Source organism: Nymphalis io, chromosome 22 (assembly GCF_905147045.1).
Source record: "Nymphalis io chromosome 22, ilAglIoxx1.1, whole genome shotgun sequence".
NCBI lineage: Eukaryota > Metazoa > Arthropoda > Insecta > Lepidoptera > Nymphalidae > Nymphalis > Nymphalis io.
In genome coordinates this window covers 9,119,682-9,408,039 of record NC_065909.1, presented here as the reverse complement: position 1 = coordinate 9,408,039, position 288,358 = coordinate 9,119,682, and the positions used below count along the sequence as shown (strand labels likewise).

The window sequence follows — 288,358 nt, the reverse complement described above, 5'->3', positions numbered from 1 at the left end:
TGTAACACCGCATATCTCCAAGTTATTGATACGATCTTTTTGGTCCCTTTTCTTTATTTCATTTTGTAAGTTTTAATTTTGTAACATAAAATCAGATAATTTCTGTTTTATTTTTTCAATTCTTTGGCCTTGATATTCGACTTCTAAGACTTGTTTGTAATTCAAATAAATCATTTTTCATCTCCATGACACAAGGTAGCTTTTTAAATTCATTATCTTGTTTATTGAGTCTCGTATTTATTTCTGCGCGAAAGTTTCTTATTTCTGTTAATATTAAATTATTAAAGTTTTTGTTTCTCATATCTTCTGGACTACTTGACGTAGCTTGTGGTATAGGCGACTTGTTACTATGCGATGAAGGTTTGATATCCTTATTACTCACACTTTGCACTCTTTTAGAACTTGTTTTGCAAGTTGAACACTTCCATGTAGATCTAGCGTCATTCGTATCACTGTTAAAATGAACGCAATCGGAATGAAAAAATAGTTACAACTATTGCACTTAATACGTTTTTGGCCAACTCCTATGTTGACCTTACATATCTCACATGTATTAAACATCTTTTGAATTAATTATTTTTAAAAATTATCGTGAAAATAAATGTGTTGTATATCGGGGTTGAACCATCAACTTCTCGGATATAGTACCAGAGCCGTTACCAATGTGCCAAACGTTAGCTAGTTGACGACGGTGAAAATATGCAACACTGTTTACTGTTCTGTCACTTATGATGTTTACAGAGTACAGTAACTGTGATATTTATATTGTGATTTATGACGGTAGACAAATAATTATCTACACTGATCTCCGAACCACAAAACTATATGGATGTTATTTATAATGTTAATTCACAATTTTAAACCTTTTTTTATTAACGATTACGTGAAACACCTCACTCAACATATATAACAGCCAATTTTTTATACTAAGTCACTAATTTGCTAGAAATATTTTTTTTATTCAAGGAGCACTGAACTTTTACTGCGTACGCTGTGGTGGCAGCACCCGCACTCCAATTTCAGCCTATCTTATACATTATGTAAAAATACTTGATTTCTTAAACGTGCGTTAAAAGTTATACCTCTTCGCAGAACGAGTTTGATAGTTAACTATAAAGTCGGTTTTCTTCCTCTTTCTTACGAAAGAGAGTAATTTTTTGATGTAATATTATCTTCCAACGTAAAATTTTAACTCTAAACACACCAATTTGACATTGGAAGAGGTATAATTGGGGCTATGATAACCAAGTCAAATTGAATCCTACCAAGACTCAAGCGTGTTTGTTCACCGCCAAGAGGAGTCCATTCCGCCAAGAGGTGTATCTCTACCCATCACCGACAGTATAGAGCTTCTAGGAGTTACATTAACATCCAAACTCAACTTTGGACAATACATTGAATCCAAAGCTAAAACTGCTGGCAAAAAACTTGGCATCCTCAATAAGGTCAAGCAGTACTTCACACCGGAACAGCTTCTGACTCTTTATCAAGCCCAAGTCAGATCGTGCATGGAGTACCGCAGCCATTTATGGGACGGATCTGCTAAGTACCAGCTTGAAGCTTTTGATTCAGTGGATCGTCGTGCTATAAGGCTCATTGGCGACCAGACACTGGTCACAAAAAATTCAAGACCTTAGAACATCGTCGAAAGGTTGCCTGTCTGTCGGTATTCTACAAGATATATTGCGGAGAGTGTGCTCAGGAACTATTTAATTTGGTTCCCTCGTTACCTTTTTACCATAGAACTGCGAGGCATCGAAAAGATCTGCACCCGTACGTAGTTGACGTATCTAAGACACGTACGAAACGATTTGCTTCCTCGTTCCTGATACGCACCGCCAAGGTCTGGAATACCCTCCCGACCTCCGTTTTTCCCACCACCTACAATGTGGGTACCTTCAAGTCTAGAGTGAATAGGCATCTTCTAGGCTAGCGCACTCCATCTTAGACTGTATCTCACTTTCCATCAGGTGTGATAACAGTCAAGCACTAGCCTATAAATTTAAAAAAATATATCTATACTTAACTACAGCTTAAAGTTTAACATCCTTAAATCCTTATTCTTTCATATTGTGCTAGCTTAACTTAATTTACAATATATTTGACTAATAAATTACCGCTTTGCTTAAACAAACGTTTCACGTTAAACGTTATTCAAAATTGATAATAGTTATGTTTGTTCGCGCTCTCGAATTAATGCGTTTAATAATTTGAATAAACATTGCGGATCCGTGGATTATTATCATTGAAAACAAGGTGACGAAAATGATTCCGGAATATTACTATTTAGAAAAATAAATCGAAGGAATTATAAAAACATGCAAAGTTCCACGGAATGTGAAAGCATAAAAATAAGCCTAAGAAAAAAGAAAACTGAACTAGATTCTTGCATTACTAGCAAGAATTGAAATATAGAGGAGATTCATTTCGTAACGTTCACACTCAAGAATTGATTCAGTAAGAAGAACTATAAATTAATTTATTTAGTAGGTAATCGAGTAACTTTTATATAAAATTAAATATATATATCATATTAAGAAAAGGTGGTCAATTATTCGATTACAGGCCATTTAGTGGAGTAGGGCCTAAGTCCGACGATAAGTACTTTAAGCGCTCTTTTATTATTGATTTAATAAGGACACAGCTTCCCATTAATAACACATAGTAGTATGTGTGGATTTAGATGATAAAATACCTTTTTTTTAACGCTGGAAACAGTGGGAGGGTATGTAGGGCTCTCCGGTTTTCAAGGCGCCGAGTGCGCCCCGAACATCGGAATACCCACTAAAAAACCAGCGGTACCCTTTCCGTCTTAACGAGGAGCGCCACGGGATCGCTTTCGCATGCTGCCGTGTATCAGATGATAAAATACCTTAGGCCAACACGAGGCCGGTAAAAATATAAACATTCTAATCTTCACCCCCAGTTTCTGTATTGTCGCGTGTTATTCAGGTAAACCCTGACAACGTTTACACAAAATTTCATAATGATCGGTTGAAAAGTTAAGCCCAGACAGTATTACAGACTGAAAAATAAACAAATGCATTCCTCATTTATAATATTATTTAGGATTCAACTTGTTCAATGATTTCAAGTTGTTATGATTAGCGAACAAACGCGGCAATAGGTTTTATACTAACTTAATATTTTTATTGTTGCTAGGATCTGATGGAGGGCGCTGAAGATAGTAACAAATTCTGTATTCATGGACCAAAGTTTACGCCCATTACTGATATAGGTATATTAGTTTAGAGCAAAAAAGAAAATCCAGACTTTCTAGCGTAGCACGCCTGAAATAGAAAACCCAAAGATAAATGTGTAATAACTTTCTTCTTTGAACCATAACGTGTGTCACTAAAAATGTCAAGTACAGTTATATAATTTGTGCTATAGTTCGTTCGTTTTAACGTTAAATAAAAAAAATATTTATTTAATTATAATATTAAAAAAACTATTATCGTATCATAAACAATGACGAGCCGGTTGGCGTGGTTGGTAGATACTTGCCTTTTCACGCCGAAGGTTGTGGGTTCGATTCCCACCCAGGACAGACATTTGTATGCATGTACATGTCTGTTTGTCCTGAGTCTGGGTGTAGTTTTCTATATAATTATGTATTTACAAAATAAAGGTAGTATATGTAGTATATCAGTTGTCTGGTTCCCATAGCACAAGCTTTGTACAAGCTTAATTTGGGATCAGATGGCCGTGTGTGAAAAATGTACCAGGATATTATTATTATTATTATAAACTATTTTAAAAACAATTTACGTTACAAATACATATCTTTTAAATAATAAATTTTATTATATATCCTATGTGACACTTTAATATTATATAATAAATATGTTAATTGTGTGCATAAAATGTTGGAGAATATTCTCGCTGAGTTTGTTTCGCTGGTTCTTCTCAATTCGTTATTTCTCTCCGAATTTAAAATCGCAATCTACTTCTCAAAACGAGTGGCCGTCTTTGCCCACCACTGGGAGATTTATATAAGCCGTTACTTTATATAATCAAATATACACTGTGCTCAGTAGAAAATGTATTATACAAATTTTAATGTTTAACGGGTTTATTCGAATATTATAATATATAATAAAGATTACCTCTAGGTTCATTATTTGAATTAGTTTTTAAACGTTGTTGATCTTTGAAAATAAACAATTAAAAAACTAAAATACGAAGTGCTGTGAAATTGACTTCGAACAGTGCCTAAGTAGTGAATCGTGTTCATTTAACGGTAGTTGTTTTTTACAAAAAAATAATTAAAAAATAAAACATCTCACTATATAAAATTACCTCAAGAAAAATAAAAATAAAAACATTGTTTTTATTTACAAAAATAATATAAATAAAAACATACTCAATTGTATGATTGATACGTGTTGTATGTACGTTTGTGGATATGTGTTAGTTTTGTGTGATCATGAACACAGTTCAGAGCAGCGGCGGTGGTCATGGGCCCATCAAGAAAGATCATAAACATGAGGTAAGATTTAATGCTTATATTGTTTCTAATAACTCTTAAAACATCTGAATAGTCGTTAACCCTCATATAAGAACATTTTATATTAATATTATCTGTATAATAACTTTATGTCTTTTTTCTTTCGATCCGACGTCATCTGTTTTCGACTTACCGAATTATCCTAAATATAATAGTTTTGAAATGCCTTATTTGTAAATAAATGCATGGTTTGTATAAGCATGAACTCATCTATTTATTTAAAGGTAGATAATCATAGTGAGCCGCCACGACCAAGTGGTTAAAGCACGTGGATCTTAACCGACAACTGTGGGTTCAAACCTGGTTTTGCGCTGATTTATTTATTATTTATTTGACGCTCTGCGGTGAAGAAGACCATTTTAAGGCAACCTGCTTGTGTCGGATGAAATTATGCTTTATCCTCCAACCCATACCGCAGCAGCGCGGCGGATTAAGCTCCAAACTCCTCAAAGCCTAGTATTGGAATTAACAGTGAAAACTTAAAAACCTCCTGGCAAGGTTGAATTGAATCTACGATCCTAGTTTAAATTTCACGTATTCTTATATTATTTGAACTGTCAGTCGTGTAAGTATATTAGGCGTTATATAATTGAAGTCGAAAGGATTATAAATGCTAGCGCAGTGCGTTTTTACCACTCCGTATATCACTCGCTAATGGCTTTTACTTGAGCTTCATAAACCTTATTCTAAACTATAAAATACCCCTGATAATGTCTTTGTATAACTTACTACTTAAACAATATTTTAATATATGTTAAATACTAGCAAATGATGGTGAGTGGTCGCTACCACAATATCGTCTCTTACATCTTCAATGTATCCCCTTTTAGTACCGAAACAAAAAAAATATAAGTATATTGCTGTTTGTATATGAAGGTAGAATATATGTTGAGATGGTGAAAGGGTGAACGCTATTTTTCTGTCAACACTGATGACAAAACATGAGTAGATGTTATTTACGATATGTCGTTTTATATATCACTGACAATGTGTTTGAAATATTCCGTGATCAGCAGTTGAGTAGTTAGGACTTGAAAACGGAACAAATAAACAAACTCACTTTCGCATTTATAACATTAACAAGGATTACAAAAAAAAAAATTTAAAAATAACAAAAAATGCGCGATATTATCTTTATTTATTATTTTACTTTTTAAAATATTTTACTGTACTTACTATAAAACGGTTTGAAGTCGGTGGTATGTCTTTACTGTACATTTACATAGCTCACCCCTTGCAAGCTGACATTTCAATAGATAAACACAACAATATACACTTGGAACGTGAAACCTCTTTTTTAAGTCTAATAATTGGATAATCCAATTCTATTTTTAACTGACTTAAAGAAATCAAATTTATATAATTATTTGTTTATCTATCATAGTAAATAAGGCCATAAATGAAGATGTTTTTTATTTATTGCAAACAAATTTCAATACAAAAAAAATAATAATTTTAAAGAATATAAAATCAAAATAACTTTGTCGGGACGTCGCTTATGATGGAAGGCAATCCGGATTATTAGCAGGGTCCAGTGTGCCGGAACTTAGCTTTTGCGCATGTCAGTCTGAAAAGAATAACAAATTTTACTAGAATCGACGGATATAATGTATGTAACCACTTGGCTTCATGCAAGCCCGTCTGGGTAGACCGTTACTCATCACATATTAAAGCAATGTGAGTGAGCTAATTAAGCGCAAGGATTATCACCTTTTTTTTTAAATAGTTAGACGGACCGGCAAATGGGTGCATTGGCGATGCAAGGCATGGTTAATTAAAATATTAATCCCTTACAGCGCCAATGTCTATGGCCAGTGGTAACCATTCACCATCACCATACTGCGATATAGTAACATACATAAACCAAATAATAAAAAAGAAAACAAAAATCTTTAATATCTAAAGGTAAGCTATTGTAAAAAAAAAATTGAAAAGAAGATGGCGTCTTGACAACAGTGTGACGTTGCGAAAGGTATTTATAAACCAAAAATTTACAATAATTAAAGTCAAGTTGACAGGCTTAACCGTATAAGCACATATGAGCGTTAATATTGTATATAACCAGTATCGTCTCAAGGCCATTATTGTTCGTATAAAATTTCCTTATTGACAAGAGGTTTAACCACTATTTAATATTTGTTATTCATATTATACTCACTGGCAGCGATTGCTATACGTTTCGCCCGAAGTAGCGCAGACCGGGCTATACACTGCCGGACATACACATGCTGCAGTTTGCGCCGCTGCCGTCGCGAACGCGATGAAAATAGTGAAGATCACTAAGAATGTATACGAATATTCATTTATAATCTATGAGATTTATAATTTAAAAATAAATAAAAAGGATATAATAATAATCATTGTATAACGGCCTATTATATATACCCGACGATTTGTCTCTTTCTGTCATTAGCAAGTTTACATTGGAAGGTACGCAACAAACATTGTTTTGAGTTGATATTAATATTTGAAAAGGGTATTTAAGGAGAGCTTATTATTAAATCTAACATAACATAACCAAAACATATGTTTTGGTTGTTTTATTAAAATGTTATTTTATAGGTCAATTTTTTTTTTTATTATAAATGTTGTCAAGTATTGTGTATGATTTAATGGTACAACTGTGTTAAGTAGTTAATTAAATGAACATTCATGAAATAGCTAAGATTATTTTAATTGTAATTAAATTTACTCACGTAGTAAAAACTTCATGCTGACCGCGGTGATTGTTGCTCAAACAGATCGAGTGGACTGGCGCTCTTAAGCTTTGAGATGTGGCATTTATGCGCAAGTTATTTTGATTTTTATCTGAAACTAGTTTTTTGTATGACTTTACTTAATTGAATTTATTATATTATATTCTAGAATTCCTCCGTTTTTATTCGCGTTTGTTATAAATGGGTATTTTTTTTAATTTTGGGATGCTCGCCACACTTGCGCTTCCACATTCGAATCTAATTTTAAAATATCAAATCCAAGTACTACGAAAATCGCAAATTAATATAACGGAAAGAAATCAATGTATCGACGGTATACCAAGCGGTAACAAAAAAAATCACAACAAAAAAATAAATATCACAGAAAATTTGATTATTTTTTTAACGCATATATACTTTTAAGTTTTTAAATATATGACACTGTACATAACGTTGGTTCGTTTTCAATATATGTATAAAACATACACACAAATTTATATATTAGTAGCTTTTTTTATAATTCAAAAGGAAAATGTTGAGGATAAACGTATTGAATGGTAGGTATCCGTTAACAAACTATAATAATGTTTTGCATTAAAAAATAACTATAACAAAGGCAATATTTCCGATTTTGATCTCTTGTTTGAGCGCCTTGGTACACTGACCGTCATTTTACACGTATCAATGGTGACCACTATCATATTGTAATGGTAAAAAAAGTATCATCGTTTCGTATAATAAGCAAAGGTTCATATTTAATAAAGATTATGACTTCGATTTTCTAAAGGTTATATAAAATAACGACTGTATAGATGATACGCTCGCCTCGATGATATATACGAATGAAACGATTGCCTTCGGGTCATTTAAAAAAATATTGTAATAATAAATTTATTCCGAATTTGATTGTAGCATATACGATGAAGTTTTTGAAATTTTGTCGTGTTTGATAATAAGTGGTCGATTATGGTGGTTGCGTATAGACAATGGCATTGTGAGTAAAACAAACTACTTTTTAGACCAATCAACATTATTATATATGTGCCCTTTTATGAGCGGAAACTAAGTACAGCGCGTAAATACATATCCCGCTGCTGGCCTAAGATCTATTGTTGAGTAGCAGGTTATTTTACGAAGGTATCTGTATCAGATGAATTATAATTCCATATAAAATTTACAAGTTTCTTTAGCAAACTAAACTTAAGTGGACCTAGCATAAAAATACAAATCAAGCACGTGGAAACTCAGGAATCAGGAAGGAAAAAGTAGTAGTTGAACCCATGATCCTAGTTTAAATTTCACGTATTCTTATATTATTTACTCAACATTATATTTATAAATAAAATGAGCTGTTAATCCTGTAAGTATATTAGGCGTTATATAATTGAAGTCGAAAGGATTATAAATGATAGCGCAGTGCGTTTTTACCACTCCGTATATCACTCGCTAATGGCTTTTACTTGAGCTTCATAAACCTTATTCTAAACTATAAAATACCCGTGACAATGTCTTTGTATAACATACTACTTAACCAACATTTTGATTGTTAACCTATTTTTCGCCCGCAGCTTCGCCTGCTTGGTGGGGGTTGTTGGTAAAATATAAAAAGTAGTAAAAATAATTTCAATCTTGCTTTAAATTTCATGAAAATCAGTTGAGTGCTTTAGCCGTGGAAGCGATACATACAGTCAGAGTTAGTTTCGTTTTTATATTATTATTATAAATTACATACACAAGATTTGTTTACAATTTTTAAAATAGGTAGGCAGACTGGCAATGACATTTGCACTTTATAAAAAAAACTAATTTGTTGATAATTATATTCAAAACTTATCAAGTTTACTTGCTATTATTTAATTGGAATTTAACTAACCAGCGATACAAAAATGCAGGCGTTTTGACACTCATTTTTTACAGCAATATAAAAAACGCGTCAAACATACAACCACCTCTTTTTAAGTCGTTTAAGAATTGGATTATATTCGTCTTCAAAGAAAGAAAAATTAAAAACAAATATATATTTTTATTCCTTTTCAATCAAACAATAAATCTTCATTAATGACAGATGAATGATAAGTATTTATTCATTGCAATCACATTTCAATATAAAAGTATAATATTTCTGAAGATTATAAGATCAGAATAACTGGATGAATATATCGCTTATGATTCAGATGGACAGACTCCATCGCGTAGATACTCAGCTTGTGCACATCTCAGACTGAAAAGAATAAAACAAAAGTAACAATATTCAAAAAAACAATGTTTAAAATTGTATTGTATGTATGCATACTAAACGTACATAATAACGAGTGAAAACTATTTTTATAAGAAAAAATTAACATCATATAAATGTTCCTTCTGGGTCTACTCTCCCCTTGAGACGAAGATTTGGAACTTATTCCACCAGGCTGCTACAACGCGGATTGGTGTCACATATGTGGCAGAATGCTGTCATTACACATAGGTATGTTTCCGCCGAGCACGAAATTATTTATAAACACAAATTGAGCACATTGAATATCAGTGTTATTTGCCTTTGAACTCGCAATCATCGGTTAAGATTCACGCGCCATAACCACAGTGCCATCTCTTTTTTTTACAATAAAAATTAATAAGTTTTATTGTAATTTTCCGTAGATGTATGTCTCTATTTATTTGTTGATAATATTATGTATTAAATATACTTCACTGTTTTAGTAAATTCTAGTCTAACTCATAACTGAGGATCCTGAGAGCTCATATTGCGGGACGGGTCAATAAGAGTTATTTGGGTTCTTCCGTCCATAAATCCTCAATGACAGCTCCAAGCTAGGATGTAAGCAGTATTACACTCCGCTGCCTCAGTGAACACGTATTAGTCGTGCGCGTGATCCGTTTCCGGTCGTGTTTAATGATTATATCTTGCTATCAAATTTTAAATTAAAGTATTTTTGGGAGCTGTTCTCCGCGATTCCAACTGCGTCAAATTTATTAAACCTGTAAATCCCGTAGTTGCGAACCAGACTATGTAAATTAATTGCCATCGGTTCACTAATATGATGGTAATGAGTTGAAAAACAGACAAAGAGTTAATTCGCATTCATAAATAGATAGCTATTTATTATTAGCGCCAACTATGTGATATTTAAGAGTGAAGAGGTACTTTTACCGCAGTCTAACACTATATTAATTACCTTTAAAAAGAAATACAAACATACATATGTACATTGTATATAATAAGAGCTAGATACAAAGATAGAGAGACAGCTTTATTACAGAATTTATTAAAGTTCACGCTACGTACAGAGATTTGGTTGGTTTAGATGTGTATGTTTATTATTATAAGAATTACTGAACTTGTATAAACAGTCTTTTTTATTAAACAATGTTATAACCCTTGTGCTTATAATTACACTCGCTCACTCACCTTTAAAACCGGTATCCGATAACAGTAAGTATTACTTCTTAGCGGTTGATATGACGAGTTGGTGGTAACCTAACCAGACGGGCTTAGAAAAAGTACTACCACCAAGTAAATTATATTCTTGAAGGCGATTTGTTCATCGTTTTTTTCTTAATGTGCCTTAAGTGTAATCGAATATTTGTTGCTCATTCGATAGTTATACTCACTAGCAAATATTGCTGTACGTGTCGCCGGCAGTAGAGCAGACTGGGAGATATTCCGCCTGACAGTTACGAGTACATATTGGAGTTTGATCCATTGCCATCCCGAACGCGATGAAAATAGTGAAGATCACTAAAACAAAAGTAATAATAATAATAATATCTTGGTACATTTTTCACACACGGCCATCTGATCCCAAATTAAGCTTGTACAAATCTTGTGCTATGAAAACCAGACAACTGATATACTACGTATACTACTTTTCTTTTGTAAATACATACTTATATAGATAATTACACCCAAACTCAGGACAAACAGACATGTTCATGCACACAAATGTCTGTCCTGGGTGGGAATCGAACCCACAACCTTCGGCGTGAAAGGCAAGTGTTCTACCAACCATGCCAACCGGCTCGTCTTAGTAAAGTAATTCATACAAATGATCAGTTATAATCTGTGGATATAATGTTTTTATATAAAATATATTATATACATGCCTAATCTATACATTAATACGTCAAGACAGAAATTTGTTTCACTTTTAAGTATATTGCGAGCAGTGAGGAGTGTGATAGTTAAAATTTTATATGAAAAATTAAATATAGTATGTGTTGCAAATACATTATATTAAATAAAATAAGACATTCAGAGTTTACGATTTTATTGCCAGTGATATTATATCAAACTTTACTTTATTGACTGGTGGTAGGGCTTTGTGCAAGCTCGTCTGGGTAGGTACCACCCACTCATCAGATATTCTACCGCAAAACAGCAATACTTGATATTGTTGTGTTCCGGTTTGAAGGGTGAGTGAGCCAGTGTAATTACAGGCACAAGGGACATAAAATCTTAGTTCCCAAGGTTGGTGGCGCATTGGATATGTAAGCGATGGTTGACATTTCTTACAATGCTAATGTCTAAGAGCGTTGGTGACCACTTACCATCAGGTGGCCCATATGCTCGTCCGCCTTCCTATTCTATAAAAAAAAAAAACTTTACTTTACTGGTGGTAGAGCTTTGTGCAAGCTCGTCTGGGTAGGTACCACCCACTCATCAGATATTCTACCGCAGAACAATAAAATATCGTGGTTAAACCTAGATGTTTGGAGGACCATGGAGGAGCGTGGTGGAATATACTTTACGACTGGCATATAACAAATATTTGGCGTATAAGAGAGTAGACAAGGCCGTCTGAAACAAGACAAGCTTTACTGGTGGCAAGTACAAGGTGTACAAGCTACCCTCACATCAGATATTCTATCGCAAAACAGCAGTACTTGGTATTGTTGTGTTCCGGTTTGAAGGTTGAGTGAGCCAGTGTAATTACAGGCAAAAGAGACATAAAATCTTAGTTCCCAAGGTTGGTGGCGCATTGGTGATGTAAGCGATGGTTAACATTTCTTACAATGCCAATGTCTAGGGCGTTTGGTGACCACTTACCATCAGGTGGCCCATATGCTCGTCCGCCTTCCTATTCTATAAAAAAAAAAAACTTAAATACCGATAACGCCGATAATTTTAATAATTATTTGTTCGTTTTATTGCAATTATGAGTAGGCTTCTAATTTGTGTTATCAGTTGTGTTTAACAGACTGGTGTAGAATTTTGTATCTCGTATTGTTTGTTTCAAGTCTCAATTTTACAATTATAATTAGTTGAATTACGGTCGAATTTTGCACAAAAATTACAAATAATTATTATTGTGTATCGATCTATTGGTTACCCCATGATTTGTCACTTTCATCATCAAGTTGACATTGGAACGAAGAAGACAAATGTGTGTAATAAAGTAGAAGTAATTATTTAGCTTTATAAATATTTATCTGATCCGCATTATCGGACCTCCAGTGAGCTCCAATCATCAAAATAAAAGGATATATTTTAAACTATTTAGCTTTTTTGTTTGAAAACATAGACAATTTTCATCTATAAAAATTTAAACTCCATAATAAACATTGACGATATTGAAACGAATCTAAATAAAAAAAAATGGAAAAATAATATACACTCGTTCTATTAGTATTTTCTCGTTATATACTAGACGGGGTAGAGGGGGTAAGTTGATGTTAGGCTTAAAATAGTAGCCTATGTACTTCCACGGGGTTCCGCTCAACCCGCTGAGTTACTAGCACCGATTCTTCTCAGGGCTTGGTGTTTCTTAAACTGAATAATATATATAATGGATTTTGAATAAACTATTTTGATTTTGTCATACTACTCCATGCACGAAATATGTTTAAAAAACTGGAACAAGTTTTATTTTCGCGTATTAATATATAAATGTATTTTAATTTTACCGCCTCTTATAATTAGTTATTTAAGTCATTTTTTATCAACAATAATTAGATAATTAGACGAACATTCATAAAATAGCCAAGACAATTTTAATTGTAAATAAATTTACTCACGTAGTAAAAACTTCATGGTGACCGCGGTGATTGTTGCTCAAACAGAACGAGTGGACTGGCGCTCTTAGGTTTTGAGAAGTGGTATTTATACGCATATTTTTTTGAATTTTACCATAAATTAGTTTTTGAAACGACTTTATTTAATTAGAACTAATGTTCTATACTAGAACTGTCCGAGGTTTTATTCGCCATATCTTTTTTTTAATTTTTCCGAAAGGCAAATTAATCCATTCCACCGGTTGGTTAGTGGTAGTAGAATCTAAACGCGACGACGGTCGCGAAAATACATTCGGGAAGAAAGATCTGCACCAGCCGCCTTCGCCTATTCGGCCTGCAGGATGCCTCTTCACACCTTATTATACTAAAATTAATATAATTAATTATTAATTGACAATAATTCGCATTGTAAGAAATATTAACCATTGTTTACATCGTCATTGCGTCACTAACCTTGAGAACTAAGGGTTTATGACACTTGTGCCTGTAATTACACTGGCTCACTTACCGTTCAAAGTGGAACAAGACTGAGTATTGTTGTTTGCCGGTAAAATATCAGATAGGTGGTTGATACTTAATCATGTGGGCTTGCACAAAGCGTTACCACCAAATAATAATAATAATGGCGATCAGGGGAATCGTATTACAGGCACGGTGGCCAAGCTTGAGGGCTAGCTAACTTCGCAGAGTCGAAGCAGCACAGTACACTATTTTATTCACATGGAATAGCAATGCGAAATGACCGAAGAGGGATCAGGGGTGAGACAAACGGATTTACTTGCTTTCCAAGGAACTGTCCCACGTGACATGGAGAATAACCTATTTCGCATGACATATGACTGAATGAATGAATGAAAATGAATGAATGAATGAATGTACGCAAACACAAGTACACTCTCTTTTCCCTCACTCTCATAATCTGTTGGTTATGAGATACCAAATGATTTATGTGTTAGTGTGAGGTACGGGAGTGTTACTCTGTCAACTACACTCCGGACTGCTGCTAGTTAGATAAACCCGAAAACATTTAAGTCTGACCCGAGGCTTTAAACCTGGTTCGGGATCTGCGGCTTTATAAACCAGGCCTAGAATAGCGTGCTACTACTGTAAAGGGTGCAGTCATAACTGTCAACTCATATAACATTAACAAAGAGATTTTGCTGTAGTTGGTGCGGCCGTGCCTTGTCAGGGATTTGTGTGTTGCGGTCTTTCGTTTGATTTCGTGGCTATTTTGTTTATGACTTCTGTTCAGGATCTACCGATATATCATCAGATATATCTCGTAACTATTACATCTATTTATGCAGCGTTATCAAAACTTTTTTAATAATAAATATATTGAAATTGATGGTTATTAATATTTTTTCTTCAACGTATTTTCAATCGCATGTATAGAAGACTAGCTGACCCGTGGCCACTTCGTTGGACGGTTAACATTTATACTTGTGACGAAATTATGATTGTGGTTGGGTTAGGTTAGGTTAGTCATTACTGAGTGCTATGATTTATTTCCTGACTTCCAAAAGTCGCGTTGGCCAAACATTAATAAAATTGTCTCGCGTATTTGATATTTTAAATTATCTCTTAAACTATGCCACCAAAAAATAAACTGTAAAAAATGAATTTTATCTAAATAAAATTCCTTGGTAATAAAGCAATTCATGTGCTTAATTTGTGATTATAATTCATCTCGTGCTTGACGGTGAAGGAAAACATCGTGAGGAAACCTGCATGTGTCTAATTTCATTGAAATTATGCCACATGTGTATTCTACCAACCCGCATTGGAGCAGCGTGGTGGAATAAGCTCCAAACCTTCTCCTCAAAAGGGAGAGGAGGCCTTAGCCCAGCAGTGGGACATTAACAGGCTGTTACTGTAATAAAGCAATTCATTTTTAAATAGATTGACGTATATGAAAAAACCGTCTAATAGAAATATCACTCGATAGATTACGACACGGTCACGGTTCTATACCTCTGTCGTATTATCTCTTTAACCATTCGTTCAAATTATATACAGTAAAAGTATAGTCTTTTGTTTTAAAAACTTGAGACGATAAGTTTACTTATTTTGATAATACTTCATAATTGTTAATAATATGACCAACAAACATGACCTACATTATTTTTGATTGATGATTTCAATTATTTTTGTTAATATAAAAAACAACTTTTTGTGACTTAATATATAAGTTAGACATATGCTGTCGCTGACTTTTTTGTAGGCATATCAAGCTTTACAACTATTATCTAGAACTCAATCATATATCTCTCATCGTTAAGGCAGCGTTCGTAAGAAACGTTTTCGTTCGAACGTTTTTTCTCCGACTTACTTTGCAAATCCGACTACCACGAAAAAGTCTTTTAATTTTTCGGGCAAATTTATAACCTATGACACTCACAAATAATGTGACTTTCTATTGGTAAAAGAATTTTTAAAATTGGTTCAGTATATCCAGAGTGTACCCTCTACAACCTCACAAACTTTACTTCTTTATAATATTAGAATAGATCAGTATGTTATTAAATTACTTCTTGTACTAATAGTCTATTCCATTAATCTTAACGACATAGCGAATACATTTAATTTGACAATTAATCTCTGAGAGAATGCTCGATCATGTTTTGCTGGTTAACATTTCAATAATAATTAATCCAGAAATGTACGCCAATACGGCTTATTGTTCAATTATTATGAATATAAGTTTTTTTTTTCATTTAAATATACGGCTAATAATAACAGAAGCAGTAGCTTACGCATCAGTTGAATTAACATTATTACATACGGACAATTAATATAATATGCAATTATGTGGAGTATTTATACGTGAACAATGTCGTGGATTATACAAATATCTTACATTTTTTGCATTCCATGTTACTATTCAATTGTTTTGAATATTTTTTGTAAGATTAATAAATAAAATCAAATGTACAGGACAAACTCTGCTAATACCTAAAGCTAACTGGTCGCATTGGCTTTATAAGAAATATTAACGATTCCTTACATCACCAATGGGAACTAAGATATTATGTCCCTTGTGTCTGTAGTTAGCAAGTAACAGCCTGTAAATGTTCCACTGCTGGGCTAAGGTCTCCTCTCTCTTTTTTGAGGAGAAGGTTTGGAGCTTATTCCACCACGCTGCTCCAATGCGGGTTGGCGGAATACACGTGGCAGAATTTCGAATGAAATTAGACACATGCAGGTTTCCTCACGATGTTTTCCTTCACCGAAAAGCACGAGATGAATTATAAACAGAAATTAAGCACATGAAAATTCAGAGGTGCTTGCCCGGGTTTGAACCCACGTTCATCGATTAAGATTCGCGCGTTCTTACCACTGGGCCATCTCGACTTTTTACCCTTCATAACTGAACACAATAATACTAAGTATTACCATTTGGTGGTAGAATATGCGATGAGTGGGTGGTACCAATCCGTAGATGGACAAAACCCTACCAACAAGTAAAACATTTATAGAATACATAACGTATGAACAGTCGTTTTTCAAATTTTCAATTTTCTCCGTGTATTTATAGCATGTTAATGGAGTTCTAAATTATGTGAAGCATATTCAAGATGAGGTCCTATTAGAACAATATAAATGTATATATGTGAGAATATAAAAATCTTTAGTAGCATTTCTCATTATAAAACCATATATTTTCAACGCTTTCTTTAAAATACAAACTATTAGTATTTTGTAGTTTTATGCGTACGCTTACACTTTAAGCCCTTGTCAAATCCAACGCCTATAAAGAATATTTATGTTCAACTACGTCCATTATTTATAAAAGTAATTTGCATCATCATCATCATCATCATCACCAGCCGAAAGACGTCCACTGCTGGACAAAGGCCTCCCCCAAGGATTTCCACGTTGGCCGATCTTGCGCTGCCCGCATCCAACGGCTTCCCGCGACTCGTTCTAAGTCGTCGGTCCACCTTGTAGGGGGCCTGCCCACGCTGCGTCTTCCGGTTCGTGGTCGCCACTCGAGAACCTTTCTGCCCCAGCGGCCGTCGGTTCTGCGAGCAATGTGCCCCGCCCACTGCCACTTCAATTTAGCAATTCTTCGGGCTATGTCGGTTACTTTGGTTCGCCTGCGGATTTCATCATTTCTGATTCGATCTCGCAGAGAAACTCCGAGCATAGCCCTCTCCATTGCCCTTTGAGTGACCTTGAGCCTTCTTATGAGGCCCATTGTGAGCGACCACGTCTCTGATCCATAAGTCATCACTGGCAACACACACTGGTCGAAGACTTTCGACTTGAGACACTGCGGTATTTGGGATGAGAAGATATCGTGTAGCTTCCCGAACGCTGCCCAGCCGAGTTGAATTCGACGATTGACCTCTTTCTCGAAGTTGGACCTACCTAGTTGGATGGTCTGACCTAGGTAGACATAGTTGTCTACAACTTCGAGTGCAGAATTTCCAACCTTGACTTGAGTGGGTGCAACATGGATGTTCGACATGATTTTCGTCTTGTCCATGTTCATTTTTAGACCCACTTGTTGGGAAACCCTGCTGAGGTCATCGAGCATAGTGCCGAGGTCTTCCAAGGTCTCAGCCATAATTACAATGTCATCGGCAAATCGAAGATGAGTGATGTACTCGCCGTTAATATTAATGCCAAGTCCGTTCCAGTCCAGAAGCTTGAAAACATCTTCCAATGCAGCGGTAAACAGTTTCGGAGATATCACGTCTCCCTGTCTTACACCTCTCTGCAGTTGGATAGGTTTTGAGTTCTGATCCTGGAGTCGGATCGACATGGTGGCGTTCTCGTACAAGCACTTTAACACCCTGATATACCGATAATCAATTTGGCACCTTTGAAGAGAATTCAGCACGGCCCAGGTTTCGATCGAATCAAAGGCTTTCTCATAGTCCACAAACGCTAAGCAAAGTGGCTGGTTATACTCCTCAGTCTTCTGTATAACTTGCCGCAGCGTATGTATGTGGTCTATGGTGCTAAAGCCTTTCCGGAATCCGGCTTGTTCGGGTGGCTGGAAGTCGTCAAGCCTTTGCTCGAGACGATTCGTAATGACTCTCGAAAACAACTTGTAAACATGACTCAGCAGTGAGATGGGCCTGTAATTCTTCAGAAGGGTTTTATCACCCTTCTTAAAGAAAAGTACCACCACACTTCTGTGCCATGCTTTTGGCGTTTGACCTTTGGCAATGACGGAGTTAAAAAGCCTCTGAAGAGCCCTGAGGATCGGTGTACCACCCGCCTTCAGAAGCTCGGCTGTAATACCATCATCACCAGGTGCCTTGTTGTTTTTGAGTTGTCCGAGAGCCATTCTAATCTCGAAAAGACTGACGTCCTGAAAATCTTCAGTGTAGTGTCGGGTTAGTCTTGCTCTGGGATCTGCAGCATGACTACTGACAGGTGATTGAGCTGTCGTGTACAGCTGACCGTAGAACTTCTCAACCTCTTCCAACAGCTCAGATCTTGACGTGACTATTCTGCCATCCTCAGTTTTCAGCCTTGTCAGTTGACTCTGACCAACAGACAGATCTCTGGCGAACACTTTAGAGCCTTTGTTCCGCTCGATGGCCTCTTTAATGCGCATTGTATTAAATTGGCGAGTGTCGCGAGTTAGAGACTTTGAAATCCGTCTGTTGATCAGCCGATAGCCGGCAGCATCAGCTGGGGACGTCAGAATCATTTTCCGTCTTTCCTCCATAAGCCGTAGGGTAGAGGCAGAGATCTTTTTGGTTCCTTTTGTACGGCTGGTCTTGAAGGTCTTAGACCCAGCCGTACGGACAGTTTCCACAAGCCTGTCGTTGTATGTGTCCACTTCCTCGCAGTCTGCTAGGCAATCGAATCGGTTTTGGAGTTCGAGCTGAAAGGCTTCGGGATTTCGGATTTGAAGAGGTGATGGTCGGAGCGTAGACTTCATCAGTCGGGACCTCTGGAGTTTAACATTGATATTTAACGAGCCTCTTACGAGTCTGTGATCGCTCCCAGTTTTGACTGCATTGATCACGGAGACGTCATTAAATATCTGTCTTCTCGTCGACAAGATGAAGTCTATCTCATTCTTGGTTTTCCCATCAGGGCTCACCCAGGTCCATTTACGCTGACCTGGCTTTTTGAAAAAGGAGTTCATCATAAAGAGTCCCTCCTTCTCCATAAAGTCGGCCAACATCTGGCCCCGAGGGTTGCGGTCTCCAATTCCATGAGGTCCCACCTTTAACTCATCACCGAATCGTTTGCCCAGCTTCGCGTTGAAGTCCCCCATTACAACAGTGAAATGAGTCTTGTTGGTATGTATGGCTTTAGATAAATCCTCATACATGACCTCAACCTCATCGTCGGAGTGTGTCGAAGTCGGCGCGTATACCTGTATGACCTTCAAAGAATACCGCTTGGTGATTCTGAGTATAAGGTACGCCACCCTAGCCGACACGCTCTCGATTTTCACAACGTTGTTAACGAGGTACTTGTGGACTATGAACCCGACACCACCTTGAGACAGTTGATCGCCCTCTCGGAAATAGAGAAGGTTACCGGATTTCAGGATCATCGTATCCTCCCCCTGTCTTCGGACTTCGGATAATCCGACGATATCCCAGTGTAACCTGCTCAATTCTTCCTCCAGTTCGATGATCTTCTCGTCGGTCCGCAGTGTACGCGTGTTATATGTTGCCAGGGCCAGAGGTCGTCGGTGTTGGTAACACGAAATCTGCCGGGGATTCTTAGCACCCCCTGCCCCGCCGTTACCACAGCTGTTACCAAGGCTAGGAATAGCAGGGCTGCCGGGGACTAGGGGCCGTGGTTTAGTTGCGCGAATCATGAGGGGATATGCCATAATCGCCACGCTTGGCAGACGGGTTGGCGATCGCAGTAAGTTAGTCATAGTACTCAGAGGGACGCTGCTGCCCGTTCTCTGGTGTATATTCCCTCGGGTCGACTTCTACGCCCCCCACGGGATGAGATGGGGTGGTGATATTCGTCGCCGTCACCACACGGCAAAGTCGCCGTCACCACACGGCAAAGTCGTATATACGTGTCAAAGCGTATATACGACATGAGATGATTTCACTTTGACCAAGTAATTTGCATTGAAACGGAATAAGTTACAAATTATTATTGGAGCAATAAGTAAATTAATTAATTCAAATTAACGCATATCAATCCAAAAGTTAAGAAAATATATTGTTGTGAATATGAACGAGAAATAATTAAAATTATCACTTTTGTATATATTTTTTTATTCCTTTTGTTGCACCTTTCTTTTTTTGTATCGCACGATTCATGTACTTTATGGAAATAAAATGAAATTGAAATGGTTTTGTAAACAATTTTGACAATAAATGGGAGAGTAATTATAAGAAAATAAGAATTAATTTAACACGCAAAAGGTTGACATAGATTAATTATACATAACAAAGAGTGATCCGGTCTCTTGCAGCGAGATATTTCTTCGTATTAAAGTAAAACATCTAGGTTAACGAGAAAAATCTCTTATAAGTTTTGATAAATGAATCTTTTTATGAATAACCGTGTTTATTTGTAATTTGTCTCAACGCATTATCAAACCCTGAATCAAAATTGATATCAATAAATTACGTTAGTAATAATTCTCTAAGAAATCCCTTCATTACTCATAAGTGAAATGTTGACAACGGACTTGTAGTAATTTACTATTTTGTTGAGTGTGCTCTTATAATTTTATAATTATTATGGTCAATGTCAAGAGCCGAGATGGCCTAATGGTTAGAAAAGGTTAATTTGTGATTATAATTCATTTCGTGCTTTACGGTGAAGAAAAACATCGTCAGGAAACCTGCATGTGTCTAATTTCATTGAAATTATGTCACATGTGTATTCTACCAATCCGCATTGGATCAGCGTGGTGGAATAAGCTCTAAACCTTCTCCTCAAAAAGGGAGAGGAGGCCTTAGCCCAGCAGTGGGACATCAACAGGCTGTTACTGTATGGTCAATGTCGCATATCAATTTCTGACATTTCAAGATCGTTGTCCGCGGTGAGTTTCAAGTTTCATCTTAGAGACTACTGTTTCTGATAATTTATGTTTATACAAAAACATTATCTAATTAAATTTACTAATTATAACCGAACATTTATACGCGAGCCGAGATGACTCAGTGTACAGATCATCTGAATTTTAACCGAAGACCTTGGGTTCGATCGTAGACAAGAACAACTGAACTTTCTGGTTCAGGTTCAGGTTACTTATATGTCTTTATTATTTTATTTCTGCATTAGAGGGTTGGTGCAATTGGTTCCTAATCTCCTCCCCAAGCAGAGAAGAGACATCGACTCAAAAGTAAGACATTAACAGATTGTTATTTAACTTTTTTTTATTTATACGCAAACGTATACGATATCTTATTTTCATGTAAATAAATAATTATAATAACATACATATTAGTTACTCATAAAAATAAATTTTATTAAAAAAAACTAAATGTATATATGTTTAAATATATATTTATGTATATAATTCCGTAACTGTAAGATAGAAAATTGAGGAAAGGAGTTTGTGTTGAGGATGAGACTTAAAATATTCCTTTGACAATTTTGTTGTTTACATTTCTATGTATTAACTACCAAGTTATTTACAGCTAAACATAGTTTATGTTATCCTAACAGTATGTTAATAAATCAGCGAGAGAGTAGCTTTAATTAATGATTTTGTAAATCATATTTATTTATTCTTAAAAGCAAATACACTAGAATACTTAAAAAAAAATAGATATGGATGGATATTATAATTACTTTTCTAAAATGAATTAGTAGTAAAAACCCTTTTTCTAAGTCGAGATGGCCTAGTGGTTAGAACTCGTCAGTCTTAACCGATGATCTGGTGTAGCTGATGTGGCTTTATACCCGGGAAAGCACCACTGAATTTTCATGTGCTTAATTTGTGTTTATAATTCATCTCGTACTTGACGGTGAAAGAAAACATCATGAGGAAACCTGCATGTGTCTAATTTTATTAAAATTATGCCACATGTGTATTCTACCTACCCGCATTGGAGCAGCGTGGTGGAATAAGCTCCATAGCTTGTCCTCAAAAGGGAGAGGAGGCCTTAGCCCAGCAGTGGGATATTAACAGGCTGCGTAAAAACCCTATTTAAAAATAAACTTTTATGTGTATACAAAAAATTTGTGCCTATGTCGTGTACGGCTGTTGATCGTTGAAGAGTTCCTTCCTCTGCAGCCAAACCTGGGTGTAGAATCAGGCCATGCTAAAAATAAAAATGCATTATCATCGGAGCTGAACCTATCTGTGATATTACAATTCAGTAGGATTACAAGTGGTTCAAATTCAGCTTTCAATATTTGTCCTAAATAAATTAAACCAACGAAATAGTTGAAATTTAATATAACATGATGCCATACAAACAGTTTAACTTTTTTTATTACATAAATTATTTTAAATACAATTAAAAAAATACCGATTTCGTTCATGCTAAATTAAAACTTACACATATATAATTAAGTTTAAATTCGCTTAACAACTTGCTATCTATTAAGTAATAATAAATGCACAACATATAATTTGCATTATGATCACGCTTGTGAGTAATACTTAGTTGAATCTAAATTAGAACGGTCGCTGCAATGCGAAATTGTCTCGAATGCTTAAAATAGAATAATATATAAAGTTTAATTAAGTAAATAAAACGTATTTTCGATTCCGTATAAATTAAATATTTAAAAAAAAAGTTTACATCGTCATATAAAATATACTTTTTGAAATAATATATACATTTATTATTGTTTAATAATAAAATTAATGCGTGTACAAAATATACATTAGACAATGTATATTTATAAATACTTTAATAATTTGGACTTCATAAAATGGACGAATTTTATTAATAATAACTTTTAATGTAGGAACTGATAATATTTTAATGTCAAACGTCTTTTTCATACGCATATGTCAAACTGTTGTATTCATATTAGAAGGCAGTCAGATTTACTGTGATTTTTGAGCCTCGTACGAATTTTTAAAATTATTCAATAACGGTTACGTTAACCGCGATTTCTATGGAATGAAATCAGCGCCATCTAGTGACATTAATCAGAATTCCAAAGTACCGAGATGGCCCAGTCGTAAGAACATTCTGCATAACTTATTTTCCATGGCTTAATTATACTTAATATTTTTCCTTGTACATCTAATTACAGATCAAATGCTTTATGTAATCTTACAGTTTCCTCAATTATGATAAAAGGAATGCGATAAACTTACATTGGAATTGTTAATATAATACAGATTGTATACCTTTTTACAACTAGTGATTATAAAATCAAATGCAACAATAGAGTTATATCTGACTATTTGTTCTCGTGTATAACTTAGCTATTTCCTGGATCGTAAAAAGTTAATGATACTTTTGTCATGATTCTCCTAGTAGAAAACTGGAAGTAGGAAATTATTATTACACGAACGTGCCTCGGAAATGAAGCTTATGGATTGACGCAGAAGTCCCAGCGCCATTAATGCTCATGACTCCCCTGTTGTGTGATTACTTAAAATTTATAATTCTTGTAAGGTTATAAGGGAATTGAAGGACTAAAACGTGTAGAATTTGACGATACGTATCCACTAGACTTTCCGTGCTGTGCTTCGTTCATGAGACGGTGGAGGTTGAAGGTCTATATGCTATAATATACTAGGCTTTAATATTTTGCTTTGATATCTTCATTTATAAGATTAAGAGTAGTAAATAAAGACGGAAGGTAAATATTTCTTACAGTGTTAGTGTCTATAGTTGAAGGATCTTATTAAATAAATTTCCAACTTCATCAATAAACACAAACTTAGAAAGTACTTGAACGCTAAGAAGTTTCTCAATTTGAAAAAATGTTTTGCGAAAAAAAACAGTTTGAGTTAAAAAAATTAATTTCAGTTTTTTGTTCGGGCGTTAATTAAAATTTCTTTATGAATAACGCAATGCAGCTCGCACTGAAAGCCGTTATAACTCTTTCATTTACTATTTTTTTGTATTCGATAATAACAAATATATTTAATTTTATACATTTAAGCGAATTGACTTCCGTTGTTGTAGTAGCTAACTTAAGCAAAAAAGATAACAAAGGTAGTATAAACTCCCTTCAGAAAAGATGGAAAGGTGTGGATCCTGAGCGTGATCTCTCTCCGGTTGTGACGGATCTCGTCTCATTGAAATTTGGAAGTTTTTTTTTTTATATGCGCCATATTATAGTGGAGTATAGAGAGAGCACCTGGTGAAATTTCAACTGCAAAATTGGTAATCTTTTATTTTATTTTGCATGATTAAAATATTGTATGGACTATATTATATTTTCAAGGTTCTAAATTCTAATCAGAAATACAATAATAATATTTTCTTACAAAAATTGTCACGAAATGTCATCTTTGCATTTCTTTGATTTTCCCTTGCGTTAAGAGTATAAATCAAAATATATATGTTATTGAGACAAAATAGGATAGTTAATTATATTTACAAATAATCTAGGCATTTTTTTAAACTCTTTCGTTTTGTTTATTATAACGATATAAAGCTTTTGGTCTTTACTATATTTTTTCGCGAAAAATCCCATCTCTTGTCGCTTGTCACTCATATTTCAAACATATATTCGTTTCTTAAATCAGTCGCTGAGGCGTTGTGGATTTCGAAAATAATCAAATACAATACTACCTGTCGTTGTAGACAAAAACAGCATTCACATAAGATCGCGCGCACTAAGACAAAATCTGAGCTAGATTTAGTCGAGCTCTTAATTTGTATTTATATTTCATTTTGAGCTCGGTGGTGAAGAAAAACATCATAAGGAAACTTGTGTCAGACCTACATTGGACAGCATTGTACAGGCTCACAACCTTATAGTAATAGCCTGTTAATGTCCCACTGCAGGGCTAAGGCCTCCTCTCCCGTTTAAGGAGAAGGTCTGGAGCTTATTCCATCACGCTGCTCCAATGCGGGTTGGTAGAACCTCTCAACCTTACTGAATACAAAAATCAAACGTTTCAAAAATGAAAGGCCCTGCAGTGATATACTAATACGAATGTAACTGATATCCTATTATTAATCATACCTGGAAGCTTTCATATAAGATTATGTATTGCAAACTAATCCAGATACGATTAGGTTTCAGATATATAGGCGATTCAGTTATCATAAATACCGTGTCAGTAATTTTGATCGAACTATAATATTGACTTTAAATACCACGTTAATCTAATGGAATATTATTAGACTGTATCGAAGTCATTTGGTTAAAAACCAGTTCGGTACATTTATATAACAGTCAGGATTTTGGAAGGTCGCGAGTTTCAGGGAGCATGTAAAAAATAATTATAATATCCTGGGTCATTTTTAACACACGGCCATCTGATCCCAAATTAAGCTTGTACAGAGCTTGTACTATGGAAACCAGACAACTGATATACTAAATATAGTATTTTTTCTTTTTTAATTAAATACTCATATAGATAATTACACCCAGACTCAGAATAAACAGACATGTTGCACACAAATATCTGTCCTACGTGGAAATCAAACCACGCCGACCGGCTTGTCAAAGTCATTGGTTCTGGAGTTTTCTTCCGTAGTGTCGAATTAAACAATAAAAGTGAGGGACTAGGATAGCTCCTGTGCTTCTGTGCCTTATAATAGTCTTTGCGTGTAGCCGCCGTCTCATTACTTTTTGTAAAATTTTTGATCAATTCGCTTTTATTTGTGTGTTTATGATTTTAGTCAACTTCCCCTGCTGATTTGCATGACTCACACCTTTCCACGCTTTTGTGCAGGTGATAATAAAATTTAGTAAAGTTTAAGTAATCAGAATAAATTCAAGTTTATTTAAAATGTTTTTTTAAGTACATATATATTAGATATATTATTATTGTTTTATAAGTTCATTTGTAAATGCTTTGTATGTATGTTATAAGTTTGTTTTTACAAAATAATAAATAAAAAGAAGATTTATAGTCGAGCATTTGTTACTGTTACTTTGTTGAAAAACAACGCGAATAATCTTTGAGCGCAAGCGAGCAGCGCTCAAAGATTACCTACAAGTAGTACCAACAATACTTTTTTGTAAAATGAAAACAGTTTGAATAACATTAACTAAACTGCATGTTAGATCTTGTAAAAAGACTGTTCAAAATTACTAAGTGGTAACTTTGCGTAAGATTTGAATGTTATTTATTTAAGCTTAAATATGTGGAATTTCTTTAAATCGCTTTTTTTAAGTAAAAAGGAGCTTGTAACACTTTTTTTTTAATACGAATAATAACAAGAGTGAAAGAGATAAAAACGCATTGAAATATAATATTGTGACTGAAATTATATAGGTATTATGATAATATCTATTAAATTCATACAAGCGAAATACCATTGGCCCAATTAACTTAAAATTTAGAATATTTAGGTTTTTTGCAACGTAAATACTCACTAGGAATGAATTAAACGCAAATCCTATCTGAAATTTGGAACATTATGTTCAACTAAATTAAAAAATTAAAGGGTTTACGTTGTATGAATTTGACCTGAACAAAGTATAGTATGTATATATATATATTTATTTATTTACTTATTTTATTCACACACTTTATTACACACCAAGACAGAACAGTTGTTTCAGTAGAACAAATAAAAAAGAAATGTTACAAAAGGGAGAATATCGTTAAAGGGCCATGTTATAGGGCCATATGTTCCAAGCAATCTTAAGGCAGAGGAAAAGATTTAGTCTAGTCGTATGTTTTTCATTATTAATATTATATCTGGGTGTGCAATAAAGCGTATTACCGTTGATATTAAATTCAATATTAAAATGCTAGACAAAGATAGCGTGATGTATTTGTCTTTATTAATAAGAATTCAGAAATTAACCAGCGATATTCCTACATTATAGTTGTGGATAAACTTTCTGCAGCTGCCGTAGCTACGATGTTTTTCTTCCAAACTCAAGCAATTATAAAACTAACAAGCTCTATATAATATCGTTTGAAAATACAATTGTAAACTGTTATATACCCAAATTTAGTATGTTAATTTATATTATAAAAATAATGTTATTTGTTGGACAGAACTGAAATATTATTTAAAATACGTAAATAATCACAAAATAATGAATTTAAGGACATTTTATCGAGACACTAAAGGAACAATTCATATTAATTATGCGATAAAAATCACTTACAGATTACATTGATATGTTACACTGACCAATAAAAACTCTCATGGTAACTGCATGCAAATAATAGGAAAAACCAAAGGTGTCCTTGAAAGGCTACGATATGTATCCGAGCCTATTGTCCATAGATAAATAATTGCTAACAATGTTGTATAATCATGTATACTAAACGAGAATATATAGATAATATGCAGGATCTAGTATATATATTTCATTGTATTTATGAGTATATAATTAATTTAATTAGCCGAGATGGCCGAGTGGTAAGAACGCGTGAATCTTAACCGATGATCGTGGGTTCAAACCCGGGCAAGTACCTCTGAATTTTCATGTGCTTAATTTGTGATTATAATTCATCTCGTGCTTTACGGTGAAGGAAAACATCGTGAGGAAACCTGCATGTGTTTAATTTCACTGAAATTCTGCCACATGTGAATTCTACCAACCCGCATTGGAGCAGCGTGGTGGAATAAGCTCCAAACCTTTTCCTCAAAAAGAGGAGAGGAGGCCTTTAGCCCAGCAGTGGGACATTCACAGACTGTTACGGAATTAATTTAATCTTGGCAGAGTGTCCCAATAACTTTTTATTAGTTTAAACAACGGCTTGAATCCAGGACTTGACAGATCCGCAACCTTCTAAGCCATACACTAGACCAATAGATCTTTATAACTGTTTTGATAAGCTACATACTTCTATATATTGAGTTCATCTATATACGTTTTAGTTTATGAATATAGGTCAATAATTTAATTTAAATTGCCTAAACCAGTCTGTTGCAGATTAAACTGACTCTTATCACGATTCAAAACATAACTCTCCCGGGACGGCTTTATTTGGAGCATAACAATATATCCGTCTCCATAACAAAATTGTATAGGATAATGTTTGTGCATTATAATCTAGAATAGAAATTGTAATGTTACTAATTTCAATGAAACTTGCAAAGGAAATATGGCTTGGTATTATCATTTCATCAGATATTCTACCGCCAAACAGCAATACACAGTATTGTTGCGATCCGATTTGAAGGATGAGACCAGTGTAACTACAGGCACAAGGGACATAACATCTTCATTCCCAAGTTTGTTTGCGTATTGACGATGTAAGGAATGGGTAATATTTCTTACATCGCCAATATCTATGGGTGGTGGTGACCACCTAACATCCGGTGGCCTATTTGCCCACCCACCTACCTATAGTGGAAAAAACGTTCTACTTTGTTATCATCAGGTATGTCATCACAATGCAATATTAAATGCAATCACTATATAGGTTATTGAGATGCTAATTCTTATGGTATTTATATAATTACGTTCAACTTAAAAATGATATCTGTACAAATTCGAGTTGATTGGAATAATCAATTTGAAATTTTGAAATCATCAATCAATCTTTGCATTATTTCTGTTTGATTACAAGTTGGTATAAAAATAATAAAATATTGTGTGTTTTACCAACATTGCTGTGCAAACTCGTCAAGTATGTTCAATTTAATTAATTTATATAATAGTAAGACATACTTAATCATTATGTCACTTAAAAACAATATTAATGTAAATGGATATCTATTATAATTTTCGAAAATCACTACTTGGGATAAGTCAAATTAGAATCAATGTAACTTAAGCTTTATAAAAACTGTATTTCTCTTTTTCAGGTAAGTACGAGTAAAAGTAATAAAGGGTTAACGGTGCCAGTTAACGAGAGTCGGTAAGTTTTACTTTGTAAGTAGTATGTTCTTTAAATATAATAAAACTTTTTCAGACTTTACATTTACGTTTGAGTAAAACTATTTTAAAAGTACTAGATAATGCTTGAGGACAAAGTGTTACAAATTTCAAGACTATGTAGAACGTCTTTCAAGTTAAGCTGACGTAACCTTCATCCTTCTAGCGATTCTGACAAATCTTATATAGTCGAATGCCTACTGTGACACAAAATATGTTTATAATATTCAGTTATTTAATCTTCTTATTGAATTTCAAAATCCCCACTTCAACGATTAATCTTGTGTGTTATACAGGGAATAATAAATTATAGTGAATTTATAATTATAGAACAACAATAAATACAATTATGTCAAACTCCAAAAACTACATATCTAAGTTTTATAGCAGTTATCTACCTCTGATCACAATTAGCTATAGTAAAAAGATAATCAAAGCTGACAGTAGAATAGTAGAATGTCACAAGTGATATGCGACATTAACTATAATGGTTATCACATTTAAAACATACAAGTATCAAAATAGCGTATCAACGTTAGTCGGTTTTCAACATTTCATTAGTGAAATACGAAGCGAGTCTTAATTGAGCTAGTTTTCGCTTGCTTATTCTAAGCTACACATTGAACATTTTTGCGAGTTTTACGATCGCTTAGATATTTTGTAACCAAGACATTTGACCTTATACTTACATTTGCTTGATACATACAATTTATATGTTATTGATTTGTACGTCAAAAGCTCTACAAAAATTCCACAGCATACATATTATGTATTTGTCGTAAAAAGTAACAATAACCATTTTTACGTTTAAAAATAGATACATAAACGGTAACTTTACTTCTGTGGATTTATATGTATATAGGTTATTTCAAATGTCTCGAGGAAATTACGAAGACATTTAATTATGCGGTATTATAAATAGTTTAACAGCAACGAGGTATTATTACAAATATTACTTGTTCTTAAACAAGAATATATTTTTTAAATATTTAATTGATATTTGTAATCGAACCACATTTGGGCCGAGATGGCCCAGAGGTTAGAACACGGGGATCTTAACCGATGATCTTGGTTTCAAACCCGGACATGCACCACTGAATTTTTATGTGCTTAATTTGTGTTTATAATTCATCTCGTGCTTGACAGTGAAAACATTGTGAAGAAACCTGCATGTGTTAATTTCACTAAAATTCTGCCACATTTTTAAGGTTTTTTTTATTAAATTTTAAAACAAGAAAGTCCTATCGTTTACTTATAACCTTACAGCAATATAGACTGCGATAACACGTCAAGTTTAAAAATACGTCTTCTTTCATCGTCTTTCAACGATCACTTAAGTTATTCATTACTGATATAAAATTACAAAGCTAACGTTAAATTTCCGGACAAGCATATTCAATTTACAGCGATACTTTGCCAAATTTAAGAGCACTCACTGACTCAGATAAAAAGTAACTTAATAAATGCTGTTCAAAGAGATTTAGAAGTATACTTCATTAAGAAGTGTTATAATAAATAAACTGGATCTTTTTTTATAAAAAGGAAGGAAAACTTTGTATACCAGTATCTGTTGATCAAGTTATAGCGCGTGAATATTATCCAATGATTTCGTGTTCAAATCTAGACAAGCTCTTTTATATTGTAATGATTTTATATTTATATTATTATTTTGTGTTTATAATTCATGTCGTGCTAATTCAATGAAATTTTGCCACTTGTGTATCCACCAACCGGTATTGGAGCGACGTGGTGGAATAAGCTCCAAGCCTTTTTCTCAAACGGAGGCGTGGCCTTGGCCCAGCAATTGGACACCTACAGGTTGATACTTTATTATAATTCAACTCATAATATGCTATTTTATTAGCATTTTAAAAGGAAATGCAGACAGCATTTCCCCTTCAAAATCAAGTCAAAGTAAGATAAACAATTTTACTTTATACCCGCTCTTAATATTTTAAAAGCACTATTTAGCCTCCAAATACTTTTTTATAGAAATATTAATAAGAAAATTAAATATATTTAATTCAAATCTAACCTACCTTAATAAAAATCATACCACGTTTTTACTTGCCTAAATAAAATTTTAGTACAGTTTAAAGCTTCCATAACTTTTATTGCGTTATTAAGATTATGTCGACCGGCCGAAACTGTCCCTCGCCTCGTGATTTTAAAACATTACTTTTATGTAAAACGCATTATTTGAAACAGAGGAAATTTAAATATTTCAGCTATTCAGATTTAATCTGGTTACATTTCTGTTAAAAAATTGTGTATAATTGTTCATTTTCAAAATTAAACTGCGATAGACGCGATGAGAGTACAATTTTAAGGTTATGCTTGAATGCAACGATTTTATATGTTACGTTAAAATAAAACGTCAAACAACATATCCTTTAATATTTTCTTTAAATGAATAGTACGAAGTAGGCCATGAATGTCGTAATGCTGAAAAATGTCGTATTTTTTTTTTTTTTATAGAATAGGAAGGCGGACGAGCATATGGGCCACCTGATGGTAAGTGGTCACCAACGCTCTTAGACATTGGCATTGTAAGAAATGTCAACCATCGCTTACATATCCAATGCGCCACCAACCTTGGGAACTAAGGTTTTATGTCCCTTGTGCCTGTAATTACACTGGCTCACTCACCCTTCAAACCGGAACACAACAATATCAAGTTGCTGTTTTGCGGTAGAATATCTGATGAGTGGGTGGTACCTACCCAGACGAGCTTGCACAAAGCCCTACCACCAGTAGATTTGTAGACGTATGGAATTTAGACATATTTCTATCCACGAATCCACATTGGAATAAGCGGCGAAACCTTCTCTTCAAAAGGACTCCAGCCTTAGCTCAGCTATGAGACATTTATAGGTTGTAATTGTAATAATTTACAAATTATGATTCAACTCCTAGTATGGTATTTTATATGCGGCTTAAGTTGTCTGCACGATATTGGATTATATCGGTTTTCACGAACGAATCTGAAGATTGAGTAATATCGCTGTATTATTTACACTATTAAAAAAAGAGAGAATTAAAGTTATTAATTTGTGACTTCGTTCTATTCAATATTCAAAAACGATTCGTTTTGCTAAGGAAGGGTAGGAATTGTCTAATTTTATAACTTTAATTAGATCACAGGTATATTATCTGTGTTTTATAATTTCGATAGTTTCATGTGTAAACATCTTAACGCTCGGTAACTAACTGAAACTTCGAGCGTCAGATTACGTCATCGTAAGATTTCGAGCGTCAGATAACGTCATTGTAAGATATGTTATTATAAGTGCGTTACAGTGTGCGTGAGATCAATACATGACGATATGTTTACACATAAATTCTCATGAGTACCTTGGCATCCACGCTATTTTTTTTACTTTTTTTTTATAGAATAGGAAGGTGGACGAGCATATTGGCCACCTGATGGTAAGTGGTCACCAAACGCCCTTAGACATTGACAATGTAAGAAATGTCAACCATCGCTTATAGCCAATACGCCACCAACCTTGGGAACTAAGATTTTATGTCCCTACCACCAGTAATTACTGTCTGATGGTAGAAGTAACGGGAATCGAATTGTATTAAATTTGCTCCAAACACTCATTTCTCATATCCTAATCCCATAAGATGTATTTAATCCTTAGTGGCGTGGGATTTTAATTTCTTTACAAGGATCTTGATATATGAGCTTGGGTTCTCATAGTTGATTTATCGTCCGAGGGATTATGCGGAACCAGGGTTGTGGTATTCATGTCTTTGGCTTTTAGCTTATCGTTTCAACACAAATTATTTCAAATTGTAAAAAAAATGTATAAAAAGACATGCTTTAAAGTAAAATGATACATATAAAAATAAATGGCATAAATTGAACAAGAAAAATAATAAAATTTAAACGTTAATAATATTTTCTTATTTTAATATATACCAATAATAATGATCTAGAAGGCTTATTTTATACCGTTTCCCAGGGGTCGGTCGAGCAGACCGCAATAATTCCTGTATGAATAAATTATTTTATAATTTAATTGTCATTCATAGTCAGGCTTACGGAATGGAGACCCGCCAAATGCTTGCAACGATTCTAGGCTATTGAATAAACAAAGGAAATGATCTAATAGAATAATAATCAAACATTATGAAATAAGATTTTTTATTCAAACGAAATCTAAATCAACGTTTCAATGAGTAACGTCTAAGTGAAAAGCTTATGAAAAATATTGATTTTACTTTTATCTATTGTGATTTGCTTTACTTAAAAAATCGAACTTTTTGTGGTATAATTTGTAATGAAAAAAGTTTATATTAGATTTTAGTAAATAGGATACCTAAACTAAATTATATAAAGGATTACTTTGAGTTGATACCACAAACAACACTGCGACGTCAGCGGTTGGAAGCTGTGCTAGATTTTCCTTGCAATATGCAGATTCCTGACAGTTCCTTAATTTATATCCTGACGTGTGGCAGAGCTACTGACTGCGTGTGTTTGAGAAAGGAGATAACTGACGTATTTATGGCCTCACTTATAATGGTTACTTAGCGGGTTTAGTTAGTCATAGATTTCTCTCTTTCTGACACATTGATTTTAGATTCGAAAAAAAGAGAACTGTCTAGCCCTTAATGAATACGGTTTCGTTATCCAATAAGAGTCATTCTTAATTAACTTGACTCGGACGGTAAAGTAATCAAAGAGAAGAATACAGAGTTAATTTAATTAAACTTTAGATAGTTAGGTAACAGTAGAGCTTTAGCCGCGGCTTCACTCGCTCATAATCCAGAATTGCTAATTTCCAATTTTCATAGCTCTTACTTCAAAAATTAAGGATTTTCATACAAACTTTCTTCCCATTTATCATCTTAATAATTTTCAAAAATCCTTTCATCTTCCAAAGTTAGCACAACTTTCTGTGTAAAAGGAAGCAAATTTTCATGGTGATATTCCCAGTAGTTTGGGCTGTGTTGATATTTTAGTCAGTCAGTCAGTCAGTTATACTTATACACGTAAATATATTAACATTATGTATACGTAAAGATCAAAAAAAAAATCCATAATCACTTTTAAATCGTCATATTACGGTTCTTCCGCCGACTTTCTATCGCCGGTTTGACTCAATTCCAAGATGTTTATTTCCATTCCGTTCATACAGTCGAATTAATTTTGATTTTTTATCATTGCTTTATAGTTAGACACACTGGCAAATGGATTACTTGATGGGAAGTAGTTATCATCACCCATAAACTAAAAGGCACTATAAGAAATATTAACCACCCCTCGTAAATGCCACGTGGGTGTTAACTATCAAGATGGACCTGTACAATGCCCGACCACCAAGTGAGTGCTATGATATATTCCTACAATATACTTACAGAATCACACAATAATGTTAGAGGAATCGAAATAAAAATATCTGTTTTCTATGAAACTTTACGATATGACGTAAGCAATTAAAAGTTGACATGTTATTGGCAAACGGCATTCGAGCTATTTGCATATCACTATGGTTCGTATTACAATTGTATAGAGTCTAATTTGCTTTTTACATTTTTATTTTGAACTCAAACTTTATTTTTGATTACAAGACTGATATTTATTCCGATAAAAAATTATTCGAAAGTGTTTTTGTGAGATTTAATGAAATTGAGTGATATTTTCCTTAAACTGTATTTATTATTTATATACAAATACTATAGAATATTCCACTAAAGATTATATTAAAGATCGCAGCTGTTGGCACTGTAAGATATGCTAGTCATTTTTTTATGTTCGTGTGACTGAACTCTCTCCAGCCGTGTCGGATCGCCATCTCATCGGATTATGAGAGTGAGTGACACAGAATACCTAGATTCAAAATTCCAAAGGAATTCCCATGCGTCATCCCTTACAAGACCGCTCCTTAACAGGTACAAACAGATAGGATAGTAAAACAGCTATTTGATACTGCTCGTTAAGTATATTTTTTATATTTTCAAAGGTAAATCTTTCGGAGTAACGCTCAGGCATAAAAACTGTTTTTGTTCTTGAAAAACGAGTGCGTAGCTAGATATGTAATGTTGCAGCTAAATCACTTCGAGATATTTTTATTAGATTTTATTAGTTGAAATACGTACGGCAGCTTGATAAAATATTTACAAATGTGTTATATAATATTATAATTTAATTATCTAAAAACAAGCGTTCATTAAATAGTTGTATAATTACGATTTATTCATGTACAAAAACGCTTAGTATAATTAATTGTGTCGTCCTCAGCATGCAGCAGTTTGGTACATTTCAACCCAATCGATTGGGCACAAATTTCAGGCTTTTCAGGCTTTAAACTTCAGTTACATACACATACAATTGTGTTTGATTCAATAGAATTAAATATTTTGAATCTAGGAAAATGAATCACTATGGCTAAAATATATCAAGGTCTGGCTTGAGTATAGTTCGACTGGGACATAAGATTTGACGCAATTTCTCGATATTGACATTTACTTGACGTAAGTTATACAGCGGTGTTCGTGTATTCAAATGAAAGCATTTGATTATACATGCGGTATAGTAATAAATAAAATTTTGATATTTTACTAATAGCCGAAATGGCCCAGTGGTAAGAACGCGTGAATCTTAATCGATAATCGTGGATTCAAACCCGGGCAAGTACCACTGAATTGCTTAATTTGTCATTATAATTCATCTCGTGCTTTACGGTGAAGAAAAACATCGTGAGGAAACCTGCATGTGTCTAATTGCACTGAAATTCTGCCACATGTGTATTCCACCAACTCGCACTAGAGCAGCGTGGTGGAATAAGCTCCAAACCTTCTCCTCAAAAGGGAGAGGAGGCCTTTAGCCCAGTAGTAGGACATTCACAGGCTGTTACAAATACGGTTCATAATAATTCGTAATTTGTAGAAAAATAAAGTGATGTATTTAACATAAAGCTTAAAACTTAGATTAAGTTGAAATGAAATATTTTATGTTATATTATAGTTACCATTACAGTTATAACTTTTTTATGTTGCTTGCTCTGATTAATTCATAAAAAATATTCTTAATACCAGATTTTTGCAGACTATCAACCTAGTATATGAAAAAATAAACAAAATAATTTACGGAAACTTACTCAGCTTAATAATAAAGTAACCTAGAAACATCCACGCTTGGCTAACGCCTCCTCTCATAATGAGGAGTTGGCTTAGAGCTTATACTAACTCGCTGCTCCAATGCGGGTTGATAGATCATTTGGCAGATTTTTATCCATGGAGGTTTCCTCACGATATTTTCCTTTACAGCGGATCAAGAAATAATTTATAACTAAGACTATACTTTATTTATTCATTAGGAAGCCAACGTTATATACTAAGAAATACATTTTCATAATGCGTATATAAATTTAGTGCTACAAAGTATATACCAATCACAGGCTAACTTAACATGTAAACAAAAGTTGTTGCTCTAATTGACAAAAAACAAACAAAAAACAAATCTTTAACTTAAATAACAGTATGTGTTAACACAATATATAACTGAATTTTGATAATAACTATAATATAACAGAATAAATACTTGTCATATTTATATCCTGTTTATGTTTTGAGGTGACAGTTTAATAACCATCGAATCAGTATTATATAATAGAAGATATTTAGAATTACACTTCACTAAGAGTTATTAGAATAAATCAATTAGATTTTGTACATTAAATAGATGTTGGTATGCCTGTTGGTCCAGTACTTTGAACAGGAGAATCTTACATGAATATTGCGAGTGCAAGCACTAATTAATTTTCGTGTGATTAATATGTTTTTATAATTTATCTCGTGTTCAGCGGTAAAACAAAACGTCGTGATACCTGCATATTGGGTGTGATGAAAAACTACCACATGTGTATCCACCGACCCGCACGAGCATGGTGGTAGTGGTGATGGAATGAGCTACTAACCTTCTCATCAAAGGGAAAGGAGGCCCCTTTGCACAGCTATGGGTCATTAACGCTCTCTTACTTGTTTTTTATTGTGTAAAACAAATGGCTTATCCATTTGTTATACATACAAACCTTATTCTATTAGAATAATTTAACATACTATATACAGCAATATAGTCTACAGAATGCACTTTGAAATTTTATTTTAATTAGAAGTTCTTACATAATAAACCATCCTATCACACGACGTAATCTAGCAGTCATGAGGAAGAGAAATCCAGACGTATCTAATCAGTTGTTGGCAATTGTTCCTGCTCGCATATAGTTTTGTTTCAATCACCATTATCTTTTGTCAGGTTAATATTGCCAACAAAATATAAACATAGTATATGTTAATGCCTTACTAAAGGGGCAAAAAATCATGCGCTTTGGAAACACGAATAAAAATAAAACTACAAACGTTATTTTTATTATAATTTATTAAACAAAATAGGCTTTCGTCCAGCAGTGGACGGCAAAAGGCTGAAAAAAAAAACAAAATAAATATAAAAATAATTTGTTTTAAAAATTCCATCGTCTTTTTCTCTGATCATCAGTTACGTCACGTATGTTTGTATGGGTGTAGTTTGGGTGCAAAATTCGCCATAAACTTTTTATGGGGTTTTCATTTTATGTTACAAATTTTATTTCCTTCATTTTTTTTTATATCAAGTATTGGCTTAATGTAATGTAGAAAAAATGTAAGCAGTCTGTATGTTACACTGCTGGCTTTTTCATCCAACACATGCAGATTTCCTCGCGATGTTTCTTTCGCATCTGACCAGAAGATTAAATACAAACACAAACAAGCACACGGAAATGCTTTGCGGAGATTCACACGATCATCGTAAGATACGTCTTCTAACAAGATGCTCATTAGCTTTCAATAATAATAATAATAAAAAAGAATAAATTCTAAGAAGACAACGACAATAAATCCCTAACTTATGTATATAATGTTTAGTAGTATCCTTAAGACAAAGTTTTCGCTAACCAGACACAAAACAACGAAATCATATTTTGCCAAAATGTAATACCTAATGTATATTACATTACAAATATTGGAACATATGTTATTTCCGAATAAAACATTGACAAAGTAATATCGTCTCTTACGTTTATCGAAAAATTCTTTATCATTTCAGAAATACAAAAGCAAGATATTTCCCAGTTGTAAGAGCGCGTAAATCTTAACCGACGATCGTGGGTTCAAACCAGGGCAAGCACCACTGAATTTTCATGTGCTTAATTTGTGATTATAATTCATCTCGTGCTTGACGGTGAAGGAAAACATCGTGAGGAAACCTACATGTGTCTAATTTCACTAAAATACACATGTATATTCCACCAACCCGCATTGGAGCAGCATGGTGGAATAAGCTCCGAAACCTTCTCCTCAAAAAGGGAAAGGAGGCCTTTGCCCAGCAGTGGGACATTCACAGGCTGTTACTGTTACTTTAAGATATTTCATTGCTAGGCCTTATCTCATTTGAGAAGATTTTTGGAATACCAATGCGCCTCCAACTTTGGGAACTGAGATGCTATGTACCTTTTGCATATAGTTACACTGTCTAATTCACCCTTCAAACCTTCCTTCCATATTAAGTATTGCTGCTTGCCAGTATAATATGTGATGACTAGGTAGCACCTACCTAAAATACCTATCAAATTAACATGTAAATACTTATAAAATTATAGACATAAAAGGTAAGGACATCGGAATCTACGTTCCGAACCGGTTATAGATTTACTACTAATATTGTTAACCTGACGATTCAAAAGTGCTTTTATAAACCTACTTAAACACTATATATTTTGATTTAGAGCCATATTTATAATTATTTTATTAATGTGATATTTTAATTAATTTATTGGAGAAATATAAAAATATATCATCAAGTAATAAGAATGTCATCAAAATTCAATTATTATTTAAAAGGCAGCAGTGTTTTGCATCAGAAAGACCTACAGTGAGGTGAAGCGCGAAGTTCATGACCGAGGATTGAGACGCCTTCTGCTCCACCTATTTTGCCCTTTATTTTGTACCCGGGAAAATACCGAATACTCAAAAAAAGAAAACCTACGATTTCTTTTAAAACCGTAATACTTCAAATTCAATTAAAACAATCTGTAACAATAACAATTCGATACAATACAAAATAATAAAACAAATAAACGTGTTACTGTGATTAACTATAAAATAATAATGGTGTAATTGTATTATGCAATTGAACCAATAACAGTGAATTTCGAAAACTGCGATTGTACAAATTCGAGCTAAATGCAGCAGAATAATTGGACGAAATATCCGGTATTCAATATACGCTGCCTCATTGTTTTAGTGGCGTGTCTGTTCGACGTATCTGATTTTATCCATTAAAGACACGCTGAGCGACCCACTTGTGGACAAGTCAGTATGTCATCGTAATGGTAAAGGAGTATTGGTAACATCCTTCTAATGAAAATACTGCAAACGGTCAATGCATTTCGAGATAAACGTTTCTCTTCTCGGACAAATTTTCCTTTTATCTGGAACGTTCAACGAGATATGCAGTTGAATGAAACGTACATGTTACGTCGAATCAAAGAATATATCCGTTCTAAAATCCTGATATATTATCGCTGTACCAGCGTTTCAGTGAAATAGAAGATCGTGGGAAAACTGTACGTGCAAATACTCGCTGATTTACCGAAAGGTTATCTTTGAGATATTGTCGAAATCAAAAGGAAATCTAGTACAATAGCTTTTAATTTATTTTAGATGTACATGGTATATCCTTGAATCAATCAACAGCCAATCGTTGTCCACTGCTGAACATAGGCCTCTCCCAAGGTGCGCCAAAGCTCCCTGTCCTCCGCCTTCCGCATCCAGTTGGTGCCCGCCACCTTCTTAAGGTCGTCGGTCCACCTGGCTGGAGGGCGCCCCACGCTGCGCTTGCCGATTCGCGGTCTCCACTCTAGGACTCGTCTGCTCCAACGGCCATCGGTCCTACGACATACGTGACCAGCCCACTGCCACTTCAGCCTGCTAATTTTGCAAGCTATGTCGGTGACTCCGGTTCTTTTCCGGATAATCTCATTTCTGATCTTATCCTTCAAAGATACTCTGAGCATAGCTCGCTCCATAGCACGCTGAGCGACTTTGAATTTGTGGACTAGTCCCGCAGTTAGTGTCCACGTTTCGGCACCGTATGTCATGGCAGGTAAGACGCATTGGTTAAAGACTTTCGTCTTCAAACATTGCGGTATAGACGACTTGAGGACTTGACGAAGGTTGCCAAATGCTGCCCATCCCAAGCGAATTCTTCGATCGGCTTCCTTCTCGAAGTTGTTCCTACCGACTTGTATTATCTGTTCTAGGTAGGTATATTCACTAACAACTTCGAGAGGTTTCCCCTCAACGTATATCGGTCCCGGCACGACATGCCTATTGAACATGACCTTGGTCTTGTCCAAGTTTATACCGAGACCGACACACCGGGAAGACTCGCCTAGGCTACGCAGCATTTCGGTGAGATGTTCCAGCGACTCTGCTATGATGACGATATCGTCGGCAAATCGAAGGTGTGATAATATCATTGAATATGCCACTAAATTCACATGTACTTGATTAGTATTTATAATTAACCTCCAGCTCAATGTTAAGGGAATATACATCGCGACGAAACCTACAAGTATCGGATGAATTTCTGTCACATGTCTATACACCAACACGCAATTGAGCAGTGCAGTGATTAGCTTTATACCTTAAAACGGGGAGACTCCTAATGCTAAAGTATATCTTCATACTACATAATAATAAAAAATGAAGTCAAATGCAAAAGTATAGAGGTACTAAATGGTACAACTCCATTACTCCCTCCTGGCTACGTTATCAGATAAGCTCGATGGTCCCAAATAATGGTACCGTATGAATCTGATTCATATGGAGTTAATATGAATTTTGAAAATATGGCAATTGATGTGACAACCGTTAATTTATTGTTCTTATTGAATAACGGTTTTTGGTTTGCGTTTTATATAAAAGTGGAGCAAATATTGTGTTAAAAAATGTATGTCGTCACACAAAATTATAACAAAAACCAGTTACAGACATTTGTTTCTTAACTTCACACCACTCAAAATACAGTTTACAATAATTTCGTAGTTTCTGTGATAGCAGGATACAAAACGGTCTTCGGGTAGCAATCAGCCATATTAGCGTCGATTTAATTAAAAGAAGAATGTTTTGGCTGCGATCCAGTCTGTACGACGCTGGCTAGTGTTGTAATTACGACATTTTATTTTGTCAAAGTACATGGCGCCTGTATGTCTGCAGTAACTGCTTAATGCAATTACAAACAAGTAATCACTGGAGAATTGCAAAGATTTTATTGGTGGGTGTTGGTTAATATTATTGGGCTTAACTTACCAGTAAAGTTACGATGACACGTAACGTAACGTACACAGTTCAGTATTAAACGTACTCACGTAAACATTTTATATAATTAAATATAGCCAATATCGCAAAACAGTGTAATTACTGGTATAAGTGACAACATCTTAGTTCCCAAGGTTGGTGTCGCATTGGCTATGTAAGCGATGGCTAACATTTCTTACAATGCCAATGTCTATGGGCGTTGTGACCACTCACCATCAGGTGGCCCATATGCTCGTCCGCCTACCTATTCTATACAAAAGGCTTATGTACTAGGATATGACATTATAAATAGCATTAATTAAAGAGTTACATATTAAATATAAGTTCAGATATAATATAGATACATATTTTAACAAAAGAATGAAAGCATTTTTACTCCAAGCATTATTAGTTTCAAAATGGCCAGACATATTTCACCGCTTTAGGTAATATATTTTAAGTCTGGAAGATATTTCGAGTTCTTGCAACATTAGCGAATGCTTACAGACGTACTCGTTTTAAATGTCTCTTTCATCGTCTGTTTTATGTAAAATAATTATTTATTTCTAAACATATTTACATGACAAAATTTAATACTGTACTTTATATTTAGCGTTGATTTTTACTGTTTCAACTAATAGATAAATTAATTTACGTGGAACGTATAAATATTTTTTGTGCGTTTTATTAGCTGATATTATTTATCTATTTCTGAATAAATTGAGAGAAAATAGATAAAAACCAATTTCAAATTATCTGCATGTACATTTGAACTAAAAACTTAAAAACAATAAATCTAATTACGTATGAAAATTATATATATGCAATATTTATTATTCATTTAATTCATTCATGCATTCGTCTATTACGTATGTACATATATAACACTTAGGAAATTGTTTTCAATCACAAGATCTACCAGGTCTTTTAATAAAAAACCTATTATTAGTTAATAAGACTATATATTACACTATGAACAACTGGAGTGGAGTAGTAACGTTTAACGCAGATGAATCCGCACAGACCATGTAGTATCAAAATAAAAAGAACTCGCTTTGATTAAGATATCTAAGAACATACACAAAGAAAATCCAAATTGATAATCTTCTTATTATTCAATTACGAGAATAATTACTTCAATTTCAATTTTACCTTATTAAAATAAAATTAAGATACACACAAAATTTATTTAAGCATTATTTACATCAATTTTCATTTTTAGTTTCTCTTAATTTAGCAACCAAATGAATATTTCGCTATACTATATAGCAAGTTTGTAAATGAGTATTTATAAAACATGAGTCGTAATCCATAAGAAAAATTTCAGATGAATAACGTTGAATAAATAATATTTTTTCGATCATATAAAACATTGTTAGTAGAATAATATATTTCTTAGCTTTGTCTTCTTAGTAGCGCCAGGATCTTTTTTTTTTAAATATATAAGCTAGCGCTTGACTGTTATCACACCTGATGGAAAGTGATGATACAGTCTAAGATGGAGCGCGCTTGCCTATAAGATGCCTATTCACTCTAGACTTGAAGGTACCCATATTGTAGGTGGTGGGAAAACGGAGGTCGGGAGGGTATTCCAGATCTTAGCGGTGCGTATCAGAAACGAGGAAGCAAATCGTTTCGTACGTGTCTTAGATACATCAACTACGTACGGGTGCAGATCTTCACGATGCCTCGCAGTTCTGTGGTAAAAAGGTGACGGAGGAACCAAATTACATAGTTCCTGGGCACACTCTCCGAAATATATTCTGTAGAAAACCGACAGACAGGCAACTTTACGACGGTTAAACCTAAACGTCTAACCTTTACCAAAGTGTTCATAGCTCGTCACATACGATCGATCATACTATTTAAATAATTAAAATACATGGCGAGGCGTCTATCAAGTAATCTGTATTCTTTCACAGTTTATACTTATAAGATGAAATATATATTTGAGTGCTTATTCTTCTAATATTCTATCCAGCTCGAAGGAAATGCGTTTATTAAGCTATTTATAATGACCTCTACACGGTTCAAACCGCTGTTGATGAACAAAAACAAAAAAAACAAATGTAACTTAATTACTATATATATATATTGTCTCAATTCCGTCTGTCTGAATAAATATGACATAGCTTTAACTATAACAAGTAGATACTTAAAAGTTATCGGGGACGGAATGGCAAATCCGACACGACCGGTCACAGGTCATGCGCCGACGAATTCTAAATAGAAACTATTCGATAGATAACTTTTAGTAGTTCGACTCAGGATTGGAACTTCTAAATATGCAACCGTATTAGCTTATTTAGTCTATAGACTAAGAATCCTGCTTTTTGTAAAGGTCATCAATGTTTACAATACAGTGACAACCTGTTAATGTACCACTGCTGGGTTAAGGCATCTCCCTTTTGAGGAAAAGGTTTTGAGTTTATTCCACCACGCTGCTCGAATGTAGTTTGGTAGAATATAAATGTGGCAGAATTTCAATGAAATTAGACACATGCAGGTTTCCTCGCGATTTTTTCCTTCGCCATCAAGCACGAAATGAATTATAAACACAATTAAGCACATAAAAATTCAGTGGTGCTTGCCCGGATTTGAACCCATGATTATCGGTTAAGATTCACGCGTTCTAGCCACTAGGCCATCTCGGCATACTAGCTTTGATTACTTATCTACTATTTTATATTACAAATTGTCTATGAAATTGTAATAGTGTGATTCATATTTATCATGTTTTGGTATATTTTCCGACACGTGTTATTGTGGTTTTTTTTCATTCCTTCTCACAATTAATTTTTGTACATTCTTTAATTTTTCTCTCGAGAAATTATCAGTAGTAGCCTGGAGTTAATTATTTACGATAATGTTGGATTTGCTGTCCTATCGGATTATGAAGAGAATAGACAACGCACCTGTATCAGCGCACACACACTTGTGCGCTATAATGTGTCCCCACAGATGGTTGGTCTCTCTTGAATAGCTGCCAAGACCGAAATCGGTCACAAAGTCATCATCATCATAATTTATGTTCAGTAGTTTATTAATCAGAAGTTTATGAAAATCGATATAGTATTGAAACATTTATAAATACCTTTCATAACATTTAATTTTACATTTTATTCTTGTTAACAAAGTGTTCTAGAAAGTTCCACATTGAAAACAAATATTTAAATTCTGAGCTATGTTTGAGAATCCTTGAATTGAAAACTTTTGGCTTGAAATATTTTCAAGCTGTTTGCGCACCATATTTTGTGCTGAAGCTAAAATAAGCCATGTAAATGACTTTCGAATCCCCAACCTAAAGGCTTCGGCCACGACAATTAAACAAAAACCTCTTATTTCGAACTTCGGCGAGTTGTGAACAAACTTTATACGACCTACTTTACGTCATCGCTTTTGATTGTAGTTATTTTTTTGTTCGTAGCTACAACAAAAAGTTCTGGTAACTTTAATATACAGTCAGCGAATTACAAGTTGTCAGAAAAGTCGTGATCGGATTTAATTCTAAAATAATTTATTTTAAAGCTCTATTTGAAGTATACAAATTCTGTGCTAATGCAGGCGGCTCCTCAGAGCTCGCACACTGTTCTATTGCGGGTCAGTAGATACAGTATGGCAGAATAACATGCGACACATGCAGGTTTCTTGACAATGTCTTCACTCAGCGAGCACGAAATGAATTATAAACACAAATTAAGAGTACCCAGTGGTGCTTGTCCGGATTTGAATCCGTGTCCTTCCGCTAAGATTTATCTGTGGTTCGTTTAAGCCATTGAATCATCCTGAACCTTTAAAATCCCAATATTATCACTTTTCAAGCACAGATTAATATTTTAATTTATTATTGCTTTCATTGTGATAATGAGAATGATTGCAAATATTATTTTTACTTATATTACGAGTATAAATATATGCTATGCTGCAGTGCCAATTGTAACAGATTGTTTTGTAACATATTGTAATTGTAGTGCGATTTTATAATTAAAAATAATTCTTACATATTCAATTCAATTAAATTTTAAGTTCAATAAATAAAATAAAAAAATAATTTTCATTGTACACATATAAGTTACAGTGTCTTTTCTTCATTTAGAGCATAGCTAAGTAAGAAAGCACTTTTATTTTCATGTTAAATTAGACTATAATTGGTATATACTTTGTAACACTACTTTTATACACGCAATAAGATTATGGTGTATATAATGTTAACTTAATAAATAAATAGTCAATAACCTTCCTCAATAAATGTGCTAATACAAAAATCCCTTTCAAATCTAACTGGTAGATTAAAATTAGCGCTATCATACAAAAACACTTCACCAGTATACTACTGTTTTTATAATAGCCTCGATGTAATCCCTTGGACTAAGGTCGCAGCGAACGTCCATCCCCAGCATGGCGATTTTGCTTTGTATCGTCAGCGGTGTGCCACAGAGGGAGGGATCGTATCATTCAATCACCGCTGAAACGAGATGATGAAGTTCGAAGTCCACACACAAGAATTTAATAACATATATCAAGTAAATTAATCCCTTAACCGAAACCCTTTACACTATATACATTAAGAACCTCGGCTATGAGAGTCCTGTCGTTAAACCTAGAGGTTTATAAGTCTCTTAGGCTTTGAACTCACACGCTATGTTTATAACAAGTAATTTTCTGAGTACTCTTACATAAATATAAATATAAATATCCTGGGACATTTTTCACACACGGCCATCTGATCCCAAATTAAGCTTGTACAAAGCTTACAGTAACAGCCTGTAAATGTCCCACTGCTGGGCTAAGGTCTCCTCTCCCTTTTTGGAGGAGAAGGTTTGGAGCTTATTCCACCACGCTGCTCCAGTGCGGGTTGGTAGAATACACATGTGGCAGAATTTCGATGAAATTAGACACATGCAGGTTTCCTCACGATGTTTTCCTTCACCGAAAAGCACGAGATGAATTATAAGCAGAAATTAAGCACATGTAAATTCAATAAATACAAAGCTTGTGCTATGGAAACCAGACAACTGATATACTACATATACTACTTTTCTTTTGTAAATACATACTTATATAGATAATTACATCCAGACTCAGGACAAACAGACATGTTCATGCACACAAATGTCTGTCCTGGGTGGGAACCGAACCCACAAACTTCGGCGTGAAAGGCAAGTGTTCTACCAACCACGCCAACCGGCTCGTCATAAATACACGTATGAAATATATAACTTTTTGTGTGATTTATATTTTCACTTATAATTTACAATGTATCGTGCCCCGTTCAATGTATTTTATAATCAGTCGTCCACCAAAATGTTGCCTGGAAGAGATCGCTGCTTTACAAATAAATCAAGTAATGTACTCTTTTTTTTATAGTACAGATAGGCGGACGAGCATACGGGTCACCTGATTGTAAGTGGTCACCAACGCCCATAAATATTGCCATTTGTAAGAAATGTTAACCATCGCTTACATCGCCAATGCGCCACCAACCTTGGGAAATAAAATGTCCCTTTTGCCCTCATGTCCCTTGCGCCTGTAATTACACTGGCTTACTCACCCTTCAAACCGGAACATAACAATACCAAGTACTGCTGTTTTGCGGTAGAATATCTGATGAGTGGGTGGTACCACTACACTACCACCAGTTTTTATTAATAGTCATAAGTACTTGTTATATAGTTTAGTTTGTAGATTTCTTATGTTTATTTGTGTACAATAAAGGGATTAACTACGAAAACATCAAATTGATTTCAATCTGCATTTTTGAAATAGGATTAAGTTTTTCTAACAGCGGCCGACGAGTAATTTCGAAAGAGAAAAACAATAACTGTGCGAACTGTCAATCAATTGCAACAACAAATGATTTATTTCATACTGAGACATTATATAGTTTTGTTTAAAAAAAATGAACAATTGCTTTTAATTAAAAAAAGTATGGGTCAGCTTTATGTAACTATTAAAAATTTTGTTCCGTGAGCAAAGTGAAATTATATAGCGTTTTTATATTGATTAATTAAATTACCTGTAAATTTTTCCTTTGTGTTAAGAGAAATAAATCATTCATTCATTCATCATTTAATTTCATATATTGCGTAAAATATTATATATTTTATTTGATTCATTTAATATAAGTAAAATATTTAGTTAGTATAATAATTAATCCAGTTTGTATAAATTGTAGATAGATTTGATAAATTATAATATAAAAATACTTGATATAATGCATGCTACTGTGTAAGTGTAAGTATTTAAATGTATTATATATAATATTATGGTCGTGAGAAAATATCACCAAAGAAGAAAAAACTCACTAAGCAACACCACATTTTAAACCCAAAACGACATAAGTATACAATGTAACTGAAAGGTATTCTTATAACCTGAAGTCTGGTTTAATATTTGTATTATATAAGGTTGTATAACTCAGTGGCGTGCACTGTGTTAGAAAACGTGAAGAATGCTATTATTGTGATAGAACCTTAAAAATACAACTTGAAATACTGTTATCATTTCTGTATTTTTATAAGTTTCATTGATATACATTATCACAAGCTACCCACCCGTTCTTATTTCAAAATGCCGACAAGTTTCTCTTCAACTATATTTATTTTTTTATTTATATACTCTTTATTGCACACCAATATAGACAAAAATAATAGGAGTAAAACAAAACAAAGAAAAGAAAAATGTACAATAGGCGGCCTTATCGCTAAAACAGCGATCTCTTCCAGGCAACCTTTGGTAGAGGAGAGAGATAGGATGGTAGGGGTGTACAATTATTTAATACATAAAAAAAAAATAGATACAATATATATATGTATATATACGATACATAAATAAATATTCCATAAATATATAATAATATAATATACATACACATTATAAATATATACATTTACATACTATAGATACTTACATAATAAATAAAATATTTAATTGCAGTATTTCTTCATGAAGCAAGATAGTGCTCTTTTATCATTTTTTTAAAAGAAGTAATAGTTGGTGCACGTCTTGCTTCTAGTGGAAGAGAGTTCCAAAGACGAATTGAATGGACTGTAAATGAGTCACTATAAAAAGATGTTGTATGAGGTGGTATTTTTAAAATCAAATTCTCTTCAGAACGAAGATTATGGCTATGTGAAGAACTAAGAAATTGAAAACGTTCTTTTAGATATGAAGGAGAAGACGGATTGAACAGAATACAGTACAGAAGTTGAAGGATGTGAGTATTCCTGCGAAGCCGGATTGGGAGCCACTTGAGCTTTTTACGAAATTCAGAAACGTGATCATATTTACGAAGACCAAATATGAATCGGATGCAAAGATTTTGGAGACGCTCAAGTTTATTAAGTTGCTCCTCTTTTAGATCAAGATAACATGCGTCAGCATAATCGAGAATTGGTAGTAGGAGTGACTGTGCTAACATAATTTTGGTAGGGATGGGTAGAAAGTTGCGTAACCTTCGAAGGGAGCCAAAGGCTGCAAAAATTTTTTTCTAACCTCACTTATCTGTGGTTCCCAAGACAGGTGCTGGTCAAAGGAAATTCCCAAATTCCTAGCTGTAACACTGAACGGTATGTTAACACCGTTAAAGTGTACAACCGGGAGATCCGAAAAAGATATACGAGAAATTAATTTTGAACTACCAATAATCAGCACCTGTGTTTTATTTGGGTTTACTCGTAATCCAAATGCAGTAGACCACTTAGAAATATTTAATAAATCATTATTAACTAAATGTATAGTTTCAGGAAGGTTCGCAATTTTACTTTGTGAATAGATCTGAAGATCATCTGCATACAGGTGATAGAGAGAAGATATATGAGAAGTAATGGTACTTATAAAGACCGAAAACAAGACCCCTCTAGACAACACGACACCTTGTGGAACGCCAGCAGATATAGGAGCCCATTCTGAGAAAGAATCTTGAACTCTTATCCGTTGCCGGCGCCCATACAAGTAAGAATGAAACCAGTCAATTACTTTAGCAGATATGTTAAGAGAACACAAAATAGCAAGAAGAATATCAAAGTCTACAGTGTTGAAAGCATTACTAAAATCTAATAATGTCAACACAGTAACCTGTTGATTATCCATTCCTAATCTAATGTCATCAGTTATTTTGATCAGAGCCGTAGTCGTACTATGACCAGGACGAAAGCCAGATTGTAAAGGATTCAATAGGACATTTTTTGAAAGGTATTGGTTTAATTGATTGTGAATAAGGCGCTCAAGTACTTTAGACAGGAAAGGGAGAATGGATATAGGACGATAATCAGTGTAAGATGAAGGATTTGTTTTTTTGGGGAGGGGGATGACTTGTGCGTCTTTCCAGGATTCAGGGAATTCACAAAGGATAATGGATTGGTTTAAAATATGTGTGACTACAGGAATTATGATATCTAGGATTGGGAGGATCATCTTACGACTAATGCAATCCGAACCAATAGCATCAGAATTTATTGCTAAAATGTTCTTCTTAACATCACTATCAGTAAATTGACTAAAGAAAAAAGGAGAATTTTCAGAAGTTGATTTAGCAGAAATTTCTTTTAAAGTATTAGACTTCACAGCAGTGTCGAAAGTTAGAGAGGACGAAAAATGATTACTTAATTCATTTAAATTAATATTGTGAGTATTTATATTTTTAGATGATTTTCCAACTCCTAAGGACTTGAGAAATTTCCAGACTCTAGCTGACTCCTCTTCCTCAGCTATAGATTTATGGATATGGCGTCGTTGACTATCTCTACATAGCATGTTGCAGCGATTGCGAACCTTCAGATACTTGTCGCGATTTGTGTCAGTCGGATTACACCTATACTTAGCCTTGGCAATATTCTTTCTTACTTGGAGCTTCTTTATTTCTGGGGTGAGCCAAGGTGCAGGAAGGTGTTTTAGCCGGACAGGACGAATTGGAGCATGTAAATCATACAGTTGAGTTAATAGGGAATTAAAAACTGTAACTTGCTCATTGACTGTATCAACATTTAAAATAACACTCCAATCAATGTTGGCAGCATCCTCCCGCAGACTATTCAAATCCATTCCACCAAAATTACGCTGCAGAAGAATTCTCGATTTTGCTTTGGGTGGTTTGATTTTATAGGAAAGATAAAGAAGATCATGATATGAAAAAGCAAGGGCGGAGCACTGCCCATGCTTTTCAACATGATCAACGGAAGAGACCAAAATTAAGTCGAGAAGAGAAGGGATAGAGTTAGGGAAGGAATGAGTAGCAGATAGGGGTAGGATTTGTAAATCTGCACTATTCAGTACAGATTTCAACAGACTAGAGCGATGGTCATTTTTTAAGAGACATGTATTAAAATCTCCCATAAGAATGGTATGGGCATACAACGGTTTAAATTGCTCTAGAAGGATTTCAAATGATGAAAAGTAATCGACCGTGAGGTTAGGACTATAGTAAACACCTAATAACATCTTAATATGACCAAAGATAACCTCAATAAAAAGGTGTTCAGCCCCTTCAACGGACAGAGGTGTCGATTGACTTATAATTGAAAATGGAATGTGAGAACGGAGATAGATCGCCACTCCACCACCTGCCCGACCTACACGGTCGTTACGGATCAAATGAAATCCAGGAAGAGAGTAGGAAGTAGAAGGTAAGCAGGGTTTAAGCCAGGACTCAGATACGAGGATAGCATGTATTTTATTGCAATCGAATGATGATAACATATCAGGATAATGTGCAGGAATACTCTGAGCATTAATATGGATAACATTAAAATATTTTAGACAGTCTGAGAATAAAGAATTTATAGTTTCACCGAGCGAAGGGATACTATGAAAGCTGTCATTACTGCTCAATCCATCAGAAGAAAAAGAAAGAAAAGTTTCGTCCAAATCGTCATTGTTTCTAGACATTTTTAAATTAAATATTCAGCAAATAAAATAAGTAAAAATATAAAGATAAATATATAAAATATATATGTAAGATAATAATAATATATATTAATTGTATAATTACAAAATAAAAATAGGTAAATGAATAATTATACGTTAATTAATTTCATATGAACACTCACCCGCCAATTGCCTAGGAATAATCACTTAAACACAAACATAACAAAATAGAAACAATAATAACATTAAAAACTAACATTATCAAAAAAAAAAAAAAAACAGATATTTATCAGGCTGCCATAACAACAATTTTTACTAAAAAGGAATATTATTATATTATATCTATATTTATCTATTATCTATCTATATCGAATATGAAAATGAAGTAGACGATGACGATCTTTATAAATGTCTAGTATAGAACTAAAAAACTAACCATCCAAAGCAAGAAAACTATGGCGCCTGATTGACAAACGTCAGAATGACGTTAACTTTTAACTAAATAGATTCGTAAATAGTTTTACACAACACAAAAATTAAATCGAAAGCAGGTAGACAGAGAAATAATTTTAAAATTATAGAAAAACAAACAATAATAAGAAGAAAGATAAATATAAAATAACTATTTCTTAACTACGCGCTTTGACCTCTGCAATACAACTTTATCGCTAGTGTTTGCGATGGGAATTTTTTGGACTGGGGACTTACAAGATGAAATCGAGTCAAGATCAGATAAACATTCGGCACGATGTCTAGATCCATCTGGGGCGATAATGTGTATCAAACCGTCTCGTGTCCAACACTTGTTGATGCCGAACCGCTTCCTGGCCTCCAAAAACACATTGTGTCGGCTTTTCGTCAGGAACTCTGACTCTGTGACACCGGTGCCCTTCAACTTCGTTTTGGCGAACCAGACCTTATCCCTAATAGCAGTCTCGGTAAATTTGACCACTATAGGTCTGGGCTTGCTGTCCAAAGGTCTTCCCAAGCGATGACAAGATTTGATACTGCTGGTAGAAAAATTTGGCAAGGCCAAGTGCTCCGCAACAAGGCTGGTAACGCGAGCAGTGGCATCCTCGGATCTCTCTTCGCTAACACCATGGAAAAGAAGCACTTTTCGACGTCTCTGCATTTCAGTCCGATCCATTTCCCTGGCGAGAAACTCAATTTGTCGCTGAAGTCCACTTAGTGCAGTGAGAACAAAAGACTTAAAAGAATTGAACTCCGATGAAAGAGAAGGCACAGTCGCAGGTGTTGTTGTCCTCTGTAAGTCTTGCTGGAATTCATTCATACGGCTGTTGAATAAGTCGGTCATTGCAGCCAGAGACTCCTTGATAGATTCCATTGTTGTTGTGTAGTTTTAAAGTGACAAATAGTTCAAGTGATAAGTAATTTTAAAGAGGATTCACTATCTGGTGGGTAGAGTAGGTCACATACACATAATATATTATAAATTAACAACTATAGTGATATTATTACTACCTTACCAATATTATTTATATAAAAGTGATTCTGTTTTTTAGTTTATTTGTTTGTTACGCTTTTTTTTTATAAAATAGGAAGACGGACGAGCATATGGGCCACCTGATGGTAAGTGGTCACCAAACGCCCTTAGACATTGGCATTGTAAGAAATGTCAACCATCGCTTACATAGCCAATGCGCCACCAACCTTAGGAACTAAGATTTTATGTCCCTTGTGCCTGTAATTACACTGGCTCACTCACCCTTCAAACCGGAACACAACAATAATAAGTACTGCTGTTTTGCGGTAGAATATCTGATGAGTGGGTGGTACCTACCCAGACGAGCTTGCACAAAGCTCTACCACCAGCTTCATCACCTAACATCTCCCACCCTTAAACGTGGACTCAGAAGCGGAAGAAAACTAACTTACATATCTGATAAAAAAACCCTCATTAGTCTAGTAACGAATATAGCTGAAAATACCAAGATACTGTTCATATTCAGGGTCGGGTGGGATATTAAGTCATTGGGGTTTACTGTACAAAAGTCAGTAGCAGTGCTGTTAGCTGTTATTTTTTAAGTCGATATTGAAGCCACAAAGTACACGACGAGTCTTTGTCAACCAATTTCTTGCTATTTGAATATAAAGTAGTTACATAACGCGAAGGATGATGTCAATTGCCAGATGCATTTGTATGATATATGATTGATTTTGTAATGCAATTCAACTTTTAAATGGGAGTTCCCTTTTCGTAATACAATTTTGTATTTTTAGTATATATTTCGACTGTCTATTTGGTCTAGTGGCTAGATGTAAGGCCAAAAATTCCGGGGTTCTGGGTTCAGACCACAGGTCAAAGATTCTCAGTAGTATTCACGAACCTGTAAGCTGAAAGTGTACACTCCTATGCCTCTGAACGTCATACAGCGGTTGGTCCTACGTCTGAACTCTTTTCAGTCGTATCGGATTGTCTTATCGTCTAAGTATGAGAGTGGGGGACTAGAGAGTGCATTTCTGTTAGCGCACACACTTGTGCACTATAATATGTCCTGCGCAGTTGGGTAATCCCTCCTGTGTTTGGCCATTGCGGTCGAAATCAGTCAGGAGAACATCATTATCATCATTATACTTTTACACAAATATTATGAGATACGATAAAATCAAGGAGACTCGACTCAGTACTACACTAAATCACTGTATTTTCACGAGCTTAAATTCGTTTATAATTCATCTTGTGCTCGACTATGGTAGGAAATCTTTCTGAGGAAATCTGCACGTGTCGTTTAAATCTGCTATTTGTGTAATCATCAATTTTCATGACTTAACAGTAATGAACTACAAACCTTCTCTTTGAGAAGGAAAGAACCTTTTGTCCAACATTTGGACTTTTACTGTTATTTAGGATAAAATGAACTATGAATTGAATTATATTATTATTTTGAACTTTAAATTGTTATATACATACCAATCAGGATCATTGTACGATATAAGAAACATAAATAGGATGCCTGCAACTTCACTTGTTCTTAAAGCAATTAGTAAGTTGAATGAGCATTGAAACATTATATTTACAGTTTTTAAAACGATCATAACATTTTGTTATTATTATTTATTTTGTTTTATATTCGCCGGGAGGGCAAATGACTCTACTCCACCTGATGGTAAGTTGTAGTAGAGTCCAAACGCGATGACAGCCAGTACAGACGGGAAAAACGTTCTGCACTAGCCGCCCTCGCCTTGCTGGCCCGCAAGATGCCTCTTCATACCTCGTTTGAAGGAACCTGGGTTGTAAGAGGAGGGGAACACGTGAGCTGGTAAGGAATCCCATTTTTTAGAAGTGCGACAAAGAAAGGAGTTGCCAAATTTCTTTGTGCGCGATGGAATTGATGTCACAGTTAGGCGGTGACATCGAGAACCAGCTCGCCTAAAGTTTTGACAGTTAATGCGACTGAATCCCTCCATCTCAGATTTTTTGTCAACCTGTAAAGCAGGTTATTGCTACTATAATGCTGCGATCACACTACATTAACACAATCGGAATCCGTTGTTCGCAGCACTTTAATTTTATGAACTACCTTCCGATTTCCACTTTACTGTCAATTTAATTCCATGGTTGCGATAAAAGTTTCTATGATTTGTAATTTCAATGGCTTAGTATATTAAGTAGCTAAATTAGATCGATTTTTATTGTTTAGACACATAATATTGCCTGGGACTATTCACACTTTGACCACCTTAGTAATCGGGTTGGTTGTTATATATACAAAATAAAAAAACAAATCTCTATTTGTTCAGTGATTCTGTGATGGATATTTAAAAATAATATTATTCAGGGGGGAGGGGGGTGTGACTAGTTGGACAAAGTTTTTTTTCCTTCTTATATAAAATTATTGATGACAGAAAGAGAGAAACCAGTATTTAACTAAATACCCGCTAAACAATATTTATAAGAAAGGCAGTTTAAGTTTAGATCAATAACTGCTTTATTTTTATAGTATAGTATTAGTGTTCGCTAGTGCTCGAAATTAGACTATAATTCATGAGTAATGAATGAAACTTTCACGAATATACTTTAAACTAATATACATATTAATAAAACAAATATAATATAAATAAGTTCGAAAGTTGAATATTAACTTTGATTTATATAAATAATGTTTATTTGTCTAATAATACTAAGGTAAGTTGAATACTAGAATGCTATCAAAATGTTTAGTAGAACTCCGTAAATACATACTCGAAACTCGACGTTAAATTCAATTTAAAGCTGTCGGTGACGTTACTCGTACGTATTACCTACAATTATTATTTCATTTTAAGGATACACTCATTAAATCAGCATATCACCAACGGGTCTGGCTTTGAAAGAGACCTATCTTAAATTAGAGGCGCACTACGTGAGACACGGAGAAGAAGCGAAATCGTTCTTACATCTAAGGTAACATCGAGCCATGAGAGGTGATGAGACTGGCAGTTGATGAGTTTGTCAAAACAATCCCGTCGCTCGGATCAGTATCGAGGTCAGCTATCGCCGAATTCTAGCAGGTATTTTACTACATAACCTGGTCCCAGATTTCAATAGCCCCACTTAAAAACCAAAAATATATAAAGTCATTATATTTAAAAAAACTTTTTCTTATATCATAGCATGAAACTTCGCTGGGCCCCCGATATCATCTCATGTGTCACTGTGGCTGGCATAAAGCCAGCTCAGTAGTGTTGAGTTGACCCACTGACATAAGTTGAGGTATGTCATCTGTTGGGGACGACCTACTGTATTGTTATATTCGATGCTTGTTTAAAAAGGGATTGACTATTTTAAAAAAAAAAATTAAAAGATCCGCAGTTTTTATTTTATTAATATTCTCATTTTAAGCACGTATTTTTTGTGTGTAAATGAAAATATTTTTATTCGAATAGACTTTTGCAAGTGCTTATTAAACAATATGCTAAAGGTATTATAAAATTCAAATTCAAGCTATTGTAAAATGATTAATCAAAGTTAAGACTTATTAATGATCAAATTAATATTGTGACTTAATTGACTTTATGTCAAAATTATGACAATTTAAATCTCAGTTATTATTTTACGTACAATGAAACAACTAAATTACACAAATAATAGTATTTAAATAATTACCTCGGTGACATTATTCACAATAATACTTGAATTATTTGGTGGTAGGGCTTTGTGCAAGCTGGTCTGGGTAGGTACCACTCATTCATCAGGTACATAATACTGTTGCATACCGGTTTGATTGGTGAGTAATCCAGTTTAATTAGTAGTAAGTATCAATGGATATAACATCTTCGTTCTCACGGTTGGTGGTGCATTGGCGACGACATGCCATTAGGTGGCCCACTTGCCCTTGCAACAAATATTACATGACAAAATTATTATCAAGTAAAATAATAAGAAATATAGTTACATTAATAAAATAAATATATTTTTCTTATGATTATAAAAATGAACGAAACGAAGAATAAATTGACGGGCCGGTTGGTGTGGTTGGTAGATACTTACTATTTACGCCGATGGTTGTGGGTTCGATTCCCACCCAGGACAGATTTTGTGTGCATACACATGTCTGTTTGTCCTGAGTCTGGGTGTAATTATGTATATAAGTATGTATTTATAAAAGAAAAGTAGTGTATGTAGTATATCAGTTGTCTGGTTTCCATAGTACAAGCTCTGCTTAATTTGGGGTCAGATGGCCGTGTGTGAATAATGTCCCAGGAATACCCGCCACGCCTACACACGGTAGGAAAAGGCATACAATACTTCAATAGATGTTAATACAGTAAATATTACATAAATTTAAACGACTCCACTACTTCTTCTGTTCTATCAGTTGACTCGATTGCTACAGGTGTTCTGAAATAGCTTAACCTAACTTCAAAGCTAAGCACTTGGTTAGTTAAAATTCTCGAACTAAGTTTTCTCAAGGAAAACTTGTTCGAAACTTCGAATATCCACTCTGAACTTTATTCTTAGGTTGAGTTGATGATGCATAGAACGTGTCGTGGAACTAGTTTAGAACCGTAATTTGTCTGTCTGTGCGAGTGATTAGAGGTTATGTTTAAAAATTATATTTTATCCAAAATAATAATTATTCTTCTTAATACCAAACCCACGCCCTCCATATTAGACAATTACACATACTAACGAGGCAGCTACCATGAACTTACAATAGGCACCATATTGCATGCTGGGCATAAGCTAGTATATTATGTAATAATCAATGTGTATATTTTAAATGTAAAGTGAAAAGATATCCAGCAAACAGATTAAAGAAATTGAGCGTGACAGTGTATAAGGAAAAGACAGCTGCGCTGGATAAACACCTAAATACAAGGAATCTATATACAAGTATTGGAAATAGCTTCTATCCTTTAAGGCACCTTCTATATACCAGATTTAATAGAAAATAATGTGTTTCCGTAACAGCCTGTGAATGTCCCACTGCTGGGCTAAAGGCCTGCTATCCCTTTTTGAGGAGAAGGTTTGGAACTTATTCCACCACGCTGCTCCAGTGCGGGTTGGTGGAATACACGTGTGGCAGAATTTCAGTGAAATTAGAAACATGCAGAGTTCCTCGATATTTTCCTTCACCGTAAAGCACGAGATCAATTATAATCTCAAATTAAATACATAAAAACCCTTGCCCGGGCTTGAACCCACGATCATCGGTTGAGATTCATGCGTTCTTACCATTGTGCCATTTCGGCTTAATAATGAGTTTTCATATACAAAATTACAATATTTACAGTTAATCTTAACAGAATGATGATATTATTATCATTAAATGTTCTGGCTTCAGTTATTAATTAATTAATATAATTCTACATCACTAAGTTACAGTACAGAAAAATTCTCAGTACTAATAGTACTCGTAGATAGCTGTTTTGTATCACTAATGCTAGTTATCGAGAATTGTTCGACTTATTTTACAATTAATATTTACCGAAAAGTGATCGAAATATTTAAACTATTATTAAGGTTTTGGAGCTTATTCCAACACGCTGCTTTAATGCAGGTCAGTGAATACGCAAGCAAGTTTTTATCCAAAACTAAAGACCGTCGGCCGGTTAATTAGAAATAATCCCTATGTAACTTGCCCAATATTATGTCACCTAACCAATTAAAAAAGTCGATGCACAATTTATAAATTGTTAGGAAACTATATCAAATTGATTACTTCCTAATTGAATTTGGCTAAAAACAGATTCCCTCACAAGATCACTCTTGTGTCTGCCTCTCCGTCTGACAGCCTATTTTCTCCGAATGTACTGGACCAATATAGTCGAAATTTGGTTCTCAAATGGATTTTAGTTTGGGTAACTGATATCACGGATGTATATCGTAAATAAACGAATTCTGATTTAAGTGCATAAAATTAAAAATAAAATACAATATATTTTTAAAAGCATTATAAAATGAAATTGCTCATTATAAGAAAATAAAATATATTATATATATATTGAATAGCATAGTTTAAAAGATTGTCAGGGTGATACCTGGAATTCCAATGAAAATTGTAATAGTATTGTAAAATAAAATTTGATATAATATAGTATTAAATTACATAACAAGTTATGTGTGAAAGAGAATAAAATGTTAAAAGTAAATGGATACTACTCGATTTTTAATATAATTTTTTTCTAAAATTACTGTGCGCTAAGTTTTTTGGACATGAATGCAATCATGGGCACAGTTGTATATACTTGTTATATATTCAAAGGATAATCAATTAATTACCACGCTACACCACGTGCAACAGCTTATCGTGAAACATTATTCCTAAGATATTATGATACTGTGCGTGATGTTATGTTAAATTCTCAACAACAACAGAACAACAATACAACAACGAGAACTTGTTCGAAATTTATTGTTGTAACAGAACTCGACTTCGCTGTTTCAAATAATCAATGAATCTCGTTTCAATTACTAGTTACAGTTTGTTATGTATCAAAAATATTACGTCAATCTAAATCATTTAATAAGCAATGTTTTCGTGTTTTTATTGACTGTAAGCTTAAATGCATTTTAAGGGAATACATATAAATATATATAACTACACTATTAGTGTTTTAATAATTTACCTAATGCTTGCTGCCAAGAAAACATCGTACCGAAACCTTTTACGGGCATTTACTTAACATTAAAAAAAATAATGTTGTTTTGACGGATTTTTTTTTCTCGCAAAAAACGAAACGCGTTTCCCCCACGTGAAGTGGTGAGAGTCACACAGGCGCTGTAAGCGCCGGAATACCCACTAAAAAACCAGCGGTATCCTCTCTAGACAGACCAGACGGTCGGGAGGCGCCACGAGATCGCTTGCGCAAGCTAGCGTGACGCCCCAAGTGTTGACAGAGCCTAAATTAATTATCACTTGCGATATTTTGTACGTTCCTGCATCTTCGACAATTTTCGGTTTCGAACAAAGCAAAAGATACAAGCTGATATTGAATATCAGCGTCTCATGGAACGGAATACACCATTGTAAATAATGAAAATACCCGATTGAATATACAACAAAGGACGTTGTATTTGAATGACATTATCGTTGGATATCAACCGTAGGAAGCAGTTCAGCTATAGCACAATATTTGCTTCAAAACAAATATTGTGGGCTACTAATGCAATATTTTTTTAAATCTAATGTTTTAAAGTTAATGTAAGCATACACATTTTTATTATTTTATTTTCATTACTTTTAAGGTCATACATACATATTAAATGCAAGGTAAGTAAGTACATAAATATTAATGTAAACAATTTTAAAAACGCCGCGGTTTGATCCAGCTCGCAGAAAATACCAGTATCCAACGTAGTATGAGTCTCCTTGAACTCGTTAGGAATAAGGTTGTGGATCCTGATGTTTCAAAGAAGAAGAAAAGGTGAGAAAGAGCTAACTGTGCTCGTATAAACTTACGACGAAGTTTTAACCTCTTTCAAATATCATCTGACTGTTATATGAAAAAGAGTCAATATATAGAGATATTATAGTGCACAAGTGTGTGCGCAAACACAGGTGCACCCTCTCTTCCCTTACTCTCATAATCTGATGGGACGGCAATCCGACACGACCGGAAAGAGTTCAGGCGAAGGACCAACGGATTTACGTGTTTCCGAGGCACTTCCAGACTCCGTGATGCTACTAAAAAATTTCTGACAGCAAAACCCAATAACTATTTATTGGCCCTACCTGGGAATTGAACCCAAGACCTCCGGGTCTACAGCCTTACATCAAGTCACTATACCAAGAGTCAGTTAATATCGGTATGGGAACGTTACAACAACATTATTCCCAGTTTGGTACTAATATTGGCGAGTGACGGAACTTGATTCATTCTTGCTCGAGGTCTCGGAGCGTAGAGATCTCTCTTGCCAATTAAAGGGATATTGTAATTATTTGTCGTCCTACCGGATTATGATAGTGAGGACATAGCTGATACAGGCTAGTCTCCCTTGAGATTGGCTGCCGTGGCTGAAATCGAACAGTAGGACATTATAACCATCATCAAAATGATACTATGACTCAGTATACCAATTCAGAACAAATCTCTTTTTATAGTGGTCAACCTGAACCTTGTATATAGAGATTATTTTATACAACTAATAATTTCCATCATCTTTATCCTATTTTTCCGTAATTAACATTGTCAATACAAAAATACTAAAATACACAACAGAGCAATTTCCACGTGTCTCAAAACACTCCTGGATTTAAATTATTTAAAAATAAGATTACAACCCGCGTCAGGTCAAGCTGAATCTTTAAGATTATGTTTTTTCATAATGTTATAGACATGTTAAAAGTTCTGTCTCTGGAGTTATATAGAAAAACTTGAAGGGTGAGCCAGTGTAAATAAAAGATCGAAGGAAATGCCCAATACCTTTTTATTGGCCCGACTTGGGCTTTGAACCCCGGACCCCGGGATCTGCGGCCTTATATTCAGTCACTAAACCATCTATGCAGTCATGGATCTTATTACAAGCATAAAGGAACAAGAGAAACGAGCAGCCAGGAATAAGTGGTATCTGTCACATTGAACATTAGCACTTAGCTTGCTTTACAAATGCACTGCAAACCGACGAACTTAATTCCATCCTTAGTGCATTTTTGTCAGGGAATATTGTCTCAGAGAGCTGAGAAAACTTTGTTAATATGGCACTTTACGAAGTTAAATTTTGATGGATTTTATTTATAATTAACTAGTTAACTCCCGAGGATTCGCTCGTACGTGAGGGAAGGCAGACGTCTGTGTCCTTTTCTGTACCCCTGACAACGTGTATTTCATAATGATCAGTTTAGTATGTATGTGCATCCAAGCCGTGAAATCGTAACAAGCAAACAAACCCACTTTCGCATTTATAATAGTAAGAAGGTAACTAGCTTAAATTTAAATGATTTCCGCTTTTTGCCTGTAGCTACACAGCTACACTCACAGTTCAAACCGGAACATAACAATAATAAGTATTGCTGTTTGGCAGTAATATGTGATGATTAGGCTGTTCCCATTCAGACGTGCTTAATGCATTATCCGACTCGTACATACTCAGCTACGTAAGTATATAGATACGTTTATATAAATAGTTTGATTCTTTAGGTAATCCTTAACGAACAATCCGTTAGACTTTATAAAAAAAAATTAATTCATTGGTGCACTTTCTGCACCCACACTCTTATATTCAATTCCGAACTGTTCTTTTTACGAACTGCTAACTGGCCCGCAGTTAAACCATTGAATGATTCAATGATAATCTACAAAAAAAATGCGGCGAAGATTTTCCATTCGAGACTTTTCCATTCCATATTTGAAATTTAAATTAAATTTGCATAGCATCTGACGGCCATTAGTGTTATTGGAACATTTTAAGTTCAATTACACATTCCTACTGCTGATAAATTACGATTGGTATTACGAATCTCAGTACTGGATGAAGCCATTTCTTCGCCGTGCATTCAATTTGTGATGAAAATCCTTATTAATATGTCATAGTATCATTATAAAGTTTGGCTGTTATTATTTTATAATAATAGCATACGTTGATAAAACAGCTCATAAACACCATTACAACAGTTTACTAGGTGGTATAGCTTTATATTCTAATGCTAAACAACAATACTCAGTATTGTTGTGTTCCAGTTTGAAGAGTGTAAGAATGAGCCAGTGTAACTACAGGCACAAGGGACATTTTTTTATAGAATAACATCTTAGTACCCAAGATTAGTGGCGCATTGGTGATTTAAGGAATGGTTAATGTTTTTCACATCGCTGTGGTACTTACCATCAGGTGGCCCCTTTTATCCGTCTGCCTACCTATAACATTAAAAAAAACTTTATTCATAAGATAGTTTTCATTTCTCAGTAATGCAATGATTACTATTATTATTTATACATTTTTTAATTCAAGTTTAATTTTACTAACACGAGGGACAGCTCTCTGTGATTTTATTTTAAAATGGTAATATTTTAAATTAAATTCAAATATGTGTCAGTTTGTTCTATATGTTAATCTTATCTCAGGACCATTATTATATTTTCATCAAAAGACAGACAGTTTCACGGGGAAAGTTTACGTACTATTCATGAATATTTTGATGACATTTGTTGACTAACTAAATAAATCGTGACTCCTCGTGACTAATCGAGAGCTTTTATGTCTCGAGTTGCGTAAACGGATAAAGTAAGATGTGAAAATAAAGGAGGGATAAATTATTTATCTCAAATAGTTCTAGACAATTTCCTCGACTCTTTATATCTTTCTATTAAGAACAACTTAGCACCTTAAAACTGCTATATAATAATAATAATATCCTGGGACTTTTTTCACACACGGCCATCTGATCCCAAATAAAGCTTGTACAGAGCTTGTGCTATGGAAACCAGACAACTGATATACTACATATACTATTTTTCCTTTGTAAATACATACTTATATAGATAATTACACCCAGACTCAGGACAAGCATTCATGCACACAATTATTTGTTCTGGGTGGGAATCGAACCCACAACCTTCGGCGTGAAAGGCAAGCATCCACCAACCACGCCAACCGGCTCGTCGTTACTATCGTCGTAACTATATGTATATATGTATATGGATGCGCTTTTATATTATGGGAATGCAATTTTTATAAATAATATGTATTATATGCTTATCAATGCATTGCATGTATGCATTTTATTTCCTATTTCTTTCTTTTAAAAACTCAAACCCTAAGGACTGCCTTACTGCATAAGTCTTTCTGTATTCGTATTATGTTTCCGGTGAATAATTAAAGACTCTATATCTGTATAAAATCAATTTTATTAGTGTTTTTAACAAAAATGTTAATAAACTTTTATTCAATCCATAGCACGTAAAGCTCCCCCCACACCTGGGGATTTGTTATTCATGTCACGACGTGCTTAGCATAAGATGAGGTTGAAGACAACCCTGTTATTGCCTTTTTATTCAGTTAGGATAAATCTTAAAACCTAGGATATTTCTTTATATGTGTAGAGGTTCGTTCAGCGATATATTATTTAAATTAACAAACAAATAAACTCACTTTCAAATTTATAATATTAGTAAGGATGATTATTCTGGGCCGTAAGAGCGTCGACCCATATTGGTGCTCCATAGAGAGCCATTGATCGTATCACACCGGCATACAGACGGCGACAACTAACATTCGGTCCATTTACATTCGATAGCAGTCGGTTCAATGCTGTGGCTGCTCCGATGAGCTTAGGAGCGAGACGGTTAAAATGCTCTTTAAAGTTCCATCGACTGTCAAGGACAAGCCCTAGGTACTTCATTGTCGACTCGACGCCAATGGAGATCTCACCAATCGATAGCCTAGAGCGTGGAGGTGGCGCTTTGCGAGGGCTGTGGAAGCACACTGCTTCAGACTTATGCAGAGCTACCTCCAGTCCTAGCTGCCAAATCCTGCTAACCACATCCGCTACTACAATAGTAGCCAGGAGGGCTGCATCTTTGTGTATCCGTCCACTGGCTGTTAAAAGAGTGTCGTCAGCTTAACACATTAGTTCAACCCCTCCGAAATTGGCACTACGCAGAACCCAGTCGTAGAAAATGTTCCACAGGAGTAGACCAAGAACGGAACCTTGAGAAACGCCACATGTCATAGGGCTATCTTACCATCCATTCCTCGTAGGGTACATGATCGTTCTCTCCGAAAGGTAGTTTGCAACTATTTGCCAAAGGTATCTTGGAATTCCGTGGAACTTCAGTGCCTCTTTAAAAGTGGTCCAGGGAAGAGTATTAAATGCATTGGCAATGTCTATAAATACCGCTAATACCACTTCGCCCTGTGACAACGCTTCGTCCGCTATAGCTCTTACCCTCTCCACTGCATCGATTGTAGATCTGCCACATCGAAATCCAAATTGACATGCACTGAGGTTTGGTCCTCTCAATGTGCAAAGTGGTTAACGATGCGGGTAGCGAGCACGCGCTCGAACTGCTTACCCACCTCATCGAAAAGAACAATAGGTCGAAACGCCCCAGGTGAGTCTACAGGACGCTCTTTTTTTCCTTAGCAGCACAAGCTTGCCTGCTCCCATTTGTGCGGAAACCTTCTTTACTAACTTAATCTAACTCAACCAGTTAACCCAACCAACCAAACCAACCCACCAATTCACCAACCCATCAACCAACCAACCAACCAACGTTATGGCTCATACTTATACTTATTATATGTTGCTTAATATCATTAAATTATTTAAATTTATTCAACTTTAAATGTAATCACGTGAACCTTGAGACATTGCTAAGGATTTGTCGAACGAAGCGTATAAAAGATAAGGTTTTGTATTTTAAAAGATACACGTACTTCTGTAAGCCTTCCCCCCCTAAGCATACTGCGGATTTATAAACGGATCTTTCTTAAACCCAGAGTGAAACTGCGTTAGATTTGTAAAATCTTTTCGATTTTCTGATTCGATATTTAAAAACGCGTCTGACGCAAATTGAAATCCATTTAAAAAAAGAAATAATTTATGACAATTAATAAAAAAAACTTTTATTTATTAACTTCCATAGAAAGTTTTTATAATATTGTCGTTTTTTTATTGAATGTAAAGGGCTCTTGTGATATTAAAGAACCTAAGACGCCGATTTAAAAAAAAATGCGGTATTTCCCCATTTAGTGTACTTGTACTTTTTTAATCACCAGTATCATATGGTCATACGCCTTTATGAAAAATCTTGTAAGATCAAACAAACAAATTTAACTTCACATCAACACAACTACCTCGAGATCCCGATAAAGTTTCAATTATTCCTTTGAGAGGATCTTGAAAATTTTTCTATACATTTTAAACAAGAGTGGGAGTTAATTTTTTTTATAAATTAACAATGAAACCAGATCCCGTCTGGCGTACAGCCAAAGTACAGTTAAGTTTTGCTCTTTACAATAACGTTAACTGCAATTTTTCCTACATTTTATTTAGTACAAGCTAATGGTCGCGACTCGCCTTACGAATAACACAAAGCAATAAGATATTGTTAAAACATATTACATGTTCTCCATCTTCATTATCCATGGAAGAATCGGAGTTCAAACCCAAGCTACCAATAAGTTTTCATGTGCTTAATTTATGTCACTAATGCATCTCGTGCTCATGCACGGTGAAAGAAATACGTCAGACTGTATTTTTTATAGTACCCAAATTATTATATAATCCTATCCCAACGGATAGGTTGTCCTTAGTTCATAATAAAATACATAAACAGCAAATTAAGTACACATACACTTACAAATTTATTATATTTTTTTCTAGAAGCTTATAAGAAATACAAATAGTTAATATATATATATATATATATATATATATATATATATATATATATCTATTTGTTAATATATAAGATAATTGAAACGGGAAGGTAATAATGATAACAATATATCAATAATCGAATGTATATTTATATCTTAATACTTTTTCCAATCCACAACTGTTATTTTCCCGTTGTCATGGTCACACCATCTCATCCGTTATTTTAGTTGTCATAGCAACATTTTTGTACAAATGACGTTCCGAAATGAGCCGATCGGGTATTAAGTTCTGTTGTCACTCGAATGTGACGCTGAGTGTGTGTTGGCTTGGCTTGGCTTGGCTTTTCTTGGCTTGGCTTAGCTTGGCTCGCATGTGACATGTGGCGTGGCGATATGTAGCGTGGCATTATCGTGGCGTTACAATATATATTTGATATTTTATGTCATTAAATGTGTCGTTTTCATTATGAAATGATTAATTATATCTCATTAATTTATTATTCGTTGTTTTATCGTCGAAATAATGTTATTCAAAGTAAAACAAATTTATGTATAATGAGGTTTATTAAACACGTACTTTTTTTAACATTAAATAAATGTTAGGGTTTTAGTAACTACGTAGGCAAAATTTTATTTACTTTAGAAAATATCGTTGTATGCGATGATTATCGTAACTTCGAAAGCAAAACGTCGTATGTATTGTTTACTTTACAAGAAAATACAAATACTTATCATCTTTTTACTTTGCATAGTTTAACTTTTCTTTGTATTACTTTTATAGTAACTTATACGGTGTGTAAATTTTAAATCATTAAATTAAAATGTGATTTGAATATATACAAAAAATGAGTTTAGAGAAAACAAATAAATAAAAAACAAACATATGCAAATTGTTTGAAAAATGACGGCATAAGTGAGTGTAAAAAATTTTTCATATTACATCCGAAGTGACCCAAGACTGAGATGACCACTCGGGTCGGAACACCACCCAGCAGACGCTTGCTACGGAGAAGACTACGGAGGAGTCTAAGTCCGCGAAGTCGGATAAAACCTCTGCTCATCTACTTATGTGAGACTAGATGACTACTGATCTTGTGTTACATGATGATAACGAAAAATATATCTATGAACGGAATGTTTATTCATTTCTTAAATAAAACTAGGTATATTGTTTTATCAAATGAGCGTTTCAAACTGCAGTGTCAACACTGGACGTACTTCGATCGTAGAAACATAATATCCGAAGCACTTTCCAAGAAAACGAAGGTTATAAATGCCACCGTGTTGCATCCCCACACCCCCATCATTCAAATACTATGTTATTAGGCGCTCTACAAACCAAAGCCACCGACTCGCCGGCCTATGTCGTCAACTTTTAGTCGGCGGGCTAGTTGGCGATTTCACTCATTGCAAGTCGGAAAGCCGCAGGACAACTAAACGATTGCGTGCGCAAGCTATCCTATGATATGCTTATATACATATAGGCCACCGGGTTGTGTCGGCGAGCTAAGCCGGCGGGTCGGCGGCTTTTTTTTTTTATGCGCCGGGATGGCAAATGACTCTACTCCACCTGATGGTAAGTGGTAGTAGAGTCCAAACGCGACGACGGCCAGTACAGTCGGGAAGAATGTTCTGTACTAGCTGTCCCCGCCTTGCCGGCCCGCAAGATGCCTCTTCACGCCTCGTTTGAAGGAACCCGGGTTGTAAGAGGAGGGGAACACGTGAGCTGGTAAGGAATTCCATTTTTTGGTAGTGCGACATAGAAAGGAGTTGCCAAATTTCTTTGTGCGCGATGGAATTGATGTCACAGTTAGGCGGTGACATCGAGAATCAGCTCGCGTCGACTTAAGAAGGAAGGGGGAAGCAGGAATTAGAGAGAATAATTCCTCAGAGCACTCACCGTGATACAGTCGATAGAAAGCGCTCAGTGCTGCTATCTCGCGACGCAATTGTAAAGGTTCAAGGGTGTTTGTGACCTTTACGTCGCCAATAATGCGTACTGCACGTTGCTGCAACCGGTCCAAGGCCTCCAGTAGGTACTTAGCGGAGCCATCCCAAAGGTGCGAGCAATATTCAACGCAAGACCGTACCTACCGTACCATACCGTAACAGCCTGTGAATGTCCCACTGCTGGGCTAAAGGCCTCCTCTCCTCTTTTTGAGGAGAAGGTTTGGAGCTTATTCCACCACGCTGCTCCAATGCGGGTTGGTAGAATTCCCATGTGGCAGAACTTCAGTAAAATTAGACACATGCAGGTTTCCTCACGATGTTTTCCTTCACCGTAAAGCACGAGATGAATTATAATCACAAATTAAGCACATGAAAATTCAGTTGTGCTTGCCCGGGTTTGAACCCACGATCATCGGTTAAGATTCACGCGTTCTTACCACAGGGCCATCTCGGCTTTGGCTTTCGGCGTACCTGTGTTTTGTATAACAGGCACAGTTGTTGTGGAGTGAAAAACGCCGCACCCTGTTCAGAACTCCGAGTTTCCGTGAAGCTGTTTTTATAATAGCCTCGATGTAATCCCTTGGACTAAGGTCACAGCGAACGTCCATCCCCAGCATGGCGATTTTGCTTTGTATCATCAGCGGTGTGCCACAGAGGGAGGGATGAGGGTAAAATGGTGACTTTTTCGCTGTGAGAGCGCATACCTGGCTTTGGTCTATAGGGGCGCCTTACGCTCTACAAATAGCCATCACACATAATGTGAGTGTTAGACAGTGCTTTAAAATTGAACCTTATTTTTAATGTTACATGGATTATATTCGCTTGTAAAACTTGATTATTCACAAAAGTATTCTATTTAAAATCCTCAACTTGTCACGTTTTCAAATGCACGTATTTTTATGCTTTCACAGGAATACGCTCCCTGAGGGATTTTAACGTGAATACAATTATTATTTTTATTTTTAAAAGTATCAAAAAATTTAATAGGTTTCAATTTAAAATAAAACAATTAGAAAACGTATAAGGGCAAAGTATTCCGTGACAATATATTATATAGTTAAGAGATTCCTTACAACAGCGTTGTTAAAAAAAAAAAAAAAAAAAACAAAATAACGCACGCTAATTCAATAATTAAATATTTAGTTGATGAAGAGAAAGGACTTGTGATTTGTTGAATGTTCAATTGTGTTATTTCGATTTTTACGAGTAATTGAGTGAGTAATTTACATCAATTTATATGATTTGGTGTTCTATTTTTAAAAAGACCAACTCGAGGTATTTATAGAAATCTATATGCTACATATATATATATACAGCTTTTCGGACTAATTATAAACATAACAATGTCAATTAGTTAAGCAAAATCAGTTAAGTTCTGTCTTTCTCTGACATCAGTGATTTAAGATTTGAAAAAAGAAAACACAGCACTGTTAAACTAATGCCCTCAGTTACAATTATTGTTATAGCCGAAAGTGTATATGATTCATGATCATATGTTAATGTTATGTAAGTTATGTTTGCCAATTTCGGCCACGACGGTCATCCCCTGAAGGACTAGCCAACTTTGCGGAATATATACGTACACAATTTAGATATACTCAATTCTGTATAATTAATTTTAACGTTCCCAGACAACGTCAAACAATTCACTTGTAAAATTTAAAGGAATCGCTAAGGTCGGTTACTTTGCTAACGGATATTTTTTTTTTTTTTTTTATAGAATAGGAAGGCGGACGAGCATATGGGCCACCTGATGGTAAGTGGTCACCAACGCTCTTAGACATTGGCATTGTAAGAAATGTCAACCATCGCTTACATATCCAATGCGCCACCAACCTTGGGAACTAAGATTTTATGTCCCTTGTGCCTGTAATTACACTGGCTCACTCACCCTTCAAACCGGAACACAACAATATCAAGTATTGCTGTTTTGCGGTAGAATATCTGATGAGTGGGTGGTACCTACCCAGACGAGCTTGCACAAAGCCCTACCACCAGTAGAAAAGATATAAAAAAATGTAATAAATTTTTAAACGATTATATATATTTTGGGAAAATAGCGATCGCCTCCAACCGTCTGGATAATCTATGTTAATAAAAAATATGTTTGTATATTTGTCCGCGTCCTTGTGACATTCAAATCGAAATTGTCTCGCGAATCCATAGTGAACATAGTTTATTCAAGATCTCGACCAAAGAAATCACATCAATTCGATGTCAAAGTTTTTAATTTGTCTTGATTCCTCTTGTGGTTGAAACAGGTTAGGGTATTACGTATAGACTGATGTATAAGCGGAGACGGCAGCAAAAGTTGCTAGATGGAGATGATCTCATTCAGCGAGTATCATATCGCAGAAGGAGACTGTAACGAGAGTGCCTCCGCTGACCCGCACCGCCAAGGAAGACCGGGAAGAGAAAAATGGAACTGGCTATGGTGACTATCATCTTCTAAAGAATTAGCATACTACAACAAAAATAACGGTAGCGAGCATATCATAAAAAATGACATCTTTGATAAAATCAAATTATATACATAAAATACGCAAAGAATTTTACAGCCAACTTCGAAAGTCGTAAGCGTTTTATGTCAAACACATTTACAAAGTAATATCCCCGAAGGACTCTCGGACCCGCAATGCGGTTAGTATCGGTTACAATTAAAGTCTTTATATATAATCTGTGGTATGCCTGCTCGTGGTCGATTAACCCCTAAACGACTAGACTGGTTGAGTTCATACTCCTTTTAAATTTAAAATAGATAGGCATACTGGCAAATGAGCCACCAAGTGATAATTGGTCACCACCACTAATAGACAACAGCGCTGTAAGAAATATTAACCATCCTTTATATCGCCAACGCGCCATCAACCTTCGGAGTAAAGATAGAGCTTCGAATAATGATTAAAACCTGTGTCAGAAGCCCTCGCTCTTCCTGTGTTACAAATTTAGAGTATTTTTTTGCAAATACATAAATTCGAATTACCTACATAATTGTTTTTATCCATAAATTATTTCTTTATTAAGTTTTATACATATAATTACATGCAGTGTGGGTGTGTATGTGTTTGTAAATGTGATCCTTCACACCTTCCGGTGTCACATTTATAATCTACACTACATCATGTCACATATCACATTTACAAACTACACTACAGTTAGTAATGTTGTTTTGCGGTATAATATGTGATTTGTGGGTGGTTCCTACTCAGGCGGGCTTGTACAAAACCCTACCACCTAGTAAATATTCCTGTATGACGCTATAGTTATGTTATTAACAAATTATTTACTTATGGTCCAATTTGTCTCACATATTCATAAAATGGCTTGTTGGCTTAGAGCCAAAAAATCACGAAATATGGAGCCGATATGTAGTGGTCGTTTTATTAATATATTTTTTTTTTATTCTTTTCGAAGCCTGCGTAATTTAACTTAAGCTTACGTGAACAAATACATGTCTAGTAATATATAGATGTCTCTAGAAAACTCAATAAGCCCGAGGTGTGTGAGGGCTGCCTAGCAATGTGAACGTAGTTAATTTGTCTCTGATCCCTTGGGCTATCATCATCCCCACTCCTCACACAAACCTCACGCTTAATTGTAAGGAAAAATGGGAATATTAGTATTTGCAAAGGCTAGTATTTGTATATTATTAAACTTTTTAATATATTACTGTATATGTGCCGTGATGGCTCAGTGATTAGAAAAAGAGAATCTTAAGTGATTATTCCGAGTTCCAGTCCGAGCAAGCACCACTGGATTTTCATAGACTTAATTTGTATTTATAATTCGTCTCGTGATAGTGAAGGACAATATCGCGTGGATCATCATGTGGTGGATGAAAATCTGTCACGTGCATCTATCCGAATTAGAGTGGAGCGTGTTGGAGTAAGCGCAAAGCCCTATCCTCAAAAAAGGAGCGGAGGCCTTGGTCCAGCAGTGGGATATTTATAGGCTGTGAATTAAAGTAAATATATATGTAATAAAAACTATATATGTGGAATAAAGATGCCTATTATCAAAGGAATTTTGGTTAAATTAATCAATCAATCAAAATATGCTTTATTGGATTGTTACAAGAACTTTTCGATCCTCATGTCATGAATTAAATGTAAAGTAACCACATGTTCAAAATATGTATATTTACGAGTTAGATGAATCGTTAAGAAATTAATTAGATATTCTACCTGACAATTAATTAAGATATTTACTTTAAATACAATAATCAAATTACTATTTATCCTGCATTAGAATGAACGAGTACTATAACACCGCTTCTTTTTACATAGAAACCGGATTTTTTAAAGAAATAACAAGAAAATAAGTAACAATAAAATGAACAATAACAATAATATGCTTTTGAATAAATTATTAGATCTAGGACCAATTAGGCTTATTATATATAATTTGGGCTTTGTGCCAACACGTTTAGATAAGTACCACCCACTCTACACATATTCTATCACCAAAAGCTGTACTTTGTGGTGGTTTAAAGGGTGAATGAGCCAATGTATTATAACTACAAGCATAACGGACGTAATAACGTAGTTGTCAAGGGTGGTAGTGCGTTGGTTATTTAAGAAATTGAATTTCTTACATCGTCAATGTCTTTGAGCGGTGGTGACCACTTAACACCAGGTGGCCCATGTCACCGACGATGTCAAGATGTTATGTCTCCTGTGCACAGGCATAGGGGACATAACCAGGAACGCAACAATTCAAAGTATTGCTGTTTGGCGGTAGAATATGTGATGAGTGGGTGGTACTTACCCAGACGGGCTTCCATCAAGCCCTACTACCTATCAATTATACATATATAAGCATGGGTACAGTAGTACGGTAGGCAGTTTTATAAGATAAGGGATTTTAGGATAATTAAATGTTGGATTTTATTGATGTAATTCTATATAAAGATTAATATACTTACATCTTATGTCTAGCAGTACACAGCTACTAAAACCTTATTTAAAGATGTATTTATCTATAATAACATTTTCACGTAACATCACAATCAAAAGTACTAAAGTTCACTGGTAGTAGGGCCTTGTGCATGCTCGTCTGGGTAGGTACCACCCACTCATCAGATATTCTACCGCAAACCAGCAGTACTCGGTATTGTTGTGTTTCGGTTTGAAGGGCGAGAGAGCCAGTGTGATTACAGGCACAAGGGACATAACATCTTAGTTCCCAAGGTTGGTGGCGCATTGGTGATGTAAGCGATAGTTAACATTTCTTACAATGTCAATGTCTATGCCAATGGGCGTTGATGACCACTTACCATCAGATGGCCCATATGCTCGTCCACCTACCTATACTATAAAAAAGTACAGTATTGTATTTTTAGTGTGTCTTCTTCTTGTGTGTCAGTAGTACTTCCTGTTTGTCAATTAATCTTAGTGAGATTGAATAAAATCTCGAGATATATTTCCTATAAAATTATAAATTTCAGATAAAGAATAAATTAGCTTCTATACTATTCATATATTCATCTATAATTACAGAAAATAAACGACCTAAACGAACTAAAATTGATAAATCACCGATAATAAAGGGATCTGTAATATTATATCCCTTATTCTTACAGACTGAAATACAAGCAAATGTCAATTGGCAAATAAAGCAATCTTACTCAGATAATGTAATGATTGGTAGAGGATTGTAAATAGCATCTTTATTAGTTTTAAATCTGAGGGAGCATGAATAAGTTTTCATGTGCAATTTATGCTTATAATTTCGTACTCGAGGGAGAATTAAAACATCATTACGAAACTTGCATATGTCTGATTAAATTCTGCCACATGTGAAGCCATCAATCCAAGTTGTAGTAGCTTGGTTTTATTGACTCCAACTCTAAAAAAAAAACAATTTCTCAAAATGTTAGAAAAACGAGTAAAGTAGAGAGATATAATAATAATAATAAAAAATATACGCTCAACTTTTATAATAAGTATTTCCGTTTTCGTCGAGGATATCTTGCTTTTTTTTATTAATAAAAAAAAAACTTTCAAAGAATTTACATATAAACGCTTTAAATAGCTTTATATAAAGTGAGTAAAACTTTATACAAAGTGTACGCACGTTTCGAAGTCTTGTCCGTCGCAATGCGGCTGCTATATGTATCATTTCACCAAGTTTGATTCATAGAAAATTTAAGGAGAAAAGTCGTCCTGAATTCTAAGAAATATAACGAAAAAGCAACTTTATGTGGACTTTGCACTACAACGGAAACCTAAATAAAAAGTTAACCTTTTAGGTTATAAAGCAGCTCTTACCCATCGAGCTCCATTTGTTTTTGTGGGTGATCATTACGGAGCTAAGTATTTTTCCTCTGGGAAATTTTCTTATTTCCCTTTAAATATATTCACGCAATTTTGAAATTATTCTTAGTTTTTTTTTTCATGAATTTGTGCAGCGAATAACCAGGCACTCGATCGGTTACGGATAACCAAAATTATTGACATTATTACCTATTTACCTAATGGGATTGGGATATGATACTTCTGTATCATATGTATTTTAGTTTATACGTTTACGACAGCCACAGGTATATAATGCGTGGGCGTCATATATTGACATCATGAAGTATATATATCCCAAAAAATCTACACACATTATATAAAAAATCGGAGAAAAAAATTGTCGGCTTGGACACTTTTAACGCAAACACTACCCACAATAAGTATTACTGAGACACAAAAATTTATGAAAAAAACGTATGTCTGTTATACATGTTTACGGGTACACGTCGAGACAAATTAATAACGGTCATGTACAATGAGTATAATCACAATATGTAGCGATAGAAAAGGCTAATATTCATACATTTTTCAAGTTTCCCTTTGCATTACTTACGACAGTAGAAGCTAAATGTTCTCCATGAGAGAGGAGGGCTACCGAGTAATAGGAAATTTACTATGAATTTATTTATTTTTAAATCTAAGTTACCGATTGCAAATGATAAGAATGTCTCACACGTTCACGAAACTTCTAGAAAGAAATAGAACCTAGAATATACAACAAACGTCAGTTTGTTTGCTATTCAATATGGCGGAATATGTTTTGTTTCACCTCAGGGGATTCCAAACGTAACTCGTTAAGATGTTCAAGATTACGCGGGCGCTGTACACATATTGTTATTTTACAATATTTCATACTTGTTTAAATCCAACAGCGACCGTATCTTTATTCGCTGGACTTTACTGAAAAGTTTTTGTATGTATATATGTGTACGATTAGATTACATTAGTATTCGCAGTTGTAACAAGTTCTATTTATATTTTATGTTACTATTATCTAAAATTGACGGTAGGGCTTTGTGCAAGCCTGGGTAAGTTCATCCACTTATCACACTTTCTACCGCCAGAAAGAAACACTTAGTATTGTTATGTTTTAGTTTGTAAAGTGAGTAATCCAGTGTAACTACAGATAGAAGGGATATAATATCTTGCTATTTAATTACAGGCACAAGGGACATAACATCTTAGTTCCCAATGTTGGTGATGTAAGCGATGTTTTACATTTCTTACAATGCCAATGTCTATGGACGTTGGTGACCACTCACCATCAGGTGGTCCATATGCTCGTCTGCCTTAAATTTTTTATATAGTATAGGCATACTATATAATTTTTTTATTAATGATATGTTTGAATCATCCAGATCAATATATTTAATGAAATATTTATTTAAATCTCCCATTAAATTCTAAAAAAATCAAAGTAATTAATGTATACCGTCAAATTCCATTCAACAATCAAAATAAACTTTATCTAAATGGGCTCTCACAGGCACTTCTGAAACGTCATTTTAGATTTAATTAAAACGTTGTTGCCAGTGTTTCCAAATTTAAATTTTAACCGTCAAACAACTCAGTAGTTATATAAACAAATCATATAATTGTTTTCGTTATTTCTTATATAAATGGAAAATAAACAAATACCTATTTGGATGACACATTAAAATCAACGAAAGCTAATTTCAAGATTTCTCAACATTTTTCTAATAACTTATATTTATATTATTATAGTGTACAGCTGTTTGAGGTTAAAATTAAATGTTATGAGGTGGCAGCTGTAAGGAAGTGGTGGTACCTGCCTAAACGGTTCCAGTAACCAAGTAAACTATTCTATAACTCATTTGCAACACTTAATACTTCGGAATAGTAGTAAGTGCGATCTTCGTTGTCTCTTAGGTATTGTTAAGAATAACGTTTGAAAGAATTAAAATTTTATTTAAAAGTAAATGTGACTGTTTTCAAATAATATTTTTTGTTGAAATGAACCTTATATGATGTTGATACATTCTAAAACAGGCGTAAAGCATACCCTTCCAAATTTCAAGCTACTAATCCCAGAATCACAAATCCCAGATGTTTATATATTATGTTAACTTGAATATTAATTGCGACAATAATGTATATGACGGTGTACCTGTGAAGTGTTTTCGTACTGTTGTGTTTGCGCCGATATATATAAAATGAATAAATAAATAAATAAATAAATAAAGCCTATATTGCTGTTCTTATTTATACAAATAATTATATTATTATCACTATTATTTCCTTTTTAAATGTGTCCTAAACTTTTGAAGTAAAATATCGGCTCACGGTCGTTAATCTCCTACAGCTTGTCTTCCGAAAAAGGCCTTCTCTAAGCATATATATTTAATACTCGTTAAAATTAAATACCTAACTATTGAACAGCTGTACAGATGCTGGGAAATTTTGGTGTAGAATAATAATATATAATATGTCATATCGAAAACCAGGAGTATTTAATTATAAAGCTAGTTGGTAATTATTTATAAGATTTTAATAAAACAAAGCAAGATGTCACTGAACACAATATTTTCTAACAAAAAAAAAACCGAAGAGATCGCTATAATTAAAGCATTCTGGTTATGATAATTACACAAACATTGTTTGTAAGGTTTCCTGCCAAACATGTCCGAGTAGGAATGTCCGGGTCACACCCAGAGGGAGTCATTTACATATGTATGAGCTTTTACATGTCTACCCTGGCTTACCGTGATAATAGCTTGAGATGATATATTGTTCGAAAATAGTCGAAATTATTTTTATAATCGCATTTTTTTAAATAGTTTAGTTTCTCTTGGCTTTCTTATTACTTAAATATATTTTTTACACAATCGGTCGTTTTTCACTATGGTAGACATAATAATTTGAAAATTTGACAAGCCGGTTGGCGTGGTTGGTGGACGCTTGCCTTTCACGCCGAAGGTTGTGGGTTCGTTTCCACCCAGGACTGATATTTGTGTGCAAGGACATGTCTGTTTGTCCTGAGTCTGGGTGTAATTATCTGAACAGATAGATACATATATATTTTAAAAAGGTATTAATAAATAATACATACTTTTATACATAATACATCCAGACTCGGAGCAAGAATCCCTCAATGTCACTGCCAACTGTGCCAACGGGTCAATCATAGAAAACCTCTAAGAATATGACCAATTTGCCACCCCATTGAATTATAAGAGTGAGGGAATAGAGTGTACCTGTTCTTTGAATACAAACTTGCGTAAAATAAAAAATCTTGCGCTTTTTCATGACTCTTTAAAATGGCCTCATCCTCCATCCTCATATGCTTGAGATCATTGTTGTATGTGTTTTTCTTTTCGATTAGTTAATAACTCTAACTATAGTCTTCATTTCCTTTATCCTCCTGTACTTTCCTTTTCTACCGTTAAATATATTTGTCAATTAAAGTTAATTGATAACTATTTTAAAAGAGCCGAGATGGCCCAGTGGTAAGAACACGTGAATCTTAACAGATGATCGTGGGTTCAAGCCCGGGCAAGCACCACTGAATTTTCATGTGCTTAATTTGTGATTATCATTCATCCCGTGCTTTACGATGAAGGAAAACATCGTGAATAAACCTGCATGTGTCTAATTTCACTGAAATGTGCCACATGTGCATTCCACCAACCCGCATTGGGGCAGCGTGGTGGAATAAGCTCCAAAACCTTCTGCTCAAAAAGAGGAGAAGAGGCCTTTAGCCCAGCAGTGGGACATTCACAGGCTGTTACGGATAATTTTTTTATTTGTAATTATGTAAATTTCACTTTGTTAAGAATAAAATACGATTATACGTTTACTTTAAGGATGATAGAATAAGAAATATAATATAATAAATGTATGCAATATAAACAATTTAACGAATTAATAATTCTAAATTACTATGAAATAGAAAACATCGAAAAAGTATTTAATAATAATATGCCTGTTTGTAATTTTGATCCAGAATATTATCACTATTAAGTTGAAATTGGAATGCATTAGAATGGCAATTAGTTATTCTTTGACAAGATGGCCGCTATCGAACAATATTTACATCACCAGTTCATTCACAGATAATCGGTTACATCTCAAATATTCTAACGGGAGCTACTTTGAAACTTATAAATAACTTTGATCAAATACACAGTCACACTTTGTACGGATTAATTATCAGCAAATCCAAGATTGAGACCTTAATCTTATTACGGAAAGAACAAATTTTCATCCATTACCGCAAAAATATCACTTGAATCTTTACAAACGCAACACATTCTTCATCATACAACACATCTCGGTTAGATCACTCTCTTAGATCACATGCCCTTAATGAAACAGCATCCGTTAAAACACATTTCCCAAGAGACGCGCGTGGAGGAATCTTGAGTTTTTTCTTGTATTAAAAATGCAATCCCATTTCGAAGTACCATATCAGCGAATGGCATTTACTTCATGCGAGTTAAAATTTTATGATTGATTACTAACATTTTTTAAATTTATTCTGTTTTGAAATTGATGTCAACAAATAAGAACATAAAAAATCATTGGTGCTTGCCCGGGTTGTACCTACTCATCATGGGTAGTATGCGCAAGCGATCCCATGTCGTCCCCCGTAAAGATGGTGTTGGTACCGCTGGTTTCTTAGTTATTCCGGGGCCATCAGCGCCGGCGAGTCGCACATACCACCTCACCTTATGTGGGGAAACGCGTAAATGAGTTCTAAACACTGGACTATCTCGACTCAAAAAATCGTAATCAATATTATAAATTCGAAAGTGAATTTGCTTACGCTTAGTCCTTTGGTAAGCTTCCACGTCTTAACTATACGTTATCAGGGGTACAAAAAGGACAAAGAGTACCTAACCCCTCCCCCACATGTCCCCCAATTTATTAATATACATGTATTACCTACCTATGAAATAAATAAATAATAAACCGTTTGTCAGATAACGAAGGTGCAGACGGTTTTTTTTATTGTCTTTCGAGGCAGACGAAAGCAGGCCGCATGATGGTAAATTTTCACTGTCGCTCATCAGCTTCAGCAATACCAAGGACAAAGCCAGGCCTTGATTATAAAAGGACATATTATAGCGCTGAGGAAACAACGAGAAGTTGAGATCGGTTTTCATAACTCGCTAGAAGCCCCTCAAATGTCTATTGAAAGTTATATAAGGCTTCTCGGGTCGATATAATATATACTTGTATTGCACTTCGGACACTCGTATAACCTGACACCACACGTACCGACAGCCATCTGCAATCTTTTTTTAAACGATTTTTTAATAATTAAAAAATAATACAGGCCTTTTTTACAAAGAGTTCTTATGATATTGCTTTTTAACGATTAAAATTACAATCAATAGAATAATCAATGTTTTTGAAAAAACGAATAGACAATATGAATCGTTGGCAGACCGACACATGGAGAACCTGATGGTACGCGATCACCATCTCCCATAGACATCGGCCCCATAATACTATAATACAGTAATATTGAGTATTTTTTGTTGATGGTTTTTTTTATAGAATAGATAAGCGAACGAGCATATGGGTCACGAGATGTTAAGTGGTAACCAATCGCCATAGACTTGGGCATTGTAAGAAATGTTAACCATCACTTACATCGCCAATGCGCCACCAACCTTGGGAACTAAGATGTTATGTCCCTTGTATCTGTAGTTAATATAACTCACTCACATTTCAAACCGAAACACAACAATACTAATTATTGTTGTAGATTATATGATAATAAAGGTGATGATAATGATGTCTTCCTAACAGTTTCAACAACTACAATCATGTATTAAACAAGTACACAACAGATGCGCGTGTCCGGCACGGTTGCGTTACACTAGTAACTTTCAAACTCCTCACTAGTGGGAATCCAGTACATACAAATCATAATTCAAAGCTAATGTTCAAATCATGACCACGTGGAATGATGGCAAGAAGGATGAGGAGGTTAGAATGTAGGCATTTGCTCTTACAGTAACAGCCTGTTATTGTCCCACTGCTGGGCTAACGGCTCCTCTCCCTTTTGAGGAGAAGGTTTGGAGCTTATTCCACCACGGTTTCCTCACGATGTTTTTCTTCACCGTCAAGCACGAGATGAATTATAAACACAAATTAAGCACATGAATATTCAGTGGTGCTTGCCCTAATTTGAACCCACGATCATCGGTTAAGATCCACGCGTTCTAACCACAAGGCTATATCGGCTTTTTGGCCATTGCTCTTAAGTTAACAAATTGATTTATAATATAAACAACTACAGTTAAATTTAGCCGTCAATTATTAATTATTTGTCAAGATTTATTAATTATAAAATGTAAAAATAAGCACACAACTAATTTCGTTGTTTTAAAACATTGTTTGTACGAGTTTTCGTTTGGTATTAATACGGGCGCGTGACAGAACTCTATTCATTCTTGCTCGAGCTGTCGGAGAGTACAGATGTCGCGTGTAATATCACGAATAAAAGGATATTGTTAATCAGTTGAAGTTTTTACTACTATTGTTATGTTATCTGTGAGTATGAGCGACGAACCTGATGGATACGGTGATTGTGATTGCTGACGTCACTATTTTTATAAATCACCTCGGAGTTGTTCCCTTGTCATATATATTTCATTTCATATTTATATATTTCAATTAAATTATCTGCAACACAATAAAACCTATCATCTAATTAAAGATCACGTCGGTATTGGTTCCTCGTCCCATACAATGCCGTTTTATAAAAACTTTGCGTATGCAAATGAAGTACTTTCACTTCGCAGATTTCCACCCTACACAGGTGTACCCACAGCGAATACCAAACATCAGAGAACTAGCTGAAAACTCGATCAAAGTTTTTCCATTACTTCCAATCCAGGGGCACATAAATCTCAATAACTCTCTATCCTTGAAATTTCTACAAAACATCAACGACATAGATTCATCAACGTAGACTTTGTTCATTAAAACCGCTTAAACAGAATGTTATATTATATTCGAAATAATATTTTACCTTATATATATATATATTATTCTTAAAAATAAAATAAATAATATATAATTGTCGACAATTGTACAAGTAGTTCAAAGAAAAAATATCTTACTCCAGTAACAACAGAAAAGGCACTGAAATGCGAAAATAAGTCGATTGCGATTTTTATTAAAGACCTTTTAAATCGATGATGATGATGAAAAATGTCCTCTGACTTATTTCATGGCGGCATATCTCAAAGAAGGATATCCAACTATACAGAATATATATCATAGTGCTAGAATGTGGCACAAAAACTATTTTCCATCGCAATCCATCATTCTATTATAATCGGATGGGATGGAAATCCGACAAGACCGTACAGAGTTCATTTCTTTCTGAGTCACGGGATTGTTAACACATCAATTTGGTAAAATTTCAGGCTGTTACTAAATATAGCCTGACAGAATAATCTAATCACATTTTGTTGGCTCGACCCGGAGCTTGAACCCAGGACCTCGAGATATGAACTAGCCACTAAATCGAAAAGAAACAGTTACATAAACGTTTGCTATATTGGTAAATTATTTTAATTATATATAGACTTCTCTGATCTTTGTTACGAGTGGGGTATACAATTTATAGACAATAGCAAAACCAACGGTGGAACGAAACCTTAGTACGCGACCCTGACTTGTACTTACATTCTTGACACGATTTTTAATTATGATGTTTAAATATTTAATTAATAATTGAACATGTAAATTCTGTTTCATTACATTGTAATGTAAAGAAATGTGTAATTTTGTTTGACGAGAATATATTATATAACGGAGGAAAGAAATTGTTATGTAAAAAAGCCTAAATTTTCCTTACGAGGAATCACAGTGTAACATGATACTATCGGTGAGAAATGGGATGCTGTCAGACGATTTATCGCAACGTTCTTCCATCTGTCGTGTGGATACAAATGATACGATTTCTGATGATATTTACGAAGTCTTTTTGAAGTGAATCTTCGTTGGGCGCAATGGCTTTTAAAGCGTCATTAGCGCAATGCCTTACGGATTGCCTAGCGATGTAAACGTCGCAAATTCGATCTTGAGTCGTTGTATATTAATTATCGTCCCCACTCCTAACAGAAGCTGTACGCTTAATCAAAGGGAGGGTTAAATAGAAATATAAGTAATGACCTATAGTGGGTATTGAAACGCTTGATAACTTCTGTTTGCAACGAAGTTGCAAGCACGTTGTTTTTTTTTAATTTCACTTAAACAAAATAATATATTATTATTCTATTCAAATAATATTTATATGTCAAATCAAATAATTGAATCAAAAAATTTGAAAAATTTGAACAGTAAATCTTACCATTTTAGGATTTGCTTTAGGAATAAACTATCACTATACCTAATGGCGTAATAAATTAAGTGCGTATGCGTATAATATGGTCATCGCCACGTGTAGATATCAAAACTATATACACTTGAAATTACTGCGTTTTACTGATGGACATAAATCTCTCTTCCTAATCGAATTATTTACACCCCCAGCATCGAAGTGATTGTGGATCGAATGATACATACTATTTAATAATAATTTAATTTAATTTGATACAGTAAAGGTGTTCTACATCGTTCAAATGCAGTCTTTCCCTTGCTCCATACGAACTCACATATAGCTCATGGTTTTTATTTTTTTTAGAGTTCATTTCAATAATAAAATTGTATCGTATTAATATGTACATCGTATAAAAGCGTGTTTTTTTTTGTTCTAAATCTACGGTTTTATTCTATCGACTGTATCACGTCGAGTGCTCTGAGGAATTATTCTCTTTAATTCCTGCTTCCCCCTTCCTTCTTAAGTCCACGCGAGCTCGTTTTCGATGTCACCGCCTAACTGTGACATCAATTCCATCGCGAACAAAGAAATTTGGCAACTCCTTTCTTTGTCGCACTTCCAAAAAATGGAATTCCTTACCAGCTCACGTATTCCCCTCCTCTTACAACCCGGGTTCCTTCAAACGAGGCGTGAAGAGGCATCTTGCGGGCCGGCAAGGCGAAGGCGGCTAGTGCAGAGCGTTTTTCCCGTCTGTACTGGCCGTCGTCACGTTTGGACTCTACTACCCCTTACCATCAAGTGGAGTAGAGTCATTTGCCCTCCCGGCGAATATAAAAAAAAAGAACTGCCACCCAAAAAATTCCGACGAATTTGGTACAACATTTACTTATGAAAAAAAAATACAAAACGGTAAGTGAAATCTTCATCTTAAATATATCATGTACTCCTTGATCTATATTATTGTTAGTTATGTTTGTGTTTTTTGGTATTCGTTTGGTTTTTGGCCCGTTTTTTGTAAATACTTAAATTAATTAAATGCATCGTATGGCTTCAAAGGCGTTCCAGCTGCGTCACTGTCAGTCGTATAAGGAATCGTATGCACTAAAGTTTTTCATTCTGATTTTACAGAAATGGATCGTTTTCGCTTTTATGGCAGGTGATGGCTTCCTGAGTGATGATGAGCCTGTTTCCAATTCGGATCTGGAATAGGAGAAGTCCTCTACCCGTATACCTAAAAAAGCATATATAATTGAGTCTGTATTTGACAACTCCGATGATAATACGCCTTTACAAGACATGCACGCTGTAAAAAGGAGCTGTAAATAGTCTAAAGAAGCGCTGATTAAATGGAAAAATTATAAAATATACGATAAAAATAACTTAAAACTATTAAATTAAACAAAGTAAATGCAGATTTACATGACACAATGCAACAAATAGAATCACCGGCTGATTTTTTTAAGTTTTTGTTTACACGATATGATTGGATTGATTGGTGAGCAGTCCAATTTGTCAGTTTAAATCTGTGCAGGAAAATAACTATAAGCCAGTAAGTACTACAAATGAAGAAATAGAGCAATTTATTGGCATCGTTATTTTTATGTCGTGTGTGAAATTGCGAACAACAACGATGTATTGGTCAAAACACGTCGGGCAGGCACAGGTTTACGAAGATATGACGTTTAATAGATTCGAAACAATAAAACAGTTTTTAAAATTCAATAACAATGATAATTTCAAGCCCCTTGGCACAGCAAAAAAAATTCACAGAATGTAATCACATGCAAATGAAGTCATATTACTAAAATGCAAGCTATATATGGCTGCACATTATTAATTCTTATATATATAATCATAAGAAAGAAAGCATGTTTTTGCTACTGCCAGTATAAATATAGTAAAAAAGTTCGACTCCTGTCACATTTATTATAAACAATTATTATTTCTTTTTAAAAATAAAATAGAAAAATCCGCTGAAAATTAATTTATAGTCGTTTATCTCAAATCACGTCTTTTATTTCTGCTTTTTACATAAACAGAATATTTTTATTTTTTTGTATGTTTTATTTGTTATGCAGACTAACGATTCTCAAATGAATAAATAATAAATAGTTTTCACGTGATTTACCTCTGAGTAAGAACTTAATCATTATCTTCTAGTCAAGAAGACGAGCGAACATAACATAAAAGTCTAGAACAATTATATTTTATAATGATTTACTTTGCATGTCGTATTTTATTTGATTTGAAATCAAAGAAAATAGTAAAATATGTGAATAAACGAATGAATTTATAAAACGTTTTTAAATTTTTTATAAAGGCGTAAAGTATATTTTGTTTATATACTTCACATACACATAACATATATGTTTATGACTCAATCCGTTCCGTGTCCTGTTATTTGATTGATGAAGGTAATTGATGAATTGTCATTCAACAATCATTAACAATCATCAATAATGCGAGTCAGAGGGAAACGAGACATCCATTTTCCATTTTAAATTATGTTTGCGAATTTATTGTGTATTATTGACCAATATTCATTTCGGCAATTTAAACCAGAAATATTATATCATCTAAAGTAATACTGTAAATGTCTCTCGACTGGGCTTTCATTCTTTTTTAGCTAAATGTCTTGGAGCTTATGTCGCTATGCTGTTTTGTGGATACAAATATATGACTCCGGACGATAGTCCGATGCAGGTGTTTCATCTGCTGAGCACGAGTTTTGCGCTAGTGAAATATAAATACAAATTAACAAGTAAAAAATTAATGATGTTTTCCAACAACAACATATTAACAAAATATTCATAATACTTTTTGAGCTAAGACTAGGATCGGAAGGAAGGAGTACATGAGCATTAATTTAAAATGAAAGTTTGTACTTGTTAGTTCATTGTATTTATATATGACTTATCTCGGTATTATATTAAAATATTTTGAGGAATACTGTTTCTGAAAAAAAAATTGTAATTATATTTATTCGCCATCAATGGATCTGTAGAATATCCGTAAGCTTCTAATCCTGTGGGATTGTTGTGATGTTGTCTTTACCCAGCAATGAGATATATTTAGTTAAGTTTCATATCTAACTTTACTTTTATATACTTAAAGTTTATTGAGAATGATCAAAGCATATTCCCGCGGAATAATAAAAGTCTGTCTCCATATTTCCGTCCACATGAACAAAACGGATAGCTGTCTATCCAAACGTTAATAAAATTATTATTCCAAATTCAACGTTTTATATTTTTAGGGTTCCGTAAGAAATTAAGCCTTTATTAAAGTGAAACTTGATTAATCAATCATTAGTATTTCCATGTATAACTTAATTTGTTTCTGGTCATCAAGGTCCTCCTCCTTTATTGAATCATATAAATATAGATATTGATTTTCATGGAGAAGGCTTATTCCCTGTTCTTTACATATAGACAGACTATTTCCTTTAGAATCTAAACAACTTGAGTTTTTGTTGTGTATTTAGTTATGTTAGCCCAAGACATGAAGACTATAGAAGTGAATGCTTAATCAGCGGAATGTTAGTCATTGTGTCATTCCATGCTTTGGGATCGTATGTCCTGGGAAACGATTTGTTAGAAGGAAAAGAACATTCGACTAGAGCATAAACCGCTGTTCAGTCGTGTCACTTAATTATAATTAAATATTTTAAAATTTAAATATTATATCTTTTTTAAAAAGTCTGTCTTGCTCCCGTAAACTTGTCTATTTCTTATATGTTGTTAAAAATCTAGAAAAAATATTTAGAAGACCTTTTTGTTTCTTAATAAATCAGGGGTGGCAGCGTCAGATCGAGACAAAAATGTAAGCTATACAGGAGATAAACAATACGTTACTTAGAAAAAAAAAAATACTTCTTATTACGGTAGTGGTGCATTATAACTTACACTTGGCCAATTTTTATATAGAATGGGAATTTTTTTTATACTAATATGAAACCCACCTTAGTTTTTTCAGGCAATCGCTTCCTCAATAATATAATACTGAATTTTGGTGAATGAATTCTGTGCAAGTCTATATGGGTGTATAGTGGTTAGTTATAGCAGAAGGAGAGTTTAGTGAGTTAGATGTGACGAAAAGAGCTTATACGGACGCTTTAACGGACAGAAGCTCTTTATTTAAAGACACAACACAGATTTACTTAAAGACACTAGTTGTAGATGCTTGCTTAATTATGATGTTAACTTTAGTTGTTGATAACGAGATTATGACAGAACAGAAGCAAAGTCGTTTAGCGCGGGGCGAACAGCTGACTGACGGTCGGCCGGTGCATCGCCGAGCGCCGCCCCTCCGTCACGTAGACGTTCCGAAGACAATGGGAACGGGCTGCGGCCGATCCATCAACTCTCCATTAACAAATTATGTTTGTATGTCCGCTTTACAAACATTTTTTTTTATAGAATAGGAAGGTGGATGAGCATATGAGCCACCTGTTGGTAAATGGTCACCAACGCCCATAGACATTGGCATTGTAAGAAATTTTAAACATCGCTTACATCACCAATGCGCCACCAACCTTGGGAACTAAAATTTTATGTCCCTTGTGCCTGTACCACAAAACAACAATACCAAGTACTGTTGTTTTGCGGTAGAATATCTGATGAATGGGTGATACCTACCCAGACGAGCTTGCACAAAGCTCTACCACCAGTAAAATATTATTTAATATTTATATTATTTAATTTATTATTATTTTTATATCTATTTTTTATTTATTTATTGATTACTCAACAGGTAGATATCAAAAAATCATTATATATTCTACAATACCATACTTACTACTTCAGTTTGAAGTGTGTAATTCAAAATCAAAAATCTTTTATAGGCAATTATTGTAATTTTACAAAACAATATACACAGATTCGGAACGTAAATTCTACCAAAAAACTGTAAGAAAGTAAGTAGTTAGTAGTTCTTCATTAGAATGTAATAATAATAATATACAATAAATTTATGTGTGCTGTTTGGATCAATCAACGAATAATCATTCCATAGTTTGACCGTCTTATAAAGTTTATATATATATTTATATTTGAATATAGGCTATAAATTTATCTTTCATCAAATGTAATATGGTCGTCTACTAGAGCAACTACACGTACAAGGGACATTGGTCTAAGATCATTCACTCTTAGTTCTTTTTCATAGTATCATTCATCATATAATAAAAGAATGTAAAGAATGGTAATCACTTAACATCAGATTGAATTATGTTTCCTTATTATATACCGTAACCGTAACAGCCTGTGAATGTCCCACTGCTGGGCTAAAGGCCTCCTCTCCTCTTTTTGAGGAGAAGGTTTGGAGCTTATTCCACCACGCTGCTCCAATGCGGGTTGGTAGAATTCACATGTGGCAGAATTTCAGTGAAATTAGACACATGCAGGTTTCCTCACGATGTTTTCCTTCACCGTAAAGCACGAGATAAATTATAATCACAAATTAAGCACATGAAAATTCAGTGGTGCTTGCCCGGGTTTGAACCCACGATCATCGGTTAAGATTCACGCGTTCTTACCACAGGGCCATCTCGGCTTATTATATAAATAGTAATCCTTATTATATAAATAGTAAGAATTAACACCCAGCGCAGGCCAGTAGCAATCTCGCTTAGAACTACTAACTGAAAATAATACCGATCAGTAGCTATACTACTTATTGCTATATTCAGGCATGAAAGATAATTATTATTAATTAGAGGGACCGATGTAATTAAATCTGTTAAGGATATACTTAACAACTCGGATTCCATTGTTGGCTAATTAGCAAGATAATGAGTAGCTAATAATTTTATAACACAAAGAATAGATACCAGATCAAGAGCTTTGTCCTACTACCGTCTAAGGACGATATTATTATAAAATAATACAATATAATATTTAAATCAAATCCTTCATTTTATTCAGCGAGAATATTTTTGCACGATTTTTCTATTTAATATTTCATAAATCAAATATTTCGAACATATGTTCGTTTCTTATTATCATAATTTTAATATTTCAAGAGAATAAATATTATTTTTCTACTATAGAATAGAATAATATTTTTCATTCATTTTCGTAGCACGTCGTAGCTCAACGTAGCTATTGCAAGGATACGACGTTATGACACTAAGTTGTATGTAGAGAAGAAAAAGAGGTGTGAATATTTTTAAATGAATATTTTAGATCTAAATAAAACTTTCATTTTAAGGTTTTCCTCAGATTCATACTTTTCTAACTGTTAACTGTTTTTAGACGAATATTAAAAGTTTAATAGAAACTATACGAAAAATATAAAAAGCACTTAAAAGTGAAAGCTAATTCAAATGTGTTTTTGATTTTACTTTAATATACATATACATATAAAAAGAGTATTAAGAAATAATAACGATAGTATATTTACCTAGTATGTCAAATAATACATAAACTAATCATTGGTAGCGACTTTAAACATACATTGAACATCAAGATTTAATATGATGAAGATATTTATTAATTTCATATTCTAATTATAGTTTTATGAATACTTCATTATTTATTTCGACTGATAATTACGTCACTTTGAATATTTAAAAAAATCTATTCACGAACAACGATCTCTGATTATCTCATGCGCATTTAATTAATGCAACCGACTCTATTACCTAATATTCATCATCTACCTTCCGGAGTATAGGTCTCAAAGCTACGGTTCATCAATGGCTTAAAAACTAAGCTCACGCTCTCAGAACGTTTCGTCTAGAATCAAAATGCGTAATATGTTTTCGCATTTTTCATCATCATCATCATCAACAGCCAATCATTGCCCACTGCTCTGAACATAGGCCTCTCCCAAGGTGCGCCAAAGCTCCCTGTCCTCCGCCTTCCGCATCCAGTTGGTGCCCGCCACCTTCTTAAGGTCATCGGTCCACCTGGCTGGAGGGCGCCCTACGCTGCGCTTGCCGATTCGTGGTCTGAACTCTAGGACTCGCCTGCTCCAATGGCCATTGATCCTACGACATACGTGACCAGCCCACTGCCACTTCAGCCTGCTAATTTTGCAATCTATGTCGGTGACTCCGGTTCTTTTCCGGATAATCTCATTTCTGTATAGACTCATTGCGGTATAGACTACTTGAGGACTTGACGAAGGTTGCCAAATGCTGCCCATCCCAAGCGAATTCTTCGATCGGCTTCCTTCTCGAAGTTGTTCCTACCGACTTGTATTATCTGTCCTAGGTAGGTATATTCACTGACAACTTCAAGAGGTTTCCCCTCGACGTATATCGGTCCTAGCATGACATGCCTATTGAACATGACCTTGGTCTTGTCCAAGTTCATACCAAGACCGACACACCGGGAAGACTCGCCTAGGCTACGCAGAATTTCGGTGAGTTGTTCCAGCGACTCTGCTATGATGACGATATCTGCATCGGCAAATCGAAGGTGTGAGATGTACTCGCTGTTTAGATTGACTACATACCCATTCCAATCCAGCGTCTTGAAAACGTCTTCCAACGCGTTGGTGAACAGTTCCGGGGATATTACATCCCCCTGTCTCACCCCTCTGCGCAGTTGGATCGCCTTCGTCTTACAGTCCTGGATGTGGACAGTCATTGTAGCGGCGTTGTACAGACATCTCAGTACTTTGATATATCTCCAGTCGATATGACATTTCTGCAATGAGTCGAGCACTGCCCAGGTTTCGATGGAGTCGAAGGCTTTCTCGTAGTCCACAAATGCCATACACAGCGGCTGATTGTACTCTTCGGTCTTCTGCACAATCTGCCGAACAGTATGGATGTGGTCCATGGTGCTAGCCTGATCGAAAGCTGGGCCGGCTTGCTCCGGGGGCTGGAACTCGTCAAGTCGTCTGGCGAGATGGTCCGTGACGACTCTTGAGAACAGCTTATACACGTGACTCAGGAGGGAGATTGGTCTGTAGTTTTTCAAGAGGGTTTTATCACCTTTCTTGTAAAACAGTACCATTTCACTCCCGCTCCACGTTTCCGGGGTCTTGCTATGTTGGATGACGGAATTAAAGAGGCTTGCTAGCTCTTTCAGGACCGGAGCCCCGTCTGCCTTAAGCAACTCTGTTGTGATTCCGTCATCTCCCGGAGCTTTGTTGTTTTTAAGCTGTTCTAGAGCCGCCCTAATCTCGCCTTGGTCAACGACACGCTGCACCAATGCGGTTTTGTGAATACACATGTAGGAGAATTTCATTAAAATTAGACCTAACAGGTATCACGATATTTTTCTTCACCGCCGACCCCGAGATGAATTATAAAAACAAATTGAGCACCCGATGGTGATTCTTTTCTAAAAAATAAGCTAATACTTAGCTATTCGTAGCGCCATCTATTTAATTTGACAAACTCTTCGCTATGTAAACGCCATCTAGTGCCAAAGAGTGATGCTACTTGGTCAAAGTTCATATCGTTTCATTTCGTCTGTAGCGCTGTTCGTCATCTAGCGGTGAATAGCTGATAACGTTGTGGTTCGTTCATGAAACAAAAGAAATATAAACGGCCTGAAGCGGAATTCAAGTAGAAGAATAATTAAGTTCGGCATCATGTAATAATCTTTAAATAGATGGCGCTCTAAAACGCAGTACATAATATACAGGTGACATTCTAAAATTATATTTATTGTTATATGTTTTATTCCTAGAATAATTGTTAATTATTAAAAATATATAAGTAGTTTTTTTATTGTTGTATTTTATTAAGCAGTAAATTACATAATTTAAGTTTATACGTTGTATTTTTTTATTACAGTTAGTATCCACTAATGACCTAAGTATGATAAAAAGATCCACACAAAAAATAGTAGATAAACAAATCTCTTAAAAATTTAAAGATTAACTTCAGGAAACTTTAAGAAATTTTAAAACTTTAAACTTAAGAGATCGTATTACCGAAGAAAAATGGCTGTGAAACTTAAGAACCCTTTCGAACTAAAGGAAAAATTTCGTCAGCCTTAATTATAGTGATAAATTGCCTTACTTTAAAAGTGCAATCGACGCAGACTGCGACAAAGTTGAATTTACGAAATGCACAAGTTTTGGCCAAGTTCTAATATGGCTTAAAATTATTTTGAGATATTTCAGTTAAACTAAAATTAATTACAGTACAGCCAAAGTGGTTATATACGCCTGTGAATAAAAAAAACTTTTAACTGAAACTCGCGGGTTGAGATCCAAACAAGCACCATTATACTTGGTGGTAGGGCTTTGTGCAAGCCCGTCTAGGTAGGTATCACACATCCCATATATTCTACCGTCAAGCAACAATGCTTAGTGTTGTTGTGATGGTGGTGCATTGGCGATGTAAGAGACACTTAATATTTCTTACAATGTCAATATACATGGGTGACAATTTGCCAGTTTGCCTGCATAATAAAGTAAAATACATTGGTTTTTTAGTAGTAAATTTAGTGTCATTATAAAACATCATTACAATCCTACATTTCGTGTCACGGAAAATTCTACCACGTTTATAGTTTTTACATACTTATCACTTACTTTTATATATAAAAATGTATTCATTCGTCAAAAAAGAACAATTTGAGCTATTTAAAATTTATCCTTGCTTCAGCATGATGTTGCCTTCTTCAATGAAATTCCGCAAACATTTTTAGCTTTGCCTACGCTTTAACGGCTAATTTATAGACTGTTGAAAAAAAATTGTTGTAGAAAAAAAAATGGCCCAAAACTTGATCCCAATGGAGTCCTAATTAAAAATATCTTACCCTGATTGACTCTCTTATTTCGATGGGGCGGGTGGTCACGGAATTCGAAAAAAAAATATTAATTTTAGTCTATTACAAATGTATTTATTCGCTTAATTTGATTCCGCAATATCATTATTACGAAACCATTTTGTTCATTAAGTTCTAAGTAAAATAATTAAGTAAAATATTTACAAAACTCACACGCAACTTAACTCGTGGAAACTTTATCAATCTAAGCCTAGTGTGTTTTAGTTCTAAAGTATTCGAAACTTCGAACTTAGTACTCAACATACATCAAAACGACTCAAAGTACATCCCTTGTTGTCATTTGGGTTGCGCGACAAACAAAGTTTTTATTTCACAAATCACAGTGGATATATGACGCAATAGAGCATAGGAAACTTCTAATCCTCCAGAAATTATAATATTTCTAAGCAGCTTAAGATTCTTAATATAATTTTTTTTTATATTAGAGTAGAATCACATAATAATACTACATACTAGGATCACATAATAACAAAGGAAGTTTGAGGGCGTTTGAGTGAAACAGAATTGACAATAATGGTGAGACAGTTCAATTTCGGAATTGAAATGCAGATTGAGGATCGGTCTATCAATAATACATACCTAACATCGATTAAAATCATAGTATATATATAATATTGACATACATACGTTCTATTCATATGTATGTTTTGAATATTCTACTTTTATTCTTATTTTTTAATGATAACTTTAATGTTCGTCAATATATACAAAAAAAAGAATCGTTTGACAAACAGGAGAAAAAGGTCAACACCTTCTTTTCCTGTTTGTTTTTTTTTTATTTATATATAAGTGATATAAGATTCGTGCTACCGTTAATAATTTGTGGATCAAATTAATTTAATTAAAAAACGAACATCCTTATATATCTACATTTGGCTTAATGCAATCATAACCTTGATTTAAATGATAATTGATGATCTTATATATAGAAAAATATAATTTTACATTCTTAAAAAGTATTTAATTTCGTTATATATAAATATTACAGCTGACAAATTTATTAAATAGCTTTGCAAGTTACAAACACAAATAAAAATAAATAAATCTAAACAATCTCAAAGGCTTCCTGAATTCTTTGAAATAAAATATAAGCGCTGTCTTCATGGAGTATTTTTACAAACTCCAGAAGAGCAACTCGGTATTGTTTTATTTTATTTTAAACTTATTCTATAGCTGAATAAACATTATTTGTAATTTTATTTTACTTTCTAACCGGAAGGCTTTTGTGTGCAAATAAATAATATGGCACGACATATGGAGTAACAGCAGTACTTGGTATTGTTGTGTTCCGGTTTGAAGGGTGAGTGCGCCAGTGTAATTACAGGAACAAGGGACATAACATCTCATATCTCAAGGTTGGTTGCGCATTGACATTTCTTACAATGCCAATGTCTATGGGCGTTGGTGACCACTTACCATCTTGTGACCCATATGCTCGTCCGCATACCTATGATATAAGAAAAGGGACCCACACGTCCTTATTCAAATTAACGTTCATGCTCAAAATGTCTGTGCAATGAACTAATTGATTTAATCAACCTTTAAATGTATAAGATTATCGAATGCTCGTCTAGTAAACATTACACAAACCAAATCGCTTTATATATTACAAAAAAAATCCTAATATATTACCTGAATAATAATTTAGACATATTTATAATATTAATATATAAACATGTATATACTTTTTTTTATTTATATTAAATTATCAGGTTATAGATATTGGTATATAAGTTTATGACTTGGTGAAAACATATTCATACCTACCCAAATAATATAAATATGAACTTTTTTTATAAAATACAAAATAAAAAAAAGAACAAAATACACATTACAAATTTAAAGCAAAAACACGCCGGCTAAAAGATTGTCCTGTGGTATTGTACCCAAGACGCTGGTACTATTGCCTCTCTGCACCGCTAGAATCAGCCTTTGAGCTAAATAAGCGCCAGCTCTTGGATTTTATTTCTTATTTAATAAAGTCCTACCCAGATTATGTATTTAAATCTCTCTCAGATTGAAGTTAGCTGGAGAGGAGAAGATATGTCTAATAAATAATGTTTGTTTGTAATGGAAAATAAAGCTTATTACTAATAATAAATAAATCTTACAAATCAATATACATTTTTTCCAATTAGGCTCTTGCATACACTTTTGAATCATCATTTTACAAGATTAAATTAAGTTAAAAGCTACCACCGGCTTAGAATGTAGATTCTATCGCAAAGAATCGGCAAGTAACTCAGTTAGTTGTTTGAGTTTTCAACCGCCAAGTTACATGGATAATTAAATGCAATTGATTTAATATTTCCTGCTTTTAAATCAACGAATGCTAACTCTACAACTTTATTACAATCTATGCTTATCATAATGCTTCATTCAATAAGCCATATTTTACGTATTTATACAATGTTTGTTACTGTTTCTTCGAATAAATCTACTTATTATAGATATACTTAAAATTGTCGTAAGCTGTGTAGCCGTAAGAATACCAACTTTGTTAAAAATATCCCAAAGGGAGTCTCCAGCTCCGAGATTGTAAATAACAGCTCTTTTGTGATGAGTTAATACAGCGTCTATGCAGTGTTCAGTTTGTATCATGTCCTGGCCAGCGTAATATATCATTGAATATGATAGTATCTGAATTTCTGCCACATGTGTATTCCACCAACCCGCATAGGAGCAGCGTGGTGGAAATAAGCTATAAACCTTCTCCTCAAAAAGGGAGAGGACATACATTATCAATATCAGTTACCTCTCTAATTTCCTCGCCGCGTGTGTATCGCACCTACAAAGGGATGGCAAATAAAAATCTCACTGGACGTTTTAATATAAAGTAACTATACTTGTGGTAGGGCTTTGTGCAAGCTTGTCTGGGTAGGTACCACCCACTCATCAGATATTCTACCGCAAAACAGCAGTACTTGATATTGTTGTGTTCCGGTTTGAAGGGTGAGTGAGCCAGTGTAATTACAGGCACAAGGGGCATAAAATTTTAGTTCCCAAGGTTGGTGGCGCATTGGCTGGCTATGTAAGCGATGGTTGACATTTCTTACAATGCCAATGTCTAAGGGCATTTGGTGACCACTTACCATGAGGTGGCCCATATGCTCGCCCGCCATCCTATTCTATAAAAAAAGCATTAAAAAACTGTATTATCAGTTACACTAAGATTTCTATCGCGTAACATCAATTGAAAGCGGTGTTGCTTACCGTTATGTCCGGTATATACAACGCGAGCATTCAATTTACAATCACAACCGTTACTATAAATTAGTATGTTATGTACATTGGTCGTTATGTAACGCGTCTAATTAATCCGGCTGGTTTAGATAGATGAGGAGAACTAACTCGTCCTGACATGCGACAACTATGTGACACGAGGACTGGACGTTGATACGGAACCACCAAATCAAATTGTATATACGATTGTAAATATCACTTTCATATATTACTTTATAAATATCAAAACAAATATATTTTTTATAAGATGTATTATTCAGGTTAATAAAGTAATTTTCCTATGAGTTTTACGTCTTTCATCTTTTTTCGTCTTTTTTTGTCTTTAATATAATATGTTTTAATTTAATATTTTCTTTTTTTTTAATTTTATAATTGTGAAATATTTAATGTTCTTTATATATTTATATGCTCCTGAAAAGTAATATATGGTATTTAATAACGGACGTATCTACGTACATCACAAAGAAATTATCCAAAAGAATATGCGAGCAAAATGAGATAGTGGGTAGTTATTTTTTTTTTTTATAGAATAGGAAGGCGGACGAGCATATGGGCCACCTGATGGTAAGTGGTCACCAATGCCCATAGACATTGGCATTGTAAGAAATGTTAACCATCGCTTACATCACCAATGCGCCACCAACCTTGGGAACTAAGATGTTATGTCCCTTGCGCCTGTAATTACACTGGCTCACTCACCATTCAAACCGGAACACAGCAATACCAAGTACTGCTAGTTCATATTAATGCATTTGTAGTTTTGTGTGACTATTATTATTAAACCGAGATATCATCGGTTAGAACTCGTGACTCTTAACCAATGATCGCGGTTTCAAGCCCAAGCAAGCACCACTTAATATTCATGTGCTCAATCCAATTCAATTCCATTTATTTGCTTTAAACATAATGTACATGTTTAGTCACTATATTTATGACATGCAAATATTATAACTTAAATTATACATTAAAATTATTTCAACTTAATTACAAAAAAATTCATTACATTATAATTCTTCATTTAAATAATATTTATGAAACTGATACATAAATGTCAAATATTTATTGCTGGAATTCTTTTACCGCGTAAAAACATTTTTCAACCACCCAAGTCATTTAATTTTTCTTAAATCTTAATATCTTTTAAATAACTTTCTAACCATGTATAACAGAGTCCACGTAATCCATAAAGTTCACATTTTTTTATAATAAGTCATGAAAAACGTAGACAAATACCTTAGTCATGTCACAGAAAATAGCACATGCAGGATTTCCTTTGTCAATTATATTTATTATATGCCTCATCAATTCGAAGGCCGCCAGTAAAGTTGATTTATTCTTTTGAAAACCATTTTGTTCATTAATGTTATGTTTTCTAAGGAAACTGTCTATTCGCTTATACATTGCCCTTTCAAATATTTTAGAGAGAACTGATACAAGTGAAATTGGGTGGTAATTGTTAACATCGGATAAACAACCTCTTTTATGAAGCGGTTTTACTACTGACGTTATGAGATTTGAAGGAAATGTACCATTGGTGAAAGACAAATTTATTAAATCGCACAGCGCTGGCGAAATTTCTTCGACGGCAGCTTTTAACGCTTTAGTATTAATAGAATCTACACCAACCGCATTAATATTTTTGAGAGAGTTACCATTGATTTTATTTCTTTAATGGTACAAGGTTCAAAAATAAAGTATTGCTTACTTTTAAGGTCATTCTGTTATTATTTATCAATTTGGATTTATTTGTATGAATACTTTATTAAATATTTGTGCAATGTCAAGGGGATTTTTGGTTTTGATATCATTGTGTACTATTTCATCCAGTCCTTGCATATGCTTAAAAATGTATCTTGACATCCTTTTATTCATGTCAAAGCAGCTTTACATTTATTACTTGATATTTCAATGTATGTCTTATTGGTTTTTTTTTGGGCGTAATTAATAAAACGTCGTAATGTTTTGCTAAATGTAAAATAGTATTCCTTATCAACTTTCAGTTTTACACGATAATTTTTCTTTTTTGTTACGATTTACCATCTTAATAGTTATTAACGCAAAGCACAGTTTGTAGAACTTAATTCGTGTTTATAAATCATCTCGTGCTGGTTGAAGGAAAACATCGTGAGGAAACCTGCATGTATCTAATTTCCCTGAATTTCTATATACATATGTGATGTATCCATAAACCTATATTGGTGGTGTAATAACCTCAAACCTTCACCTCAAACGGGAGGAGGCCTTAGTCCAGCAGTGGGACAAATTGAAGCTACTACTTTACTTTTACGTTTATTTTATGATGAAACCAGTATTCTTAAAATATAAAAAATATGCAAATTCGTAATAACATCGGACCCTGTAAATGCGTTTGATTAGAGTTCACAATATCTTGGAAGGCATATCAATGAAATTACAACACTCGGGACGGTTACAAATTGCCCCATCAATGAATTACTTCCGACTATATCTGCAGTATTTAGATTTTCTTATAACGGGAGATAAAAAGGAATATTATTAATTTAATGAATTACATTTTGTTATATTCAAAGTTAGTAGAAAACTTTCTTAATACGAACGCTTACTCTCATTACCTAGTCACCATTACCTAGCCCGCTGAGAGTACAGTACAGTAACAGCCTGTGAATGTCCCACTGCTAGGCTAAGACCTCCTCTTTCTTTTGAGGAGAAGGCTTAAAACTTATTCCAAGCTGCTTCAATGCGGGTTGGTAGAATACACATGTGGCGGAATTTCAATGAAATCAGACGCATGCAGGTTTTCTCACGATGTTTTCCTTCACCGTCAAGCACGAGATGAATTATAAGCACAAATTCAGCACACGAAATTTCAGTGGTGCTTGCCCGGGCTTGAACCCACGATCATTAGTTAAGATTCGTGCGTTCTAACCACTTGGCCATCTTGGCTATAAGAACGCAGAACAAGCATCTCATACTTTAAATATCTAATTGTGTTTTAGTGAAAATTGTGTTTGAACCCTTGTGTCTACATCATGTCATTATATCACAACGTACAGACACAAACGACTTATAATCTAAAATCCTTATGTCAGCAGAGTACACCTGGTAGAAGGACTTTTTTTATACATTTAACAGTAAGTCTTTGGGGTGGACGTAACAGATTATCACCAGGTGGCCCATTTCACTTTCTCCCTTTTAGGAATAAAGACTTCTGTCTTTTTACTTAAAAGGAAGGAAAGGCAAATGGGCCACATGGAAAGTTTAAGACTTCTAATCCCGCAACTTTATGTATTAAGAGTATTTAAGTTACTACAATGAGCAGCGCAGGTACCTCACTACGTAATGACATGATTGAAACTTATGAAATTAATGAAAAATTGCGAAAAACCATGTATGTAACTCGAATTATATAAATATGAGGTCATACCCAACGTCCTATAACGATACTAGACGCATTTATAAAAAGTAAATGTCAATTCAATGGCCCTCGCTTAAAAATACAACACATTAAGTAATAATAATAATAAAATCATTTATTTCGACCAAACAGGGATCATAAATACAAAACAATAAATAGTAAAAAGACAAAAATTACAATAATACAATTTTACAGATTTTACATATTATAAATTACTAGATTCATTAATTCGAAATTAAATATTAAATTACAATAATTAAATCGAAATAATATTTTAATTAAATCAACACAATTCAATTTAATTTCAACCTTATATTATAAATAATAAGTAATACATTCATCAGAGGTCCTCGCATGCAAACACGAAATAAATTTCTGTTCGATGTTTCTAAATCTAAGTACGTACGCAACAGCTTCCTTTAAAGATCATGTATAAACCGTAATAATAAGAAAATAAAATGTTAAATAAATTGTCACCTTGAATAGAATTTCTATATTTATTATTTTGTACAAAATTATTTATTAATTTGGTCATACTCCGTAAAATTTTAGCTAATTTTTCATTTTAATTTTTATTTGTTATTATACTGCTATATATTTTTGATTTAATTATTTGTGAAGACTCGATTGGTATATGATTGTTGTTAATGTGATAATAATTTTCGTATACGTCATAACTGTTTGTATTCTTTAGATTAAATAAACATTAACAACAGAACATTAACATTCTTAGTAGAACATTCTTCCCGACTGTACTGGCCGTCGTCGCGTTTGGACTCTACCACCACTTACCATCAGGTGGAGTAGAGTCATACACGTTATCAGGGTTACAAAAAGGTGTAATCTTAATCTAATCTAACACATACACCTTTTGACACGCAGGCGAAGCCGCGGGCGAAAAATAGTAAGCGAGGAAACAGCTAAACCCTAATTTATTTACACGACTACGAATAAATAATATTTATAAAATCTTATGAAAAAGCCAATTTCAAAGTCCATTAAGAGAATATCTATAGTTATCATCTATTGGAAGAAAAGTTCTGAATGAGAAAAGCCTCCGCATCTCAAAGCCTATTCATACATTTCAATACGATATGAGATAAATTGACGGCCATCGACATTTTATATCGCTATTCATAAAATATAATTTTATATGATCATGCAAATGATATCACTATTTTATTCACACTCGCGGAATTAATAACGCGAATTAAAAAATATTTAATTTTAATATTTAATGAAATCTAGAAGACCGCGTATAGCACTTAACTGGAAAAAATCATCATGAATTAGCATTTCAAGAGACATTGGCTGATAGCTCGAGACATCATTTAATTCGAAATAGGAATGAAAAAAATCACAAAATAATTCGTTATCTCCATTTAAGATTATTATCATTTAATTACTCACTGTCCATCCCCATTGAGATCGACTCTCAAAGAAATCTTATTTAATTATCAGATAAAATTGATTAACACTTAAAAATCATTAATACAATACTTAAAAATCTGAAATTCAATTACCTTGACTCATTTCTTCGTTTCTCACTTTATGGTTAGTACGTGACAAGATTCAACTTCAATCATATTATATTTTATATCATACCCTCGTTGGAGAAATCCGTGTATTATTTAGACATTTAAAATTAAATTAGAAAATTGAAGATATTCTTATTTTTATTTTTAACATTTTAATAAGATAATAATAATCTGACAAACATTACATGTTTCCCAAATATATTTGGACGCAGATTATGAAAAATGGAATTAATTATGTAAAATGGAATCGATTGTTTTTTAGTGAGCTCTTTTTAAAAATCTAGTTTTAGTGTCAACTTTTAAATGTCTATATAAGTTAAAATAATTTTTAAAATAAGCTTGAAGCAAGGTAAATTAAAATACAATATCCATTATTTTTTATATTATTTGTCCTAACACGTATACTGCCTATGCATATTAAAATTAAAATTTATGTCTTATATATCTTATAATACATAATCAAACGTTTTTTCTATCGCTTACGTATATATATATTTAAGTGTAATTAAAAGTAGAATATAATATAAAAAATTGTAATCAACTGATTACGGCTCAGAATTTCAAGTTTCGTTATCGTTATAACACTTAAGATCTTTTACATGCTAAGTTATCAAAATGAAAAGGATCGCTTAGATAAATGCCTTTTAAAAATAATATTATTAATTCTCTATGATTTTTTTCGATGAAACTTTTAAGATGAGAGTGAAATAAATAAATAAAATACATTGATTGAAGCGGTTAGACAAGGACAAAATAATTGTGACGTGTGGCTAGAAATTATCAAATTTACAAATAACATTAATTGTATTAAATTGCTCTTCGTTGATGATTAGCAGCTTATGTACGAGCTCTGTGTGAAATATCACCTTTAACAGTTTGTACAGACACCCCAAACTATTTTTGACCATTATAATCGATTTATCTTAAATTATACACAAAAACTATACATATAAAATTACCCGCAAATTTTTTCAGGGGTTTCATTCTCAACTATTAAATTAGTTATTTAATCGAAGTCTTTTTAATAATATAGAAATTAAAATGATCGTTAAATATAATGTTTACAAAATATTTAAAAAAATAAACAACAATAAAATGATAGCAAACAGCGATATTTAATACTTACGAACCCCTTCTTTGATCTGTCATAAAATCCCTAAAGTCTATAGAAAACAGATATCTAACAAACAACAATATCGTCCAACCACAACGAAAACGAATAATTCGCTTGTTCTTTTCGTATATAGTAAAATAATTCAGGATTTTACCACCCCAGGGCGTCTCCCGGGGTTGAACACGCCGTCAGTCTGTCGCCGACCGCCGAACAGGTCACCCGTGTCCTTATTAAGAATATCATTTACGTATATACACGCCGTATGGATTTATTTTAAAAATATAATATTTAAATTTTGTTATGTACGAATATTTATCAGAGAAATAATTTAGTGGATTTCAGTGTTTCTTTATTATTTTAGTGTATAAATAAAATAACAAACGGTAAGATTCGGTCGCTGTCCTATTGTTATTTAGCTAAATGAATTCGAGAATTTCGGTGAGCGATAGACTTTCGTTGAAAAACAATTCTTAAATTTTTCAAAAAAATGAAACCAAAAACTGCCTACTAAAAAAATTATAAAATAAAAGATATTATTCTTTATGTTTGCAAAAACAAAATGAAAACAACTTTCATTGAAATAGAATATATTATAATCTTTTCTTAAACAAGATAAGATGCGTTTAGCCAGCAGAAACATACTGCGTACTGTTATAACAAAGTATTTTTATTTTACTTTTATCACAGCTTTTTAAAATAAAAATTAGAAAAAGTATAATCTGAAGAAGGTCATTAAAGATTCGCTTCTGCTTATAATGTTTTCATATTATCAAGGCCACTCAATACTCACCGATGGATAGTGTAATAATTGTTTACGTTCTAACATGTCCGGTAAAATATATAAGATAAAAAATAACTAGACTCAAACTAAAATAAATATTTATTTTCATTCTTACATCAAAAGTTGAGTATAAACGTTCACAAGAAAAAGGTGAATCTCGATAAATCTTTTTTTATTTTTGTAGACACATTTTTAATATTGAAGATGTTTTGATAAACAAATCATTTAATATGTCATAATTATTGGAACATTCGCACATATAATATCAATGAAAATTTCGCTACAATTCTATCGTAACTATTTCAGCGTGAGTTGCCATGTTTATATTATATATGATTTCGTAATTGAATAAATCAATTTTTGATTATAATATGTAGCAGCACAAGGCAATGGTAAATCATTTCTCCAATAAATTAAACTTTTGTTAGCGATCGAGGAATGCTAGGTGCCGATATTGTTGATTTATTGAATAATTAAGTTCGTGCCGAGAAACTGTTTAATGTTCGATCTTTAATGAAATTAGTTTCACCTCTGTTAACGCAAACACAGACAAATATAATAAGCAATTCTTTACCTAAGATTACATTTAAAAAACACAATACTTTTGAAATTTTAAATTCCTCTTGAGCTAACATTGTGTTAACTATTTAGAACGATGACTGACATTTCAATTAAAACAATTCATTAATATAATTATGTAATAAAACATGACATAAACTTGAACCCTGTGAGACCCCAAAGTTCAAATCAATCATGGCGTCATCAAACGGTAAGGAGAGTGGAAAAATAACAGCGTCGATAGACAGTTTAAAATTATCGAGTAAAAATACATCAAAACATGCATCATCTGAATCGGTTCTGTCAAAAAAAGACAAGGAGTGCTTGCAAATGCAAGAGTGCAAGAAGAAATTACTGGCTATGGAACCACAGATCATCATACGAGATGAAAATGTGGTGTTGCGATCTCCGCCTCAGAAGAAAATCGTGATGCCTCCAACAATAAATCCAGAGGTAGGTTCACTATAATATTACGAATAGAATACGAACAGCAAAAGCATTACAATATTATATAGGCAATATATTATACTAATATATAATTTTGTAACGAAGAACATCAAAATCATTAAAAACTATTTCACGCGATAGGAACAGTATCTATAATTATTTAATAAAATAATTAATATTTATAAGGGTTATTAGTGAGTGAGAGTCTTGAGAATAGTTGAATCATGCCCCACGTTTGATTCATAGGCATATTTAATTTTACAAACCACAACATTATTTATCATCAAAATAAAGTATTAACGTAATAGAATAATAAACGTTACATTAATTTCAACACTTTTAGTTGTTTTCAAACCCAATTCACAAAACTAAAGAGCCCCAAATCAAATCACAGCAGCCTTTTCAAGTGTTCTACCTCACAACTAGATATAATAATTATAATAGTTATTTGAGGTAAGCCGAGATGGTCCAGTGGTAAGAACGCGTGAATCTTAACTTATGATCGTGGGTTCAAACTCGGCAAGCACCACTGAATTTTCATGTGCTTACTTTATGACTATAATTCACCTCGTACTTGCCACATGTGTATTCCACCAACCCACATTGGAGCAGCGTGGTGGAATAAGCTCCAAACCTTATCCTAAAAAAGGGAGAGGAGGCCTTTGTCCAGCATTGGGACATTCACAGGCTGTTACTGTTATTTGACTACCCGTATCGTTATATTACATAGCTAAGAATATGTAGGAACATAGAATTATATATGTATCAAAATAGATGTTTATTTTATTGTGTTTGTAATGTGCTAATCTGTTTACTTCCGGGCCCCTATATCGTGGCTCTGCAGGGAAAACTTTGCTCTCGCAGATAACATGAATTTACAGGAGACAATAAAAACTGCTTAGTAAAGAGCCCAAAATGTTCCACTCGATGCAAAGGTCACGTTTTCTTTAGCTTGGAATTTATTCCAATGTGCTGTTACTGTGTTGGTCGGTGAATACAATGATGTGTCAGAATTTCATTCTACACATAAAGGTAATATTTTCTTCTTTCTCCAACAATGAGATACATTACATATAAAAAACAACCAAATGAAAACTCAGTGTTGCTTACGGGTTAGAACCTACAATCCTGGTTTACACAGGTGCTTGCATTGAACCGTATCTTTTATATTTGTAACATTACTAATATTTTTGGTATATTATGTAAATTAAATCTAACTAAAATTATAAACGGTAAACTTTTTGAGAAAAGTGTGTGGAAAAAAGTACTGAACGGATTTGAATAAGATTTGATTCGTTTTTGAATTGAGTTCGCTTATACTATGACTTAACAGAAATGTTACCTAAAACCTGAACACCTTTCATTATATTAATTTAAGTAGTTTCTTATAAATATTAATGGATAATTACCGTGCGATGTTTCAAATGAAAACTTAAGAAAGTAAAGACAACAAATATCAATAAAATTAAGATAACGGCATATACTAAGCCCAACGCAAAAAGAATCATCAGATGCAGACAATATAAGAAAAAAAAGGTAAACACGATATACGATCCGATCGGATTTTATTAAAATAAACGAATCGTACTGGTTTTATACTTATCCATCATGTATAGCTAAACTTTAAGTGATATAACAAGATAGTTTTAAGACATTAAACATAAAAAAAGAAAACACGTTTATGGCACTAAAAGAAATAAGACAGCATTATACACTTGCGAAAACAATACACTGAACCAATACGCCTACTTAAATTGCTATAATAATAGCACTTTGATTATAATACGGGTAAAATAGTTTCCTTAGCCAACACTGAGTACTTCATTCTTCGCTTACTTTAATAATAATAATAAAAACTTTAACTTTATTGAGTTTTTTATTGAAATAGAAGAAAACATATTAATTAGCCCGCTACTTGCGGTTATATTGATATTGCTAAGTATTGGAATGAATAATATCGACATACTATTAAATAGTTTTTTTTATTATTGACATGGTTGTATTCTTTTTAAGTATGGCGACCAATGACTACGAAATAATAGCAAAACCACAACACATGACATTGCACATTATTCCATATGTCTAACGCTTCATCATTTTGTCGGAGTGGACAGTTCAATAGGTTGTTTATATACTAAAGCGATCACGATAAATCTACATAAAAATACATAGTTACTGGATATTGTGAAATCGCATTGAAGGTTCAACGTCAAATAGGTAAAACCTTATTGGCGACAAAAATAATGATATAATGCGAGGTATGCCAGAAATCCTAAATCAAAATATACTTTATGTACAAGGATTCATCATCATCATATTATTATACAGGATTATATTAAATTTCAAGCTACTACTGGTTCGTAATGTAGATTTTATCAAGAAAAACCAGCAAAAAACTTACTAGTTATTAGGTAACTTATTAGGTAGTGTTATAAAAATGCTGTGAACAATCTTTAATATCAGATTTCATTCTAAAATATACAATATTTATTCCTAAACACATATAATAAATAATTGTATTAGAAACAACGTAACACATTCCTGAACATGTCCCGGAACCCCACAAACCTGAGGCGGGCAGACAGCCGTGAAATCGATTCACCTAACTGAAATTCATGAAGCTTCGACTTTAATTCGTCTCGTTTGCCGTAGTCATACGCTTGTGTAATTATAATATTTTTAGTAAACCGATATTTTATATCGCAAATCAATTCAATATCAAATGCAGATTGATTGTGATTAAAGTTCTCCGAATAGTTTCTGGTTACAGCATCCTCATGAGAGATTAAGTGCTCAGAACATATACAGGTATATTCTCTATTTCCTTACTCAAAGCAACACCAACTCAACCGTAATAAGATGAGATGTAAGACGAACGCTTTACTTGCTTTTCAAAGCATTGGAGTAAAAGTAAAACACAGTCAATTTGAAAAGACCAATACTAAGAGAGTTACTGCTTCCCATAAAACAGCATCACCAACATTTTAACCATCAAATAGTGATATTATTGTGTGATATAAAAGATAATTGAGATTACATACAAAGAGAAGAATTGTTGTCTAACAATTCATATCTTAAATCTGTCAAGCTATCAACGTTAGATATGGTCTTACAACCCGGATTTGTAATAGTTATAACCCGTCGATTGCTGTACCATAAATACCCCATTGCTTGGCCAAAACATCTGTTTAAAGAGGCCTTCTGGAACTCCGATACCTGTAGTACGAGATGAGTTATAAATACATATCTTGACACTTAAATTTAATGGTTCTGGCCTGAATTTGATCCCAAGGTTTTCGAATGTAATGCTTGGTTTACACAGTGCGAGCCAGCATACGAGTCGTTCTACGCAGTAGCTACAATGCAGCAACTTCCCTGTGCACTTATTATATGAGTTACCCGTACCAAGTATTTGACATTCCATAACTTCAAAATTTTTGTTTATCTCGTCTTTTTCACCATTCGGATCGTGATCTGCGAGACAGTTAATCGTACGTCACTCGTTCGAACGCGTTTGGCAGAAAATCACGAAGTCAGTCAGTCACGAAGGGATCCCAGTACTTTTCAAGCGCACAACTTGCATACCATCGTCATATAAATAGTCGAGGCAAGCCGAACTACTGACATACGAGTACTCAATGCTAGGAGCTGTCAACTTTCTAGCAACTAGCGCTTTGTAAGCCAGGCATTTAAAACGAATTACATGACACAGTTGTATTGTATGTAGTTGTGTTGTATTGTTGTCTTCAATTTTACTAATTCTCGTATCATTATTATAAAGTCTTTAATATTAGTGTAATACTTTAACATCAGTTTCAATATTTATCAAAACAACATCCTAAACGAATTGAGTACCACTCAAAAATAATATCCATAATTATATTACAAAACAGAAGACAACTATTTACCAGTCCAATTTGATAAATTCTTTTTGGCGTTATACAGCACTTTTATTGAAGAATTTTATAGGCTATATAATGCCACGCCACGACCTTCAGAAATGAAGTAACTATAAACGTATGAAACGGGCGTGTATATTCCTAATGGAAAGCGTTACGGGTACGGGACACAGCTAAACATATTGGATGAATAGTTTCTGCCCTCGGCGATAGCGGGGGGGGGGGCAGTTTTGTGTAGGTGTTAACTATCCTTTGTCCTTTCCTGCAAAATATCATGATTATTGGTTGAGTAGTTACAGCGTGTCAACGTAACAAACCAACAAATAAACAAACTCACTTTCGCATTTATTATATTAGTTATAACTTATGCAAATAAGTTAATTTCTTAAATAAGTTAATTTCTCCAAATTAACTTCTTGAATTCAAAATATTTTAGAAATATTAGCTAATTATAATGAAATCCCTATTCAGAGTTGGTCACGCGTTATTTCTAAGCAAATCTCATTATGTTCAACTTTTCATTCAATTTTACGCACAGTTGGCTTACAAAAGAATTTCTAAACAGCAAATTGGAATAGACCTATTTTCTTTTACGCAAACAAAGGATCCATTCCATAGTATCCAATAAATATAAAATAGTCATGTGGTTCCTTGAATATAAACTTTTGTGTTGTGTTTTGTGCCAACGTCAACCTAACACAAACCAAGGCTAATATAAAATCGTCAGTTTGTTGGTATTTACCAATATTTGGATCAATTTACAGAGAGAGAATCAACAGCTACCAGCTCTGTTTTATAATAGAAGACGGCCAAGTCTTTGCGGTTCTTTTTGATTGACGTCCCATCAGATTATGAGAGTGAGAGAATGTAGAGTGCAACTGTGTTTACCCATATACTTGTGCATATCTTGAGAGGTTGCCGGAGATTATTCAGGAGGTGCAGTCACCATTATGATGTAAAATATAAAGTTTCTGTTTGCATGATACTAATTGTATCAAGAAAACTTTTGGTAATTTAATATAACTTATTTTTTACTTTATTTTATCTGTCTTCTGAAAAGATAAAAATTTTATACTTAGTAGCGTTAGATATTTACCACTATGAGTAACAATGAGAAACTTATATCATTGAAATATACGTATATCATGAAAAAAACCTTTATGGCGTATGGCGATAGGATACTTTTTACGTAAACTCGAGACTATTATCAGCTCTGCATAATAATCAGTGGAAAAATTACGGAAATCGAACAATGTGAGATAGAACAAATCATTACTTTTAAACTACCATTTAAAGTTCGTAACTACTCTTTAATGGGTAAAAGAGTTATCAATATAATACGTTACTTGGTGCTACCTATCTGTGCAAGCCCGTCTAGGTAGATTCCTATTACTCACCATATATTCTACCGCTAAATAGAAATACTTATGTTGTTGTGGACCGAACCTACTCACAAATACCTTTTAAAGAGTCCGAGTCCCAGTGGCAGGCACAAGCGTCATAATATATTGGTTACCAAGTTTAGTGGCGCATTAACGAAGTAAGAGATGGATAATAGTTTTTGCAGTGCATCATATGTCTATGTGTGGAGGTGACCACTTACCATCAGGTGACCAATTTGCCAATTTGACAACCTATTTTAAATAAAAAAATAAAAAGTCATTTGACTAGTAACAGTAAGAACAAAATAGTTCATCAATTTTCTACTGAATTAGTTAATGTATTAGTATACATAAATATACAAATAATAATATATATAAAAAATGTAAAAATTAAGATAAAATAAGAGTATGAACGATTAGTCTGTGGAGAATTAATAATAATAATAATAAAATGTCTTACTGCTGGATATACCTCTAAAAAGGCAACTGCCATCCATGGCAGTTCTCCTGCAGGCAAGATGCGAAAAACAGTGCTTCTTGGGTCGGCTTGGATAATCATTTATTAAACGGTCCCTCTGATTCATGAAGCTTGGTACATTAACATATGACTGTAGCTTATTTTTGTTTAATATACAAGCTTGATAACTTTTGATGTATATATTTATAATTACCTAAACGAATTTCACGTCGTCACAGCATTCAATGTCAAGGAGTAGCCACTGCACTGGAGATATAACAGTGCACACATGTGCAAATAGAGGGGCATCCTAATCTCATTCCTTACCATCTTCCATCAGATGAGCACCTTGTCCGTTTGTCACTTATACATAAAAAAATCGTAGAATGGAACAGCAATCTGCAAGATTAAAGATACAACTGTTTTGTTTGCTATATGAGTATCATAAAAACATAACATACTAACGTTAATTCGTGCTGCTTTACACAGATTTTTTTGGCAGAAAAACAAATATATTTTTGCTGACCCGACCTGAGATTCAAATCCGGGACCTTGAGATCTGCAGCCGTATAAACTCGGCAATATATATTAAATTTATTTTGCCGCATAACTACTTATTGATTATTCCAACAAACTTTGAAATACCATTTCACTCTACCCCCTAACTTCAACAATGCTTCAATCAATCTTGGTGATGTTGAAAAAAAAAGGTCAGTAAAATTTTTAATTCCTACCATTTATTTAGTTTATTAGATACCATTTAAATAGTTTATTAGATTTTTTGAGTCGAAAATCAACTTAATTTCGGTTGAATAACCTTTTGGAATAGGTACAATAATACTAATGAAAAAGATATATGTATCAAATTAAAAGTCCTGAAAGATAAAAGGAATAAAAGACTTGTATTTATCGACGTGTCTTCAACTTTCACTTACTTGGAATAGAATGGGTTGAAATATGTTCCATGTCGTTTACCTGGCTTTGAACCTTCAATCTTCGGTTAGTATAATGAATCTGATTTACATACATAGCTCCTATATTATAATACGCTTCATTGTACGTCATATTCTATTTATGTAACATTATATTATAAGCAAATAGATCATAATTTATGTTATTTATAGACTGAATGCTCGGCATATATCGGCATATTTCGGCACTATGGTCACATGGTATGATTATGTAACGAGCGTAGGGGACGATGTCCGCAAACATTTCGATTATTTCAGAGCATTTCATAATGAGATGATTACTAACAGTTCTTAACTTGTTTTATAAGGATGTATGTGGACAGTCTTAATAAAAATATTGAAATGTTAAACAAAAACACTTATAAGTATTTGTAAGTCTTTACATTCTTCACAAGAAATTATTATTAATCACCATTTTACAAAATTATTTTAAATTTACAATTTTAATAAATTTAAAACTTAATAAAAAACTGTTTACAAATTATAATAAATTTAAAACTAACAACGGCTCAAAATGTAGATTCAAACAAAAAGAACCGGCAGAAAAATATGAAGTTATTTAGTCATTTTCATAGGCCGAGATGGCCTAGTGGTTAGAACGCGTGAATCTTAACCGATGATGGTGGGTTCAAACCCAGGCAAGCACAACTGAATTTTCATGTGCTTAATTTGTGTTTATAATTCATCTCGTGCTTGACGGTGAAACCATCGTGAGAAAACCTGCATGTATCTAATTACATTGAAATTCTGCCACGTGTATTCTACCAACCCTTCTCCTTAAAAGGGAGAGGAGGCCTTAGCCCAGCAGTAGGACATTAACAGGCTGTTACTTACTACATTTTCATCAATCAAATTTGTACATACAACATAAAAATCATCGAATAATAACAAATGTATTAAATATCATTTACAAAATAACATGTTTTCAATATTAATAGTTGTTTAACATGCGCTTCAATTTAAATTAATTCATTGTTAAATTTAAAATGATACGAGTATTGTAGATTCTATTACATCAGAAATATTTTAAAGCTACCGTAATTATTATTACATTGTTTAAAACATTTTAAGAATAAAATGAATGGTGCAGTTTTTATATCTGAAGTATAACCCTAAAATATATATACTATAAGACAGTTTATGAAAATAACCGAAATATATACTAATTAGATATAAGAAGAATATATAAATATATAAGAATTAGCGGAGTCTACCTGTGATGACATGACAAATGTTGAATAATATAATTTATAATAATTCGTAAAAATATACTGTAGCATAATAATTTTACTGGTGGTAGGGCTTTGTGCAAGCTCGTCTGGTTAGGTACCACCCACTCATCAGATATTCTACCGCAAACAGCAGTACTTGGTATTGTTGTGTTCCAGTTTGAAGTATGAGTGAGCCAGTGTAATTAAAGGCACAAGGGACATAACATCTTAGTTCCCAAGGTTGGTGGTACATTGGCGATGTAAAAATGTGCGATGGTTAAAATTTATTACAATGCCAATGTCTATGGACGTTGGTAACCACTTACCATCAGGTTGGCCATATGCTTGTCTACCTATTCTGTAATAAAAGTGTAATAACAGCTAAACATTTTGTCATCTTACTTTAGATAAAATAAACGCAACACGCTTAAACTTTTTGGCGCTTAATACTACTGCTACTTATCCAGTTTATTTATTATATACTAACACTATATCAGATATAATACATTATGTACATCGTCATTAATGCTTGCTGTCAACTTTAAAATACAATGATGAATTTTCACCAAACAATACATTGGCAGATCATTTATGTAGACGAGAAGTAAGAAAGGACCTATATTTGATCCCTGAAAGACACCCTTTTTGATACATACGTATCTTTGAGTGAGTTGATGTCTTCAAAGTCAGTAATGCTTTTCCAGATTTCAACTCCCGACTTTCATGTACGATACGTGCGCTCAGTTATTTCGTCTCTGAAATAAAACTAGTGCATTTTGATAAAGTATATCTTATTATAAAGTTTAAATAAATAAGTGCCTACTTTGTGAACATATTTCCGATACGATTATTTAAGTATATGTACTTAAGCTTAGCTTTGTAACAAAATTTTTAAGATACCTGATTTTTATTTAATGACGTATAGTTAGTGCTCCGAGCATATGACGTAACGAGAAATACAATATGGCGGACGAGAATCCCGCATTTCAACGTAAAGCTTTTATTTGAGTTCGGCATATAACATCTAAAAAGTGCACTTTTAAAATTTTTGTTACTTTTATTAAGTCTTTAACCGTTAAAAACCTTATCAAGTACTACTAAACATATGTTAGCTTTCACATACATTTAATGAAATCAATAATGACATCAGACAGAGGTAACCCTATAGTATGCACTATGACGCTTATTGTATTCTTATCCAAGCCGAGCTTATCCAGTGGCGAGAATACGTAGATCTTAACCGTTCATTGCGGGTTCAAACTCGGACAAGCACTAATAAATTTCCATGTTCTTCATTTGTAATTATTCATATTGTGTGGTGATGAATAAGCATTACAACTTGTATAGCCACCAGCCTGCATTGGAGAAGCATAGTGGAATAACCTATAAACCTTAGAACGTGAGAGTCTTAGCCCAACAGTGGAAAATTTATGGTATTTCCGAATCAGTGATAGTTTCTAATTTGTCAAATAATAAGTAAGTGTAATGTTTCTATATTGATCAGAGGATTTTGGTTAAATTTTATTGGTGATGCAGGTGGTATATATGTGTGTTTTACTTTTACATAGTATAGTGAGTGTACACTCACACTACTGAGGTACTCATACCCAACATTTTGTATAAAACGATATACGCAGGTCTAATCCTCGTTTTAACACAAACGCAACTCATAGTCAACAAAAAAAGGCGTTTATAAAACTGGGATACAACGCAGCAAATATTTTATCGACGTGCAATATTTAAGGGGATTTTTCTCTGTGACATATTTTTTATGGTTATAAACACTTGCCTTATTGGTTTAAGATATAAAATACATATTGACTAGTTTCGCTAAACTTTAATGGTGCGGGATACACGATTGTTTAACACTGGCGTAATGTAAATTAGAATATATATAATTACTGTGAGTAATTAATTACATACATAAAATTTACATGTAAATAGATATAGTGCAACGAAAATAAAATTCAAATAGGCACAGATGGGAGGTCTGCGCAGATAAACCATTTTAATAATACTAGCAATATCGTTGAATCAGTTATAATTAGATTTAATTTATAAAAATAAACATGTATTAATTTATTATTTCTGTTATTTATTAAAATCAAAATAATAAATGCAAAAATTTTTTTACATATTATGACATAATTCATTTTCTAAGTATCAAACTCCACGATTTACACGAAAGAAATATCCGGGACAATTCTCGAAGCCAAAACATTAAGCCAGTCGAATGAAAAATGTAATGTAATTTACACGTAAGCCTATATATGAGGTTTTCTTCTTTTTTGTGCTAGAAATCGTTCTATTTCATTGGATTGGCTTTGATCAATCACTTTAAAGCCATACAATGTAGTGGATTGTCGATATTTAGCCAATATTGGTATGGGTCGGTTATTAGCCTTGTTTAAATGCACCCTAACTGTTACTTATATATATACTTATATAGGTACCACCCACTCATCAGATATTCTACCGCAAAACAGCAGTACATAGTATTGTTGTGTTTCGGTTTGAAGGGTGAGTGAGCCAGTGTAATTACAGGCACAAGGGACATAACATCTTAGTTCCCAAGGTTGGTGCCGCATTGGTGATGTAAGCGATGGTTAACGTTTCTTACAATACCCATGTCTATGGGCGTTGGTGACAACTTACCATCAGGTGGCCCATATGCTCGTCCGCTTTCCTATTCTATAAAAAAACATCAAATAGGAGCATTGCACTTGCTTATTGATTGTCAAAAATCTAGCATCGGTTCGAAACTAAACACCTTAATAGCTGTAAGAGCAAACTCGAAACACATTGCAGAAAACGGTCGTGAATTTTTGACCATAATAATTATAACTTTTGAAGAATACACGCATCCAAATAGTATATTACCATAAGATAAGATAATTTTTTGAATCGGTTACAAACAAGGTAACAAAATAAAAAATAAAATAAAAATGATATTAGTAGCATTCTTTGCATTTGCGTATAATTCATAATTATTTTAATTAATATATTAATTGAAACGGTGAGCGTAATTTCATTACGTAATAATTTACATATTGCTTCCAAATGTATTGAATTTAATTTAATTTTAGTTACTGTGTGCCCATACGACTTCGTAAATGTAAAATATGAATTTTATTCTGTGAATTGAGTGAATCTATAAAAGATTTATGCTGTCGCTGTTTTGCACAAACATAGATGTACTCTTTATTTCCTCACACTCATAATCCGATGGGACAGCAATCCGACACGACCGGAGTGAGTACAGGTGTTGGACCAACGGTTTTTATGTGCTTTCCGAGAAATGGGAGTGTACACAGTTCCTACTTCCAAACTCAGAGCTGCTTCTAAGAATCTTCGGCTGACAAATATCTTAAATAAACTTAATAATAACTTTTTATCGGCCCGACCTGGGATTTGAAACTAGGACTTCGAGATCTGCAGCCTTATATCTAGCCACTAGACCAACGAAGTAGTTAAATAAAGACGATACAGCAGGTGTTTTAGCCATATAAACCAAAGTTAAATTTAAGATAAGTAGCTCTCCACAACACATCGCATTATGTGAAGACGTTAAAAGACTCGCGTGGCGTAAAAGTGTACAGCCATCTGCATAGATAGGAACTTAATGATTATGACATGGTTATAAAATTCCCGTAAACTTTTGTTGAATTGCTATAAAAATACAATCTAATGTTAGAGAAATGTCTTTATGATAACGATCTATGCTTCCAAATATAAAACGTATGCACTTATATAATAAAAGAAAGATAATGGTTTGAATATGAATATCTTAAACGAACACACAATTTACATTTTGTATTATTTTTATTATTTGTTTTTAGTCTTTGTATATACACCTTGCTAAAACGCGGCCTTGAGGCGGACTCTCAAAAATATCCTGAGACATCCTGGGACATTATTCACACTCGGCCATCTGATTCCAAACTAAGCAGAGCTTGTACTATGGAAACCAGACAACTGATACACTACATATACTACTTTTGTAAATACATACTAATACAGATAATTACACTCAGGACTAACAGACATGTTCATGCACACAAATGTATGTCCTGGGTGGGAATCGAACGTACAACCTTCGGCGTGAAAGGCAAGTATCTACCAACCACGCCAACCGGCTCGTAAATATTTCTTATGAAAGATATCAAAATGAGGTCATAGAAAATATTTAAATAATAAATTTTTAAAATAAAAATATATATTAAATTATTAACTTATTATTATTATGTAGTCCATTTATTGAATTATATAAACAGTCTATATAACCTCACACTTCTATAGCAAGGAGTGGAACTGTACCCAAATGTGGGAAATATTTATATATATATATATATATACGCAAACGCAACTAAATTTGGTATTATCCGTTTAACGTAAATGGTTTAAAAAATATGCCTTCAGTTCATTAATAAGACTATTTCTGGTTACGCAACCAGAATTTAATAGCACCAATAGAAAGCTGAATAGAAAATACTGAACTAAAACCATAAATATGAATGTAAATTGAAAAAGCGTATCTAGAAGCAATAGACCAGGATTAAAAACTTTCGATTTCAAAGACTAATTAAACTAAGCGTCTACATAAACTTAAGTAACTGTCTGTTCGTATAATTAAAGATTTTATTTGAAAAGCCGAGATGGTTTAGGTGTTAGAATGCGTAAATTTTAAACGACGATTATAGGTTCAAACCCCGACAAGCACCAATATATTTTCATGTGCATAATTTGTGTTTATAATTCATCTCGTACACGATGGTGAAGGAAAAGCTAGCTAGGAAACCTGCATGTGTCTATTTTCACTGAAATTTTGTCACATATGTAACCACTAACCTACATTAGAGCTGCGTGTTGGAATAAACTCCAAACATTCTCCTTCAAGGGAGATGAAGCCTTAGCCAGGCAGTGGGATATTAACAGGACTTACACTTAACAGCTTTTTTATAGTATAGTATAGGTAGGTGGACGAGCATATGGGCCACCTTATGGTAAGTGGTCACACATCGCCAATGCGCCACCAACCTTGGGAACTAAGATGTTATGTCCCTTATGCCTGTAATTACACTGGCTCACTCAACCTTCAAACCGGAACGCAACAATACCAAGTACTTCTGTTTTGCGGTAGAATATCTGAGTGGGTGGTACCTAGCCAGACCACCAGACACCAGTGAAAGTGAGCTGAAAATACATTATCAAAAACCCATTAATCTTTATTAGCCCGAATCAGTTCATGGTCTCAAAACTTCAGGGACAACAGCCTTTCAAGCTACAAGAACAACGAGTCAATCATATTATTATAGATAATAAATAAAAAAATAACATCTGGCGCATATTTTCAGTCTTTATTAGTAATACATGCACTCAAGTCAGTTTATGCCCAACAGTGTGCCGCGGTTTGTTAAGGGCTTACGTGCTCAGACTCCGTAAAGCGCTGTCTACTCGAATATGGGACTGCGGTAATAATCCAAGATACTGCACACATACACATAGCTACAAAGATGAATCGTAAACAATTCAGTATAATCGTGTTCCTGGAAATCATGTAGAGCGTACAAAATGGATATAAGCGTTCGATTTAAGAACATACATCTTCATGTGAGACAGCGCTTTAAGCGGCTATAAATTATTAATTATCCATAAACATCTTTTTGGTCGCACGTATTTATTTTCTGATCATAATTCTAACGCATTAATAAGGTTATTTGATAGGGTGCTTATTAATAGCAATAATGTTTATAGCTTGTATGATACTGACAAAATTATTACAATATATATATTTATATAATGACTATGTTATGTCTATACATAAATGTTTTTAAAGATTAAGTTTATGATATTGATATCCTCTTGAACGATTTAGGTTACGGCAATATCAATTGAAGATGGGTAAACAGCGCAACTATTATAGTGTGCAATTGTAAGCGCAAACACAGGGGTACAATATTCTCTGTTACTCTTATAATCCGATGGGAATCCGACAGGATAAAGTTCAGGTGTGGAACCAATGGTTTTAATTGCTTACCGAGGCAAGGCAGCGTAAAAACTATCAGCTCTCTAACCAGCTGCTACTGAGTATTTCTTAACTTAAAACACAATAAATTTTATAGCCCGCGGCTTTAAACTAAGAGCTAGAACAACGAGATAGGCAATGACATTAATATTGATATTAAGATACTTATGGGCTATTTACTGATTCGCCGCAACTACGCAGCAACCACAATGTACACATAGATGAACTCGCAGGTACAAAAACGCTCTTTAATAAGAATTTATCAATTCAATCAGTAAACTTATCAGAAACAGTACATTACAATTGGCAAAGTTTTAAATTTAAGGAAGTTATTGCAAAGGTGTTCTAAATTTAAAATAAATCTTAGTCAATTTAATTTACTCGTATTCCATAAAGAGCTAACGCCCGCCTGGTTTTTTTTTTTCTTATTTAAAATAGTTAGGCGAACAGGCAAATTGGTCAGGACTTAAAATCAACATTCTGGGTTATAAAACCACTTAACATTAGGCCATTTACCTGACTAACTTCATATAAAAAGTGTACTGTTTGTCGCCGATGTTATAAAGCCCGCTAAAACCCGAGTATTAGTCGAAGGACACGACACATGCGTCGCAAATGATTTATAACGAACATCATTTTACTCACATTCGCGATATTAGTATTTTTATTAAGAGGCCATTTGTTTTGTATTATATACGTACTGTTTTTGTGATGATTATTTTTGTATGAGAATTTATACCATAAGTCTGTCAGTTTATAGAAATGGCGCATTTTGGTTTTGGTTGGATTTTTTAAATCATAAATAATATGACGTCATTATTTGTATTGAATACGGAAACAATATATTATATTTATAAAGTAAAAACATGAGCATAAGTAACAAATTTCGGGATTTCCCTGTCATTTTTTTATTGTTACGTAACGGTCCACCTGATAGTAAGTGGCCCCTACCAACCATAGACATTGGCACTATAAGAAACACTAACCATTCGTTACATTGCCAATACGCCGCCAACCTTAGGAACTAAGATTTTATATCCCTTGTACCATAAGTTACACTGGCTCACGAAACACAATACTATTTTGCTGTTTGGCGTTAGAATATATGTGAATATGTATGGTGTCTCGGCTGATATATATATATATATATATATATATATATATATATATATATATATATATATATATATATATATATATAGTATTAATACCATTAAAATATTTTTGAGATTTTGGTAAAAGTTATAAGAACTTTATCTTCACAAATTAAATTACAAAGACAACGTCGAGGACACAACATGTGTAAGATATAAGGTTATATTGGAAAGAAATATCGTGACACATTTTCATGACTCGAGCGAGCACGCAATAGTTCCATTACTTTTATATGAAGACAAGAAAAAGTAACGTAACGTTCCTACAACAAAACATGCTTATATTCTCGTGCATATTTATATTAGCGTCGTTTGTAGCACAGCTGATATGGCTCGGTTGAATGTTTACAGATCTACGTAAAGTGAGTTTGTCAAGTGATATTTCTGCTTACAACTAAACCCTTTTTTTACGCGTTTCCTCCATATAATCTGGGGGTATATGGGACTCTCCGATGCCAAGTATACCGCAATACCCACTAAATTCCAGTGCCCGTTGCGTCTCTTCGTGGTGCGGTACGGGATCGCTTGCTTATACTACTGTGACGTCCCGAGGGTTGGCCAACCTTTCCGGGATCCATTCCTAGGGGGATAGCAGGAGCAACCAATCTTTCCTAAGAAGTCAAGGAAATTATCCAATTATTCGTTTGTTTAAAACAAAATTATCATTACTGGGACGGGCATAAACACGATGAAAAACAATAGTGAATTATAATAATAATAATATCTTGGGACACTTTTCACACACGGCCATCTGATACCAAATTAAGCTTGTACAAAGCTTGTGCTATGAAAACCAGACAACTGATATACTACATATACTAATTTTCATTTGTAAATACATACTTATATAGATAATTACACCCAGACTCAGGACAAACAGACATGTTCATGCGTGTGCATGTCTGCCCTGGGTGGGAATCGAACCCACAACCTTCGGTGTGAAAGGCAAGTATTTACCAACCACGCCAACCGGCTCGTCAAAATTAAGTTATATTTTGGACATTTGCTGCCTTTCGTAAATCTCATTAAGGTCCTGAAGAAATTTTTATACTTTTGTTTAAGCTTATGATTAATTAATTTAAATAAAACTTATGTACGATACGGCTTAAAAAAAACTTATCCCTAAGTCGAGGGTAAGTTTGCTAAGCAGTTGGGGTTTCTTGGGCTGTAATTTGATTTATTTTTCTAGGAGTTTGGTTTATATTTGTCGCTAGGGTCAAGAAACTTTGTGACTGATATTTATAATGGCCTTACGAATGTTTGTTTAGGTTTAGTTGATGTTAGAATTTGATTTCCACATTGTTTTTTGAAACGAATACATTTTCGTATTATTTATTAAAGCAAAATCAACACTTAGAATTGTGCTTTTTTCATATGTAAACAGGTATGCAATAAAAACAAAATGACTATTTCGATACGAGTATATGTTTCAGACGTATATTTCAATTGGTATTGAGTAGTATGAGTATTATTGGTAGTTTTAATAAATATGTAGTTCCGTTCCATAAGATAGATGGCGCTTATCGTATTCCTAGATTGCGTTATAATGTGTACGCGTGCGATAAACCGTAACTCGCTGACTATGGATAGTAATTAAGGCGGAGTCTAGTATTCGACCTCTCGCGCTGTGACGGTATAAAGGCCAGTAAGATCAACATTGAGTTATAATCAAAGAAAACCTATGAATAATTGCGGAGTAAAATAATTTATATTTTTTAAATAATTTATTACATACCACCAAGGTGCACTAAAAGATATTTCACATTGAACTAAATTACGAATTAAGATTTAAAAAGCTTATAGCTGAGAGTTATATGGAAAATCCTAAACTGCTTGCTTTTTGTTGTTATATAGAAAATCCTAAAATGCGGCAATGTTTCAATCTAAATAATTACAAAAATTCTGAGTTACGCAACGACCAAGCCAGAGGATGAAACGGCGGTGCTAGCAATACTAACTTTCATACAAACGGAATACTCCCGTCAGCCTTAAACTCGGTCAACTGAAAATGTGATAACTGGCGTTAGTCTATAAAGTATATAATGTATCTATTGTTACAAATATATTTCAAGTATTGTACATTGTGTAATTTTCACTCTTTACTGTTTGTCGTAAAACATTTCGTCGAAATATCTTTATGGCTGGAACTTAGAATAGTGGAAGTTGGAAATACCACATCGCTTCAAGTATAAGAAATCGTATAAAAAAATAATTGCAATTTCAAACCGCAAACATTGGTATGCAATTAGTTTTTTTATGATTTTCATGGTATGAAAATGATAAGTTCTCAAGGTTAGTGGCGCATTGGTGATTGAACGAATGGTTTATATTTCTTACGTTACTATCTTCTATGGGGATTGGTGACCACTTACCATCAAGTAGCCTATTTGTCAGCCCTGGCTTTGCTGGTCCTGTTTTGATGGTGTTAAGCACCACGTATATTGTTTTGTTACCCGTAACAATGTGTGTACAAAATTTAATGTTGATCGGTTGAGAAGTTAAGACGTGAAAGCAAGAAATAATATTATAAGTTCGAAAGTAACTTTCGAACTTATAATATTATTTCGGATTATTAAATATATTTTCGTTTTAAAAAGACCTTAACGCCACTTCTAATCGATTCAATTCTATGTCTCAACTCTGTTATATATTTAGCAAGTGTGTAATATATTTACATAGCGAGGCTTTACGGTCGGTTAGTCGATATGAGCGAAACACTCATGAAAAGAGAATAAATATGATAAGCGGTTCGGTTTATGATTACTGGACCGGTGGGCCCTCTTAGCAACACCGTTAACACGATGTGCTATTTGAATATCTTATAAAAATGTTAAGTCTAGAATCAAACAAATCATTTAATTGTAAGTGGTCACCAAAGCCCATAGACATTGGCATTGTAAGAAATGTTAACCATTGCTTACATCATTAATGTGCCACCAACCTTGGGAACTAAGATGTTATATCCATGTTCCTTTAATTACACTGGCTCACTCACCCTTCAAACCGGAACACAACAATACCAAGTACTGCTGTTTTGCGGTAGAATATCCTATCCAGACGAGCTTGCACAAAGCCACGAGTGAATTTTGATGAATGATTGATTGAAAAGATTTTTATTGGAAGTAAACTTTAAACTTTTAACGTTACTAAATCAGTATGCTTACCACGTATTCCCATATTCAACTGTTAAACAGCAATACTTAGTATTGTTATGTTCCGGTTTGCAAGGCGAATAAATAATTGTAGCTACAGGCGCGAACATAACATCTTAGTTCCCAAGATTGGTACCGCACTGACGATACTGACACTCACCATCAGGCGGCCGTCCAGATAGATGGTAGGTCTTATTAAAAAAGCATAGACGATGTAAGAAGTGGTTTACCGTTCTCATACTGCCATTTACCATTAGATTATTTTATGTCACGTACCGTCAAAGGGTCCAAAATCTTGTTTATCCAAAAATAACTCACGAGCTATTTATAATATGAATATAAGGATAATTATTTCTTTTTTATATATAATTTTATCGTGTAAAAGCGGGTTCATGTTCAGTCGAGCGGAACAAGCGATCAGAGCGTCACAAAACCTTCGTCACTTTAAGCCATGACGCTATTCAAAATGTATTGCGCAAAAATAAATAAAGAGCCTAATATTATTTACTGCTTAATTTAGATATTTTGATACCAGTTTTTGAAATTTTTATTATAATTATAGTGAAGCTTCGGTAGCAATTTGTGCAGAATATACTATATATATGTGTAGTTGGAAAACATGGCTCGTAGGTAAAAATATTTTTGAAACTTATAACATCCCTTATTGCCTTATAGGAAGGCTGGTTTATTTTTCGCCCAGAGAATCGGAATTGCGATTCAGCGGGAAAATGCTGCTACCATTTTGCCGCCATTCCACGCGGAAATAATTCGTATGCACATATTAGTTCTTCTTAATTTAATAAATTATACTATACGGCTTAAGTTCGAATGAGAAAATGAAAAGATATTGAATATGACAAAGCTAAAGGCCGAGTGTTGGAAATAGGCGTCAATATAAATTCGAAATGTCCCTATGTATCCTTATGAACCCTTAGCTCTAAGCATCAATTTATTACTAATTAATTCACGTTTCAAAACACGATATGAAAGTATCAAATTAAAAATAACGAAATCTCAGGACTTGAAACTCGGGAGTTTCATAAGATGCTTTGCCAATTACGCTGTGTACCCGAGTGTGAGGTAAAATTGGTGTGATGCATTTGGTCTTAAGCGACCGTGTCGTAATCATAATGTGTTGTGTATATATTTTGTTGAGAATTAGAATCTATACCGTTCTATATTTATTGGAATAAATGTGTCGCTTTTCTAATTCATATGTCTAGTAATTGTCAAGGGATATTGTCAGGTTGTCAGATGTTAGCTATAAAAAGTAGTCTTTACCTTCCTTAGGGCTTAGGCCAACTTGATACCAAATTTCATTAAAATTGGTTCAGTGTTTAGCCATGAAATCATAACAGACAGAAAAATTTCTCGACTGCGTTAAAGAAAGGTTATGTTCTTTAGCACGTTCTACAGCATATTTACTTAACAAATGAGTTATTAGATTCATCTTACCCGTAAAAGCGATGCGAGATATATGACGTCACGGAAATTAACATATTGACAGTAAACCGCCATATTGGATATTGAATGGAACAGAACCTATCAAAACGAAGTTACGAATAAATCGTTTCAAAAATATATAACTTTCGTCACAAGACGTTAACAATGAGTTTCATAAGCGTCTAAAATGGTTAATTATGAGTTTGATGAATAAAGTTATATAAAAAAAATACGGAACGGAAAAAAAAATAGTTTTATTACATACGATCCTCCGACTAACGCTCGCAATTTAAACAAAAAAGATCGACTTTTATAAACAGAATATAAAAGTGCTATGTTTATTTGTTCACCAGTTCGATTCCCGGCAGTAAAATCGCCATCAAAGCAATACAACGCACCTGCGGTAACATTTATTGCATCGTAAAATCGACCAAAGAAACTGTCCTGGTAAATAAAATACGTTTTACGTATTGACTACATGAATTCTTGAAATATTATAATGTATTGTATACGGTTTCATGAATATGTTATTGCTTTTTGAAAGCTTCGACGTTTACTAGTCAGACTCGAATCGTAAATCGAGTTTCAGTGTAATGTGTATTTATATAATATATTACCCGCTGGGTTACGTTTTAGGTATAAAAACGTAATCTATTTCCTTCCTTGGGGTTAAAAGTTGCTTCATACCGAATTTCATCAAAATCGGTTCAGCAGTTTATACATGAAAGCAAAACAGACGGACAGACAAAGAATCAGTCAGAGCTATTTTCGCATTTACAATATTAATACCGATAAATAAACGCATCGAAATCACGTATCGCAGTAATTCGTTGTTCAAAATTTTACGATAAAGATACGCAGTGAGTTTTTTCACTGTTCGACAGTTAAATACTACGAGTTTTTGCCCGCGACTTCGCCTAAGAGTTGAGTATCCTATGTCCTTTTCTGTACTCCTGAATGCAACATTTCATGATGAATGTTTAAGTAGTTACGACTCGAAACAATTAAACAACGTCACTTTCATATTAACAGTAAGGATTGCAATGTCCTCTGTTATATTAATAATATATGACGAAAGATTAACAAGCGTAACAAGTTCCTAATGAGACTATTCCCTTGGAACCACTCAGCGTTATACACAAGTGAATTATAGTGACATTACACGCACTTAGGCACACATATACAGTTTCTAAGTGGAGTGAAGTGAAGTTAATATGGCATAACCCATAGGGCGAATACCGTTAAAACTTTAATAAAGAATTCTAATCTTTACACCTCTGTCTAAAAAGGAGTGTAATATTTTAACGGTTCATGTATGTAATCGTATTTATGTATGTCAGTTTCTTTATTACAACATAACTTTTAAATTCCTGAACATTTTTGGATGTATGTATTGTTAAAATCCTTTCCATCATCCGGATGGAGACCGGCTACTCTTTGAGGACGTCATGTTTTTCTATGTACATAAAAAAATGTTATTTAACATTCTTTATAGAATAGGACGGCGGACGAGCATATGGGCAATCTGATGGTGGAAGTGGTCACCAAACGCCCTTAGACACTGACATTGTAAGAAATGTTCATTCAACCCGATGGTTGAAAATTTCTTACTTAGCCAATGCACCACCAACCTTGGGAACTAAGATTTTATGTCCCTTGTGCCTGTAATTACACTGGCTCACTCACCCTTCGAACCGGAACAGAGCAATAACAAGTATTGCTGTTTTGCGGTAGAATATCTGATGAGTGGGTGGTACCTACCCAGACGAGCTTGCACAAAGCCCTGCCACCATTCTCATGTAACCTTTATAATTTTATAATAATATGGTACACTTATTCAAATTGTACAGTTGGTGGTAGGGCCTTCAAGTGAAAACACAAAAATACGTGAAAGCGTATCAGACAGAGAGTCAAACAAACAGTCAGAGCTACTTACTTTATATATTATATACACACGCAGATCAAAACTGCTATTTAACGGTAGAATATGTGATGATTGGGCGTTCCCTACGCAGACGGAATAAATATTAATATTTTATTAACCTATGTCTTTTATGAAGCCGAGATGGCCTAGTGGTGAGAATCTTAACCGATGATCGTAGGTTCAAACCCGGGCAAGCACCACTAAATGTTTATGTGCTTAATTTGTGTTTATAATTCATCTCGTGCTTAACGGTAAAGGAAAACATCGTGAGGCAACCATGTTTCTAATTTAATTGAAATTCTGCCACATGTGTATTCTACCAATCCGCATTGGAGCAGCGTGGTGGAATAAGCTCCAAACCTTCTCCTCAAAAGGGAGAGGAGGCCTTAGCCCAGCAGTGGGACATTAACAGGCTGTTACTGTACTGTACTGTAAGTCTTTTATTAAGTCAGTGGAAAAGGGTTACTACTGTACTTCTTGTCGGCTGTTCTCACTTGATTAGAACCGGTTGTGCTGTTGAACGATTCGAAAGTGGTTGTACTTTTTGAAGTAACGGAACAGCCTGTGAATGTCAGCATGAATCTCTAGATTCATGCTTAAGTAAATAAAAACTCATTTAATTTTGATTTTGGTCAATTGGAAAACAATAACTCAAATTACCATTTCTTATAAGTTATATAATAAAATTAACATAAAAATACTAAAGCCAAGGTCTTAAGTATTAAATCACAATAATAGATATTCGGTAACAGTTAAATTGGCAGTGACCCAGTGCATCGAGTTCACATTCTGCTGCATCGCAAATTTTGGTATTATTCTCTATGCCAAGATTATTTTATTCGCGACTCCTATTCTTAAGTTCGTTTCATCGTGGAGGATCTTCAAAATATAAATACTCTGTAATTTTGTAACTCAGGGCCTAGTTCTTAGAAAACTGTTTAATTAAGATTTTTATGATAATGTGTGTAATGGCAAATAAATGTATACCTCCAAGGCCGGCAGCGCGTTGGTAGTTTCTCTGGTTCTGCTAATGATCATGGGCAGCGATAATCACTTGTCATAAGGTCGAGCAATCCCATAAAAAATCCAAAAAAAAAACATACGAGTAAACGAAGAATTAATATAGTTATTTAAAATAACAGCCATTTAATATCTTACTGCAGTTTCAAGAGAAGTTTTGGAGCTCATTCCGCCACGCTGGTTCAAAGTGGCTACGCTGATTTAAAGTGGATACACATTCGTCCGAAATATACCGTTTTTTGTCACGACATTTAATTTCACCGAGCGCAAAATTAATTATAAACACAAATTAATCACTGGGCTCTAATATATTATTATAGATTGATTTTGTCTATCACCTGCTGCCCAACCTTCATCAAAGCCTAAGAAACTTGTCGCCAGTATAATTAATTCCATTTGAATTCCATCACAATATTGTAACTATACCAGCTCTTATCGGCCCGAAATACATTCCTGAGTTATGAAGACAGTAGCCAGTGTCACTAAGATCTATTGTCATGATATATTAATGTATCAAGCAATAAATCCCAGATGAAATATATTCAGTATCAATTTGCGAGCTGTCTTCATTCTACTAAGTCGAAGATATCATGTCATTAATATGACAATTGTTTTTTTGGAAATACTTATTTGATACTTATTTGATTTGGTGCACTGGTGGTAGGGCTTTGTGCAAGCTCGCCTGGGTAGGTACCACCCACTCATCAGATATTCTACTGCAAAACAGCAATACTTGCTATTGTACTGGTGGTAGGGCTTTGTGCAAGCTCGCCTGGGTAGGTACCACCCACTCGTCAGATATTCTACCGTAAAACAGTAATGCTTGATATTGTTGTGTTCCGGTTTGAAGTGTGAGTGAGCCAGTGTAATTACAAGCACAAGGGACATAAAATCTTAGTTCCCAAGGTTGGTGGCGCTTAGGCTATGTAAGCGATGGTTGACATTTCTTACAATGCCAATGTCTAAGGGCGTTTGGTGACCACTTACCATGAGGTGGCCCATATGCTCGTCCGCCTTCTATTCTATAAAAAAAAAAGATTTTGTAACTCGATTAGGACTTCATGGTATTTACTTTCATATATTTCTTTATTAAAATACTAAATATACTAATACTTACTATTTCTCCAACTAAGAGCATCCGTGACCTTTTTGAAATTAATTACTAGTTTTTTAATTCTGATTCTACGTTTAGCTGTAAATATTCTCCCGGCTTCAATAAGCACTTTTATAAAGTCTAGTCTGATACAGTCATTTCGACGCTATATGTAATTCCTTTTCTTATACGTAATATTTAAAGAAGAATAAAGAAAATATTAGAGTGCTTTAATAATATAATACAAATGTAATTATTGATTTTTATTTTTATTTATAAGACAACAAAATTTTTAGAATATTATATAGTGTTTTTTAAGATCATTTTTGGTGTATATGTAAATGAGTTCTTTCTTTATTCAAAATAGAGGAAACCGAATGGAAACGTTCCTATTGTATAGACGCGCGACTACACCGCCATATGCGTTGATCTACCCTCGATATTTTCACAGTGCGCTTTCATAAAAACTGTAATTTGTGTTCTTTGTGAGTTCTATCATCATACATATAAGTGTGGACGACACTCCCCGGTGCATTTAGGAACTGGTAGCCTATGGAAGACGTAAGCTAGTTAGTGCTGTAGATGCTTAGGCTCAATTCCCTATTGCACGATACACATGGTATATGCCCAATACTATTACACCACACAAATGCATCTTACAAAGTGTTCTTCGAAAATTAACCACATTTCTCATTCAAAATCTAAGAGTTTAAATCACATGTTTTATCTGCTGAACGTGTTATGTTTTTGTATAAATCGTTTTAAATCACATCGAGTATAATAAAAACAAATTTAAACCACCCCCAGTGAACCTTAAATCTTATGAAAGGTTAAAAGTCATTTGATAGGAGATAAGGTCATATAAACAGTTTACACGTCTGAACTTAATAGTAACCTTTTTAAATCAGTTCAAGTCTTTAAATGTTCCAAATCGTTTGCTTTATCTTCGAGATAGTACATTGACCTTTTGATTTCCCCCAGGGTGCGCCGCGGGGACACCATGTGAAATTGATTTTGTGAGCTCTTAGAAAACTATATATTTTATTTTATCTGTATTTTAGTGATACGGCCTTGCTTCACTCGTTTAACAGAATAAGGATCATTATTGATTGGCATTGTTAGAACCATTAGAGGGTATTAAGCTTTTTCGTGCCAATTGTATCAGGAAGTTGCTACGATTTCTAGCATATCTAGATATGCTAGAAATTGTGAAACTATACTATGTGTTTATCTATCTAGCAAACATCGGAATACTTTGACTGCTTCGCCGTCGAGAAATTATTAGTTGTAGAATGGAGTCTGAAAGTTGTAATGGCTTATACTCCTGTGCCTCGAGAAAGCACGTTCGTATTTCCGTTAGGGATTTTCGGTTCATCACTTTTTATTGTTTGACTATCTTTGTTTATTGTAAAACAACAAATTTAAAGTAGCCTGTTTGAATATTGATAAAATAAGCAATTAAAATTTTAGTGATGTTTGTCCGAATCGGAACACACGATCTCTTTAGTATGTCGTTCATAGAGGAGGTCGCGGCCCTACAGTGGTATGTATATTAACGGACTTTTACGTTATTTATATGTTTGTTGTTACCTCCGGGGTATTTTTACGATGCATTCTAAATTTAAAAATCTGCAATATTTCATACTTTTTCAAAAATCAAAACATTTAAACAGATTACCAAATACTATTCAGATTTTCAACATTATCTTATTCTAATACGACAAATATATTACTTTGCACAATTGAATTTTCGGCAAGGCGCCCGAAAGCGAGCAAGGGAAACAGAATGACTTAAATATTCTTAAAATTATTTGGCGAAGATGCCAAATTATCTGTAAGATTGGTTTATACTGTCTTTTAAATTATCTTTTTTAAACTTGTTTCTGACATTTTTTCTTTTGTGCTTCGTAAGAGTGGCTGATATAGTCCCAAAGATCGCTTTTAGTACAATATATATAATTTGTATTATGTGATGAAATATTAAATAAAATAAGAGAGTTGTTACAAACAAAATTTAATACAAAAAAATAACAACACTCCAGTAAAGAGATGTGACACAAATTGGGATACCACTCAAAAACATAGCTGAAGTGCACCTCAACGTTTCTGGTCACAGACCAGCTGTAGTCGCGATTATGATTAGATCTGAGAGATAAATAATATCGTTTAATATATGTATATATACTTTCAAATGCACATAAATAAATAGAAAAATTATTTTCAATTCAAAAAAGCTGATAAGGGCACTTGTGAGTTGTCATGTTACAGTATTGAATTAAATGCAAAGCCATCACCGGCAAAAACTCAGTCCTTGCTCTTTCTTACTCATCCTATTAATTGCAGTCGATCAAATACAATTAAATTTATTAAATTAACAAATACTAAACTCCATACTATTTTATCATTTGTATAATCACGTGTTCACAATGCTATCTCTTTTTACCTATATATCGCTTATTTTTGACTTAAAACTTAAATTTATTAATAGGCAAAGTTAAGAATTAACACGCGTAAGTCATATTTAATAATACTCTGCGATGCGCTTAACCAAAACCGACTCTATTTTTTATATAATAAATGATTCTTAATCTTTTCATATTTCAATTTTAACTTATTTTAACCTATTCAACCTACATTCCATACATAGGTAATATATAATTAATCAATACACACGGTTTAGTTGACGATTTTTGTTACAAGAAATCTACGAAAGGTTTTAATAATCTTAAGACAATAACAAAGAACCATAAAGTGAATCTAGACACATTAATAAGGATTTCTATGATATTATGACTTGGCTTAGGTAATATAAAAGAGGTAACATAAAATACGTTTATTTGGAACTATTTGGCAGACATATCATCGACCATGTTGTCAGTGACGGATTAATATTGTAAGCAGTGGTTAATTAACTGGTGGTAGAGTTTTGTACAAGCTCGACTGGGTAGGTACCACCCACTCATCAGATATTCTACCGCAAAACAGGAGTACTTACTATTGTTGTGTTCCAGTTTGAAGGGTGAGTGAGCCAGTGTAATTACAGGCACAAAGGACATAACATCTTAGTTCCCAAGGTTGGTGGCACATTGGTGATGTAAGCGATGGTCAACATTTCTTCCAATGCCAATGTCTATGGGCGTAGGTGACCATTTACCATCAGGTGGCCCACATGCTGTACCGCCTTACTATTCTATAAAACAAAATAGATTTAAATCCATGAGCGAAGCTTAACACTTGTCACATCAAGCCTAATTTTTCTTAAGCCTTGGTATGTAATCAGAATTTTACAAAAAAGTTACATTAGTTTTTAATTATTTGAGAGTAAATCTAGAGGATCTATCTGTACATTTGCATTCTTAGTATGTTCCGCCCGATGTATTTTTGAGTAATCAAATGGTGAATGAGACAAGGAAGTGCTTTCAGTCGGTCATATATTATTACTTCGTTTTAGTCTATTTACCCAGTAGCGAATATCTCGCCTCCGCGATTCAGGAATGTAATATTATCCAACATACGCAATTAAACATTGTCAATAAGACTATATGATGTTTTATACTTACTAGTATACTCTGTCTAAATAAAGCGTTCCAGCAAAATTAATCATTATTATATATGTTTTTTAATTATTTATTTTATCGTAACCGCACGCGAATGTCCCACTACTGGGCTAAGGCTTTTTCCCTTTTTGACGAGAAGGTTTGGAGCTTATTCCACCATGCAGCTCCACAATGCGGGTTGGTGGAATACACATGTGGCAGAATTTCATTTTAATTATGATTATTATAAAATAAATATTAATTAATGTTTCATTTTTTTTCAGGTAAGTTAAAAAGACACGGAATCAACGAATGTTTCAGCATTTTTTGTAAGTTAAGATATGTTCTTATATTTTGTGACCAGCCCGATCTCCTTGCCCCGAGTCCAAGGATTATATATAAAAGTATGTATTATGTATTTACATATTTATTTAAAATTATATTATATATGTGAATATGTAGAATAGTCGGCTGTTACCTATAAACACAGACATTATATTGCTTACCTAAGAAAGCAGTGTAAAAATATATATTAAATATTGTTATTACTTCAAAAACATAATTTTACCAACATTAAATCATAGTATCAATTACCAATCATGCTCGTATATTATAAGCCGTAATAAAAGTCAGACGAGACCTATATACATTCTAAAAATAAAATCTAGCTACCGTCAAGTTTACAATACAAAAAAATGCAAAATATAAAAAATTCCGTAGGTATTCCGTAAGAAATCACTAGTGACTCACTATGAAAATAGACCTAAGGTATCACGCTACATCGATGCATTTATCGTTTATAGACAGATAAGTGAATTTCACATAATAATCAATCATCATTATCTTGCATTATTTAGACGATAGTGTTCTGCAATGAGTTTCCATTTTGTTATTTCACAATAGCTTTTATGATACTGGTTTGAAATCTGTACAAAAATGGCTATCATTGATTTTAATAACAGTACCTTAGCGACCTACTCGGCTATAATAGTTGTAATAAAATGTTTTTTTTTTTCTAAAAATAGCATTTTTTAGGAAAGTCGCCTATATATAAAAGCTCAAAAAACAAAACCTTATCTAAATACACAATTCGAGCCAAATCGTTAGATCAGTTTCCAAAATAAACGAAATAAATTTATATACAAGAATTCCAAATTTCATGTTAGAAGATTATAAAAACATCTACGGTACTTTCATAAAAGTTATGTCTCGGTTTATATTCGAACTTAATAGCAAACACATATAATATATTCATATAAAAACTATGATAAGTTTGCGTCAGGACAATCTGGGCCATAATAATTTATGAACATCTTTACGTTGCAGAAATTCCTATTAAGCTATAAATTTGGTGTCAATGACCGAGATCAGCATCAGATAGATATTGCAAAAGATTTGATATATTAATCCTTATAGCGTGAATATGTTTAGAAATTTCCGTTAGACAAGATACGTATGTATGTACGTAGCATTTTTAAGGCGATACGAAGCAAAATTTTAACTGAAACCTTCTTTTACTTATACTAGGACTTAGGGAAAACTCACCAAATTATATCGCTTAACATCTATATAAAGGCGAAAAGCGAGCCAGTGTTTATTCACAAGTCAAATGATTCTTTACTTCTTAAAGTGATATATCAGTCTGCAGAGTGAACTTTCAAGCATTTTTATATAAAAAAAAAACATTGTAAAACCAAATAAAGTTATTTTTTATAACTTACAAAGGTTACCTGCCTGATAATGCTACCCTGACACGCCGGCGCTCGGTGATAGCTCGCCCATAATTTTAATGACGTGTTAAGAAAATCCGACATATTTATTACGTCGCTGTAAATATTTCGCTTATTCAATAAACGGTCGTATGTCAGCCTTATTTATGACCAAGCAGTATCGGGTTCGACTTTACAGAATTTACGGTATTTACATAATTTACGATATAGCGTCGCGGTCGCATCGGTCAACCGATAATCAAGGTTAATTTCGTGTGCTTTGTAAATAAGTAAGGCTGTGATAATATTTATGCTCGTAAGATATACCTTGAAATTACTTTGTTTTATAAGTATGATATTTAATGTATATAATTTCATGTAATTTCAAATATACGTAGCAGATTCTATCCTGAACGCTTGGCCTATTATCGTTCCCACTAAAAAAATACTAGCTGTTTCTTTAAAAAAAAAGAGGCCTAAAATTAGCTACAGGCTGCAGTTTTTTTACTACCTAACTCATGCGTCTACCGACCTCGACATCCTGGTATCAAAGTCCCAGTTAGCTCAATGAAAAGTAATTAGTAAGCTTTTGAAAAGGAACTCTTAGTAGCAGTCTAAAGTTGTAGTTGAGAGTGTTAACACTTCCGTGTCTGTGTCTGTAAAGCCTTTATATGCCTTTCGAACTTGGCCTGCGCCTGAACTCCGGCCCTGTCAGATTACTGTCTCATCGGGTCATGAGTGTGAAATAGAGAGTGCTCTGTTTGCGCTCACATTAAGCAGCCTGTAAAGTTTGATGTTCTCCGCTTATAATAGTCGTCGTGACCAAAATCGGTCAGAAATATTTGCCATATAACATAAAAAAACCACTGTATATTTCATGTGATGAATACAAAGACAAAAAGTGGTTACGATGTTTTTTCATAATAGCAATTTTTTTTTGACCACTTTATTGACAAAATCATCCGATTAATCTTTATGCATTAAACTAAATATTTGACAATGTTCAAGTAATTATATGGATATATTTATTTAAATAATTTCAAGCAATTTTCTTTATATTGAAGTGGTCTCAAATAGAGCCGGCGATGGGTACTAAATTACTGAAACGAAACACACAATGTGTATCGTTCTCTTAAACTATCGAGTTTAGTAGTTCGTAGTCCGCGAACTAAGCTAGCATTCTGGGAAACTTTGCCGACAGAACTTACAAGTGACGACATTCCGGGTGATTTCTTTTTATATCAATATTATTCCTTTATTTATTTCAAAAAGTTAGGCAGACTGAAAAATATGCCACCCGATGGTGACCAATTGACAAGCCAACAGACATTAGTTGTGTAAGAAATTTTTACCATCCCCTACATTACCAAGATGTTTTTCCGGTTACTCACCCTTCAAGCAGAACACAACTATACTAAGTATTACTGTTTGGCAGTAGAATATGCTATGAATAAGGGTATCTAGGGCTTGCACAGGTTGGTTGCCTGAAGAGACCGCTATATAAGGCCCAAAGTTGTATGCTAATTAGAGTGTATAGATGTGTTATGTTATTTTTTAAATCCTGTGGTATATAATAAAGTACATTCTATTTATATATAGCCCTACCGCGAAGTAAAATTCCAATTCCAAGGGAGTATCAAACCTGCAACTTTCAAATCGATAGGCAACATTTATTAAATGAATTTATACTTTATCCAGAGAAATAAGAAATTTTCGATAAATTGACAAACATTTTACTAATATATACCCATACAATATAAACTTCGAAGCGAAAAGGGTTTCTAAATATATTTCATTCATATCGCGCTATAAGCACTTTTCAATTGTCATTTCAAGATTTAATGTCAGTTCCAGTAGTTCGGCATATGGATATTACAAAGAAAAATCAGCGAGAACTTTCCTAGTAACCCGTCCAAATTTATTTCCATAAAAGTATTGTTCAATAACACATTTCGCTGATCTGATGTTTTCCGATATGAATTTATTAGGGTAAGTGAATATAAAAAGTATATAACTTGAGATAAAAGAATATAAAGATTGCTAAGTGGATCAGTGAAATTATGCACATATATGTGTATATATATTTTGTTTGATGAAACTCAGCGTTGTTTGAGCACTGTTAATATTCATATTTCATTAACGAAATATTGTATTTTATTTTATATTGAACCAATAATAATATAAATAATTTTAATTTGATATGAACAATTTTACTGGTAGTAAATCCTAAAACAAGTCTGTCTGCTAAATACTTAAACTCACGGTGGAGTTAATGATTTCCAATTCCTATGTATATTAAAAGTAACGAATTGATTTCATGACCTACAACTCAAAGACTGTACGTCTATAGAGTGAGGCAACTCACCGAGGCCGCTTAATGTTACCGAAATCCATAAATCCCACTTAACGATATATCTGAACGATTTATCTCGTTATTATTTTATCTATTTTATAAATATTAACATATATAGTATATATTTTTAGCTGGAAATATGAATTGTCATGGCCTTGAGAACAAGAGCGCATAGTCAACTCCTCAAAAGATATTATTGTACACGTGGGTGAGCAACACAAGTGAACTGTCTTTTTCTTAAATCTCATTATCTAATAAGACGGCAAAGAATTCGACATGATCAAGAATAATTCAGTCGCTAGATTCAGCCAAGCTCAGGGAATCCACTAAAAATTCCTTATGGGACACCGGGATGACCAGGTATTAGAATTAAGCAATTTGAATTATTTAAGTTTTTTGTAACGCCATGAAATAATAATTTCATATTTCTGAAGTTTCGTCTACTTTTTGATAAAGACTTCAAGACTAGTTCATGTGAAACGAGCATCATACAAAAATCTGTTGTTGATGCTTCAAAATTTTTCCATTTATACCAAAAATGTCAGTTCCAATGAAATAATTCATTTAGAAAGTCAAAGTTTTGCTTTGTACATTTCTGCCGCGCCAAAAATATTCCCTTTCTTCGCTAATAACGAGTTTTTGTAAAAGTGGCCATTGTAGCTTAAACTTTTTGTTCCAAAAAAATGCAAAGTTATATTGATCTAACTTCGAGAAGTCACAGAGAAAGCCTAACTTTTTCATAATCACTTACTCATTTATTTTCTTAATTTTATTTTTTTATGCATTTACTAGGAAATACACACATTACATAAACACTTGACAACAAAATAAGTCTCACACAAGGCAACAATGTACTTTAACATTAAAAACATGGAGCGAACTAAATAAGAGTAGTAGTTTTAAACGAAAAAATAAATTTGAAAAAAAACAATAGGAATTTAAGCACATTGTATCGCTTAGACTATATGAATGGTATTGTTGTCTTTATGTTTGTTTAAATGTGTGTTTGTGTGTTGTTGCGCGCGTGTGATTTAATAAATTAACATAAAAATCAGTACCATCCATACAAAATATCGCTTAAACCAGATACAATTGTAATCTACCAATGTCAGGAATAACATTAATATCCTTTTTTTTTGCTTAAAAACACTTAATTTTAAACGTCAAACTGCAAAATAATTTCAAATTTACTTATGCGATGTTAAATAAATTACATTCAGACAGCAGTTCGCTATAAATCAACAAATGTCATCAACGCACTGGAAACTTAACACTAATGACTTGGAACAGGGGCTGGATGAAAGCGTTAGACGATTTTTCTGACGCCATGTACGTATTAAACTCTAATTAAACTTAATTATTCATACTATCATCATATCATATCCTCATATATCATCTTGTATTGAGTAACATTATGATTTGGCAAAATATTCTTATCTGAATACTTATATATTCTTCCTTTTGGTGTTAAATTTAATTTAGTAGGTATTACAATATTTTCTATGCGTATTCGCGACTTAAACAATAAGTAGTCTCAAAACGCGTTACATTTGGCCTAGATAAGTAAAAGCATTTATTTTAACTAACATTCTTCTACCCTGTATTTTAAGACTAGAGTGAAATTTATATTCAATTTAAACCTTAACCTGAATAGACCAAGAGATGATTTGTTTGAATAAAACAATGTATGTAATTCTTCCTGTCTGGCCGAGGTCAGTCTTTGTACGTCTGCCAAGCTGAGCCTCTTTATCAAGACAGTTTTATATAGCATCTGCTACCTTGTGAAATTCTATTTTTATATCGAGTAAAAGATAAGTACCTAAATATTTAGTAGAAAGAATAAATAGCAATTTATATGGACTTATAATAATTTTATTAATATATTCAATTTGACTGCCTCGTTAGTTTACTGTTTAGTTTATAAGGCTGCACATTATGAGGTCATAGGTTACGATCCCGGATTTTTTTATAAAAAAATTATTGAAGTTATAAAATTGGCAGTATTACACTCCAGTCCGGATTGTCGTCTTATCAGATTTGGAGAGTGGTGGTATAGAAAGTTCACCTGTCACTATAATCTTTCCTGGGCAGTTAAATTTCTTTAAGATTGGTCACCAAAAGGTCAAATGTCATAAACATTATGTCAACTTATAACAGACGAAAAAATAACTTAATTCGATATTAGCAAAAGATCTTCAACATAGAAAGTTGTGGTTAGTTTCGCTTTGTGTAACTTTATTTCACAGACCAAATTATTAGAATACTCACATTGTTCCTCAGAGAACACATAAAGGCCTCTCCAACTTATTATCATAAGCAGTTGATAATAAACGCGAACTTTTGGCAATACAATTGTTGTTATCGAATCCACGCTCAGCCAACTAATAGTGTACTCGAATTTGGTTTGGTTAAATCTTCTCGCTCTTGAGGAATATATTATGAAGTAATTTCTGATTATTTTATAAATATATTATTATATTTTATATTATAGTTTTAGTTGTTTGTTAATTTAGCAATAGAAGACAAGTTATGACATATTAATGTTATTATTTATTGAAACAAATAATAGTAAAATGAAACGGTTGTAAGACGCCCACGTTGGGCGCCACTTTCTTTTTCTTTCTAAATGGAAGTAGATTTTCTCTTATTTATTATTTATAATTAGTATTATATTAGATAGACTCTCACGCATATCGCGGCCAGCTCCATGACAAATACTATACAACAACAAATACAAAAAATGAATTATTTACATAAACAATTGTTTTTTAAAAACTTTATTACATATTAAATATATATAATATAATATATATAACATAATGTTAATATTCCATTATTGTTTATAAAGTTCAAACAACACTTCAGAAATAAGTTATTTTTTATTAGTATTCAAATATTATACACAGCGAACAATAATAAATAAAATTTTAAACGCATTCCTACGCAACATTTTAACGTAAATATCCCAACAACGTTGCGAGAAATAATAGCTGTTAATTTTAACGTTTCAAGTGCCGTTATTAACCTCGACGGGCGAGTTAAGCCTGCTTGTATTGTCGCGTCGGACGTACATACAACTATATACTTTATAGCTAACGTGTTAAGAATTATAAATGAACGCGACCAACAAGAGCCAAGACTTGAAAGGCATATTAAAGTTTTTGGAGCAAAGAATGAAAGAAAACTGCCTCGCCAGGAAAGGAACAATGTGGCTATGTGTAGACTTTCTCAAGCCACATGCAGGCGTAATGCATATTTCATAAGCGTGTAAGGTACAAGAGTAGAATAAAAAAATGAAAGATATTAGCTTTTTATTGCAACGAAAATAAAAAAGACCAGTTTTTCTTGGTGTGATTATTATTTTATTTCATTTCTTCGGTAAAGGATGAAAGCATATGAGAAACTGTAACAGAAAGTGAGTATATATTTGCTGCTTAATTGACCGGCCAATAATGGCATAAGATCAAATGTCACTTAAAGAAATATTGCCAATATTCTTTATATAAATGGATACTCTGCTTTTCTTTTTATGTATTTTTAATAAAATATTTTGAGAACTATTGCGTTGTAATATCAAATCAATGATGAAATTGAAAATTCCAAATAAGAATCACCAAGTTATTATGAAACACAATACCGCAAAATTTTGAAAATTAAAAGTGATTCTTAAAACAAAACGATAGAATAATGGACGATCAACTTCGTCCGGAATAGATTTCCTAATTAGGTGTATTTTTCTAAGATTATACTTTACATGAAATATTTTTTTAAAAAATGTATAATTTTTGGACGGCTTAGTACCAGATCTTGTGAAGTACACAGGTTACAGGTTTGAACATACGTTGTAAGGGGTACATAAAAGGACATCGTTTAACTAACACCTGACAACACACCTAAGAAAGCGCTGCTAGAAATGTATATGCCAACTTCCAAACTTCTGGCTGCTATATAGGCTTTTTATTTGTCCAACCAGGGACTTGAAGCTAGAGAAAGCAATCAGCAGTCTTATAAACTTAACCAACGAGATCGTCAATAGTTCCACGCCTATGTAAATGTTAAATCACAGAACACTGCCATTGTGTATCGGAAAAGATAAACACTGAACTGTATTTATTGACTATTATTATTTTGTCGGTTTGTCTTCTGACTAAAATCAATCAAAGTATTGTATCAACACAGACGTATTTTCATTTAAAAATTTACACTTGCAGCTACAATTACACTTGCGTAAAATGAACTTCTCCTTTGAATAGAGTATATTTTTAATAATAATAATAATATCCTGGCACATTTTTCTCACATAGCCATCTGATCCGAAATTAAGCTTGTACAGAGCTTGTACTATGAAAACCGAACAACTGATATACTACATATACTATTTTTCTTTTTGTAAATATATACTTATATAGATAATTACACCCATACTCAGGATAAACAGACATGTCCATGCACACAAATATCTATCTGTCCTGGGTGGAAATCGAACCCACAACCTTCAGCGTGAAAGGCAAGCATCCACCAACCACGCCAACCGGCTCGTCGTTTTATATTTTGCTTTCATTTGACTTATTAAAACGCGCAAGTATACATACACGTTGTGTTTGTTCGAAGACTCTACTCAAACATTCATCTAGACTTTTATAAAACTGAAAATTAGTGGTTTTTCTGTCTTACCCTTAAAAATACGCCTTTTTTAATAAAAGTAACTTCCCTTCAGCGTGGATTTGAGTTTGTCATAGTAAGGCTTTATCTCACAGCCCACAGGGACTGTGCACTTTGTAAATACAAATGCTTAAACATTAAACTTTAGAGTACTACTTCAAAGTTTCGAATTTACAAACCAACATAATATTTTATTCTGTAAATTTCTAAGATCATTTTCAACAAGTTGAAGGTTGTATTTTGTAGAAATGTTTTAAGGGCTTTATTGTCAACATTCAACCAAAATAGAATGGAAAATTTCAGTTTAGAAAATCTTATAAACTTAAGGCATGTAACAATACAATTAAAGATAAAAATTATAAAAATAGTTCCTTAGCGGACGTTTATTTTATAAAATAAACATATGTTCCAATGCGATAGTCGGTTACGATAAAGGATTTTTTTAGTATAGATCAATTATAATTTTCCATTATAATTTATATGAATCTATCATATTCAAACATTTCATTTAATTTAACTAATATACGCCGAGATAGCCTAGTAGTTAGAACGCGTGAATCTTAACCTATGATCGCGGGTTCAAGCCGGGCAAGCACCACTGAATATTCATGTGTTTAATTTGTATTTATAATTCATCTCGTGCTTGATGGTGAAGGAAAATATCGTGAGGAAACCTACTGTGGTAGGATTGTGGTTTCCGTAGCGTGGTGGATTAAGCTCCAAACCTTCTCCTCAAAATGGAGAGGAGGCCTTAGCCCAGCAGTGGGACATTAACAGGCTGTTACTGTTAACTAATGGTCTTAATTATAGTCATGGCTTATTGCTATTTAGTTAAACACTGATTTTTCTCTTTCTATCACAATATATATGACATACGAAAAAAGAAGACACACAACAGAAGATATATTATAGTTAATAGATTTTAGGTGTTCATTTATTTTGATTCAATCAGTACAGGAAAACATAAGAAACGTTAAGATCACAAACTAATTAATTTTTTTCAGTGCTTTATATTATGTATGTTGTAAGTGTACAAATAAATAAAAAAAACATTGAATGTTTAGTTTTAGTGTGATTTACTAATATTTTAATTACTAAATAACAGAAGATAATAACTCTCTCATTTATAATACAATAAATGAAATCTGTTGGTTAGCTATACATGTGCAAACACGCTCACGCACGGAAAATATTTCAGATATAAACGCATTTTAAATGAGAAACAATTGTAGAAATATATCTCCCAGTTAGAGAAAATTTTGTCCAAAATATAGGAACCCACGACCTTTATTGTAATTACAACCTACAAGTTCTATTCGCTAGACCTTAATGTCGTTCCTCTAATTTGTGATAAAGAAACTAATTTTCTTCTAAACAGTGCAGACAATTACGTTTAAATATACTTCCAAGTCGTTGACCCTAACTATTAGTTACGTACAGGGGTTCCCTTATTAGGTGATATTTTTTCAAGGGTCAATTACTTGAACCCTCGTAAATAAAATGTAAATGTTTGTTTATCTCGTACATTGTTAGTGAACCAATAGTCTTGTAGCAAGTTATTTTTGTTCAATATAGCGTTTCGCGTTTTATGTATTATTATTTTCCGCCAGCGGATTCCCCTCAAACGCGAAGATGGAGTTTTGGTCAGATTTCCCAGCCCGTATTTCTCGTTGTACACCCGTGACAAAGTCAATACAAATTTTCATGATTCGGTTCCATAGTTAAGAAGAGAGTGTAATTCCACAGTCACCACAAGCTGAACCCACAACACTTACCCACGTAACTTGTATATATTGGCGCAACCCTACGAGCTATGCTATAATTATGCAGCTTAGTAGCTTTTTCTTGAAGTCACTAGATACAGGCTTAAAAAAACTAAGCTGCATTATATCCGAATACCTATGATTTTTATTTTTTCGGATATTCAATCAAAACCAAAGCTACTTAAAAGGACAAAAAGTATGAAGACTGATTTAATTACTTGACAAATAACTAACTTATTTATATCTTTTATTTATAATAAGTTGGCGGACTAGCATGATCACTTGATGGTAAGTGGTCACCACTGCCCATAGATATTCGCACAAGAATACTAACCACTAGTCAATACGCCAACAACCTTGGGAACTAATGAATGGTACCAGGCTTGCACAAAATCAAATTGAACATAATAATATTTTATAATACTTATTAGAATCAAAGTAATACTCGAATAAATATTTATTAACTACACTGCATATAATTGATCCTACGTTTTTTCCATTGGAAATATTTCGCATTGTTCGTGCTTGCCAAAAATATCTTTAAGTTTGGCAAAGCGCATTGTAGCTAACAATTTCAAATAGTTTATTTTCAAAGTTAAATATTTGAGCACATGTTCAATGTGAGTTTATTTTGCAATAACATTTACAGTCGTGATTGCTCAGCGAATAGTAGAAGTGGATATTTGTGGATCAACACTGAGCTTTCATGTGCTTAATTTGTCTTACTATTTATCTCAGATTCTTTGAAGCAAAACGCGAATATATTAACTTGAGATGTAACTTGGAGGTGTTGAATAAAATTCTAATATGTAGACATATGCTTGTTTTAATCAGCATTGAACATCATATGCTCTCCTTTTTTCCTTAAAAAATGGATGCCCTGTTGAGATTTTTTACGCAATAGACATAAATGAAATTATAAAATTTAGGTCGCAAGTTAAAATTCGCTTAAGTGACGAGACACAAGATTTTTCGCCTACTTCCATAACTTCTGAATTTTCTTACTAACAGTACTAATCTGTTTGTAATTTTTTTTTTTTTGTTTATATAACGCTTTAACGACAATAAATAAATAAAAAATATATAAAATCTAACCGCTCCCATCTGGTACCTCATTCGAAATTTTATTTCGTGCAACATTTAAGGAATACACAAACAAAAGAATGACTTTCGTTATCAAGAAAACGCAACTGGCCGATTACACTGTGTTTCTTAGGAATAAAAAACTATGTAATTATATTATCACGGCGGTACATAAATGGGAGATTTTGTTTTAAAATTTTAATTATTTTTATAATCAACAAAACAAAATCAGGGTGTGGGCCGTTGACAGTATCTGGTCGTGTAAGGATATATAACTAAAGCCTCTATACACTTTATCGTTAAAAGTGAAGTTAAATTATCAAATTAAGAAATATTATTAGTGATTTTTAAGTGATTTGGCTTCGGTTAAAATTAAGTGGGCTTAAATAAAGAATATAGTTTGAACAAATAAGCAAGAAAGTGCAACTGAATGCAGCGTCAAAATAAATTGAAACCTTTATTTCATTGCAAAAATAGAAGTAGTGCAAAACAGCAAACAACAGTATCAGCAACAGCAGGTAACTGGACAAGAAGTCTTTCCTCCACAAAACAGCAGAGCCTCCAACAGCGCCAACTCGGCAACAATTCTTCGGTTGAGTCCACCGAACAATATTATATTACTTTGAAATATAATATACAAAGTATATATTTAAAATAAAATAAAAAACTCTCCCTGTGAACAAAACAACTTATTACTCATCAGCATAAACACTAAGAAGGTCCTAAGAATGCCCTTGGTACAGGTACAACAAGAATTAGTTATTAAAATTTAATAACCTCAATTATTAAGTACTTAATAATTGAGGTTATTAAAGTTAACTTGTTAGGTTATTAAAGTGTCAAAATATGGAAAATTATTGCTTAATTAGCAATAAAATAGTATTGGAAAGCTAGAAATATATTTAAATTAATGAAATAAAGCTTGAAAATTTAAATAGCATTAAGATTCGATCTAGGTACCTTGAGAAAATTTATGTTTAGTTTTTGAATAAATTAATTAAAATAAATGTTTAACCACGTAGGATATTGATTATTGAATGTAATTAATGCATCAACTCACCTCAAGAGTATTTAAATAAATCGAAATTAGAAAATGTATGACTTACATTGCACGTGGCACGGTTTTGATACAAAGACTGGAATTGAACGAAGAATCGATTAAATACAACTCGAATAACAATAAATATGCCTCGACTAAACGAATACAATGTGTTTTACTTACGGTTTATAACCCGAATCTCTTAAATAAGTATTATAAAGTAGGTAACGGAGGGTCCATTACATGAGATTGTATAATATACGAAATGAACAAACAATATATTCAATGCCAATATTCTGCGATATTCAATGAATATTCTTACAAATTAAATTATGTTTAATCGTTTTAAAACTGTTATGCGTCGCTTAGCGACCGGCGCCTTCTCACTGATCAAAGGGACGACGTCGTACAACATGCTATCTATCAATATTATTAATATCAATATCTATCAAATCGAACAGATAACAAAATGTTGAAATAAAATGTATAGGTATGTATGTATACGATGTATAACAGTTTATAACAAAAAACTGTTTTTAATTTAATGTTCTCTTAGTTATAAATAAGTATATTATTTTTTTGCATAGCGAATATTTCAGGAAATGTAAAAAAAACCATACTTTTTACTAACTCTGTATAAATGTATTTTTAGCTTTTGTTGATCTCATATAATTACAAATAGAAAACTACATTAATTTAGAGTTGAAGAGATCAATGCAGAGTTGCTGGATACCAATCTATCCACATTTGCAGTATAACTGGAATCCAGTTTTCAACCACACCACATTGGCGATGTAAGGCACGCCCCTAACAATGCCAATTTCCACCACAAATTCGATCGTTAATAATGAAAATTCGCTCTAAATGTCGTGAAGTTCGCTATTGTATTATCAAATCAATTTGATCAATACGAATGTATGGTGGATGGTGATTTTCGCTGATTGCTCAACCACAGCTTCGTAAGTGATGTCATTTATCTATTTTATCGTTATCTTTAAATTGTATAAAAGTAATTGCCTTTTCGTATCTCTCTGTTTGTTCACTTACTTTTTATAAAATACAAATGGGTTTGACAAAGGTGAAATAATAGATTAATTTTTCAGAAATTTTGTAATATCAAATCAAAGTCATAATAGATTCAAACCCGGACAGTGTTTAATCCGTATTTTTAATCACGTGTTCGATGGTGAAAGAAAATATCTCGCACTGTAGACTAGCCGCCAGCGTTTTAAAATAAGCTCCAAAACCTCAAGAGGAGAGGAGGCCTTTTACAGTCTATTGCTTGCTACAGCGCTTTAATACTTAGACGGTCGCTGTAAACATCTTTTTAGACTAAAGCTTTACGATGCTTTGTTTTGTGTATGTTTAAATACATACAAATCCATATTAGTGTATTTGCAATATTTACTTACTTGTTACTTAGAACATTTTTACACATCTCTAAACCTTCTTTAAAGGTATTGAACAGTTTAGTTCGTTTCTGTTAGGACATAAATCTTAATCTCCCTTTTATTAAGTATTATTATCCAAATGCATGTAATGTGTCATATAAGGAACAAAGTGAGAGAAAAATAAATTACTTAACTAATTGCATTAATAGCATGCTTATAAAGACCAATTTATCGGTACATTAATATTTCTAGCTGGATAAATCATACCTTGCGGTTACAAACAGTCTAGAAACGATGAAATGAGATCATGCTTAAAAACCCGAAAAGTCATCGTGGAGCTGAAATCGCTGAAGCTAAAAACATGCAATTTACAGAAATCGTTTTTTTATGACTTACGGAGCTGCGTATTTTTGAAATTATACGCTTTGTGTGAGAATATCAGTGTTGAAAGATTGTATAGATGTTTGTAAAATTAGAAAAAAGATTCAGGAAAAGATTTTTTCCTTAAAAACAAAACAGTTTTTTTTTCTGTCTCATCTGGTTAAAATTAAATAAATTTACAAATGATTAAAACACCAAAGAGTAATTAAGTACTTTATACTGTTGTTTTCTGGTTTGAAGGGTGAGTAAGTGTATTTAAAAGCTCAAGAGGCGTAAAACCAATCATAGCATAAAAAGTGTATATTGACGAAGGTGACCTTGTGACCAAGTATCTTATATTCAGGTTTGCCATTCTCATATATTAAAAAAAAACATTACAATCTTTGAAATCGACACATAAATAATAGTTGCTAAGGCCTGATTATATGTAGTCATAACTGACTATCCCTTCGTCAAACACCATCAATTTAGGGAACTAAAATGTCACGTTATTTGTATCTGTAGTTGCATTTATTCGTCCACACATCAAACCGGAACACAACATAACTAAGTATTGTTATTTGGCGGTAGAATATAAAATTGCGTTTTATAATTTATGTTATATTATACAGTAACAGCTTGTTAATGTCCCACTGCTGGGCTAAGGCCTCCTCTCCCTTTTGAGGAGAAGGTTTTGGACCTTATTCCACCACGCTGCTCGAATGCGGGTTGGTAGAATACACATGTGGCAGAATTTCAATGAAATTAGACACATGCAGGTTTCCTCACGATGTTTTCCTTCACCGTTAAGCACGAGATGAATTATAATCACAAATTAAGCACATGAAAATTCAGTGGTGCTTGCCCGGGCTTGAACCCACGATCATCGGTTAAGATTCACGCGTTCTAAACACTGGGCCATCTCGGCTTGTTATATTAATTATGTGTAAATACATTCAACATTTTAAAAAACACAGTTTTATACGGACAAAGTCTCGGGATAATAACTGAATTTCTATATACAAAGACCACACCAATAAATGCAGCACGTAAAATTAAAGTTCAATTTTTGTATTCGTAATAGTTGAATACTTAAATGATTAAGGAATAACGGCTTCTCTGCATTAGTCGGTCGAATAATGGGCGCTGATAACGCGAACTGGAAATTGAATTTTGTAGACACAATGGCGTCTCATTCCGTCAGTGCTGGTTTGATTAGAATGTTCAATTAATAAAATGGTAAATAGAATTATATGGTTTGTTTTATTCACATTAGAATTATTTACATCGATGACTTAAAGAAGTATACAAATCAAAATAAAACAGCTGTTTTACAAATCATTCCAGCATTCTTACGGCCATTCCATTGGTAATTAAATAAAATATTAACATAGGTTCAATAAAAATATTAAAAATTAAAAAAGGGATGATATTCTCTACTGAACATTTCTATTTTGTAGAGCTTTGTGCAAACCCGTCTCAATAAGTACCACGAACTTTTATATGTTCTACCGACAAACGGATTGCCGTTTGTCGGTAACATTACTAAGTATTGACTTAGTAATGTTGTGTTTCCTTTTGAGTTAACCAGCCTAACTACAAGCACAAGGGATATAACATTTTAGGTCCCAAGGTAGGTGAGTCATTGACGTTGTAAGGGATGCTTACTATTTCTTATAGTGCCTATGTCAATGGGGGGTAATCTTGAAATTAAAAAAAAATCTTAATGCCATATATTGATAAAGAGTTACTGAAGTAACGTATCGTAACATAAGTGTCTTTAAACTCTACTAGGCATCTATCAAGTATTTAAACTGTTGTGACTAGCTGCTGGAATCTCGCCATCTCAATTTTTTTTAATTAGAGGATGAACATTTTCTTTTATAATGTTCGTAGCTGGACGAGCATATGGACCACTTGATGGTAAGTGGTTACGCCCATAGACATTGGAATTGTAAGAAATGTTAACCATTGCTTACATCACCATGCACTAGCCACCTTGGAAACTGTTGTGCTTGTAATAACGCTTGCTCGCTCACCGTTCAAAGCGGAACACAATAATACAAAGTACTGCTGTTTTGCGGTTGAATATCTGATAAGTGGGTGGTATCTACCCAGACGAGATTGCACGAATCCCTACCACCAAGAGCATAGACAATTGTTTTTTTTTTTATAAATCAACATTTAAAACTAAGATGATCTAGTCCAAAACATCGTATTACACTGAGTCTTGCATGAATTAAATATTTGATAATGTTAGTACTTTTGGAAATGTCAAAATATAGCAATCGAAGCTGAATAAAACTAGTGTAATATATCAATCTAACGAAGACATACGGCCATTTTAGATCGAAAATCTTTCAGGTCAATTCAGACCTCTGCCATAAGGATATTAAATATGCATCAGTTATAAGGCTGTGCGCTGACAAAGCTTTGAGCTTTATTGTTCAGTGACGAATCAGAATTTACTTCTAAGTAAACACTAATATACTATGTTAATATGTTTCTGTATTGCATTGTTTTAGCCATAGTCCATTATGAATAGAACGCGTGAATATTGAATGAAGATTACAATGTAAGTACTCCGGATTACTACAATCCAGAGCACTTAATTTTCACTTCGTGATCGCTGGTGAACGTTATTATTCCGCTATATTTATATCCACTAAACCGCATTAGAGCTAAGAGTAAAGTATGTGGAGTAAGCTGCGAACCTTTTTCTCTTGATTTAGTAATTGTATTTATTTTTAATATGCGTGCATGTTTTATTTCCAGTCAGTATCTCAATCGAATGTTGACGGGCCGGTTGGCCTAGTTGGTAGATATTTGTCTTTCACGCTGAAGATTATGGGTTCGATTCCCACTCACGACGGATATTTGTGTGCATGAACATGTCTGTTTGTCCTGAGTCTGGGTGTAATTGCCTATATAAGTATATAATTACAAAAAGAAAAGTAGTATATGTAGTATATCAATTGTCTTGTTTCCATAGTACAAGCTCTGCTTAATTTGGGATCAAGTGGCCGTGTGTGGATATTATTTAAATTTCAGGGGGATATTTTTTTAAGATGCGTGCAGTATAATATCTTATTATAGTCCGGTTTGAAAATTTAAAGACGAAATTTATGTACGTTATCAATCTCAAGAATATGTAGACGACATAAAACCAAGCATATCAAACAGCTACTACTTTACAGTATTAACTTACAACTCCAAAGTCTAGTTCTAGCCTGAATTCTAAACATTAAACTATGCAACTAACTATAAAAGTAAGTAACAAATGTTTCTAACGATGCTATGCTATAAAGAATGGAGAACCAGCCTTATTCCCAGTATATTTTATTAAAGACCGTTCCAAAGGACGTCGCGGCAAAGGGCCAAATAGTGGTATCGCTTTGATTACTGAATGAAACGCCTCAAAGCTTCTGCTCGCCTGGTACATTATTAATAGGACTGAGTATTGTTTATATATTTATGTTCCACATCTACTTTGAATTTAACCGTTACTTAAGTTACAGCTCATTTATTCAAATAAAAGTTAACCAACAAATATCACTTCTTATTACAATAAATATAATAAAGTTCGTCTGTCTATCTGTCTGTCTGAACGCGATACACTCAAATACTACTAAACAGATTTTCATACGGTTTTTAACAATGGACGAAGTGTAAACGAGGCTGGTTTAAGTGTAATTCAATAATTCAGCGCTTTTACAAATAAAAGTTGCCGTGGAGTACCGGCTTAGAATAGTACTCCCCCAATCTCATCCCGTGGGTGTCGTAAGAGGCGACTGAGGGACGGGGAAAAGGGGGGATGGGCAGCAGCGTCCCCCCTCCCATAAACATCTTACCCCCCTACTGCGCTCGCCAACACGCCTGCCCAGCGCGGCGAGTATGGGCAAACCCCTCCCTTAATGGCAGATGAGCCCAAAAAAAGGCCCCCAGTTACCGGCAAGCCCGCTAGGCCCGACCAAGGTAGCGGTCGCGGTATCGGCAGGGCAGGGGGTGCTAAGAATCACCGGTTCACGGCAGGCTACCGTATAAAACGACTGAACATGGCAACGTATAATGGACGCTCGATGAGGCTGGACCATCACCTCGCCGAATTAGAAGTAGAGTTAAGTCATATAAACTGGCATATACTGGGGTTATCTGAAGTCCGAAGACAGGGGGAGGACACGATAACTCTAGAGTCCGGTAACTTACTCTACTTCCGCGAAGGTGATAACCTCTCCCAGGGTGGTGTCGGTTTTCTAGTCAAAAAGGATCTCATTAGCAGCATTGTGGAAATCAGTAGTGTGTCGAACCGGGTAGCGTACCTTGTACTAAAACTTTCCGACAGGTACTCCCTGAAGGTCGTACAGGTATATGCGCCAACTTCGACATAATCTGATGATGTGGTCGAAGCGAAGTACGAGGACATCGCAAAGGCCCTCAACGACACCTCGAAGGCCCACTACAATATTGTTATGAGAGACTTTAATGCTAAAGTGGGAGTACAAGATAGCGGTGAATCGAAAGTCGGACCTTACGGCTTAGGCTGCAGAAATCACAGGGGGCAAATGCTGGTAAACTTTCTCGAAGCGCAGGGGCTTTTTTTGATGAATTCTTTCTTTCAAAAGAAGCCTCAGAGGAGGTGGACCTGGCGAAGCCCCGATAACGTGACAAGGAACGAGATAGACTTTATCATTTCGAATAAAAGGCACATATTTAGAGATGTTTCAGTGATCAACAGGTTTAATACCGGAAGTGATCACCGCTTGGTTCGAGGCACTCTAAATATCAACTTCAAAGCCGAAAGATCGAGAATGATGAGGTCTACTCTCCGACCTACCATGCTCCAAGCTGCTCAAGGCTCCGAAAAAATCCAAATGGAACTTCAAAATCAATTCACCGCGTTGGAAACCATAAGCAGCATCGATGAGAGAACCGACACGCTGGTCAAAATACTGCAAAACACATCCCGCAAGTGTTTTCCGCCACAGAGAAGAGACAACGCACCAAAACTCTCTGCTGAGACACTCGAGCTCATGAGAAAACGACGAGAACTACCATCATTTTTGTCAGATAAGGCCTTAAACCGAACAATAAAAATGCTGACGCGACGCGATCTCCGACGCTCCAATACCCGTGCCATCAAGGCTACGATTGAGCAAAATCGGGGATCGAAAGTGTTCGCTCGCAAGTTTGGGAGGCCGCGTCTGACAAAACTTAAAACTGAAAATGGTGGGGTCGTTACCTCTAGGCCTGAGATTGTCGGAGAAGTAGAGAGGTTTTATGGGCAGTTGTTCTCTTCAAGATCGGATAAACCCGTGGGAATCAGTATTGATGACCAGCGCGCCCCTCTTATGCGCCATTACTCCGAGGAGCTCCCGGTCGTTGACCAAGGAGAGATTAGGGCGGCTCTAGAACAGCTTAAAAACAACAAAGCTCCGGGAGATGACGGAATCACAACAGAGTTGCTTAAGGCAGGCGGGACTCCGGTCCTGAAAGAGCTAGCAAGCCTCTTTAATTCCGTCATCCAACATGGCAAGACCCCGGAAACGTGGAGCGGGAGTGAGGTGGTACTGTTTTTCAAGAAAGGTGATAAAACCCTCTTGAAAAACTACAGACCAATCTCCCTCCTGAGTCACGTGTATAAGCTGTTCTCAAGAGTCGTCACGAACCGTCTCGCCAGAAGACTTGACGAGTTCCAGCCCCCAGAGCAAGCCGGCTTTCGATCAGGCTACAGCACCGTGGACCACATCCATACTGTTCGGCAGATTGTGCAGAAGACCGAAGAGTACAATCAGCCGCTGTGTATGGCATTTGTGGACTACGAGAAAGCCTTCGACTCCATCGAAACCTGGGCAGTGCTCGACTCATTGCAGAGATGTCATATCGATTGGAGATATATCGAGGTACTGAGATGTCTGTACAACGCCGCTACAATGACTGTCCACATCCAGGACTGTAAGACGAAGGCGATCCAATTGCGCAGAGGGGTGAGACAGGGGGATGTAATATCCCCGAAACTGTTCACCAACGCGTTGGAAGACGTTTTCAAAACGCTGGATTGGACTAGGTATGGAGTCAATGTAAACGGCGAGTACATCTCACACCTTCGATTTGCCGACGATATCGTCATCATAGCAGAGTCGCTGGAACAACTCACCGAAATGCTGCGTAGCCTAGGCGAGTCTTCCCGGTGTGTCGGTCTCGGCATGAACTTGGACAAGACCAAGGTCATGTTCAATAGGCATGTCGTGCCGGGACCGATATACGTCGAGGGCAAACCTCTCGAAGTTGTCAGTGAATATACCTACCTAGGACAGATAATACAAGTCGGTAGGAACAACTTCGAGAAGGAAGCCGATCGAAGAATTCGCTTGGTATGGGCAGCATTTGGCAACCTTCGTCAAGTCCTCAAGTCGTCTATACCGCAATGTTTGAAGACGAAAGTCTTCAACCAATGCGTCTTACCTGCCATGACATACGGTGCCGAAACGTGGACACTAACTGCGGGACTAGTCCACAAATTCAAAGTCGCTCAGCGTGCTATGGAGCGAGCTATGCTCGGAGTATCTTTGAAGGATAAGATCAGAAATGAGATTATCCGGAAAAGAACCGGAGTCACCGACATAGCTTGCAAAATTAGCAGGCTGAAGTGGCAGTGGGCTGGTCACGTATGTCGTAGGACCGATGGCCGTTGGAGCAGACGAGTCCTAGAGTGGAGACCGCGAATCGGCAAGCGCAGCGTAGGGCGCCCTCCAGCCAGTTGGACCGACGACCTTAAGAAGGTGGCGGGCACCAACTGGATGTGGAAGGCGGAGGACAGGGAGCTTTGGCGCACCTTGGGAGAGGCCTATGTTCAGCAGTGGACAACGATTGGCTGTTGATTGATTGATTGATTGATTGATACAAATAAAAGTTATTGTATATATGAGTACATAAGTAATAGAAAAGATAGTAATATATTAAATACATAAATAAGTAATTTTACAAAGAAAAGATTACCATTTAATTATTTTTGTGCATATTATATATTCATATTGCGTGTGAATTGAATGTATTGTTTTGAAATCACAAGTGTTTTTAATTGACTGTTATTCTTCGCGAATAATTCTTAATATTCTCTGACATTGAGCTCAGTGGCATTGTCCATCTTATGACATTTTATATACTGTGATATATTATGTATAAGTGTTTGTTACAAACTCATTTATCTAAATGATATTGTAGCCGTAACAGCCTGTGAATGTCTTACTGCTGGGCTAAGAGCTCCTTTCCTTTTTTTTTAGAGAAGGTTTAGAGCTTATTGGAATGATATTGTAACTTTTGTAATTATTTTAATTTATTTACCACTAACTAATTCATCGTTTATTAATTGGCATTAATGTTTGTAGTAATTCAGTGTGTTTTTTTTATAGAATAGGAAGGCGCACGAGCATATGGGCCACCTGATGGTAAGTGGTCACCAAACGCCCTTAGACAATGGCATTGTAAGAAATGTCAACCATCGCTTACATAGCCAATGCGCCACCAACCTTGGAAAAAAGATGTTATATCCCTTGTGCCTGTAATTACACTGGCTCGCTCACCCTTCAAACCGGAACACAACAATAACAAGTACTGCTGTTTTGCGGTAGAATATCTGATGAGTGGATGGTACCTACCCAGACGAGCTTGCACAAAGCCCTACCACCAGTATTACAAATAAAGTAGTATTAAAAATTAAAAAAAAACTATCGGCAAAGTTCATTACTATATTAAGCCTCTAACTTAATAATAGTTAAACCCAAAAAAGGATCTATACCGTTTATTATTCTCCATTCAATTCCCAAGTACTTTCCGAAATAAAACTCACAAAGCAAGGATAAAGTTATCCCTTAGACTTGAGATCATTCTTTATGAGAATTCTCATCCCGCACGACATTTCTAGTTCTGTTAGTCTGTTTCAATATGTTGTAAATGATTGATCGAGAATTACTTAAATATTTTAATAAATTATTTAAAAAAAAAAAAAACAACTGGAAAGAAATAAGTAACGCTAATATAAAAAAAAATCTTTATTTTATTATCGAGTAATATTTACTAATAAATAATTATAATTCAACTGTTATGTCATAAAAATTTACATAATATAATAGTTTGTTTTAATAAGCCGTGATTCAAAAGCCATTTGTATAAAGCGCTTGTTTTTAAGCAGAACATTTGGCTAATAGAGTAATTATGAAAAAAAATACATTATTTAAATTGTACATATTTTTCGCAGCTGACGCTATGCCGTTCCCGTGCCGTAAATATCACACCAGACATTATTACGGGTCAGATTAATATATATATTATTATTGAAATTCTCCCACATGTGTATTCTACCAACCCGCATTGGAGCAGCGTGGTGGAAAAAGCTCCAAACCTTCTTCTCAAAAGGGAGAGGAGGCCTTAGCCCAGCAGTGGGACATTAAGAGGCTGTATATATATATATATACAGATTTTTGAAGCACTTATGAATCTTCTTTTTACAGGATTATATATTAATATATTTTACATTTATCTAAAATATATCAGAATGTAGATTCTGTCCTTCTTTATCATCATATATCTATAATTCATACGTTGTATGTATATATCATATATCCTGTGCTCCGGTTTTATCATGACGCTAAAAGACCTACAGTTAAACTAAGTGCAGTCGAAAATAAATGTCGAACGATTTCTAACTTCGAATTCATCTAATTATTCAATTAATAAGTTAATTGTTGATCACGTGATAAATCGAATACATTTTTTTTATTTAGAATAGGTAGGCGGACGAGCATTTGGACAACCTGATGGTCAGCAAAGGCCATAGACATTGGCATTGTAAGAAATGTTAACCATCACGTACATTGCCAATGCACCACCAATCTTTCCAACGTGTTATGTCCCTTGTGCCTATAATAATACTGACTCACTCACCCTTCAAAGTCCTACTGTTTTGCAGTAGAATATCTGATGAGTGGGTGGTACCTACCCAGACGAGCTTGCCCAAAACCCTACCACCAGTACAGTATAGGAATAGATATACCAAATTCACCACAATCGTACTTTATCTAGACAATCTAATGAAGATGTCATTGCACTCATTGCACCGTTAGTAAAATAAATTACAATAATAAGAAAAAGCTTTCATTCATAAGTCCCATTAGTCTAAAGCCTCTCTTGTTAAGGAGCCGAAGCTTAATTTATCAAACTTCAACAGTTGACATGTAATTACGAACCATTATGGTTCCAACAACTTTGTTCAGAGTTGACAGTCTATTGGTGTTTTAAGAAATGAAGACTAAGACTGTGGTAATTACGATTGTCTTACTCAACTTGCCTTCTAATTCATTAGAAAAAGTGTAATACTTCGCATGTGTGGATGTAGCTTTACCGTCGATTCTTTAACGCCAGTAATTTCGATGTGATTCGAACTGTTCAATGTTAAAAATGTGAGCAGAACATAAGATATGTTCTGCTCACTTTTTTCAATATCGTATCTTCGGTTCCCTTTTTGTCAATTTAAATTTCGTCCTATGATTTTATTTTGTCACTTAGCTTTAATTTTAGAACCTAGATAAAGGACGTTTTAAGGCACTAAATATTTTCTGGAGCATGTCTTAATAATTTAAATGTTCTATTGTTATTAGTTTTGATTCACAAATACTGATTTAGTCGCTAGGAAAGTATGCAATATTTTTAAAACGTTAGCAATTTACTGACGTGGTTAATTTGCAAAGTATTTGAAGTGTGCAGATGAGCATGATTCAAAAGAGTGTTGGACTATTTTATTTTTGATTTATTTTAATTCATATTTTTTGCTTTTTACTTAAATTTTGTGAATATTTTTATTAGTATATTAACCGCCCGTTCATTTAACACTGCTAGAGGAACTTTGCTAAAGGCCGTCTATCATCTTAACGTGATAGTTTGAAGCGTATTCCACCACGCTGCTTCATTGCGGGTTGGTGGATACAAGATTCATCTGACACATGAAAGTTTGCCAATGATGTTTTCCTTCACCGCCGACCACGAAAAAAATTTAATATACAAATTAATGCCAGAATTGAACCCGTGATCTTCGGTTACGATTAACGTTTTACTTCCACTGAGCCGAGTGGGCTCAGTGGAAGTAAAACGTTAATCGTAAACTCTGATATAGTACTAACATAGTTGGTGAATATGTATTGTTCTTTAATGTATTTTCTTGAATATTGTATCTGTGGCCTTGGATAAAAATACATAATTTTAAACTTCCACAAATTTTAAAACTAACTTTGATAGCCATCAAACTGAACGTTCCATTAATCGTACGTCACCCGTCATCCCGCCGTCTTGACGTAGCGCCGGAAACACCAAGTTTCTAGTCACGGACGGAACTGTTTAAAAATCTAAAAGTTTCTAAATGTCCGATTTCGAAGAACCACTAATTTTTCTTTATTTTTAGCCATGTGGTTTCGGCTGCTTAAAATCAAGCCCTTATTTATTTAAAACATTATTGCACCACACAAAAAATATAAAGTATAAAATTCGAGCAAACCAGGATGTGCGAAAATAACCTATGTATATAGGTGTGTAAAACTTCCCTTATTATCTCAAGTTATGGGTTAAAATATTATTTAATTTATTGATATAAAAATATTATGAATAAAAATATAACTGTTCAATTTATAATACAACACTAGTTATTATACAAAGAATACACCTTAACTCTTTCCAATTTATAACAATATATATATATATATATTTGTCTTCCTCCGTTATCACTGTTGGGATGTCGTTCGACCAATCAACGATGACAATAGTTTCACACCATCTTGAAGAAACTTCTCGAACGTGCGGCGGCAGCAGCGGAATGAAATATGTGTGAAAATTCGGCAACTAGCAAATTGGATCTCGCCTTTGCTCCCTAACATTTAGACATATAAAAGTTGATGGTTAGGTGTTTGTGAAAGACTAATAATTCAAAACTGGGGTAAGATTAGAATGCCGACATGGCCCAGTGGTAAGGACGCGTAAATCTTAACCGACGATCGTGGGTTCTAACCGGGCAATCACCGCTGAATTTTTATGTGCTTAATTTGTGATTATAATTCATCTCGTGCTTTACGGTGAAGGAAAACATCGTGAAACCTGCATGTGTATAATTTCACTGAAATTCTGCCACATGTGTATTCCATCATTATTATAATTACTTACATTAAAAACACTACTCATACAATAGTGACTGGCATTTACAAAACTAAATTTTATTGTTAGAATCCCATCATCCATGCAGAACCCAAACTTTTGCTGGAGACAGTCTGTATTATATAACCAAAGATAATTAACAAGTAAAATACTGTATTTTCTATAATCATTTCAATTAAAAAATAAATAAGAAATAATAATATATAAATATTATAAATTTATAACAAATACACAAATAAACTAGCTTTATATATATTTGCCTTGCTGGCTGATACAATACTCGGATATGTATTTCGAAAAAGTTATAAAATAAAAATCAAAAGCATTTTTGAGTTGTCATTTTCAAAGATTATATTAAATCTAAAACAACAAACGGTTCATAATTAAGATTCTACCACGTAGGGCCAGCATGAAAAGTAATACTCTTTTTCCCCAATCAAAATACTTATTAAAAAACATTTATCTAATCTCAAGGGAGGCTTATGATCGCATTTTACGATCTGATCATAAAGTGCAGATGGCTCTCACTGATTTCCGTAAATCCAATCCAATCTTATCGGCTTCAGAGGCAGACTATATTATTTTGAAGTGCACAAGAGGTGGAATTGTGTTATATATTTAAAGGGAGCAAACGAGGTCCACCTGATGGTAAGTCGTCACCGTAGCCTATTTTGAATTATATGAATTACTAGCTTTCAGCCGCAGCATTGCTCACGTGTTCACCTATGTGTTAAGCCAAGGTATAATCTGTCTCTACTCCAAATTTCATCCAAATCTAGTAAGTAGTTTTTGTGTGAAAAAGTCACAAAGATCCATAAATACATGCTCACATTTTTTGCGTTTATTAGAAGTATATATGTAATTAATCTCACAAGTGATATTATTAGAGCAAATTTAAAACCAGACGTAAGGTCGGATTCATCTAAGTGTATACCGGAGAAGGTTTTATTTTTGGCAAACCCAATGCGATCGATATAACGCTTTTAAATAGATCTAGAACTAATCATTTTGTAGCTTCGGAAATATCAAATCTGCAAACACAATTTTAACGACGGATTTATCAGACAAATTTATTAGAAAATTATTAGTATTAGTTTTTACGTTAAGCAATGAAATAGATGATGTCCAGTTGGCCTTCTGGCTTGGACTGGACATGTTACGGTGCATAAGTGTGTAGATGAAAGTGCACTCTCATAACTGATGGATGTAACTGAAAGCCCAGACAGATGCATGACCAACGGCTTACGTGCTTTCAGAAGTCAGTCAGTTTCAGGTTTAAGAATATTTATTTTTCTCTTAGAGAACAAAAGCCGAGATGGCCCAGTGGTAAAAGCCGAGATGGCCCAGTGGTTCGAACGCGTGAATCTTAACCGATGATCGTGGGTTCAAACCCGGGCAAGCACCACTGAAGTTTCATGTGCTTAATTTGTGTTTATAATTCATCTCGTGCTTGACGGTAAAGGAAAACATCGTGAGGAAACCTGCATGTCTAATTTCATTGAAATCCTGCCACATGTGTATTCTACCAACCCGCATTGGAGCAGCGTGGTGGAATAAGCTCCAAACCTTCTCCTCAAAAGGGAGAGGGAGGCCTTAGCTCAGCAGTGGGACATTAACAGGCTGTTACTGTTTTACTTACTTAGAGAACATTATGCGTTCACTTTGTCAATATAGATATGACATAAGAAAAAACCAAACCATCGGAAAACACCTTCAAATGTATGTATATAGTAACCTTATCTATGTATATATTATATAAACTTATGTATATTATAACATATATTTATTATTTACGTTATTAATCTTACTGTTTTTTGTTAAATAGTATTCTTTATTATATCAATCATTACTAAGTAACACAAATCTGTTGAACGTAGGTATTTCAATTTTTCTTAATTATGTTGAGATTACCTGCACTTTTCTCACGCATTAATAAACTATGAGTTTAGCTCCCTCAAACCTTATATTATTTTTATTATACTATGTTCTGGGTTTCGGTAAATATATGTTGATTTTGTGTCTGGGGTGATATGAGCTTTTTGTCAAAAGTTTTTAAGAAGTGTTTCGTGTGGGTATATTTATTGAATGAATAAAAAAAGCCGAGATGGCCCAGTGGTAAGAACATGTGAATCTTAACCGATGATCGTGGGTTCAAACCCGGGCAAGCACCACTGAATTTTCATGTGCTTAATTTGTGATTATAATTCATCTCGTGCTTTACGGTGAAGGAAAACATCGTGAGGAAACCTGCATGTGTCTAATTTCACTGAAATTCTGCCACATGTGTATTCCACCAACCCGCATTGGAGCAGCGTGGTGGAATAAGCTCCAAAACCTTCTCCTCAAAAAGAGGAGAGGAGGCCTTTAGCCCAGCAGTGGGACATTCACAGGCTGTTACGGTTACGGAATAAAAAAAAATGATGAATGAATAAACAAGTATAGTAAGTACAGAGTTGTGTCATAAATGAATATTTTTTTGCTGTTATGAACTTTTTGTGTTGGTGTCAGTCTGTGATATTTAAATTGGGCTTTTGTTGTTTTATTCTGACTTTTATAGAACCTTTACAACTTCTTATCGAATCGTAGTTTTACTTTTCAATGTTTAATGATTTTTCTCTTATTATTGTAATATGTGCTTTCGAGAAGCCAATACCAATAGAAAGCGATAATTGATTTGTACGATCATGCAGGCAACATTTTTGTTTCTGGTGAACATTTTCTCTAAAAGTCATGAAATATTCTAAGAGTATGTGGTGACTGCTTGCTGATCTTTTATTCATCAATTGAGCTCGTATTCCTTTCGATTACATAAAGATGAATATTTTTAATGCGCTTATACTTTGAATGTTATAATTATTTACAACATTGCTAATTCATAAATTTAAATTATTAGTTAAAAAAAAATCATTAATACAGGCATATTCGACACAAGATTATAAATAATTATTACAAAGCGTGGATTTATTATTTGTTGACTTTTAGGTAGGGTTGACATAACTTTGGAATTGATATGCTGTAAAAGAGTAACTACCGAGTTTCTTGCCTGTTCTTCTCGTTAAAATCTACATTCCAAACAGGTGATAGCTTTACGTTTATTATAATCTTGTAAAATGACGATTTGAAAGTGCGAAATCCCACTTGATAAGTATATTTAATTAATTTCGATTAAAAACAGGTCTGCTTTGAATCTTTAAATATTTCTTACTAAAATAGCTCCACCGTTCATAATTTCCTGTTATATTTACTTCTGTTGAAGGCTTTTAAAAATAAAACTTCAAAAATATAACCCTTACTGACGTGTATCCAGCAATACGTTACCAATACATGAGGTGACATGGTGAGACAGGTAAAGCTTTTCGCCAGCCTTGAATGTTCTCAAAAGCTTTCAAGAAATGTTTGTACTTTTCAATATTCCTTATACTTACAATCCTCACTAGCTTTACTGCGCGCTTTTCCACGTTAAACGTAATTTATTTATGTAACAGTAACAGCCAATGAATTTCCCACTGCTGGGCTAAGGCCTCCTCTCCTTTTTTGTGAAGAAGGTATGGAGCTTATTCCACCCGCTTCTCCAATACGGGTTTCCTCACGATGTTTTCCTTCATCATCCAGCAGGAGATGAATTATAAACACAAATTAAGCACATAGTAAGTCAATAGTGCATTCCCAGGTTTGAACCCACAATCATCGGTTAAGATTCACGCGTTCTACCACTGGCCCATCCCGCCTTTGTATTTATATAAGCATAAAGCTATTCATCCTGAGGAAATTTTTAATATCCTGAAAAATATTTTTAGTGTTTATAATACTTATAAGTCTAATAAAAATAGCGTTAAACAAATATGTATGTAAGCTTTAAGATATTATAACTTTTAATACTAAACCGATTTTGATGAAATAAAGACTAACCCTCGATAGATATTGAAATACCTCTAAGATGGACAAAAATTAAAATGAAACAAAACATAAAAACCATGTCTTGATTTTGGTAACTTGCAGTTATTGTGAAGTCACAGTAATTTTAATTATTTGGATTTGTATAGATAATACACATAGCTAAGAATGCAATAACTTACCAAATGTAAACTCTGATGAATGCACTCAATATGCATTTGGTAATACATGATGTCCAGACCGATTTCGGCCATGGCGGCCAATCTCAAGGGAGATTAGCCAACTACGCAGGAGATATTATAGTGCACAAGTGTGTGCGCAAACACAGGTGCACTCTCTATTCCCTAACTCTCATAATCCGATGGGACGGCAATCCGACACGACCGGCAAGAGTTCAGGCGCAGGCAACGGCTTTACGTGTTTTCCGAGGTACAGGAGTGAACTTTAAACTTTCAGACTTCGGGCTGCTATTTAGAATTTTCTGACAAAAAAACCCAATGACTTTTTATTCGCCTGACCTGGGAATTGAACCCAGGACCTCCGGGTCTGCAGCCTTTCATCAAGCCACTAGACCAACGAGGCAGTGAAATATAATATAATAAGTCATGTAATAATACATATATATCCATAAACAAAAATCTAGAATCTAGCTCAAATGTTCTTGTAATTCTAGAAAATTCGATGACCATTATATAAATGCTAAATAAAATAAACCTGAAATTTGAGTTAAGTTTGTTGTGTTGAGTTGTTTATAAAGGTTTATATTTCGAACTCGAAGTAAATCGGTATTACTTATAGTTATTTATTTTTATGTACTTTATGTCTCTACATATTTCAAGAATGTTTCCGATGTAATTTAATAGCCTTATATAAAAAGCGAATTCCACGATGATGTTATCAGCTTACTTTCGGAAGCAATAGTGAATACATCTCTATGAACCGAAGAACAAGAAAACTACTAAGTGGTTTGGTAAATTAATAATTAAATAAATTACTTCTTATTTTTACCGTCATAATTTTGTTGCCTACAAAAAAAATATTTACAGTTTAAACTAAGATGATTCGATTATGATTGACGATATTTCAATAATCTGATTGAGAAAAAAATACTGAATCGCTGGTTTCCTAATCCTGATGATTTTTACCTAAAAAAAACTGTTGATTATAACATTTTATTATATATTTAGCAAAGATATATACTTAATTGATAATTAAAAGTAGTATTTTATTGATTCATACTTTTTTTTATTGAATAGGACGAGCATATTAGCCACCTGATGGTAATTGGTGAGCACAGACAGTGCCATTGTTAGAAATGTTAACCATCGCTTACATCGCCAATGCGCCACCAACCTCGGGAACTAAGATGTTATTTTTTTTTTTTTTATTCTAAAAAAAAAGGGCTTTTTCGCATAAGCGAACATGCCGCCCTGGTTGAGAATTCTTAGGAGGGTACAAAATATAATATATTAAACTTAAAAATACCTTAATTAATCACAGATCTAAGACTTAATTTGGACAACATTTTTGCGAGATTTGACGTCGGATCTGACAGAATGACATTGCATTGTCCAACAGACTTTATATCCAAATTAAGTCTAGTTCTAAGAGATTCGTTCTGAGCACATTCCATCAATACGTGCAAAAGATCATCAGGTACATTACAAGTTGAGCAGTTTGGAGAAGTTGATTTCCGCATCAGAAATGCAAACTTATTGCATGGGATGTGCCCAGACCGAAGCCGCAGAATTAATTTCGTTTCATTAAAATTCATGTTACTATTCTCAATCCAAGGATATCTGCATGGATGAGGCTGGATCGTACGGTACCATATACCTTTCTCCTTAGCTCTTTCGTCAAAGTACTCTTTCCATAAATCATAGCAATGCACTTTTAGATTTGGCAAGTAACTTTCAAATGAAGGTGTAAAGAGGACTTCAACACCGTCAGATATAGCTTCTTTGGCTAGTACATCTACTTGTTCATTCCCTTCTATGCCTACGTGAGATGGTATCCATTGAAAGAAAATTACTTTGTCATCTGATTGTAACTTAGATAGAAGCTTTAGAATCGCGTAAGCTACAGGTAACCCTCGACAGATCGAGGTACACCGAGATAGGTGTTGAAGCGCGCTTTTGGAGTCTGACAAGATAACTACTTTACTGTAGCTTGTACACTCAATATAGCCTAAAGCCTCTAAAATAGCCACAAGCTCAGCTTCCATTATAGATACCTCTATTTTAATTTGGAATTTAGAATAAATGTTCAAATTGAAATCAAAATTCGAATTTATGTATTTTATACAAGTATTTCGCAAACTAATTTGATGATACTCTCGCTTAGAACCGGTAAATCCTTCGATATTTGTTTTTAGAATGCTTGACATATCAATACTAGTTACCCATTGATCTAATGAAAACATGCCTAAACTTGAGAAAGAGTTGCATGGTTGAGATTTGTACATCTCGGAAATTTGTGTAAGTAGAGGTTTTTTCTTGTTAGTCCAGAATCTGTTATGTGTCAGATCTGTTAATTGATTAATTAATGAAAAATAAGTATTATTATAGAGTGATCTGTTTTTAAGCCAAAATTTTCCTGCCAAATATAACAGTAACAGTAACAGTAACAGCCTGTTAATGTCCCACTGCTGGGCTAAGGCCTCCTCTCCCTTTTGTGGAGAAGGTTTGGAGCTTATTCCACCACGCTGCTCCAATGCGGGTTGGTAGAATACACATGTGGCATAATTTCAATGAAATTAGACACATGCAGGTTTCCTCACGATGTTTTCCTTCACCGTCAAGCACGAGATGAATTATAATCACAAATTAAGCACATGAAAATTCAGTGGTGCTTGCCCGGGTTTGAACCCACGATCGTCAGTTAAGATTCACGCGTTCTAACCACTAGGCCATCTCGGCTTTTCTCTCCAATCTGCCAAATATAATCTTCTTAAATACAAAGGAGGTAAACAAAGTTCACTCTCCATCACATGTATGGGAGTGGTCCTTATAAACCCTCCAATGTTTCGCATTGCTTGATTTTGAATTTTGTCCAATTTCGATAAATTGGTTTTACAACAGTTGTCATACAAAAATGAACCATAATCTAATCTACTTCTAAGTAACGTTATATACAGCTTACGAATATGTTTTGGATGGACTCTCCAACCTGATCCTGTTAACATCTTAAATATATTTAAAAACTTAGACACCCTAGACACAATCTCTTTAATATGTTTAGTCCATCTAAGACCGCGATCCAGCCACATCCCCAGGTACTTAACATTATCCACGACTTCCAAAACTACATCATTTAGAGTAATAGTAATATTGCGCAATTTGTGCCCTCTTGAAAAAATACATATTTTGCTTTTTGTTGATGAAATTTCTAAATTAATATCATGGAATTTTTTGGCTATACAATCAAAAGCAGTTTGTAATCGGCTTTGAATGTCAACTTCAATGTCAATGTCAATTTGCATAGTACAGGGGCCCGAGCGTGCCTAACCAGCTCGTGAGGCTGCCCCACCAGGTCACGCATAATCTCGGGGTGGACCGTCGTGCCGGTTGGTGACCGGTAGGTGGGGTCCCGGCGGCCACTTCCGGGGGGGTTCGGGGGCCCTTCCGTCCGGCGGGTCAGTGTATTTTTCCTTTTGGCAACCACTTGGGGAAACACGCCTCCACACTTTGCCCATCCCTATCGTGGCAATACATCGCTCGCTTCACGTCTCTTTTCCATTTAATTTCTCCCAAATGGCGCAACAAAAAAGAAATAACGGTCGTACAGCGGTGCTCACCCCCACCATACCCTCGCTGTTTGAGGTCGAGTTCTCTAACATCCGAGGACTCCACACTAACCTCAACGCTGTCCACCACCATCTCGAGACAGCACGGCCAGCAATGTTGTTTCTCACGGAGACACAAATACTCCGTCCTGCCGATACCAGCTACCTTAATTATCCCGGCTACACGCTTGAAGAATCCTTCAAAGCGAAAGCCGGAGTATGCTTGTTCGTCAGGACGGATGTTTGCTGTCACCGACTGCACGGCTTGGAGGACCCCTCCTTCTCCATGTTGGTGGTACGTGTGGACCTGGTTCGTCAGAGCCGAGTCTACGTGTGCCTCTACAGATCCCACAATGGTGACTTGGAGACAAGCCGATTATTTGACCATCTTAGTCGGGTGGCAGATGCTGCGCAAGAGCAATTTCCTAACGCGGAATTGATGTTTTTGGGGGACTTTAATGCTCACCACGAATCCTGGTTGAAATCCCTCAAAACTGTCCATGCTGGAAGGACTGCTCATGCTTTTGCTCTCACACATGACTTGACCCAACTGGTTGATCAGCCCACCAGGATCCCAGACATTGATGGGCAAGCACCTTCTCTACTGGACCTTCTGCTGACTTCTCACCCGGTGGAATATCAGATTGTGGTTCAGGCTCCTCTTGGCTCTTCGGATCACAGCCTTATTTCTACCAGAGTGCCACAGGCCAAGCTGCCGCCACTAGCGGTATGCAAACGTCGCGTTTGGCACTATAAGTCGGCGGATTGGGACGGTATGCGCGATTACTATGCGTCGGTCCCTTGGAAGGAACGTTGCTTCAGTGGGAATGACCCGACAGCTAGTGCCGCTGCTGTTGCTGGCGAGATCATGCTGGGAATGGAATACTACATTCCTAGCTCAGATCTCGTCAGTAGGAGTACGCGTAACCGTTGGTTCACTCGTGAATGTGCCGATGCTGTATCAGCTAAGCAGGCGGCATATCGCAAGTGGATCAACGGCTGCATTAGCGGGGCATCTAACATTGACTCACTGAAAGCAAACTATAATAAAAATTCCAAGTCCTGTAGAAAGGCATACACGAGAGCGGATGCACAGCGCATTGTACAGATTGGTCATGACCTTGTTTCGCATCCTAGGGGCTCCCGTAGCTTCTGGCGTCTGACCAAGTCTGTGCAAAACAATTTCTGCCAACCTTCGCTGCCACCGCTCAGAAATCCGGACGGATCGCTAGCTCACAGTCCGCAAGAGCAAGCTGATCTCCTGGCTAAACTCTTTGCCGACAATTCCGTCATCGATGATTGTAGTGCACTGCCACCTACAATACCTGCATGTGGCCATACGATGCCTGACATTAAAATCAGGCAACGTGATGTGCGTGCGGAGCTGCAATCACTTGATGTACGGAAAGCTAGCGGTCCCGGTGGAATACCAGCCATAGTGCTGAAGAAGTGCGCAGCGGAGCTGTCTCCTGTGTTAACGCGCCTGTTCCAACTTTCTCTCTCTTCGGGAAGTGTGCCGGAGGCTTGGAGAAGAGCTAATGTGCAAGCGGTTCCCAAAAAAGGGGATCGGTCTGACCCGGCAAATTATCGGCCAATAGCTATCACCTCAGTACTTTGTAAGGTGATGGAACGGATTCTAAACAACCAACTGATCCATTACCTAGAAGATCACTGTCTAATTAATGATCGTCAGTACGGGTTTCGACCAAAACGGTCCACAGGTGATCTTCTAGCGTACGTAACACACCTCTGGGGTGAAGCTATCGACAAGCATGGAGAATCGTTGGCTGTCAGCCTCGATATCTCCAAGTCTTTCGACAGGGTCTGGCACAGAAGTCTTCTCTCCAAGCTACCGGCATATGGTCTGCCTGCTCAGCTATCATATCAATGATATGCTCTCCCTTGGGAACATACATTGCTATGCAGATGATAGTACAGTGCATGGTGGATACCACGGACGCGCAGTGGCTGGGCGGGCGGAAACTGAGGAGAGGCGGGAGAATCTTGTCATTGAACTCGATAGGACGTTAGATCTCATCGCCAAATGGGGCTCTGATAATCTTGTTGAGTTTAATGCCAAGAAAACACAGGTATGCGCTCTCACGGCGAAAAAGTCAACATTTTCCCCTCTTCCCTCCCTCTGTGGTACTTCGCTGGTGATGCAAAGCAAAATCGCCATGCTGGGGATTGACGTTCGCTGCGACCTTAGTCCAAGGGATTACATCGAGGCTGTTATAAAAACAGCTTCACGGAAACTCGGAGTTCTGAACAAGGTGCGGCGCTTTTTCACGCCACAACAACTGTACCTGCTGTACAAAACACAGGTACGGTCTTGCGTGGAATATTGCTCGCACCTTTGGGATGGCTCCGCTAAGTACCTACTTGAGGCCTTGGACCGGTTGCAGCGACGTGCCGTACGCATTATTGGCGACGTAAAGGTCACAAACACCCTTGAACCTTTACAATTGCGTCGTGAGATAGCAGCACTGAGCGCTTTCTATCGACTGTATCACGGCGAGTGCTCTGAGGAATTATTCTCTCTAATTCCTGCTTCCCCCTTCCTTCTTAAGTCCACGCGAGCTGGTTCTCGATGTCACCGCCTAACTGTGACATCAATTCCATCGCGAACAAAGAAATTTGGCAACTCCTTTCTTTTTCGCACTTCCAAAAAATGGAATTCCTTACCAGCTCACGTATTCCCCTCCTCTTACAACCCGGGTTCCTTCAAACGAGGCGTGAAGAGGCATCTTGCGGGCCGGCAAGGCGAAGGCGGCTAGTGCAGAACGTTTTTCCCGTCTGTACTGGCCGTCGTCGCGTTTGGACTCTACTACCACTTACCATCAGGTGGAGTAGAGTCATTTGCCCTCCCGGCGATATAAAAAATAAAAAAATAAAAAATAAAAAAACTAAATTATCAGAAGAAGTTTTTTTTTTTTTATAGAATAGGAAGGCGGACGAGCATATGGGCCACCTGATGGTAAGTGGTAGTAGAGTCCAAAGAGATTGGCATTGTAAGAAATGTCAACCATCGCTTACATATCCAATGCGCCACCAACCTTGGGAACTAAGATTTTGTCCCTTGTGCCTGTAATTACACTGGCTCACTCACCCTTCAAACCGGAACACAACAATATCAAGTATTGCTGTTTTGCGGTAAAATATCTGATGAGTGGGTGGTACCTACCCAGACGAGCTTGCACAAAGCTCTACCACCAGTGACCATATTACAAAGTCATCGGCATATTGCGAAAAGCTAATATAATCCATCGAATTAATAGTATCACATATATCAATTGTTGCAACATTAAATAGTAATGGAGATATAGGATCTCCCTGTGCAAGGCCTACTCCCGTACATCTTACAATTTTAAAGTCTTGGCCTTCAATAATCAGACATCGTTTATGTAAAAAATCCCACAAATAATTACAAAGCATACTGCCTACACCTAATTGATCTAATTTACAAATAAGATATGTAACATCAACATTGTTATAAGCATTTTCTACGTCTATAAAACACCCCACTGTCATTAGATTTTTACTAAATCCAATTTGTACACTAGATACGAAGTCTGTTAGATTATCTAAGCAAGAGCGGGTTTTTCTAAACCCTTTTGTTTGTTCGGAAAATATATGATTTTTTTCAAGATACCATTCGATTCTATTCTTTAAGATAGCATGAAAAATTTTGCATATACATGACATCAGGGATATTGGCCTAAGAGATGATACTTGGATACAGTCCCGGCCAGGCTTAGGAATGAGAAGTATGCGAATGTATCGCCATAGATTAGGAAATATTACTATTGAGGAACATATTATAAATTTTTAGTAACGTAGTCTTTCCTATAGTAGGTAAATTAAAAATCATTGAATATGAGACATCGTCTAAACCTGGTGCCGTGTCCTTAGATTTTAAACATTTTTCTAATTCATGTGTCGAAATGATGGATTCTAATTTTAAGTTTCGAGATGTACAGCGAGGGTGGCATGGAGTAACAAAATCGGGTGTGAGGTTATTTAACATCGTTTCGGCTACAGTTTTGCCCACCATTCGCTTAGCAAATTTGTGTCCTTTTATCCATCTCATTCGCATCCACATTTGATTAACAGAAGTTTCCTCATTTATTGAAGAGCAAAAGTCCCACCATTCCTTATTCTTTGCTTTTCTAATGAGCCTTTGAACGTCAGATATTTTGGCTTTCAGTTCTTCTAATTTAATAGGTGTTGGGTTTTTCCGAAACTCTGATAATGCCAGTCTCCTTTCCGCTACGGCTTTAGAAAGTTCCGGTTTCCAGTAGGTTTTTGTGACAAATTTAGGACTAGGGTTGACACATACCTTAGTATATGGAATGCATAAATTTGCTGCTTTATTAATTATGTTAACAAAAACATCGTAAGCTTTTTGGGGTTCAACTGGCAAACTTATTTGTACTAGGTCATTTTCTATCGATTTCCTATATTTTTCCCAATCTGCTAATTTGTAATTCTGTTTTTTGTTAAATATAGGGTTATAGTTAGAAGATGTTGATAATTTTATGATGAGGTGGTCGCTGCCTAGACATTCATTGGTAACATTCCAGGAGAACCCCAATGCAATATCTCGTAATCCACTCGACACATAATTTTGCTAACTTTTCTATTTTATCATTTATTGAAATATTGCTGTTACAAAAAATATTAATAAATTCTTTAACTAGACAAGTAAACGGTATATCTCTTGATAGTCTCTTTCCCTTTTGCCTACTCTTTTCCCTTTTCGAATAATAAGACACACTTTCCTCGGAGTCTGTAACCATCATATTTTCTTCATCGCTGTTTGCTTCCAGTTCTTGTTTTTTTTCCTTTTCTTTGTTCTTCTTTTTAGCGTCACTTGTGTTTCTATTCTTTACTTTATTAGTAATTTCTGTCTTCCTCGCACGAGTTGATGCAACTTGTGCATACGTCAGGGCTTCTGTGGTAGATTTCGCCGGGGATTGATGATTTGTAGGTGCCGGCGTTGGGGCACGAGGATCAGGATAACTTTGGTTCGCTGGGAGCGTAGCCTACTTTGCATTAAGTTGCGGCGGAACATACATTGTAATAGCTTTTCGGTATGAGACATTAAACTCGGCCATTATTTCCCGTATCTTTTTTTCCCTACGATATTCCGGGCAGCTACGATCTAACGCCATGTGGTCTTTAGAGCAGTTAATGCACTTATACACTGTCGTTGGGCAGTTATCATGTTTCCCACCACACTTTGGACAAAATACTGTTTTCGTAGGACACATCTTAATAGTATGCCCGAACCGCCAGCATCTAGAGCATTGCGTCACTGGAAACATATAGGGCTCAACTTTCACTTGCATGCTATAAATGTGTATGTAGGCAGGCAAAGACGGCCCTTTAAATCCAAGCCTGACTGCTTCACTGTCTGTCCAACCTCCCTCTACTTCAGCCCGACGCTTAAGTCTTTTCAAACTAGCTACCTCATATACGCTAGTGATCGCATCTAGCAATTCTTCTTCAGACAAATTCATCTCTATATGTTTGATAACGCCATAGGAAAGAGCAACTTCCATCGGTCGTTGAAATCTCCATCCCAACCCGAGAAGGTATTCGCAGGAAGTTAATTTCTCCATACTGCACACGTTAGTTACCTCCACGATTATTTTATATGGGTTTATATATTTAACGCGGCTTATGTCGGTAATTCCCTGATCCCTGAATATTTTGGCTAAAGCAAATTGTTTGGGTAAAATATTTGTTGAGGAAATGCAAATATTTATAATAACCCCTCACTACCCTTCGCCTTGCTTTTCTATTTCTGATTTCAACCCATTCCTCATCCCCTTCATCTTCCCTGCTTCTTTTAGCTAGTCTTTTTTCGCCGTATTCAATAATTGGTGAGGGTACTATTATTTCTTCCTGGCATACTTCTCCCACTTCACTCAAGATTGGATCCACACTCATTGCGATAAGGTCTAAATATCACTAACCGGTCCAGTCCACTAGAACCGGCCGTTAGCAAACAATTCCGAGAACTGATAAGCGATACTCACAATATAATAAAAACAATGAAACACGTCCAAGCAATATAACAATTACTCGCACACTGAACTAAGATGTTATGTCCCTTGTGTCTATAATTACACTGGCTCACTCTCCCTTCAAACCGGAATACAACAATACCAAGTACTGCTGTTTTGCGGTTGAATATCTGATGAATGGGTAGTACCTACCCAGACGAGCTTGTACAAAGCTCTACCACTAGTACCACACTGATTACTTAGGGATAAAACAGCTTTTGTAAACACGATACCTCTTCTCGCTACTGTACCAAAACTAACAATGGAAAAAAAAAATTAAAAGTTATTTTTAGATTAAGCGAGATTAATTTTACTTTTATTGAACTTGTGAAAAACATCCAATCAACTTTTCGAATGCGAATCAAACTTGGTTCATCTGAACTGAGCACAGCTGTTACTACTGTGTGGGGCAGACATTCGTTTCAAGATGAAAACTTTATTATAGCTTATTTGTTAACAAATTCATTACAAGAAAAACAACATCCATAAAGTTAATTTTAAATAATTATATGAATAACGTGACTGAATAGTGACTAATAAAATAAACTTTTTGCAATAGTCAAAAACAAAATGTCGATGATATATCCATAAAAAATCAAGACCAAGATCTTTACTGCAATTTTAAAACTAGTTCAAACTACGCCTCTCACTGTATTTGACTCGTGTCACATTATACAGCTAAAATATTATCATAATAAAATACAGGTGATTTTAAAACCGGTGACTTGTAAAACAATATTTTCCACCGGGGTGCACTTAGCGACTCATTAAGGATTCTTAAGATGAATGAGTCTTTTATGCTCGAAAAATAGATTTCAAATATTCATAACGAAGGATTTCGTGAATGACGTCAGACTTCCCTTCTTATTTTGGAGTTTTGAGAAGATTAAGATATTGCTACATGTGTGAAAGCGATACTATGGCAAGATTTAAATAGGACACAACAACAAGAAAGCGTTTGTAAAAACCGAATCAATACTAGAATGTTTACAGTTTACAGTACTAGACTGTTTTTAGTTATTTTATCTTTGAATGATTCTGTAATTAAAGGAATAATAATAATAACAATTATTATTGTTTTCCTCGATTTTTTTAAGCATATTGTCTAATTTGTCAACACTGACACTCAAATATGCAAATCAAGATTACATTGATGATTGAATTGACACGTGTGTCGTTTATCTCGTAATTGTCTAAACGCGTTATCTACTTTTACTAATAGATTGTATAATATAAAATCCTGTATAATTATGTCCATAGTATATCTAATAACTTGAAATTCCCTAATGTCGTAAACGCAATAGGTAAAATAATTCTAATACATTTTTTTTTTAATTTCTCTCAAAGATACAATAATTCTTATGTTTTCTCGCACTGGACTAGTAGTCAGACCAAAACATTATTTTCCCCCTTATTATGAATTCCTAGAACGTCAGTCCTTAGATGAATTAAATGTGTGAATTTGAAAGTCATTTCGGTATACATTTTCAAAAGATTTTTATAAGAACGTTTGTGAAAAAAAATGTTATAATTTTCTTCATTTTAATGACCTTACTAAGAGTGATCTTTGCATTTGACTACATCGTTTTCTCATCCCATCTTATAAATAATAGCAAACATAACGTAGGACACATAGTCTTTAAACTTAAACCAACCTTGAAGTTAAGCTTATTTACAGAAAAACATAATAAAAATCGGAGAATATCCCGTGACGTATCTGATAAAACTTCATATTCCTTTTTTAAATTCACTCATCAGATAGGTACCACCCACTCATCAGATATCTTACCGTAAAACAGCAGTACTTTGTATTGTTGTGTTCCGGTTTGAAGGGTGAGTGAGCCAGTGTAATTACAGGCACAAGGGACATAAAAACTTAGTTCCCAAGGTTGGTGGCGCATGGCTATGTAAGCGATGGTTGACATTTCTTACAATGCCAATGTCTAAGGGCGTTTAATGACCACTTACCATCAGGTGGCCCATATGCTCGTCTGCCTTCCTGTTCCATAAAAAAAAATGTTATAAGCAACGCATATATATCTATATATATTAATAGCTAATATTTTAAAATCGAACGCTACAATAAATTTAATATTAATATCAAAACGAATTCTATTTTCTAAAGCACATTATAGCTTAATATATTTATATATTATTTCTCTAAAAAGCTCTAAAGCAAGCAGACTTAATCGGAGATTAGGATTATTTACGATTCCATACAACGCTAAACCAAAAAAATAACGGTTTTGTACGAAATACTACATAAGACTTCAGACTAATAATAAGAATTTATGAAGTAAGAAATTCCTAACAAACAAGTTCGTTGACCGATATATTAGGATGCCTTAAGTTTTATTAAAGACGAGACGGTTTCAGACTTATCATACAAATTACATTAAAAGCTTAGAGCAAACTATTTTTACCCGACTCCAATGAAGAAAACGTAAGAGTTAGGATTTCAGCAGATTATGTATATCTGTCCCCACATATCTTATAAACCTTATAATATTATGAAATTTAACAACATGAGGTATGGTTAGAAGCTCCATCTAAAGGCCAGCCGGACAAGCTATGGAGAAGGCCATGCTAGGAGTTTCTTTTAAGGATGAAATCCCAAATGTGGTGATCCGACGGAGAACTAAAATTATTGACATAATCAAAGGGTTAAAAAGATGAAGTGGCATGGGCTGGTCACATATGTCGCAGAACCGACAGCCGTTGGAGTAGCCGTGTTCTGAAGTGACCACGTCTAGTCAAGCATAGGATGCCCAGCAATTAGGTGGAGTGATAATATACGCAAAGTGGTGGGCAGCGGATGGAAATTAAGAATTTAGATCGAGTTCAGTGGCTTGCCATTGTAGTGGCCTATGTCTAACAATAGAAAAGAACAGGATGGTGATGATCAGAGTAGTCGCATTTGACCATGGCTATTCTCCAGACTCGCTATTATTTGTCTAAAATTGGAATATATATATATGTGTTCATAAATATTTGAATAAGAGGTACATAAGAATTTTAAAACAAGAACATCTTCTACTTCAAAATACGATTTTTTTCAACGTCGGTTCTCAAACTTATATCTTATTAAAAATGAGGATTATAACTTTAAAAATAAAATTGTCATTTACTTTTCCAACAAACATTACGAATATTGTACAAGATTTAACATGAGATAGCAGATTTTAAGAAATAATAGGATTAAGGGATTTAACTGTCTGAGACGTTCGAGAAATATTAATACGTTCATTTTTTTTCTTTTGTATTGTCACACTCGTAGCATAAAATCCGTGCAGTCCTATTAGAACTCACTTCGTATCTCACTCGTAATGAAATCCGACTAACAGTAACGCTTTTTAGATGTATATGTCCTTTAAATGTAAAAATTATTAAAAGAGTCAATATCGCATACCATTTAATGACATTTTACTACATATTGAATGACATAACACAAAAGATATTGTCGTGTATATAAGTGGGTTGTTTCTCTTTGTTCTATTGTATTCTATTCCCATTTTCTATATATTTCGATATATCTGATTATACGGAGAGAACCAAAGGCATAATATACTACATATACACATAAGGCACGTGAGTGTAACAATGATCGTCCTTACTCCGAACTGCTACTGAATTTTTTTTAAGAAAAAAATCTCTTATGGGCCTAACCTATTGAGCTAGCCGCCAGACCAACAAGGCCTTATTGAATTATATACATTTATATTTATATAAAAAATATTTTATTTATTATATACAACATGGCAACGACACCGCTTAGTATTATTATTTAATCTGGTTTCGCTTACGTCATGTATAATGGCTGACGTCCATATGATTTTGTCGCCTCCGCTTTATGATGATAAGAGTTTATAGTCTTCTCTAAACATGTCGAGCATTCTTTGATAAATGTGAAAAGGGAAACAGGAAAAGAAAATAATAATATCATTGACACTAATAGTTAGCTGTAAACATGGCTGGCTAGTATTTTTTTTACAGTGCTAATGTTTGCGCGTAATGTAACGTCAGCGCGATGGTGACCACTCATTATGCCAATCCACCTACCTAATATAATAATAAAGAAAACATTCCTCTGTGTCAATTATCATATGTCTGCTACGTTGAACGGCAAAGTCGACTCAGCGTTTATTTAATTAATTGGCAAAATAATTGAATAAAGAAACTTAAATGCCGCCTGCGAACCTCAAATTATACACTAACTCCAAATTACGGAATCCTTCATATATTCTCTGAAGCCGACTTAAAATTCTTTTTTTATTGAATAAGTTATATATCGAGGGTGGTCCCGTTTTAATTAAAAAACAAAAAGTATTAAAAAGTATTTTAAAAGAACGTAATAGACGCAAAAAACTTTTCACTTATTGCCTGTATAATAAAAGAACAATATTTAAATTAACAATAGTCGATCTTGATGGATTTTGATATTTTTTTAATATATTTTACCTCGAGAGTAAACAACGTCTTACCGTAAGCTTGGAATAGGTTATAAAACTAGTGGATCACCAGTGTGCCACCAATCTTGGTAACTAAAATCCCTTGTGCCTTTAGTTTCATTGAATCGCCCTTCAAACCGAGAGAATATTGTGATGAGTGATTGGTACTTATCTAGACGTAAGACAGTAAGACAGCCTTGCGAAGCCATCAATCAATCAATCAATCAACAGCCAATCGTTGTCCACTGCTGAACATAGGCCTCTCCCAAGGTGCGCCAAAGCTCCCTGTTCACCGCCTTCCGCATCCAGTTGGTGCCCGCCACCTTCTTAAGGTCGTCGGTCCACCTGGCTGGAGGGCGCCCTACGCTGCGCTTGCCGATTCGCGGTCTCCACTCTAGGACTCGTATGCTCCAACGGCCATCGGTCCTACGACATACGTGACCAGCCCACTGCCACTTCAGCCTGCTAATTTTGCAAGCTATGTCGGTGACTCCGGTTCTTTTCCGGATAATCTCATTTCTGATCTTATCCTTCAAAGATACTCCGAGCATAGCTCGCTCCATAGCACGCTGAGCGACTTTGAATTTGTGGACTAGTCCCGCAGTTAGTGTCCACGTTTCGGCACCGTATGTCATGGCAGGTAAGACGCATTGGTTGAAAACTTTCGTCTTCAAACATTGCGGTATAGACGACTTGAGGACTTGACGAAGGTTGCCAAATGCTGCCCATCCCAAGCGAATTCTTCGATCGGCTTCCTTCTCGAAGTTGTTCCTACCGATTTGTATAATCTGTCCTAGGTAGGTATATTCACTAACAACTTCGAGAGGTTTCCCCTCGACGTATATCGGTCCCGGCACGACATGCCTATTGAACATGACCTTGGTCTTGTCCAAGTTCATGCCGAGACCAACACACCGGGAAGACTCGTCTAGGCTACGCAGCATTTCGGTGAGTTGTTCCAGCGACTCTGCTATGATGACGATATCGTCGGCAAATCGAAGGTGTGAGACGTACTCGCCGTTTACATTAACTCCATACCTAGTCCAATCCAGCGTTTTGAAAACGTCTTCCAACGCGTTGGTGAACAGTTACGGGGATATTACATCCCCCTGTCTCACCCCTCTGCGCAATTGGATCGCCTTCGTCTTACAGTCCTGGATGTGGACAGTCATTGTAGCGGCGTTGTACAGACATCTCAGTACCTCGATATATCTCCAATCGATATGACATCTCTGCAATGAGTCGAGCACTGCCCAGGTTTCGATGGAGTCGAAGGCTTTCTCGTAGTCCACAAATGCCATACACAGCGGCTGATTGTACTCTTCGGTCTTCTGCACAATCTGCCGAACAGTATGGATGTGGTCCACGGTGCTGTAGCCTGATCGAAAGCCGGCTTGCTCTGGGGGCTGGAACTCGTCAAGTCGTCTGGCGAGACGGTTCGTGACGACTCTTGAGAACAGCTTATACACGTGACTCAGGAGGGAGATTGGTCTGTAGTTTTTCAAGAGGGTTTTATCACCTTTCTTGAAAAAACAGTACCACCTCACTCCCGCTCCACGTTTCCGGGGTCTTGCCATGTTGGATGACGGAATTAAAGAGGCTTGCTAGCTCTTTCAGGACCGGAGTCCCGCCTGCCTTAAGCAACTCTGTTGTGATTCCGTCATCTCCCGGAGATTTGTTGTTTTTAAGCTGTTCTAGAGCCGCCCTAATCTCTCCTTGGTCAACGACCGGGAGCTCCTCGGAGTAATGGCGCATAAGAGGGGCGCGCTGGTCAATAATACTGATTCCCAAGTATTGCGAAGCCATATCACCAAGTAAATATAGCTTTACGTTTTATTGAATCCCGTAACATGACAAGACAGTTTACAAGCCTCGTCATTTGTCATCTTACAAGATAAAGATACTTCAAGTATATAAATAATTTTATATTTGGAATATCTACAACGATTTCAATGTTTTTTTTTATTGTTATCTTTAAAGGACAAATAAAACTACTGTTAATTGTATCCTGGGACATTTCTCACACACGGCCGTCTGATCCCAAATTAAGCTTGTACTAAGCTTGTGCTATGGAAACCAGACAACTGATATACTACATATAATACTTTTATTTTATAAATGCATACTTATATAGATAATTACACCCAGACTCAGGACAAACAGACATGTTCATCTGTCCTGGGTGGGAATCGAACCCACAACCTTCGTGAAAGGCAAGCATCCACCAACCACACCAACCGGCTCGTCAAATTTAATTGGCTGTTAATTATTTATAAATTATATATATTAGTATTGTAATAATACTAAGTACTACGATGCTACTTTTTAAGTTCATCCGTTTTTATATCCTTATAGAAACCCTTTTTAATTTATTATTTTATAAGAACCGTTTAATAAACTATTGGTACTAAATTCAAAATTATAATATCTGAAAGTGTTTTTTTATATAATTGGTAAACGGACGAGCAGATGTTCCACCTGATGGTAAGTGGTCACTACCGCCCATAGCCATTGTCATTGAAAGAAATGTTAACCATCGCTTACATCGCCAATGCGCCACCAACCTAGGGAACTAAGATGTTATGATTCTTGTGTCTGTAATTTCACAGTCTCACTCATCCTTCGAACCGGAACACAAGGAGTGGTACCTACTCAGAGCTTGCAAACAGCCCTACCACCAGTTAAAGTATGTTTTTAAACTGTTCAACTACCCACTGCATGCGGATTAAGTATATATATGTAAATACGACCGCAATCACAACAGCTACCGATAATCGGCTTAAAAATAACAGATACCGTGTCCAATTCAATTCTATCCCTTGCGAACATGATCGATATTTTGCACACGATTCAGTTTTCAAATGCCTTTGACAATTATAACTCGACGAAAATGTATGTCGCGAATTCGTATTGCCTTTATTTTTGTTAATTGATTAATATTTCACGAACTATGTGGTTGTACGATTTTTTTTCGTTTAAATTTTTGATATATCAAAAATGTTTAGAATACGATTTGTTTATAATAGAGAAAATTGTAGGAAATTACGAAATTAGACATAGGAAAATCCGTTGGCTTTCTTCCGTTGGTTCTTCTCAGATAAAAATGTTTTCTTTTCTGCAGTTTTTTTTATTAATAAGCATGTAAGAAGCTTCTACATTGAATAAAGGAATTGAGGAGTTTAAGGTTTTAATTAGTTAAGCTCATAAATGTTGTATTTAATTCGGCAATCATTTTTTCACTTCTGTTTATCGAAAACTTAAAATAAGATTGTTGTTGAACAAGAAACCATGCGCGTGGTATGACCACGCACTTGAACATTGACACTGTAAGACATATTGACTATTCTGTTATTTTTACAATCGAACGACCAGGCATTACTATCGAATGGCCAGGCAAACCGCCAAACCAAAGCACTAGCGACCAAAGCACCATAAGTACACAGTGGAAAATCCCCGCCTACGTACGAAGCGCTTTGAATCTTCATTCATCATTCGCACTGCGAAACTATGGAATGCTTTGCCTGAGTCCGTATTTCCTGATAGGTACAATGTTGGTTTCTTCAAATCCAGAGTAAACAGGTTTCTTATAGGCAAGCGTGCTACATCTTAGACCGTGTCGATGCTTAACATCAGGCAAGTCAACGATCAAACACTGGCCTATTAATTGTAAAAAAAAATCTGAAAGGTACTCGGATCGTGGAGGGACCAGGTTATATGAATTTCTTACGCACTCAAACACCAGCGATGACCGTCTTGAATTCAGATCGGAGTGGCTGGATCATTTCGATATAACTCATATGCTTGCCCGTGATAAGGTTCTATTAGGTTTCTGTAGAGCTCACCTCGATACCGTGACCAAAGAGTCAATTAACTCGACACCGTATCATCATACTATGTATTACCGCATTTACTTACCACTTCATGTGTAGACTACAACTTAAAACAACAACAACAATAAAATTTATATTTGGATTTGCTTAGAATGAAACTGATAAAATGTTATTCTTGTATTTTATCAACCGTACAATTCAAGCCACAATCATGAATGATGAATGTTTTTTAAGAACTCGCACTTATTTTTCAGAAGGTGCGACTTCTGAAAATGACAGCGCAGTTAAGAAACTCCTAACGATGACTATTCAGCATGTCTTAAACGTCACAAGTACCAGGAAAAGATACTTGAGACATTCAACTGTCTTACCTTAATTGTGCGCTCGGAAGATTTGTACTTTCAGCATTTTTTTTTCTATATAAAACAAATTCTATTATATCTGCTATTGTTTCTCTTTGTTATATACCTATTTATATATAACGTTACAATGACCGTTTTAGAAGATAGTTGAAAAACGATATTACAAAAATACAAGCTCAACGATTATGTGTTAAGAAAAGATTTAAATTGTCCGAATGAATTGAATTTAATTTAATTATATATACTCTTTTTTATTTAATATGAATATTTGCGAGTTACCAAAACCGCTTTTATTTAATAATTTAAATATTTTGTATGTATTTCTTTTCTTTTTCTATGTATAATTCAAATATATATTCTTATTTTATGTATAATTCAAATAGGCATTATGTTCGTTTAAATGGAAGATTTTGAAGAATTTCCGTCACAAAATTCCACGCAGACGAAGCCACTTGTATCTCTAGTTTATATTATAAACAGAACAGTTTTGTGCGAACCCGTAAGTGTACTTTAATGAAGACAAAATAACAAACCCAACCTTTTCTCGTCCACACCCTTTCCAGGGTCGTTCTCACTTAACGGCTCTTAAACAGACATTTTATTATTAGAATGTTATAAAAATATAGCTCGTGCAACAATTATTCGTAAAGTTTATTATTATGTTTTCATTTTAAAGTTATGTTTTAATAAACAGTTAAACAGCCATGGCAAACCGCACGTCCACCTGACATTGATGCATCCATGCGCCGCCAACGTTCGGAACTAAGATGTTATGTACCTTGTGCCTGTAGTTACATTGGCTCACCCTTCCAATCAGAAATAAACAATTCTATGTTTGGTGGTAAAATATGTAATGAGTGGATCGTACTTACTCAGACGGGCATACACGAAACTACCACCAAGTGTTAAAGAATAATACTGAGTGAAAAATTAAACTAAGTCTATGGTTTATATATAATGATTTTTAATCATATAAATGTTAACTATCCCTTATCTTAAGACATCAACACGTTTCTTCTACAGCATTTAATTTAATACAACTATAAATAATTTAATTGTCTTATCTGTTTTTCCTCTTAAGCCCTTCTGCCACTAGTTACCAAATCCTCGTGCAAATGCATGAAAATCCATCGCTCGATTGAAAAAATAAGCGCATAAATGGACTGAAGTGAAGAATGACTTTGATTTATACCATTTAAAGATACATTAAGCGAGCTCCGGACTCGGATAAAACCGGTATAAATTCACACTCGTGAAGTTAGTTGTCCTTCCACACACGCAATCGTTAGCTTCAGTTCAATTTAATACATACGCTCAACGAATATGGACAAAGAAATACGCGCTTCCGTTATGGACGTGACGATGCACTCCTTGGCAAAATGGAAATACGCGTATTTGAAAGCTTAAAAAATAAACTTGAAAAACAATGCCGCCCATTGGTAGCTCGCGAATCTTAGGCGAAGATTAAATATTTAAGCTCGCTGTATCACTAAATTTCATTGCTCCAAGCCCCCTCCTCAAGAACAGCCTGTGCCCAGCGGCAATGTCCCAACACTTACAGGCGGTTTCTAAGCCCTAAGTGCTCATGGCGTGAAACAGGCGTAAGGCATCTTGCGGGCCGGCGGGGGTGGCTAGTGCAGAACATTCTTCCCGACTGTACTAGCTGTCGTCGCGTTTGGAATGTACTATCACTTACCATCAGTTGGAGTAGAGTCATTTGCCTTCTCGGAAGATATATAAAAAACAGCACGTGTTCGATACTTAGGTAACCTGAACAATATACAAACGAAATTTCGAGCATAACTTTCACTGCTTATACAATTGAACATCCATTGAGCTGTATGATCCATTTAAGTCAAAAAAATCACTCAATATTATTGGTCGTATTATGAAAAAAAGTAAATAGCGAAATCATCATGTTTCAGAATAAAATACGAAATTGTAATAAAACAAGTCTCATGTTCCGTCGCTAGCAGCTGACGGTGCAAAAAGTTGTATTATACTGCACTCCGCAACTTTGATATTTGACTCAATGTTTATGTTATGTAGTTGTTTTATCACAGACTTATTTCAGCAAAATTAAAATTTTTAAATTACACGAGTTTTTTATGTATAATTATACATACAATAATATTATAAATACGAGTTACTGTCTATTACACTTCATGACTAAAACACTGAACTGATTTTGATGAAGTTTGATATGAAGCAAGCTTGAATCTCTAAGGGGGACTTAGTCTACTTTTTTATACTTTTAGCAAAACTTCGGGCGAAACTAGTACATTATAAATAATTAGTGTTTAATATAAAAAAATATCACTTTCTATGAAATACCGGAATTAATTCAAAGTATCAGTGAAAAATTAAAAACACGTACAATAAATGTTTATATATTTTAACTTCTTAGCATTTGATAAAATTAATTAATGTTTAGATAAATAAATCATTGCTTAAGTTTTGATGTATGCTGCCACATTTTGCTCATAAATATTGTTATAGTAAGATTCTAGGGCCTTTCTTAATGTACTTGTTATTACACTGCCTGGAACAGTCTGCCAGGAACAGAACCTTGGCTAAACTTAGCAATCAAATAACTTATAAAATAAACTACCAAACGCTGCTAATAAGCTTTACATATTATAGCAAAATCATACTAATTTTAATCTTACTTGTCACCAGGAGCTAGCTGCTGCAACACCAACACAGCGAAACTGGCGCGGGATTCTCATAGCACTACTGGTGATCGCAGCTGTGCTGGGATTGATAGTATTCAGCATAGCACTGTTGACTCCAGCTGGTGACGATGGCAGAGGACGTGGTAGAAGGCCAACTCTCGCTGACGTTCTGACTGACCATTATAAGCCATTTAATGGTACATGGCTATCAGGTAAGAACTACTTATTACCTTATACCTGACGTAGTTACTGTACATGTAAGTGACAAATAACAAGCATGAAGAAAACATATAGGGAATTGAAACGATATTTATTGCATTCCGCTTACTCGTCGTTCATCTCACTCGGTATGAGGAAGTTAACACGTAATCTATAAAATGAGTGAACTCATTTACTGAGATGAGCATCTTGCTGCTCATGGGTGAGCGAGACGGAGTACAAAAAATTAAAAGTATATACATAGAACATAATATCATGTTATTAATATAACTGTATTTACAAAACCAATTGAATAATAACAATATTATTAAATTAATATTAAGTCATATTCCAATTTCTTATATTTTATATGGTTAAATATTACTTCTTAGGCTAAATCTCTTTCAGGTGACAGTGTTTTTTTTCACAAAACACCTATTATTATTTATAAACTTTGTTCAGCGAGTGATTATTTAAACAAAGCTGTGTTTTTGTTTTAGAATGTCAAATATATAATGTCAGGTAAAGTGTTATATGTGTAACTACACAGCGGCTAAGTAACATTTATAAGAAAGGCCCTTAATAAAATAATAATAAATAATAATAATATGGTGGGACATTATTCACACACAGCCATCTGATCCCAAACTAAGCAGAGCTTATACTGTGGAAACCAGACAACTGATATACTACATATATTACTTTTCTTTTGTAAATACATACTTATATAGATAATTACACCCAGACTCAGGACAATCAGACATGTTCATGGACACAAATGTCTGTTCTGAGTGGGAATCGAACCCACAACCTTCGGCGTGAAAGGTAAGTATCTACCAACCACGCCAACCGGCCCGTCAGAATTATATGTTATGTTTAAACTACAATATAAACTAATATTATAATGAATTGTATGATGCGTGGACAGGCGGACACGCAGATCCTCTTTTCGAACATATACGATCGAGGATTGACTACTAAGACAATAGAAATTTTTATCTTGTGACATTGTGCTTACAGTTTGCGATCATACTTTCTCTAAGCCATTTTTTACGGCTCATTGAGTCATAATGCTTTTTCTTTCAAATGAAACAACTTTAAAACGGTATCAAAACACGTTCCATTACTCTGAAACTTCCGGGATCTTCGTTTCCTTTTGCGTCTTTTATTTCAATTATCATTTGCTTTTCACATCAATTTTCTTTTTACTCTAAAAGTATTTTCATTATTTGTTCGAAGCGTACTATTTTTATTTCTTCTCTAAGGAATAAACTACTACGTTTATTAAATAAACTGAAGTCTATGATTGATACCAATAGCACCAGTATTGCCGTCAATCCATTTATCACGTCCGTAGTCATCGATTGAATTGATGAAATAATCGTCGAAGCCCATTTGTCAGCTCTTCAATTAATCCATACATTACGTGATCGATCAGTCATCAATAACACCGTCAACGATTCCTGGGATGATCGGCTTATTGACACCTTACCTGCGCTAAATAGTTCCGAATTAAGATACTTATATAATCGAATTCAAAGACCTAAGTAGTTTTTCCAGTACTATATTAGTTCCAGTTGAAAATGTTTATTAACAAAGATTTTTTTTTACATTAAAAACTTAGATAAATACAAATAACAATGCGCGGTTTCTATACTTCAGCATTTTCCAATGCGGCTCCAACTCTTGAGATTATTTCCCTGTTATGAGACGGAACCATATATCAATGGATATAACGAGCCACAATAGAACCGGTCTCCAGAGAATCGATGTCAGTCTATCTCAGGTGTATCGTCACGACTGATTCCAGAGGACTTAAACTATGTACCTACATACTAATTTAGATGCCAAACCACGAACAATATTCTCGAAAGCTATTGGACGCATACTTGATGAATTTTAAGGCAAAAAGATTTTTGAAAGCTTTAGATTGAACTTTTGAAAATTATAAAGTTTTAAAAAGGTTACCGTAAGAAATACATAATTTTACGCTTTTTGTTTTTATTTTTACAACAATGTTTTGCCTGTACTTAAAATCTCATTACGTCTAGTTAACTTTGTCATAGATGCAATATCTCGTAACTGCGACTCACTCGCGCTTAATAACTTAAATTGATATTTGCTGTTTATAATATTACGGTGTTCATTAGTCGTAGTTCTTAAGGAAATACTTCAAAATTGCCTATAAAATCTACATACACTAATAATATTTATTATTTAGTGGATTTTATATTTACGTAAATTAACTTATTTGTGTTAATTTCTTTTAGTCATATATAATAATAACCTACTATACAAACACACCTAAATAAATTATAATTTGTATTTTCTTCAAATATTATACAAGGTCTTACACAGGCCGATCAAATATTGACTACCTACCTCGTTGATCAAGTTAAGGATTTTTTTTATAGTCGCAGACATCTTGATAGATGTCTTACGCACAAATCCAGCTCCAGCCAATAAATATTATTGGACTGTTCCGTGCTTCAGATCAATAAATAATTAATTTTATATAATAACAATTAATTAAATGTGTATTACAATTAAATTATACTTAAATGTATAATTTAATTATAATATTAAATTAATTTTATAAGTTTTGTTATGAGTGTTAGTAGATAAAAATGATTAGATTGGGATGGTAATGACCGTAACCGTAACAGCCTGTGAATGTCCCACTGCTGGGCTAAAGGCCTCCTCTCCTCTTTTTGAGGAGAAGGTTTGGAGCTTATTCCACCACGCTGCTCCAATGCGGGAAATAACTAGTGACTTTAAGAATATACCGATACGCTTCAGTAAGTAAAATAAAATATTTTTTTTTTTTTTAAAACGGAACGGTAGTTTAAATTCCTTATTAACTGGCGATAAAAAACGACATTTGTGTTAGTATGTACATTGATTGTTCTTTTGTTCTTGGCTGCCTCGTTGGTCTAGTGGCTTGACGTAAAGCCGCAAACCCGGAGGTCCTCGATTTAATTCCCAGGTCGGGCCAGTATAAAGTTATTGGGTTGTTCTGTCAGAAAATTTTCAGTAGTAGCCTGGAGTCTGGAAGTCGGAAATGTGTACACTCCCATGCCTCGGAAAGTGCGTAAAGCCGTTTGGTCCTGCGCCTGAACTCTTTCCGGTCGTGTCGGATAGGTGTCCCATCGGATTATGAGAGTTAGGGAATAGAGCGTGGAAATATAGGTGGTGTTTGCGCACACACTTGTGCACTATAATATCTCCTGCGTAGTTGACTAATCTCTATTGAGATTGGCCGCAGTGGCCGAAATCGGTCTGGAGGACATTATTATTATTATTGATTGTTCTATTAAAAAAAAAACATTTTGAACAATTCGGAATTTATAATATTTTACAATTATATGTAAGGCATTCGCTAGGTGCAAAGCAACTAAATGAGGTTTACGGTGCTGTGTCGGTTTTAGATGAAAACTACATGCGACGCGACACGTACATTGTTTTGAAATACTTTTGGAATTTTTCATATCTTCTTATTTGTCTATTATATGTCAATGGACAGTCTTTGCTACAAACGACAACCCTCCTGTAGCGCACTAGTCGAGATGAAAGAAATTTTCTTGCAATTATTAATATCGACGAGAAATTCTCAAAAGGAGTACTCTATTAAATTAAATTCAGTTTCGCTTTGAGGAAAAAAAGTATTATCTTTTATTTTTATCATAAAAGAAAACCGCATTGTTAATAAATTTACTCCCTGGAGTTACATGCTTTATCGTTAACAGTTATGATGCAGAAATAAAATAACAGGAGTAATTAGATAACCTGCTTCTATCGGATGGAATCCGGCTACATATATAATCGAAATTCAACAATATGATGAAATAAGTCCTGATGGTAAGTTGACGGCCCATAGACATTGGCGCTGTCAGAAATATTAAACATTATTATAACGCCAAAGCGCCAATGTTGGAAACAAAGATATTATGTCATTTTTGCCTGTAATTAAACTTCGTCACTTACCCTTCCTACCGAAACACAATAGTACTGAGTACTGCGGTTTGGTGATAGAATATCCGGTGGATGGTACCTACCCAGACGCGTACACAAAACCGTACCACCAAGTAAACCTAAATATAAAAACAAAATTGTTGTAAGAGAGAATATATTGGCCCAACAGTGGGAAATTACGACATCATACCCTTTCTAAAGCTCACTGAAACCTTCAATACCAATAACCAAGATAATCATAACATGATTTCACTTTTTAGAAAAGTCCTTTTACATAATGAAAAACAATTCTGATATAAAAAAAAATATTCAAAGAAAAATCGTAGAGAATACGAAGCACAATACATTGAACTCGATCCTCTAAAAGACCCAAATTAGTAAAACCGCAAACCTATCCGTTAAGCCGGGAGAGGAAACAAATGTAGCCAAAAATTATTTATAGCTGTCCTAAATGCTTACAAATAACGTAAAAATCTCCCCTCAGTCTAATGTCCCCTTCGAAGGAGAATAAGTCGATAGCCGTTTGTGATTTTAATTGGTTTTAAAATGTATCTTTTCATATTTAATTGTCGAGGTGACTTCTACAAAGTCCATGTAGTTTACCAAAAATATGCGGTAACATTTATTTACAGGGAAACCGCATTACGAAAACCCATCATTATTATTAAATAACTTTATTGCACACTAACAAGGAAAAAAAAACGTGACGTGGTCGCTCACAATGGGCCTCATAAGAAGGCTCAAGTTCACTCAAAGGGCAATGGAGAGGGCTATGCTCGGAGTTTTTCTGCGAGATCGAATCAGAAATGATGAAATCCGCAGGCGAACCAAAGTAACCGACATGGCCCGAAGAATTGCTAAATTTAAGTGGCAGTGGGCGGGGCACATTGCTCGCAGAACCGACGGCCGCTGGGGCAGAAAGATTCTCGAGTGGCGACCACGAACCGGAAGACGCAGCGTGGGGCCTGCCCTACAAGGTGGACCGACGACTTCGAACGAGTCGCGGGAAGCCGTTGGATGCGGGCAGCGCAAGATCGGCCAACGTGGAAATCCTTGAGGGAGGCCTTTGTCCAGCAGTGGACGTCTTTCGGCTGATATGATGATGAACAAGGAAAAAAAATACAAATGCAAATAAAAAAAAACAAAAGCTTAAGAATAGTCATGCTATATAAACATAATTGCGGACTGTAATATGATGCATGCAAGGGACGGTCTTATCACTCAAGTAATGATCTTTTTTAGACAACCCTGCATTAAGACACTTACCACACTACCCATTTGTGTGAGAAGTAAATATCTCCTTACAATATAATTGGAATATAACTACGTGAGTATTGAATGCGTTAATTTTAATTAATTTTGACAAATGCCTTTGAGTTTCGCCTTTGAATGAGATGACACATACATACAATACCACCTTGATTCTCTAATTATTATACTGGCTTATTATTGGCAACGGAAATACCATTGACTGTATGAGAAAATGATTTAAGTATGTATTTATATCGATAGCCGAGACGGCCTAGTGGGTAGAACGCGTGAATCTTAACCGATGATCGTGTGTTCAAACACGGACAATCACCATTGAATTTTCATGTGCTTAATCTGTGTTCATAATTCATCTCCTGCTTGACGGTGATGGAAAACTTCGTAAGGAAACCTGCATGTGTCTAATTTCACTGAAATTCTGTCACATGTGTATTCCACCAACCCGCATTGGAGCAGAGTGATGGAATAAGCTTCAAACCTTCTCCTCAAAAGGGAGAGAAAGCCTTAGGCCAGCAGTAAGACATTAATATGCTATTACTGTTATGTATGTATGATACAATGACCATCAACAGACGTATGTTGTTTATGTACTGATCATCAATTCGTCAATATTTTTTAAAGTATCATAGGTAGGCGAACCTGCAAATGTACCACCTAGTGGCAAGGTATCACCACCGCTCATAGACATTGGCATCATAATTATCATCTATTACATCTCCAAGTGGTACTGGTGGTAGAGCTTTGCGCAAGCTCGCCTGGGTAGGTACCACCCACTCATAGATTAGCGGTAGATATTCTACCGCAAATCCTCGTCCTTGCCTTATAGACATCCAAAAAAAAAACTGAAAAGGAAACTAAAAGACCACTAAGAAAACTTAATTTTATATTACGTATTTTGGTGTTAGGCAAAAAGAGATAAAAAAAAACATTGTATATAAAGTTAAAAAAAATGTACTATATTTGCACACACTCTTGTTCTCAATAATATCTCCTGCGCAGTGGGCCAATCACCGGTCAGAAGAAAATATGATAGCTTATATACATATACTTTCATATCTTTTTAATCAATAAACGCCGGTCGCACTTTGTACAACGAATGTATTTTGAAATATCCCCCAATAAAGAGAAAAACCGAATTCAAATCAAAGAGACGTGAATATTCAGCAGAAAAAGAGAAATGATCGCTCCAGAACTTGTTGAAACTTACTTCAACTCGACCCGTTGTAATTTGAAATACGTAACAGACAAAGTAATATCACCCTTATTGCTTTTGCATTAAAATCTCTGAAATTAAGGTTTATTTACGAATACAAATTATTATTATCGATGTTGGCAATAGGCAAATGATAAAAAATTCATTGAAAAACATAAATGAATTGAAATGAGTTAAAAAACAATATTTGCATTCGACATTAAATAATATAATTATAGCTAAAATATCCATTGATAATTTCCCTATTTATTATGCTATGATTACCATTAATGAGAACAACCCATGCATCATTTATAACACCATCAAAAAGCAACGTTTCGACATAATAACTTGAGTATGTCAGTGGTATAAAGTGTATTGCTAACTTAAGAATAGGGCATCTACAATATGTATTGAATGGTTCGTTTTTAAATAACACAAAGATTTTTATTAAAAATATTGACTAAAAACTTCTCATTTTGTTGGATCTTGATGAACTTGCGTTATAATATATGAATAGCCTAAAACGTTATTCAATGAGCAATTAATTAATCGAATTAGTTCAAGTATAGTTGATATATCAAAGGAACGAAGAAAACAAGTCTTATATAAATGGAAAAACATAAACATTTGTTATCTAAGAGAAGCTAATTAGGGTTAACTGGATAACAGGCTAAACTCCTTGACGACGTTGAGCTATTTTTGATAGGAGAAAATCATCAACGTGTTAATGTTAACAGTATATCTAAAGCCTAAGTAAAGCCGAGATGGCTTAGTGGTTAGAATGCGTGAATCTTATCCGATGATTGTGGGTTCAAAACCGGGCAAATTTTCATGTGCTTAATTAGTGTTCATAATTCATCTTGTGCTTGACGGTGAAGGAAAACATCGTGAGGAAACCTGCATGTGTCTAATTTCATTTAAATTCTGCCACATGTGTATTCTACCAACCCGCATTGGAGCAGCTTGGTGGAATAAGCTCCAAACCTTCTCCCCAAAAAGGGAGAGGAGGCCTTAGCCCAGCAGTGGGACATTAACAGGCTGTTACTGATACCTGTAGCTACATGTTAAGCATTTTCAAGGGTTGTATTTTATTATAAGTAAAAAAACATCAATAATATCATCTATTGTTTAATTTTTTACATATGCACGTATTGAATAATTAATATAGATAATAATGGGCTGCCTTTAGTGATTTCTTTGTAATCTTTTCGTTTTATTTTTGTAACAATACAAAACTCTCGGCTCTTACTTCATTTTATTTCCGCGAAATCCCGACCATACCTAATATAAATATTTATTGTTAAGTCAGTCACTACCTAGCTGTTGAGACGAGACGACTACGCAAAAAAATTTACAGCGCTTTTTATTAATATTGTATTAATCATATTTTTAAAATAACTATCTTATATTCTTCAGAATGATTTGTAAAACATGTGTAACATGAAAAATTATATAAATACAATATTGCCGGTCATTTTAAATCGAAAAAGCATAGAAAATTTATCGGGCACAGGAGAGGCTTATAAGGGACGTACGGGTGAAATCTGTTTTTTTTTTTCTGCCTTTAGGCGCCGCACAAATGAATTTAGAATTGAAGAAAGAATTTATTATTTACGATTTAGTGACTCTCGTGTTTTGCGCGAATCGGTATTTCATTCCGCTTATATCGTTAGAACTTACGTGTCCCACCCGTTACATTTTCTTTTACTGTATAATTTAACTACAGCTTGTATTATCACTTTAACTTTACAAAACTCTTGTAAATATTTGAGCGGGAATATTAAATATAAACTGTCTTGTGAAGTTCTCAACGTTTCAATAAGGCATGTCGTTGCAAGAATGCGTTTGAACATCAAAGACAAAGTTGATTACTTGTATGAGCACTATAGTTATGTGCTCCAGCTTTGTCTGAATTTAAATATATGTACAAGTATATTTAAATTCAGTCAACTAAACATACATTATATATTGTATAAATATATTATAAAGAATACATAGATCGTTCAACTGCTGCTTTTCATGGGCTTTTTACCCGTAGGGTAATAGAACTGTTCAGGTACATTTTTTAGAAAAAAATGTTAGATATCCAAACGCTAGGCTTTCCTTTTGGATGTATGGAACCTTGTATTCTGGTCCCATTTATATAAGTCGAGATGGCCTAGTGGTTAGAACGCGTGAATCTTAACCGATGATCGTGGGTTCAAACCCGGGCAAGCACCACTGAATTTTCATGTGCTTAATTTGTGTTTATAATTTATCTCGTGCTTGACGGTGAAGGAAAACATCGTGAGGAAACCTGCATGTGTCTAATTTCATTGAAATTCTGTCACATGTGTACTCTACCAACCCGCAATGGAGCAGCGTGGTAGAATAAGCTCCAAACCTTCTCCTCAAAAGGGAGAGGAGGCCTTAGCCCAGCAGTGGGACATTAAAAGGCTGTTACTGTACTGTTACTGTTATATAATATTTAGATTGGACCGAGAGAGGTCTATACCCGGCGTTGGGTTAAAGAATTCTGTGAATGTTGATAATGATGATGATATTATGAACCAAAAAAACATCCTTTAAATATCCAAATAACAAATCTCATAACTGATTTCTACTGAAGTTTCTTAATAAAAGAATTATAGAATCATTTCAAAACCACGTTATCGTTTCATCTCAGAACTTCAAAGCAACAAAGACCTTGTAACAATGGTTCGATGGAACTAATTAAAGGAAGAACTACAAAAGTTTGCTAATATAAACTTCTATTCCAACAAAAGATTCAAAATAATGAAATCAAAGTTAAATATTACAATTGTATTGCTCTCGTGTTTAAATATACCAAAATATACTAATTAAGAATAAAAATATATGCATTTTATATACATCAAAATAATATATAAAATAGATAAATGGAATATTAACCTTTCTTTACATCGCCTCTTGGACTTGTGGTTACACTGGCTCACTCACCCTTGAAATTGGAACACAACAGTTGAAAGCACTGCAGTGTGGAGGTAGAATATCTGATAAGTCGGACCAAGATGTGCTTGCACAAAGCCCTACACTAAATAAAGTATATTTTTTCCGAATCAATATAACATTGGAACCTTCAAGACAGGAGCTGTCTTCCATATATTTTTTTTATAGAATAGTTAGATGGGCGAGTGTTTTGAGAGTAAGTGCTCACCAATTCCAATAGATATCGACATTGTAAGAAATGTTAACCATCGCTTACATCGCCAATGCGCCACCAACATTGGGAACTGTGATGTTACGTCCCTTGTCCCTGCAATTACACTTGCTCACTCACCCTTCAAACCGGAACACAACAATATTAAGTACTGCTGTTTTGCGGTAAGATATCTGATGAGTGGGTGGTACCTACCCAGACGAGCTTGCACAAAGCCCTATCACTAGTTAGTTAAAAATAATATATATGTATCTATATCGCGTAGTAGATAGTCGTGTTCGTATGATGTTGTATATAGTCTGCTATGTACTATACGACTGTGCATTTTATATCATTTTTATATTGTGTAATAATCGTCTTATAATTTATTTCAATTTCAAATTAATTATAAATACTGATTTATTTAAAAAGATCTAATGCTTGTTCAAATTTTAATATTGAACTGAGATTAACTCGGTCTATGGTTTATTGGATAAACCATATTGTATCCAAAGAGGTCGCTTTTATTCCAGAAAGTAAATGGGTACCCAAGCGAATCAAATTCCCCACCACAGTTCTGAACATAGCTCGCAATGACGAAAGAGACACACCAATAGACCTCAGAATAATAAAACTGAAGGTCACACTGCCCTTGGCTCATATCCAAAGAGTGTCCGTTTGATAAGAAACGCTCGTTGTTGTTGTATAGTCTATCTATAGTGATGTCCGGACCTCACAGGGGTATAATAAAGGTTTATTATTTGACCAAACACAGAGAGTATTGGACAAGATTGATAAACCCGAATATCGCGATGTCATTTCATTTCATTTTCATTCTGAATGACTTGGACCATATTATATTCATAATTTATATACTTATATAAAATAATAAAGAAATTAATGTTATTAAATAAAATATATAACTAATTAATATTTGGCTAATCGTACTTCTCATTTTTTCTAGTCGCTAGATGAGTTTAAATTAGAAAAATGATCCTTAAAACCAATGATACAATAAAACATACTATTTTATTACTATATAAAAATTCTGTTCTTTTGTTTCTAGAATCTGAACCTAAAAAATCTGAGTTTTACTCAGTGCCATAATCCAGCCGTAAATTCATAATAAGCACTAAAAGTTACACAACGCTTAACTTTTCCCTCGGAACTAAATACGAACAAAGTTGAAAAAAAATCATTAATAATATTTAGATAAAACTTCAAATGTGCTTAGCTTAGTGTAAGTAACTACATAGCTGAATCATGAACAACCCATTTTATCATATTTTTTCACCTTTTTAAAAGTTTCACTATATCTACCCACCAACACTTATACTTCCTATTGCATTGTTATTTGTTCCCAGTGTATTGAGTGAGCCATAACATATATATATATATATTATATGTTATGGCTCACTATATAGTATATACTAAATGCTATTTATTTGCTGACGATCTCAAGTTGTTTAGACCTGTATCCACTGTTTCAGTTGCCATACTTCTGCAAAGAGATTTAAATAGTTTGGTCTCATGGTGTCACGTCAACGACATGAGCTTAAACACAGAAAAATGTTTTGTTATACGGTTCAGTAGGAAAAAAACCACTCTCGTTAGGTCGTACACCATCAACGGACATTTGCTTGCAGAGGTGGACAATGAGGGTGAGTTAGGCATAATTTTAGACTCTAAACTGCGATTTCATCTTCATGTGGACACTATAGTAACTAAGGCTTTCAAGGCTTTGGATTTTGTCAGATTAAATCTCAGACTAAAATTACTTTATACACTGCTTTAGTTCGCAGTATTTTAGAATACGGTAGCATTGTATGGAATCCTCATTACGATATTTGCAAGAATAGACTTGAAAGTGTACAAAAAAGTTTCTTATGGCATTTATCTTAGGCAAAATTTAGCTAAAAAGCTGCCAAGTTACGAAGATAGACGCTCACATTTTCAGCTTCTTTCTCTTTACGATCGTAGACGCGTCCTCGATAACATTTTTCTATATAAGTTATTGAACGAAACAATCGACTGTAGTTACGTCCTTTCTAAAATTATGATTCGTGCTCCTAAAAAGGCCACTGGACCATCTGTGCATACTCCCTTTGTTGAAAAACTTACTCACTCCCGACAGGGGCGCTACTCTCCAATGAACCTGTTCATTGGAGAGTAGCGCCCCTAATCTAATCTATCTATCTAATCTACGACTAATCATCGATTTTAATAATATCTACAAAACGCTCAATAATATGATTAACAATAAGAAAGTGTCAAACAAAGCTCATATAATTGATATTTTTAATGATGATTTGAATCAGTTTCGTAAAAAAATATCTTTTTTTTTCTCAATAATAATGTACAAAAAAAATGCATAAATTTTTGTTTTTAACGTCTTTTTCTTTATGTATAAATGCACCTCTTAGTTTTGTTTGCTTTTAATCAATAATTAAGATTCAAAAATTTTAAATGTTCTCAGATATTTATATTTTATTTTATTTTATACCAATCAAGTGATAATTTTATAATAATTTAATTGTTAATGTCTTTTCTATTTGTTATAAATATTTTGATTTTTAAAATTTTTATTTTTTTGTTAACTCGAAATGTTGACATATTTTGTAACACCTATAATTTAGGAGACACTTGATTTGTATAACGTCATGTTTAAAGACTCAATTGTATTTATTAGTTTACTTCTTGTTGGTGTTGATATTATAATAAATTAAAATTAAAAATTAAATTATAGGTAGGCGGACGGGCAAATGGGCCACCTGATTTTAAGCAGTCACCACCGCTCATAGAAATAATAAAAATAGTAATATATAATATCCAGGGACATATTCACACACGGCCATCTGATCCCAAACTAAGCAGAGCGTGTACTCTGAAACCAGACAACTGATATACTACATTACTACTTTCCTTTTGTAAATACATACTTACATAGATAATTACACCCAAATTCAGGACAAACAGACATGTTCATGCACACAAATGTCTGTCCTGGGTGGAAATCGAACCCACAACCTTCGGCGTGAAAGGCAATTATCTACCAACTGGTGTACCATTGTCCAAATGCCTGTAGTAACACTGGCTCACTCACCATTCAAACCGGAACGCAATAATACCAAGTACTGCTGTTTTGTGGTAGAATATCTGATGAGTGGGCGGGAGACGGGCTTGCGCAGAAAACTACCCAGTAAATATTCTTTCAGGATAATAATACCTCAGATAGTTTTACACAAAGTTTAATTACCGTAACAATATTCTTTGAAACTTGGCTCATTACGAACAAAGCCTACGCAGCCTAGCAATTAGAAGTTTTAATCGAGCATTATCGTAAATTTTAACTTATATAATTGTTATCCGATTACGACGCTACCTTAAAATGTTATGAATAACGGGATATTTGTTTTATAATGTCCAGTAAATATTAGTAGTATTTAAATTAATAAGAGTGTGTGTAGTTGTAATAAATAGATTCTTATGGCTTTTTCTGAACTCCTAATAAAATGTATGCAAATTTAATTATAATCGGTTGAATGGTTAAGACGTGACAGCGTACCAAACTAATAATAATAAAAAAAAACAAACAAAATCATTTTCACATTTAAAACATTAGTAAGGACTAGATTTCTTCCGTGGCTTAGTCATGAAAAATGATGACAGGCAGCTGGAAATCGGTTCAGGGATTTCGCTGTGAATACGTAACAGTCAGACAAACTTACTTTCCTAATTATAATATTGGTATAGATGGTGGAAAGTTAATTCTAAAAATTATCTTTTACAACTTTTTATTTCTTGATAAAAATACGATTCATATTACATATGAAAACATAATTCTATAATAACAATCTCTGAACATTTACCTGGTCAGTTGTATCTTCCAATGAAGCTAATATAATAATGAAGCTAATATAAAATATAATATACGATCAAACGAACTTATCGAAGTTAAGTCACAATCAAAAAAACATAATGGTAAATCTCTAAAACATGAATGAAGTGACAAGTGACAGTTCAATAGAATAAGTAACCAGCCAGTATTAAAAAAAGGAGGTTGAATTACCGATTGAAAATCGATTCTCTAAACGTACGGAAAGTGCCTTTAGGATAAAAGGACTGATACGAATACGTTCATGAGTATTCTCTTAAGGGATAGCGGGATATGATCTTCATAAGATCTATATTTGCTCAATAGCTCTAAAAGGGTTTTTAGTGCGTCTAGCAATTTCTCTGTCTTGTCTGTGAGGAGGTCTTTGACTTATTATAATGTAAATAAACACACAAGACGGTAACACTTTAAATCCCTTAGAGATCTTAAGCTAAGATAGTTGGCGCATTGACGGCGTAAGAAGTCACTTACATTTTTTAAATAAACTTTATTATTTTAAGTTTATTTTAAAAATGCAAATACTACACTTTGATCTTAGCCAAAAGGCCGAGAAGCGAAGATCAAACCCGGGCAAGCGCCACTGAAACTTCATGTGCTTAATATGTGATTATAATTCATCTCGTGCTTTACGTTAGAATTCTGGTTAACATTCCACGCGATCATAATTTCCGAAGACATTATTAAAACAAACCGAGATTGCCTAGTGGTTAGAATGCGTGAATCTTATACGATGATCGTGGGTTCACACCCAGGTAAGCACCACTGTCATGTCACCATTTTCATGTGCTTAATTTGTGTTTATAATTCATCTCGTGCTTGATGGTGAAGGAAAACATCGTGAGGAAATCTGCATCTGTCTAATTTCACTGAAATTCCACAACATGTGTATTCCACCAACCCGCATTGGAGCAGCGTGGTGGAATAAGCTCCAAACCTTCTCCTCAAAAAGAGGAGTAAAAATGCAAGCCATTTCTTTAATTTGTATAAAAGAAAAATATCAAAAATTGTAATCCAAGTAATCTGAAAACAATAGTTAATTTATATTAAGTCTCATAATAAAAATGGACGGATATTTCAAGGCACTTCAAATCTAGGGCAATCTAAATATTAAAGATATTTCACTCACAGACATCATTTAAATACTTACTTGATAAAACTAGCATTGTTAGCTTAATGTAAATGCTAAGTTAAATTATTCTTATCGGCTTTAAATCCAGATGGAAATTTTTATCATAATAATTATTTCGAAAATGTTGAATTGTAAGATATATTCAATCAAAAATGCTACAACAAATACATCAAGTTAAATCAAGGATGAAGTTAAATATTTCCCAACATAATCTAGATACCTGTAAATAAAATTAAAATTTTAATTTAGACTGAACCAAGATGTTACCGACTAAGTATAAGAAACTTAAAACCATCTGTTCGCAGTTGTTATTATACTTGGGATATTTTTGACAACAGTTAATTAAAATTAAATAGCAAATCCGCTGCTATTCAGTATAAGTGAAGAAAAAAGAAAAAAGACGTCATGCAGGAAAAAGAAACACTAAAATATTTAATCGAAACGAAAGGAGTAAGCGTGAATTAATAGTGAACGATGAAAATGTTTTATTGTTATAAAAATAAAACAAAAGTGATTTACAAATCCCTAATGTCAGCCATAGATTATGAATAATTATATAATTATTAATCCAGTTTTTATTTTAATAATATATAGCATTCAGAGTATAAACATGAAAAAATATATATAATATGTGGGAATTTCGTGATTTCGTTAGTTATATATATATGTACATAATTATTATACATACAATATTTTATTTTTAATCTTGAACTTCATTTACTCGTGCAAAATAAAGTCGCATATTATTAAATAATATTAGCAATTTTGCTTTATACTTTATTGCGAGAAATATTAACCATCCCTTACACCGTCAATACGCCACCAACCTTGAGTACTGAGATGTGTGCCTTGTGCCGGTCGTTACACTGGCTTGCTCACCCTTGGAATTAATACGACAACCTAAGTATTGCTGTATGTGATGAGTGGGTTGTGCACACCCAGACGAGCTTGCACAAAACCCTACCAAGTAAAAAGTTCTCTGAACAAACGCCTCATGATCTTTTAAGCACTAACTTCAGTAAGTAATGAACTAGTATAGCTTTAAAGACTTGAAAGTTTAAGTAAGAAGCGGAATATTTTAATTTGAAGAGCTGTTAGTCGTGACATGAATATTCGATTACTACGAATGAACGGAACGAAGATCTCGCTAAGATTTTTGCATATTTGACCGTTTTAAATGAAACTTTTAATACAATGAAAAAGCTATTTAAATAGTTTTCTTCTTTCTTAAAAGATACAGATATTATTAATGTTATACTTATACGTAACTAATATTCTTAAGACTTATTTACTCTGTCCATATGGTTATTCGCTTTTTGACAGCTGGAACTAGTGAGTGTAGTGATACAATTTTGATTATCGATTCGATTATTGATACTTTAATTGGTATGTATGTACCGATTATCGATCGATTATTTTAGTTGTCAAATAAAAATTACCTTTATTTTGTTGGTGGCTTCTATCCTTTGTGTTTTAATTATTAAATAAGCAATATTGCAAGCATTAAATATTAAATAATTCAATTTTCCAGGTTTTTATTGTAAATAATAAAGTACTCTAAATACTCTAAACTCGCGGAGTTTACTGTACTCCATAAGCTGTCTAGATGTAGGTAGCCCGATAGGCTTATCATCGGGTCGTCATAGTAGCACATGCAAGTGATTGTACCCCCCATTGAGACGGAGTGGATAGCCCTGGTGTCGGTGAGTCCCACATAAACGGCGAGATGAAAAAGGGTTCTACTAGTTTTATTTGAAAAAATACTTTTTGTGTTAAATTGTCCATATATTAGGAAAATACATGGATAAAAGCTATCATATTATATATAGAATTGAAATATAAACTTATAAAACATTGTGCAAAGTCAGCTACCTCTGCAATGGGCAAAAATCGGTCGATGTCGTTGACCACAACAGGTGCACCGTCCGTCGTCGGGCAAAATAGTAAAAAGAGAATAACAAAAATAAAAGTACGATGGCGGTTTAAGCTCGAATATAAAATATAAAATGAAAAAGAGAACGCGAAAGTGATATCGTTAAACATATTTTATTCAATTAGATCATATTGTATTATTATTGATAATATATTCCTGTAAGATTACATTAAATGTAAAGCTACAAGCGTTTCAAAATCTATACTGGGAAAAATAAATACTAGAACCGGCAACTCAGTATTGACACTCAGTAGTTACATTGGATAAACCTGAACCCAGGACCTCGGGGTTTCCGGTCTTATAAGTAGCCACTAGACTAATGGTTCAAGTCTAGTTGAGGTACTTTCAACTTGTAAATTTTAAAATGAAATTTAGGGCTTTTTTTCTTTTCGATCGAAGTAGCGAAGTAATAGTAGTATGGATTTTTTGTTGAAACTAGAGTTGAAATTCAAGTTTCACTTTGTCTTCCTTCTCAGTGCTTTCTTCTTCTTCTAAATTGTTGCAGGTTCTGCGAAGCAACCCCAAGTGCTCTGGTATCTCTAAGTTTCAGGACAATCATTGTGAGTTTTCTAATGGTATCAAATGAAGATAGTACTAATGAAAAATGTGTCTTATTTTCTTCTTAATTCGGTCCACTTTTCGAATGAACACATAAAAAGTATCTTAAAATATCACTGCTTGATAGTAGTAGATATGTGTGATAGTCATATTACAAAAGCTGAATATGTAAAAACTTACAAAAATAATGACTTTAATTGAAGAGAAAAATGTTGTTTTCGTAAAATAATAAAAAAAATTTTATGAAAACTTCTAAAGTTTTAACAATCTAACTATATAATAATATCCTAGTGTTTTATATGACAATTACTTTAACAAGGAATCTGGACTCCTGAGCACAATATCATTGCAATAAAAAATTACGAGCTATAATACAACCGAGATGGCCCTGTGGTAGAGCGCGTTAATCTTAACCGATGATCGTGGAATCAAAGCCAAGCAAGCATCACTGAATTTTCATGTGCTTAATTTGTGTTTATATTTCATCTCGTGCTTTACGGTGAAGGAAAACACCGCACTGGAGCAGCGTGGTGGAATAAGCTCCAAACCTTCCTCAAAAAAGGGAGAGGAGTTCTTTAGCCCAGCAGTGGGACACTCAGACTGTTACGGATAATACAACCTTTAAGTAACTTAATTACTCCTCAATAACGTTACATATAGATCTCGTCGCAACGCTTCATGCTTCTAGAGGTGCCACTTTAAACTGCATATAGTATTGAAGTTAGTATGTCCTGTGTTAGTATACACGTATACGCTTTGTATGCTATAATAAGTTCAAACTATATAACACAATTGTTTGATCAAAATAGTAAATTCATTTATCATTAACGTCTTTATGACAAACAAATATACAAACTGTTCTCAACGGATCCGTTTTGATATTCCACAAATCGTGCCAGCTTATCGTGGAACGGAATACAAATATACTTTTTGCATAAAATTTCGATTACTTGTCGTTAACGATGACATTATGAGGTACTTTTACGGCGAGCGACTACTTTAGGGTTCGGTAACGTAAGATAAAAATCCCGGTGAAACTTTATTATGCATTTGTAAGTCCGTCTACTGATACAAAGATTTATATATATATTTTTTACAATTAATAGGCAAGCGTTTGACCGTTGACTTGCCTGATGTTAAGCATCGACACGGTCTAGGATGTAGCACGCTTGCCTATAAGAAACCTGTTTACTCTGGATTTGAAGACACCAACATTGCTATATGTCAGGAAATACGGACTCAGGCAAAGCATTCCATAATTTCGCAGTGCGAATGATGAATGTAGATTCAAAGCACTTCGTACGTAGGCGGGGAATTTCCACTGTGCACCTACGGTGCTTTGGTCGCGTTTGCCTTTATGTAAGGTTTTTTTTGCTTAATAAAATATTTAAATGATATGTCAATTCATAAAAAAACACCTCAGCCAAAAGACTGTTTTTTTTTTACTTTTTTTATTATAATAAGTAGGTGGACTAGTAAATGGGCCAAATGATTTTAAGCGGCCACTACCAACATAGGTGCTGTAAGAAATAATAACCATTCTTTACGTCGACAAACTGCCACCCACCTTAGGAACTAAGAAGTTATATTTTTCGTACCTGTAGTTACACTGGCTACTCATCCTCCAAACTAGAACACAACAATACTATGTAATGTTGTTTAGCGGTTGAATATGTGACTATTTACACTGTATTTACTCGTATCCTATATATATGTATATCTTTCAAGATAGATGTATGTAATTATTAAAATATATATACAGATCGAATTATTAACTAATTAAAATGGAGCTACAATAAAATTACGGCGAGGGAAGGGAAGCATGAAGTTTTTTTCCGTTACATCGCAATCACGATTCATTGGACAAAAACTGAACCAGTCCCATCATCAGAGAGGCGATGTATGTTATTTAATAATTTAAAATGTGTATCTGCTAATTTGACAGACCGCTACGATATAATCCACTTTTCACAACGGTGATAACTTCGCGTCAAACAAATTTCATGATAATTGACTCTTAAAAATATTTGCTGTTAGTCCAATTCATTAAATATTTAAAAAATATGAACTACTAAAACGAATAAGCTATAGTCTACTGTTATAGAAGAAGCACCATTATTGCTTAACGTAGCGACATTTGCACTATTCTTTCTCGTACTTCCGTAATTAAAATGAATACAAATAATTTATTGATAAAAGAAACCAAAACCTACATCAAATATTTTAGAGAATATCCAGTGAGGTTGATACAACTGTTACAATATAATTAAACAACAAAGTTCCGCTCGCTACCCTCGGCGTCGATACTTCGACTGCCCAACCAGCCAGCGGATCGTATAATGTGTGTTAAGCGGTGAGTCATACACTACGAGTATATATACAGTAATTACTTAATATACAGGGATTCTGTGAATATAAAACTGCTGCATTAAGGCTATCTATTATCTCTTTACTTCGGTTTGAGTGTCGAGACACAAAGCGCTAATTAAGGATATTAAAATTCAGTGATGTATGCCCGGGATTGTACCTATATCTTCGGTAAAGATTCACGTCTTTCATCCAAAAACTATCTCGGTGCTCCTTAAATAACATTTTTTGTAAAAAAAAAAACAAGTAACTACTTAGTTTCTTGCCGATTCTTCTCGGTAGAATCCACATTCCGAACTGGTAACGCTTGACGATTCAAAAGTACTTGTAAAAGTGTATTTGAATAAAAAATATTTCGATTTTGATTGATTTTGATTTTGTAAAAATAAAATAAACTTTATTAATACAGCGTTTATATATAAGTCATTAATTGCGATGATTACGCGACACATTGCAGAAGGTCTAAAAATATATGCTATTTATTCACTGTACGGAACCTATCATATATGTACTTCGCTTCGGTCGTTTTGTTTCCCGATTCTGACGTTTTACCTCGTCCAACTGCCGGCGGGGACACAGCGCGATGTAGTGCCTCACAGTTATTTATTATCAGTAAGTCATGTGCTACCAATATTATAACTGTAATGGTTCTTACAAGTCTATCTACAATGAATTCTGCCTGTGAGTTTGTACATTTAAACTTTATAATAGATTTTGAAAGACATCCTTTTATATATTCTAGATATTATTACTACATAACAGTAACAGCCTGTTAATGTCCCACTGCTGGGCTAAGGCCTCCTCTCCCTTTTGAGGAGAAGGTTTGGAAATTATTCTACCACGCTGCTCCAATGCGGTTTGGTACTACATAGATACTACATATTATAAATTAATATTCCCCGCCGGCCGTCTGTCTGCCTGAACGAGAACTCAAAAAGTACCGAATGAATTATCAAATAATTTCCACCAATGGACAGAGTGATCCATGAGGAATTTATAGGTGTAGATTCTTTGAAGTTTTATGTGAATGTGACGAAAATTGTTAAAGTCTGAAAAAATAACGCCAATTCGGAGCTTTACTAAGGTGCGCCACGTAATCTAATAAAGTTATATGTACTATGATATAAAAGCTTAATGTAAATCTTTTTCGATTCGTAAATTCGGGATGGGTAGTCATAAAATGAATATATTATTGTTATTCTTTTACTGTCAAACAATTCACATACTTTTAAAACATAACTCACGAGACTACGGAACTACGAGATTTATGAATCAATCCGTCATTCGGGTTATCAATAATCTAAACCGAACCTAATATAACTTTTGATTGAATTTCGAAATGTTTTTAACAAAACTTCACCATGTAGCCTTAAACAAGTAAATATAAATCAAATTTAAAACTCGCTACAGAACAATTCATGACCGTAGGGAGAGGATGAATAGAACGCTAGCAATATTTTCCCGTTGACATGTAATTTCGATTCTTTGGGTGACCAATTTATAAAACCAAGGAACACCATTACACCGCGATCAATTGTGGTTATTTTTAGTTTTGATTTGTATACTTATTTATGTCACAAGAACTAGTGTTATATGAGCGCGTGCTTAAAATTGTTCCTGCAAAATTCATCTTATTTACTGTACTAGGTCTCGTCGAAAGCCCGTCGGTACCTATCACCTACTCATTATATGTCCTACCACCAAGCAAGACATAGTATTAGTTTGTTCCGGTTTGAAGCGTGCGTGTCCCAGCGTAACAACAGGTTCAAGGCAAATTGGTGATGTAAGGTATGGGTAATATTCCTAACAGAGCCAATATCAATGGTGACCACATGTCCATAGATGGCTCATTTGCCGATGTGCTTAACTAAATCAAATGAAAAAAAAAGTAAAACTGGAATGTTGGCACCCAGCCCAAGCCTTTGAGGAAATCGATTAAAAAACCTTGAAAATTTTCCAAAGCTAAAAAACCACTCTTGTTAAAGTAGCTTTGAGTTTTTATTTCAATATTTTAAGTTAATATAAAACACTTTTGCTATGTAGGTGGACATACAATATATACAAGTGTACATACGAGTTGATGAGACTCGTGCAGGCTAACTCGCGATGTTTTTCATCTCTGAATAGCGAACCACAGATAAAAAGCAAATAAAAACCTCAACGGCACTTGTCCATATGAAATCGACCTTTGATTTGTATTCGGATTTTAACTATTTTATTCGGGTACTTACGGCGACCATACGTTTTTATGTTTATCATTTTATATTATAGTATATGTATATATCCTACTAATATTATTGACGCGAAAGCTTGTGAGGATCTTCGATACTCTTTCACGCAAAAACTACTCAAGAGATTTGGATATCATTTAGGGCCTACGCGTTTAATCAGGGTTACTAAACACATAGGCTACACCCCTTCCCTCATAGGCGGTAGTCGCAGGTGGAAGTTAGTATTAGAAATGGATATTGGTGTTTTTTGGCCTGCCGAAAGCCGAGATGGCCCTGTGGTAAGAACGCGTGAATCTTAACCGATGATTGTGGGTTCAAACCCGGGCAAGCACTACTGAATTTTCATGTGCTTAATTTGTGATTATAATTCATCTCGTGCTTTACGTAGAGGAAAACATCGTGAGGAAACCTGCATGTGTCTAATTTCACTGAAATTCTGCCACATGTGAATTCTACCAACCCGCATTGGAGCAGCGTGGTGGAATAAGCTCCAAACCTTCTCCTCAAAAAGAGGAGAGGAGGCCTTTAGCCCAGCAGTGGGACATTCACAGGCTGTTACGGTACGGTTACGGTATTGGTGTTTTTTAAATTAATAATCTTGGACACGGTTATACTGATATGTATATATATGAACATATATCTATATGTAAGTGTGTGTGTATATGATTTGCAATTGCAAAGCTACGCTTACAACAATATGACCAAGCGAAATAAATAAAATGAACGTATATAGTGTTATCACCATACGTAGTGTTTCTTTATTGTTTATCGAAGAAAAAAACACTCATTCATATACCTCGATAAAACGCTTAATTATTTCAAAATGCATATGTCAGAATGTAATAATAATAATTAATTAAATGGAACTCCTAAACATTAAGTGGAAAATTTAGCCACAACTGTAAGCCAGCCAGGTTGAATTGTCAAAAAGCCAATCCCCGCGGACGACAATCCATACGTGACTCGAGTTGCCAACCTAAATACAAGTGCTAAACCACGTCCTGTACTTATTAGGTTACGCAGTGTAAGGTACAATGATGCTTCCATTTCAGCTTTTTTGAATTTCAACAAGACTACTAGACTAGTTAATCTCAAGTCGTTTTGGAATTTATGACCCACAAAAACCCATTTATTTATCTGAACATTTAACATCGAACAATAAGGTTCTAGATATTTCTTCGGATATCGTATCGTTTTACTTGGATGGGATTTTTTATTCGCAAAGGTAAAAATAATCAAGCATGAATAATAAAAATATAATAATCCTCTAAACCTAATAATTTGATAAGAATCTTTAACTTTGTGACGTGTAGTTGGATTAAGATATTTGAAATTTAGCATCATGTACGAAAATAAATATGTGACATAACGCCCGGCAGATGTGCAATATCTAAATTGATGGTTACGTCAGGTCATTTACGTTAGTTAAATAATTAAATAAATATAATAAGTATATTGCAACGATATGTAGTATATAGTGTAGCCACAGAACAGACAAGGAAGTATCACATATGGTTCAAACGAAACCTTCTTCAAATAATTAACCTTCGTAAACGTTAGAATTCGTGTTGAATTCTGTAAATACGGAAACTTTTAAGATAAATTTGAATTTAAAATACTCTGTAAGCACTGCTATAAGCGTTTTAATACAGATTATAAATATATAAACACAATGTTCAAACTCAATGATATCTCCAAAAACTCCAATACCTTTTGGAATTTCTTTGACAGTGAAAAAATAAGCGAGTTTCGAGATAGAAGCATTTAACGCTTTTATGAATTTAGACAACACAAATGATATAAAATTTGTTATTTAGTAATACTGTTTTCCTTTTAATTTTTAATTTATTTTATCAAATTTATATTTTGTTGATAATGTGTGGTGATTCGAGTAAGCTTTTCTTTCGAATTGGATCAAAATATTCTAGTAATTCGATTTTAAATAATCTTATTAGTTCTGAAAAAAAACATTTTTTCACGTACTTAGCACCTATCATCAAACATATAACTGTTTTTATGTACTTATAATCTATACAATACAATAAATTCATAATCAACACACGCGGTAGCGTGTCAAGCCAAGTTCAAGCTAACAGAACTGGCGAGCACCGTGAGTAATATTACACGAACCATTTGGAGCCACTTTTTATCCCCTCGTAACTCAAAAAATATTTCACATAAACATGTCAAATTTTCTCATATATTGAGACCTGTAAGATACATATGTGTTCTTAATTTCATAAAAATACCTCAAATGGTTATTTAGATATTAACGTCCAAAAATCCTCATTTTTACCACTGACTGACCTATCGATCAAAACATTAACCTAGTTCGAAATGACCTAAAAAATTCAAATTTGGCATCCAGATAAGCAGTTAGGTGGGGAATATAAAGGAATAAATCAGAAACTAGTAAATGTTTATCATTTTATTATAATTTTTCAATTAATTGATTTTATTAGGAACACTTTCTTATAGTGCCTGTAATGTAAGAATCTTCACGTGGAGTGAAATACCACCCTTTTTTTTTTTAATCCAAGCTTATTTTTTAAGCTAGTTTTAGTATACATTTTTATTATATTATATTATAGCCTTCACAAGTTCTAAAGCTGAAGCTGTTATTTTATTCTTTCGAATTTGGCTTTGTAGAAACTAGCCATCGATTATAGGGCTCTGCCATGACTGTTTAAGTAGGTACTTAATATATATAATAATTTGTATATGAGAACTAGCCAAGTCAGACCTTCAATATATTATCCTAAGTTATAAGAAGAACTGATATTTTAAGTTGTTATAAAATATTTTATGTTGTTATAAATACATTTTAGGACTGACCATTGAACTTAGCACCCATTTAGAGTACTTATTTTGTCTTTGAAGTCAACAACCAAGGCATATATCATATATTTAACTTGGCTCTCTTTTCGCATTTACGTTTTTGATGGGATATTAGAATAGAATATATATTTAGTCTATATTCATGGTATTTGAATAAATAAATTAAGTATATAGTAGATAAAATGTAAGAAAATTTTATAAGCAATTACTTTAAAACTGCAAAGTCCACTAGCAGAACATCGCATTTCTTTTGATTCTCTTGTTTAAATATAGAAAATCGAATTTCAATTATTTAACAATGTCTCCTTTACATTCCGCCATATTGGATGTCTAGTGATGTCACAACCATTCCAACCCCATTTCTACGAATTTAACGATCTCTTTTGTCTAAAGTGATCGAAGCATTAAGACATAAATGCATTACCATTTCCCGAGCCATAGTCGGGTAATAAAATCAGGCGAATTCTCACAGAGCTTAGTAGTTGAAAACTTCTCTGCAGTTTTGGCAAAACGCCAGACATAAGTCCGGAGTGACCTGTCCGAAACAGAGGTTGTGAATATTGTTGATTTGATTGGCTATTCTGATAAGAGCTATGATTGATTGGCCATGAACTTTCATAATCCAATTGCATGTTGAAGATTTTACAGCAAATCAAATTTCACTCACGAATCAAAACTGGCCAAGTTTTATTTCCCAATTACATAAAGCCTTATAGATTAAATATCGATATTAGATACCGCTATGAGACAATTATTATAATAGCCGCCGAATTGGTCCAGTCGATAGAACGCCAGGTCTTAATCAAAAATTCCTAGTTCGAATCCGGGCAAGCACCTCTAATTTACACGTGTTTAATTTGTGTCTATAATTCATTTCGTTGTAAGGGTGACAGAAAATATGGTAAAGGAAACCTGCACGTGTTGAATGCCCGCCCATTAATAGACAACCACTTTTTGAAATGGCATATATTTACGTTTTTATTGCTCTTGGGTAGTAATAATAATAATAAAATGACAATTATTGAGTTTTTTTTTATAGAATAGGAAGGTGAACGAGCATTTGGGCCACCTGATGGTAAGTGGTCACCAAACGCCCTTAGACATTGGCATTGTAAGAAATGTCAACCATCGCTTATAGCCAAAGCGCCACCAACCTTGGGAACTAAGATTTTATGTCCCTTGTGCCTGTAATTACACTGGCTCACTCACCCTTCAAACCGGAACACAACAATATCAAGTATTGCTGTTTTGCGGTAGAATATCTGATGAGTGGGTGGTACCTACCCAGACGAGATTGCACAAAGCCTTACCACCAGTAAAGTGGTTAAGTGGTAAGTTTTTCAGTTAGTAGCACAATCGAAAGTCAAGCTGCTAATTTCACAACTCGGGCTGCTAATGAGAAATATTTATTTGTAAGATTGAACCTCTTTTAGAAATCTACATTCTACAAGACAGCCTTCTAAGCTACCCCTTTTTTGAGACGTAGTGACAATCTTTAAAAAATACGTGAACCAGGGGTAAAGCGAGTCTACTGTACCTTGCACGAGCAAGGCAGTGCTCTATCCGAGGTGAAATGGAGCTTACTCCCCGCACTCCTCACTATTAAGTACGTTTCACGATCGTCCCGGCCGCCTTTTTAATACAATGTATTAATAATATTAGGGATTTTACATTGAAATTTTAAAATGTATAAAAATGTATTAAAAATAAATCGTTCACTTTAATTAATTTAATATATAGAACATTACGCTTACGACGAAGTGTGCAAAAAACTTTTATTTCCTTAATAATAAAAGTTGATTACAGTAAAAAATAAAAAAAAACACAACTTTAACGTTACACGAATATTTCCCGTTCATACAAAAATGTTAATTCGTTGTAAAGTTTAAAGTTCAACACGGTGATGGATAATGCTTTGGGGCAACAAATATAATATTAATTTCTATCCTGGGAAATGAAAATGTTTTCATGATCAAAAAACTGCTTATTATATATATTTTAGTTCAGCGGGCATTGCAACTAAATAATGAGTCAAAATGGTCGTGATTTTTAATTTAAACATCTCTCGGTACACGGTAGGAGCTAACTGATCGTGGAACTTGGAACGTCAGATGAGTAAAAGTAAGATTTCAAGCGTCAGATGATTAAACGTAAGATTTTGAACGTCAGACGACGTAAGCGATTTCAAGCGTCAGCGTAAAATTTGTTATTGTAAGTGCGTTAATGTGTGCGTGAAATCGGTACGTGGTAAAGGCTAAATGAAACTGAGAGCTCACATACTTACACAATATTCTCGTGATTACTTTGACACTCGCACCATTTATTTATTTTTAAATATAAATTACTTAAAATTTCACTAATTGATTTCAACATTTATAAAGATTATAATTATGTAAAATTTCCAAACAGAAATCCTATTTGACATCCTTGGATATTCTATGGACACCCTTATGATGTGCGAAGTCGAAGTGGATAGCTCGTATAATATATGGCGACAGTTCGTTAAATCAGCGATTTCGCTCACGTCCCGGAAAGTTGGTCCTTAATTGGAAAGCGGCGTCGATCTCGCTTTAACAACTTCTGAGATTGAAAATATTATTTTATAGCGTATAATACTTTCATACTTAATCGTGTATCCTTTTGAATCCAGTATTTATATTTATGGTATTCACAAGTGATTTCGTGACACTTCCAACTTCCAGACTTAATATTGTTCTTATTCAAAAGCCGTAGTATCAAGGTGTGCTTCGAAGCAAAAGAACCTGCTAAAGAACTACTCTGCAAGAGAAATAAATTACAAGATGGCTTAAAAATATTTTCAGACCAAACACCGACTCAACAAAAGTATATAAAAAACCTGAGAGAAGAACTGAAGCGACGTCAAGAAAAAGGTGAGACTGATCTTACAATCAAATTCGTTAATGGAACACCATCAATCATAAAAATAACAAAAAACTACGCACTGTTAACACAATAATCAATATCTTTAACGAAAGCCGTAATACTTTGAGCTACGTAATATTTCAACTACCGAACTACACTCATTACTACAACTATAGAACCGATATTACGGGAGGTGGTGTATCCGCATACGTTCATAATAATCTGAAGCACAGTTTATCAGAGTCAGTGTATGTTGGAGGTAATAATTATTTGTGTATACAATTAGAGAAATATGCACTCGAAGTGGGTATCGTTTATAGTCCAGGACATATTAATTTCAAAAAAATTCTCGAAATATATGAATCGCAACTACAAGAAAGAAGAAGAGCAATAGTTTTCGGTGACTTTAATATTGATTTACTTACAAAGAATTCAAAAACTAATCAGTACAATCAACTATTGAATGACTCAGGACACACGATTATCAATAAAATTACCAAAAAGTACTGCACTAGGAAAGGATCAACTAAAAAATCCCTCTTAGACCATATAAGCACTAACTTAAAGAAAGATAACTTTCATGTGATGACCATCAACTCATCTATATCTGATCACAAACAGCTATACGTGGAAATTAAGAAAATAAAACCACCTCCCAGGGAACATTATCAATACAAAGCAATCAATTACAAGGAACTTTTTGAATCGATGGAGAGATCTGGGATACGGGAGTTAAACGATGATTTTACAAAATTGGAGAAACTAATTAAAAAACTAACAATAGAGCACAAAGTTATAAAGACTAAAATTTTGAATGAACCGCAAAAGGAATGGATAGACGGGAATATAATAGCAGAAATCAATAAAAGAAACCAAATGTGGACAGAACTAAAGAAGAACCCAGACGACGAATACCTAAAAGAAGAGTTTGACACCAAATGAAAACAAGTAATCAAACTGATCCGAGAAACAAAAAAGTCATATTATGAGAAAGAATTTGAAAAACATAGTGGAACTCCTAAAAAACTGTGGAACATGCTGAATGCCTTGGCGAATAATGAATCAAAGCAGAGGTGCGCTCCTTCAAAACTTATTGTTAATTCAGAAGAAGTTACTGATTCTAATGAAATATGTAAGATATTTAATAACTTTTTTGCTACCATAGGGACATGTTTAACGAATGAAATTCCTACAAATTACCATAATAATTATATTCACGCATTACCAGAACCAACTTTACAATACTCACGGATGAATGACTTCGAACCATGTACCGAAAGGGAAATCCTTAACATCATTAACAACCTTGATTCAAATAGTAGTGTCGGTGTGGACGGTGTCAATACAAAAGTAATCAAATGTGTTAAGGAATTAATAAAAAATCGATTAACAAATTAACTTAGCTTTAACAAACTTTTACAGGAAGGATCGTTTCCAGACTCACTCAAAATAGCTAAAGTTACACCTATTTACAAATCGGGAACAAGAACAGACCCCGGAAATTATAGACCGATCTCTGTATTGCCAATATTATCAAAATATTCGAAAAAGTTCTACATACACGGTTACTGAACTACTTAAACTCTATAAATTTCTTTTTTGACCGGCAGTACGGGTTTCGGCCTAAAAGTAATTGTTTGTATTTTTTCTTCAATTATGTTCTCATGTAAGTGATGTAATTGTCTTTATGGGAATAAATAATCTTTAAACCTATTGCCCCTACCTAAGATTTGATCCCAGGATCTCAAGTTCTGCGGTCTTATATCTAGCTACTAAATCAACGAGACAGGCAATTATGTATATATATATATATATATATATATATATATATATATATATATATATATATATATATATATGTAATGTGCTTAATTTGGGTTTATAAATCATCTCGTGCTTTACGGTGAAGGAAAACATCGTGAGGAAACCTGCATGTGTCTAATTTCATTGAAATTATGCCACATGTGTATTCTACCAACCCGCATTGGAGCGTGGTGGAATAAGCTCCAAACCTTCTCCTCAAAAGGGATAGGATGCCTTAGCCCAGCAGTGGCACATTAACGGGCTGTTATATATATATACATATATATATATATATATATATATACATATAGGTCTATAAATAATCGAATAATTTCATGAATACCCATACAAGAGTCAATTATTCAAAAATACATACTTAATACCATAAAAAATATAATATATTTAATGCACAGGCAGCTCGTTACGTATATATTTATTGTTGGCCATTATTTTTAACAGGTGGCGCTGTAAGTCATGACTTCCACTCAACCTCTCAGTATCGTATTTATTTTTGTTGAGTATGTGAATAATATATAATATTTTTGATAATTATTTGAGGATAATTACTGAGCACAATAAAAGACGTCCGTTCGGTTAAGCGTTTAATTGCGAGAGACCACCATACATAGGTTTACAATTACCCACAGTTAAAAGTAATATTATAAAACTACCCCATACATTACAATTTTATTTATTCAATGTATTGCTAATAGATGGCTTTGTAGTTTACTTTTCTTAAAATAGTTGAGTGACTCTAGTGACGTCAGTCTGAAATTGAACGTAAACGAATATTATAAATACCATTGTAAATCTTCTTGGACGCTCATTCATTTTTCTCGTCTGCTGTTAAATGGAAATAGAAGAAAATTGTAACCGATATTAAATTTTTTATTTCACATCCTAACCGTATATATAATATAGTTTCCATCAAACTTTTAACAAATTAACGTTTCCATAGTTGGAATATCTCGAATAATATGCGCGCGCATGTTTCATAACAGAGTTAAAACTTTGTTTAGTTTCGTAAAGTTTCAGATAGCTTCATGGATGTATTAAATACTAAATTGCGTTATAAAATGTTTTAAAGAGATGAAACACGAAACGCTTACCACTATGAGCACTATCAATTACAGACGACTTTTAACTTTATACAGCCAATGAACAACTTAAAATATAAGTATTCCTTTTCTAGAGTAAAATATTTGAGGGAATATTGTGAACTAAGATGTCATGTCCCTTGTGCTTGTAATTACACTGCCTCACTCACCCTTCAAAACGAAACCCAACTATAACAAGTACTGCTGTTTTCCGGTAGAATATTTGATGAGTAGTATAACCTACCCAGACTTGAGAGAGAGCTTGCATAAACCCTACCACTAGTACGCTATGAAACCTTTGGGCATGATTAGCATACATATACTTTTCGCTATTGATAAGAAAAATATACTTACAAGGAAAACTCTTTTTTTTATTTATTTTGCTCTATAGGTCTTTATTGATTCACTTTAACCTTTTATAATTAGATTATAATTACAATAACCAATAATTTCAATTACATATCCGACGTCCCGTGACGGTCAAATTTTTTATTTTAATTGGTGTATTTTTTATTTTAATATAAATGTTTTTTTTTTTGCATTCTGCCGTAATTTTTTACTAAGGTTTAATGGACGGACGTGTGAATGGCATAAATCGGACTGAATACAATGCGTGGGAGTAATCATTGAGTACTATTGGTATATATTTCGATTTCTCTATATCATGCGACCATAACTCCTCTGAAGGGCACTATATATATTTTAAATTGAAAAATATAAGTTATCTATTTAAAAGATAATAGTAAACAAGAAACTCGGACATGAATATTTTCTTGTTTGGTAATTTTCAGAGCGAGACTTTTTCCGTACTTTAGTTTGTATTTGTATTTTTTATTATTATTTTTGTATAAAACTTCTTTCCCTAGCAAACTTGCTCCAGCTATTCCAGATCGCAAACTTTATTATCTGAAATCTTCATTATTACCGTTAAACTAGTCGTGACCACGATTTCGCCTGCTTAGAATCCAGTCTGTGACGTAGATACTTATGTACAGAAGTAATAGATACTAAGAGTACATATGTACAAACATACGGTCAAGTAATTGGGTAACGCTTTTTCTTCTGACTTACATTAGAAATACCATTATATCAGATTGAGATATAATTATCAATGAAATACCTATGTTATGTTCTGGATAAGTAGATTATAGTAGCTATCTATTGGTGAAAATATTATTTTATTTTTTTATTTTATTTATTTATTTAAGATTCACCAGTGGTAAATACATCAACACGTACAAAGGTATACAATTTTAATACAACTTAAAACTAAATGCATTACCTATTAAGGTGAATACCACTTGCAAAGATAAAGTTGGAGATGACAAACTTATAAATAATTAATTGTTAGTAAATCAAGGTTAAAAATGACAAGAATTAACAATAATAGTAAAATAATAAAATACAAATATAAACAAAATAAATTAGTTAGCTGACAATTTTGACAATATTTTTTTGTGAAACTTGTTTGATGAGTCTCCAAAAGGGTCTAAAACAGCACTGTGCTCATTCAAAATTCCACATATGCGAGATACAGGTGAATTGCTTCCTAAAACAGTTTTGCGGAAAGGTCTTACTAATGGTGTTATTGGTTTATTGGTTTACGTGGATATCTAATGGGAACATTCAATTTAATTTTTGATATCAGAAACGAGTTATCATAGTTGTTGTTAAGTGTTTTATAAAGAAATTTTAAATCCAACAAATCCCTCCGATCACTTAGTGAAAGAATTTTGAAAAATTCCAATCTTTTTTTGTAAGAAGGAAGTATTTTCCCTTTACCTAACGAGAAAGTAAGATGATAAAGAAAACATTTCTGTATCCTCTCAAGTCTTAGGCAGTGTGTTGCATAATGTGGCCTCCAAACAAGGCTTCCGTATTCCAGTATACTCCTGACTAAGCTATTAAATAAAATAATTTTTGTTCTAGGATTTCGAAATAATCTTCCATTTCTTATTACAAAACCTAACATTTTCGAGGCACGGCTAATTACACCATCAATATGAGGTATGAAAGTTAGTTTTTTGTCGAAGATTACTCCCAGGTCTGAAATTCTGTCCACAGATTTAATAGGGGCACCAGCTATGTAATAATTCGTTTGAAATTCTTTTAAACTCCTAGTGAATGATATCCATGAACATTTTACTGAATTAAGTCTCATGCCGTTATCATTACACCAATGGTATAATCTTGTCAGATCATCTTGTAAAAGAATAGTGTCATTTGGTTCTTCAATCATTTTAAGAAGTTTGACATCGTCAGCATACAGAAATGGTGTAGAATATTTAAAACAATTAGGCAGATCGTTTATGAATATATTGAAGAGCAGCGGACCCAGGTGTGACCCTTGTGGGACTCCAGATTTTACATCGCATTCAACCGATTCATAACCGCCGGCAACAACATAAAAATGTCTTTCTGTAAGATATGATGCTAGAAATCTCAGTAAAGATCCGACAATACCATAATTGGACAACTTCAAGACTAGTACTGAACATGGAACCAGGTCAAATGCTTTACTTAAGTCTGTGTAGATAACATCCACTCTCTTGTTCCTATCAACAGATTCAAATAAGATTTCGGAGTAGTTTACTAGATTTGTGCATGTAGATCTACCGGCTATGAAGCCATGCTGGTGGGTACTAAGAAAACATTTAACATGACTGTAAATATATGGATATATTAGAGACTCCAACACCTTACCAAAGATAGAAAGGATTGAAATAGGCCTATAGTTTTTTACATAATTTTTTTCTCCACTTTTGAAAATAGGGACTACTTTCGCAGTTTTCCACTTAGAAGGAAATATTCCGGTGACTAATGCTTTGTTAAAAATAATTGTTAGTGGTACAGCAAGACTTTGGGCACAGTTTATAATAAAATTAGGCGGAATATTGTCAGATCCAGAACCCCTATTTATATCTAAATTCTTTAATTTAATTCTCTTCTAATCTTTATTGAAGAGGATCGCAGCTTAACCACCAATTAAAAACTCCGGCAGACTTTAAGAGTTATTTATTGTGACAAGTCAACAATGTTTACATTAGAGCGCACAGTAAAAGTAGTTGAAATAATTAATTTATTAAAAATAAACAACAACAACAGCGCTTATATAGGCATTCCCCTCTCACGATGACCACCACGCGTGCTTGCCACTTTTGGGACCTCCTCCTAGGCGAAAACAAAAGCGATGCATGCGGCCATCTTGCTGGGGGTGTGGTCAAGCGTGTGACGTCGCTGCGAGGACAATAGATGCGCATGCGACCATATTGCCGAAGGGGCGTATCCATACGTGTGACGACATACATCAGACCACTGCAACATCACCTGATCCATGACGTAGTTGATCAGGTGATGTTTGTGCTGCGTTTAGACGCATTGTGCACTCGCCACACTACTCCCCCGCCGAGACCGTGACTACGGGCGATAGTAGTTTGGGAATCTGACCACTCTACCTATCTGTAGATTCAGTCTGTCTATGCTGATTCGCTGCGTTTTGCCTAGTACGTCGATGTCAAAGGTTTTCTCCTCGCGTCGCAGCACCCTGTATGGACCTGAATAAGGTGCTTGAAGGGGTTTCCGATGGGGACCCTGCCGGATAAATACGTGCGAGGTAAGCCTAAGGTCTTTTGGTATGTAAAAAGTTTGATTAGAACTTGTGTGCCAAGATGATGGTTGTGGCCTTAATTTATTGACATGTGTTCGGATTCTACCAATGAATTCGGTGATGTCCTCGATGGTTGGGGGTGCTGATGAGAAGAACTGTCCAGGTAACCGCAGTGGTTCCCCGTAGACAAGTTCGGCCGTTGAAGCTTTAATGTCATCCTTGAATGCGCTGCGTATACCTAGTAATACCCAAGGTAACACTTCTACCCAGTTCGGAGTAGAATGACAGGCAATTGCGGCTTTTAATTGACGGTGTAGTCTTTCTACCATACCATTAGCTGTCGGATGATATGCCGTTGTGGTATGATGGTTGGCACCGATGAGCTTGACCAGTTCTTTGAAAGCGCCCGACTCAAACTGCCGGCCACGGTCAGTGGTGATGTGTTCGGGGCACCCGAACCGTGATATCCAACCACTGGAAAGGGCAGCAATGCAGCTTTCGGCGGTGATGTCTTGTAGTGGGTAGACTTCTGGCCACCTTGTGTAGCGGTCCACGATGGTTAGGCAGTACCTGTAACCTAAACATAAAGGTAAAGGACCTATCAAATCCAAGTGGATGTGTCGAAAACGTGCGGAAGGGCTTTCGAAGGCTTGTAGCGGAGCTTGAGTGTGTCTGGTCACTTTGCTTTGCTGACATTGTTGACACTCCTTTACCCATTGTCGACAGTCTTTGCGGATACCAGGCCAAATGTAGCGCTCTGTAACTAACTTGACCGTAGGCTTGGCTCCTGGATGGCTTAAATTGTGGAGCGAATCGAATACCTGCTTGCGATATGAAGGTGTGATGAATGGTCGAGGATTACTTTGAGAGACATCGCAGTATACCAGAAGAGCTGGCTCTGACTCTAATCATATTTTCTTCAACCTAAGCGCAGACCCATTTTTCAGCAGGTCCTGTAGCTCGCTGTCCGCCTCTTGTGCTTTGACCAGGGAGTGGTAATCTAAGGGTATAGAAACTGCCTCGATACGCGAAAGGGCATCTGCAACAATATTTTCTTTACCAGCTACATATCTGAAGTCTGTGGTGAATTGGCTTATAAAGTCCAAGTAGCGAAACTGGCGTGGCGAACTGTTCTCTCGGTGATTAGCAAAGACAAACGTAAGTGGTTTATGGTCCGTGATGATACAAAATGTCCGAGCTTCCACCATAAATCTGAAATGTCTAATTGCGTCATACACTGCCAATAACTCTCGGTCATATGGGCTGTACTTTTTCTGTGATGGACTTAGCTTCCTCGAAAAGAATGCTAAGGGTTGCCATTCATTGTTCTTGAACTGTTGCAGCACAGCACCTATTGCTGTATCTGAAGCGTCCGTCTGTATGGACAGTTCTGCTTGAGGATCTGGGTGGACCAAAAGCGTAGCTTCTGAAAGTTGCTTTTTAGACAGTTCGAAAGACTCTAATAGGGCAGGCGTCATGTTAATAGGCTGCGATCCCTTTGTTTTAGGCCCAACGAGGAGTTAGTTGAGCGGTGCCTGAACTTTTGCAGCATTAGGTATAAAACGGCGATAAAAATTGATCATACCTAAAAATCTTCGTAATTCTTTTAGCGTCTTGGGTACCGGGAAGTTCTGAATGGCTTCAACCTTCGATTCTAACGGCTGTATTCCTGCTGGTGACACGTTGTGGCCCAGGAACTGGACTTGCGTTTTGCCGAAAGTACATTTGTTGGTATTTATTAGAACTCCATATTCTGCTAGTCTTTGGAACAACAACTTGAGATGCTCTTGATGAAGGGTACTGCTGCTGCTGAAGACTAGAATGTCATCCAGGTACCCATAACAAAAATCTAAGCCCCGCAGTACCTCGTCCATGAATCTTTGAAAGGTCTGTGCGGCGTTACGAAGACCGAACGTCATGAACGGGAATTCGTAAAGCCCGAAAGGAGTGGCGATAGCGGTTTTCGGAATGTCGTCTTCGTATACTGGTATCTGATGATAAGCTTTAACCAGGTCTATGGTTGAAAAGACCGTACTGCCTGTCAACTGGCACGTAAAATCATGCAAGTGCCTGATAGGGTACTTATCGGGAATTGTACGGGCGTTTAGGGCTCTGTAATCGCCGCACGGTCGCCACCCGTCGTTTTTCTTCTTAGTTAAATGTAACGGTGATGACCATGGGCTGTCAGATCTTCTTGCTGTGCCACTCTGTAACATCTCATCGAACTCTTGCTTAGCAATTTTTAGTCTTTCCGGGTCTAACCGTCGCGGGCGGCTAGATACCGGTGGTCCATCGGTGGTACGGATATGGTGCACCGTAGAGTGTTTGGTGATGTGCGGCTTTCCAGCAGGACGAGTGATTTCTGGGAATTCTCTAAGCAGGCGATGATAAGATGTATCCTCTAAAGTCGTACGGACTGAGGAAATTGTTTCCGTAGAACGTTGTTTCGGGAGTGCAACAGCAAGTGTGGTAACACCGTCAACGAGGCGCTGGTTGCGACAGTCGTGAAAGCGCGCCTAAGTCCTAGATCCAGCGTTAAGGGGAGGAAGCCATATGTGTAAATGATAGTCCCATTTGCAGCGAACAATTCGTATCCCATTTTGTTTCTAGGTTCCCGAACAGCGGATCTTGGAAAGACACAGAGGTCTGAACCGGTGTCAACTAAATATTGCACTTTGGTCTTGCGATCCGTGATGAACAGGCGGCCCGAAATTGTAAGGCAGTCGTCTACCGCCACTACTGGCTGCCTTGAGAGTTTCCCATCTTCTTGTAGCTACACGGTTGAATACATTTGCGTGCGCGCTCGCCGAATCTATAATGGTACTAACAGTATGGGTAGTTATTTGTTTGTGAGCGGGAACGTGCGCGGGAATGTCGTCGCGATCTGTCTATGGCGAATCGTGAGCGGGATCGTGGCTGTCTTCGGTTAAGTTGCATGCTAAGTATCTCCATCTGCTTGCTCAGCTCAGCTACGGTCTGATTCAGGCTTTCGAAACTAGTACTTGGTACTCCTAGAGTGGAACTAGATGCACTGGCTACTTGCCCGGCTACTCGACCGGCTACTGGCACGGCTACTTGCTCGGACACTTGCAATGTTGCTGGAACGATTTCGTTGATACGGTCGGCAAGCTCTGCCATGTCTTCAAGGCTCATCTTCGTATGCTGCGCTGCTATACACGTCTGCAAATGCGTTGGGAGTCGACTTGACCAGATGGTACGGATAAAATCGGTTGGAACAGTTGGCCCAGCTAGGTGTTGTAGATGCCGTAAAAATTGTGTGGGCTTTCTATCACCGAGTTCCTCGTGCATTAGCAGTTGTTTTATTTTACGCTCTTGTGAAGCTGACAGCCTCCGTATTAATTCGGCTTTTAATTTGTCGTACCTGCCGGTGGAAGGTGGAGCTACGACCAGGTCCCTTATTTCCGCCGTGTGCTGTGGTTCTAGTTGCGCTAGTACGTAATAGAACTTCGTGGAGTCTTCTCGGATGCCGGACAGGGTGAATTGGTCTTCGAGCTGTGCGAACCATAATTCTGGATCATCTGGGTTGAATACAGGTACTCTCACTCCAACTCGCATCGTTTCTCCAGTGGCCGGAAGGGCGGTAACAGCTGTGGCGTCACGTGATAATGGAGCGTCCGGCATTGACATCTTGAAAGGTCTTCTTCTTGTTCGTTCTTCAAACGTCGGGGTCACCAGTGAAGAGGATCGCAGCTTAACCACCAATTAAAAACTCCGGCAGACTTTAAGAGTTATTTATTGTGACAAGTCAACAATGTTTACATTAGAGCGCACAGTAAAAGTAGTTGAAATAATTAATTTATTAAAAATAAACAACAACAACAGCGCTTATATAGGCATTCCCCTCTCACGATGACCACCACGCGTGCTTGCCACTTTTGGGACCTCCTCCTAGGCGAAAACAAAAGCGATGCATGCGGCCATCTTGCTGGGGGTGTGGTCAAGCGTGTGACGTCGCTGCGAGGACAATAGATGCGCATGCGACCATATTGCCGAAGGGGCGTATCCATACGTGTGACGACATACATCAGACCACTGCAACATCACCTGATCCATGACGTAGTTGATCAGGTGATGTTTGTGCTGCGTTTAGACGCATTGTGCACTCGCCACATTATCAAAATCGTTACAGTAATTCATCTATCAATTAACTTAGAATATAGATACAAATATAGAGCAATTATGCTACAAATTTCTATGGTGCCTTACCACACATATTGCAAGTCACTCTGCCCTCTGATTAAAAACGGTATATTAATTAGTCGTGTTTCCCTAGTTTTGTTAACCACTCTCCTAAAACAAGTGGAAGGTATTACCGCGTTTTCTCATTATCGTTTAAAGCTTTGCGGGTTTACTCGGCTAACTAAGCCTCCAAATAGATTTCAAGTTAAAACCGTTTTAACAAGATATATACTTTTAACAATATAAATGTATGGACTTTTTAAATTACATCAAAACTATAAATAAAATATTTATACAAAATTAGAGTAAATTACTTTATTACAAAGAAGTAAATACCATAAAAACCTATGTGTGTCTCAATGCTGGTTTAAGAACTCTTCTGGTAGATAAAGTTTCTGGATTATTTCACAGTACCGTAACAGCCTGTGAATGTCACACTGCTGGGCTAAAGACCTCTTCTCCTCTTTTTGAGGAGAATGTGTGGAGCTTATTCCACCACGCTGTTCCAATGTGGGTTGGTGGAATACACATGTGGCAGAATTTCAGTGAAATTAGACACATGCAGGTTTCCTCACGATGTTTTCCTTGAACGTAAAGCACGAGATGAATTATAATCACAAATTAAGCACATGAAAATTCAGTGGTGCTTGCCCGGGTTTGAACCCACGATCATCGGTTAAGATTCACATGTTCTTACCACTGGGTCATCTCGGCTCATCTCTATTATTTCACCAATACGGCATAAATACATACAGACATACAAGTGTCTGAATTTTATCTGGGCATGAACCCGCTATCTACGGTTACTATTTACAATCAATCATTATGATATCATGAAATTTACTACTAATTTAACCGTTTTCCTCATATAAATACGTATAGAAACGAAATATAAATGAATAAAATGTATCACTCAATTCAAAATATAGATGATAAATAATCGTTACTACCTTTCATCGACAATGCGCCACCGACCTTGGTACACTAGCCCACTCTAACCCTTTCAACCGAAACATAGCAACACTAAACATTGCTGTTGGGCAATAGAATATACGCTGAGTGACTGGTATTTACCCAGGCGGGATTGCACAAAGCCCTACAAACATATAAATGCCTGTTAAAGCTTACCTAAGCAAAGTATATTTTTATTTTGTTATTTATTTTAACTATTAAAATTAGTTTTATTGTGGTTGTTTAATAAAAGTTGTAAACGCATTAAAATAAATGTTCAAATTACATAAAGAAATAGAGCGAATATATTTGACATTAACACATGCAAATAAAACAAAACACACATATAAATAGGCTTATTGAATCCGCTCGCAACTTCGGTCGTGTGTGAAGCGTATGGGTCAGGTGTTTGCTATCCTTTTCTGTGCCCCTCACAACGTGTACACAAAATTTCATGATGATGAAATAATGAAAACGAATTTATGATTTATATTAATTTATCTATGACTGTACATAGATTAAAAATAAATGAATAAATTAAAATTTTAATAGTGTGCACTAATAAAAAATATAAAAAAACGGTTGGCTATATAATACGAGGAAGCGTAACAAACAAACTCACTTGACATTTACAATATTAGTGAAGATAAATACGAATACGGCCTGTTTATGATTTCGTACGCCTTTTACTCTGAGAAAACCGTAAAGTAAAATCCATTAAAACATCCTGTTACGTTTCAAGCGGAGCCTCTATACTAATGGTAAATTAATCCCAGCCGAGCCCCAACTTCACGTCAGAACGTTCGAAGCTCAATTCGGTATTTTATAAATATATATCTAGTTATATGCATGTCTATACAAGTCGATCTGGGTTAAGAGATATATAGTAGTATAAACAATTACTGTAAAAACAAAGCCGTGACAAACGTGAGTTTCGTGTTATTATTACTCAATAAGAGAATTAATAATAAAGAAAAAAACGTTTTTAAGTCTATAATAAGTGAAATAGCAATCATCACGGGTGCTCCTAAATTATTCATCCGATTGACTTGAAATTTGTCACAGTTACTCCTTCCCTGATGTAGACGCTCACTAAAAACGGATTTTACGCAAACCCTATCAAAAATACATTTATCTCATTACCCGTGCGAAGCCGGGACGACAAGCTAGTGATAATATAAATGTTTTACCAAAAACACAAACGTCACCTCGACAAGAACGCAAACATCTGTTGTGAAAGTTCGTCAAAGTTTGTTGAATTTTAATGAGGTTTCACTTCGTAAATGTTGAAATATTAAAATTTACAATATTTTCAAAATATATATGTATATATATATTAGTTTTTATATTATTTTAAATTTATATGTATATATAAATTAATTATTAATTATATATATATAAATTCTTATTTACCCTTGCTATATAATAGCTATAACCAAATATCAATTTTACACGTAAACATAATAACACTGTAAATTTATTACATTAGATATGATTAAAATATCGCAAAACATATCGTTTTTCCTTATTACCCAGTAATGTATAACAGCCTATAATGAAACATAATGAAATTTAATTATATATTAATTAAATATATTAAAATCGGTGTATCTACATTCCGAAACGAAATACTTACATTTAATTCAATAATATAATATGACAATTCAAAAGTGCTAAGTCTACTTGAATAAAGAATATTTTGATTATATTTGCTCATTGATTTTATTACTTAAATACAGAGCTTTTAAAAATAAACTAAGCTAGATACTTAAAGGATTAATAATAACAAAAGAGACTAGTATATAATATTATTATATACTATAAAAGGATTTTACCATTGTTGGAATTTAATCAAAAAATTATCTTGACACCATTAGCCGTAATATGGCACATCACATACGATATCATCATTAGCGACCAAAGAATGAAGATTACTGTGAAAATGGTATGTGGTATAAGAAGCGATGGTCAAATTATTTTTATTTACAGAATTATAACGTCCTTATAACATTATACTTTGTCTAACTGTAAGTAACATTTATTTTTTTAATTGTCACTTAATGAATTCATATTTATTTATTAAATCACTTAATTAGTTGTCATGTGATGGCCTCGTCTGCTGTTTTTCTATCTCTCAGTACATAATATAATATTATAGTGTCAATTAATATTTTATAATGTCAGTTTAGTGACCTAACGAGCACAACAACAATGCAATGGTTCTATAAAATTATTAATTAAATTAATTACTGATTGCTTTTGCGCTCTGAGAAGCGGAATTGCGATACAACGGAAAATGCTGTTAGAATTCTGGTTAACATTCCACGCGATCATAATTTCCGAAGACATTATTAAAACAAACCGAGATTGCCTAGTGGTTAGAACGCGTGAATCTTATACGATGATCGTAGGTTCACACCCAGGTAAGCACCACTGTCATGTCACCATTTTCATGTGCTTAATTTGTGTTTTTAATTCATCTCTTACTTGACGGTGAAGGAAAACATCGTGAGGAAACCTGCATCTGTCGAATTTCATTGAAATTCTGCCACATGTGTATTCTTCCAACCCGCATTGGAGAAGCGTGGTGGAAGAAGCTCCAAACCTTCTTCTCAAAAGGGAGAGGAGACCTTAAAACAGTGTCATGTGAGTGGGACATTTACCGGCTGTTACTGTACTGTAATGTATTGTTTAAAAAGTTTTTATTTAACTTTGCTAGTATTAGTGAGTCAGATGTTTAAAGTTACACCCAACCAATCAGCTCAATTTTTGGAATAATTTTTTTTATTAAATACTATAACAAATTTAACTTTAAGTGATGTTATTTGGCATATTTTACTGCTCTGTATATTAAGAAGAAGTATAAGTTATGTATAATAAGAAGAACTTAATGCCATATCTAGAAGACTTTATGCTCTATGTCAGCAGAAAATTTCTTCATCTTAATTCCTCTACAAAGCCTGCTATAAAAGTAATTCCAGGCAACACGAGTACCATCCACGTTAATATTAAAGAACATTATCATTAAGTAAAATTATTTTAATGATTTTATATCGAATAATGTTTATACAGATCCAAAGGCTTTCTTTAGCATTTATTAGGAAAAGTTATTTTTCATCTTTTATTATTCATAAATGTACAATTATAGCAACAATAGATGGAAAAATTATTATTGATATATCCAGTTTCACTAACGTTATTTATCGAGGAATCCTTGAGACTTCTCAAGGAGAAAGTTGGGAAGGCTACGAGTACGTTTCCAATCATCACGAAGATGTGAAGGTACTTACGTTGCTAAGCTTTATGTATCATAAAAGATAAATAATCTTAGTGAAACTGAAATGAAATAATAATAATATAATAATGAATTCTTTTGACTCTTTTTATATATTTTATGTCCCTTGTGCCTGTAATTACACTGGCTCACTCACCCTTCAAACCGGAACACCACAATACCAAGTACTGCTGTTTAGCGGTAGAATATCGGATGAGTGGGTGTTACCTACCCAGACGAGCTTGCACAAAGCCCTACCACCAGTAAGCTGGTACCAAATTATTATTAAAACAAGAAGCCATATTTGCCATTGTTCACAAAACTTTATTAAATATGACAATATATTTTAGATATTTCTATGTTGATAGCCCGTTGTCAATAGGCCAGTAATCTTAACTGCATAATTGAACGGGAAGGTCACATGTTAAGAGTCCAATTAAAACTCAGGATAGGCATATGGAGCATACATGTTTATTAATTACAAAAATAACTAACCAGGTCGATACATAATTAATAATAATAATATACTGGGACATTTTCACACACGGCCATCTGGTCCCAAATTAAGCTTGTACAGAGCTTGTGCTATGGAAACCAAACAACTGATACACTACATGTACTACTTTTCTTTTGTAAATACATACTTATACAGATAATTACACTCAGGACTAACAGACATGTTCATGCACACAAATATCTGTCCTGGGTGGGAATCGAACCCACAACCTTCGGCGTGAAAGCCACGCATCCACCAACTACGTCAACAGGCTCGTCAATTGACGCCAATAGACCTTTATTAATAATAAATACTCTTAACAATATTAAAGTAAAAGCCTCTAAATGTTCCATTGATTGTTTATGCGAAAGTTTAGATCTTATTCCTAAGCGTTTTAGTGTAACTTATTCCCAACACGTTTCCTCATTATGCTTTTCATCACCGCCAAGCATAAAATAAACAATAAATACAAATTAAGCACACAAAATTTGAGTAGTACGTTTCTTACAGCGCCAATGTCTATGTGCTATAGTGACCATTTACCATCAGGTGACCCATCTGCCAGGCTGACTATTTTATAAAAAAAAATAACAATATAAGACAAAAAAAAAACATTCCAAAACACCAAAAGTGTACTTTTCCTTTATAATAATACAAACGTATTCATGTATCAAGGTTTTCGAGATATAATAGAAGATTACCGTTAGATGGGATTAAATCTCAACCTCCACCAGAAATGGGGTGCGATGTTTTCTAATCTTACACGTTGCAATGCAGAGTCACAATCTTATTAGTGTAATGTGTTCACATAGACTTGCGACAATTCTGTCGGAGTTTATTCATATGTCACGCAAATATTTCTTACATTATATTGTCCACACCAATTTTGGTCACTACCGACAGAGACTACCCAACTGCGCTGATAATATTATGTGCTCGTGTGTACGCCAACAGAAGCGCCCTCACTTGGTGACTTTGTGCAAACCCATCTGGGTAGATATCAACTAGTAATTATGTATTATACCACAACACACCACAAAAGTGAGTGAGTCAGTGTAACCAAGGCACAAGGGACATATCATCTTTGTTTCCATATTTAATGGCGCAAGGTGACCTAAGATATGGATATTATTTTTAACAGTGCCAACGTCTATGAGTAAGTCATTACCTGATGGCAATCAGGTGGTCCATTTGCCAATCCGCTTATCTATTCGGAAGAAACCCCATGAAAACCCATGAGGAAATATGAGGCAGTTCAACAGATATATTTTTTGAAATTCATATATATTGTATTTCCAGTACGTATGTGGTATTGCGACGTAACTCCCAGCCAGATAAACATTACTGTATTTAAACTCTAAGAAATCATAGCTCCATGCCATGATTTCTTTAAATTTACTTATAGTAACAGCCTGTTAATGTCCCACTGCTGGGCTAAGGCCTCCTCTCCCTTTTGAGGAGAAGGTTTGGAGCTTATTCCACCACGCTGCTCCAATGCGGGTTGGTAGAATACACATGTGGCAGAATTTCAATGAAATTAGACACATGCAGGTTTCCTCACGATGTTTTCCTTCACCGTTAAGCACGAGATGAATTATAAACACAAATTAAGCACATGAAAATTCAGTGGTGCTTGCCCGGGTTTGAACCCACGATCATCGGTTAAGATTCACGCGTTCTTACCACTAGGCCATCTCGGCTTCTAAATTTACTTAATAATTTATAAATTATGTATAAAAAAATATATTTCTTTGTTTTATTTATGACCATTATAAATATTTCTCATCATCATATTACTAATTATTTGTTAAATCGCGTATAATTCCCAAAAGGCCTTAAAAGGCAATTTAAAAAGTAATCAAGAAACATCCCATAATAATTATACCTCCTCTGGGAAAAGGCCTCTCTCTCTCTTTAATGAAAAGTAAGGCTACTACAGTTCAACTAAAGGTTCGCTAGTTTTCTTAATGTATTTACTTTACCAGCCATATTACCAGTATGGGTTTTCGATACAGCTACTTACTTTCTTACCAGCGATTTTACCATCAAAAAGCTAAGCTGTGTATTACTGTGTACCGCCATGAATCGTAAATGACCCAGTGTTTTTGTAGATACAAGGACATAATAACTTAATTCCCTGTTTGGTCTAACTACTGTTTTACTGGTAATAGGGCTTTGTGCAAGGTCGTCTGGGTAGGTACCACCCACTCATCGGATATTCTACCGCAAAACAGTAGTACTGGGTATTGTGGCATTGTTGTGTTCCGGTTTGAAGGGTGAATGAGCCAGTGTAATTACAGGCACAAGGAACATAACATCTTAGTTCCCAAGGTTGGTGACGCATTGGCGATGTAAGCGCATGCTCGTCTGCCTACCTACCATAAAAAAAAATTATATATATTTACAATAACACAATAATGACCATTTTATCAGAATCAGTGCCGTGCTTTTTCGTGCATGAACATAAAAAAGCAAACTTTTAACACCAAGTTTCTAACTCACTTCCTGAGGTAAAATATTAATTTATATAATACAATTCTGCAAATATGTTTAACTGGAAATTCACAACAGTGCGATTTTTAAGTCATTTCTTCCTTGCGCCACCTCTTGGTAGAACCAGTTGTCGCCGGCGACTTTTGCGAACCGATATGATATAGTAACCTTCAATAAAATACTCTACTCATTCCTTAAATGCCGGAAACGCACCTAAGCCCTCCAGTGTTGCAGGTGTTCATGAGCGGTAGAAGGTTTCACCCCTCTTACATAAAAACTTATCTGGCTTACCAAAATAAAGGATTATAACAAAGTAAGGATACTTTCGCATTTATAATATTAGTTAGGATTAGGGCTTTTCCCAGCATTAGGGCATTAATGAGTTTTTATTTTATTTAATTAATAAATTAGATTTATGTCCCACATACGTCTGTGTTGAAAAACCTTGATAATGTAATTTGTATAACAAGATTTCCTTTGAATTTTATTTTTAACTTTCATTAATTATATTACGTTTTGATGTCAAAGCCGTTTAACATGAAAGAGATTCAACGAGGCGTCAAAGATACCACACATTATATAAACTATACACATTAGCGTACAGTTTATATAATGTACGTATACACAAACTAATTACATATTACTATATACATTGTCGGTTTTGCGTTAATTTACCTCCCGTTTGAAATGTTATCGAGAAGAATTGGTCTTATTTTCAAAATGTTTCTATTGATAGCACTAAATATAAACGTGATAGAGTACGCGTGTGTGTTAATTTGTGATTATAATTCATCTCGTGCTTTACGGTGAAGGAAAACATCGTGAGGAAACCTGCATGTGTCTAATTTCACTGAAATTCTGCCACATGTGAATTCTACCAACCCGCATTGGAGCAGCGTGGTGGAATAAGCTCCAAACCTTCTCCTCAAAAAGAGGAGAGGAGGCCTTTAGCCCAGCAGTGGGACATTCACAGGCTGTTACGGTTACGGTAGAGTACGCTGAGAGCCTGTAGGTGAGCATTTTCTAAGATGATTTCGAAATGTAATTTGTTTTTGATGTAATATTGTGTCTACTGTTAATTGTTCGAGTAAAATGAATAAACAAATATAAGAGGAACTACTAAATTGATTTGCTTTTGCTTATTTTTATATAAAATATAATCACTTTGTTTTATATTATCGTCGCTTGTCAGTTAATCAAACGCACTAATTGCGATATTACCTAGGGTGACGTTTCAAAAGCGGCTAAAATTCAATGGCTTGAATCACACCTAACGAAGCACTGTTAAGAGGATTACTTACTGACAATCAATTAACAACACTGCATGCATTAATACAATTCAAAGTAAATATACTGAACGGCCAGAACGGCGAACAAAAGTACCCAAAGGCCAACAAAGGAACGCATGTACGCAAACGTGCGCGCTGATTTGCGCGGCGTCCTCGTTGATAACGGTTTTGCACGGATGCGCGCTTACTCGAACATCCGTCAGATGGTTTTCCTTCGGTTATAAGAACATATTTAATATTTTTATCTTGTTTAATAAAAAATACACGTTTATTTTATTTAAATACTTAAAAATGTTAATAATAAAATGTAAAATATTAAAAAATATATACTTATAATAATATTACACAACAAGGAAAGCGCCGCACCATAACGGATTATGCCCAGGGCATAATGTACCAATTAGCGTTTATTTACGTAATAATACGTAAACAATTCTAAGGTAGAACTATATTATGAAAAAGACATTTTATTTTTGCGGTTCTCAATGGCTTCGCATTGACCAGGTACATATCACCTTTTCTACCGCTGAAGAGCAATAATTTGTATTGTTGTGCTCCTGTTTAAAGGGGGAGTGAACCAGTGTAATTACAGGCACAAGGTATATAACACCTTAGTTCCCAACTCCCAATTGTTCCCATGTAAGAATTAATATTTCTAACAGCTCCATTGTCTAACAGCTACGATGAACACCTTTCATCATAGCCCATATGCCAATCCACCTACGTATATATTTATTATAATAAAATAATCTATATATATATATATATATATATATAATCTATATATATATATATATATAGATATATATATATATATATATATATATATATATATATATAGATTTATATGACAGCGCTATAATAAATCAACATAAAGCCCTTCCAGGTGGAGCGGTAAATCCCAACGTTTACATACAGACAACATTAAGCGGGCGTGGTGATGCCACGCCTTTAATTTTTGTTTTCGTTTTTTATTTCGCAGAAGAGTCTTTGTCATCGTTTATAAACGTTTTGTAGTTGAAGAGGATGTTATCATCGTTTATAAACGTTTTGTAGTTGAAGAGGATGTTATTAATTGCATTTTTTGTTGATTGCAGAAATAAAAAATAGTTTGTTCATTTTTATTTAGATATTTACTGCAAAAGTATATTCCCCATACAGTTTGTAAGCCTCTCTTGGCGAAAAATAAAGTATATAACTTTTTACTTCAAGAATTAAGAAATATGACCATGAGAAGATTTGCAGCTTTTACCACCACGCTGCTCTAATGCGGGTTGGTACAATACACATGTGGCATAATTTCAATGAAATTAGATACATGCAAGTTTCCTCGCGATGTTTTCCTACACCGTCAAGCACGAGATGAATTATAAATACAAATAAATAAGCCAAAATGGCCTAGTGGTTAGAACGCGTAAATCTTAACCGACGATCGTTGGTTCAAACCCGGGCAAGCACCACTTTTTTTTTTTTATAGTATAGGAAGGTGGACGAGCATATGGGCCACCTGATGGTAAGTGGTCACCAAATGCCCTTAGACATTGGCATTGTAAGAAATGTCAACCATCGCTTATAGCCAATGCGCCACCAACCTTGGGAACTAAGATTTTATGTCCCTTGTGCCTGTAATTATACTGGCTCACTCACCCTTCAAACCGGAACACAACAATATCAAGTATTGCTGTTTTGCGGTAGAATATCTGATGAGTGGGTGGTACCTACCCAGACGAGCTTACACAAAACCCTACCACCAGTAATATCATGTGCTTAATTTTCATGTGCTTTATTTGTGTTATGTTAATAAATTATTATACATAGTAACTACTGAATTACTTGTCGATTCTACTCCGTAGAATTTACATCCGAAACCGGTAGCTAGATTTAATATTGTCTTGTAAAATGACTATTCAAAAGTGCTTGTAAAAGCCTATGGAAACAAAATATATTGTGATTTAAATTAAGATTATACTATATAATTTTGGTCGCGACCAAAACGCCTTAAGCACACACTGGAAATTCCACGCCTACGTACGAAGCGCTTGTGAAACTGGGGAATGCTTTGCCTGAGTCTGTATTTCCCGAACGGTACAACGTTGGTGTCTTGAAATCCAGAGTGAACAGGTTTCTTCTAGGCAAGCGTGCGATACTTAACATCAGGCAAGTCGACGGTCAAACGTTGGCCTATTAAGTGTATATATATATATATATATATATATTTATAATGTCTCAAAATAATGTTTGTCATACAAAATAAATAGCAGTATAAATATCATAAAATAAGTATTACTGAGTTTTAAGCCAAATATTTAATCTTTTAAACAATGTGAAATTACAGGATTTGTGTTAATAAAACCTTTATCGGATAAATTTTCATAACGTTTACATTTAAGCCGACAGAGTTACATGCGAAAAACATACACCGATTTCAACCTGATCAACATACACAATACCCGCTTCATGACCTGACTCCACATATGTACATGATTTTATTACGAAATAGTCGAATTTTAGTGGATGGTAGTGGAACGGTATATACTGGATAACATCTTCAAGGATGGATAGATAGGTATTTATTATTTACAATTTATTGATCAAGATAACAGTACATAATTAAACAGTATATAATTTATTTAAACACAAACATAACACATAAGTTGACATATGGATTACAAACTGTTAAGCTTATGTACTAAGGCATAATATTAAAATTTTGGTTTAGCTTTAATTTATTCGGTGACTGGAACTCACTATCCTTCATGGGCATTTGGATAACGGATTTCGATTTGTGTTAGTTAGGATATCTAATGATAGGATTAAAGACAAAAACGAATTGGTAACAAATAAAACACTGCGCGAACGCTATTTTTTGATATTTTGATGATCATAATGAATGATACGACGATAACGATGATGTTGATGTCATTGATAATATATTTCAAGATGATGATGATTGTAATTATAATGACAATACAAAACAGTTTATTTTTATATTGTCATTAATAATAATAATAATAATATCCTGGGACATTTTTCACACACGGCCATCTGATCCAAAATTAAGCTTATACAAAGCTTGTGCTATGGAAACCAGACAACTGATATACTACATATACTACTTTTCTTTTGTAAATACATACTTATATAGATAATTACACCCAGACTCAGGACAAACAGACATATTCATGCACACAAATGTCTGTCCTGGGTGGGAATCGAACCCACAACCTTCGGCGTGAAAGGCAAGTATCTACCAACTACGCCAACCAGCTAGTCAAAATTATTAACATTATAATTATTAATATAGTTATTAGAATGTTATCAAGTAGCCCAGTGATAAGAACGCGTGAATATTCACCGATGATCGTTCAAGCCCGGACAAGCACCACAGAATTTTCATGTGCTTAATTTGTGATTATAATTCATCTCGTGCTTGACGGTGAAGTTAAACATCGTGACAGCCTACATGTGTCTAATTTCATTGAAATTCTGCCACATGTGTATTCTACCTACCCGCATTGGAGCAGCGTGGTGAAAAAAGCTCCAAGCCTTCTCCTCAAAAAGGGAGAGGAGGCTTTAGACCAACAGTGGGACATTCACAGGCTGTTACTGTTACTATATTTACTGTATCAATCAATCAATATTAAGTGTACAGTTAAAATAATTGATATTTTAGTAATTCCGAAACATAACGAGGCCTTTTACAATAACACGTAGAGGATGTTTGTTAACACACATCCGGACCACTCAACGATTTATACGTCAGCTATCAATGCATTATCGGTAACGTAACTGCGGTGAATTGAACTCATTAAAATGATTGCATATGCAAAGCTCTATAGTGATGCGATTTATGCTATCGATATTCTATAGATATGAACATAACATTTTTTTATGTAAAAATCTCGTTCATTTAAACTGGCTATTGCATATAATTTTGAATATACTTGTTATTTTAGCGATAAAGATCCAGCCATAAACTTATAAAGTAACATTTTCTTAATGTCCCACTGCTGGGCTCCTTTCTTTGAAAGCTTTGAAAGGCTTGGAGCTTAATCAGACACACTGTTTAAATGCAGGTTACCTCACGAAGTTTTCCTTCACTATCGAGCACGATATGAATTATTAAACACAAACTAAGCACATGAAAATACAGTGGGGCTTGCTTGGATTTGAGTTCCTAGTATTCGGTTAAGATTCATATATTCTAAACACACGGCCATTTCGGCTCTTCATTAGGCTATACCGGCTCTCAGAAACTAAATCGCTTAATTTAAATAATTATAAAATATCGAGGAAACGTCTTCCTTTATATATGCATATATATTTGTACATTGTCTTTAAAAAATTAAAAACGTAGTCTTCAATGTTGTTAAATGGTTGAGGGGAAGTTGGTGAGAAAAAAATGACGTGACGAAAAATGGCACAGCTGTTTAATGGAATCGAAAACCTCGCATTGCAAGTTTAAACATTGTTGGGATTAAAAATAATAATAATAATGATGAAACATCAATTTAAGATAATTTTTAAACATTTTATTTCAACGGTTTCCGGTATTTCGGTTCGGAACCAAATTTTATAACATTAAATACAAAAGCACCTTTGAATCTTCAAATTACAAGTCCATTACGTCAGTTCAATTTAAACCACCGATGTGGTTGCGGTTAGGATTGACTCGCTATTTCAAGCAATATTGTAATTTATATAATGGGTCCAGACCTGCAACACTTATTCAACCCAGACTATATTGCTAGAGGTAACTACCTAAAAATAAAAGTAAACTAATGTGCTACTGCTGGGTAGAGATTTCTTCAACTAAATAGAAGCTGGATACACATGGGGCAGAATATCATCCGACACATGCATGTTACCTCATAAAATTTCAAACTAGAAATTAAGCTCATTAAAACTCAAGGTAAGCAAGCAAGAATTCTAACAAAAACCCTTGCATCCTAATCTATGTATATTGAAAAGTTATGATGGAATACAAATATACATATAATAAAAATAATGTATAATTAATGACAAACTCATATATTTAAATTAAATATATATATGGACTTTATTCAATCATTCTTAATTTGTCAGCCATTTTTTATTTGTCATCATCATCAATCATCATATCAGCCGAAAGACGTCCACTGCTGGACAAAGGCTTCCCCCAAGGATTTCCACGTTAGCCGGTCTTGCGCTGCTCGCATCCAACGGCTTCCCGCGACTCGTTCTAAGTCGTCGGTCCACCTTGTAGGGGGCCTGCCCACGCTGCGTCTTCCGGTTCGTGGTCGCCACTCGAGAACCTTTTTGCCCAAGCAGCCTTCGTTTCTGCGAGCAATATGCCCCGCCCACTGCCACTTCAATTTAGCATTTCTTCGGGCTATGTCGGTTACTTTGGTTCGCCTGCCGATTTCATCATTTCTGATTCGATCTCGCAGAGAAACGCCGAGCATAGCCCTCTCCATTGCCCTTTGAGTGACCTTGAGCCTTCTTATGAGGCCCATTGTGAACGATCACGTCTCTGATCCATAAGTCATCACTGGCAAATCACACTGGTCGAAGACTTTCGACTTGAGACACTGCGGTATTTGGGATGAGAAGATATCATGTAGCTTCCCGAACGCTGCCCAGCCGAGTTGAATTCGACGATTGACCTCTTTCTCGAAGTTGGACCTACCTAGTTGGATGGTCTGACCTAGGTAGACATAGTTGTGTACAACTTCGAGTGCAGAATTTCCAACCTTGACTTGAGTGGGTGCAACATGGATGTTCGACTTGATTGATTTTCGTCTTGTCCATGTTCATTTTTAGACCCACTTGTTGGGAAACCCTGCTGAGGACATCGAGCATAGTGCCGAGGTCTTCCAAGGACTCAGCCATAATTACAATGTCATCGGCAAATCGAAGATGAATGATGTTCTCGCCGTTGATATTGATGCCAAGTCTGTTCCAGTCCAGAAGCTTGAAAATATCTTCCAATGCAGCGGTAAACAGTTTCGGAGATATCAAGTCTCCCTGTCTTACACCTCTCTGCAGTTTTAAATTCTGATCCTGGAGTCGGATCGACATGGTGGCGTTCTCGTACAAGAACTTTAACACCCTGATATAATAATATATAATATAATAATAATAGATAATCAATTTGGCACCTTTGAAGAGAATTCAGCACGGCCCAGGTTTCGATCGAATCAAAGGCTTTCTCATAGTCCACAAGCGCTAAGCAAAGTGGCTGGTTATACTGCTCAGTCTTCTGTATAACTTGCCGCAGCGTATGTATGTGGTCTATGGTGCTAAAGCCTTTCCGGAATCCGGCTTGTTCTGGTGGCTGAAAGTCGTCAAGCCTTTGCTCGAGACGATTCGTAATGACTCTCGAAAACAACTTGTAAACATGGCTCAGAAGTGAGACGAGCCTGTAATTCTTCAGAAGGGTTTTATCACCTTTCTTAAAGAAAAGTACCACCACAATTTTGTGCCATGCCTTTGGCGTTATTTGTCATTAATTTAAAAAAAAGATTGTTCAGGTTGTTCTGCCCAGAATGTATTGTTTTTATTGAGTCGGAAACAAAACATATATTATAAAAATACTTTATTTATTTCCATTTGTCGTCTTAAAGTAAATCTTCCGATATAAACTATCGTCTTACGTATTTACGTCAAAGTGTTTCTTTATGTCGGTTCTAAGCACGTATAGTACCTACGCTCCAAGTGATTTATCGATAAACATATCACATCACTATTTATATAACGATTCCATATAAAATTTATGTCAGGTGTGCATTCAAACTATTGTTTGCTAGCTCTAACCATGCATATTGAATTGAAATACACATTTAAACTTTAATGTGGTAGACATTAGATTTGATTTAAGTGCAATCACAATAACTAGAATTAATTCAGAACATAATGATAGAAATGCCCAGCAATAAGTATTCTTCAACTGGAGACATTGTTAGTGCTAGTAAATTAAACCACTCCTGACGCCGCCAATGTGTCAACCCTGGGTCAACCTCTGGACAAAACTGAAATACAACAATATAGGTTAATTAATTATATAAGCGTAGAATAATTGATGATGATGATTGCAATGATTATGGTCTCACAGCGATGATGATTGCGATGATTCTTAATGTTTTTTTATCTTGTCGTTAGCGAATATGATAGAAGATATATGAAAGGAAAAACCCAACGTGTTTTCTTCGTCAAGAATTCGAAGAATAAATTCTATGCCTCGGAAAGTAAGTAGAAAAGCTATACTTATCCTGTTCCTGATCTCTCTCCCATCGTAAGATATGAGATTATAAAAGTGAGGAATAAGTACAGCAGCTTGCACACACTAATTGTGTATCTTTATATCTCCTGCGTTTAACTACGCCCATACAGGAACTATAAATAACTACCCGCTATAATTTTACAAGCAGCGTTTAACTGGCAATTGCTAAAAGCTTACCCTAATAAATACAACCGAAGGAAACCTACTTCCTATTACACAAGGATCGTCAATTTATACCCGGAAGGGGAAGCAGGTCGAGTATAATTAATAGCCTTATAAGTGGCTGGTGAGTATACCAAGCGATTCTTAATTTACTCTCGACAAATACCGTTCTGTTTGTACTCCTACCACATCAATTCACAATATATATGTACTATGCCATAGACATCAGCACTGAACAAACAACTATACATTATATAAATAAATATAAGTACGAGTTTGACGGGCCGGTTGGCGTGGTTGGTAGATACGGCCTTTTACGCGGAAGGTTGTGGCTTTGATTCCCACCAAGGACAGACATTTGTGTGCAAGAACATGTCTGTTTGTCCTAAGTCTGGGTGTATTTATCTATATAAGTTTGTATTTACAAAAGAAAAGTGGTATATGTAGTATATCAGTTGTCTGGTTTCCATAGCACAAGCTCTGCTTAGTTTGGGATCCGATAGCCGTGTATGAATAATGTCCCAGGATATTATTATTATTATTTTATTTATTTATTTATTTATTGACACTTTATTGCACCCAAACTTAAAACTAAAAATTACAAAAAAAAAATATATATTATTATGAGTTTAACGATCAGCTTCAAATTATTTTACATATTATTAAATTAGTATAAAATGTCAAAATAAAGATTTTTCGGCGGAAATCTTGAACAAATTACGATTTATAGTTTTAGCTAAGATTTTATATACCCATGTTATGTAAAAATTGTGATTGAATTTCGTTCACCGCCTTTCTCGAGTGCGAGTGTTTTTATCTCCGAACTTGTAATAATTTTTTAGTTGTATATAAGTACACGTAGCATTTCAATATTGACTAAATGGAATAACAAGTTTAAAAACAGAATGAATTTGTATATCTCATAGAAGGGCGACGGCGTCTAATTAAACGTAAGGCTTGCGATAGGAGTGGAACAGGAAGACACAAGAGGTATGACCAAAATTTCAATGAATCAGGATCCAACGAGCGACTACCACGTTACAACTATATGCCAATGAGCGTTTAACTAACTAAATATATAAATAATTTTATAACACCATTTATAATAAAAATATCAATTATTCTATTTCATCACGTTTACATAAACTTTGAGAAATTCACGTTTTTGCCCCAACCCGACCTGACCCGGCGATTTATAGCCGGGAAAACGAGCCCAACTAAAATTGATGGCGCAAAATGGGGACTGGCTTAACCTGCCTGATAATCGTGCTCTAACCGGAGATTTGAAAATTCAGAATATGAAGGGCGAGAAAATTTGTGGTTTAACGGGTGGCCTGATTTATTGTGGACGAGTTAACGGGTGCCTTCGAATTTTATTAAAATACTGGAAAGGATTTGTTTGACTCCCGATTGCTGAAAAGTTATTGAGATGTAAGTAAAGTAAATGTAAGTAAATACACAAAATTTGTATCTTATATTCAACAGAAATTGAAAGAAAATAAATATAATAAAGATGAACTCAGCTTCATAAATCCTACAGCCAGAACACAACACATAACAGAAAGGCCTAGAGCGTTAGCCTGATTCAATATTTGATTTTAAGTCAAATTTAATAATGTTCAATTAATTAATGGTAATTGCTATATATAACTATATATGTATAAAATAGCTATACAATTGAATTGTCAACATTTTATAAGTTTTTATAATTACCTTCGTAAACGTTATGTTAGTTCGTGTTGTGGATTTTCATCCAAGATTACATCCAGTTACCCAAAAAGCCCTGATCTATACCATACATAGCGCGAAGAATTCCTTTGAGAACTTTTATTGTGATTTCATATCGTAAATATGGTACCAACTTCTTACCGTCATCAAAAAATACGAACATTTTCTGCTTAAAGAACACGAGCACGGAATACAAATACACATAATATTTAAGATGTATCAAATCTCCTTATGATACACTTTTTGTAGGTAACGTACGTCTTATATAAATATATACATATGCCTTATATAATAATACCTTCATAGTAATCATAGCATTATAAGCTTATATATAGAAATGTTGGTATATATATTTGAGGTTAATATACTTCGACACCGTTTGAAATAGGTATATGACAATTTTCATGGTAATCGGAACCATGAAAGTTCGCATAGACGAATTTCATTATTCATTGATGATAGCTACACCAATTAAAAAAATATTTGGTGGTAGGGCTATGTGCAAGCCCGTCTCAATAGGAACCTTCCACTCAACAGATATTCTTCTGCCAAAGAGAACATTTCGGTCTATGAATGAGTGAGCCAGTGTAACAGCACTATTGTCTATTGGTGACTGCCACTTACCACCAGGTGGCTCATTTAACCGCCATGTCAAAATTTTCCTATATGTTTATCTTACAGAATCTGAAACTAAGCAACATTTTCGCGATGTTACTAAAAGATTTAATATTAAAAAAATTCAAACATCTGATAATAAGCCAACCATCCCTTTAAAGCTGAAAGACGATACGTCGACAAAAGACCCACTTGTTCTTGAACTCGCTGTTTTACAAGGCTTAGGATTTTCTTTACCAAATAAGCAAAAATACAAAAATACGTAAATATATGAAGAAGAACAACAAAAACAGCGAATACTGCGTTATGTTGAATAAAAATATGGTTTTATAAATATATAACTGCTATCAGGTACGTCAGTACGAATGTCACAATTAATAATTTGTAAACCTTTATTTGTTCGTTTTATGCGTTAACGCTTCATTAACATTGAGTTAAATCTATATACAGACATTTTACTTGTATTAAATTTTCTGGCAACAATGTAGAATGGATAGCACTAAATCAGTTAAATGCTCACAAAACTTAAAGATTCATTGCAATTTAAAGTACTAAATAAATATTTTGATTTGTTTAGTGCGTTGTCAACGACCTTTGCATAAGTCCATGTACTTTAAATAATCTGATATGATATATAGCTGAGATGACCCAGTGGTAAAAACCCGTGAATCTTAACCGATGATCGTGGGTTCAAACCCGAGCAAGCACCACTGAATTTTCATGTGCTTAATTTGTGATTATAATTCATCTCGTGCTTGAAGGAAAACATCGTGAAAAAACCTGCATGTGTCTTTCACTGGAATTCTGCCACATTTGTATTCCACCAACCCGCATTGGAGCAGTGTGGTGGAATAAGATCCAAAACCTTCTTCTTGAAAAGGGAGAGGCGGCCTTAGCCCAACAGTGGGACATTCACAGGCTGTTACTGTACTGTACAGTGTGATATCGTATAGTATTAATACGAGTCACAATGCTATTGCAAACTATGATCACGGGTTGAAATATGGGTAAGGTGCGAGGAGCTACGCCCTGCGATCGTTAACCCGCCTGCCTAACGTGGTGATTACGGACAAAACCTCGTTGGCACAAACCTTAAAAAGATATAATGTGTGATATATAACCATACATATTCTAAATATTCAGTGAACAATTAATAGATAAAACCATTTACAAAAATGCTATATCATATTATTCATATATTAATGATATTTATATACCTAGATATCTACATAAGAAAAGCATTGCCTTGGGACCTCATATGTTTAAACTTGGCGGAAGGACTTTACGCAAGCCCATCTGGATAGGTACCCTCTCACCACATATTCTACAGGCAAACAGCAATACTTATACAAAAAATACAAAAATTACTACAGAATAATTACACGTAATTCTTCCAAGAAATGTAATTAATTCCAAATCCGCTATCATAGCGTAATGAGACTTTATTTTCTGCATTATTTATTTTATTACTTGGTTAACCGACGCTACATTTGCGACTGCAATGGTTTTCTGTTTTATTACCCTCGGCAGCCTCTTTATTATAATGGCTAACTTGTACGGCTGCAGATCACGAAGAAATTAGGTCTAATCCTGGGTTGCGAATGTCTCACTGCTGGGTTAAGGCCTCCTTTTCCTTTTTTAGAAGAATGTTTAGGGCTTATTCCACCACGCTGCACTAATGCGAAATACACATGTGGCAGAATTTCAGTGAAAGAAACATGCAGGTTTCCTCACGATGTTTTCCTTCACCGTCACGCACGAGATGAATTATAATCACAAATTAAGCACATGAAAATTCAGTGGTGCTTGCCCGGATTCACGTGTTCTTACCACAATGGAAGTCAGGATACCTTCTCATCGAACCATAAAGAAAAGGGTGTGCATCAATACGTAAGTGTAATGTTGTAATAAAAAAAATGTTTCTGGTTTTATATTTGAATTTAACTTTATTGTCTAAATTAGATTGGAGAGTTAGTAATAGTTAATACAAATCGTATATTGCCAATGTCTAATGGCGCTAATGACCACATACCATCCTCAGACCGGTTTACTCAGGCCTTTATAAAAATAAATGAAAATGGAATATATTTGTGCAGTTAAAAATAATCCTTGAAAATAATGTTTACAAAAATCCAGGTTGAACGCGAGCCAACGGAAGCGTCCGTCGAAAAAGTCCTATTGTGGTCTGGTAATTGAATTTCACTACAAAACCAAACAATATCTACTACTCCTGAACATACGTCTGAGCTACACGTGTGCACCAATTATAGTAAAGTATTTTAATAATTCTCCTCTTTTATTAGCAACAAATATTATTGTATTAATATTATATTAACTTTACATATTTAAAATATAAAAAAGCCGAGATGGCCCTGTGGTAAGAACGCGTGAATCTTAACCGATGATCGTGGGTTCAAACCCGGGCAAGCACCACTGAATTTTCATGTGCTTAATTTGTGATTATAATTCATCTCGTGCTTTACGGTGAAGGAAAACATCGTGAGGAAACCTGCATGTGTCTAATTTCACTGAAATTCTGCCACATGTGAATTCTACCAACCCGCATTGGAGCAGCGTGGTGGAATAAGCTCCAAACCTTCTCCTCAAAAAGAGGAGAGGAGGCCTTTAGCCCAGCAGTGGGACATTCACAGGCTGTTACGAAAATTTAAAATATAATACTCGTATACAATTAATATTTTCTTACGTTAGTTATCGAGGATTTTTCGACATGTTTAAACGATATTTCTGCGACGATTTGATTAATTGATTTTATTTTCGGTTTAATGATGATGTGAAAAATGTAGCAAAAAACTTAGAAAACCAGTTCATATAAATAAGAGCCGGTAAATATCGCCCTCATTCGAAGTTAACTCGTTTGTTCTACCATTGCTCTAATGCGGGTTCGAAGATATACGTGTAACATTTTTTTTTCCATCACATACAACCTTTACAAACAGTATTTTATTCCAATACCGAGCAGAAAATGAATTATAAACGCAAAATGTATAGTTATATATTAAGAGATATATTTTTTGTCTAAAACCTAATTGAAAAAACAAGTAATCCAATATACATAAAATGTATGTATGTATGAAATTATAATTTTTCTTCTATAATTATATATGTGTATTATCGGAATTTAGATATGTGTAGCTTATTAATATACTTTAATTTAATTGTTCTTATTTCTTTTTCAAAACTTCTTACACCAATGATTGTCTGTGAGAAATCGCTATAAGTTAAAATCATTTGCGCACCATTTGTTGTTTGATTTATTGTTTTCTGTTACGCTTATGTTATCTTTTATTTATAAGTTGTGCAATAAATTTTTAAATAAATAAATATATAAAACTTATACCAGAGAATGCAACGCGTTTCGGAGAAGGTTTAGTATATAATATTATCATATAAGTAGGTGCGCTTCGCAGTTTCACCTGCTTTAAATTTAAACTATTGACGTGACAAATTTGAATTTCATATTCTTGTAATATAAATATTTAATAATAATGTCCTCCTGACCATGTCTGCCAAGGCGGCCAATCTCAAGAGAGACTAGCCAACTGCGCAGGACATATTATAGTGCACAAGCGTGTGCGCAAACGCGGCAATCCGAAGCGACCGATTAGAGTTCAGGCGCAGGACCAACGGCTTTACGTGCTTTCCGAGGGACGGGTAAACATTTCCAACTTCCAAACTCCAGGCTGTTATTGAGAACATTCTACAGAAAAACCCACCTTTTATTGGCCCGATCTTGGATTTGAACCTGGACCTGCGACCTGGGGTCTGCGGCCTTATATCTAGCCACTAGACCAACGAAGCAGCCAATGAATGTTAATAATATAAATAAGTAATGATTGATATGCACCTAAGATCTGCCTATACATCCTCGTGCTCTAAACATGGCCATCGCCATAATAATTAATCCCCAAAATGTTTCATTTAAAATAATATCAGTCGAACGATGTTTGTTATAAAATATGTATAAATAATCGTAATGGTCGTTCTCTGTTACGTTAGAGTAGTAAGAGAGACCGGGATTACTGATGCTTACGGCGGTGTTTCCGGACAGCGGACGAGTATACCGGATGTCAATTTGACCGTGTGATCAATGTTGGGAGATACCATTTTTTTCCAGCTATATTCAATCGTATCACAGAGAGATATGTAATTACTTTTATACATGTATTTTTTTTTATTTATCACGTTGTAGCGCTGCGAAATTATTGTCGAATAAGTAAGACTGATATCAAAAGCGCCTGAAGCGAAATAATGTCAAATAAAAATGTTGTGTTCGCTAAATGCGTTGAAGTTTCATTATATTACTAAGTATATTACTTACCCGTTTTTTACCCTTATTTGGATTGAATTAAAATAGTTTACATTATCAACAATTATTTCTTAAATGTGCTGCGAACATTGTCGCACATTAATACCAATAAACATCCAACTAATTTGCATAAGCCTTTAACGTTAAGGACATATAAAATACATACCGTTCCTCTTTTATGGGTTGGTTAATACCAAATTCTACCCTATACTTTTTATTCACCTCAAAAATCGGTTTGCATTCTCAAATAAAATTAAAAAAAAATCCTTTTGTTCAAATAATCTTTTATTTAAAGTAATATAATGTAGTATAAAAGATTCTATTGTTGTCTCCAACAAAAGAGTGCACAAAATATCAGCAAAATCGTTTGGATTAAACTGGTTTTAATTTTAGATTTCAGATTTGACCAGACACTACTAATTCTCGCTGTACATGAGCCGTGAAACACAAGTGTTGATGATTTAACACTTCGCGTTCCCCAGTCGGTGTCGGTTTTTGTCCCATGAAAAAGTGTTCTCGCTGAGTACTATTCTACTGTTAATATTGCAAGTGGAGACCACGCGCAAATCGCGTTTGAAGTTCGCAATCGCGATTCATGAACGATTGTAGGCTTAACAGTGTACTTAAATAGTTTGTACAATCACATAAATGATTTTCTAAATTCAAACCTTGGCTTATCCAGATCTATCAACGCTAACTAGTATGCTGACTCTTATATTAGAGTATAAATTATAAAACCGATCAATCTAAGGTCAATTACATTAACTGCTCTTAAAGATTGATCGTCTCTTTGCAAAAACGAAACATCGATTCTCGATGGTATTTGGTCCGGCGATGTTTTTTCATTAGAACCCGATCGAAAGTTTGTTAAATCTTAATTAAGACTCCATCAGACTTTCGCGTCACTCCATCGCTTCTGAATTACGGACACACGGGAAGACAAAACTACGTACATAATTTGTAATGGGATTTGATTTTTATGTGTCTAACGTTAAGGAATATTTAGTTATCAATGGTAAGTGAACCAATAGTTACAAACATAAGGAATATAATTTAATTTTTTTTGTTATAGGTAGGCGGACAGGCAAATGGGCCACCTGATGTTAAATGGTCACCACCGCAAATCGACATTGGGGATGTAAGAAATGTTAACCATCGCTTACATCGTCAATGCGCCACCAACCTTGGGAACTAAGATATTATGTCCCTTGTGCCTGTAATTACACTGTCTCACTCATCCTTCATACCAGAACGAAACAATACTAAGTATTTAGGTTTGGCGGTAGAATATCTGATGAGTGGATGGTGCCTACCCAGACGGGCTTGCACAAAGCCCTACCATCTAGAGTCATTCTTATCTTATATCCTTTTCCACACACAGGAGAAGTAAGGAGAGAACAGATAAACAACCTCGAAATTGAATAATACGATATCATTGTGCAAGATCTTGAAAAATTTATCGTATTAAATTTATAATATTCTTGAAAAATGGAGCTTTGAATATCGGAGAGTTTATTGAAAGTAAAATTAGAGTGGATATAAGTCGTTCAGTGGAGTGGAGTGTTGTATTAATAATAAATATATTTTTATCAATAACTGTTTGTAGTTGTAATATAACAAATATATAAGCAGAGCGCATGAAATATGTAAATCTATGGTTTGCTTATTATTTCGCGATTGGAATAGATCTAATTGTTGCGTCGCTTTGGTTACGGTTTGTTGGTACAATAAATGGTTTAACAATTAATTTGCAGCTGTTCAAACATCGTATGGGAAATAATGAAATTCATTGGCTTCAATGTCAAATCAAGTTCCGTCATTTCCTAGAAACGAAACCTTTCCCCATTATTGGAGCACCGGAGTGTTACTCCTAGAATTACATAATAAGCTTTAGAATAAAGCAATTAACCTGATTAATTATATCTCTCAAATAATAATGTTTTTATGTTCTTTTTTTAAATATATTTTTATTCACGACAGTCTTTTCCGCCCGTTAGTGAGTTTTCTTTTATGTATTATACGTTTTGATCTTTTTTCCGTTGCATTCTTCATTTTCATTATTTTCCTTGAAATATTTTGAAAAATAAAAGCTAAAATGGGTTTTTCATGACATCATCACAAATGAAGCATTTAGCTTAAAATGAAAATCGAGATGGTGCAGTGGTAATAATTATTATTTATTAATAAACAAGTGGAATACATTATATGACAATCTTAACAAAAGATTACAGTTTCAAACCCGGGGAAGCATCAGAAAATTTTCATACGCTTAATTCGTGTTTATAATTCATCGTGCTTAGCGGTTAAGGAAAACATCGTGAGTTCCTGTATAATGTCGTATAAGACCTGCTGCATATATTACCATAAACTCCTCAATCTTTAGAAATAAGTTATTTATTTATTATAAAATGCATTTGCAATGCATTACTTTTAATTAATATTTTCTAATCTCAATTACGATTATGATATCCCTAAATGATTTCTATTATAACAATGACGGTAATTTATAATTTAATTTTAACTTTTTTTTTAAATTTTCTTATGAATTTGTTACTTTTAATTTATGAACCTGGAAGTGCTATGTACACTTGTAATTGATATGCATATTATATATACTATTATTGTTTTATAAATTCATTGTAAATGCTTTATATGTATGTTATAAGTGTACTTTTACAAATAAATAAACTTATGAATTCCGTATTAAACAACAAATATAAAGTCACCTTAAGCTCACGAGAGATCACTCTTGGATCCATGTTTGCAAGTTTTCATTAAACCTAAATGCAGCATTTCTTGTTCAGCAACTAACAACACCAATACCCATCAAGTTCAGCACTCCTATTTACGACATACGTGACCAAGTCGGTAAGGCTACGTTCAAACGAATATCGCTCATTTTACTAACACTAAATTTAAACGCAGAATCAGCGAGATGTCTGTGGATTTCCATTCGTTTAAAATACGAACAGTCACAGTTTTATCACAGCTGTCATGCTGAGCAAACATCTGACCAGTCGCTACTGCAAACCGAATGCGTTAAATTTTTATTTAGCTTCTCATCTTAGTTCCCAATGTTGATAGCGCATTGACAATGTAAGTGATGGTAATATTTCTAACAGTGCCACTATCGACGGTACCACTTAATATAATAATAAAAATAATATTTTTTATTTGCAAATGTAGAAACACAACATTGTTGTAATCGTATCTAATAATATAAACAAATGTAACACATTGTTCGATGATCACTAACGTCTTAACCAGGCCAAGACCGTATGTTATTTTCTTCCTATGTAACAAATTTGTTACAATGTATAATATTAACATTAAAACATGTTTATTACTATTTGACACTAGATCGCATTGATTCATTTGTTCATATTCCTGAATCACGCTGTCTAAGTTTTTTTTGTAATAGTACGTAGGTTCGGCCTCACAGGAGGCACTCTTAGGAGGTCCGTTTCTCTTGAGCCCCTTATGTGGCTCCCAACTTGAGTTGAGAGTTGGCTTGAGTTCAACTCGCCCATCTCGCCCGGTGACGATGTAAAAGCCACTAGGTCAAAAAGCAATGCACAATCCGAAAAAAAAACATAATTGATCAAATTTAATAAATTAGTGTGAACAGTGAAATATAGTTATTGTTTCGTTCATCATTGGGTCCTTCCGATAATTTCGGGAGTTAGCATATACATAACTACTAATTCGACACTACGTCTTACATATGTTGTACCTGCATGCAGTACATTGTCCTGTGCACTCGGTTTTAGAGTAGCTATTTCACGACCAATGTTAATCTTTTGGAATTGACAGTAAGCTTTGAACTGACTCAGGTGCTGTACAGTTTTGTCTAACCAGTGTTTTGAGATATAATGTTACAGTTTGTATACAAAGTCTGTATTGTGTGTACACGATTTTCTCATGAAAGATGGCCTTGGTAACCTTTTAAAATCCGTTTGATTAAAAGTTTAATATAAAATCAAACAAAATATACGTTTCTGGGTTAATAACGAACTATTCGTTACCTTTTTTATATCATACATGAAACACATTAATATTTTTTAAGTGTATTACGATATATAATGAGAACACTTTAACACATGGCTGGTGGCATTAGGCTATTTATATTTATTATCTAACGAAAACAATGACAGAAATCGATGATTTATTAAAATATTAATCAAATCACAATTGCCCTGTATAATAATTTATTGGATGGCACGAACGGAAAGAGGCATGATATTTTCGACATGAATGTTAAGAGTTCAGGCGCAGGACTAATGGCTTCACGTTCTTTTCGAGGCACGGGATTGTAAACACTACAAAACTCCGCACTGCTTATCAAAAAAACCTAATAACTATTCAGAACAGTTTAATTTCTAACAAGAATCTTAAGAGATTTAAACTCATGAACTCCGAATCTGCTGCCTCCATTAGCCGCTAAACCAATTAGGTGTTATATACACAAACAGATACAATGAGATACTAGACTACCCTCTTTCGTCTCACACCAGTTAAACGAATAGATAGATTCAGCCCACACTCGCTTTAAATATATTTTCATCCATAAACGTTCATCTAACTTTCGCGCCATGTGTCACACGACCCTGTGTAAAAGCCGACTCGTGTAGGGAGTGATTGATTACACGACCCAACCCGCGGTACAAATACATCTTCCAAAACTTTTTCATTATTAAACCCGTGTCTCTGAAGTTGAGTATGATACAAAGAATATACGAAGAGAACGAACGCTTTGAAGTAAATTTTCTGTTAGATCTTTCAAGTCAATTTGAAAAACATATTTTAATCAAGCACTTCTGAATTTTCGACACGATATCCCAATAAAAGCGAAAATTTGTTTGTGTATTTGTTACGCTATCAAGTCTGAAGTACTCAACCGATTATCATGGAATGTTACATACAAGTTACCAAAAGTATAGAAAAGTATTAAGTACAAGTGATAACCTAACCCTTTCCCACGCAGGCGAAGCCGTGGGCTGAAACTATTTCTTCTTAAATCGACAGCAGTTCTATTTTGTAACAACACATTTTGTATCTCACTCGCGAAATGAACATAAATGTGTTACGACGTTAAATGATTTTGATCCGTGTATACTTTAAATGTAATTATTATTATAGCTAATGTCGCATATTAGTTATTTTTCACAATCGCGTGCAGTGGAGATAAGCAGATAAACGTTTCTTAATGTTTTTTTTTTTATTTTAGCATTAAAATTGTTTGAATTTTTTCAATTTGGTTACGTATATTAATAGTATATATCTCAATTACTAAGAAAACTGTTTTTAGGAACATACATGAGAGTTATTTTTATTTACTTAAAATACTGCATAGTGAAGCTTTAAGGCCCAAGATATAAATTGGCCGGAAAGACCTCTCCATTACCCAAAAGTATAATGCTGTAAGAAATTATACTAAGTAAGTATTAACTATACATAGTATACCTTTTTACCTTTTCACCACAGAACCGCGAGGCATCGTAAAGATCTGCCCCCGTACGTAGTTGACGTATCTAAGAGACGTACGAAACGATTTGCTTCCTCGTTTCTGATACGCACCGCCAAGGTCTGGAATACCCTCCGTTTTCCCCACCACCTACAATATGGATACCTTCAAGTGTGCTGTGAATAGGCTCATCATTTTCCATCAGGTGTGATAACAGTCAAGCGCTAACTTATATATTGTAAAAAAAAATACCAGGCGAGCCACATTAAAAAACAATCAGTTATTTTTCAAACGCGAATGCAGTGCGTGAGTCAAGTTATCAGCTTATTAATATGGTCCAACATAATGACGGCCGAATAATAACGTATTTTCACCTTAGTCCAATTTATAAATAAACACAGTCAATTGTTAAAAAACGTGCGTTATTCAGACGAATTTTATTAAGAAAATAGCGGCTTTGTTTAGCGAGATGCAGAGCAATACGATACCTGTGTCGTCGTAGCGAGACATCGTGCAAGAAGGAGGCTATATCTAAATTGAAACTAGACAGCTACATTTGACAGATGACATTACAATCACTAACAACATAGTCTCGTATAACAAACAAACAACAAACTCGGGAATAGGGACATCGATCCATAATAGAGATGAACCCATCATAGACAGGCTAGCCGAACACGTAAAAATCCATAACCCCACTAAGATCAACTGACAACAACTAGGAAGACAAATGACATGAAACAAAAAAAAATTAAAACATGCAAGCACAAAAAACTACCAAACTTTGATTAACCGAAAGAAAGATACACCAAAATAATTAATTTTAAATTACCAAAATAACATAAAACACGTCTATTGTGACTTCAAGACAAAATAATAATTAATAAATACAGCAGTAGAAGTAATAAATTTTATTATTTGTTAATTTTAATATCTTCAGTATAATAACAGTAACAGCCTGTTAATGTCCCACTTCTGGGCTAAGGCCTCCTCTACCTTTTGAGGAGAAGGTTTGGAGATTATTCCACCACGCTGTTGCCTGCCACCAATGCGGGTTGGTAAAATACACATGTGGCATAATTTCAATGAAATTAGACACAGGCAGGTTTCCTCACGATGTTTTCACTCACCGTAATGCACGAGATGAATTACAATCACAAATTAAGCACATGAAAATTCACTGGTGCTTGCCCGGGTTTGAACCCACGATCGTCGGTTAAGATTCACGCGTTCTAACCACTAGACCTTCTCGGCTTTGACATATATTGTTAATTCGATGACAATCGTTCAGTTCTCCCTTTTTATATATGCGCGGGAAAACTATTTTTTTAAATTTTTTACCAAACAATACCAATGACGTCCTGAAACCGATTATTTTTTTATTAAATCAAATACAATATAGAAATATCTAATTATTAAATACATTAAGTGATGTACATAAATAAGTATTTCTAACATAATAAAATATGTCTTATTTATTACTTTTTGTAAATGAGCTGTAAATATATCCTGCTTGCTTTTATGTGCTCATATAAAAATAATAAGTAAATAAATATAATAAGCATAGTAATAATACGAAATAGATTTGTACAATTCAATTTCAATCAGATTTTTTTTAATTGGTATAGGTATGTAGTCTGGCAAATGGGAAAACTGATGGTAACTGGGCATCAAAGCCCATAAGCAACATAAAAAATCTTCGTCAATGTACCAAAAGCTTTGGGAACTAATATTATGTACATTGTGCCTATAATTCGCTGACCCCTCAAACCTAAACTCAAAAATAGAAAATTGCGTTGCTAAATAAATAAAGAAATTCCAACCTCAATATATCATATACTAGTGCTCGCTCGCGGCTTTGCCCGCATATTAATCTTGGTATCTGGGGAAGGGATTGTTATAACAAGCCTAGCCTATGTCCTTCCTTGGGGTTCGAGCTTGCTTCGTACCAAATTACATCAAAATGGGTTTAATTTTGTAGTCGTGATAGTTGACTGATTTATTTTCGCATTTATAGTATTAGTAAATATTGCTGTATGCAAACCATTAAGGTTTGGAAGACAAACTGCTTCTCCGTGCATTGACGGAGAAAGAATACATTTCACTGCCCCTCTCTTTCCCATGGGTGTCGTAAGAGGCGACTAAGGGATATCTGAGCGACCATCTGCTCATCTGGTGGTAGGATGCTAACATCCGCCTGGCTTGTTACCACCGTACGCATGGTGAAAAACTCGTGAAGTGGCTTGCAGCCGCGTTTCGAGGTCAGCCAGCGTACAGCCAGAGCCCGAGCGAGAATTGCCGCGATGGGTGTTGGTCCGGTTGGAGACGGCTGTTGAACCAATGCCGGGGGAAACTGTATTGACCTGCCGGTCAGGGAGACCCGAAGAAACGGCTGTTCCGCTGGCCGCCCGTGGCATAGTGCAGAGGCCCGAGCGTGCCTAACCAGCTCGTGAGGCTGCCCCACCAGGCCACGCATAATCTCGGGGTGGACCGTCGTGCCGGTTGGTGACCGGTAGGTGGGGTCCCGGCGGCCACTTCCGGGGGGGTTCGGGGGCCCTTCCGTCCGGCGGGTCAGTGTCTGTCCACCACCATCTCGAGACAGCACGGCCAGCAATGTTGTTTCTCACGGAGACACAAATACTCCGTCCTGCCGATACCAGCTACCTTAATTATCCCGGCTACACGCTTGAAGAATCCTTCAAAGCGAAAGCCGGAGTATGCTTGTTCGTCAGGACGGATGTTTGCTGTCACCGACTGCGCTGCTTGGAGGACCCCTCCTTCTCCATGTTGGTGGTACGTGTGGACCTGGTTCGTCAGAGCCGAGTCTACGTGTGCCTTTACAGATCCCACAATGGTGACTTGGAGACAAGCCGACTATTTGACCATCTTAGTCGGGTGGCAGATGCTGCGCAAGAGCAATTTCCTAACGCGGAATTGGTGTTTTTGGGGGACTTTAATGCTCACCACGAATCCTGGTTGAAATCCCTCAAAACTGACCATGCTGGAAAGACTGCTCATGCTTTTGCTCTCACACATGACTTGACCCAACTGGTTGATCAGCCCACCAGGATCCCAGACATTGATGGGCAAGCACCTTCTCTACTGGACCTTCTGCTGACTTCTCACCCGGTGGAATATCAGGTTGTGGTTCAGGCTCCTCTTGGCTCTTCGGATCACAGCCTTATTTCTACCAGAGTGCCACAGGCCAAGCTGCCGCCACTAGCGGTATGCAAACGTCGCGTTTGGCACTATAAGTCGGCGGATTGGGACGGTATGCGCGATTACTATGCGTCGGTCCCTTGGAAGGAACGTTGCTTCAGTGGGAATGACCCGACAGCTAGTGCCGCTGCTGTTGCTGGCGAGATCATGCTGGGAATGGAATACTACATTCCTAGCTCAGATCTCGTCAGTAGGAGTACGCGTAACCGTTGGTTCACTCGTGAATGTGCCGATGCTGTATCAGCTAAGCAGGCGGCATATCGCAAGTGGATCAACGGCTGCATTAGCGGGGCATCTAACATTGACTCACTGAAAGCAAACTATAATAAAAATTCCAAGTCCTGTAGAAAGGCATACACGAGAGCGGATGCACAGCGCATTGTACAGATTGGTCATGACCTTGTTTCGCATCCTAGGGGCTCCCGTAGCTTCTGGCGTCTGACCAAGTCTGTGCAAAACAATTTCTGCCAACCTTCGCTGCCACCGCTCAGAAATCCGGACGGATCGCTAGCTCACAGTCCGCAAGAGCAAGCTGATCTCCTGGCTAAACTCTTTGCCGACAATTCCGTCATCGATGATTGTAGTGCACTGCCACCTACAATACCTGCATGTGGCCATACGATGCCTGACATTAAAATCAGGCAACGTGATGTGCGTGCGGAGCTGCAATCACTTGATGTACGGAAAGCTAGCGGTCCCGATGGAATACCAGCCATAGTGCTGAAGAAGTGCGCAGCGGAGCTGTCTCCTGTGTTAACGCGACTGTTCCAACTTTCTCTCTCTTCGGGAAGTGTGCCGGAGGCTTGGAGAAGAGCTAATGTGCAAGCGGTTCCCAAAAAAGGGGATCGGTCTGACCCGGCAAATTATCGGCCAATAGCTATCACCTCAGTACTTTGTAAGGTGATGGAACGGATTTTAAACAACCAACTGATCCATTACCTAGAAGATCACTGTCTAATTAATGATCGTCAGTACGGGTTTCGACCAAAACGGTCCACAGGTGATCTTCTAGCGTACGTAACACACCTCTGGGGTGAAGCTATCGACAAGCATGGAGAATCGTTGGCTGTCAGCCTTGATATCTCCAAGGCTTTCGACAGGGTCTGGCACAGAAGTCTTCTCTCCAAGCTACCGGCATATGGTCTGCCTGCTCAGCTATGCACCTGGATTGCCAGCTTCCTACACAAGCGTAGCCTTCGTGTTTTAGTAGATGGTTGCGCTTCACAATTCTATGTAGTGAATGCTGGGGTCCCCCAGGGATCTGTGCTATCTCCCACACTCTTTCTTTTGCATATCAATGATATGCTCTCCCTTGGGAACATACATTGCTATGCAGATGATAGTACAGTGCATGGTGGATACCACGGACGCGCAGTGGCTGGGCGGGCGGAAACTGAGGAGAGGCGGGAGAATCTTGTCATTGAACTCGATAGGACGTTAGATCTCATCGCCAAATGGGGCTCTGACAATCTTGTTGAGTTTAATGCCAAGAAAACACAGGTATGCGCTCTCACGGCGAAAAAGTCAACATTTTCCCCTCTTCCCTCCCTCTGTGGTACTCCGCTGGTGATGCAAAGCAAAATCGCCATGCTGGGGATTGACGTTCGCTGCGACCTTAGTCCAAGGGATTACATCGAGGCTGTTATAAAAACAGCTTCACGGAAACTCGGAGTTCTGAACAAGGTGCGGCGCTTTTTCACGCCACAACAACTGTGCCTGCTGTACAAAACACAGGTACGGTCTTGCGTGGAATATTGCTCGCACCTTTGGGATGGCTCCGCTAAGTACCTACTTGAGGCCTTGGACCGGTTGCAGCGACGTGCCGTACGCATTATTGGCGACGTAAAGATCTCAAACACCCTTGAACCTTTACAATTGCGTCGTGAGATAGCAGCACTGAGCGCTTTCTATCGACTGTATCACGGCGAGTGCTCTGAGGAATTATTCTCTCTAATTCCTGCTTCCCCCTTCCTTCTTAAGTCCACGCGAGCTGGTTCTCGATGTCACCGCCTAACTGTGACATCAATTCCATCGCGAACAAAGAAATGAGGCGTTTTATAATAATTATTCACTTCTGTCCAAGAACATTAGCGATGAAATCATTAGCTATTCCTAACATTATCGTTACTCTGCGAACGGTTCTGTATTTCTGTCCCTTGTGCCTGTAATTATAGTTATTATCCCTTTTCAAATATCTCATACATTAAAACTGGTTTGTCAGTTTGCAAGATCCTTTTGGTAATTGTATTTATATCATAAAAAAATACTAACATCATAGCTTTAAACACAAGACTAAAAATATCAAAAACTTTTTAGTAATTTTGACATAAATTTTTGTTAACTAATGCTTTATTAAAATAAATATATAATTTAAAAATATAGTATTTATAAATACATCCAAGAACATAAATGGTAAATAATTAAAAAAACAGGCAGTCAAAGGGGTTGATCTGTTGATAGAAGTGAAAACTTGAAACTGTCAAATATATTTGTCCATTTTCCACATCTGTTGGCACTCCAAATAATAATTCTATCCCTTTTTATTCATTAAAATACACAGTATGTCGCTAACACAGTACAAAATATTAATACACCTTAATTTAAAAAAAATAGTTAAAATACACTTATATTATTTGTATATAAAAAATCGAGACCACAAAGGTCTTCATACATATTCAACTAACTTCCTTCCTTTCTAAGGCTGCCATAAAGTACCGCTTAGACAATCAAGCGACTCCTCTAATTCTCCTTTTTTATCTTCATCTGAAATGGAATCAGCCTTAAAGAATTTATTGAATTAGAATAAAAAAAATATCAATAGAGCTCGTAAAGGAAAATTCACAATCGGCGATATCGAGCAACATGGCCCAATAATAAAATATCTGTATATTTATATGTATATTTTCTTGTTGCAGATGAGGAGCTGGTATTTCGAGACCGATGGGGGGGCCTGACGTTGTTCAACGTGAAGAACTTCACGACCAGATTACTTATGAATAATTCTACTTTTGTAAGTATTATATATATTATAATTCTAGTTTAAAAAATACAATAAATCCACTTTTAGATAAAAATAAAAAAAAACCTCTTTATTACGGTTATTTCTGAGCAAGCTACAATCGGTTTCGAGATCTCTCTCTGTCATAAGAAAATCATACAGCACTTAATAAACATAACAACTGGATATGTAAAGTAAACGATAGTAACCATAAAATAGTTATTATTTTGTTAAAATAACAATTATAATATTTCATAAAAATTAACTACGAAACAATTATATTAATTTTAATTATCATTTTACAGTACATAACTTATTTTAATTCATATCAACCATAAACCTGAACTTTAAATTAAATACACAAAATGTCAGGTTAATCGTTATCTTGATTAAATATATCTATATAATATATGGCAGTCAACAAATATCAACAGAAAATAATGAAAATTAAAAATCAACGAAAGCCCGTGTTACTTTTTCGTATGAGTAACGTACGTTATTATTTAAATGAGGTAGACAGACTACAGGCAAATGGCCCACCTGAGGTAAATGATCGCCACCACTCATAGATACGATAGAATTTGATATGAAGAAACCTTCAAACCGAAGAAGGTACCTAGGCAACTCCTAACATCTGGCCCCCTAAACGCGAGCAAAGCCGCGAGCGAAAACATTATATATAATACCTATATAATTTACATTCATCAACTAGCTCATCCTCTTGTTCCATAAATAAACAACATTCAAAAGGATCGAGCCCTTTTAAGGAATTTTCTTACTTGTAAATATTTTAACCTTCGCTATAAGGAAAATTGTTTGCCAGCCTCTTATTGGATTTCATCTTAGATTTTGGCGTAAAGTTTGCATATTTTATAGCGGTGGCAGTTTGAGGTTGAGCCAAATCGGCTAATATTTTTTATATTAGATGTATTTATTCCCACATTTAAAAGGTTGAACCTCAATTCAACTTATATAATAGTTATTTCTTAACAAAAATTATACTGTAAATAATGTAATAATCATATACAATATATATATTTATGTATTGATAATTTTTTACGATATGATAAAACTTTACGGTATTTTAAATATTTTTAAATTTAGTTAAAGATAAACGTGAAAAGTTCAACGGAATTTAATTATTGTATGAATCAAGTTAAATATAGTTTTCTATGTTTCAAATATTGACTATGAACTATCGTTATGTAAAAATGTATTTATTTAGTAATTGTACTTGAAAATGAAGAGTAAAATCGAATTTGAGTACAACATTTATATATAACGTTTGATTGAGTCTATTCTGAGACAAAAAAAACCTATTTAATTTCTGGTATGATAGTATGGAGACATAAAAATACTATTTAAATATGCATTGTACATATGGATCATTTATATACTTAGTTTCGAGTAGATTTTCGATACCATTTCCACCAATCACTTATCTACGGTACAATAAGAACGTTTCCATTGTTAACTCGTGTGCGCTCGAGAGAATAAAAAACAAATGGATATTAAAAATGATTACGCAACAGTACGCCTATCACACCGTAAAATTTAATGCCTAAGATACAAATTAATAGCATCTGATCTGTCTATGACTGCCTCGTTGGTCTAGTGGCTTGATGTAAGGCCCCAGATCCGGAGGGCCTGGGTTCAATTCCCAGGTCGGGCCAAGAAAAAGTTATTGGGTTTTTCTGTCAGAAAATTCTCAGTAGTAGCCCGGAGTCTGGAAGTTGGAAGTATGTACACTTCCGTGCCTCGGAAAGCACGTAAAACCGTTGGTCTGAACTCTTTCCGGTCGGATTGCCGTCCAATCGGATTATGAGAGTTAGGGAATAGAGAGTGCACTTGTGTTTGCGCACACACTTTTGCACTATAATATCTCCTGCGTGGTTTGATAATCTCTCTTGAGATTGGTCACCGTGGCCGAAATCGATCTGGAGGACATTATTATTATGTCTATTTCATGGAAGTTGTAGTAAATATAATTTCGGATTCATAAAAAAAACACATTTCATTACAAAAAGATGCAGGTTTTTTATCGATAGAAGGAAAGGAAAGAGAGGCAGACATAGTAAGACTACTTTTATTATGTTGTCTCGTAGTCTCCACTGACGTGTTGTCCGTACTTCTATCATAATTTCTTTCAATTCGGTTTATAGTGTAATAGTTTTATATGCATGTCACCGATTGACCGATGACCTTTGTGCCTGGTGCGATTTTTTTTACTTATTCGATAGAGTTAACGTTTGCTGTGATTATTGTCACTAGAGGGCGCTGTTTTTATGCCATATATATTACAGTTAGTCAACGCTATAATTAGGAAAAATCTCGCGCTATACACACTCAAAAGAAAACTCGAATCTGACACAATATTTGTAAAAATACTACGTTTTTTTTATATTCGCCGGGAGGGCGAATGACTCTACTCCACCTGATGGTAAGTGGTAGTAGACTCCAAACGTGACGACGGCCAGTACAGACGGGAAAAACGTTCTGCACTAGCCGCCTTCGCCTTGCTGGCCCGCAAGATGCCTCTTCACGCCTCGTTTGAAGGAACCTGGGTTGTAAGAGGAGGGGAACACGTGAGCTGGTAAGGAATTCCATTTTTTGGAAGTGCGACAAAGAAAGGAGTTGCCAAATTTCTTTGTTCGCGATGGAATTGATGTCACAGTTAGGCGGTGACATCGAGAACCAGCTCGCGTGGACTTAAGAAGGAAGGGAGAAGCAGGAATTAGAGAGAATAATTCCTCAGAGCACTCGCCGTGATACAGTCGATAGAAAGCGCTCAGTGCTGCTATCTCACGACGCAATTGTAAAGGTTCAAGGGTGTTTGTGACCTTTACGTCGCCAATAATGCGTACTGCACGTCGCTGCAACCGGTCCAAGACCTCCAGTAGGTACTTAGCGGAGCCATCCCACAGGTGCGAGCAATATTCCACGCAAGACCATACCTGTGTTTTGTACAGCAGGCACAGTTGTTGTGGCGTGAAAAAGCGCCGCACCTTGTTCAGAATTCCGAGTTTCCGTGAAGCTGTTTTTATAACAGCCTCTATGTAATCCCTTGGACTAAGGTCGCAGCGAACGTCAATCCCCAGCATGGCGATTTTGCTTTGCATCGCCAGCGGAGTACCACAGAGGGAGGGAAGAGGGGAAAATGTTGACTTTTTCGCCGTGAGAGCGCATGCCTGTGTTTTCTTGGCATTAAACTCAACAAGATTATCAGACCCCATTTCGCGATGAGCTCTAACGTCCTATCGAGTTCAATGACAAGATCATTCCGCCTCTCCTCAATTTCCGCTCGCCCAGCCACTGCGCGTCCGTGGTATTCACCATGCACTGTACTATCGTCTGCATAACAATGTATGTTCCCAAGAGAGAGCATATCATTGATATACAAAAGAAAGAGTGTGGGAGATAGCACAGATCCCAGCATTCACTACATAGAATTGTGAAGCGCAACCATCAACTAAAACACGAAGGCTACGTTTGTGTAGGAAGCTGGCAATCCAGGTGCATAGCTGAGCAGGCAGACCATATGCCAGCAGCTTGGAGAGAAGACTTCTGTGCCAGACCCTGTCGAAAGCCTTGGAGATATCGAGGCTGACAGCCAACGATTCTCCATGCTTGTCGATGGCTTCACCCCAGAGGTGTATTACGTACGCTAGAAGATCACCTGTGGACCGTTTTGGTCGAAACCCGTACTGACGATCATTAATTAAACAGTGATCTTCTAGGTAATGGATCAGTTGGTTGTTTAAAATCCGTTCCATCACCTTACAAAGTACTGAGGTGATAGCTATTGGCCGATAATTTGCCGGGTCAGACCGATCCCCTTTTTTGGGAACCGCTTGCACATTAGCTTTTCTCCAAGCCTCCGGCACACATCCCGAAGAGAGAGAAAGTTGGAACAGGCGCGTTAACACAGGAGACAGCTCCGCTGCGCACTTCTTCAGCACTATGGCTGGTATTCCATCGGGACCGCTAGCTTTCCGTACATCAAGTGATTGCAGCTCCGCACGCACATCACGTTGCCTGATTTTAATGTCAGGCATCGTATGGCCACATGAAGGTATTGTAGGTGGCAGCGCACTATAATCATCGATGACGGAATTGTCGGCAAAGAGTTTTGCCAGGAGATCAGCTTGCTCTTGCGGACTGTGAGCTAGCGATCCGTCCGGATTTCTGAGCGGTGGCAGCGAAGGTTAGCAGAAATTGTTTTGCACAGACTTGGTCAGACGCCAGAAGCTACGGGAGCCCCTAGGATGCGAAACAAGGTCATGACCAATCTGTACAATGCGCTGTGCATCCGCTCTCGTGTATGCCTTTCTACAGGACTTGGAATTTTTATTATAGTTTGCTTTCAGTGAGTCTATGTTAGATGCCCCGCTAATGCAGCCGTTGATCCACTTGCGATATGCCGCCTGCTTAGATGATACAGCATCGGCACATTCACGAGTGAACCAACGGTTACGCGTACTCCTACTGACGAGATCTGAGCTAGGAATGTTGTATTCCATTCCCAACATGATCTCGTCAGCAACAGCAGCGGCACTAGCTGTCGGGTCATTCCCACTTAAGCAACGTTCCTTCCAAGGGACCGACGCATAGTAATCGCGCATACCGTCCCAATCCGCCGACTTATAGTGCCAAACGCGACGTTTACATACCGCTAGTGGCGGCAGCTTGGCCTGTGGCACTCTGGTAGATATAAGGCTGTGATCGGAAGAGCCAAGAGGAGCCTGAACCACAACCTGATATTCCACCGGGTAAGAAGTCAGCAATAGGTCCAGTAGAGAAGGTGCTTGCCCATCAATGTCTGGGATCCTGGTGGGCTGATCAACCAGTTGAGTCAAGTCATGTGTGAGAGCAAAAGCATGAGCAGTCCTTCCAGCATGGTCAGTTTTGAGGGATTTCAACCATGATTCGTGGTGATTGTTAAAATCCCCCAAAAACACCAATTCCGCGTTAGGAAATTGCTCTTGCGCAGCATCTGCCACCCGACTAAGATGGTCAAATAATCGGCTTGTCTCCAAGTCACCATTGTGGGATCTGTAGAGGCACACGTAGACTCGGCTCTGACGAACCAGGTCCACACGTACCACCAACATGGAGAAGGAGGGGTTCTCCAAGCAGCGCAGTCGGTGACAGCAAACATCCGTCCTGACGAACAAGCATACTCCGGCTTTCGCTTTGAAGGATTCTTCAAGCGTGTAGCCGGGATAATTAAGGTAGCTGGTATCGGCAGGACGGTATTTGTGTCTCCGTGAGAAACAACATTGCTGGCCGTGCTGTCTCGAGATGGTGGTGGACAGCGTTGAGGTTAGTGTGGAGTCCACGGATGTTAGAGAACTCGACCTCAAACAGTGAGGGTATGGTGGGGGTGTGCACCGCTGTACGACCGTTATTTCTGAATTGTTGCGCCATTTGGGAAAAATAAAATGGAAAAGAGACGTGATGCGAGCGATGTATTGCCACGATAGGGATGGGCAAAGTGTGGAGGCGTGTTTCCCCAAGTGGTTGCCAAAAGGAAAAATACACAGACCCGCCGGACGGAAGGGCCCCCGAACCCCCCGGAAGTGGCCGCCGGAACCCCACCTACCGGTTACCAACCGGTACGACGGTCCACCCCGAGATTATGCGTGGCCTGGTGGGGCAGCCTCACGAGCTGGTTAGGCACGCTCGGGCCCCTGTACTATGCCACGGGCGGCCAGCGGAACAGCCGTTTCTTCGGGTCTCCCTGTCCGGCAGGTCAATACAGTTTCCCCCGGCATTGGTTCAACAGCCGTCTCCATTGGACCAATACCCATCGCGGCAATACTCGCTCGGGCTCTGGCTGTACGCTGGCTGACCTCGAAACGCGGCTGCAAGCCACTTCACGAGTTTTTCACCATGCGTACGGTGGTAACAAGCCAGGCGGATGTTTAACATCCTACCACCAGATGAGCAGATGGTCGCTCAGATATCCCTTAGTCGCCTCTTACGACACCCATGGGAACGAGAGGGGCAGTGAAATGTATACTTTCTCCGTCACTACACGGATAACGGACGTTTTGAATGTATTCCATTAAAATCCAAATATGCTTATAAGTATTTTTATACATTTATTTTAAGATCTAATAAATAAATAAGGATATTTATTATAACGTTTATTATTTCGATATATTGATACCAATAATTCTGGGCTTAAAATCAAGCACTACAGACTTTCATGTACTTAATTTCTGTTTATAATTTATTTCGTGCTCGGCGGTGAAGGGAAACATCGTGAGGAAGCCTGCATACGTCGAATGATAGGTTGCCACACGTATCCATGCCTTAGTCCAGCAGTGAGACATTTACAAGCTGTTATTTGCTTTTTATACGGTGTAACAGGTAGCCTTCATACCGACCTTCGTACACAGTCAAATATACTATTGAGAATTGCACGTATAGACATATTGTTACCTTCTCTTTACGCTATAACGAGTTCGCGTAATGAATCCTGTTGAATGTCTCTGAATTTCTCGAGATAAATCTAGTGATATTATTTTCATCACATTATTTTCAAATATAGACTTTTTCTTTTTTAAGGAATTATCGTTATTGGATTTCTGTTGGTAGTTTTAGAAAAAAATAAATCGATACATAACTTTGATCATAGATTATAATTTAAAAAAATGGTTTGAGTATTATTTGTGTTTCCCACATAAACTTCCTATACGATACTACGCAACACACAAACAAACAAACACAGACGCGCAGACCCTTCTACACGAACACATATCAATTCAAATGTATTTCTTAAGAAACTTGCATAGTTGGTCTTTTTTTAGTTTTTACAATTATTGCTACTGATCAGTCCTGCATTGGAATCCGAGCTTAAATTGAATATCAAATTTCAAATGTTTTTTTTTATAACTTCACATTGAAATTTGAATTTGTGCTTCAGGCTTAAACTCGCAACCAAAGGGGTTAAGGTTTCCACCTATACTGATTGCATATACCAATATTTCGTTTATATATCAAACATTATTACATAAATGTTGCACACATACAAACAAAGCAAGTCAAATTAATCCTCATATCAAAAAGATTATTTCCGGCATGACATCCAGTTTCAAATAACACACGACACACTCTTTTTTTGTGAGGGTTAAACAGAATACATATTGATTATTGTTAACCTAAATATTTCCGGAATAAAAAATGTTTGTAGGATTATACAGAATATGATTAAATGAGTCAAAATGAGTTTCACTAAAATCTTAATGTTACCTGCTTTGTGTACATATAAATGAGTAGGTTTTTGTATTTGCAATGACTAAATACTAAAACTACTGCACTAATATTCGTAAAACTTACATCAGAAAATACAGCGCGTTTAGTTTTATAATCTATAATAATTCTAATATTATAAATGCGAAAGTAACTCTGTCTGTATGTCGGACTGAACCGTTTTACACGAAATTTGCCATAAGCAAGCTTGAACCCTAAGGAAAAACATAGGCTACTTTTTATATCTAACACCTGGCACTATAGACTCCTAAATAATTGAAAACTATTTAGTTTGAATATAAAAACAACCAGATATGAGATCACGTTTTTTACGTAAAACATTCATTAACCTTGAGGGTAAGATCGAGTTGAATGCCGGGACGGCAAACGGCACGATGTTCTCTTGTGTTGTCATCCTCCGCTTCTCGCCGCCGCTCCCACTTGTGTATCCGTGAATAATATGTATGCACGTAGCACTATTCGGAATATAGATTCTACCGAGAACTGACAAAACAATCAAATGAAACTGGCCGGCACAGGAATAACTTCTCTTTCTCAATCGTACACACGTATTATTAATATACAATTATTACGTGACCCGTATGAAAATCAACGAATACTAATTTCAACCTCTTCTATCTATAATAGACATTAAACAAAGGTTTCGTTACACGCCTACCAACTTAACTGGTTCCAGCGTCGTATTCGTATATCTAGAGTCGTGTGGTTGATAATTACAGATGACCTGTCGACTCTGGCACGTGTGCGTTGTAATGATCAACGCGGACTCGCCGTGCATTGTACAGAATGTTAATTGCGAAGCAATTTTAGATTATTCGTTTGGATTGTGGACGCGTGTTTGTAACCAAATTTGCTTTCAGTAATTGCTTGATTTTAGCTGCCGGTTATGTTAGTAATGGAACGTGTTACAACTGATAACGTAGCTATCTCCATAAATTTTGCTAGAGCTGATGTATGTAAAGTGGAAGTTAGTAGTAGTACTTCATTGGCTTAGTTTGTTTAAACGCCCTTATCTGACTGTCCGATTTTTGTGTTAGATAGAGCATTTATTAAAATGGGAATTGACTATATAATGTTATCTGGCGGATAGTGATGAGCCTAGCCAACTATGCAGGACATATATTGCAAAAGTGTTTATGCAAACACAGGTTCACTCTCTATTCCCTCACAGTCATAATCCGATGGAACAGCAATCCGACACGATCGGAAAGAGTTTAGGCGTTGGACCAACGGCTTTAAGTGATTTCCAAGGTACGGAAGTGTACAAACTTCCCACATCCAGACTCCAACCTGCTACTCCTAATTATTCAACAGAAAACCCCAATAACATTTTATCGGCCCGATATGGGACTTGAACTGGCCTCTTGGCCTCGGGTTCTGCGGCCTTATATCTAACCATTAGACCATCGATCAATATCACACTAGTATTTTCAAGGTGTAGCAGAAACATTTGACGCGGGTTTAGTTTGGTTTATTTGTTAAATATTGCGATATATATATTATTATTTTTTTTTATTGTTTTAGGGCAAATAGGCCACTTGTTGGTACGTGGTCGCCATCGCCCATAGACACTGGCGATGTACGAAATATTAACCATTTACACGTACATCGTCAACGCGCCACCAACCTTCGGAAATAAGATGTTATGTCCGTTATGCCTGTAGTTAATGGTACACTCACTCTTCAAACCTTAACACTATAATATTAAATATTGCTACTTGGCGGAAGAAGATGCAATGAGTGGGTGGTACCTACACAGGCCGGCTCACAAAGCCCGACTACGAAGTAATATATATATTGTCTTATAATACATTAATGCATTATAAGACAATATATATATATTGTATATAGAGCCAAGTTATCTCTGCACCTGAACCCAAGCAGGCCGTGCCTACTAAAACTTTTCGCTTCGTTCTTATAACTTTTATAAGTCTCCCCATCTTATCAGTTCCTGTGACTTTATACATTAATATTATAATACTATTCTATTGCCAATAATACTTTAAAACTTATTCTTTTAAAAATAAGGTCTATACTACAATACAATTTTATTTTCAAACAAAATTTCATGTCAAGCACGTTTCAGCTAAAAGTTTATTATATATATAGATATCTGAACTCGACTACGATATAAAAGCAATTTTCAATTAATACCAGTTGTTTCGGCTATTTGGTCCAAAGTTGGAACAAATCTTCCGTGACAATATTCAAAATGAAAAACTGCGGACCGAATTTTATTTCGACAAAAAGTTTCAAATAATTTTAACTAAATATATAAACTTAATTCAAGTAAGCTGTTTAAATTTGAGTTTGATTTTGAATCGACATTTATAATCTTGGCCCATTTTTGGCCACACGCACATAAGTGACTTGAAATTGATGTGTGATGATGATTGATGAAATTTCCTGTATCAAAATTTGTAGGTATTTACCAATTTACATAAAAAAAATTAAAAGTCTCATATAGGAGGTCAAATTATGGTAAGCAATTTATTGGACAAATATTGGCACCAACGATTGATACCAGCGCTGTATATAAAATTGGTAGCACATTCAAAAAAGAGTAATAACTCAACGTCAATGTTAGCTGACGTAAATATATCGGCACAATTTATTCAAATTCTTAGGGACGTTTTGTATGGGGATTGAATACGAAGAGAAATTCTGTTTATAAAGTTTTTACACGCGTAGAAAGAAAATGTTGAATTTCTTTTGTTTAATACTCATTTTTTTAATTCACATTTGTGAAACAGAAACGAAATATTCAGCCTTGAAATGTATTGTCATCTATCTTTACAAGCTAATAGCTTCGTGCAAACCCTTTTAGCGAGATTAAAAATAATAATATCAGTAACATAAATATTTTGAATATAATATTAGACTGACAACCTTGAACTACACTTTTTACCTTACGAAAAATATTCATTAAATTAATGTGTAGTTTGCTTTAAGCTATTAATTTTACTTTAGATATAATGCTTCCCCCTTCCTTCATAAGTCTACGCGTTCTGGCTCTCGGTGTCACCGCCTAACTGTGACATCAATTCCATCGCGCACAAAGAAATTTGGCAACTTCTTTCTTTGTCGCACTTCCAAAAAATGGAATTCCTTACCAGCTCACGTGTTCCCCTCCTCTTATAAACCGGGTTCCTTCAAACGACGCGTGATGAGGCATCTTGCGGGTCGTCGTCGCGTTTGGACTCTACTACCACTTACCATCAGGTGGAGTAGTCATTTGCCCTCCCGGCAAATATTAAAAGAAAAAAATGTCCCAAGCTGAACTTACCCTTCTCTTCTTAGTAGCAGAGGGGTTGCAGCTTATTACACCATGCGGCTTCAATGTAGATCTACATGGTGGATACACGTATTTTTTTTACAAAATAGTTAGGCGAACGAGCATATGGGCCACCTGATGGTAAGTGGTCATCACTTCAAATAAACATTGGTGATGGAAGAAGTATTAACCATTCCTTACATTGCCAATGCACTACCAACCTTGGGAACGAAGATGTTATGTCCCTTGTACCTGTAGTTACACTGGCTCACTCACCCTTCAAACCGGAACACAATAATACCAAGTACTGCTGTTTTACGGTAGAATATCTGATGAGTGGGTGGTACCTACCCAGACGAGCTTGCACAAAGCCCTACTATCAGTAAAGGTTATCATCCGACACATGCAACCTACCTCACAATTTTCAATGATAACATACTGTTTCGATTAACTTACTGTAACAACTTCGCCATCACGCTTTTATAATTCAGTTTAATCTACACTTACATACAATTAATAGATAATTATGCACTTATGCGCCGAATTAGTTTGCGAGTCGACATCATCATTTATGGCCATACATGTTAAAGCAAAGTAACATTAACAAATTTTACATGATAACACACATAAAGGCATTTTCTAAAAATTTCAAACGTCCTTCACGTTTTTTTAAGGCTTAAACTTCCAAAAATCATCACCTTTATATAATTATTTACAAATAAAATAATATTTACTTACAAGCAATCATTATGTTAGGGTTTTTTTTAATTTTGACGAGCCGGTAGGCGTGGTTGGTGGATGCTTGCCTTTCGCGCCGCAGGTCGTGGATTCGATTCCCACCCAGGACAGACATTTATAATATAAACTGTTTGTCCTGCGTCTGGGTGTAATTATCTACATAAATACGTATTTACAAAAGAAAAGTAGTATATGTAGTATATCAGTTGTCTGGTTTCCATAGCACAAGCTCTGCTTAATTTGGGATCAGATGGCCGTGTGTGATTAATGTCCCAGGATATTATATTATATTAATATAAAGTTATTACCGTTTCAACTTCATCCGAAATCAGTAGTTACTATTTTTCTCAAATGAAATACTTAAATAAAAACTATTTCTATGACATGTACGGAAATCAGATATACGCGTGCTTTCTTATCATATATTCTTGTATGTCTAATAAGCCTTTATTAATGTTTTCCTAAAATTAAAATTGAATTAATTATAAGCAAAGTTAAAGGCGACCTTCAATCAATTCAAATATCTGAGTATTCCAATCATTTGAACCGCAACGTTGTAACTTATCCTATTAACGCGGTTACTATATTGCAACGCAGTACACACACCGAGCCGACCCGGCAACTTTCACTAATCCTAGTATTCATCGAATCCAGAACAAACGCGACAAATAAAAAACAAATTGTATGTACGTATTGTTTTGACAATCCGATTTAAATGAAACTCCATTTAGAGAACATTCTCTATTCGAAAATTTAATTTATTTGTTTTGTTATTGTCATTTTTTTATAATTATTATAATCATTATATTGGTCAATAGAATTTAAAAAAAGTTAAGTAACAGCCCGTGAATGTCCCACTGTTGGGCTCTCTCTTTTTCATAGTTTAGAGGTATACGGTCTGGCGATGTGAAAGTCGCAGATACGGTCCTGCTCATGTTTTACGCTTAAAAACCTCTGTAAATGTCCCACGGCTGGATAAAAGCTTCCTTGCCTTGCCACCATGCTGCTGAAATGTGGATTGGCGGATTAAGCACATTTGGCTGAAATTTATCTGACACATATACGTGTTTTATTTCACCACCAAACGCGAGATTAATAATTAAACAATAATTATATTTTGCTTAACATTAAAACTCAATGTTGCTTGCGCGGGTATGAATGCGACACCTTTGATTAAAATTCACGTGTTCTAACCACTGTGCCATCTCGGCTATTAACGTTTAAGACAATGAAAAACGTAGAAATTTCTCTTCAATATTAATTGCTAGCAGTCTTTTAATAATAAAAAATAACTGCTTTTATGCTCTAAATATCTGAAAAAATTTAAGATAGCGGTTGACTCAATAAAAGTTGAGACTGTTATTGCAGTATGCATGTTACTTGAAATCGTAAGCATTGAAAATTTATGGTTAATATGGACAGTCAATTTATATAAAGTATATGTATAGAAATTTATGATGATTTTATATAGAAGTGAAAATAAAACCCAATAATAATATATACGTAATAAAAATTAATTAGGATCAAGATGTTTTATTTTGATTGGCTAGACTAACGTAGTTATGGTTTCCGATATCGGCCACGGCGGCCAATCTCAAGAGATATTAGCCAACTGTGTAGGACATATTATAGTGCGCAAGTGTGTGCGCAAACATAGATGCACTCTATTCCCTCCCACTCATAATCAGATGAGTTGGCAAACCGACACGATAGAAAGAGTTTGGGAGCAAGACCAACGGTTTTACTTTCTTTCCGAGGCACGGGACATTGTTCTTCTTCTTCTTCGTCGTGACACTCTTGTCACAGCGGTCGTGGCCGCAATGTAGTTTTACGAATTGTTCGACGCAAATGTTATTCGCCTTACGAGCCTACACGGCCACGACGAGCCACGGGAGAGTACACTCTTCAAATTCCAGACTCCGGGCAGCTACAATAAAACTCGCGCGCACACACGCATACGCAGTCACGCACACACAAGCTTATAAATGACAGAAATTGCGAGAATTGGAATAAACGCTCTTTAAAGCTCACAAAGGCCACAAATAACTTTGTCGTCACAAAAACTTAGTTTGACATTTAACAGACGTATCTAATTTCACCATCAATTCGTACATACGTAAATACTTATCACTGTTATGACGTCATTTGCGATAGATTATTGTTCTCGCTTATCAATTCGTGGATCTCGGATGTCAAATAAATGCAACGAATGCATTCACAAATTAATAAAACTCCTAATACCAAATTGCCTCAATCATTAAAAACATAATATAAGGCGTAACTTGCAAAAGATAAATGAAAAAATGTTTTAAGAAACATATTGTAAATATTGGTAATATTATAAATAGATATTTTTTTACTCAATCACGCTCGAGGGAATCAAACAACTGTATGGATCCTGAATTTCAGCTTAGAATCCGATTATGTGTCGACAATTTTGTTCAAAGTTCCTTAACGAAAAAACAGGATAAATTTTTATTGATTCGTCCCGGAGTTTGAGCCCAGGAATTGGCCTCGACTCCGAAGTACCGAGATAATTCTACTAACAAATTGTCACTTTATCGCAATCGATTTGAAGCGTAATCGTTGCCGTTTATTCGTTTTCCTATTCTTTAATTTAATTATCGACTATTGATATAAAAGTTAACAGTTGAATTTGGTTTTGACATAACGGCATATATTAACATTATATCATAACATAGATTGTTCCAAGTTGGATTGAAATTGCATTGGGAACGTATCGTAATCCTAATAGATTAGTAGAATGAGCGCCTGACTAGTCAACTGCAAATATATATGTCAGAGATAATAAATTTAAGCGGGTATACGACTTCACTTATTAGAACAGCAACACCACACAACGTGATATATGTCATGTAGGTTGGTCGGTTGTCAGACGTCAAGTTGTGAAAATATAAGACGGGTATTTTATTATAATAATAATAATAACATCCTGGGACTTTTTTCACACACGGCCATCTGATTCCAAATTAAGCAGAGCTTGTGCCATGGAAACCAGACAACTGATATATTACATATACTACTTTTCTTTTGTAAATACATACTTATATAGATAATTACACCCAGACTCAGGACAAACAGACATGTTCATGCACACAAATGTCTGTCCTGGGTGGGAATCGAACCCACAACCTTCGGCGTGAAAGGCAAGTACCTACCAACCACGCCAAACGGCTCGTCAAATTATGCAGCTGGCTGATGTAAATATAAAATATAATGGTGTATCTCTCAGTAGCGCGTATGATCGTTTGTCGAGCGACCCCCTTGGTCTCTTGTTCTCTTGCTCTCAGGACAGCGCCAGCGCCGGACGTACGCACTGACTGATTTAATAAAATCAACATATCGGACGACAATGGCGGCCATTAAAATGGCAATCCATTAGAATCCGCGCCATATATTTTGCTTGTCAGTATTACTTTGTGCAAGCACGTTTGACACAAGGGCCAAGGTCGGTCGCATTGACGATATGAAGGATCGTAAATAATTCTTACAGCGCCAATGACGGTGGGCGGTGGCGACCAGCTACCAACGAGTAGCCTTTTGCCAGCCCGCTTAAATTTATAACAAAGTGTATTTCTTCAAAGTAAGTGAACCAAGTGTACTTAACCAGACTAGTCGCTTGTAAGCGATGATTCGAAACTCCGGCATGAGACCTCTGAAACTAATATTATAAATGCGAAAGTAACTCTGTCAGTGTTTTACGATATTTATATACGACTTTAATAAAATATGGAATGAAGTTTATTATTATTATTATTATTGCTTTATTTATCAAATAAAGTTTTTAATAATACCCAAAAATCCTAAGCCATTTATCAAAGTCCAATCTGAACTAATGTATACATCTGTCATAGTTATATCTATCAAACGTTATCGACTGTCAATGGTGTCTGCGGTTTTCATTTCATTTCAGCGAAATAATATTTGAGCGGTAATTAGTCGAACGATCAGTGATTTCAACTGTATGTCTGTATGTAGTGAGCAAGAATGCTCAATCACGTAAAGCACGAGATGAATTATAATTACAAATTAAGCACATGAAAATTCAGTGGTGCTTGCCCGGGTTTGAGCCCATGATCATCGGTTAAGATTCAAGCGTTCTTACCACTGGGCCTTTTTTCGTCTCGTCTTCTCGACTTTTTTTTGCTTGCTTGTTTCTTGCTCTCTACATGTCTTTATGTAGAAAGCAAGAATGTTCAATTATAGCTAATTCATTTATACTTATAAGCTCAATATAGTATATTGATATGTACAAACTAATAATTTAGTAATTTATAGAATGGTTATAATACAAAACGCTGTAATGCTCCGAGATTCTATTCAAATTGCCTATAAAATTATATTTTTAAACGTATGTCACTGGTATTGTTTCAGAGGGAGCTGAACGCGGTCGACTTTAAGGTGTCTGCGGATTTGAAGTTCGTCTTACTCATCTCAGACGTGAGACCGGGATGGAGACATGCTCGACTCGCGAGATATCACGTTTATGATGTCATCACAAGGTATTAAATATATATACACATCCGTATCCGTATCCGTAACAGCCTGTGAATGTCCCACTGCTGGGCTAAAGGCCTCCTCTCCTCTTTTTGAGGAGAAGGTTTGGAGCTTATTCCACCACGCTGCTCCAATGCGGGTTGGTGGAATATATATACACATAAATTGATGTAATTTATGATGGTGTAATTTCAAAATAACTGCCTCTTTTTATGTTTATATGGCTATTTCCGACTTACCAAAATCAGAACAAGCTTTTTTAATTTTTGTGCCTGTCTGTTCTTCCAGAAACAGCTAAAGATTACAAATTGAAATAACTGAATTATTATAAGAAGCATTTCAAGGTTCCGTTAAATCTTTATTTCATCGAAATCGGTTGTGTCTATCAAAAGTTATAATACGTATTTCTGTTGTTCTCTATACACATACATAATGACTTGTGCTGATTGATTCATCAACGCAAAGCCACAAGCCTACAACCACTAAACCACAGAGCTTAGAAACTTGAAATTTTAGCAGTTGATGCATTTTATGATGTAAACACCCACTAAGAAAGGATTTCTGGAAATTACACCCCTAAAGGGTTAAAATAAGGAATGAAAGATTACATGGGTAACCCGTCCTTTTTAAAGTTAGAGACATGAAATTTCATAAACAAGCTTCTAGTTAGAAATAAATAAATGTATGTTTCAGCGTTTTTGAAAATTTACCCCCTAAGAGGGTAAAATAGGGGTTGAAAGATAATAAAACTAATCACTGTTATTATTGATTGTCATTGTTGATTTGACATTCGAAAGATAAAAACACATGTTTATTAAAGTAATCAATGTCAGTTGTACCACTCAAATGGTACTCTCGAAGTTTTACCTCAACACGAGGCTCAATTCCCACAGATTTATTTTAGGATGCGCTCAAGGAGATATAGTTTTCATTCCAAGAATACTATCAATGAGAATATATCATTCGAATTTCAAATAAAACTAGTACTTTATATATCGCAACACAAGTTCAGTTAATTTTCGAGACGCGAACTTAGCCCGTTTCTTTGATATATTAATACCGATATAATAAGCAACACGTGTTCCTAATAGACAATTCCCTGGAACGCGATGTTGATATTAATTGTATTAACACAATAACTGACAGTGTTCAAAATCCCCTCAAATTGTCAAGTTCTAGAAAAGACCGTTTGAATGTACGATACGACATCAGTTCGACGCCTACCTTTTATATTAGTTACTAGTTTTCGCCCACAGTTTCGCTTGTAAGTAGTTCTTGGAAGTCCTTAGGATTCAAGCTTCATACCAAATTCCAACAAAATCGGTTCTGTAGTTTAGTCGTGAAAGCATAACAGACAAACAGAGTTACTTTCGCACTTATAACGTTAGTAAAGATATATAAAACCTAAGTAACCATTTCAATACAAGCCAAGACTGCTCTCTACCTCTCTAGACGTTCCTTCATTCCTAGAGATCGTGTTCCTGGTGGTGTACTCACTGGTGACTCATATGAATAATTTGTTTCCACCGGTTTCTCTCAGTGAGAAGATATAGAGATGGCCCAGTGGTAAGAACGCGTGAATCTTAACCGATGATCGTGGTTTCAAACCCGGGAAAGCACCACTGAATTTTCAGCTGCTTAATTTGTTATAATAATGCATTTCGTGCTTGATGGTGAAGGAAAACATCGTGAGGAAACCTGCATGTGTCTAATTTCACTGAAATTATGCTACACATGTGGCATAACTCCACCAACCCGCATTGGAGCAGCGTGGTGGAATAAGCTCCAAAAATCTTCTCCTCAAAAAGGGAGAGGAGGCCTTAGTCCAGCAGTGGGACATACATAGGCTTACACCGGTTTCTCTAAGTGGCCATCCTAGCTAGAATACAGAAATCACTTGACAAGCAACTCAGCCGGTCTGACCATCTAGTTGGGGCCTCTGGGGTTTTGCTTTGAATCGCTTATCACAAAAAGCTATTTTAGTAGCCAATACTACTCTAGTAGAAGCTTGAAGGTAAGTCAGTGACTGTCACAACATTTATACTGTTTCAACTGGATGGATGCCTGAACGCATAGATAACAACTGAAGAGTAACTTTTTATATAAAAGTTAAGAAAACAGAACCCCAAGAATGGCGGCTGGTTTTTTTTCGCCCAGGGGGTGATTATATATAGTATATATTTAGTTGAATGTAAATTATTCGTAAAGACAAATGTAAGATTTTAGGGCTCTAAGTCTATAGCTAACCAAACCCCTTAAACTGGAACACAACAACACTAAGTATGTTATGGAAGTAGTTGGGCGGTTGGTTATGTAATGAGTTAATGGTATCTACCAAGACAGGCACAAGTTCTACCGCCAAGATATATTGTGTCGTGCAATTAAGTTTTTAATAAATAAATAACATCGTAGCCATATAGTTCAAAATGTAAATAGACAAATCGAAAGGATTAATGTGAGGTATATAAATCAAAAGACCGGACAGTAACGTTCACTACACCATTAAAATCAGCATCCTTATCGTACGTTATCATTCGTTCGCATCGTTGATTCATTATGTAACATCACTAAAACTACTATATGCTTTTTTATATTGTGATTTGATCGAACGGTATTCAAAAACAGACAAAGTTCGTATCCGAATAATCAGGAAACGTGTATCAATATCACCATTGCCTAGCACTGTTTATCTGAATTCATTAACGACCTAGACAAAATCACAAAGAGATTGTCGAGTTCGTTTATAAAAATGTATGCAAATTATGTATACCGATTTTTTTTATAGAATAAGAAGGTGGACGAGCATATGGGCCACCTAATGGTAAGTGGTCACCAACGCCCATAGACATTGGCATTGTAAGATATGTTAACCGTCGCTTACATCTCCAATGCGCCACCAACCTTGGGAACTTAGATGTTACGTCCCTTGTGCCTGTAATTACACTGGCTCACTCACCCTTCAAACACAACAATACCAGATACTGCTGTTTTGGTAGAATGTCTGATGATTGTGTGGTACCTACCCAGACAAGCTTGCACAAAGCCCTACCACCAGTAAAAAAATTCGATTTATCACGTAATCAACAATCGACGTTGAATTGAATAATTAGACGAAAGCGAAGTTCGAAATTGCTTCGACAATTGACGAATGTAATTTGTCCCCCGATATCGTATCGATTAGTGCAAATACGCCGTCAGCGAGATTAAACTTCAACTACTTTATTTTGAGGCCGCCTTTGTCCGTTGCCATGGCAACCGTTGGAATGTAATTAGTTCTTGTAATCTTAGACGGAGTTAAAGTAACAAGATAATTTGATAGTGTGGTTTTCGAGTTTTGTCTGTGTTGAATGTTCGATTTGGTTAGGAAGTATATTGTCAAGGGTTTGCTTTGTGCTCGTTTGTTTGGGTGGATACAACCCGATTATCAATTTTTCAAGTCGTTTTTTTGGTAATTTTAATTGAAAATAAGATGAAATTATATCTAAACCCGGGAAAGTAAAGGTAGAAACCGAGAAGAACCGGCAAGAATCGCAGTAACAGTCATGTAAAACGTTATCATTACGATATATTTAAAAATGATGAATTTCGTATTTCTTTTACTTTTGTTTAATCGCCTATACCTTAATAAATTTATTCAATATACAGACACGATTTCTACAGCTTTATTATATATATAAAATAGATTATCAATGGTTTTAAAATATTTATTTATCGATTTAGTACTAACCTTTTGCCCTATTTATATTGGACTGAAAAAACAAAGCATAATTTAACTGTTCTATGTTCCATACAAAATAAATATTACCAAGATTTTCAATAACATATAATTCACTATCTTTGCAAATTCATCGATAGACAATCTTTATGATTTTAATAAACGAATAACATTATTTTGCTGAAAGCATAGTTAATAACAGTTTAACTTAGCACACACAAGTATAACTATATAATAGTAAAAACTAACAAAATTATATTTACAATAATATCAAAAAAGTGAGTAGTGTAAAAAGAAATAAACAGACAAAATATATACAAACAAAATCACTAATTAATGAAAAGTAACGCGCTTGGAAACATGTTCATACACATAAATAGACATACCGGCAGTCTATAGATACAACTATTGATTGAAATTCGAATTGTAACCGCAAGCTTTAGAGCTGAATCAAGTTCAGGTGAACATCTTACCAGTAGTGGCAATTGCTCTTAAAAGTTATTATTCCGTTAAATTCCAAAGGCATTCAAAGCCTTGAGCACAGACATTAGAAATTGATTCGCAAGCTAATTAATATTTGTTCCAAAAGAATTTAAAAGTGAATGCAAAAATTTAAATCTTGTTAAAAATTTTATATAAAAATAAAATGTAACATTTATAAATATATATATATATATATATATATATATATATATATATATATTTATATATAAGCACCAAAACCTTCTCCTCAAAAAGGGAGAGGAGGCCTTAGCCCAGCAGTGGGACATTCACAGGCTGTTACTGGTATTGGTATGGATTATTATTTTTTTGTTATCACGAGATAGATAACTCAAATCCTTTTATAAGTAAATAATATGTGTTATTTTAATATATATATATATATATATTAAAATTCAAAATTTTTACACTTAAATAACACAACGGTATGAATAGCCTAGCAATGTATCGGAAGTTCAATCCTGATCCCTTGTGCTATGCTAAGCTAGATAAGTGTTTAAATATATATATGATTATTATTAATTAAGTTAAAATAAGTATTCTAACTATTCATTCCAAATTAAATAGTAATGTTGTATTAACACAATAATTTATTTATCATCATCAGATCATTTTCAGTGTAAGGTCTTGTAACTGTTTATCAGTGTTGTTATTATTTCATTCTTTAGGAACAAAATCCCGATATCTCCAGTCGAAGAGGACAGAACAGCGCCGTTGCTGCAGTACGCGGAGTGGGCGCCAACTGGCTCAGGTCTGGTCTTCGTGTACGACAACGATATCTACTACAAGCCAAAGGTGCTGAAGACTCTTGTCTGCAGGATCACTAGTAATGGTGAGTAGATCAAAGTAAATGTTATTAAAGTTATTTTACGAAGCTTAATACATGGAATTAAAATATTTACGTGATTGCAATATGTGATCAATTTTACAACAGATCCTTGGAGATCCGACTCGTATGCCGTGACGGCAAACAGCAAGACGCTCTTCTATATCATCGATCGTCATTTAATTTTTTTATAATTTTATTAAATACATTTATACCAAAACGTATAACGTAATTTTGATGAACATTTATGAAGACAGGTTGTGAAGGGTTTTTATCGCAAATTAAATTCCACGTGAGCGAAGGCGCGGATTTAGCTAGTTAACTAAATTTCGTCACATTAATAATATTGTCAGTACGAAACATTCTAGGATAGATTACACAAAGTTACTCTCGTAATATTATTATAATTATATTGTGCAAACGTCAGATAGGAAGTTTAAATTTGATCCTCCATTTCGTTTAATTAAGATTTACACTTGACATAAAAGCTAATGCAATTAACAAAATTATAAACAAACTAAAATCCTTGAAAATAGTGGCTAGTTTAAAAGGTCTCGAGGTCCTGGGTTCCCAGGTCGGGTCAATAATAAAGTTATAGTTTTTCTGTCGATAAAACCTCAGTAGCAACCCGGAATCTCGCGATGTTTAAGCTCCCGTGCCGTGGAAAACACGAGAAGCCGTTGGCTTGCCACTAACTTTTCTGGTCTTGTCTAATCTCCGTGCCATCGGATTATGAGAATGAGGGAATAGAGAGCACTAGAGTTTGCACACACACTTGTGGTACTGTCTATGACGCGCCGGGCGATAAATCTCTCATAAGATTGGTCACTGTGGCCAAAATCGGCCCAGAAGACATATTATTTACTTATAAAAGGATTTGAGTTATCTATCTCGTGATAACAAAAAAATAATAATCCATACCAATACCAGTAACAGCCTGTGAATGTCTCACTGCTGGGCTAAGGCCTCCTCTCCCTTTTTGAGGAGAAGGTTTTGGTGCTTATATTTAAAAAGATTTATGATGTGATGTTAATAGACCTACCTACAACCTTCACATCGCAATTTTAATTTTTAATTTCATTAAAATCAGATAAATGAAAATCAGACGGCTTCATAAACAATAATTTGACGGGTGAAAAATGATATAATCTAACGAAATTCGAATTTTGATGATAGCTGACGCTTTCTCGGAAATCAATAAGGAAATTCGCTTCGCATTTTTAACGAGAAATTACAACTGAAAGCCCTTTAATTAATCTTAAAGGTTGGATAAAAAATACGAAAAATTACAGATGAGAAAATTCTTAGAAGACGGATAATTCTATTCTCAACTTGATATTTCACTGAATAGCTTTAGCTCTTTTGATCCGTTAATTTGAAATTGAATTTTGTAAACTTAACCTTTATGAATATTAAATGTAATTTTCGGCTTCAAATAATCGTTAGCGACATTGGACACTGTATATATTGTTTCTGTGTATATACCTAACGTTCTAATTAGTCAAGATGGCTCAGTGGCTAATATGCGTGAATATGAAGCGATATTTACGAGTTAATAGAATTTACGAGGTAATAAAAAGAATAAATAAATTTATTATTATTATTACATTAATCCTGAGTTATCGTCTCGAGCGGTGAACGAAAATATTGAGAAGAGAGAACATTTCTTGTCTTTATTGATTCCGAAATGCTAGTATGGCTATTCTGTAAGAACAAACTCGAAACTCAGCGCAGGAAACGGTCGTGAAATGTCAGAAAATGACATTGACCATAATAATCGTAACATTTCAAGAATACACACATGAAATTAGTATATCATTGTAAATCGGTTGTCAATATTTGAAGGGTGAGTAATGAAGTGAGTTTTTATAGAATATCACTGCTGATCAATTAACTAGATTTTCAGGCATGTTTTGTAGCAATTTCCATTTTTCGAGACACTAAATCTTAAACTAACCCCTTTAAAATGAATATACAGATTACAAAACGTATTATCTGAACCGGCGAGTTTTCCAACCAGACAAATGGCATCTATACTGACAAAACTGAGATTAGCATTATGTACATCTATTTAGATTTTTATCTGTTTCGGGTTTCGGTATATAAATAAAATATATAATAATATGTTATTTATTTTAACAGCAGCGTTATATATAATACCTTTATATTATTGAGTGTTCGTTCAGCCAGCTGTTTACATTTCACCCCCGTGCGTCACAAAGGCAATCTTGCGTTAAATCAGCAGCCAATATATGTAACGCGTTTATCTTTCTAAACTTTGTGTTCCAACAATGGGGGACGTTGGAAAGAGGTCCATATCTGATTACGTCGAGGTTCCAATTCTAAGGTATAACATGAAAATTTCTAAAGGTAGCTTGGGTTTGAGAATATATAAGGATTGCTTAAAATTGTTCTTTATAGTGAAGAAAATAATGACTTTTTTGAAAGTCGTAAACGAAAACAAATAAAGTTTGCTTAAAATTTATATTTTATCGTACTGTCAGCAGCACTGTCAACAGTACTGTCACCAGCAGTAACTAACAATTAAAGTAAATTAAAAGCTTGTATAATTGAGAAAACATTTAAATATAAACTTTTTTTTATTTATGTCAAGCAAAGCCAGTTGCGTTTGCGTCAATTAATATTTCAATTAAGTTGCATTACTTATTCACACATACTAAAAGGCGAATGTTAACATCCTTGTAATAAAAAAACGTTAACAGTGACCGTAAATACACAAATAGTTAATCAATACATGAACATTTTATTTATAAAATTTAACGGGACATTGATAGCGCTATAGCGCTATATATATATACTTTTAGGTTCTTAGTTAAACATTCATTTCTCTCTTTCTACCATTATTGATTTGATATTCGAAAGAAAAAGAAACAGCATTGCTTAACCAATCACCCACTTAGCTAAGTATATAAATAATACCGTAACATTTTATCGGAACTGTATTGAACTATAAATATTGTCTTATAACAAAAAGTGGTGATAGAGAGAGAAGATAGCCACAAAAAACATCTTCCTTTTATCTTAATCACGTGACAGCGTTAGATCGAGTCCTGAGTCACGTTATAGGATACCCTTTTTTCTTTGAAATTGACTTTCAGGAAATTGACAAAAACTCTTATCTTAATAGTGCTGATAATCCTTGCCACTATAACAACACTATGTACAGTACAGTACAGTAACAGCCTGTTAATCTCCCACTACTGGGCTAAGGCCTCCTCTCCCTTTTTGAGGAGAAGGTTTAAACCTTATTCCACCACGCTGCTCCAATGCGGGTTGGTAGAATACACATGTGGCAGAATTTCAATGAAATTAGACACATGCAGGTTTCCTTACGATGTTTTCCTTCACCGTCAAGCACGAGATGAAGTATAATCACAAATTAAGCATATGAATATTCAGTGGTGCTTGCCCGGATTTGAACCCACGATCATCGGTTAAGATTCACGCGTTCTTACCAAATATTTAGTATGAATACTATATTATACGCAAGGTTTTACCTGCTTTAAACGTTACTACTCGGCTCCTGTGGATCGTTGCGTGATGTTATATGTTATTTAACATTTCTCAATATATGACGTAAAAATATATTTAAAAATTGAACTGGTAAATCGTGAAATTAGCGCACTCAAACTGATAAACTAAATACTCTTCAGCATAATACTATTTGTACAGATAAATATAAGATTTGAAATAAAATTAAAATAATTTCCAGGCATCCCCGGAGTGATCTTCAACGGTGTACCGGATTTCTTATATGAATCAGAAGTGTTAAGACTGGATCGAGCGCTTTGGTTCAGCCCAGACGGCCAAACCCTAATGTATGTTACGTACAACGACAGTCTCGTACAGCAGCACAAATACCCCTGGTATGGGTTGGACCAGCAAGAACCGCCAGCTTACCCAACTATCAGGACCTTGAGATATCCAAAGGTAATAAAAAGATTTTTGTTTATATATGTGTGTAAACTTTTAATCATTTTATTTAATACATGCATTTTTGAAATGTATTTCATTATTTATTTGATTTAATTTTTGTCCAAAACTTTTTGGATTTTTTGATTTATAAATATATTTTTTATTATATCTAGAGCGTATTTTTAATTACTGACATTTAAAAAGAAACTATCAAAACTGGAGTAATTTTGACCGATTCCGAGATAAAAGTAAATAAAGTAAGTAAAGCGTACTTTCACTAAAAAGGATGTATATTTCCATTTTAGTCGAAACTCACAAATTCTAATCCTGGCAAACACCAAAGATCTTTAATAAAAACACCATCACGTTCTCGGCGGTGAAGGAAAACATGTGTATCTACTAATCCCGAAGCCGAAAAATATAATAATTCTACAACTATTCAATTTACTTATACAAAAAATAGAGCGATACCGAGTCGCCTGACGTTTCCACCAGGATGACTTATTCGTTTATTACTCAAACGAAAATGTTCTGTTATCGGGGCGAAACGTGAGTCGAATGTATTAAGGATGAACTAGAATGATATGAGGTTCTGGAGGACGTTTTTTTTGTTCTTTACGAAGGTAGATGGTTTGTACATGATAGGCTTATCTCTTAGATTATATTTTTCTTTCGCTAGTCTATTCATCTCCTTGAAAAGAATTCGTAAATCTTCACCGAATATTCTGGATTTAAATCTAGGTAAGCATACATTTCATAAGATATTGTGTCTATTGTACATCTCGTGCTCAACGGAACGAAACATTTTGAGAAACGCATCGATGGAGCGGCGTGATGGAATACGTCCCAAACCTTCTTAAGAGGAGCCTTGGCCAGCTGGACATTGATGGGCTTTTTTTGCAAGTCACCATTTCATCATCATCATCATATCAGCCGAAAGACGTCCACTGCTGGACAAAGGGCTCCCCCAAGGAGTTCCATTTATTCATCAATTCCATTCCAACACCATTTATTCATCAATAAATTAAACACTCCGATCTATTTAATGGATCATTATTAATTTACTGTATATTAATTTTTCAGATGAACACAAACAATCCGGTAGTGACCCTGTACGTCGTCAGCATCAAAACGCCAAAATTTCTATTCCCGCACGCCATACAGTTTAACTCACCAGTTGACAGCAGTATGTACTTTTTGGATTGGTATCTTATTTACAAATCTCATTTCTGAATCAAGGTCTAATTTGTGTGCAGCGTAAACATGTAACGTATGAGGGTGAGGCATGTAAAGTTTCTGATGCAAAAGTTTCACCTTGTATCCCATGTACTGAATTGCACGCGTTTTTTTTATATTTTTATACATCTATTGTATTATTATTTTATAATATTAATTATATTTTTTTTCTTGCAATAATTTTTTTTCCAAACACACGGAGCATCTAGTCTTTTATATCTCACTTTATCTTACATCGCAATTCTGTTCCAGGTTGGTACGTGCGCTGGTCGAGCTGGATATCGGAGCGCCAGATAGCCGTCCTGCTACTCAATCGACCGCAGAACGTTTCGATCATCAGCATTTGTAACGCAGTTCAATATAATTGCCAAGATGTAAGTAACGACCACTTGAATATGAGCATTGTCTTCCAATCAATCAATCAATCAATCAATCAATTTAACATTTTAGTGATTAGAACACGTGAATCTTAACAGAAGATTTCAAGTTCAAATCCGGATAAAAATCACTGAGTTTCCATCTTATTTGTGTTTATAAAATATCTGGTGAAGGAAAATATCGTGAGGAAACCTGCGTGTTGAGTCGTGAGATAAAATTCGGCAACGCCACTAAATAAACTACCACCAAAGTTCATTTTTACTTTACGCTTTTACCCATATCAGTGTATATAACTTCTTGAGTGAGTAACTCTGTTACTGTCTCTATTTGTCATATATATCTTCATTTATTCAAATTCGAACTTCTTTGTTAAATAAAATTACATTTTCTTTTAATAAAATAAACAAAAACTTAAGATAAAATTAATGAATCTTCTCGACGTCGCGGAAATAAATCAAATGAAGCGGTCGCGAGGTCGTAGTCGTCTTGTTTTATTTTCCACTTCACTAGATGGCAAATTTCCCTTCAGGTTCCTTGTTTTATCTACTTAAGTAATGCTCGGTACTCGTATTATAAATAAACTTTTAAAACATTATTGTTTAATCACGAATAAACTTTTATTACAATATAGCAAAATGTTTGCCTTAAGAGATATATTGTAGAATATCGTTATTTTCATGTTTATAGATTGATCTTTACGATAAGAAATAAATAGGAAAATATTAAAAATTTACATTTTGCTCTAATATTTTCGGAGAATTTGTATCAGCTAATAGTTTTAATAGTCGAGATGGCCCAGTGGTAAGAACGCGTGAATCTTAACCGATGAACGTGGGTTCAAACCCGGGCAAGCACCTCTGAATTTTCATGTGCTTAATTTCTGTTTATAATTCATCTCGTGCTTTTCGGTGAAGGAAAACATCGTGAGGAAACCTGCATGTGTCTAATTTCATCGAAATTCTGCCACATGTGTATTCCACCAACCCGCATTGGAGCAGCGTGGTGGAATAAGCTCCAAACCTTCTCCACAAATAGGGAGAGGAGGCCTTAGCCCAGCAGTGGGACATTTACAGGCTGTTACTATACTATAATAGTTTTTTAGCAATTCTGAACACATTAGACAAGTTCTTGCCGCAAAATGATGTCCTGTTGGCCGATTTTGGACACAAATTCTTGAAAGAAACAAACGATAATGATAATAAAAAATAATATCCTAGGATATTATTCACCCAAGGCCATCTGATCCCAAACTAAGCAGAGCTTGTACTATGGAAACCAGACAACTAATATACTACATATACTACTTTTCTTTTGTAAATACATTCATTATATAAATAATTACACCCAGACTCAGGACAAACTGACATGTTCATGCACACAAATGTCTTTCCTGAGTGGAAATCGAACCCACAACCTTCGGCTTGAAAGGTAAGCCTAAATCTACCAACCACGCTAACCGGCCTGTCATAACTTTTTTACCCGAACTGAGATATCTTATAAGCTTGCTTAGCTCACTAGGGGACGAACGAAACAGTCTTACGACAAAGGCTTTCCAATCAAATGAAAATATTAAAACTTATCTTTTCGGTCTGATCACTTTTGACGGTAGCAAGTGTTAAATATTAACCATGTATTACAATCTACTTTTCTAGATCTACCGAGATGAATCAGACGGCACGCGCTGGTCAGGTTTAGGATCTGATCCAGTTGAAGAAGACTGCGGGTGGTGTGGGGGAGGCGCTCTAGTAGGCGGAAAGAGTGGAGTATTCACAACTGCCCCTATAACTGATCAAGGTGGTATTTGGAGGCACGCTGTTCATCTAACCCAGGATACGCGGACCACTATCACTCAAGGGAGCTTCGAAATCACACAATTAGTTGGTTGGGACGAGAGAAGAAGGCTACTGTAAGTAAAGAAATTTTTATTTTAATTTCATAATTCGGACCCTTCTATGTTAAAAATCTACTTAATTCTTGAGCCACATGACATTGTTTTTTTTTTTTGTTTATTCGCAGAAAAAAATTTAAACTTAAGAAAAAGATAGAGAGATTTTTATTATTTCAATTATTTTCTGGATTAAAAGTTATCCCGGCGAGGTTTTAGACCCGTTCTTATATCGGCATTTTTACTAGCGGCCTTTGTATAGTTTGTACCACCCGTAAGGGTCTAAATACGAATACTTCACAGTGCTTATCATAGTTAAGGTTGAAAGCAGTGTCTTATACTTCTTACATTGCTAGTGTATAAGCTTCGAAGGTTTTTGCTCGTCTGCATACCGAAAGAAAAGGTTGCAATAAACTTGTATTAGAAGTTCTACATATATCATTGTTTAGGTACGTAATCGGAACAGCTCCAGAAAAAGCTGGTGAGAGACACGTGTACCGAGTGTCGGTGCCCGTGGACGGCTGGCCACCACCACCATTCTGTCTCACTTGCCCCGGCAACGTACCAGATAGCACCGTCGAACCTAGCACAGAAGAACTGGTCAGTGTATAGTTCCAAATTAATTTTAAATAATGATCAGATATTTTACTTTTTTATACAATTTGCAACCGAAAACGGAAAGTAATGGCAAACATATCAATCGCGTGCAATTTATTTTTTAAAGATATTGAAAGAAATATAAGGTCAAGGAAAAATTGTGTAATAATATCTTATACTATTTTCAGGAGTACGACAACGCGACATCTGCGTTGCCCGCGTGGCCGACGTCGACGGTGCTGCCGCATGTCGCTGATGAGAATGATTCCTTACCGACAGTATGTCTGTACAATCGCGTCATGTTCAGCAAGAATTTCTCGTATTTTGTTCAGGTAATAAATATGCTCACTCGAAATAAAAAAGTGACAACCATACAACCGACTACCGATAAGCGCGGCACTGTCTCTACACTACCGGACATGCTACAGGAGTGCCTGGGCCCGGGCGCGCCGGCCACGTTCGTGTGCGCGGCGGGCGGCGCGCGGCGCGCGGTGCTGTGGGACGGCGCGCCGCTGCGCAGTCAGTTCGCCGCGCTCGCCGCGCCGCAGTCCAAGGTCTTCAGAGTCGAGGTAATCGACAATTTCTAATACAATATGTAAATAAGCTTTTTGGTTTCTTGATATCTAGTTGTTTATGGTGTATATATGTATATTTAATTTTAAGATCCCTGTAAATTGTTCATGCTGAGAGCGCTTAAGGCTCGCTTACGATTATTTTTAGCATAAAAAAATAATACAAAGATATTTATTTTCGTCTGGGAGTTTTTACCTCGATCCTTTTACTTTAGAAGTTATGTTTATTTGGAAGTTTTATTTCAATCTGTATATTGTATGCTGCATACATGAATTCTAAAAAAAGAAGCAAAGCTATCCTCTTTTAAATACTACATACTGTCATCCTAAAAATTAAAAATAATCCGTTAATCTTCTGATAATATTGTAGTTCAAAGATTATATAATCTTGAATGATCTTGTATTGTAAAATAATTTTAATCTTAACACACACAGGTGCAAGCGCACAGAGAGGCTCGCGTCCGTCTCTTACTGCCGCCCGGACTGAAGGAGACTGACGACCTGCCGCTGCCATTAGTTTTACACGTGTGAGTGTAAGCAATTATGTTACACAAAACAAAAACATAATAATCATTTAAATATAGATATGTTAAAAATTCGTAGAATTTATTTATAAAAAACAAATGTATTTGTCGATAGAAAATGAACAAATCGTACGTTATACGCGAACATAGTTTTCTATGTTAAAAAAGTTTTAAAACGTTTTTGACATTATGTTGGAACAAAAGTAATGATCGACTTCGGATTAAAAACTCCATAGATTTTTTTCATATACATAAAGGTGCATCATTTCAGAGCGTTTTTTATTTGTTGTTTTCAAAAAACGACATTTAAGGTTAAGATCTGGCTTTAATATTGAAAACATGTATTAACAAGTATACATAGTAATGGAAACGTTATATACGTATAGTCCCCGTCAATAAATATTGCACATCGACCTTTGAAGAGATCAACATGATACAAAAATGATCTTTCTATTTTATTTTTCTATAATCTTATATATAGGCTAGGCTTATAGAGAAAATTGGTGTATTTTATTCAATTACGCAGAAACTCTAACCCAGAAAAACTGGTGGTAGGGCTTTGTGCTCTGGTGGTAGGGCTTTGTGCAAGCTCGTCTGGGTAGGTACCACCCACTCATCAGATATTCTACCGCAAAATAGCAATACTTGATATTGTTGTGTTCCGGTTTGAAGGGTGAGTGAGCCAGTGTAATTACAGGCACAAGGGACATAAAATCTTAGTTCCCAAGGTTGGTGGCGCATTGGATATGTAAGCGATGGTTGACATTTCTTACAATGCCAATGTCTCAGAGCGTTGGTGACCACTTACCATCAGGTGGCCCATATGCTCGTCCGCCTTCCTATTCTATAAAAAAAAAAAAAAGTCATAATTGTTTTAACAACTTAAAGATGGACTGTTAGTGTTTCGTGCGACAGAGACAACGCTCTACGAAGCCGAAATCAGTCGATTGTCTCTTTTCAATGGTCGATGTTGACGGGTCTTTTAAATGTTAAACAATCTGTCTTTTAAATGTTAAACAATTCCGACCTTACTTATAAACGTTGCTTAGCGACTATTTAATTGAACACTGATTTCGCTCTTTCTGTCATCGTTGATTGGACATTTGAAAGAAGAAGACACACCGTTATTTAAATATCACCCTCTAAATAAAAAGGAAAGTTTATAAGGAAGGCCATTAGTTTCATAAATAAAATAAAATCGAAGAACTAAACAAATGAATGGGTAAATTTGTAGAAATTTCTCTGGTGCCATGACACCCAGACGGCTGATATATTCAACAATCAGTAATCAATCAATACGTAATATTAGTTGTACTAGTTATTAGTGGAAACTTGATTGGTTTAGGTGTTATTTTATTGTTATTTATTAATTCTATGTTGATGTACTGTTTTTCCCAGAAAAATAAAATAAATAATTAAAAAAAAAACTGTAACTAAAGAAAATCATCATACTACATAGCAATATACAATTGACATACTAAATATATAGCAATATTCAAAATCATCAATTTATACATTTAGATCAGCAGAACCAGGCGGACAGCTTGTGACTGAACGATGGCGCCCAGACTGGGGCTGGTACTTAGCTACAGCTAGGAATTTCATAGTTGCTGAAATTGATGCAAGAGGATCTGGGGGGCAGGTAACTATTTGTGATAGAACTCTGTGCTAACTCCCATGTCTGTCCGTCGCAGCCTATTTGCTTTCACAACGAATTAGACTAGATTAGATAAAAGTATTTGTTTCTTATATCCTTGTATTACATCATCACCATATGGAATAATATAGAATAATTGTTTCAGGGCGAAGAGCTCAGAACAGAAATATACCAGAGATTACTGTCGGTTGATGTCGAAGACCAAATAGCAGTTTTGTCGTGAGTGTGCTAGAACTTAAACGAATTCTTCTCAACTTCACTTTTCAGACTTTTTATTAATTTGTCTAATCTTAAATTATATAATATTCTGAATTCTATAAAGGTATCTCCGAGACAATTTGAAAATGGTGGACGGCGCCCGCGTGGGCGCGTGGGGCCGCGGGCTGGGCGCGGGCGCCGTGCTGGCGCTGGCGGCCGGCGACGCGCGCAACCTCACGCGCTGTCTGGCACTGCTGGCGCCGCTCGCCGACCTGCGACATCATAGTGAGTCGCCTTGAGCCATCTACGATTGAGCAGAAACAGCCTAGAGGGTAGGACGTTCGTAATTAGTGATAACGGTCGCAAATCCGGCCAAGCATGAATTTACATGACGTGCATAATTAAAGATCTGCCACATGTATATCCACCGACCCGGCAGTCGAGACACGTGGGGGAGGAAGTACGAAAGTTTCTCCGGAGAGAGACATCTGTCCACCTGGGGCACACGAACGTGCCGGGACATGCTTTTCCTTCAATAAAAAACCAACACCTTGCCTAAGTATTTAGGTGATTGCGTACGCAATACACGTGAGGGTCACCACTTTGGGGAGCATCTATTTGTTAGATAAATAAAAGACAGGCACGGTATTAGGTGGGTGTATCCTAATTGTAAGTGTTAACGATGGCTCGCAATACGGTAACGACGTCCCGTCCCTCGCAGACTCGTACTGGACGGAGCGGTACAGCGGCGCGGGCGGCGGCGGCGCGGCGCTGGCGGTGTGGCGGCGCGCGGGCAACCTGCCGCCGCGCCGCGTGCTGCTGGCGCACGCCACGGCCGACCTGCGCGCGCCGCCGCCGCACGCGCTCGCGCTCGCGCGCGCGCTCATCCGCGCGCAGGCGCTCTACACGCACCAGGTGACACGCACTCGCTTTATATAAACGGACCCGGGTCCGGATATTTTAATAGTCTTGGTGCGCGATTGGATCCCGAATTTATAAATACTTTCGTTACGATCGTTAAATATATGCGTATCAAAATCTGCACTTTATCAAAATTTAATATTTAATGTAATTGCAATTCCGTCATTTTTTCGGATTTCGAATATTCGATCGATTCTGACCATTGATAGTTACAGGTTTGAAACCTGTAACTTTTCGTTTATATAATCTTTTATCTCGGTATGTCTCTGTAAAGACTGTTCATTGGTGCTATTTGATAGAATATTTACTTTAGTTATGGATATAATGTCCTTCTTTAATAGTTAGTTCATTAAACTAATGACGTGTTTAAGGTCTATCCTGACGAGGGCCACAATTTCGAGCGATCTTTACTCCACGTTCATAAAACAATGGAACAATTCTTCGACGAATGCTTCGGACCAGTAGAGGTGGCGGACTGGGACGCGGGTGGAGTGGGAGGACTCTTCCCTTTCCGTGACTAGTGGAATGAGGAGGGGTAGAGAAACCCCTTGAAGAACATAGATTGACACATAAAAGCGGTCACCGGCGTAAAAAAAAATACTTAGGAACTAATAAAACTCGAAAGTGCTTATCATATTTTAATAAACTGTTTGAAATTAGAATATCCAAATATAAAAAAAAAAAACTGAAAAAATTTAAAAATGTAACTTAGTTCAAGTGACAGCAATAAAACCTTTTCGCGCCAGAAACGTTTGGAAACGTTAAATAAAGCAACATTGCACTTAACCTACACGTTGCACTTAATAAATCTAAATAGACATCAAACATTTATATCGAAATGCTTTCAACAAATAAAACTACACACTACTTTAATAACAAAATAAAACTGTTTATAAAAATAACGGTGTTGCTATATTACGCAATTGAAAATTAATCGATTAGAATTGGAATTGTAAATTAAAGCTTATGTGAGTCGATATTTGAAATTTAAAAAAATTACAAGAAAATTTCTAAATGGTTCGAAATAAATAATTATAAATATCAAAATTAGGTTATATGTTATCATTGTGATGGAATATATATAACCACTAATTATAAACATACATAATAATATAAACTAAATCCACAATTAGTTGATTTATGTGTTAGAACGAACGTGTACTTATTGTTATCCGTTTATCTATATATTAATTCTTTATCAAGTTTTATTAGACATCAATTAATATATAACAATAATAACAATATCATAACATTTTACCTGTTAACAGAATTAATATTAGAAAAGACCATTAAACTAATTTATTAGATAACATTAATTATCGATGGATATTTAAAAATTAAGCTTACATCGATTTATACTGCCATTACGGAAGTATCAAACTTTTTATTTCGTAATTTTGTCGTGCGGTAACTTTGAAAAAATTACGTTCATAAAATTAAATATAATAAAAAAATAAACAGTACAGATTATCGTACCAAGTTTACCAAATATATTCCATAAAGAAGATGTAGATTATTTAAATTGATATAATGGTGCATTTTTGAAAGAATTCAATAAAAGAATTCGATATTTTAGCCTAAATACATTTTTCTAGGTAGTTGAAATTAGACAAAAAGATATAAATACAAAATG

General features: G+C 35.0%; 2 protein-coding genes, 2 long non-coding RNA genes and 1 pseudogene across 4 annotated transcripts; 1 reads left to right on the top strand and 4 right to left on the bottom strand.

Moving 5' to 3' along the window:
* Positions 1-9,209: 9,209 nt before the first annotated feature.
* LOC126777299 (uncharacterized) lies at positions 9,210-13,282 on the bottom strand. Its single transcript, XR_007670028.1, has 3 exons — positions 13,222-13,282; positions 10,819-10,945; positions 9,210-9,427 (listed from the first exon to the last, which is right to left on the bottom strand). It is a non-coding gene; the product is annotated as an uncharacterized LOC126777299 (long non-coding RNA).
* Positions 13,283-51,736: 38,454 nt separating this feature from the next.
* On the bottom strand, positions 51,737-52,754 carry LOC126777264 (uncharacterized). Its single transcript, XM_050500269.1, has one exon. It carries the CDS (start codon positions 52,673-52,675, stop codon positions 51,953-51,955), a length of 723 nt encoding a protein of 240 aa, XP_050356226.1. The 5' UTR covers positions 52,676-52,754; the 3' UTR covers positions 51,737-51,952.
* Positions 52,755-103,226: 50,472 nt separating this feature from the next.
* On the top strand, positions 103,227-287,271 carry LOC126777159 (inactive dipeptidyl peptidase 10). Its single transcript, XM_050500092.1, has 18 exons — positions 103,227-103,484; positions 181,367-181,574; positions 253,889-253,983; positions 269,657-269,784; positions 274,664-274,827; positions 278,555-278,772; positions 279,841-279,943; positions 280,246-280,367; positions 282,024-282,277; positions 282,706-282,856; positions 283,042-283,185; positions 283,282-283,422; positions 283,861-283,952; positions 285,471-285,591; positions 285,752-285,825; positions 285,929-286,089; positions 286,526-286,719; positions 287,097-287,271. Exons 1-18 carry the CDS (start codon positions 103,227-103,229, stop codon positions 287,244-287,246), a joined length of 2,778 nt encoding a protein of 925 aa, XP_050356049.1. The 3' UTR covers positions 287,247-287,271.
* On the bottom strand, positions 195,483-195,606 carry LOC126777402 (U2 spliceosomal RNA; annotated as a pseudogene).
* Positions 216,449-217,162, bottom strand: LOC126777303 (uncharacterized). Its single transcript, XR_007670033.1, has 2 exons — positions 217,080-217,162; positions 216,449-216,533 (listed from the first exon to the last, which is right to left on the bottom strand). It is a non-coding gene; the product is annotated as an uncharacterized LOC126777303 (long non-coding RNA).
* Positions 287,272-288,358: the final 1,087 nt, after the last annotated feature.

What these genes read in the sequence shown, in the direction of transcription:
- LOC126777264 (XM_050500269.1), bottom strand. Translation starts at nt 52,675, where the DNA reads ATGGAATCTATCAAGGAGTCTCTGGCTGCAATGACCGACTTATTCAAC.
- LOC126777159 (XM_050500092.1), top strand. Translation starts at nt 103,227, where the DNA reads ATGGCGTCATCAAACGGTAAGGAGAGTGGAAAAATAACAGCGTCGATA. An exon ending in GTTTATGATGTCATCACAAG is followed by an intron (nt 269,785 to 274,663) that starts GTATTAAATATA and finishes TTCATTCTTTAG; the next exon opens with GAACAAAATCCCGATATCTC. An exon ending in GACCAAATAGCAGTTTTGTC is followed by an intron (nt 285,826 to 285,928) that starts GTGAGTGTGCTA and finishes AATTCTATAAAG; the next exon opens with GTATCTCCGAGACAATTTGA.